Genomic DNA, 285,062 nt, shown 5'->3' with positions numbered 1-285,062 from the left:
TAGTTGTAAGTTTCTGTTCGAGTTCCTTTGTTATTGCCCATGTCTCTGAACCATATGTCATACTTGATAGCACACATTGGTTAAATAATTTCTTTCTCAGTGACATTGGTATACTTTTGTCAGTCAACATGTGTTTGTGTCTGCCAAAATTCATCCATCCTGCTTTTATTCTTAACAGAACTTCTTCCTTCGTGGTGTCTTCCATTTTCAGTGTTTGTCCTAGATATTTATATTCTTCCACTTTTTCTACTTTCCGGCCCTCTATCTAAATGTCTTCCTGTGTGTCAAAGTTAGTCATGTATTTTGTTTTGTCTTTGTGCATAGTTAGTCCGATTGATTTACTCTCCTTATTCAGACTTGAGAGTTGGTTTTTCATATCTGCAACTGATGTTGAAATCAATGCCACGTCATCCGCAAAACGGAGGTCTGTAAGCATTTCTCCATCAATAGTTATACCTCCATTAAGCTGAGCCTTTTTGAATACTTCTTCGATGGTTGCTGTGAATATCTTTGGGGACAGAGTATCACCTTGTCGTACCCCCCTCTGTATATGAACCTCTCTTGATATATCATTATCAATATGGATTCTGGCTATTGCATCAGTGTAGATATCTTCTATGATTCTGACGTAACCTTCATCAACATTTATTTTTCGGAGCGCCTCAAACATATCCAAATGATCAATAGAATCGAATGCCTTTTGGTAATCCACAAAGCCAAGACAGAGTTTGAGTTGGTATTCACTTGCCTTTTCAATTAGCTGGTTTATTGCTTGTAGATGATCTATTGTCGAGTACCCTGCTCTGAAACCTGCTTGTTCTCTAGGTTGGTTGTTGTCTAAAACATCTCTTATTCTGTTATGGATTATTTTAGTGAAGATTTTGTACAGATGAGACAAGAGGCTAATGGGACGGTAGTTTTTAACATCTGCTTTGTCCCCTTTCTTGAACAAAAGAATGATCTTGGCTTCTTTCCATGCTCTTGGTATCTTCTGTAGCACTAAGATTTGGTTGAAAAGTTTTATTAGCTGTTGGATTATCTCCTCCCCTCCTTGCTTGATGATGTCGCTTGTAAGTTCATCGTTTCCTGGTGCTTTATTATCCTTCATGCTCTTTAATGCTTCCTCCACTTCTTTTTCCAGTATCGGTGGTATATCTGTATTTCTTGATGAAATGTTTATATGTTCAGACTGTTGGGTTGATGATTTGTAGAGATCTTGGTAGAAATCTGCACAAATATCTAGCAGTTCAGATCTCTTTGAAGTTTCAGTTCCATCTTTTTTCTTTAGTTTACTCATTCTAGATTTTTTGCATTGCTTTTTTTTTGTATTGTCTTTTTGGCCCCCTTCCTCTTTCCAGTGATTCTAAGATGAATTTAGCAGTTCTCCGCCTCTTTCTTTGTCTGCGCTTCTTCTTCACTGTTTTCACTACTTCGGCATATTCCACCTTTTCATGTACAGACATTGTTTCCTTTAATCTAAGTTCTTTCCTTCTTTGATCTAATTCCTCTATTTCTTTATCCTCCTCCGATCTTTGGACCTTTATTTTTCTGCTGGAGCTACAGCTCTGGCTTCTTCTAACATAATGGTTGTCACCATATTACATTGCTCATCAATATCCGACTCTTCCAACTCCAACCCTGCGAAGCGGTTTTTTATTTTTAGTTGAAATTCCTCTCTATTCTCTTTCAACTTCATGATCTTAATTCTTCTCTTCTTTTTATTTTGGATAAACTTCAGCCTGGCTAGTCTTTTGTTGATTTTGAGAGTTGCCCTGACAATTCTATGGTCACTTGCAATATCTACACTGGTTATTACTTCACAATTCTGAATTATTCCCCGCTACTGGTTGCTGCTTAGTATAATGCTATAATAACCATTTATGTCAAAAATTAAAAGGTCGAAAATTGGCGATTTTTCGAAAATTTCCCTGTACTATAGTACAGGAATATTTATAAAAAAAAAAACAATTTTCGACCTTTTTATTTTTCGATTAAACTGGTTACTATAGCACAATAGGCATGCGCAGAACTCATTATTCGTCTCTGCGCATCGTTATTATGTTATAGTAACCATTTATGTCAAAAGTAATTACTATAGCCAATGGACATGGGCTGTCGATATCATTTATATACAAAAAAATGCTACCTTTAAGTAACAAAATTTAATAGCATCAGCTCTTCAGATTAAAATTAACACTGATGATTTCAGAAAAGGAAAGTAGCAATAAAAGAGAAAGAATTTGTAACAAATGGGTTAAAAAACATACTATAAAAATGTATTTCTTATTTTATTTAAAAAATCATAAGTCTCCTCTCCTTAATTGCCTAAGTCACACAGCTGACTTAGGCAGAAACACAAAAAATATAGTATATTGATATAAGCAGTGAGTTAGGCAGATCATAAGTCAGCTCCTTAATTGCCGAAGTCACACAGCTGAATTGGGCAGAAACACAACAAATATAGTATATTGATATAAGCAGTGAGTTAGGCAGAAAAACAACAAAAAAAATTATGTCTTACACACTTTTGTTATGAGGCTGTCGATATCATCTATATACAAAAAATGCTACCTTTAAGTAACAAAATTTAGTAGCATCAGCTCTTCAGATTAAAATTAACACTGATGAATTTAGTCAAGGAAAGTAGCAATAAAAGAGAAAGAATTTGTAACAAATGGGTTAAAAAATATACTATAAAAATGTATTTCTTATTTTACTAAAACAATCATGAGTCTCCTCTCCTTAATTGCCTAAGTCACACAGCTGACTTAGGCAGAAACACAAAAAACGATCTGAGCATGTGCAAATGTATATAAAAGCACTCAGATAATGTACAAAGGGCACTATAATGATATAAGCAGTGAGTTAGGCAGATCATAAGTCAGCTCTCCTTAATTGCCTAAGTCACACAGCTGACTTAGGCAGAAACACAAAATATATAGTATATTGATATAAGCAGTGAGTAAGGCAGAAAAACAAAAACAAAATTATGACTTAGAAACTTTTGTTATGAGGCTGTCGATATCATTTATATACAAAAAATGCTACCTTTAAGTAACAAAATTTAATAGCATCAGCTCTTCAGATTAAAATTAACACTGATGATTTTAGAAAAGGAAAGTAGCAATAAAAGAGAAAGAATTTGTAACAAATGGGTTAAAAAATATACTATCAAAATGTATTTCTTATTGTATTTAAAAAATCATGAATCTCCTCTACTTAATTGCCTAAGTCACACAGCTTACTTAGGCAGAAACACAAAAAAACGATCTGAGCATGTGCAAATGTATATAAAAGCACTCAGATAATTTACAGAGGGCAGCAGTATAAAGATATAATTAGCAGTGAGTTAGGCAGATCATAAGTCAGCTCTCCTTAATTGCCTAAGTCACACAGCTGACTTAGGCAGAAACACAAAAAATATAGTATATTGATATAAGCAGTGAGTTAGGCAGATCATAAGTCAGCTCTCCTTAATTGCCTAAGTCACACAGCTGACTTAGGCAGAAACACAAAAAAACGATCTGACCATGTGCAAATGTATATAAAAGCACTCAGATAATGTACAAAGGGCACTATAATGATATAAGCAGTGAGTTAGGCAGATAATAAGTCAGCTCTCCTTAATTGCCTAAGTCACACAGCTGACTTAGGCAGAAACACAAAAAACGATCTAAGCATGTGCAAATGTATATAAAAGCACTCAGATAATGTACAAAGGGCACTATAATGATATAAGCAGTTAGTTAGGCAGATCATAAGTCAGCTCTCCTTAATTGCCTAAGTCACACAGCTGACTTAGGCAGAAACACAAAATATATTGTATATTGATATAAGTAGTGAGTAAGGCAGAAAAACAAAAACAAAATTATGACTTAGAAACTTTTGTTATGAGGCTGTCGATATCATTTATATACAAAAATGCTACCTTTAAGTAACAAAATTTAATAGCATCAGCTCTTCAGATTAAAATTAACACTGATTATTTTAGAAAAGGAAAGTAGCAAAAAAGAGAAAGAATTTGTAACAAATGGGTTAAAAAATATACTATAAAAATGTATTTCTTATTGTATTTAAAAAATCATGAGTCTCCTCTACTTAATTGCCTAAGTCACACAGCTGACTTAGGCAGAAACACAAAAAAACGATCTGAGCATGTGCAAATGTATATAAAAGCACTCAGATAATGTACAGAGGGCAGCAGTATAAAGATATAATTAGCAGTGAGTTAGGCAGATCATAAGTCAGCTCTCCTTAATTGCCTAAGTCACACAGCTGACTTAGGCAGAAACACAAAAAATATAGTATATTGATATAAGCAGTGAGTTAGGCAGATCATAAGTCTGCTCTCCTTAATTGCCAAAGTCACACAGAAACACAAAAAACGATCTGAGCATGTGCAAATGTATATAAAAGCACTCAGATAATGTACAAAGGGCACTATAATGACATAAGCAGTGAGTTAGGCAGATCATAAGTTAGCTCTCCTTAATTGCCTAAGTCACACAGCTGACTTAGGCAGAAACACAAAAAACGATCTGAGCATGTGCAAATGTATATAAAAGCACTCAGATAATGTACAGAGGGCAGTATAATGATATAAGCAGCGAGTTAGGCAGATCATAAGTCAGCTTTCCTTAATTGCCTAAGTCACACAGCTGACTTAGGCAGAAACACAAAATATATAGTATATTGATATAATCAGTGAGTAAGGCAGAAAAACAAAAACAAAATTATGACTTAGAAACTTTTGTTATGAGGCTGTCGATATCATTTATATACAAAAATGCTACCTTTAAGTAAAAAAATTTAATAGCATCAGCTCTTCAGATTAAAATTAACACTGATGATTTTAGAAAAGGAAGGTAGCAATAAAAGAGAAAGAATTTGTAACAAATGGGTTAAAAAATATACTATAAAAAATGTATTTCTTATTGTATTTAAAAAATCATGAGTCTCCTCTACTTAATTGCCTAAGTCACACAGGTGACTTAGGCAGAAACACAAAAAAACGATCTGAGCATGTGCAAATGTATATAAAAGCACTCAGATAATGTACAGAGGGCAGCAGTATAAAGATATAATTAGCAGTGAGTTAGGCAGATCATAAGTCAGCTCTCCTTAATTGCCTAAGTCACACAGCTGACTTAGGCAGAAACACAAAAAATATAGTATATTGATATAAGCAGTGAGTTAGGCAGATCATAAGTCAGCTCTCCTTAATTGCCTAAGACACACACCTGACTTAGGCAGAAACACAAAAAACGATCTGAGCATGTGCAAATGTATATAAAAGCACTCAGATAATGTACAAAGGGCACTATAATGATATAAGCAGTGAGTTAGGCAGATCATAAGTCAGCTCTCCTTAATTGCCTAAGTCACACAGCTGACTTAGGCAGAAACACAAAAAACGATCTGAGCATGTGCAAATGTATATTAAAGCACTCAGATAATGTACAGAGGGCAGTATAATGATATAAGCAGCGAGTTAGGCAGATCATAAGTCAGCTCTCCTTAATTGCCTAAGTCACACAGCTGACTTAGGCAGAAACACAAAATATATTGTATATTGATATAAGCAGTGAGTAAGGCAGAAAAACAAAAACAAAATTATGACTTAGAAACTTTTGTTATGAGGCTGTCGATATCATTTATATACAAAAATGCTACCTTTAAGTAACAAAATTTAATAGCATCAGCTCTTCAGATTAAAATTAACACTGATGATTTTAGAAAAGGAAAGTAGCAATAAAAGAGAAAGAATTTGTAACAAATGGGTTAAAAAATATACTATAAAAATGTATTTCTTATTGTATTTAAAAAATTATGAGTCTCCTCTACTTAATTGCCTAAGTCACACAGCTGACTTAGGCAGAAACACAAAAAAACGATCTGAGCATGTGCAAATGTATATAAAAGCACTCAGATAATGTACAGAGGGCAGCAGTATAAAGATATAATTAGCAGTGAGTTAGGCAGATCATAAGTCAGCTCTCCTTAATTGCCTAAGTCACACAGCTGACTTAGGCAGCAACACAAAAAATATAGTATATTGATATAAGCAGTGAGTTAGGCAGATCATAAGTCAGCTCTCCTTAATTGCCTAAGTCACACAGCTGACTTAGGCAGAAACACAAAAAAAAAACGATCTGAGCATGTGCAAATGTATATAAAAGCACTCAGATAATGTACAAAGGGCACTATAATGATATAAGCAGTGAGTTAGGCAGATCATAAGTCAGCTCTCCTTAATTGCCTAAGTCACACAGCTGACTTAGGCAGAAACACAAAAAACGATCTGAGCATGTGCAAATGTATATAAAAGCACTCAGATAATGTACAGAGGGCAGTATAATGATATAAGCAGCGAGTTAGGCAGATCATAAGTCAGCTCTCCTTAATTGCCTAAGTCACACAGCTGACTTAGGCAGAAACACAAAATATATAGTATATTGATATAAGCAGTGATTTAGGCAGAAAAAAAAATTATGACTTAAACACTTTTGTTATGAGGCTGTCGATATCATCTATATACAAAAAATGCTACCTTTAAGTAACAAAAAATGCTACCTTTAAGTAACAAAATTTAATAGCATCAGCTCTTCAGATTAAAATTAACACTGATGAATTTAGTCAAGGAAAGTAGCAATAAAAGAGAAAGAATTTGTAACAAATGGGTTAAAAAATATACTATAAAAATGTATTTCTTATTTTACTAAAACAATCATGAGTCTCCTCTCCTTAATTGCCTAAGTCACACAGCTGACTTAGGCAGAAACACAAAAAAACGATCTGAGCATGTGCAAATGTATATAAAAGCACTCAGATAATGTACAAAGGGCACTATAATGATATAAGCAGTGAGTTAGGCAGATCATAAGTCAGCTCTCCTTAATTGCCTAAGTCACACAGCTGACTTAGGCAGAAACACAAAATATATAGTATATTGATATAAGCAGTGAGTAAGGCAGAAAAACAAAAACAAAATTATGACTTAGAAACTTTTGTTATGAGGCTGTCGATATCATTTATATACAAAAAATGCTACCTTTAAGTAACAAAATTTAATAGCATCAGCTCTTCAGATTAAAATTAACACTGATGATTTTAGAAAAGGAAAGTAGCAATAAAAGAGAAAGAATTTGTAACAAATGGGTTAAAAAATATACTATAAAAATGTATTTCTTATTGTATTTAAAAAATCATGAGTCTCCTCTACTTAATTGCCTAAGTCACACAGCTGACTTAGACAGAAACACAAAAAACGATCTGAGCATGTGCAAATGTATATTAAAGCACTCAGATAATGTACAGAGGGCAGTATAATGATATAAGCAGCGAGTTAGGCAGATCATAAGTTAGCTCTCCTTAATTGCCTAAGTCACACAGCTGACTTAGGCAGAAACACAAAATATATAGTATATTGATATAAGCAGTGATTTAGGCAGAAAAAAAAATTATGACTTAAACACTTTTGTTATGAGGCTGTCGATATCATCTATATACAAAAAATGCTACCTTTAAGTAACAAAAAATGCTACCTTTAAGTAACAAAATTTAATAGCATCAGCTCTTCAGATTAAAATTAACACTGATGAATTTAGTCAAGGAAAGTAGCAATAAAAGAGAAAGAATTTGTAACAAATGGGTTAAAAAATATACTATAAAAATGTATTTCTTATTTTACTAAAACAATCATGAGTCTCCTCTCCTTAATTGCCTAAGTCACACAGCTGACTTAGGCAGAAACACAAAAAACGATCTGAGCATGTGCAAATGTATATAAAAGCACTCAGATAATGTACAGAGGGCAGTATAATGATATAAGCAGCGAGTTAGGCAGATCATAAGTTAGCTCTCCTTAATTGCCTAAGTCACACAGCTGACTTAGGCAGAAACACAAAATATATAGTATATTGATATAAGCAGTGATTTAGGCAGAAAAAAAAATTATGACTTAAACACTTTTGTTATGAGGCTGTCGATATCATCTATATACAAAAAATGCTACCTTTAAGTAACAAAAAATGCTACCTTTAAGTAACAAAATTTAATAGCATCAGCTCTTCAGATTAAAATTAACACTGATGAATTTAGTCAAGGAAAGTAGCAATAAAAGAGAAAGAATTTGTAACAAATGGGTTAAAAAATATACTATAAAAATGTATTTCTTATTTTACTAAAACAATCATGAGTCTCCTCTCCTTAATTGCCTAAGTCACACAGCTGACTTAGGCAGAAACACAAAAAACGATCTGAGCATGTGCAAATGTATATAAAAGCACTCAGATAATGTACAAAGGGCACTATAATGATATAAGCAGTGAGTTAGGCAGATCATAAGTCAGCTCTCCTTAATTGCCTAAGTCACACAGCTGACTTAGGCAGAAACACAAAATATATAGTATATTGATATAAGCAGTGAGTAAGGCAGAAAAACAAAAACAAAATTATGACTTAGAAACTTTTGTTATGAGGCTGTCGATATCATTTATATACAAAAAATGCTACCTTTAAGTAACAAAATTTAATAGCATCAGCTCTTCAGATTAAAATTAACACTGATGATTTTAGAAAAGGAAAGTAGCAATAAAAGAGAAAGAATTTGTAACAAATGGGTTAAAAAATATACTATAAAAATGTATTTCTTATTGTATTTAAAAAATCATGAGTCTCCTCTACTTAATTGCCTAAGTCACACAGCTGACTTAGGCAGAAACACAAAAAAACGATCTGAGCATGTGCAAATGTATATAAAAGCACTCAGATAATGTACAGAGGGCAGCAGTATAAAGATATAATTAGCAGTGAGTTAGGCAGATCATAAGTCAGCTCTCCTTAATTGCCTAAGTCACACAGCTGACTTAGGCAGAAACACAAAAAAAAACGATCTGAGCATGTGCAAATGTATATAAAAGCACTCAGATAATGTACAGAGGGCAGCAGTATAAAGATATAATTAGCAGTGAGTTAGGCAGATCATAAGTCAGCTCTCCTTAATCGCCTAAGTCACACAGCTGACTTAGGCAGAAACACAAAAAATATAGTATATTGATATAAGCAGTGAGTTAGGCAGATCATAAGTCAGCTCTCCTTAATTGCCTAAGTCAGCTGTGTGACTTAGGCAGAAACACAAAAACGATCTGAGCATGTGCAAATGTATATAAAAGCACTCAGATAATGTACAAAGGGCACTATAATGATATAAGCAGTGAGTTAGGCAGATCATAAGTCAGCTCTCCTTAATTGCCTAAGTCACACAGCTGACTTAGGCAGAAACACAAAATATATAGTATATTGATATAAGCAGTGAGTAAGGCAGAAAAACAAAAACAAAATTATGACTTAGAAACTTTTGTTATGAGGCTGTCGATATCATTTATATACAAAAAATGCTACCTTTAAGTAACAAAATTTAATAGCATCAGCTCTTCAGATTAAAATTAACACTGATGATTTTAGAAAAGGAAAGTAGCAATAAAAGAGAAAGAATTTGTAACAAATGGGTTAAAAAATATACTATAAAAATGTATTTCTTATTGTATTTAAAAAATCATGAGTCTCCTCTACTTAATTGCCTAAGTCACACAGCTGACTTAGGCAGAAACACAAAAAACGATCTGAGCATGTGCAAATGTATATAAAAGCACTCAGATAATGTACAGAGGGCAGTATAATGATATAAGCAGCGAGTTAGGCAGATCATAAGTCAGCTCTCCTTAATTGCCTAAGTCACACAGCTGACTTAGGCAGAAACACAAAATATATAGTATATTGATATAAGCAGTGATTTAGGCAGATCATAAGTCAGCTCTCCTTAATTGCCTAAGTCACACAGCTGACTTAGGCAGAAACACAAAAAACGATCTGAGCATGTGCAAATGTATATAAAAGCACTCAGATAATGTACAAAGGGCACTATAATGATATAAGCAGTGAGTTAGGCAGATCATAAGTCAGCTCTCCTTAATTGCCTAAGTCACACAGCTGACTTAGGCAGAAACACAAAAAACGATCTGAGCATGTGCAAATGTATATAAAAGCACTCAGATAATGTACAGAGGGCAGTATAATGATATAAGCAGCGAGTTAGGCAGATCATAAGTCAGCTCTCCTTAATTGCCTAAGTCACACAGCTGACTTAGGCAGAAACACAAAATATATAGTATATTGATATAAGCAGTGATTTAGGCAGAAAAAAAAATTATGACTTAAACACTTTTGTTATGAGGCTGTCGATATCATCTATATACAAAAAATGCTACCTTTAAGTAACAAAATTTAATAGCATCAGCTCTTCAGATTAAAATTAACACTGATGAATTTAGTCAAGGAAAGTAGCAATAAAAGAGAAAGAATTTGTAACAAATGGGTTAAAAAATATACTATAAAAATGTATTTCTTATTTTACTAAAACAATCATGAGTCTCCTCTCCTTAATTGCCTAAGTCACACAACTGACTTAGGCAGAAACACAAAAAACGATCTGAGCATGTGCAAATGTATATAAAAGCACTCAGATAATGTACAGAGGGCAGTATAATGATATAAGCAGTGAGTTAGGCAGATCATAAGTCAGCTCTCCTTAATTGCCTAAGTCACACAGCTGACTTAGGCAGAAACACAAAAAAACGATCTGAGCATGTGCAAATGTATATAAAAGCACTCAGATAATGTACAGAGGGCAGCAGTATAAAGATATAATTAGCAGTGAGTTAGGCAGATCATAAGTCAGCTCTCCTTAATTGCCTAAGTCACACAGCTGACTTAGGCAGAAACACAAACAATATAGTATATTGATAAAAGCAGTGAGTTAGGCAGATCATAAGTCAGCTCTCCTTAATTGTCGAAGTCACACAGCTGCCTTGGGCAGAAACACAACAAATATAGTATATTGATATAAGCAGTGAGTTAGGCAGAAAAACAACAAAAAAATTATGTCTTAGACACTTTTGTTATGAGGCTGTCGATATCATCTATATACAAAAAGTGCTACCTTTAAGTAACAAAATTTAATAGCATCAGCTCTTCAGATTAAAATTAACACTGATGAATTTAGTCAAGGAAAGTAGCAATAAAAGAGAAAGAATTTGTAACAAATGAGTTAAAAAATATACTATAAAAATGTATTTCTTATTTTATTTAAAAAATCATGAGTCTCCTCTCCTTAATTTCCTAAGTCACACAGCTGACTTAGGCAGAAACACAAAATACGATCTGAGCATGTGCAAATTTAAATAAAAGCACTCAGATAATGTACAGAGGGCAGTATAATGATATAAGTAGTGAGTTAGGCAGATCATAAGTCAGCTCTCCTTAATTGCCTAAGTCACACAGCTGACTTAGGCAGAAACACAACAAATATAGTATATTGATATAAGCAGTGGGTTAGGCAGATCATAAGTCAGCTCTACTTAATTGCCTAAGTCACACTGCTGATTTGGGCAGAAACACAACAAATATAGTATATTGATATAAGCAGTGAGTTAAGCAGTGAGTTAGGCAGGAAAACAACAAAAAAATTATGACTTAGACACTTTTGTTATGAGGCTGTCGATATCATCTATATACAAAAAATGCTACCTTTAAGTAACAAAATTTAATAGCATTAGCTCTTCAGATTGAAATTAACACTGATGATTTTAGAAAAGGAAAGTAGCAATAAAAGAGAAAGAATTTGTAACAAATGGGTTAAAAAATATACTATAAAAATGTATTTCTTATTTTATTTAAAAAATCATGAGTCTCCTCTCCTTAATTGCCTAAGTCAGACAGCTGACTTAGGCAGAAACACAAAAAATATTATGATAGGCTAGGTTACTATAGCCAATGGACATGCCCAGAACGCATTATTCGACTCTGCGCATGTTTATAATGCTATAGTAACCATTTATGTAAAAAAATAAAATGATCGAAAATTGTCCATTTCTCGAAAATTTCCCTGTACTTATAGTAAAGAGATTTTTTTCAAAAAAAACCCCAATTTTCGACCTTTTTATTTTTCGATTAAACTGGTTACTACAGCACAATTGGCATGCGCAGAACCCATTATTCGTCTCTGCGCATCGTTATTACGCTATAGTAACCATTTATGTCAAAAGTGATTACTATAGCCAATTGACATGCGCAGAACGCATTATTCGACTCTGCGCATGTTTATTGTGCTATAGTAACCATTTATGTCAAAAAATTAGAAAGTCGAAAATTGGCGAATTTTCGAAAATTTCCCTGTACTATAGTTCGCAGAACTCATTATTTGTCTCTGCGCATCGTTATTATGCTATAGTAACCATTTATGTCAAAAGTGGTTACTATAGCCAATTTTAGATTCGCAGAACGCATTATTCGATTCTGCGCATGTTTATTGTTCTATAGTAGGCCTAACCATTTGTCAAAAAATAAAAAGGTTGAAAATTTGCGATTTTTCGAAAATTTCCCTGTACTATAGTACAGGGATATTTTAAAAAAAGAACCAATTTTTGACCTTTTTATTTTTCGATTAAACTGGTTACTATAGCACAATTGGCATGCGCAGAACCCATTATTCGACTCTGCGCATCGTTATTATGCTATAGTAACCATTTATGTCAAAAGTGGTTACTATAGCCAATTGACATGCGCAGAACGCATTATTCGACTCTGCGCATCGTTATTAGTCTATAGTAACCATTTATGTCAAAAGTGGTTACTATAGCCAATTGACATGCGCAGAACCCATTATTCGTCTCTGCGCATCGTTATTATGCTATAGTAACCATTTATGTCAAAAGTGGTACTATAGCCAATTGACATGCGCAGTACGCATTATTCGACTCTGCGCATGTTTATTGTGCTATAGTAACCATTTATGTCAAAAAATAAAAAGGTCGAAAATTGGCGATTTTTCCCTGTACTATAGTAGCCTACAGGAATATTTTAAAAAAAGAACTAATTTTTGACCTTTTTATTTTTCGATTAAACTGGTTACTATAGCACAATTGGCATGCGCAGAACCCATTATTCGACTCTGCGCATCGTTATTATGCTATAGTAACCATTTATGTCAAAAGTGGTTACTATAGCCAATTGACATGCGCAGAACGCATTATTCGACACTGCGCATCGTTATTATGCTATAGTAACCATTTATGTCAAAAGTGGTTACTATAGCCAATTGACATGCGCAGAACCATTATTCGTCTCTGCGCATCGTTATTATGCTATAGTAACCATTTATGTCAAAAGTGGTACTATAGCCAATTGACATGCGCAGTACGCATTATTCGACTCTGCGCATGTTTATTGTGCTATAGTAACCATTTATGTCAAAAAATAAAAAGGTCGAAAATTGGCGATTTTTCCCTGTACTATAGTACAGGAATATTTTCAAAAAAGAACCAATTTTCGACCTTTTTATTTTTCGATTAAACTGGTTACTACCGCACAATTGGCATGCGCAGAACCCATTATTCGTCTCTGCGCATCGTTATTATGCTATAGTAACAATTTATGTCAAGAAATGAGAAGGTCGAAAATTGGCGATTTTTCTAAAATTTCCCTGTACTGTACTATAATACAGGGATATTTAAAATAAGAACCAATTTTCGACCTTTTTATTTTTCGATTAAACTGGTTAAACTGCGTATGCTATAGTAACCATTTATGTCAAAAGTGGTTACTATAGCCAATTGACACTTACTTATAAAGAGAATTTTTCAAAAAATGACCAATTTTCGACCTTTTTATTTTCGATAAAACTGGTTAGTATAGCACAATTGGCATGGGGAGAACCTATTATTCGATAGTATATAGTACAGGGATTTTTTTTCAAAAGGCTCAAATTTCAACCCTTTTTATTTTGACATAACTGGTTACCATGACTCTAAAATATGATGATAACGCAATATAATATGCACATATATGGCAATATTATTGCATAATAATTGAATTGTAAAAATATATTTTGGCCATTTTTGAAAAAAACTCTGTACTAATAGTAAAGGGAAATTTTAGACCCTTTTATATTTTAGAAATAACTTGTTACTATGACTCTATAAGATGATGATAATGCAATATATGCACATATATGGCAATATTATTGCACAATAATTTAATTTTTAAAAGTCGATATTTTGGACATTTAAAAATAAGTACAGGGACAAAATTTGGCAATTTTTTGGAAAAACAGGTAGGTTTTCTTAATTATCCAAAAACAAAACACAATTTCTATCTTAAGTAGTGTTATCAATTGGTTTGTATGATTTTTATTGAGAAGCATTTACAAAAATTGTACAAACGGAATAATCTGCACATATTATAGAATAATAAACATGGTTATCACACAATCCTAATACAATCAAAACAATGCCATTGTTTTCACTGACCAATCACGTTGCACATAAGGTATGACGTCATATTGGCCACACATAAACTTTCGATACGCTCAAACGTGTATCTTAAGACGTGGGCAAACAAAAATACAGAGAAAGTGTTCGTATACAGTATTATAATTATTATTATTTACACGAAGGGCGACCAAAGTGTTTAAATCTCCTAGAAGCAAATTTACCGTTTTTGAGAAATACATTTTTGATTTGTCTAGAAATAATTATCTTTTTTTAAAAATACATATCTATAATTGGCTATTCAACCCGGAAAATGAGTCGTGTTGCTTTAAATAAAATTTTGTTATGGAAAAATTAAATTCGAAATTTAGGCCTACGCTATTTTTTTTTACCTAATTCCAAATATTCTGCAAAAAAAAAATACGACGAGGCTTAATCGCAACAAGACTCATTTGGTGGCAATACTTGCGTAAGTATGCCCATCTAAAATATTATACAAGTGTGTGATAAGTGAATAGTGACATAACGAACTGTTTATAACTGTGTCAAAGTTCAAGAGGTTAACCAATCACAAAACTTAAAATAGATGACTGTTACGCGCATCCTTTTCTTATGATTGGATTATGGTATTGAGTGAACCATCGGTATAATATTCTTTTCGTAGGCAAGCGATACTGAAATCATTAATTATTCATATATTTTCTCTGCCTTACTGAATTTGTATGATTTCTCCATTGCTCACCTACGGAAAAAATGACGAGCGGGCGAGCGCATTATCATCTACAAAGTGGTATACGCCGTTCAGTGATTATTTCTAGCGATTAAAACTTAATATCAGTTTCATTGATAATGTTTTAAAAAGATTAGAAAAAATTAAGTAAATATAATTGTTCATGATTATATGTGAAATGACTTGATATGTGACATCTGTCAAGAGTGTTTGTAAATCACAAAATTATTTATATTAAATTCTCTCTTTTTTTGCATAATTTTAGTCTTCAAAATATATTTTAAAGAGTTTTATATATATAATTATATAACTTTACTGTAAAGCTAATAAAAAAAACTTCTAAATCAAAATAAATTTGAAACGTAAATTTACATATTGCAAAGTGTCCAAATATGTTAATTATAATCAGGCCTATATGACTCTATTATATAACACGTGATAAAAATAAGAACTACAAGTTTACTGTAGCGGCTTGTTGAAAAAATATGCAATACGCCACAGTAACGCAATAGGCTATCTAAAAAAATGTTGAGGGTTGAAAAAATTGGTATGAATTTAACAAATGTTAACTTTCCTTACAAAAATTGTGAACAGAAAAATCAGCGAGCCAGCCAGTACGATGCGAAAACGCACCTCCTACGTTTCTCTCTTTTCTTTTTGGGAAAATGCTTTTTCGGGTGTTGGTAAAGCTAAACTTTTGGTGGTGTAATAGCTGGGTGTGACCAATTTTTCCTGAGTAAAATCTGGTATAATTACTATTCATAAATACACAATATTACGCACAAAGCTAAATATTAATATTAAAAAAATATAGCATTATACGGATGAAATATTTTAATAAACAATTAAAACATTCCAAAGCTTTCGTTTTAAAATGCATGATAATCGAATCAAATTGCAGTAACGTATAATTTAAAAAACAAAACAGTATAGGCCTATTCTCGAACTCGAAAGACCATGCTGAGAAAAATGTGTAATCTAATTATGCAGTGTTATGGAAATGTCACATTAGGTTCTCACTAGGACGCAACGCAAATACTTTAATTTGACCAATCACAAGCGACGGATCATTTGAACTTTCGCGAATGATTGGTCAAAATGCTTACGGTGCGCGTACGTCTTTGCATTGCGTAGTAAGGTAGTGTGAATAGAGGAGACACCATCATCTACACTGAAAATATAAACATTTAGGCTTAGGCTACATCTACATTAAAAAAAAGTACTCAAGACGCAGACTTTACCAGTACGTTCAGGCCACTGGTTTTGTTTGGTGGTCGCAATTTCTTAAACGCAAAAAGTTTTTTGCAAAACAATACTGTGTTTACTGGGTGGGCCTACAACGCGCATTATTGGCAACTTTCAGAATGTTAAAAAAGGGTTTCTGGCATTCACTTTACAAAAAAACGTATAGGCCTAATCATAACAAAAACAGAAGCTTTGTTTAATAACTGTATAAATAATAATTCAAAAATAATCTCAAACTATTGTTAACTAATATATAGGCCTAAGGAATGATATTTAAAGCGTGACTGTTAGCAGACGTCACTAGGAATGGTTTTGGTCCAGTATCTAGAGAATGATTATCGGTTATCGGTTTTCCATTCAATTCTTAAATTTTAAAGAGATTATTTTACTATAATTATAAACACAGCTGTTTGAAATGTATAAATATCTTTATACGAAATACAGAGCACAGAACTGTCAATTTCAAAATCCTCGCCTTGTTAAAATACAAGTAGTAAACAAAAATCAGTTTACATTTGGAAATAAATAGCACCAAATATAAGAATAATTTGGTAAATAATGGTGAAAATTAATCAGAGGCATATTATGCGATAACTGAAATATAAAACTAGTTTTGAAAATTGCTACACATTTATTATTGAAAAATTACAAAAAGATAACAATATGTTTATATACAATCCGCTCGGAATCTAATTTGTCGTAAACTAAAGTGCGTGCGCATAGTAGGGACTGACGTCACAAAAAGTACACCACAACATACAATCAACCAGACCAGTAAACAAAAGTAGTGGCATTGCAAGTAGAAAAAAAATATGTGGTTCCGACGGCTGGTTGCCAATATCTATGCACTTGCGCTAACGCTAGTGATTTAACCAGTAAAAGGGCTCCTCCACTGACGTACAATGAAGAAGATCCACCACTCAGATAATCTACGGAAGTGCAGATGCGTAGCATGTGGAACCAGGCTTAATTGTGAGCTAATATGACAAACTATGGAACTACTACGCTAAGCGGTTTATGCTTGCTCGGATCGGCACGCTTAAAATCACCTTGTTGAAACAATCAGAGAAAGACATTTTTACTACCACTGTTATATATAATCAACATCAATGCGAACACTGGACGCCATCTTTTTCTTCATTTAACTTTGCAAAGAAATACAATCTACTGGACTTCAGGCTAGCTTTGTGTTCTGTTTCAACTGAAACAGATTGACAGCCTGGTGCGTTAAAATGTGATCTAGGCTGAAGAAAATATTACAAAACGAAGTTAGGATGTAGATTGTCGTCATCGTGGTACATGGTACTTTTTCCGAAGAGAAAACACAGTTTTGACACATAGAATGCATTGAAAACCCGCCCAGCACTTTCTAATCGGCTCTCTTTAACGACGTCATATCCATCACCTTTATGTTGGTATTAGATTTGGTAATCTTTGCAGCTACGGTTCTATACACCGATGACTATGACGTATTGTTGTAATGTAGAAATGTTCATTTTCTTGGGCTAGTAGAGTCCACAACCACGTAGGTTATTCGCTATGATGGTGTCTGTAACGGCATCAAAGACGAATTGAATATTGGTGGTATCCGTTGCACACGTCATATGCGCGTAAATTTCTTTATTTGGACTCTTGTTCATAGTTTCGAATTTGCCCTGAATGTACTGAGCTGCTGGAAGAAATTCGTTTGGGCCTGAAAAAAGAACGATGTTAAAATGAAAAGAGATTTTAAAAACCTAAATCATGGGGTAATTTATCTCCCTATAATACTCATCCTAATCTGCAAGGCCTAAATATGTTCCGAGTGAATTCCCACAAACGACAATACACAACCATTTGATAAACTTTTCTCTGCTACGTCATCTTCTCACGATAAACTACTGTTTAGAAAGAACACACCAACGAGCTTTTTCTATGCTATGTAGCATAAAAAATCCTTATCAGAGCGTTTCCTTCAAAACAGGAAGCTTTCGACTGTCGACGACGTACCTAGCATCTACGCATTGCACAAAACCGCCAAAACTGACGGTGAATACTGTGAGGAATGAATGTGTTCGAGTACCAAAACTACACACGTGTGTCTCTACATCGTCTAAACGTAACATAGCGCATGCGCATCATCTTAGTTTCCAAAAATGCATATTAATATATTTTATAGTGACTATCCAATTACATGCGGCTGAAACTTGTCAACCGGATAATCATATGCACTAATCATTTTTCTCCAGAAGTATCCAAGCTCAATAGAATAGAATACGTATGAAAGGCCGTATGTGCAAAAATATTATATTTTTTTTACTAATATTAAGTCAAAACTCCGTCTGGAACTCAGTAATAGGCCTACATTTGAAACAAAACACCTTACCAGTGTACTCCGGAAAACAGACTTTTAACGGAGATCTTTTTATCTTTCCTTCAAACAAGTCTTTCTTGTTTAAAAACAGTATAATGGACGTTTCAGTGAACCACTTGTTGTTGCAAATTGAATCAAACAATTTTAAACTTTCGTGCAGTCGATTCTGGAAAAAAAATATGGCAAAAAGTATAAATGATTTGTTTTTACTATTGTACGTAAATAAGGCACCACTTAACTGGGTAGTCGTGATGTAGGATTCTCTTAACGTGCGCATTATGACGTTATACTCGATGTATTGGTACCTAGAAACCATCAAACGAGGACACGTCCCAATATTCCAGCATGCGCACAATGAACTATAACATGACGTCGTTTGGTCGTCGCAAATCATAGGCTCACTACTATTAGAGGCTGCGCATCAACAATCATTATTATATTCAAAGTAGGCTACTGCTCATTAATTAATACAAAATTAAAATACTTTGCGATGATTCCAGGAAAAATAATATTGTATTGCCACGGTTTGTTAAATATTGAATAATAATAATCAGCTAATCATCATCACTACCACTTTCATTCACTATTGTCACCTATGTCAACCTGATATCATGCTCTACTGACCCAATCCATTATGCAAATTATGATCCAGATTCATCCCTTTTACCAGTAATTAAAGTTATTATGTATTAGTCTGCAGTCATGTTATTTACCGTTAGGTCATCTTCAAGTAGCCTTTGATCATATCCACTGAGCGCTACACAGAATATAATTGCTGTGACATCTTCGAAACAATGGATCCATTTTTTCCGCTCTGACCTTTGGCCCCCTACATCAAATAACCTGTAATTAAAATATGAATTAGAACGGTTTATAATAAATTGCTGGGATGAACTGGCAGCCGATATTTATTGAGATCATAGGGATACGTAATCCTGGTTAATCTACGTTGTAATCCTCACTTGGTGGTCATCCATTTTATTTATACCTATTTATAAAACTGCACACGCGATTGTTGATAATACAGGCATGGTACAGATAAACGTGGTGTGAATATTTATATATATATATAGATTACATAAACAAACCAATATATTTCAACATTCATAATGCCATCAGGAATACTACAGTAAATCAATATTGTAATGGAACAAAAGAATGAACATAGAAAGAGGATGAAGATGAAAAGAAAATGAAGATGAAAAAAGATGAAGATGAAAGGAAGATGAAGATGGAAAGAAGATGAAGATAGAAAGAAGATGAAAACATTAAGATGAAAAGATGAAGATGGTAAGAAGATGAATCTAGAAAGAAGAAGATGAAGATAAAAAGAGGATTACGATTGAAAGATAAAGATGGAAATATGAAGATTCAAAGATGGCAAGAAGATCAACATAGAGAGAAGATGAAGATGGAAAGAGGTAAACACAAGATGAACATCAAAATAAGATGAACATGAAGAAGACGATGTTAAATATATTTTGATACATACCTAAAATGCAAATTTTTAAAGTTAAAATGTGTTTCAACGATTCCAGTCGTCTTGACCCTTGTTCTTAGAATGTCTTGTTCATTAGGTACGTATTCACTTTCTGCTAGACGGTCAAGACTTTCTAGAAAACTAGGTAAGGAACAGTTATTTTCATTAAAGTCCACAGTAAGTAGATATGGATATTTTTTTCTCTTTTGTGAGGTTTACTCACCTTTATTTCATTTCAAAACATAAATAAACAATTTTATTATTATATATATTATTTTATTTATTATTATATTATCTTTTTAAATATATACTATTTTCATTCATAAACATAAAGTTTGGATATGGATATTTTATTAAGTTTGTTAATTGAATTTATAAAATTAAATTATCAGTCTCAGATAATCACAAACTGGAAAGGCGAATCCAACGAAGTACTGTGCCGAAAAGTTGTAACACCTAAATGCTCTATTGGTCCATACCTAGCCACGACATGACTTCGATATACTATAGGTATTGATAGACCTGCACCAATAATTTGACAGATCAAAGGGAACCGAAAATCCAACGTTTAAGCGTTTAAAAAAACTCTTGAAGAAGAGCAGAATTTCCAGAAACTTTGTAAACAAATTTAAATTGTCAAATATATCTCAATTTCATTGTAATTAAATACTATATACTTACTATTGTGCTGAATCGTTTAGTTGGTATTCGCTGGATCGACTATAAATTTCTTGGATTCCTGAGTCTGCCCAAAGTCGTTTCATTGCCTGATGAACTTCGGGGGTAAATGGTTCCGAATCTAGGAGCTTACATACCAAGTCATTAACCATAGCCTTATCACTCTGCGAAACATACATTTAGAAAATGAGGTCATGTTTTTTTTCTTTGACAATATTTCTGTTCAAGCCTGTGTAGCCTAGGGTTCGAAAGACCCCATTTTTCCCTTGAAATTCAATTTTCTAATTACCAGCAAAAGTGCTAGTAAAATAGGCCTAACTCTTGACATTTATTTGGCCAACTACCTAGCACGCTGCAGGCAAATCATTCTTAGGTCTAAATATATCATTTCTTCAGTTGCTTTCACATGACCTTCTGGCTACCGGCTCAATGATAACAAAAAAGAGGAAAAACTACAAGCGATGGGTCGTTTACTACATCACCAAAACATTTGAACGAAAGTTCGCTAATAATACAAAGAAATTAAAAAAAATCTGTAATTACAAAAAAAAAAAAATCAGGCACTAAAATACAAATAATATGTCGCAACAAAGTAATCTAATTATGAATTTGTACAGTATAAATTGTAATAAATTCACAATGCTGTACATCTTTTAGTAATTAAAATATAAGCTTAGTACTAAGCTTAGATGGAGGATAACAGTGACACTGTCCCAAACGTACGACATGTCCAGATATAGGGACGTTTTATCCACAGCAATAAAAACATCAGAATAGCTCACATCCTATTCTAGCCGAACAATGATGTTGATTATTATTATTGAAAGCGGGAATTCGTGGACGGACGCCATGGAGATAGTCTGCTTCTGCAGCGACGAAGTTAACACTAATTTGATGCAACCGCCCACGCAAAATCCAGGGACTTCACTGTGCGGATGCTAACGTTTAATCAAGGGACTTGACTCGCTAGGTAGACTTAGCCTAGGTTTTATTCTATACAACACTTCACGAAAGAAAGTGGATTAATATTACTGTATGCCGAATGATTTACCAAATCGTTCTCTTCTCGAAGATATTAATATATTTATTAACTTAAAATTGTAACTGTGCCTTTTATGTTTTGATGTGGTTTCATCGACTTTAAAGACAGAAATAAGGTTTCCGGCCAATATTAATATTCAAGTAGAAAGTGGAAAATGGGTGGTTCGCTGGAAAAATTCTTAGGTATGCAACGGCACGAATTTAATATATATTAGTTAATACAGATTAAATATTATTTTTTATTTATACACGTATTGTGTAAACAAAATTAAATTTGTACATATTTATTTTTTATTAAATAAATGAATCAATAAATATATAGGGCCTAGCCGTCGACAATAACACTATTAATAACGGCTATACATTACTGTACTACATTATTAATTATGATTTGCTATATAAAAAAACACTCACATTTATTTATAACAATATAAAAGACGATGATTATACCAATTTAAAAAAAATACGTAATATTCAAAATAACAATTATCAATAGTCTTCATTTGTTTTGTAAATAAATTGGAAAGTTTGGAATATCGTAATAGAAAATGTCACATTAAATTATTAACGTTTCTAAAAATATGACGTACATCAAAAGCTTTCCGAATAAATAGGTTACTAGCCCACGTTGCAATCTACCCGGATGTGAATTAATGCATTCATTCATACCTATGATTAGAATAAATCGTGTTGCAAATACTACAATAACAATCCATCCGTTACGAGAATATTGCATATACGATGACATTGAACGAAAACGTTGTAGTGGCTGTACACGAGACTAAAATCATTTGAGTGGGCGTTGCCTTATTCGTAGATGCATGATAATTTAGCAAATGTAAAGTTGAATGAAAATAACCTACACAAAGCTAGCGTAAAGTGGGGGTGTAATGAATCATTATTGTTAAAAATTTCTCAATGAAAGTAAATAACATATTTTCGTTCGTTAAACCTGAAGAAAAAACACCATAAAAATTCAATAGCCCTACTGATTGTGAAGTATCCTAAGTTATTTAAAAAAAAATTAAGTTGAATGAATTATACAATGAATGTGAAAAAAAATTAAGAAGAAAAGGAGTTGTGTAGTAAATACAGAATACAATTATGTTTTAAGGAGGTTTCTTAAAGGATTGAAAAATGTGATGGCAAGACAACCAACCAACCTTTGGAATATTATTGTCATAGCTTTCTCCATATTTATCATTATCGTTAATTAATTTTCAGGATATCACCGGGCGGTTTAGAATTTGTTCGGTGCCTGAATTTATTTATTTCTTCTTTTTTATTTGGGGACCTCTTCAGTCAAGGACGATTCTTCCAGAAGGCCCAAATAAGCACTATGGAATAATTCTTTGAAATGTGGACAAAGAGAATGTTGGAAAAATTAGAATCTAAAACAAACAAGATTGAAGATTGTACTACAATATATACGGTACTGAAGGAAAAAATAATGGAAACGTCAAAAGAATTTCCTCGAGAAAGAAAGAAAAAATGTTGACAGAAGACGAGAAAGAAAGAAACACATGACAAACTTTACAAACATGAAAACAATTGGAAAGCGAACTTCTATAACCTAGTAGGTTACTAACCTAGCGGTTAATTTATCAATTTAATTGTTAATTGATTCTGTGTTGGTTTGTCTAAATAAAATGACTCTAAATCAAATACTACAATGTATATTTTCCGGGTGTATCGAGTACTCTACTTCCTTCACAGTTCAAATTTCATCATATGCCAATATCACGACATGGCGATTTAACAAATATATTTTAATGTTATTTCAAAGTACATTCAACCACTCTACTCCCACGGATGTGTATGGTGGGCGCTAGCTTGCTGCAAAATGAGAATGCTGAAGTTCAGTTCAAAGATAATGTTATAGGACTATAAAGCAAAAGAGAAGATATTTTAAGCCTAGAAAGCAAAAACAATTATAGGCCTACAGTAGCTTCAGAGAAAATGTGATGGGTTTAGAAAGCAAAAAAAGTGGCTCAGTAGAGATAATGTTATGGGACTAGAAAGCAAAACAATAGATTAGGATAATTTCCACATTTATATTGTTAGTTATGGTTAAGTAGTAATTGTGAAACCATGAGTATACATAATGTGTGTATAATTTATGCAAGGTCTGTTATTACTGTAGCAATTTGGAAGACCACTATATAATGGTAACAACTATAATAACTAACATACCACGATGCTAACCTTTGGAATACACTTTCTCTTCATATTTATATATCATTGATGGTAAAGTAGGAACGCTTTTTGCGGACCATAAGTCCATTAATAAAGGCAAACTAATCAATAATCAGTAGAACTACGTGACGTAACCAATTATGTGTTATGATGTACATCAGTCTAGCGTGACGAAACTACTACAATGCTGGTTTTACATGAATTTTAACTCCATGAAATTGGATTAGATTTCTTAAATGTTGCTGTTTAAAGGTTAGGAATAAAGTTAAAGCTCAGGGTAAAATAGAATAGTAAATAGTATATCTTGGTCATCATCAGTAGTCTCCTCTCTTTCTTTTTATAAATTTCACTAACGTGCATAAAGTGCTTTATCTTATACGGTTCTCAATCACCTTATACGGTTCTCAATCACCTTATACAATTCTTACTCTACCTTATACAATTCCTACTCTACCTTATGCGGGTTTTAGTCTACCTATCTTACTCTACCTTATACGGTTTCTCAATCTGCCTTATACGGTTCTCAATCTACCCATACGGTTCCCAATCACCTTATATACAATTCTGCCTCTACCTTATACGGTTTCCAATCACATATACAATTCTTACTCTACCCTATACAAGTCTTACTCTACCTTATACGGTTCTCAATCTACCTTATACAATTCTCACTCTACCTTATACGGTTCTTACTCTACCTTATACAATTCTTACTTTACCTTATACACTTCTTATTCTACCTTATACAATTCTCACTCTACCTTATACGGTTCTCAATCTACCTTATACAATTCTTACTTTACCTTATACACTTCTTATTCTACCTTATACAATTCTCACTCTACCTTCTACGGTTCTTACTCTACCTTATACAATTCTTACTTTACCTTATACACTTCTTATTCTATCTTATACGGTTCTCAATCCACCTTATACAATTCTTATTCTACCTTATACGGTTCTCAATCTACCTTATACAAGTCTTACTCTACCTTATACACTTCTTATTCTACCTTATACGGTTCTCAATCTACCTTATCCGGAACTTAATCTCGCTTATTCGGTTATTATTATTATACATGGTTCTTACCTCTCGTTCACTATCTTCGAAAGATACACCTAAAGCTTCCATTGCACGTGTCATTGACAGCATAGACTGTATCGTATTGCTATACACCACTGGTCTATATATCTCAGCATCTTCACTAGTAAATCCATCTTTATGGATAATTCTACAGGAAAAATACAAAATGTTAAATAAATGGATTAAAATCAGTAAATTCATTTGATGCTATCTTAGTTAAACGTGTTAAACGTATTAAAGCAAAACATTACAGAATAAAACAAAATGATATCGTTTGAGATAATTCATCGATTTTGAATTACAAATAAATAAACATCAAGTGATCCGCATTTGTTCATGTAGGTACACATTTATCGTATATATTCCATCCTTTCATCTATAAACCAGCCATTACATTATCACTCTTTATTTGTCATTCTCTCCATTCATCAGTCCTTAAGCTTGGTTCATACTAGGTTGCAACGCAAAGACGCTTGTCATTGGTCAACAAGCTTGCGGTGCGCTTACGTCCTTGCGTTGCGTCTTTAGTGGGAACCAAGCTTTATGTACCCAACACAAGTTATATTCGTACATCACTCATTCCATCAATTTCTACATTTATAACCTAGGTCTACACTTTCTGCAACAATTAAATTGTTTTATTATATTGACGTCGAAATAATAGAATTTGCCAGAAGAATAATTTATTGTTTGAGTCCCTGAATGATTGAGAAATTAACAAAATAAAATAACTACGCGCAGATTTGTATGATCAACACTGTTAAGGAAATGTATCTTCGGTTTTCACCCGGAAAAGATTGACATTTGAAACCGTCTTCATCATGATTTTAAATTCAGTAAGCATTTGTCAATGAGGTGTATGCTAAACAGAGAGCTAGACAGTTTCCAAAACATTGTCTTGTAGAATGAGTGTGCACAAATATAGCGTGATATGACAAGGCGAATTATTGATTGTAGCGAAGATTGCGTGGGCGGGAAATTCATCCATATTTTTTCAGACGAGAGCGATTTATTATTCAATACGGGACCATCGCTAGCAGTGAAATGACAACGCAGTGGTTTGGTACATGCTAGCATTAATGACAGATTATAACGAAATCATATACAATAAGGCGTATTGTGTCGAATGAAAACAATCGTATTTATATGCCGAGGCCCGTGTTTTATAAAGGTTAATAATATTGAAGGTCTATTTTGAGTAAGTGAACTAAACCGTGAATAGTATATGGTGTGGTGACCAATTAACATTATTATTCTCAAATATTAATAGCAATGATAGACTAGACAATATGATCAAACGATCAAATAATAAATGACGGCAACATTTTAAAGCTCTGTCTATCACTATCAAACAAGAAGTGTGATGTGCCCATATATGGTAGTGATATATCCAAATGTGATAGTGATATGACATCACATGTCCATATATGGGCACATCACATGTCCATATATGGGCACATAACATTTTCTGTCGTTTGCAATATGGTGAATAACTCAGATTGAGGTATCATTGGTTGCATTTAACAGAATCATGAAGTCATCTAAAAATAATTTACATGATGGTATGAATTAGAGGTAGAGTTTGAGAATCCCAGTTTGGTTCTATGGTAAGACGTCGTTTAAAGGGATGGGCAGAATATCTCAGAACAATAGGGCCAGGGCCTACAGAAAATACAGAATTGAAACAAATATAATAGTTTGCTTTGCTTTTCTTCTTCATAAACAAACACAGTAACTAAATCTAATACGCTAGGCCAGATCAACTAATTTCATTTAGGGTCAATAATCAACCGGGCATGCATTTATTAAATTGGAATATTTAGAAAACACAATTTTAACATTATCTAATCTATAAGAAAAACATTTTATCTAATTAAGTAGTTTAAGGATAACTCGACGCCCACAAGTTGGGTTTATCTGGCCAACGCGAGTGTGAAATTGCCTAGGGTGAGTGTAGGTTAAGGTGATTTCTAGGCCAAGAGAATCAAGTTTAATGTTGTATGACAGGTAGGCCTAATGGCGTAATATTGATCCTGAATTGTGGTAAGACCCACACAACTCAATGTAACACCATTTTTTAGGCAGACACCAATCGCAAATACAGTTTATCTGAGGGTCTAAGTGCCTAAATTGTGGAATGGAAATGGAAAGGGGGTTGATTTAGCTAGAACTATATTAATACTGCCAATTTACACCTTAGATCATTGTGCTACCTTTAAGTTAGTTTCTAGTTGTGCTAATGTTGAAAATAACAAATAGACCCACTGGAGTCTTGTAATTTAGTTTAGAAAATCAAACAGTAGCAAAAAATGCCTGTAGTAGTAGTAAAATGTTATTCAATTTTGAATATTGAAAAGAAAATCTTTGATATTCCTGGGTTCTTCTCATCAAGATATTGATTAAATATGGTAGTGATATGCCCAAATATGGTACTTACTTATATGACATCATCATGTCTATATCTTGGCACATCAAATTTTGTCACATAAAGTTTGATAGTGTAGACAGCACTTAAGGAATGTTCGGGCTTAGTTATCTACCAGGGTAGGTGACCTACCCGGGTGGGTGACCTACCATCAACATTGGCGATTCAATTGTCTTATGAAACCAACTTATCCGGGTAAATAACTAATGCTTTGCTAAGACGCAACACAAGTACGTAACGCAACGTAAGTGATTTGACCAACGACAATCGATGGATTATTCTAAGTGTCGCTTCTCATTGGTCAACTCGCTCTATATTTAGGCTTTGTTTAGGGTACTGAAATGAACCAGTATCGATCATACCAGGGAAGAGTGAAATTGTAATTTCACTCTTCCCCGATCATACTAAATAAAAACAAACATAACCAAGTAAAAACGTCATCAGGATCATCTCAGTCAAAGGTCATTTTAGCCAGGAAGTGTTTATAAAATACAACAGTTCACTTACTATATTCATTATCAATAATCAAATTGATTTATATATATATATGACTCATTCATTTTAGCCATATTATTTAACAAACCATTTTCTATATTGATTGTCTCAATCAATATTTTATCTTAAAACCTACAACCCAGAGTCTATAATTTGGAATAAAGACCATTTTCTAGACAAAAAACAACAACACTTGTTACCACAACTACGCTCATTTCGTGTAACATGGGCTAGATATATAAATCCAAAGGCAAATTACTGAAAAAAATGACAATGCTGTGGGTATCAGTGGCTGGATCTCAATCTCGATCTCATGGGCTAGATATATATATATATATATATATATATATATATATATATATATATATATATCGAAAAATGGAGATGAAAATGGAGATGAAAATGCTGATGGAAATGCTGATGAAAATGGTGATAAAAATTGTCCTGAAAATGATAATTTATGATCTGATGGTGATAATAAGGTATCACGATTATGATTTTTATTGTGTATGTATGAAAGAGAAAATTAGGATCCTCAAGAACATGTTCTGATTTTGTGTTGATGATGATGATGATGATGATGGTGGTGATGGGGGTGGTGGTGGTGGTGGTGATGATGATGATGGTGGTGGTGATGATGGTGGTGGTGATGATGGTGGTGGTGATGATGATGGTGGTGGTGATGATGATGATGGTGGTGATGATGATGGTGGTGATGGTGGTGGTGGTGGTGGTGGTGGTGATGATGATGATGGTGGTGATGGTGGTGGTGATGATGGTGGTGGTGATGATGATGGTGGTGGTGATGATGATGGTGGTGGTGGTGGTGGTGGTGGTGGTGGTGATGATGATGGTGGTGGTGGTGGTGGTGGTGGTTGTGTTGTTGTTGTGGTGGTGGTGGTGGTCTCGATGGTGATAGAGTGTAATGGGTGTGACAGAATGATAATGATTTGGGGACGATGACAATGATAATAACGATAATTGATGAAGGCAACTACAACTAAATATATATCTACTAGTAGGCCTACTATGATGCATATAGAGGGTGATGGGGTAGGGTTATCACAACATGATTAATTAAGACGACAATGACATGATAACATAATAATATATGGTGACAATGGCGACGATCACAATTAACATATCATTATCATAATTAGCATGACGTCATCACCGTCTACTAATCTACAACCTGATAAGAGTGACCATATTAATATTCTCTGTAATATTACGTTATTATGGCCTGTGATTATAATAAAATTAATATTCATATCAAGCCCTTGCTTTCCGGATCAATCATGAATAGAAACATTCGATACTTTATCTATATCATTATTATTATTATTATTAATATTATTATTAATATTATTATATATGATTATTCCTGTTCTATATAATTATTAGTACTGTCTATATCCGCATCAATGTCATTTTTATACTGATAAAATTATCAATATTATTTCCCATCAATATAACCACACTTTTCATTCAATCCTTATCAAATCAGCAATTCAATATCATCTTTATCGTAATCATCTATTCAATATAATAATATGTATCATAATCGTCTATTATAATTATTAACGTAACTAATTTTAACTAATTTTTCGTATTGTCATTATCATTATTCTATTAATACCATGACAATCATTGTCGATCAAAATCATTGTAAACACCATAATTTCATACTAAACATGACTATGACGTCAATGATAACACAGACAATTTTGGTGATTCCAGCGATGATCACAATATATCGATGGTGTATAAATAGTAATCATTAATATCACCATAACTCGTCTAAATTACAACCATAACCATTTACCCTTTCTATGCCTATTTTATTCTAAAATACGATGCATTTTTAATCAAGCATTTCTTTGTTGCTATCATGGTATTGTATTCAATACACTACCTTGCACACCAATTAATGCAACTCTAAATATTTTTGTTCACGGACAACAAGAGGACAAAGATCTCATATCTTCATAATAACAGAGTTGAATTTATAATTACAGTAGAGTATTATGTAAACAGATATATGGAGAGCAGAGTTGCACAGGCCGATTAGTATGTGCTGTTGTTGCCTCGGTAGCTAGTGTTAACGACGTTGCTTATTGAAACGTGTAGAATTAAAATACAGAGTTGAATGCTAGAGCACTACAATTGATTTACGTCGTATACCGTACTCTAAACAATAATAGTATGGAGTAATATGCATTATTATAGCCCTACACAGGAATAAATAATTATTTGTATAATCAGCGAAGACTAAAAATCTTGTCTGTGTGGTAGTACAGTATACAGTATTATGTTAGTGAGATAGCCTAAGGTAATATTGTTGATAATTATGATGATCTTGATGATAAAATTGATGATGATGATTCTGATGATTCTGATGATGATGATTATGATGATGATGATGATGTATTACGAGGAAGATAATGATAATAATGGTCATGTCACTGAAAATTAATGATGAAACCGATCGATGATGATAATAACTATGATTATGATGACATCAACAATGATTTTAATCATTGTTGATTATTAAAATAATTCACGATTATGATAATAAGTATTGGTTTGGTTAACACGATATAGAAAAAAATGCTGTAATATGAAAGAAATTAAATATGCATGTACAACATACACAATTAAACAGTACTGAAAAAATATACTAAAAATAGGAATTCATTAAATATAACTATTATATAATAAACATCTTACGTCATTTGTTTGACTATTGTACTTTTTCCTGATTCTCCCGCACCTGTGAAGACGAAAAAATAAAATTGTGATTTTATTATTCATTGATCTTAAAAGAAACAGTTATGGTGAGTAGAAAGAGTAAAATTACCGCACACCTATACGCATCATTCAACATTGTCAAACTACTGCATTCTAATTATTGTGTTAAATGTTACAAATGGGTATCTTACCTAGGAGTAATAATTTGATATCTTTGGCTGCGTTTATCTTGTCTTCTCTTATTCTTTTGTCGATCTGTTTGCTATTTTCCGTAGCCGCCCTGTCTTCTGCGCTGATCGCACAACCCATCGTCCTAAACGCTGCTGCCCAATTCTAACACAGAACAAAAACACATTGATTGCTTTCAATATTTGATATATCAATATTCAATCCAAAAAATAAATTTTAAAGTATTATTCCAATCCAGGTATTCACCTCCGAAAGCGGAGGTCGCTTCACCGGTGAATCAAACGCAAAAAAAATGTCAGGCTTTGTGTTTAGGATGGACGCTTCTTACGCACAGACAGTCTGCTACATTTTGCTTTACTATACGGGCTATAATTTGTATTGAAAAAACATGTCGCCTCTCTCAGTGTAATTATCATATCATAATTACCTATTGCCGTACGCCAATCACCGCCTCTCAGACTCTGGCTTTGTTCACGTGAATAAGCGGGCAAAATTCGAGCGATTACGTTGAACGCCGTGTTGCAGTTGGCCTGCATATAATTTTTTTATTAATTGTATTCCTATCTTTAACAGTTTTGATGTTCACAAGCGCGCCATCACCAGGTTAAGATTCACGACGGCAGCATCACAAACGACGGCGTCATGAACAGGTAAAAGTAACTTATAATATTATGATATAATAATATGAAACACATTCAATATAAACAATTGCACTATTCGATGAAATAAATAACGTAAACAGATATTAAATTTACAGTTTTATGCTCTACTTAAATGCTTCCTCCCTTTTCTAAACAAATTAAGAACGGTGTTGTATTTATGTTGAAATTCGAAGTTGGTAAATCTCCCTCAAAATGTGACTCGTCCAACAAGAACTTATTAAAAAATACAGTATTTGAAATGTCACTGTGTGCACCAAATTCAGATGATTATTTTTACAGACATTATTTGTGTTATACTGAAGGCCAGTCTTACTAAATTGTGATATATTAATAATATTTTGTCAAAAAAACCAATGTATCATTTGCAATAAATATTAGCATCATAAACATTGATAAGAACAGATAAAGAAGATGGTAGGAAATGTTTAGTGATTGAGACACTGACCATAAATTGGTGTTTAGAGCGCCGAGCGGAATAGTCTGATATACTAATCAACGACGCGTCGTCACAATACGGTGTCGTTTTGTATTGCGTCGGGCGGCGTACAAAGCGTTTTGTCCAGATTCATAAGAATACGCGCGCTGAGAATTGGATTAAACGCGTCACACTTACTCGATGCGGACAACATTCAATATGATATAATGCTTATCACGTTTAGTTTAAAAAAGGGAAAGTAAAACCGAAACTCTGAATAATTAGATAAAGCATATTATTCCAATCAGTATCGGTATAGGGTGTTCTGTACTTTGTATTTACGGAGGAATTAGTTTGGTTTTATTTGCAATATATCAAATGGCATACGGCATATGCGATCAAATGTATACGTCCAACACTTGTCATTGCATCCACACACATTTATTTTAATTAGAACGTCTATTGAGAGGCACTATATCGTGAACGAACGAGGTGAAATATTATGTTTCCATACAATATATGGCTAACTCTGCCTAATCAAAGGACACCCTAACTATGGACACTTTGTTGTATTATCATTATTAAAATAATAATAGGGCGTCAGAAGAGTCGCCAGTGTGCAATTAAGGAGGGTCACGTATCGTACTCTACTGCAATTCCTACGAGGTCAGGAAATATTGATCCTATTTGTAATCTAGTCTTCCGTTTTTAACAGGATTTTCTCTACAATAAAGCATTGTATATTTCTTATATCAACGAACGCTTTTAGATCCGGCTTTAATGTTTGAAAAATATATTAGAACGCTTAAGGGGACACTTTCGGATCTATCAATGGGGTGTCCCTTGAATAGGGTTTGGTGATCGTAGTAGGCCTACTATACTGATCTGTATTTCTCTATTACAACTGGGAACCACCACACATAATTATCCGCTCTATTATAAAAGATTTGTACAAGGAAGTTAAACAAATATCGGTAATTTGTTCGATAATTTTATATTTTCTCACACAACAAGGCCAACAGCCATAAATCGCGTGCTCTCAGAAAAAAACTTTCAAAAAGTAATGTACATCAAAACAGTTCAAAAAGTACAGAAAAGCGATAAAACGCATAGTGATACCGGACCGACAGACAGACCGACAGACTGACAGACCGACCAACCGACATAGTGAACTATTGAGTCGCGTCCATGCGACTAAAAACATTGACTTTATTAGTTGGTGGTGATCACATTAACAATCAAGTTCTTTACGCATAACCGCGGAATTCGTTATTTCTTCAATAGTATAAATAACGTACAGTATTCAGAAAGATACCACAGTTGGCAGTAGGTTTGACATTTGAAAAGAGGACCCATTAAAAACTGTGCGTAAGATGCAGTCCGTTGCTTGTTTGGTCGTTATTTGGTGTTGTAAGACTGTTAAAACTTGTTATTATGTTTGATGTTTTTACCCGTGTTTATTTCAATTGCTATGTTATATATTTGTTCACTCGTAAGCCAGAATTAATTAGAAGGATGCGCTAAACACAAACGTCTTTAGTAATAATCATACAACTTTTATACGCACACGCGCGTCCACATCATGACGTTACTGATATCAATATGCACGTATCGAGATCGAATCTAAAGCTAACAATTAGACATCAAATTACTGCATCACATTTTGCAATCAGTTCATTTGACCTTGTTACAACAGACGGCGGAACAGGCTGGGCTTTTAAAAGTAGGTCTCGAGAGGCCAGCCGATTGAGTATCAAAATCGAGTTTACACGCAGTGTACTTTTTTTTTTATTGTCCCCATATAGATCTTCTATTCCTTACGTATCGGTTTAGGTTTCTATTTTGGTGAGGTCAAAATCATTCAAAAATATAAAGGTGTCATAGGCATATAGGCCTACTATACAATTTATTATTATTATTTGACACGGCATGAAAACGGTTACGCGAGGTCTCTCCGTCGCACTTGGGTTTGGGAAGATCTGAGGGAGGGGTAGGGCCATGCTCCCTTGCTCCGTCGACTTATTTAATTAATGTATACCAAATTGATCGGATTTAAATATAAAATATTGGACATTGTATACAAATATAGTAGTATAGGTATACTGTACCTGCACAAACCACGGTCCTCGGCAATTTATATAAAAAGGGCGACACCTGTAGTGTAAACCAAATACACGTTCTTTAAATACTAATTAAAAAACGCGCACATACCACCAGTTACGATCTTCATTCAAATCGCAAATTGTCAACTATTTATCGATTTAGTGAAAGTTGACTGTTAAGCCGGGTGTTAAGCTCATAAATTGCCTGATGTGGGTGTGGTAAATTAGGGCGTATATGAAAACATTAATCCGTATAAAAGTTCTATAATTATATTTACAATACTATAAGTATAATAAGTATAGTAAATCTAGTTTTAGTTTGCTATAATATAACATTGGTACGTGAATAATAATTACCCGCCGGCCGGTCTGAATGTCACATACCAATCAGTACTCTTCGTGTGGTGGACCACACAGACTATTGTTTTAGTCCCTATTGTATTAATTCGCTTACCTTGTTTAAGTAATACTAGTAATTTATAAAGTGTTTCCCAAGAAACTAGCAGACTATATCAATAATCCCACAAACGCACCAAAGATCCACGTGTATGTTAACTACCAACAGAGCATGAGTGCACGTATTATGTGTAAATAAAGGGTGTTTTTATCGTCGACTTTCAGTAACGATTTCCAGAAGGCAGCACACTCACTGGTATATCATCCTTCCACACGCTCACTTCCTGCTTTACCGTATAGGTTCCGCATATCTAACCTGTGACCTCAGTTATTAAAGAGAAGTTGTGAAAAGTTTGTATTCACGTTTACAGCAGTAGTATACTGGCCTATAATAGTAGTCAAACTGATGACGTATGAGCGCGTATAATGTTTATGCGGGTAGTATTTGCCGAGAAGGTCATTTTTGGCACGAAGTGTCTATAATGATTGTAGAGAGCATTATCACTTTTATATTAATTAAAAACCTCTTACTATTAATATGTATTTATTCAAGCTTGGTATAAATGTCCGGAAGGTATGACCCACCTCTCTACATCGTGGACATCCGTGTTTTGTGTAGTAAAATTGTTCTTTTTTTTGTTGCAGCAATTGTAACGAAATATATACATTAATTTGAATATTCATTTTGGATTCATCTACAGCGCTGGCTTCATCAAACACGGGGTTTTTAAAAAATATTTATATATTTAGGCCTAAACATGTTTATGATTAAAACAATGCACTGTACTTCATTAGTTTGTGGCTCCTTTGCTTTTCTTTTCACCAATTTCAACCAGCTTCCCTCGGCACTAACGCGTTTAAGATGTACATGAAAACCAAAACGTACAGAATATTTTTTAAGGAAACACTTGTTATAAAATATAATAACCGCGCTCAATATGGTCTCTATAATCGCGCTAGTATTAAGTAGGTATTAGAACTAATTACCGGATGATTGTACTCCGGCTAATAAATTATTAAAAAATAAAAGTTATGAATGAAATAGTGACGTAATTGTGTGGCACAACGTGGTTGGTTGTGGCCAGCTTTTGTTGTAGTAACTTCCAAGAAATGTGGCGGTTCTGCGTTTGTTCTTTCCGGAGGCGTATTTTTTGAAACACTCAATATCCAAATAATCCTACTTCAGTTTAAACGAGTTAGTTTAAAATACAATTGCCAATGGGAGATTAAACGTTTAATAATACATACATACTGTATTGCTTACTTTCAATCCATTCCATCCATCTGGTTAATACTGCTGACGCTTTATAGCGTTTCTTCCTTCTTAAATCCGTACTTTCTTCTGAATGTCAAATTTCTGACGCTTTGTGACGTTTCTTTTGTTGAATTTCAAACCGCTGACGCTCTGTGACGTTTCTTTTGTTAAATGTCAAGCTGCTGACGCTTTGTGACGTTTCACTTGTTGAATTTCAAACTGGTGACGCTTTGTTACGTTTCTTCTTTTGAATTTCAAACTGCTGACGCCTGTGACGTTTCTTCTTTTTATAAATCCGAAACGAAAAATAGTTTCTGTTGAATTTCCGGCTGACGCTTTATGATTTTTTTTTTCTTTTTCTTCTTAGTAAATCAGTATGTGTATGACGAAAGTACACTTTTTGTCGAATACATACAGATTTAACCATCAAAATGAATGCATCTAGTAACATGATTGTGAATCTAATAAGAACATCGGAAGTTCCCAGTTCCGTTTGAACCACACCAAAAGGAGTACAAACATTGCAGGATCTAGGCCTACAATTATCAAAATTGTTTCCCGGTCTTCGTGAATTTACTAAACACTAATTTACTAAGCTTTAAAGCTCAGGTACAGGCATGAATTTTAAATATAATATCTGGTTAATTGAACATAAATCTAATAATTGTAATATAAATCATGACGAAAAAACATGAATTTCCCTTAAAATGGTCAAATACAAAATGTGGCAAAATTCTGCTATAAAAACCAGGAAGACTTTTTTTCAGTAGTTAGGTACGGTAGTTTTAACCTAATGTAATAAGGTGTCTGGTGACTCCCTAGAAGGTGAAAAAAGATGGTAGATATACGATGGATAATTATTGCTATAGCATGAAATAAAATTGGTAAAACTCTGCCAAGTATTAAGGCTTTAAATATTTATTTACGAAATTATTTAATGATGTTAAGGTATATTGCAAGGCAAAATGGAGAATCAAATGATTTTGAGAAACAATGGGTAGACTTTATTAATTTATTGTAATATTAATCTTGTTACTGCTTGTTATAGAAAGACACGTCTTTTTGTTTATTTTGTCCTTTTTTTATTTTTTCTCTGTATGAAATATGAATAATAAAAAAAAAAATAAAAAAAAAATATTGCTATATTAGTATGAAATAAAATTACTAGATACTTATTATTATATAAATTATATTACCTATATTTAGTCATCTGATAACATTTTTACCACACCGTTTATTTTTCTTCTTTTAGTGCCTCTCTATTTGCATTTGTGTACAAAAGAATAGAGATTTTACTGTGTACTTTGAACTACCCCACCCACATAAGAAAGTGCTTATTTTCAACAAGCTCGAAACTATAGATCGATAATTATTGAAATGTATGATCAATAGACATTTTTTGCCCGCACCTGGCATTTAAGGTCAAGAATACCGCGATATAGGTTGTTAAAAACTAAATCCGTTAATAAATCACACATAAACATACTGATTCAATCAACATGTAGTATTGTATTATATACCATACTGCTCATATAATACGCACAAAAGATAATATTATTTACACACTTCGAGGAGTCCACTTGACCGATTTATTAATAGTGGGCCTTTCGTTGTACTTAACCAATAATCTGATGTGTTATGTTCTACCGAAGTGCCGAATTATCTATAAACATTTGACAGGACGGGGTGGTATTAGCCCCAGGGGGATAAATAATTTGATGGGTCAAAATGTTGCAAACATCACTGTATTTTCTTTTACAAAAGGATGAGCATCATTGGTGATATTATCTTATCCGAGTTTGGTACGTCCACATTTTTCGCAACGCAATGGCGTAAGCGCGCCACAAACAATTGGCCAACCACGACGCGATTGGATGATGACCTATCCTCATCGTGATTGGTCAAATTACGTTGCGCGTATCGGTGTCGTCGCGTCTAAGTGGGAACCAAACTTATTGAAAAAACTACTCGTGCTATTATGTACAAACATCTGCAAGCATATCAACTTCTAAACGAATATAATGAATGCAAAGACAAACACAACTAGCCTATATTGTTATTAATATTTATTTATCGTCGGTTTTCGGCGGGTAGAATTGACTAATAAACAAAACGGTCATCCCATCACGTGGCATAATAAAACTCCTCATAAAACTTGTCACGAATGATTAGCCGGTACACTGACATTATCGACACAATGAATTGATACATTCTAACACAATGTACACAGTCACCTTTATGAGAAAGAAGCTAAACAACTATTTACAAGGAAATGCAATAAAGTTTACACCATATTACTACGACGCGCGCCTGCGCGTACAAAAATGGTTACTATAATATCACCGTTTGTACGCGGGCGTCTATTTGTCAGTGACCAATTGAAACGATTAGGCCGTTATTTTGTATGTCTATTTTTTATTACGTAATATTTTATAATTGACCTATCTTATTTTGGCACGTTTCTTGGTGCCGAAACGAAATTGTTTTCGTCAAAGCACCGGAAAATACGCCCCATTTAAGACGCACAACTTTACTTGCGACAGTGTCCACAATACGCCTTTCGTTAAAATTAATTTTAAACGCTTAGTACATACAGTATTGGTTAATGCAGTAATACAATACCGTAACAATTAATATTAAATTGACGGATGGTATTTAGCATGCTTTTGGTCTCTTACTAGAATCACTAAACAGCACTGTATTTTACACTCTTAGAGGTACGAAACAATACGACTTGTATTGATACAAAATAAGTATATACTATTTTGTTCAGATTCTTGCTAGAAAGAACTGTTAACTAATATCAAAATACCTTCATTGTGAATACACATACGACGAAAGGTTATACGTACATATGTATAAAACATCTTGGCTTGAATTTCATGGATTTATAATAGTTTATAGTTCCATGGAAATGTTTAAGTACTTAACCTTAGCAAAGTCATACTAACCAAATACTGGCTCTTTTTGCAGCAAGTAAATCAAATTTCACCGTCTAGCCTGGTGTACCAGAAGAGTCTTGAAACACTAGAGCATAAACTGTGTGTATTGGAAACCAAGAGCCTGAAAACACTAAATTATTATGATACTATAATATATTGCAAAATAAGTTGATTACAAGGCGACTTCTTGCTGGTAGAGAAATACGAAAACTTACTCTTTAAATTCTACAGCTAAGGGGATTTAAAACTCTTACACGAGAATGGAAGACAATACATAAAACGGGCAAGCTTGAAAAAATGATTACAACTATTTCAGAATACATTTATGTATATATTATTTGTAGCTAAGGGGATTTAAAACTCTTACACAAGAATGGAAGACAATACACAAAACGGGCAAGCTTGAAAAAATGATTACAACTATTTCAGAATACATTTATGTATATATTATTAGTTGAATACATAATGATAATACCATTTATGACGACATCCATATTAATGGGTTATGATGGTATCCTTTAATAGAGGCTCTACAATTATTGTAGTATTATTAGAGAGGTTTCGCAATCTTACGAATACGATAACGAAAACGGATACGTCACGCACACGTATTCATTTTCGTAAGCCAGTAAAAATCTGTTTCGCATGGCAACGAAATATTGAGGCGCGTCCAAAATATGACTGCGGTAAATTTGAGCGAAGCGCAGGTACGTGTTGCTTGGTGCTCGACTGCCTAGGCCTAGCGTAACGGTGATCAACATCAAATCGAGTGAGGAGTTTAAAAACTGCTATTTATCAAAATTGACTTGGCATTTTAGTAAATTACTTTAGTAAATTACTTTCAATAAATCTATAATTATATTATACATCATGAATCATTCCTGATTCAAATGCAAAATGTGCAAATAGATCAAAAACTATACTCGTTTTGTAGTTACGAATATGACTGGTGATATTCGTCAACACGAATACGCTTTACGAATATGAAATGGGGATCAGCTCAAAAGTTTCACAAATGTATGACGTATCCGTTTTCGTTATCGTATTCGTAAGGTTGCGAAACCTCCCTAATATAGACAATTCAAGTATTTCTGACAAAACACAGTAACTTCCTCTGGATAACGAAGATTGTACATTTACGAGTTTAACAAGGGATGAATGTTCGTTAATTTTTTTGTTGCAATGTATATACAAAATTTGCTTTGAATTCATTCAAAACATTTCTATTCATATAATAGTTACACCTTAAATGTATCTTTTTTTTTTCTAATAAAATGGAAGATTAAAATAAAATATGTTTATAAAAATGATTGGCATTGTCGTTTTTAATTTACAACCTACAGACAATGCTGGCAATAGCAGTAATCGAGTATAACCGTATACACTGTAAAATTTACAGAAACTTAAGGACAAGTGTTTTTGTACATTAAATAAATGATTCTATTTATCAGGAGAACCTGAATACTTTTCTTTGCTGAAAGAATCGCTGATGCTGATCTCATAAATCTGTAACCACATAGTTTTCTAAAGCACGATCAGTAGGTTGCCGGTGTTTCGCTCCTGCTACTCCCGGTGCTGCCGGGTACGGAAAAATTCCACGATCCTGTGAACCGTACCGTGACAATTGGGGATTGTCGTATTGTCCAGGGTGGGGGTCATGCGGTGAGTAAGGCGGTGGAGGAGATCGACGCCCCTCCTGATAAGGTTGTGTTCCACTGCCACGTTGCTGATTTTGAAACGAGTCACTACGTGTTGATGCAGATCTGCTAAAACCGGCATTCTGAGGTGACATAGTTCTTGGAGACGCTACTCCTGAGGTTGGCGATAAGGTTCCATATTGTGGAGAATTCGATCGTTGGCTGCTCTGTGACGGGTGACGCCTTTTAGGTGATGCTTGATAACCAGATCTGGGCGACATCTGTGGTGAGTATGGTTGCGATGAACCTGTTGGGGATGTTGCCAGGTGGCTTACATGGCAGGTGTAACAATACAGGTGGTTGTCTAATGGGTAACATCGGTGCTCAGCATCATCTGATAATTGTATTCCGCAATCCTGAATAGAAAATAATCATAGTTATTAATCTTTAAATCAGTATGTAATTGATGCATTGACTTCCAACACATTAGGAGATCTTCTTATCCCTCGTCCTTACCTTGAAATCTTTAAACTTTCTTTTAGTTTCAATGCTCCTTCTTTCTTTAATTCTCTACCTTTAAGCATTCGTAACACTTACAATTTCTTCTCCTTTAAATCTCTTTTGAAAAAACATCTCTTTCTCTCTATATGATATTATTCCTTAATTATCCTTCTTACATAGTAGGCCTACTGTATATTTATATATATATTTATTTTTTATATCTTTGTTAATTTTGTATTAACAATCGTTCTATTTTTATAGAACCATTCTCATAATCATTCTTCATAGCGCATGGCCCAATCTGATGGGAAACAATACATGCTTTCTAAACTAAGTCTTGCATGAAAGTTAGGAAAATCCTGATATACTGGGCCAAGATTTGGACCAGGTCCTAAGACTGGTAAAGCCAAACATATTAACCACCAAACTACGATGACACTTACCTCACATTTATAACAATCAACATGAAAATCTTTATTCATAGACACTACTCGTACTGTTTCATTTGTTCCCTAAGAAAGAATAAAGATAAAAAACATTTACAATCAAATCTAAAATAGGATTTTCAGGTGTATCTATAGATACATACCAGTATTCTACAATTAAAAAAGGAAGCTGGACCTGAACAATTTATGTGAGACCTTTGACTCTTGAACATAATCAAAATGTGAAAACATTTGATAATTTTTTAATAAAAAAAATAACCCAGCATGACATGATAAATTTTAAGAAAGATAAGATCAAGCTATCTTGCACACGGCAAACGCATGAAGCTTTAAGCTCTTTTAAGTGATGTTTTGAATTATGTAAACCGCAAATAATAACAATATTCTATAAAAAAAACTTTCAACTAGTATGATTAAAGAAATAATCTTGCTTGTTTTTTTGTGTCATCAAAAGGCGTCACCAATAATGTTTCAAAAAAATGTTCGTGTGAATATAAGCAATTTCAGGTTAGCAAATTCATTAGAAATTTTGCATTATTGCCTTCAAAAACTGAACTTAACTAAATTAAAGTACGGTTATGTCCCATTAAGACTGTAAAATTATTGAAAACTGGGCCCCACTCACATCAATCAAACAACGTAACACATTGTTTAGTTACAATAGTAAAGTAAATTATGAAAAGATAATTACTTAGTTTTAGAACTAAATTACAATTTAATTTTAATATTTTGATGAATTAAATATTGCCAAGGATTGCAAATAAATTAAGTTTGTTTGTTTGTTTGTTTTTTATTGATAATTAAGTGACAATAAACATATATATATATACAAGAAAGATGTGTGGCTGGTGGGCAAATAAGTTCAAAGAACTTTAAGTTATAGTTCAATTAGGTGGCAATCTGTTAACAGTATAAACCCACATAAAAGATGCTATTCTTCTTGTCTTGGGTGTGAAGTGTTTTGGTGCAGAGTGCTATTTTTTTGTGATAACAAAAAATGGGATAAGACTGGATTCAAAACCACAATTATGGAATTGATAGCTAAGTAACAGATACAAGTAAAGGTCCAAGTAGGATTTGAACCCAAGAATCTGGTATTGATAGACAAGCACCATAACCATAAGTCTACAATATCAACTGTCATACAGTAGAACCACTATTAAAAAGGAAACCATCAGGACCCTAAATATGTCCTCTGAAAGAGGTTGGCCGTAGCAAAATATATGTTGTCTATGGGAAAGTGTTCTACTGTATACAAACTACATACATACCACCTGTGTTGTACACAGACTACATACATACCACCTGTGTTGTACACAGACTACATACATACCACCTGTGTTGTACACAGACTGCATACATACCACCTGTGTTGTACACAGACTACATACATACCACCTGTGTTGTACACAAACTACATACATACCACCTGTGTTATTCTAATTACTCCTTACCAACCTATGTGCATTTTGGTGCCATGTTTTGGTGGACGATGAGGATGGAAATGAGAATGAGATTGCCGACAGAGAGACGGCAGAGTACATGTTAGTAGACAGGGTGCAAGCAAAGTAATGGAAATACCTCTACCGGGGTTATAGGCTGGCCACATATGTCACACTTCGGTGCATGAATTCTGAAAAAGAGAAGCGGGGTTTTCGTGATTAGAAGAGCAATAGCGTGATTTTTGTAAAGATGGTATGATTTTGAGGAAATTAACCATTTCAGTCCAGCAAATGAAGCAAGCCCTCAGGCAACTGGATAAGTTCTGTACTAAGGCTCAATAAGGCATTGTGTAGGCCACAGGTAAAATCTTGGTAAGGAATATGGACCAGAATTTATACCAGAGCCATAAGTGAAAATGTTGGGCTTTTTTGGTAAATACATTCTAAGGTAAAACTACAAGAAAAACACATTATACTAAATGACACATATAGAAAAGTTTAGGCTAAATTTTGTTGGATTTAATGAGTTTGTTTGTTAGTGCCAAAAATCTGGTAACTTTAGTGTACAAATTCCTGTTCCATTAAAAAAAAAAGTTGGGTTTGAAAAGTGAGTGTACAATTTCTTATGTAGTTCTCTCTCCCAACAACTAGATAAATTCAAGTGTATGTAACCAATTTAGCCAAACTTTACTATATATGTAGAGTATACATCTGTACAAAGTGGTATATAATATTAATGTACACGGCATACTCCTACTCCAATATCATCATTTCTTTCTACAATACTTACCAAGTATAAAAAGAAAATGTTTTCATAATGTAAGAATGTCTGTGCATGTGCTTATGAGGGTAAACAAGTGCATTGTGCAAAATTTAACCTCTACACTTGAGTTATAGTATATAATAAAATATATGTAAAATAAAATTGTATTGATGGATAAATGACACTGACATTTAACAAGACGGTTGATTACAAAGTCAATAGGACATATTTTAGGGAGAACCCAAAAAGGAAAAACTAATTTTCAAAATTTTAAAAAAGTATAAAAAAAAAATCTGTACTACCGAAGAACATAACCATGATTAAACAAATGAAAACAACAGGAAAAAAAGTTCTGAAACAACAGGTTGAAGTTAATGCAGAACAGTGTGCATTTTTAATGGTCTAGAGCATTATGTTACCTTCATGCTGGTCATTACAGTATTAGGTACTGTGCTTATACTTATTTTTATTCTGCTCTGCTGCCCTCAAGTAATACTGTTGGGAGATACCATTTTTGAAGCAGGAATAGTTTTTGTTTGTGCTTTTTACGTTATTAAATTATACCTCCATGGTTAAATATGAAACATGTACACTTCAACATAAACAAAATATATAATTTGTGATCTGCACAATAAACCCCCAAGATATCTCCCATACACAAAAATTAATAATTAAAAAACATATCAAGAAACTGGCTCCAATAAAAACTCATATGCTCGCAATATATTGTATTGTTTTATAAGTATTTTAAATGTATTTTAAGGTATTTCAAATGTGTTTTAATATTATATTACCTCACAAACAAAGGAAGACAATTTTCATATATATTTTACAATTACAACAGATAATATATATCTGTATCTGCTGTATAATATGATATGCACTATTAGACCACTGGCATTTATCATATTAAGTCCAATTGGAAGGTGAGTTTACACCCTAAACGAGGTATGGTTGTAGAGTATACAAATCTAGTGTAGGTGGTATCAAAACAACATCTAATATTTTAATTCAACAATAAATCAAAAGAAGTATTAATACTGACCACAAGTTAATAGACATTGAAGACTAAAGTAAACAAACTCAACAAACGAGGGCAGGCTAATGTTTAACCTAGTAACAATATACAACATATCTGTTGAATGACTAATAACACGTTTGATAATTATCAATTATGGCTGATAATGGTAAAATGTAGTACAGATTGCAGAAATTTATAGGAAGAATAGGTGCTCATCAACAACATAATGAAAGCACTCAGAAACTGAGTGAAGTACTTTTCAAAATACTGCCACAGAGGGTGCATGTTGATATTTCGGGCCATGTTAAAGTAATACACATTTTTCTTTTTTTTATTTGTCAAGTTTTTAATCAACCAATTTTCTTGAATTTAAATAGTCATGTTCTTTAGGTATATAAAAAATGATAACTTGAAAATTGTAGACGCTATCGTGCTAACAAACATACAAAGCAATTACTTACTTGGCAAAATTCTACTTTGCCAAGTAAGTAATACACAGATTCAGTACACTATAATACATACTAGAAAGGGGTTCACAGAGATCATCAATAACAGTGAAGGACTAAAAGTGGGATAGGTATTATCATTATATGATAAACATTACATTATAAATGAATCAACATGGTCAACATAGACAACACAATTTATATTTTGGTTTTAATATTTTAAGTGGCGAGAATACCATCAAAGTCCAAAATTTCCAAGAATGATGCTTTTGTCTCTAGGCTCAAATCATGAACTCAGATTTGAACCCAGGTTGTGGGAGTACCAGTCTGAATTATATGATACTGATAAATAAATTATAACAACCCCAGAAATGGCAGTTTTAATTAGTTATTCTGTAAATTTGTTAGAAAATATAGTGTTGACTGTAAATAAGACTAGAAATGTTGTAATTTTATAAAAATTCTGGATCTCCCTTAGCAGAAGGATGAATACAACAACAAAAAAACAATTAAAAAATAAACATTTAAAAGGGATAAATTAAAAAAAATATATAGATATATTCATATCATAATCAAAATATGCACAAAGAGATATATATGTATAAATAATAAATATAATTCATAAAGAAATTAACATATCAATGATTACAATACTCTTCATGCCATAGTTAGCTCATTTTACTTACAGTGTTGTTAAACTATAAGAAAAATTGAGAACAAAACAATATTATACTGTATAATAATAAAATTATATATTATATATTTTACTCATATCAAATGTCCCTAAATATAAATTGGCGTTCTCTGTTGATACACCAATATTTTTAAGCAGAATTTATAAATCTAAAATAAGAATTAGCGCCCTCTATTCATAAACCTGGGATATTTTTAGCATCCATTATCTTTCATATGAAACTACCGTATTTTCCGGAGTATAGGTCAAGACTTTGTGGGAAAATTTTAATTGCAAAATCTGGGGGTCGACTTATACTCTGACCATGCGATTTTTGAAAAAAATTGTTCAAAAGCCGTCAGCTGTCAAGGCCCAGCAAGGTCAGACAATGGCCTATCATCAATCACTCACAGAAGTTTTCAATTTAATACCTACATTGTACAAAATAATACAACTCCAACAAGTACTGGTCAATAAAATATTAATATATCACAATTACTCATTTTGATGTTAATATTACGCTTTTAAGATAATTAAGAATAAATAGTTTTCTTTATGCTTCTTATTCACTCTCGCGAAAACATCGTAACACACACCACAGACGTCGGCGGAATGTCCATGCAGCATGTTTGTTATTGCGCGATATTTTCATCTATACACATGCGCAGTTTGTTTGTTTGTTCGTAATTACAATTACTGCGCATGTCTATTGATAAAATAAATTCTACATTTACAGATAACGCGATTTACAACTACTTGCCTGTACAATAATAAGCCTCCTAATGGAAAACTTGTTTTAATTTATTCGAGTGACGCGCAAAAACATCGCTGATGGCAAGTAACGCTACATCGCTGTCATTTATTATAGGCTGGTGAAGACGGCGGCGAAGTCGTCGTCATTACGTCCGTCCGAAGTTGTGTTATTAGCCGATTTTGGGGGTCGACTTATATTCAGGTCATACCAAAATCAACGATATTCTAGGCCAAAGTTGGGGGTCGACTTATACTTGGGGTCGACCTATACTCCGGAAAATACGGTAGTTAAAAGGTTTCAATGTCAAAAAAACTATAACAAGATAAATTAAAGGCACTAATGCTGTGAAGAAACAACAAGTTAAATAGTTTGTAAAAGCAGAACGAATCCAGTAGACATTTAATTACTGAGGTTTTACTATACACAACTTGAAACCGTTTAAAATCATCTACGGAATCGGTTGAAATTTTAGTTGTGATATAAAGTAAGGTAATTGAAATTTGACTTTAACGCTTTGGGTCTGGAGAATTTTAGCATTAACGAATTAAACATAATGTTGTTTGCATTCAGGATTTTCTTCCTTTGTTTTTATCAGGAGCTTAAATACTATTTAGCTACTGTGATGTACCAACATGAGAATAATATTTAGAAGTCCAGTTGCCTTTGAGACACACCTTGAACGACCGTGATAAACATGCACTTTTCTTGGAAAAGAGTACAAAACATCTCTTATTTCCGAAGTATTTCAATTTGAAAAGTGATAAAAGGGTGTCACACAAGGAAATAACAATCAAATTGAAACTCTTTTGTTTTGAAATAATCAAGTTCAGAAGAAAGAAAAATGAAAGTGGCATTTTCTGTTACCCTGGAAGGAGACACCAATATAATAGACAATTTATTATTGTTAAATACCATCAGTAAAGCTTGGTTCCTACTATGATGCAACTAAACGAGACATAAGCTCAATACAACACTCTCTATATCACTCTCTGTCTTCAATTAATAAAATATACTAATAACTATAGTACCAGAAATAGATTAAAATGTATAAGAAACCATCATTTTTTTATGGAAAATAGATAAAAAAAGAGTCAGAAAACAATGCAGATAATTGCTATACTATCAAACCTTTTGTATTTGAATAGAATTATACCCTTTACCACCAAAAAATCTTCCTTATAAGTTTCAACCACAACAACCAGTGCAAGATGGTTCATAAAATAGCCATGCAAATTAAAATAGACAACAAAAAAAAACCTTATGATATGGATGCAAAATTAATAACCTGAGCAACCAACATAATTAAAGCTTTCAACTAAATCAAAGTTTCCATTTATTTCGTAACTTTGTTTTCATAAATAACACCAATAAAGACAAATTCTATAAAATTACTGTAAGCCTATCAATAGTAAATTTTATATTCATGACTAATCATGAATATTTATGAGTATGAATAATGAATATTAATGAGTACAATTACTCATGAATACACAATTACCTCAAGGCATGATGCATTAGTAATTATTCATTCACGGAACGAACTTAACTATTGCCTAGTAATTTTATTGCATTATATTACTGCATTGAATAATCTAAAGACGTCTACATTTATTTTCTAGAAGCTCCAAAAGTAAAATCACCAAGTAGAAACCCAAGCATGGCGATAAATTGTCTACCGTGGCAGTCAGTGGATGCTTCATCCGGAAGTGTCTCTACAAGCAATAAATATGCAAATGACATGCAAATTTTAGTTCTTTGCAATAATTATATCCATCTGAATTGTAACCACTAAAGATATTAATAAGTGTTGAATGATTTGATAATAAATGAAAACAATTCAAAATGTAATTGTACTTTAATTAATTATTGTACAGTTATGATGATGATGAAGAAAACATTTTTTTTTAAGATGTCAATCAATTATATACCATGCAAAAATAACATAAGATTAAAAAATACCTTCTGCTAAGTAGCATAAATAAAAAAAATCAAATCATATTTCAAATAAATTAATATTTCATAGATATTAGTTATGAATATGCAATGTGAACTGTATAGTATAATTTGATGTTGGATATTTAGCTGTTGTATGTGGTCTTTCTTTTTTTTTATTTACCCAAAATAAATCATAAACATGATAAATATAAACAAAATATAACATACATCATGGAAAGGGCTAAGAAATAGTAAAACTAATCAAGTTCAGCCCCAAACATACTACTGATTTTATATTAAAAAATAATCATTATTTCAGAGCAATACACCTAGCCTTAAATCGTAGCCTACAAATATAAAATGATAATCATGATGAAACAAGCCTCTGTGAAGCGATATCGTATTGGGATTTAGTTTATGAAATATTGGACATATGATTACCATGTGAAATACACTACTAACATGCTTAAACACACACACATACAATCTATTTAGAAAAGCAATAATTGTATGAAGTTACACAGCCTTTATACTTATGGCAAAAATGACTAGTTATTTATTAATTCATTAATCAGAAGAAATTATTTTATTCATCTAAATAACTTTCTATTACAGTAGTGAACATTTTTCATTTTAGGATTAGATACCAAAGTTAGAAATGCATTATTAATGACTGTACTGGACAAACAATAGAAAAACATGAAAAATATCAGTTCAACAGGTTACTAAACTTTTCCACTTTTTCAAAAATAATTAAACAAATGAACTATTAATATAATGGGTAATATAATTTTTTAATCAACAGCCTACCAGACAATTGAACAATTCCAGGGCAGGGAGGATGCTCAAAAACAATGAGATAACTGTCTGATACTTTGAGGCTCATTGCTTCCTGTACAATCCATATATAAATACATAATGTAGTAATGCTGAGCATAACAATGACCTTTGACATGCACCTGTTTGCATCCCAAGCCGATAATATAGACCAATGTTGTAGGGATAAAATGGTTTCCTTTGGGTACTAAAAATAAGTTTCTACCTCTTGAATTTCACTTTATAAAACTTGATACTTTCAACAAACAGCCGATGTATGTTACCAGATCTCAAAAACAGAATACACAAAAGTTCTATGGAACTATACGTCCATAATCAAATTGGCTCTTTTTAATGTTGCTTTTACAGCAATTAAAATAACTAAAAAATAATGTGAAAATTTTGATAATGATAATTATGGTTAAATCAACACACAATGAAATGCCCAATTCGATCCGTTGCCTGTGCAAAAAACCGTATTAATAGCAACCTTTCATCACCTTTTCCTTTTAATTTAAGTGGTCTTTAATTGGAGGAGACTATACAAGTGATGTTGTATAATTTGAATAGTTTATTGTTGTGGAAGTATTAGTAGAGTACTATAACTAACAATTAATATACTCACTTGTGATAATCTTTGACACAATATATCTTGTGGTCCGAGTCTATCGTAAATGGTACACCATCAAGACACTGGTTGCATACAACACAGCGGAAACAGCCTGGATGATATGACTTGCCCATTGCTTGCAGAATCTACATAGAGAACATTACACTAGAAATTTGCAAATTAAAGAATATTATATTGTTTGAAGGTTTGCCTAGTGAGGACATATGACCCTTATGTTTCTTTTATCACTATGGAAGATTTTTATTTGCGACCTATGACCTCTGCATGCTATTAAGAGCTTTTGATTTTAAACAAAGTAAAACCTATGCATATTGTGTCGTTGGTTGGACAAAAAATCGGTCAAAACTGTAACGCAACCAAGTGAGGAAGCACGCCCCCAATATCCTCAAATGCACACAATAAATTAACAAATTTCTAAGTAATTGCATATCAAAAGCTCTCATATTCAATCACTAATATATTTTATATCAACAGTTTGGAAGTATATTTTAAGAGAATAGTGATAATGAAAATAATAAATGATTATAAAAATTTCTATAATAATAATAATCAAAATTATGATAAATAAACATTCGCTTTAGACATTCGATAATGTGAATTATTAATATCATAAAATAATAAATGTTCTTTGTCTGATAATTGCCATCTCATATTCATATTAGCTTCAAGAAATCCACTTTGATTAACATATTGGTCCGCAGAGTGTACTTATGACATTTGTAATAATTCATTAGGAGCGTTCACATCATCTTGGCATTCACTGTAGACACATACAGAAATAATGATGCGTAATGTAGTCTAGGTTTTAAGTAATGCCATACTTACAGCAGAAATTATGATTATTTGATATAATTATATTATTGTAAAAGCAATAACAGCAAATTTAATAACAAAACAATTGAGAAATACAGACAAAAAAATTCAATGTATAGTAAGTCTATATTCTATGTACTGTACTTAGGTTCTGAAGATGTGTTTGTCCTTGTATTCTTATAATATTTAACCCACTGGGCTGAACTCTTTAAACATGGTTGAAATAAATAGATTTAAAATAAAAACTCTGAATACAGCATTTAAGAAACTGTTTAAAAATGCCTCAAATATAAAAAATGTTTTGATTCTACTTTCATTAAAATAATTCTAAAGAATTTTTAAATGAAGGAAGATCAATATAAATAATAAAGAGAAATTGATTTTTAATAAAGCTAACCGTTTCCATAATGAGATGTCCACAGATTCCGCATTTTTCTGCAGTTTGTTGAAATCCAGAATACTGCAAAATAAAAAAAAATATAAAAAAACGAATGAACCTCTGCGAACAAGATGGTGTTAAGACACTTGTTGGTTGGTTTTTTGTTTTTCTTTTTTTTGGGGGGGGGGGGGGGTGTATTTTGGTGGATATATATCTGTATGCATGCGATTTAGATTGGTGGATCTTGAGGCCCAGCCTAGATCAACACATGGTTGTTCATCCCTGGGGTTGTGCATATACAAAAAAACAACAATAATTTACAGTACATAAATATATATTTATATATATATTTATGTTTAACAGTTTTAATGAAGTTTAATGTTTAGACGATTGTACAGTAGGGTTCTAGAGCAGCATTCTGTAAACTATTTCACGGCCTGAAATCCGGTTCCACCAGCCCTTCAAAAATTTTCGCAGCCCAAATTTGAACCATGGCCCATAGTTTGCTGAACGTCGTCCTAGACAAGTGAATGTCAACAACACCAAGGTTGTTCCATTCAGGTGCACCTTTATATTCAAGCCTACGTTTTTTATATTCAGTCTTAGATGAACTTTACCTAGAGAAGTCTTAATAACATTCAACTCAAGATGTAAAAACTGCATTATTAAAATTACCACACAGACAAAATCAATAGAGAGTGAATCATACTGAATAACACATGAGGATATTATAATAATATTCTGCACAGATGTATCATCCTAACAAAAAGGAAACAATCAATCAATCAATCAATTAATATATTGTTTATTTTTTTATATACATAAATAATAGCTGAGCATATCTTCATCAAGAAACAATTAATGTTATCCAATTTTACAATAATAAAGGTGACCCAGGTGACCTGGTTCTGTTGTTACTGATCAAGTCGTTTATAATTAGGTACTACAGCAAAACGCCTCCTTTGGCACCCCATTAAGGGGACACTTTTCTTGTGAAATGAATGTGGAGAAATGTTTAAACAATACAACCAATCTCTATTCAGGGACATCCTTGTTGAGGATATTCTGTCTGTATATATATGCAGTGCAGTGAACGCAAAGGGGCATGAATGTGTTTGGATGGGGCATGGAGGTATAACCATGGTTATGGGGTCACCTATGTACAATGAATTCCAAAGAATCATAACATTTTTTAAAATCACCTCACACTGACCCAGCCACTGGGTCCCCAATCTTGTAACACCTAAGCACGGCCTACACATTTAATAATACTATCAAGACAAGAATAACAATCAAATATGCAATCAAGCCAATAGGTTGTTGAGAATTAATTATTGCTATTACCATGTGAATATCCCAACACACTGTACATATGAATATTCATGAGGTTGCAACAGAGCTTGAATATCACATGCAATTATTACGTTATAAATATAAAGTGTGTATTCATGACAGATACAGAATTCAACCATTATTTTTCAATTCAAAAACAGTAATATAGTTCATGCAATTTTTTGGGTTTTTTCCCTCTATTCTTTCATTATATAAAATGAATATGCAAATATTAAATATGCAAATTACAAATAAATCATAATTAGTATATTTTCCATGAAATATTTATTATTTTCCTCTGCCATGAAATATTGTTATGTAATGAATAAGCAAATATCTTAAATTTTTCATAATTACAGACAAAGGTATTTGCTTATTTGCCATAAGTATTTGTCAATGTATATGTAAATGTGTAATATGTGTAAATGTGTGACATAAATATTCCATAATACATTGATTATTATGAACTGTATGTTAATTGGTGTTTTAGTATAGTAACCAATATGGCCAACTAGCATACAGTAGGTGTTTGATCTTTTCTTATCTTTTATATCTTTATTTGGCAGAAATTAAATAACAAAAAAATTTCGGTAATAAATATCTAAATTACAACTTACTAGATAATCTTCTTCACAATATACTTTTCCATGAACGTTGTAGAAAGCTTTACCTCTTAACGCTCGACCTGAATATAGAAAAACAAAAAAGTGACCAATCATACAGTTTGGTGGACATGAACAATACCACTGGTTGGCTGCTAAATCGCTATTAAATGCAAGTTCTCTGTGACCTATTTAAAATATTATTTAAAATAATTATACCATAGCGTGTACAGTACTTGAACAATGTTTATTTTACACTTCTAATTATATTATTTACATCCTGATTTTATTAAACATTTCCTTATATGGTAAATTGAATTACAATGTTCACATTAAGATTAAAAAATACAATCAATTACAATTTAGTATATATACAATGTATTTAATAAATAGCCTTCAACAAGGACTATGTTTTTTGTAAATAATCTCTAGCTTTTCATTTTCTTCATTTTTAATATTATTTGATTATTATATAAAAATGCCTACAGAATCATTGCTTACAGTATTTAGATCAAATTTATATATATATATATATATATATATATATATATTTCTAAGTCAGACAAGTAATTTCACAAATTGCAAGCAATTTTAACAGCTGCATTCCTCCTTATGTATTTTTGTACCTTTACTAAAACAATAAAATCATAAATGTAGTATGTTATCATATCAACATATCAAATTTTCAAGTTAAAGGTCATCATCTGAAATCAAGATAATCATCTATGTAAAGAACATTCATTTTTTTGTAATCTCATGCATCATCATGCTAATAAAGTAGACTTAAAGATATACCACGATTGTAGAGCATTTCAATTGGTTATAATAACAAGAATGTATAGTGGGTCGTGGTATCAAATGTCTTGAATATATATAGGTCATGTTCTTTTATAACTAGAGGCAAATAAAATCACAATATCATGGATAATTTTTATTTCTTATTATACATGTTTGGGACAAAGGTCACCATAAAATCATTGACTACCAGTGACTGTATGTAGCTTAGGAGCATGCTCACTATGACCTTAAACTTAGGGGTCGCAAAATTTGTTTTAAGAAAAAGACATGTACAGTGTACTTGTGTAGTTTTTACTATTTGTCTAAACTCTTATTTAAAGAAGATTTAAAAGTACTGGTATTTAGTGAGATGACGGTTGAATGAAGATTCTGGGAAACCATACTATATTTCGGTTGAGAGCAAATGGTCAAAATATGTGACAACTACTTACCACATGACACGCATGTGAAGCATCGGGTGTGGTAAAGACTGCCCATTGCTTGACATGCTTGACCAGCTCCCTTGACCTTTTTGCCACATTTGACACAAACTCCTAGTAAATGAAGAAAACATTAAATGTTTAAAAACTAGAAAGAAAGGAATAAGGTTTTGTAGGCATTTTAAGTTTAATCGTGCAATTATATTACATAGAAAGATACTAGGCACCCTCCCAGTAGGCCCCATGGGGTTATTTACGTGGACAAGGTACATAAAAATAAAAACAGCCCGATTGTTGATGCTATATATACCTCTAAACTTGTTATTCTGTTATAAGCATAACATTGGTATATTGGTATAACCCATAAACCAAACAGAACCCCAGCTGTTCAGTGCTTTAATAATACCCTTCCTTATTGACAATACTGTAACCCCATGTAAAATACAATTTGTACTTTCGTTTCTATGCTTTATATACACAATGTCTTTATACAATCTCTTCTATTTATCACAGGTTCAGTCTTTGTACATTTGTTCTTTCATCTTTGGGTGTTACACAGGGCTCTTTATATTCGTATTAGAAAATATCTAATATCTTCAAGGTTGAATTACATGCGCCCAAACCGTACTATGATTCACAATGTTTCATTTAGATGGTATTTTGTTTGCGTGACCAAGATACCAACAAGTGCATTGGCCCAATGCATTACATCAATTCTGATTTTAGCAGTTAGACTTGGAACTAAGGAACAATACTGTACATATCATTTGAAATAACTATACCTTATTTTGTGTTACTGTAGAATATGTCTTATAGAAAATCTTTCAGAGAAGAGAGGGTTTTGACAGTGCTGTACAATCTTTAATAAAACCTTTGGGTAGGACCAAATGTGTGTTTGCTGAAAGTGTAGTTTTGCATGTTATGAGTAGGAAAGAACCACTTAGTTAAGGAGGTTACTGTTTTTTCAGGGAGTCAGATTTTTTGAGATTTTATCTCATTTGTTACAGCCTTAAATAGCAGACTTGACTTTATTATACGAGTCTGCTTGATCCAAAAGAAGAAAAGAAAGTTCACATTTCCGAGACCAGGGTACTGAATGGTTAGAATTAAACGTTACTTTACTGATGAAATATACTCAAATAAGTAGTGATTTCCCTACAGTACTGTAGTATTACATGACTGAAGATGAACTGTGAAAAACCATAATTATATTGATATTTTTCACTTGATCGATATTACAGTTGATAAAACAGTTAGGATTCTGGGTACTGGGGCATTAATAATTCAATTATTTATCACAAGATTATTTTGTATAATATAACTCTTACCAAATTCTTCTTCTACCGTTGTCGTTTCCATATCTTTTTCCAACTGTTTTGTTAACTCTTCCAATTTTCTTTCGGCTTCTGACATTCCCTTCTGCTTCGGTCCCATAACCTCATAACGCAGCAACGGGTTGGAACCTCTGGACAACTGACGTGCCAAGACGGGTGGGCCGGTGGCAAATGATGGTCCACCACTGATAGGGTGTGAATTCTCTTGTTGGACGGCAATTGGTGGGCAAGGATGGGTGTTCTCTTTTTGTGCAGACAAGTCTTGATACTCGCAAGGAGGAGGGATTTTACTGTTCTCTTGAAAAGAGTTGCCTTCTTTTACAGGTTTAAACTGAAAGAAAAGAAGTCATTTTATTCTTAACATTCTTCCTTAAAAATTATTTTCTAGATACAGATCTAACAGATCTAGGTCGTACAAAGATATAATCAGAAAAAAAGGGGAAAAAAATGCACTGAAAACGAAAACTGAAAAAAGGTCTTTTTAAATCTGCCATTTAAAAATACAATATTTACATATTATTAACAATGTCTTAACAATGTGTTTCCAAGCGAAAAAGTCAATAGACTTAAAAACATAAAATTACAATGCAACAACTAACAGCAGTAGTTTGGCTCTCTAACACTTTACAGTAGATGGGTACAGACAGTAATATCATCAAACCTATTTTACCTTTAATAAGCAACATAAACATTATAACTACAAATTAGAAATACAGATCTGAAAACTAACTTATTATAGACTAGAGCCTCCGCAATACAGAGCAAACTCACCCTAAATTCCATCATCTTTATCTACACAATGAAAGCACTCAGCCACGCAAATAATCGCAAAGTTATTGCTTCAGGGGAAACTTTCCGATATTTGTAACAAACTTTGTGCCATTATTTCCGAAAAACTGTAGAAACTGTATATTTGATCAGACAACTTCGGTAGAGTTTATTAGTTAGCTAAGAATCTTTTCATCACTTTAACAGTCACGGTGTACAGTACTTAAAACAAGCCCACTCACACAGTTTCACAATGTGACCTTAGATGAAACTAATCTCATCCATCATCAAGGATAGTATTACAGGTCAGAGGGTAAAGGTTAACAAGCAGTCAAGAAAGATGTTGTGATTGGACCAATTGAACTATAGTTTTTGATTGATCTTAACTACAGTTTCTATTACTTCAGTATACAGTACAATAAAAAGTACAGTACAGTATACCGTGCATAAGAAAACAGTTTGTTACATAAGAAATACGTGACCCACAGCTGTACACAGAGAAGATTTAAATTCAAAATTATATTTAACAGTTATCAGTACTGTAGGTTAAATACAATAAAATGACAAAAAAGTACACCAAACTAATTGTTATTTACAAAAATAAGTGATCTTACAGAAAAAAAAAGATTTAAATTATAAATTGTATGACAACAAAGGGTAAGTCTACTTAAACAGCAATTCACAACACTTGGAACCTCCACTATTGAATAATTGAAGTTTAACAATAAATGATAATTTCCCATAATTGAGGTTTAAAATAGAAGACAAATGCATTGTTGTCCAAGTCCAGTAGTGCGTTAAGTGGAAAAGTTATATTTTTTCTCACAAAATTTTGGATTGCATGTTAACAAAAAAAAAACATTCTTCATCAGTCACTTGCTGAATGATGTATGCACTTTTTTTTATGTGAATTTTTGATAAATAAACCGATAAGTATACTGTATATCATGGAGTAAGAAACTGTATTTGATAAATAAATAATGCTGCAAAATTTTGATACAGTAGTGGATACTGGCCCTATATTCTTGACCTATTTATACATGCATGATTTTGTAGACCAACTTTATTTCTTAATCAATCTTAAAGGTCATGCTCCACATGTAATAATTCTATCAGTGCCACAATCTCCTTGCAGCGAATTATGTTAGAATGTATAATGTTATACAATATAATTTTGCATAAAGAGGCTTGCTATACATAGGAAAAGGGAACATTCAAATTAATTTTAGACTGAGCATTTAAAACATTGTATTTGTACCTGACTGAAATAGTCTGGGTTCCAGACGGAGTTTTGTCTTAATATTAGTAAAAAGATAAATATTTTGCCACATATCCACATGTCGCGTTTCATACATATACTACTTGATTTTGGATACTCCGTCTGGGCACACACGTAAAAGTCACATGGTTTGACACCAAGAATTCTTGGTGCATACGATTATCCAGTTGACTAGTTTCAGCCGCATGCCATTGGCTACTCGCTCATACGCAGTTTTAATATTCATATTTCCGAATTTCAAAGACTCAACATGATGCACATGAGCTATGTTACGTTTAGACAATGTACTTGGGTACATTGATGAAAGTTTTTGAAGGCTAGAAATAATTTTATATGCCTAGTAGTCTGGTAAACATTTGATGGGATTTTTCCCTAGAACATGAAAACTCGTCTTGATATGATAGGCTAGCTTCTCCGCAAATCAAACATTTGTGGTCTGCAAATCGATTTCTATATGTGTTTCACAAGTCTGTATTTTCAGGCAAAAATCACGGTCGAAATAAAAACAAATACATTTTTTTAAAAAAGACAATAAATACAGACTGAATATACAGGGCAAATCTACTGACTGAACATAAAAAATCTATCTAATTCCATGAGAATTGAAGTTAATATTATAACAAATAAAAAAGCAATAATTTAACACTTTGACTGAACATTGAGAGCTCGAGTCATGCAAGTGAATTTCAGGTCTTGGACAAAAACTAATTTAAGCTAACGCCTTGAGTGTCTCTTCTCTTCTGGTCATAAGCTTTCATTTCTGTGCGCTTTGTTTGATTTTGGCGATGTATTTGTTCAATATATTGAAGTATAGTATCACTACAAGCAAGAATGATACAGTAGTAATTTGCTGTAAAAGCTCATGGGGCATCTCATCATCATAATACAATTTCCATTGACAATGTGTATGGATCTATGTTCATTATATCTATATATACTGTACTTTAAGATCAAACATTTAATTACTTACAGTTACACATTGTGCTTTAAATAATATAAGAATTGTATACAAGTTTGATTAGTTAATTAATAATTATGTACTGTACTGGTGGGTTAAACCAGAAATTTATCATAAGTTGGGACGATTTCAATACGTATACCGTATATTTCGGTGTATAAGTCGCACCTGTGTATAAGACGCACCCCCTAACTGAGAGTAAAACATCGGTATTTTTTATATCGTCGATGTATAAGACGCACCTTATATTTCATCAAAACAATGTTTTTTTTAAATTGTAATCAATCTTATTGTAATAATATATTTTGTTATATCTACAACGGCGTCCTTTACTTAGGTTTTTTCTTACCTAGGCTCGGCCGCGCCCAGCCTCAACAAGTTGTTTCTAACTTGTTATTCATGAGTTTCGCACCCGCAACATTGAGTGCATGACCGTGTGTGTAACACGCACGTGTGTGGGCTAGCCTCGCTCGATCATTTCGAGAGGGCGCACGTTTTCACGGACAATCGTATTCGATTAGTATCTATGTATCCGAGAAGTGTGTACGCTAGGTCCATGCTATAATCACCTGGAGAATATACTAGTCGAATACCGTACAACATGTGGCCGCCAAGAAGGGCTTGCGCTGGGGGGTCGGCGATCGTGCGTATAACTATAAATAAATACTATTCCAATCGTAAACGTTTACAAATGAAATTTTATCGGAGCGCCTAAAACAGCTCCATAATAAACAAATCTTTTCATCATATTTAGTATAACATCACGCTAAAATGCCTTGAAAACTAGGCAGAAGCAGGTTGCCGTTACGTTAGTACACTGTAGCTAGGCCTAGCCTAGCCAACGAGGTGACGATATGTACACTCTGTGTGATGTGGCATTTATGTTCGGTGTATAAGACGCACCCTTAATTTAGAGGTCAAATTTGCGTGTCAAAAGTGCGACTTATACACCGAAATATACGGTAGTTATTTCTATCATGTTTTTGAAGCACCTTTCATAGGCCCCGTTTCTGCTGCCAAAAATATACCGTATATATACGGTATATTTTATATACGGTATATTTTTTGGCAGCAGAAATGGGTCTCATAAAAAATATACCGTATATATATGCGGTATATATACCGCATAAATATCCCCATCGTTTGTGGATATTATACGGTATATTCCAAAATATACCGTATATTTCGTACCCCGTTTCTGCTGCACTCAAAATATACCGTATATGTGACCCGGCCCATGACACGAGGTCAAAAACTAACAGAGCGTGACGCGTTTGTTTGGTTTTTCTGCTGCATTGACACACACGTGTATAAGCAAGCAACAGATCAAAATATCACTGTGGACTAAAGAAATAACTATTTTTGCAATTCAATTGTGGGTAGAAGCAAAGGTTGGGGGAAGACTGCATGGTAACACTAACAGAAGAGATACCGAGATTTACAAAAGTATCTCAAACAAAATAAAAGCAGAATTTGTGGTAGACTTAATAACGCCAACCAAAGTTATCGGCAAACGCCGTCGTCTTCTTTGCATAAATCTAGTCAATGCCCATTCTACATTTCTAGATTGTTTGTGCGGTGTAAATTCGTTGCCACTTCTGCTCATTAGATTTAAAATAGAAAACAATGTCACGACGTTTTGAGAAACCATCATTGTTTTGTTTTTGTCATGTAACCTCACTACACGAGACTCTAGGTCAATCCATACTTCCGTCTCACGAAATGCATTTTGGGTAATGAAAGCCAACTTTTTTACAGCCCACTCACGAAGTATGTGCAGCGGAAACGATGCACAAATTTCATATACGGTATATTTATACGGTATATTTATACGGTATATTTGGGATTGGCAGCAGAAACAGGGCCATAGTAATGTAGTCAATTTTATGACCCACTATACGACCCTTGGGAGAGGTGGATGCGCCATTTACAAATAATTATTGAATATGTGTGTACCAAGAATCTAGATGGTACATCACATCAATAAACAATGGCGTGTCAATGTCTGTCACTTCTCCATCATATCATTGTCACCTGCATTTAAGTCACTTTTTTGAGTCAGTGGTGTGTCATGGCATTAATAAGGTATGACGCACATCGGACAAATAACCAATCTCTCCAAGTTACATAATTGAGTGCCACTGACGTATATTATTGGTATACTGAACAGTATTTCAATAAATATTACTGTAACCCAACAAAACTGTTTAAAAAAATTAATATTTAACCTTATTCTGTTAACCAACAATTTTAATTAGTGAGCTAAGAAATGTAGTATGATTTACGACATTGTTGTGACCTCTCTGAAAAAGACAGCTTCACAATTTATTTTCTAGGTCACATCACTCTCTCATTAATTATCTGTTTAAAAAAATGCAATTGATTTAATTAACACAACAGGGTTCAATCCTTTTAATACTATTGAATGTTTAGACAGTTAAAAGTCTTAATTAAATATTAATCTCAAAGCTTTATTGTAATTAAATAATAAATAATTTTGCAGATTTTTAAAATTCCATTTTAAAACTCTTTCAATTAATGTACAAAAATGACTAAGTAGTAGAAACCAGAGAAACATTTTATTTAGATTTAATTTTAAATAAAAAATGTTTTCCAAACTCAAATTCTTATTATTTAAAGAAATTTAATTTCTCAATTTTTCAGTTCAGTCGGAGTGTTGATTAAAAATAAGAATCTATAATTAAACTTTCCATAAAAAAAACAGTTTCTATCACCAACTACTTAAACTTTAACTGCCCAGTTAAGTACAGATTAACCGATTACAAGTCATTGTTCGAAAAATGAACTTAACAATCAATGACCAACATAATGATGTACTGAGGTACAGTACAGTCATTTATTGATTACTAAATTGTAAAGCCAATTTAGGCTATTGTTTATACTATTCTATGTAGCGTGTATTGTTCATTCACAATATTTTTTCACAATTACAATGTTCAATAGTGCCAAAAAAGCAAGTGCTTGTCAGTTTGGATACCATTTACATGTACAGTACACACATATAGTACACACATACAAGACAAAATTCATGAACAAAAACAAATTGAAATAAAATATGTACATAATAAAAAAACTAAATAAATAAAAACGAATATGGGTCGCCATAATTGTTCAGCACCTCCGTTGGGACACTCCCCTGCGGGGGAAAAGCCCCTTTACTTTACTTTCTTCCATCCCTAATAGAAGCCAATGGGATTAGGGCCTGATTGAAGTAAGATGCAATTCACATTTAAACCTGAAAACTGGATATACATCTACAATACAATAATTGTTTACATACGTACTGAAAGCAAGCTTTGATGGTGAAATTGGACAGTTGTTACTGTATACAGTACTGTATGTCAATGCATGTACAGTACAGTATGATAAACATACAAAAAGGCATTACGGTAATACATATTATAACTGTACAGTATATCACATACAACATACTCATATATATTGTATTATACTGTCCTATAAACAAAATTCTGTAACAAATTGAAAAAGCAAAAATATAATAAAACAAAGTTGTAAATAGACAAAATAAAAACAACTAATTATCAGAGCCTATGTTACCTGGTGATCTGAATCCTGTAAAGGTTCTCGTCGGAGATTTGATTTCTCTTGTGCAAGTTCTTTCAAATGTTCAACTGCTCCCAAGTTCTGTTTTGAAACAGGCACTTGTTCTTCTGGTTGTCGACTACCGCCAAATGTTTGCGTTCTTGGGTAGCTGTTCTGACGTATGTGTTTTGGGGGAATGGTAGATTTGTTTTGATCTCCAGTTGGCATTGACTTTTGAGTTGTCAATGGTGGCCGATTTTTTTCGATTGAATCTGTTCTTGGATCCTCTGTTTTATGTTCTCTTTCTATCTTCACCCCCACTGGGGTTGTATAGTCATCTCCATTTACATGTATTCCATTTTTTCCATGGTGGTTTTGATTTGAGTCTAACCACAGACCACTGTTTGGGTTTGAAGAGTTGCTCGATTTTCCTGAATTGGTTTCTCTAAAAGATGGGTTTGACCCTTTACTTTCTTCTGGATGACCTCTGCCTCCTCTGTCTGTACGCTGTTGCTCGTGGGGTCCTGTGAATGCACTATTTGGGCTTGGGGTCAATGAGGGACGACCTCCTTGATTTCCTTGCAGTGTTGACTGCTTTAGCATCAATGAAATATTATCAAGGTCAACAACCCCTTGCCCAGGTGGTTTACCATGCGGATCTTGGGGGTGTGTATAATGGTTTCTTGAGTTTGAGTTAACCTTTTGATAACTAGCTGGTTGAGGTGGGCCTCTACTCGGTGGTGGTCCCCTATGTAATGGTACTCTTGTTGGTGAATGGTAACCTTGCATATGATGAGGATGAGGAGCACCTCTTGGTGGTGGTGGGTACTGTGGATGTGGTCCTCTATTCCTGTACTGTGAATTGAGATCACCACTTCCCCTTCTTTGATGCCCGTAATCTATGCTAGACCTAGGACTATGATGTTGATGATGAGGAGAATGATTAACACTGTCCCTGACTAATTGCTGAGACATTCTATCACCAAAATTAGGCTGCATCATACCAGGATTATGTTGATTGGTTGCAGCAGATCTTGGGCTGCCATATTTGGCTGGCTCACCTCTACTTGAGAAACTTGACCGAGGACTTTGAGACACATGCACGCCGCGATTGTTATCATAGTGATTTGGATATGTATTGTCAACACTCCCACGTTTTATTGGATGATGAGAAGGATGTTGCGGATGTTGATACATAGCTGAATGATCGTCTCTTCCAGGCGCATGTACCTGTCCCGGTGAAGGTTTGTTGTTGTATACAGACGCGGGCCCAAAGTCGAATGATTCCCCTATACCACTTCCGGTAGACAAGGCTCCAGGCGAGTACATATAAGCGTACTCGTAGGACCTACCACCATCGCTTCCATAAGTGTCCGAATGAACTTGACGATAATCGTATGAAATATCACTATTTGGTGATTCTTTTCCATCTAAATATCGTCCAGAATGATCGTGAATGCTTTCGTAATGATGTTCTACTGACTGTCTTCTCTCAACACCGTGATGTTTAGCTTCCATCTTAGCGAACTACCTACTCACTACATGCCTTTAGCACGACTCAGTGACTAAACACAACACGCGTTGAAGAAAGAAACACTTCAACCAAAACCGCGTTCCGTAGTAGTAAAAAGCGTTGATCATAGCGTTTGATTGAAATTACTTTTCCTCCTTACTCGTATAAAATGAAACAATTGAAATTCCACGACCGATAGCGGCGTTATCACCTTCTTCAACAAGTACAATTGTGAAGCAATAAGCGTTAATTATTTAAGTTATAAAAATGTGCCGTCCTTCCATTCCAATGAAAAATTGCTTGATCATTGATCGATTTTTAAGTGAAGAAAATTAGGTAGTCTCTTTGAACATTTTTTATGCATAAGTAACCAAATGCAAGGTAAAGTCAATAATATGCTAAAGTAAACAGTAAAACAGTGAAAGGTGCATCCAAAAGGAAGAACAAAATACACAAAAACATATGATACAGTAAACAACATAGGCCTACATTATTAGAAGATTGCATTAATGAGTTTGGGTAAAAATCATGAGTTGCAGAACAAAATAGAGGGTGCTAGAGTTGAATTGACAAATTACTAGGTTTACAAATGCACAAAAGAATAAATAGATACACACATTTTGAAATGTGTTTAAATATTATAAAACATAATTCAGTTGAATTTAGTTGAATTACAGTTAAAATATATAGTTTTAGTACAGTGATGGCGCTGTGCAATTATTTGTTATGTGTGCATAATTCAAAAATTGGAAACGTGGTAGGGCCTTATAAACTTGAATGAAAATAATTGAATTTATTTAATAGCTTCGTGAGAGAAACTATAGTGTAGGCACAGTTTAATAATCGTATATCTTAACGTTATATGAATGTGAGACACACCCACAAAATATATTTTAAAAATCCATCCGTTTCTCCAAACTCTCCTTTTCACAAAAGTATTGTTGTAACATAGCATTTGTAGGCAAGCCTCAAAGCTCTGCATACCGAGAACATTGTTTTACGCAGGAGATGAAGTCGACCTAAACATGTCAATTTCTGTCTGTCAATCATCGGAAATTATGGTTATACCAATTTGTGGTAATACATTGTTCTTCTGTTTATTATGGTGTTTCGTTACGCAATTAAGTGTCGTGATTGTACATTAGATAATTAGGTTTTATCGAACAAGTTTACTTATTATAGTTCGCAATATTAAATAAAATTGGTAAAAGTATTGTTTCGTATCATATTTTCGAGGTCAATGCCAATTATGTTCTGTAAATCATTACGCGGACCAGGCTACGTTAGCGTTACGGTTAGGCAATTTGGTTTTGACAAGCAATTACTGTCAGTGCTTTGTAAGTTATTGTGATTTTATTGCCCTGGAGTGTCATTTGAGCCACAAGTTCTAACTACAAGTCCTGCCCACTGGAGGTTGGTCTAACCTGAGATGATTCGCATGGAAGAGCTTGAGTCATTCTCTTAAGTTTGGCCTCGATGACCTTTGCGCAGGCTACCTAGAATTCTCATGGGCCATTAAATATTCAGTTTCAACTTTTAGATTTTATGTGGTTTGAGACTTTGTTGAGCATTTTTTAAAATGTGTATAGGCCTACTACAGTACATAATATTAATATTTAATCAAAGATAAGAACAATAATGCAATATACATTGAGATATAAATGATGTAAAATAAACCATAAAGATTAATACAATAAACTACAAATAGCCAATTTTTAAGTTTTAATGGAAAAAAATGATTGACCTATGAAAGAACCCTAAAATAAACATATAAACAAAAATAAACGCCAAGTGATGATAACCAATTTAAATTAATACACATTCAAAAGTTTTATCATCATGTAAATAATTATCTTAAATTAAAAATGAAAGATATATTTAGGTTAACAAATTGAATATAATATGTTTCCTTTTTTCTTATCACTCTTGAAAAGTAAAGTTATGTTATCTGCCAGAGTCACATGTTCTGACCCTTTCCTTCATTTGTTTAGCTCTGTTGATGAATACTCTGATACTTTTTTTCGTAAAATGCTACAAATAAGTGTGTATGTTTTTTACTCTGCCACTGTTTTAGTACAACACAATTTTGTGTACCCTGCCACTGTTTTGTATCCCTGCCACCGTTTTTGTATCCCTGCAATCTTATTTTTTCCCAGAAACTTTGTATACAACACAAGTTTTTGTATCCTAGACCACTGTTTTGTACCCTGACACCGTTTTTGTTCCCTGCTACTGTTTTTGTACCCTGCCACCGTTTTTGTACCCTGCTACTGTTTTTGTACCATGCCCCAGTTTTTGTACCCAGCTGCCATCGTGTTTGTACCCTGCCACTGTTTTTGTACCCTGCCACTGTTTTTATACCCTGCCACCGTTTTTGTACCCTGCGACTGTTTTTGTACCCTGCCACTGTTTTTGTATCCTGCCACCGTTTTTGTATCCCTGCCACCGTTTTTGTACCACTGTCATCGTCTTTTTTCCCAGACACTTTGTATACAACACAAGTTTTTTAACCATAGACCACTGCTTGTCATAGCCTGTCTCTGTTTTTGTACCCTGATACCGTTTTTGTACCATGTCACCGTTTTTGTACCCTGCCACTATTTTTGTACCTTGCCACTGTTTTTGTACCCATCTGCCATCGTTTTTGTACCCTGCCACCGTTTTTGTACCCAGCTGCCATCGATTTTGTACTGCCACCGTTTTTGTACCCTGCCACTTTTTTTGTACCCTGCCACCGTTTTTGTACCCTGCCACTGTTTGTGTACTTTGCCACTGTTTATGTACCCTGCGACTGTTTTTGTACCCAGCTGCCATCGTTTTTGTACCCTGCCATCGTTTTTGTACCCTGCCACCGTTTTTGTACCCTGCCACCGTTTTTGTACCCTGCCACCGTTTTTGTATCCTGCCACCGTTTTTGTACCCTGCCACTGTTTTTGTACCGAGCTGCTATCGTTTTTATAGCCTGCCACCGTTTTTGTACCCTGCTCATTTTTTGTACCCAACTGCCATCAATGTTGTACCCTGCCACTGTTTTTGTACCCTGCCACTTTTTTTGTACCCAGCTGCCATCGTTTTTGTACCCTGCCACTGTTTGTACCCTTCCACCAGGGCCTTCCAGCCTTTTAAACACTGCCTGACATACAAAGATATTTTAAGTCATTTTGTGAAAGATATACTTTCCCATTAAATTAAATAAATGGAATATCACAACCACTAAGTATTTATTCCTGTATAAGGTCAGCAATCAGCTTTCCCGCGAACTATTGTATAAAATTAGTGACGCTGTTTTTGTACACTGCCACCGTTTTTGTACCCTGCCACCGTTTTTGTACCCTGCCACTGTTTTTGTACCACTGTCATCGTCTTTTTTCCCAGACACTTTGTATACAACACAAGTTTTTGTACCATAGATCACTGCTTGTCATACCCTGTCTCTGTTTTTGTACCCTGATACCGTTTTTGTACCATGTCACCGTTTTTGTACCCTGCCACTATTTTTGTACCTTGCCACTGTTTTTGTACCCATCTGCCATCGTTTTTGTACCCTGCCACCGTTTTTGTACCCAGCTGCCATCGATTTTGTACTGCCACCGTTTTTGTACCCTGCCACTTTTTTTGTACCCTGCCACCGTTTTTGTACCCTGCCACTGTTTGTGTACTTTGCCACTGTTTATGTACCCTGCGACTGTTTTTGTACCCAGCTGCCATCGGTTTTGTACCCTGCCATCGTTTTTGTACCCTGCCACCGTTTTTGTACCCTGCCACCGTTTTTGTACCCTGCCACCGTTTTTGTATCCTGCCACCGTTTTTGTACCCTGCCACTGTTTTTGTACCGAGCTGCTATCGTTTTTATAGCCTGCCACCGTTTTTGTACCCTGCTCATTTTTTGTACCCAACTGCCATCAATGTTGTACCCTGCCACTGTTTTTGTACCCTGCCACTTTTTTTGTACCCAGCTGCCATCGTTTTTGTACCCTGCCACTGTTTGTACCCTTCCACCAGGGCCTTCCAGCCTTTTAAACACTGCCTGACATACAAAGATATTTTAAGTCATTTTGTGAAAGATATACTTTCCCATTAAATTAAATAAATGGAATATCACAACCACTAAGTATTTATTCCTGTATAAGGTCAGCAATCAGCTTTCCCGCGAACTATTGTATAAAATTAGTGACGCTGTTTTTGTACACTGCCACCGTTTTTGTACCCTGCCACCGTTTTTGTACCCTGCCACTGTTTTTGTACCCAGCTGCCATCGTTTTTGTACCCTGCCATCGTTTTTGTACCCTGCCACCGTTTTTGTACCCTGCCACTGTTTTTGTACCCTGCCACCGTTTTTGTATCCTGCCACCGTTTTTGTACCCTGCCACTGTTTTTGTACCGAGCTGCTATCGTTTTTGTACCCTGCCACCGTTTTTGTACCCTGTCACCGTTTTTGTACCCTCCACTGTTTTTGTACCCTGCTCATTTTTTTGTACCCAACTGCCATCGATGTTGTACCCTGCCACTGTTTTTGTACCCTGCCACTGTTTTTGTACCCTGCCACTGTTTTTGTACCCAGCTGCCATCGTTTTTGTACCCTGCCACCGTTTTTGTACGCTGCCACTGTTTTTGTACCCTGTTACTGTTTTTGTACCCAGCTGCCATCTATTTTGTACCCTGTCACCATTTTTGTACCCTGCCACTGTTTTTGTACCCTGCTACTGTTTTTGTACCCTGCTACTGTTTTTGTACCCTGCTACTGTTTTTGTACCCTGCTACTGTTTTTGTACCCTGCTACTGTTTTTGTACCCAGCTGCCATCGATTTTGTACCCTGCCACCGTTTTTGTACCCTGTCGCTGTTGTGTACCCTGCCACTGTTTTTATACCCTGCCACCGTTTTTGTACCCAGTCAATGTTTTTGTACAAAACAATTTTTTTTTACAAGTGTTGTACCCAGAAACGTTTTATAACAATTTTATACAATGTAAAATAGAACAAAATACGTGATAATTGCAAATAAATATAATTTCATTTTCAATTTAATTTTATTTCCTCAATATAATAACATACATACAGGATAATAAATGCAATGAAGTAATCATGTGGGGAGAGAGTCATAATAAGTCAGTCAGTAAGTTTGACCCACCACGAAATATAACATTAAATATGAATACGTAAAAAAAAAATATATATATACATAAACTAATAATAAATAAAAGAAAACAAAGCTACAATTTATGCATATTCTCTGTTATACTCATTACTTACTAAATGTTTACTGTTAACATGATATTGTTCTCATCCTTTAACATTAATATTAATATATTTGTTCTTTAATGTTTACAAAACTTTTATTTCCAGCAGATTATCCTTTTTTTGCACTATAACTTCTTAAATTTTCATTTAACTTTTTTACTTTCTTCTCTTATGTGGATTCATTCCACTTTTTTTTTACTTATTTTCTTTAAAAAAACTATTTCCATATATCATTTTGTTTATACATACATTATCATTTAACCACATTGATTACATAGTTTCCTCTTTTATACATATTATCTATTACACATTTTCATTAACAAAGCTTATTTTTTCTTACATAGTTGTTTTTTTCATCTACATGCATACTTATTTCATACAATTATAATACGTTTATGTTTATTAAATCCATCCCATGGGTTTGTCCAATTTTAATTTTCTTTGGATTTATCTATGCAAACATATTTTCATTTAAACAATGCATATTCTCTGTTATACTAATTACTTACTAACTTTTTACTGTTAACATTATATTTTCCTCATCCTTTAACATTGATTTTTTTTATCTTTAAATGTGTACAAAATTTATTTCCAACAGATTATCCTTTTTTGCATCTACAGTATAACCCATCAAAGTTTCATTTTACTTTTTTTTTCTTATGTGGGTTCATTCAATTTTTAATTATTCATGATCTAACGTTATTACATAAGAAATTACTTCTGGTGCAGTCCATGGAAAGCATTTCTTCCACCTAATCTTCTCCTCCGATGACAACTTTAAAGGAGTAGGCCTACTCCGTCCGGTCCGAAACGCCTTGCCATAATCTATTGTTACAGGTATAAATTAATTTTACCATCAATCATGAAGCACGTACCACGTTATTACCTGTAAGAGAAAAGACAATTGGGAAAATGAGAAAATAATTGTAAAATAATCACTGAATTGTGTATGGTATAATTGAATTTAATGTATGATAATGAAAAATTAGTGGCTTAATTAAAAAAAATTACGCATAGGCCTATAACAGATTCTTATTATTGATATCATTATGGACATAATCCTGAGTTGTGGAAATTAGGATATTTTATACGAATATATATTAGGCCTACTGATATACTGTAAATAAATAAGACCTCTTTAGTCCTACTTCACACGTTTACGTAGATCTATCTGATAAGAATTTGTTAATTATTTTATTTTTATCGGCACGTTGATTTCTACCTACCATGCAAACGCATGCAGCAAGTCAGATTTTCCTCCACAATGAATCTTCCGAGAAAGATCTTTTATTTATTTTCGATGCGCTTCCATTCAATTTTAAAATCGCTTTGATGCCTGCCGCCTCAATCCATCAAGAGGAATGGCGGGGGATATTTGAACTCCGTGGTATATCTGGCTTAGGCCTAACCCTTTTGCGATTAATTCTTTCTAATAGTTCTGTTGTAGGCTACATTTTCTTCCACGGGCTCGTCGTTTATATTATCAAGTAGACGGTCATTGATGACCGAGTCTACGCATTTATCTCGTATAAAATCGCGTAGAGTTATCAAATTTAAATTGTGTTTATTTGTATCAATTATGTATGTTTGTTGCTGCTGTACATTGTCTACAAGATGTCCACCAGCCAACACAACAGGTGAATAAAACATGAAACACTAATATGCTTTCGTGATACATTTATAGCACTGTTCGGAAGTACTCATGATTGACTATCAATCCATTTTGTTCCCAAAAATGTGAAAGATATACTTTCCCATTAAATTTAATAAATTGAATATCACACGGTCATCCCAATTCCCTAACAAAACTATTGTTCATGTTTAAAAGTATTTATTTAATGTGTCTGTAGTTCTAGTTAAATTGCTTTGCATAAAGCAGCATTGAGAAATATTTAGATTATTATTATAAACAACCACTAAAGTATTTATTCCTGTACAAGGTCAGAAATCCAATTTCCCGCAAACTATTTTATAAAATCAGTGACCTATCTAATAGTAAATTGATTGGTTAATACCCAGTCAGTGAGGACCTGATTGACAAGCAGTGCCTGTTTGCTATTGGTCATTGGTAAGAGGAAGTTGAAAATGGACAGCAAGTTATTCTTAACACTTGCAGTCTTAAATAAACACGCTGGCATTTTTATTACACCACAGAGTATTATTCCTGTCAACTTATACCACAATTGACATGTTGAGGGGATAGGTCATCCACTGATTCAGTGGATGCCAAACGTAACGCTAAAGTAGCCTGGTCCGTGTAATGATGGTCACTAGTTTGTGTGTGTCAATTGATTGTATAGGTCTATTTCATATAGAAAGGCAACCAAACACCAAAATAACAGTACGTGTTCCATTAAATCCGTATCCGCAAGTAGCCTACAAGTGGAAAGAACAACAAGTTAACTTCATCAATACTTTATTAACATCGACGAAGGCCTGTAGGCCTACATTGATCCATCAGCACCAACAGGGAACACACTAAATACATAAATAGGCCTATATTGCCTGTGAATTTTTTCTACTAAAAGTGTACATAGGGAGAACGATCAACAAGCGTTATCGCATGGACTTCGGGGTTATTTGTTTGTGCTAAAACTCTTGTAAAAGAATTGGCTAAAGTTTTAGAAACACAAACTTGATAGATCAGAGGTCTTGTGAAAATAGTTGGCTGTAGAGACACACCAACCAGACTGATTGGTAAGGCTTCTTGGTCTCTTTCCCATTTGCTTACGCTAAATATCTTAAGTTAGCATAAAAAACACAATGATCTTCAACGAAACAAATTGTACTTTTCATATACCTTACTTTGTTGTATCGGTTGCTATAACTATATGTACAATATTCGGTAATCTTGCAGTTTTGTATGCTATATATTCCACTCGCGCACTTCAACAACCGTGCTATATCATTCTGGCAAGTTTATCGGTTTTGGATACATTGACTGGATTTCGTGGAATATGGGTTGCAATCGATTGGGGATCTACTGGACAATTATACGATTTTAGAACCTCAAATGGATGGCTAACTTACAGCTCTGGGATTCTTCTAAATATGGCGACAATGGTCCACCACATTATCTTAGCAGGAGAAAGGTACTTTGCTATATTTTATCCATTCTACTATACAATAAAAGTCAACAATAAATCGGTTGTAATATTTCTTATCTGTGTATGGAGCATATTACTACCACCAGCCGGGTTACTTTTGTATCTTCAAATTTATTCAGCGGATAATGCTCCAATGATAAATGCAATCACGTTAATATTATCGTATGTCACAGTAACATTTTTTCATATTCGAATATATCTTGAAGCGAGGAAGTCTGCGCGTAGGATTTCGTCACTAACTGTTCATAATAAGATAAAAAACGATTTCAAAGCAGCAAAAATAACATCTATCATATTGGTTGGCTTTAGTATTTGTGTTTTACCTGTTGGAATCTTCTACGCAGTTAACTTAGGAACTGATTACAACATTATCCGTTGCAAGACTATGTTTTATTTAACTTCAGTTTTATTCAACGCAAATGCAGTCGTGAATCCATTTATCTACGGAATAATGCAATCGCATTTTCGTAAATCATTTAAACAACTTAGTTTGAGATTTATACTAAAGTAAGTAATCTGCAAAAAAACTTTACCGAAAATAAATGATGTTGAGTTCACACCGTTTATCATAATATGTTATGCTTGTAACTACTTTATCTGGTAATTTCTGTGGCATTTTTTTCTGGTAAACCTAACCAATATTTGTGATTCTAATATTGTGTTTCTGTTGATATACGGTAGTGTTTCACCAGAGATGTATTAGGTTTAGAAAATTATATTTTATCGATCGTTCACCACACTGTCGTAAAGTTTCGTTAATATTAGATAATTATTATTTGTAAGTAGGCGTGTTACAGTGAAGTACTGTATGCCATAAAGAGAAAGCTAACCAAACACAACCATAAAATAACAGAAGTGTTCAACAAAATTTTAATTAAATATTAATATTAGATAATTATTTGTAAGTAGGGGTGTTACAGTGAAGTATTGTATTCATAAAGAGAAAGCTAACCGAACAACCATATTAAAAATAACAGAAGTGTTCAACAAGATTCAAATAAAATTATCGCTCTGTAAACTGTAGCACACTGTAGAACTGTACATCTTCAAAAAAAAAATGTTAATCTGCACTACAGAGACTTAGTTGTAGCATGGAGAACTAACTTATTTCTCCATGGTTGTAGAGACGACAAACATCACGTGCAAGAAGAAGATTCCGTATGACTGGCTTCATGCACCGGCTCTTTCTCCACATTACCGCTAAACATCTTATCAAGATCTTACTCTACTGAAACAAAATGGATTTCAACAAAACAAATTGTGATTTTCCAATACATTTCTTTGTTTTATCGGTTGCTATAACTACATGTACAATATTCGGTAATCTTGCAGTTTTGTATGCTATATATTCCACTCGCGCACTTCAACAACCGTGATTATCATTCTCGCAAGTTTATCGGTTTTGGATACATTGACTGGATTTCGTGGAATATGGGTTGCATTCGATTGGGGATCTACTGGAGAACTATACGATTTTAAAACCTGTAATGGATGGTTAACTTACAGCTCTGGAATTGTCCTACATATGATGACAATGGTACATCACGTTATCTTAGCAGCAGAAAGGTACTTTGCTATATTCTATCCATTCTACTATACAATAAAAGTCAACAATAAATCGGTTGTAATATTTCTTATTTGTGTGTGGAGTACTTTAGTGCCCACCTCCAGTTTACTTATGTATTTTCAAATCTATTCACCAGATAATAGTCTAATTATAAATGTAATAATGTTGGGAATACCATATGTCACAGTAATATTTTGTCATATTCGGATTTATGTTGAAGCGAGGAAGTCTGCGCGTAGGATTTCGTCACTAACTGTTCATAATAAGAGAAAAAACGATTTCAAAGCAGCAAAAATAACATCCATCATATTGATAGCGTTTAGTATCTGTGTTTTACCTGTTGGAATCTTCTACGCAGTTAACTTAGGAACTGATTACAACATTATCCGTTGCAAAACTATGTTCTATCTTACTGCAAATTTATTTATTGCAAATGCAGTCGTGAATCCATTTATCTACGGAATAATGCAGTCGCATTTTCGTAAATCATTTAAACAACTTATTTTGAAGCTCATACTAAAGTAAATAATCTGCAAAATCTTTACACAAACTGATCTTGGTCACCCCGTTTATTTATTCACATAAATGTTATGTTTGTGACTATTTTATGTATGTATGTATTCGACTCTAGTGGTGGTGTATTTATTAATATAACCAGTGGTCTTGTTAACTCTCGAGATATAGTATATACGAATTTTTAAAGCGCCAATTCCAGCAACAAGTGATCAAAGGCGCCGTGGACTAAGATGTTACACCTTATTAACAACATTCTTCTCCCCCAAGGGTCCCATCGTGTCATCGGCAGCCAACTACGGCGCCATTACGTCTGTCTACGACAGTGTGTGTGTATGAACTAGTATACCGTAGTAACCCCCCTACTCGTCTCGAAAGATGTACTAGGTTCTTTAAAGTGCACATGAGCCAGATGTACACTGGACCTACGGTTTATAGTCCTTGTCCAAGAAAACTTTTTCTACCACCAGAACCATTGCCTCGAACCCTTGCCGATGTTATGGCTATGGATTACGGTTCCACTGTCTTAACCGCTCGGCCACACTCATTCATTATCTGGTCATTTCTGTGGTACTTTACAAGGATGAATCCAGAATTTTGAAATAGAAGAGGGGTGGTGTTGGGTCGAGGACCTAAACAATCGTACTGTAAAGTGAAGTGCTCATGACCTTCGTTTGGATTAGGTGGAGGAGAGGACCTTCTCCTCTCTCCGGATCTGCCTGTGCCTTTATTACCAACTATTGCACTTGTAGACCATTGGATGGCCACACCTTGTAATAATCGCAGTTACCAATGTGCTTGGGCATATAAAGTGCAGCACACAGTTATTACAAAAGGCACGAAATTGATACAATATCGTAAAAATGACAATTTACTTTCTTCTGTCAATCGTACAATTGTTTGTGATTTTAATATTGTGTTTCTGTTGATATAGTATTTCGAGATTTATTAGCTTAGAAAATTACATTTTATCGATCGTGAGCGACACAAGTTCACTGTCCTAAAGTTTCGTTAATATTAGATTATTATTTGTAAGTAGGCGTGTTACAGTGAAGTACTGTATGTAATAAAGAGAAAGCTAACCAAACACAACCGTATTTAAAATAACAGCAACAAGATTCAAATAAGATTGTCACTCTCTGAACTGTTGCACACTGTAGAGCTGTACAGAAACAACTTGAAAAGGAAAATGTTAACCTGCATTTTACGGATACTCAGTTGCAGAGACGACAAACATATCACGTCCAAGAAGAACATTCAGTATGATTGGCCTAGTGTAGAGGCTCTTTCTCCACATAACTGACTTGCTCTACTAAAATACAATGATCTCCAACGAAACAAATTGTGATTTTCCAATACATTTCTTTGTTTTATCGGTTGCTATAACAATATGTACAATATTTGGAAATCTTGCAGTGTTTTATGCTATATATTCCACTCGCGTACTTCAACAACCGTGCTATATCATTCTGGCAAGTTTATCGGTTTTGGATACATTGACTGGATTTCGTGGAATATGGGTTGCTATCGATTGGGGATCTACGGGACAACTATACAATTTTAGAACCTCTAACGGGTGGCTAAACTACAGCTTTGGTGCCATATTATATATGGCGACACTGATTCATCACGTTATCTTAGCAGCAGAAAGGTACTTTGCTATATTCTATCCATTTTACTATACAATACAAGTCAACAATAAATCGGTTCTAATATTTCTTATCTGTGTATGGATTACATTTTTCCTACCCTTCTGTTTACTTATGTATTTAAGAATTTATTCACCGGATAATGGTCTCATGGTAAATTTCACAATGTTTACAATTGCTTATGTAGTAGTAATATTTTTTCATGTTCGGATTTATGTTGAAGCGAGGAAGTCTGCCCGTAGGATTTCGTCACTAACTGTTCATAATAAAATAAAAAACGATTTCAAAGCAGCAAAAATAACATCCATAATATTAGTAGCGTTTAGTGTCAGTCTGGTACCAATAGGAATATTTTACGCAGTTAACTTAGGAACTGCTTACAACATTATCCGTTGCAAAACTATGTTTTACTTCACGTCTAATTTAATAAACGCAAATGCAGTTGTGAATCCATTTATCTACGGAATAATGCAGTCGCATTTTCGTAAATCATTTAAACAACTTATTTTCAAGCTCATACTAAAGTAAATAATCTACACAAACTTGTACACAAAATGGTGTTGGTCACCCCGTTTATCATAATAGTCATTATTTAAATGTTATGGCTATAACTACTTTACCTGAGTAATTTCTGTGGAACTTTATAGTAATGGATCCATAATTTGAAATAGAGGATCGAGGAGGGGTGGTGTCGGGTCGAGGACCTAAACAATTGAATTGTGAATCCGCCTGTGCGTTATACCAACTATTGCACTTGGACATTGAATGGCCACAGTTTGTATTAAAATCGCATTTACCAATGTGCTTGATCATACAAAGTGCAAACAATTGATACAATATCGTAAAAATGCCAATTTTGTTTGTTCTGTCAATCATACAATTATTTTTGATTGTAATATTGTGTTTCTGTTGGTACCGTATTTCGCAAGAGATGTATTAGCTTATAAAATTATATTTTATCGATCGTGCACGACAAGTTCACTGTCGTAAAGTTTCTTTAATATTAGATAAGTATTTATTATTAGTGAAGTATTGTATGTCATAAAGAGAAAGCTAACCAAACACAACCATATTAAAAATAACAGAAGTGGTCAACAAGATTCAAATAAGACTGTCACTCTGTAGGCCTACTGTTGCTCACTGTAGTTCAACAAGCATCTTCAACAAGACCATATACATAGCTACAGTCGCGTGCGCAAATTTGAGTTAGTGTTTACCGACCGAACAACCGATCGACATAGTGAGCTGTTGAATCACGTTTGCACGAGACTAAAAAAAATCTTAATCTGTACTACGCGTAGAGACTTACTTAGTTGTTGTAGCGACTACAAATATATCACGTGCGAGAAGATTCAGTATTGGCCTGATGCACCGGCTCTTTCTCCACATTAACGCTAAACACCTTAAGAAGATAACTGTCTTACTCTACTAAAACACAATGATCTCCAACGAAACAAATTGTGATTTTCCAATACATTTCTTTGTTTTATCGGTTGCTATAACAATATGTACAATATTTGGAAATCTTGCAGTGTTGTATGCCATATATTCCACTCGCGCACTTCAACAACCGTGCTATATCATTCTGGCAAGTTTATCAGTCTTAGATACATTGACTGGATTTCGTGGAATATGGGTTGCTATCGATTGGGGATCTACTGGACAATTGTTCAATTTTAGAACCTCCAACGGATGGTTAACTTACAGCTTTGGATCTATATTACATATGGCGACACTGATTCATCACGCTATCTTAGCAGGAGAAAGGTACTTTGCTATATTCTATCCATTTTACTATACAATAAAAGTCAACAATAAATCGGTTGTAATATTTCTTATCTGTGTATGGATTACATTTTTCCCACCCTTCTGTTTACTTATGTATTTAAGAATTTATTCACCGGATAATGGTCTCATGGTAAATTTAATAATGTTGGCAATAGCTTATGTTACGGTAATATTTTGTCATATTCGGATTTATCTTGAAGCGAGGAAGTCTGCCCGTAGGATTTCGTCACTAACTGTTCATAATAAGATAAAAAACGACTTCAAAGCAGCAAAAATAACATCCATCATATTGATAGCGTTTAGTATCTGTGTTCTACCTGTTGGAATCTTCTACGCAGTTAACTTAGGAACTGATTACAACATTATCCGTTGCAAAACTATGTTTTACTTCACGTCTAATTTACTAAACGCAAATGCAGTTGTGAATCCATTTATCTACGGAATAATGCAGTCGCATTTTCGTAAATCATTTAAACAACTCGTTTTCAAGCTCATACAAAAGTAAATAACATGTTCACTAATACATACAGAGATTCCTTTACTAAGAAGGAGGCGCCCGCGTCCCGCATGAACGAGACACAACTGGTGGTAACCAGGTTTCAATTTAGACTGAACCATGAGCGACGAGGGTTTGGGTTTAGCTGTTTTTTCCTCTACCAGTTTGTATGTACAGAGCTATATAGGTTTCACAACATTAGGCGCTTTATAAGTCTGGGATATTTATTAATAGTCTGGTAAAATAACATAAAGTGTGTGGTCACAATGTTTGGGTCAATCAACAAGTTGGGGAAAAATAGACACAATGTCTGTGTCCGTCTTAAACCGATCCAAATGTTGGGTCGCCAATGTATGATGGACGATAATTTTAACATGATTGATTATAGATATTGCATATAATACAAACACGTCAATTTATTTTCTGTCAATCATTTTGAAAATGTCTTTCTTTCACATTTTGTGGTTATATTGCACTCCTGTACAAATGGTGTTTCGTTACACAATATAAGTGATGTGATTTAATTAGCCATTAGTGATCATATTCCACTGTTATTATGTATTTTCAAATATCAAATAATATGTAGTTATTACTGTGAAGTATTGCATATCATCTGTCAATTATATTCTAAAATTATTTTTAGTTTGCGCGTCAATCGATTGGCAAGAGCGCCATGATGACCCAAGTAACAGTGACGTTATATAAATGCCAAGAGCTTTTAAAGAGAAGAAGTCGACACAATTATATAACAGCATTTTCAAAGAATCAACAAGGTTTAGTCTCCTGTAACAACTGTTGCTGCCACTACTAGGCCTACGCAGATAACGACGAACATCTTTAAAAAATGGGCGGCCCAATAACCGTCTAAATAACAGCTTTTAATATTCAGACACGGGAAACTACCAAGTTGATTGATCAGAAGGCCCGAGGATTGTGGACATATTTGGTACCGAGTCATCAAACGTTATCACGTGATTGGCAGGTATCCAGTACGCGTCAGTTCCAGTACGGCCTCTTTCAATTTGTTTACGCTAAACATCTTAAGAAGTTGTAAAAAGAATTACATAAATTATTCTGCTAAAAACACAATGATCTCCAACGAAACAAATTGTGATTTTCCAATACATTTCTTTGTTTTATCGGTTGCTATAACTACATGTACAATATTTGGAAATCTTGCAGTGTTGTATGCTATATATTCCACTCGCGCACTTCAACAACCGTGCTATATCATTCTGGCAAGTTTATCGGTTTTGGATACATTGACTGGATTTCGTGGAATATGGGTTGCTCTTGATTGGGGATCTACGGGACAACTATACAATTTTAGAGCCTCCAACGGATGGCTAACTTACAGTTTTGGTGCTATTCTACATGTGATGACAATGGTCCACCACATTATCTTAGCAGGAGAACGGTATTTTGCTATATTCTATCCATTCTACTATACAATAAAAATCAACAATAAATCGGTTATATTATTTCTTATCTGTGTATGGAGTATTTTACTGCCATTTTTTAGTTTACTTGTGTATTTTCACATTTATTCTTCGGATAGTAATCTAGTAGTAAATGTAACACTGTTGGTATTAGGATATGTCACAGTAATATTTTTTCATATTCGGATATACCTTGAAGCAAGGAAGTCTGCGCGTAGGATTTCGTCACTAACTGTTCATAATAAGATAACAAAAGATTTCAAAGCAGCAAAAATAACATCCATCATATTGATAGCGTTTAGTATCTGTGTTCTACCAATAGGAATCTTCTACGCAGTTAACTTAGGAACTGATTACAACATTATTCGTTGCAAAACTATGTTTTATTTCACTTCTAACTTATTCAACGCAAATGCAGTGGTGAATCCATTCATTTACGGAGTAATGCAGTCGCATTTTCGTAAATCATTTAAACAACTTATTTTCAGGATTATACAAAAGTAAATTCTACTTTTTGTCTGAAGGCTACAACGATTTATATAGCGCACTGTCATATATATGTGCGCTTACACTTTAAGTCTAGGACTTAATATTGGTAAAATGATAAACATTTTGGCGCACTTGGCATTTCACACGTATAATATTTGAGCTGGAATCGCATCAAAACGCACACAACTAAAACTACTACTACCAAGACAATAACTAACTAATTGGGAAAGTCTACTATGCATGGTGATTTCAAGTAGAAGAGAATTTGAAGAATTGCCATTTCTATCAAATATGACGTCAAAAGTCGTAAATTGGATAATCCGTGTCGACTGGTCGCCATTTGGGACCAATCTGAATCAATCTCTATCTTCTTTTGTACAGATTGTACAGGTTATTAGGTCAATCGGGTGTGTGCGTTTCTTTCTATATTTGTTAGCTGGATTACAAAAAAAGTTTTTAAAGGGTTGGTTTCATAGCTGTATGTAATTCAATTTTCATATGCCTAGATCAAATATCAAGCTTACCACAGCAAAATAAATTTTAGGGGGAAGTTTTATGCAGAGGAATTACACTGTAGGCGGATGTATACACTCACGGAGTGCCCTCTTTAATATATGTATATTTATGATAATCTAATTCAATAAATGACAACAAAAAAATCCTAATAAACCACTAAGTTGATTTTTGTATTTATTCCTTTTTATTATCAAATAAACTGAAACTACAACATGACAGTATTAGTTGTAAGTGCAGTTTAAATTAAACAAGTCATCTATGATTGGTCAATTGAAAACTTGAATCTATGAAGGTTACAACTCGGTAGAAAAAAAAGTGTGATGTACCCAAATTTAGTAGTAAATGACAAAATATGGTAGTCACATCACATTTTTTTGTCACATAAAGTTTGATAGTGTAAACAGAGCTTTAAAACAAAATTATTAAGTTTTCACAAATATTTATAGTGTGAAAGGGGTATTAGTTGATATAGTATGTGTTTCTATTTTGTTAAAATATTTAAAGTAACTTCAACATGTTCTTTTTGACGTCTCACCTTTCACTCTTTTTAGTGTGAGTGTTTCTTCATCTATCATGTCACCTTTTGTTCTTCTTTATTGGATTCATCCCAAAAGATTTTCCAAACTCTTCATACCTATTAGGCCTATACAAGAAGACAAGAAAAATCATAAAATAAGAAGTTACCTGACGATATATATAAAGCCACAATTTTTTTGTAGTTTATTAGTACAGTGTAAGTTGACGAAATGTGCAGAAATTTGTATTATGAACTGCTAACATGTAAATAAATATATATATTATTTTAGTGTGCCGAAAAACAGTTTTTACAATGTATGTATTTATGTATATTTTATTGGTGTTTCTGCTTTGGGCTCGTGCTTATTACTTGCTCCTGAAAAATAATGTATATTTTAAAATAACTTGTCAAATAAATACTATTATAAGTATGTTTATTTGAGCTGTAATTCTGGATGACAAATTCATAACTCATAATGTAAAGTGGAGCAACCCAGAGGGCAAGTATATCAGTGCATTGCTTAAGCGTGGTTCCCGCTAGTGACGAAACGTAACGCAACCCATGCAACGTAACAAAATACCCTTAATTATGTATGCCTCTGCCTGCGTGTAATCAAAGCTGCTTGTTACGCGTCAATGTTAGTATGCCGTTGACCTGGTTCACCCCGCGTATTATTGAGTATGCGCTGTACTATGTTTTTCGGTATTCTTTTGCTTAGCGTTGTTAGCGTGAAATCAAACTGATTTGATTTCCCATAGCAATGTTTGCAGCACTGTTATGTCGTCGGTTCCCACTTGTGATTACACAATACAGCACTTAGCGTCGATACGTCGCCGCGTTACGTTGCGTTCTAGTGGGAACCAAGCTTTATGGTTGGTTGGGTAAATTACTGCAATTCAAAATATTTACCTATTCTCTGGTCTATGTGATGATTTTCGTTTATTTCTATGGTGTGGAAAGGTTGGCATTAGTTTGGGATCACAAGCTGGAATAGAAAAAGATGAGCATAGAGTAAAGCTTTGTCTACACTATCAAAATTTATGTGACAAAAAATGTGATGTGCCCATATAATATATGGACAAGATCATATACTATTAAACTATCGTTTAATAGTGCGTACCATTGCACGCCATGTGACCCACAATCATTCAGTCAAATGACAGGAATTTATTTAGGTGTTATATAATACCTTCTATTGAACGCCATTTGACCCACAGGAATGTAGGTGATATTATAGATATAATACAAAATAAGTGTATCACAACTATGGCAAGACACAGATTTTTATAAATAAAACTCCTCTCTCAACTTTTTTTTTCTGGTTTATTAAAAATAGTGGCATTGCAGAAAAATCTGAACTGCGCCAAATTTACATTATAATATAAAAAGTATAACAAAATATATAATTCCATTTAAAAGTTTATTCAAATACTGTATAAAACAAAATTTCCAGGCAAACATATTTAAAATACAATAAAATAGGTACAAGGCTGAGAAGATCAAAGCAATAATTAAAATCTATTTATAGATTTATTATAATGTTATTATAATAATACTTACGAAGTGGAGGTTCCTTGAAATATGAGTTTTGGAGACATTCTAAACTTGTGGCCCTGTAACATCAAACAAAACATATAAAGTATTAATTGCATACATAAATAAAAACACTTTCATTTCGGTTATTCATTTGTACCGTATTGAGATGCGCAATAAAAATTGTTGTTAAAAAAAAGTTTTTTTCTGGTGGACAAACTTAAAATCACAAGTACAAAGTTACCACTTAGATTTACCTTTTCTTTGGGTCATACATAAACAGCATGTTTAAAAGCCTCAGGCCAGATGCTGGTAACCATGGAAACTTGTCTTTTAAGTTGTTGTAGGGCTGCTGTTTTAGGTTATAGTTTTCGAGAAGCGGAAGTTCCGAAAAACCCTGTAATTAATGAAAATGTGCATTTAATTTAAATATAAAAGGTAAAAATCAAGTTTTACTGCAAATGTGTAACCTTGTTAAACTCTGTCTACACTATCAAACTTTATGTGCCCAAAAATATGATGTGCACATATATGGACATGATGATGTCAGATCACTACCATATTTGGACACATCAAACTTTTTTGTCAAACTAGTTTATCCCAGTCTATGGTTGTCACACTTGTGTATATCTTGAAGCCCGCAGGCAGTTTCGTCAGATAGAATCTGCCAGGTACAACTTCAAGGCAGTGCGCACAACAGCGTCTATTCTTGGTGCGTTTACTATATCTCTACTTCCTTACTTTGGTAATTTTATCTATGAAGCTTACTACGACCTCTTGGACAAACCGGCATGTTCGTATAACTTTTACATGACAGTGGTGTTCTTATACTTGAATTGCGCAATGAATCCTGTCATATATGGAATTGTGAATCAATCATTCCGTAACTCTTACATTAAATTGTTCAAAAGAATTGTTTGCATGCGATTTAACCGAATTGAAAACAATGTGATAATATAAATAATAGAATATGTACAGGAGCCTAGGGCTAACACTCTAGGCCTACTAGCTAAGCTGAAAGGCAGCAATACCAAATACGAAACTTCAACAGGCTGGAACTCATCTAGGCTAATTATGTTTTTTTGAACGATTCCATGTCTTGTAGAGATGTTCCCATTAATTAATCAAAATCATACAAATGATCTAAAGCTAATTTAAATGCCTTTTTGATCTCAATTAGTACACATCTCAGTCATAACATTCAATCTTTGCGGCAAAATTACAAAATACCTGTAGGTGGTGCGTTGTATTTCAAAAGCAATAGCATAAAAAATATTTTCCAAACGCTTAAAAGTACTATTAAATGACCATTTAATAGTGCACGCCATGTGACCTACAATCGTCCAATCAAATGACTTATTTATGAATTTATTTAAGAAATATGTAACACATTGATTATTAGTTGTTTATGTTATGGAAAAGCATCAATTGTAGTTAATGTAATGGAAAAATATTGTTTAAACATAGTTTTGGACAATATTCTTAAAGGTATTTAAAAATCTGTGTAAATTGTATACAGTAGTTATGTTTACACTACTAGAATATAGCATGCATATATAATGGAGTTTGGCTGAATCATGCATACTAGAGTTACAACTGATGATTTAACTTCAACGATTGCAGATTTTAACTATTTTAAAGCGTTATTTTTACCCACTTTTCCTGTAAAATCGTTGAATCCGGTTAATTCAAAGCAACTCAACGTCGACTGGAAATCAGGCTTTAGTGGTCATGTGACCATTTACCTATCATATACCTAACTGTGATATAACTCGGTAGTTTTCATTAGTACTACCCAATGTAATTTTCCGAAACTGTATTTAATTATGAGAGAAGAGTGTGTAGCATTAAGACTGGAACATGTTCCGAAAGCAATGTCATGGTAGATATTTTTCAGTCTAGACATTATCTCATCTTTGTGTTTCATGTCATGTTGTGTATTATAGTACATATATATTCCATTAAAGAAATAAATGTGGGACAAAAACGTGTAATTACTTGTTTACTTGTATCCCAGGAAAGCATTTAAATTTGGTTCACCTGGGTAGAGGCCAAGCATAAATGCTTATAGACAGAAGTTCAGAAAACCCCTGTAATTAATGAAAATGTGTATTTAATTTAAAATTAAAAATATCTTCAAAGAAGCAAACATCTATATGTAGCACTAAGCCAAGATTTGTTCCTCTACCTTATCCTAAACCGCAAGTCCGATATTAGCGCCGTTGGAGCTGGGGGATCTTTTAATTAAAATGGGTTTTTTAGACCAATTTCTTTGCAACTGCCGAACGCTGCGTTCGGTAATTCTCGGCCATTTTCCTACGTTACAATTAGGCCACTCAGGTCATTAGCAATATCAAGACAGCAGCTGCAGTTATAGCGGCAGTGCTACATGCCGTGTTACTTGCGGTAAGTACAATACTTGCTCATGTTTACACAAACAAAACAAGAACCTAGATACAGATGTATATTAAAAATTAATATATTAACGAGATTCTGCTTTTTTTTGTGACTGCATGTAGTTTCAAACATTCATTTTACAGTGAGCACTAATATTATTTGCAAATTTGTATTTAAAATTTGCTTGCTTTTAAAATTAAAACAAAATAGACACTGAAATATAATTTATTTATTTTATTAAATTTCTGCCATATACAATTCATTTAGGTATATTTATTCATAAAAAGACATCAAAATACAACGGCAGCCAAAAGGCTGAAAAGTAGTATTTTACAAAATTTGATAAAAATATATAAATACATTATGTATAAAAGGTAAAACTAGTTTAAAAAAAAAAAAAAATAATAATAATTTACCACATTAAAATTGGTCCACCTGTAAGTTAAAATAGTGCCAGCCTATTCAATATTCATCATTAATGAGTCGGACTAAAAAAGGGACTGGTGAAGATCTAAATCTTTCTGTACGACCAAACGGGATTTACAAAGAAAATGACAATACGAAATATAAAAGGCAAGGAAAGACCAAACAAGTGCTAAATATCTATGCTAGTTGGTCAACCCAGAACAGTGCACATAAATAAACCAAAAAAATAATTACATTCAGTACAATTAAAAGCGACCAACTACCAACTACAAACATTTTCAACATCAAAATTATTTAGAAAATAAGTATTGAGATAATTTAATAATTTGGTTTTAAAAGAACTAACATATATATCTAAGTTACGAATTTAACCTGGTAATTTACTCCAAATTCTGGTAACACGTGAGATATATGATTGAAAAGAAGATTCTGTTCTGAAGTGACAAATATCAAAAAGAGTACCAACAGAAGAAGAGCTACGAGTAACACGTTGTGGATTATGAATATTAAATAAATTGTCAGTATTAGCCTAATTATATTAGATTTGAATAACTTAAAAAGAAATAAGATTTATAACCTATAACATAAGTCTAATAAATTGCATGTTTGAAGTCTGCATTATTTTGTAATCAGCTTCAAAATTATTTAAAATAAATTGAGTTGCCCTATGCTGAACTCGCTCAACTTGTTTGTTTTATAATTGGGTGACCAGCCAGTAGAGCAGTATTCTAGGTAACTACAAACAATACTTAAATAAAGAGGCCGTTTTACATACAAATTGCAATGGAAACTAAACACATTTAACCAGGCCTAACATACGATTTGCTTTTGAAATAATATAATTATAATGAGCCTTCCAAAATAAATGAGAATCAATGATGATGCCAAAGATCATTAATTTCACGAATATTGTTATTAATTATATAATAAAAAAGAACATAAGTTTGAGATCTATGTCACATCACCTTCACCTCAGTGAAAGGTAGGGCAAAAACACCCAAAATGAATCACCTATGTTTGCGGAGTTCCAATCCATATATGGTTGCTTATCCGCCATGAAAAATCCTTTAACTGTACTAGCACAAAGCTTGTATTGTATTACTTTTTTTTAAACAACCGTTAAACGTATATCAGAAGATATTACAAACTACTTTATATAATTTACACAGATTAAGTACCTTTAAGAATAGGCATACATACACATAGGAGTATGCACTCCAAATATCTCCTGTACATATTTTATTATTTATATTATCACATTGTTTTCAATTCGGTTAAATCGCTTGCAAACAATTCTTTTGAACAATTTAATGTAAGAGTTACGGAATGATTGATTCACAATTCCATATATGACCGGATTCATTGCGCAATTCAAGTATAAGAACACCACTGTCATGTAAAAGTTATATGAACAAACCGGTTTGTCCAAGAGGTCGTAGTAAAGTTCATAGATAAAATTACCAAAGTAAGGCAGTAGAGATATAGTAAACGCACCAAGAATAGACGCTGTTGTGCGCACTGCCTTGAAGTTGTTCTTCGCAGATTCTATCTGACGAAACTGCCTGCAGGCTTCAAGGTATACACAAGTGTGACAACCATAGACTGGGATACATACAGCAAAAAAAAATACTTGCACAGCGACTAAGTAATCTAGCGCAGAATCTGTTACAATAACACAAATGAAGCCCATGAAAATCCACAATACCCAGGATCCAATTAAAACTTTTCCAACAACACAATTGTCTACGTGCGCAACATATTTGTATGGATAGAGAATAGCAAGGTACCGTTCGCATGTCAGAATAATGTGGTGAAAGTATGAAAATGCGACTAGTTGACACAGCATTTCAAATACGAGGTTACCCAAAGCAGCTTCGGTGAAATAATATTGTCCCGTGGACAGCCAGTGGATTAGTCCCACGATTGTCCAAAACGCTGTGAATAGATCGACAACACTGACACTTGCTAGAATGATATAACACGGTTTTTGCAAGTCTTTTGTTAACATAACTGAAATAATAGCAGTACAATTTCCAAAAAGGACAATTAAGGTTATTAGAAACACGAGTGTAGCAATTCCCACAGGCAGGTAACATATGAAGCGAAATTCTTCGGTTTCGTTAAACATCTTGGAAGTTTTTATAGAACTCACTGCAGATGCTATTAATGTCTGATTTTTTATGATAATTCCAGTTACTTAAATGCCCATGAATGTTATTTGGTAAAATAAATCTGTATACTTTCTGGCTATTGCCAACACCTCGCATAATGAAAACGTTTACTGATTTGATCTTTATTTTAATCAGTTATGATCAAAGGAATACTAATATTTAAACACTAATTTGGCATGTCATCTAATTAACGGTTTAAACCATTAAAATCGACTCATTAGTGAAAGTTCTTTAACTGTTTTCCCATCTGTTTTAATTATTAACAAAGGAATATTTAGAGTTAGACACTAATTGTCATGTCATCTAATTAACACCTGAAATAATTAAAATCTGCTCATTAGAGAAACTGACGAGCACAATTAATTAGTTTGTCACCTAATAGTGAGTTTAACCAATTAAGATTTGGATAGCCAAACATCTCCAATTTGGTTCTAATTGACTCTCGTCGGATCGGAGACATCGGATCTTGGCCTAGTCCAAATGTTGTGTTTTAGAATATTAGTGTTGAACATTGTTCAAAATTCTAATTTTGGGGAAAGTTTCTGAGAGTCTGGTTTTTATTGTTTGTTTGTTTGTTTGTTTTATCTTTATACTGGGTGACCTCTTCAGTCAAAGACTGATCTCCCAGAGGGTCCAGTTGGTGATCAGTGGCTGTGATGTACTAATACACCGGGGTAACCCCCTACTCGTCTCGAAAGATGTACTAGGTTCTTTAAAGTGCACACGAGCAAGTTGTGTACACTGGACCTACGGTTTATAGTCCTTATCCGAGAAGACTCGTTCTACCACCAGAACCATGGAGTGAGTGAGCCTCGAACACATGCCGATGTTATGGCTACGTGATTACGGTTCCACTGTCTTAACCGCTCGGCCACTCACCCACTGAGTTCAGATAATTCTCACAATCTAACCAGGTAACACATTTGCAGTAAAACTCCTATTATAGTTTGCCTTTTATATATATACTAGCAGGTACCAATAGACAGTCACCGTCTATATATACTAGCAGGTACCAATAGACAGTCACCGTCTATATATACTAGCAGGTACCAATAGACAGTCACCGTCTATATATACTAGCAGGTACCAATAGACAGGCACCGTCTATATATACTAGCAGGTACCAATAGACAGGCACCGTCTATATATACTAGCAGGTACCAATAGACAGTCACCGTCTATATATACTAGCAGGTACCAATAGACTATTGGTACCTGCTAGTATATATAGACGGTTCCTGTCTATTGGTACCTGCTAGTATATATGGTACCAATAGACAGGAACCGTCTATATATACTAGCAGGTACCAATAGACAGGCACCGTCTATATATACTAGCAGGTACCAATAGACAGGCACCGTCTATATATACTAGCAGGTACCAATAGACAGGCACCGTCTATATATACTAGCAGGTACCAATAGACAGGCACCGTCTATATATACTAGCAGGTACCAATAGACAGGCACCGTCTATATATACTAGCAGGTACCAATAGACAGGCACCGTCTATATATACTAGCAGGTACCAATAGACAGGCACCGTCTATATATACTAGCAGGTACCAATAGACAGGCACCGTCTATATATACTAGCAGGTACCAATAGACAGGCACCGTCTATATATACTAGCAGGTACCAATAGACAGGCACCGTCTATATATACTAGCAGGTACCAATAGACAGGCACCGTCTATATATACTAGCAGGTACCAATAGACAGGCACCGTCTATATATACAAGCAGGTACCAATAGACAGGCACCGTCTATATATACTAGCAGGTACCAATAGACAGGCACCGTCTTATAATGAGTTTAAGGTTCAGGAATCAAAAAGTATACACAAATCTATAAATGAATGTATAGTGCCGAGAGGTACATTATACATCATTTATATTAGAATGAAGATAAAGTTAATAGGCATACTGTATTCTTAGTGGTCATATGATCATTTAACCCTCATATACCTAACTGTGATGTACCACTGATATAACTCGGTAGTTTTCATAAGTACATTTTACCTGATTTCTCGGGTGGGACTCAAACCCACGACCTCCAGATCACTAGCCTGGCGTTCATACCTCTAGACCACCGAGCTTGCGCTGATGGCTAGTGGTTAGATTCGAGCCCAAGTAAGCAGCGGGTACTGCACCAACCGGATTGTAATTGTAGTTTTGCCGCTTTGCGTCAGGGAGTGATTAGATGTTTTGCCCTACATATAATTTTAACTTTGAAACGTTAGTCAAGCGATAGAAATACCTTCCAATCGGATTACAACAAGGTATATGGCATGTTTAACAGGAGTATGCTTGTGTTTGTATCTGTAAATATATGTGTAATATGTCTACAGTAGTTTATACAACTGTTGACCTGGTATATTCTGTTTGAAATCAGCCCCTGGTTTAGTAATAATAGAATAAGAATTACACTAACCGGCCAAATACCTTCATTCGGCGTACCAAGTAGATTGACTATCATCTCAATCTGTTGCAACTCTGCCTTTCCAGGTAGTAATGGTTTATGGGATAGTAGTTCCCCGACAATGCAGCCAGCAGCCCTGAAGTGGAACAATAAAATGACCACAATGTTACACTTGCAAGCAATCACCCCATGGGATTACTGTGTTTAATAAGCAGTTCTTAAGTGAAAAACCGAGTCTTTATTATCAAATCTCTCTCTTATCTATAGAAATGAGCATTGTCAGCTAAAATTTAAACTGGACCTAGAACTGACCAAATGGTGTGTCAAGTGTGTCAAGATAATTAGGCAGCGCTTAAGCGAAAACTTTTTTTCATCAAATCTCTTATTTTATGGAATGGACTTTGGGTCCTAATTGGGTCTGTCCACTTGAATCAAATTTCCAAACCAAACTTAACATATGCTAATAGTAAATACATTATTATGATGTCATAGGTCATTGGTTGTCGCAAAATCGAAAGCTCCCTATTACAGGTAAAACTATAATACTTTCTAGTGTTATATTACCACATATCAATAGCTATTGTCTGTTCCTTGGAACCAAAGAGAAGTTCGGGAGCTCTGTACCATAATGTAACTACACGTGGAGTCATTGGTTTGACTGGTAAACCATACATTCTTGCCAGACCAAAATCGGCTACAAAATTTACAAATATTGATATTATTAGGGGCTTTTAAATTGCATTGATATTAATGGGACTGCTAAATGATAAATTGCAATTGGGAATATAATAATAATATTCATTTTTATATAGAGCTTATTGCACAATGCTTCACATTATTAGCCAGTCATTTTTTAGATCAAACACGTATTGAAACATACTCCCATAATGCAACTAGTAATAAGCGCAAAGTTGTTTCTTGACCTAACTGGGTACACATTTACACACCTGGATAGAGAGAGGCGAATGTAAGTAAAGTATCTTGCCTAAGGATACAAGCAATGCGATGATATTTGGATTCCAACTCTAGATCTCACAATCAGTAATCCAGCGTCCAACACACTGCATTTTTATGATCCTTTCAAATCACTGGTAATTACATAGAACACAATCAAAATAGGGTATGTGGTTATTTAAAACGTAACTACCAAGTCTTACCAATTTTCAGGCATCCTTTATCCGTGAGCAGGAGGTTAGATACTTTGAGGTCACGGTGAATAATAAAGTTCTTATGAAGGAAGTGAATGCCATTAAACATCTGAAGAGACAGACATTTCACCTGTGCTTCAGTGAAGGGGGTTGGCATATTGTCTAGGAGCGAAGCAAGGTCCTGTTCACAGTACTCCATCACTAAAAAAATGCTACAAAAAAAGTTTAGAAAACCAGTGAAAATCAATATAATTTTCTTTCAATGGAGTCAAGTTATAGCTCCATTTGTATTTTTTCCAAACCCCACCTGGAATATGCCACAATCTCAAATCATTAACCCTACCCTCCAAAAAATATCCTATCATAGAGCATGGGTTTAGTCTCTGAATATGCTGCAAGAAAACTGCAGCAGAACCCCTCTGTTGGGACACCTCTATTCTGGGGACGTCTCCCATAAGAAGGCACTTTCTCATGAAACAAACGAGAAATACGTATATGCGTTATTTATGCCTAACCTCTATTCACGGGACGCCCCTGGATACTGGGTCTCAAATGTGTCCCTTAATAGGGGTTCTACTGTAATAAAATGTATATACCTGTCCAGATGTTGGCCAACTACTACCTCCATTAGTTCAACAACATTCTCATGTTTAATGTTAATTAAAACATTAATCTCCCTCATACCGCTTACCGGCATTCCTAAACAATAACATAAATAACAAACAGTAACATGTTATGCTCATATATCTTCATATTTTCCAATGATAAGATGTAAGCAATAAAAGTGTGTGACCTTTAACCTTTAATTCAATTTGTGGTTAATTTTGAACCCGTGAGTATATAAATACTACAACTACAATAACTACAACCAACCCAAGGGTCCCAAAGATGTCCTCTTTAAAGTAGTTAAATACTTTATAAAGATTTTACAACATTGCAACAGGCTGGTTAATAAAGGCAAAACAAATTCTGTACCATCTTTTTCATTTTCCATACGCATTTTCTTCAAAGCAACAATGGTATTCTTCACTGTGTCTTTAGCTCTGTCTGAAAATAATATATTTCGACGTTAATACATATCTTTATCAAATCATAAATAGCATTAGCCATATAAACCTTTTTTCCAGTTGATTTAATTGATGAAAGTAATTCCAATTAGTTTTTGGAATTTATTAGTTTTTGTATTTTATAATGACAAAAAAAAAGTTGTTTTAAAGTTTCCAAAGACCGAATCACATATTTTATGTCAACATCTCGTCGTCATAATTATGTAATTGAACAAATTCAGGAATATCTTCTATTGTTATTATGTACTATTTTGCTAGTGCTGTAAAATACGAACAGTTGATGCAATGAATTAGACATTAATTATCTTACAAACAATTCCATAAGTCCCTTCTCCCACTCGATTTAACTTCTCAAATTCGGCAACACTTCGACAGAGTCCAATCTAAAGGATTTAAATATTATTAGATAAAACGAGCTTAGTTTCAGTTGTACAGTATATACATAGTATAGTATACATATCCTACAAAATAAGGAAAATATTTTAACCATGTTGTTAAATAAAACTTTATTCAGCTAAAAAGTATAGTCATGTCTACAGTAACTTGAACTTACTCGATCTTCCTCTGGTATTTCAAATTTAGAACCATTGAAGCCAGTAAGTTTGGTTACTTTGGACCGGCCTATTAATGCCACACTGCTGTCTAGAGAAAGCAAAATAAAAAATAAATTAGTATTATTATATTAAAAATAATAAATATGTTACAATAGTTAAATAGTAACCATAGCCCACAGAGTGATGAAAGGATGCATCATTAATCTGGACCTTAAGTTTTTTATAAAAAGGGGCCTAGGCCTAGGGCCAGGACAGGGCCAACCCTGTAAGTTTGGCCAGTCTAGCGCCCTACTAGGGCCGGCTAGCTTTTTTATATTTAGCCAGGCCTAGCTAGCTATCTAGGCCTAGCTACTATTATACTAGTTTTAAATCACTATAATTTGATAATAATTTATCCCTCCGATTCTACGTTTCAATATAATAATCTGACCTGATCGAGCTTCACTCATTATAAGATTTTAGAGTACTAAAACTGTTGGGGAATCTTTTTGAAACATTTTTTCCCACAACATGTTTTTCTTTTTTTTCCAATACAAACTCTCTCTCATCGTTGGCGGTGTCCTATTAAATAACAAAGAACCTATCAAACTAACGACTGCACCTAGGAGCCTAACTAAAGGGGAAATCCCCGTTGTATAATTCGGGCCTTTTGTTGTGTTATAAATGTGCTAAGTGGTGGGGTGGTGGGTTTTGTAAGTTGTTTGTATTCGTATCTTACCAGTTTGCTGTCTACTTGCAGAAGGCTAGGGCATAGAGGTGTACACCCTAGCCTAGTAGCTAGAGTATACTAATCTAGCCTAGTTAGGCTATAGGCTAGGCCTAGCCTAGCTAGGCTAGGTAGCTGGCCTACCTACTACTACTAGGCCTAGTACTAGGCTAGTCTAATTATTAATATAATAAAAAGAAATGTAGAAGTGAGACAATAATTTTGGTCATGCCTCATGATTTTGTTTAACATTTCTGTATGTTTGTTTGAGTAGATATACTGTACTGTAAGTAATGAAAAAAAAAAGATATGATGAATCAATACCTTTCCCATCTTGCTAAACAAAGATGTTACAGTGGTGCCAGAAAAAGAAATATTTCTCTAACAACAAGGTACAGTATTACTATATTAACTCTCTCTGGTGCTCGCGTCTTGAGAGCCTGGTTGAGAGATTTGCTATCATCAATATTGACGATCTGGTTTTTAAATAATTAACAATCTGGGTTTTTTTTCCAAAAATATATCCAATCAAAATCTAGATTTGCAATAATAAAATAAAACCTTTCTTTACAGTGTAATTTCTTTGCTTTAGTAAAAATAATAAATAAAATATATATAAAATGTTTTGTTTTTTAGGAGAATGTGACGACTCTATTGACATAATAATAAAATAAATGAATGTTATGCGAAAATAAATCAATGTAATAAACATGAATATTAACCAAAAGGACAATTCTGAAGTATACACAAAGAGAATGAAATACAAATGTGAACACTGCGGGATAAAACTTGAGTTAAATGAGCTTAAAACACATATGGGATTACATGCTGAAGTCAATCAGTTTCAGTGTCAACAATGCGGAATGATATTCAATAATAAAGATGATTTAGAAACTCATGTGGTAATGCATAAACGAGAGACTCATGGTTATGAATGCGAAGAGTGTAGCCAGAAATTTAACAATATATTCCAGTTAGAAGCTCATTTGAGAATTCACGCAGGTGGTGATACAACATTTGAATCTAGGAAAATAACACCTGATATTCAAACTCAAGAGTTAACAATATATAGGAAGATATTACCAAAAGGAATACCGCCGATAGAATGCCAGCCAGGAAAGATTGGGAAAATAAAATTTCAGTGTGAAAGTTGCGGAAAGGTGTTAAATCAACGTAGTGATTTGAAAAGACATATGCGAATACATACGGGAGAGATGCCGTATGAGTGTAAACTATGCGGGAAAAAATTCAACGTTAACAGTAATTTAAAAGTGCACATGAGGATACATACAGGAGAAGTTGCATGTGAGTGTGAACACTGTGGGAAAAAATTTAACCAGAAAAGTAATTTAAAGGTGCATTTGAGAACTCATACGAGAGAGACACCTTTCGGATGTCAATATTGCGGAAAGAAATTTAATAAGAGTGCTAGTTTAGAAGCACATTTGAGACTTCACACAGGAGACACGCCGTACGAGTGTGAAGATTGCGGGAAGAAATTTAATCGTAGCGGAAGTTTAAAAGCGCATATAAAAATGCATTCTGCTGAGAAACCATTCAAATGCGAATATTGCGAAAAGAAATTCAATCATAGCTGCCATTTGAAGACGCACTTACGAATTCACACGGGAGAAACTCCTTTCCAATGTGAATACTGCGGAAAAAAATTTATCCATAATAGTGGTTTAAAAGTTCATTTGAGGTCACACACCGGGGAGAAACCAAATGAACGTCATGGAAAAACGAACAAGGTTCCATTTCAATGCGAGTATTGTGGGAAGGAGTTCAGTAACAATAGTGATCTACGACGACATTTGCGAATACACACCGGAGAAACACCATATGAATGCGCCTTTTGTGGAAGGAAGTTTAACGTTAACAGTAATTTAAAGGTGCATTTGAGGATTCATACGGATGAGATGCTGTATATATGCAAATATTGCGGACAGAAATTCAAAGAGAAAGGTACATTGAAGATTCATCTTTCAAAACACACGACAAAAGAGAAATAACAATTGATAAAAGAACAATTTTTTGTTATTTATTCAATCAAAACCAACAGAAATGAAAACCGCCACTAACAGGTGTCAATAATCATAACTAACATAATATAGAAATGAACGAATCGTACAATCAACTTAGAAAATCAAATTGTATAATATAAAAAATACTTTCAAAAGGAATGAACAACATTATATTTTATCAAACAATATACCATGTAGGCCCGTAGCCAGAATGCATCTTCTTGACACCGAAGGCCCCTGGAAGCTTTGGCTCTCGGAGCAATTTCGGTTGTTTTAATCGGCTTACAGAGACATTTTTTATCTACTAAAATCCGAGTTATGCAGAGAAATTATACAGTACACTACAATATTCTATAATTGATATAATTAATTATAAAAGGGGGGGGGGGGGGGGTGGTTCGCACAAAAGGGGGGGGGGGGTCCAAAAACGGTTCCAACGGGCCTGCCATGATGTATATTGTGTATAATAATTAAGGAGGCATTGTATGTGTGAAGAATACAAATTTTGTTTTATAAACAGTAGAGTAAAATTTAAAGTTTACTTTAAACAATAGTTAATTATTGTATAATAGTAACAATATAATATTCAAAAGTAATTTTTTTAAAGCAATATTATGAATTATATTTCTAATGTATCTATTGTAAAAGTGACATTTTAAACCACCTATAATTTTAATAAATGAAAGAGTAATAATATATATTTTATTAATTTATTTCATATTTCCATAAGTTATTTACAATAACACAGTGAATGTAATTTATAATTGAAAGATATTCATAATGATAAGCCTAATTATTTTAATGTGTACTTTCCTTTTTGCAAATATTGAAATCTAGACATTTCTACAATTGCAGGAATGTTTCATAAACCTAAATTATATTTTTATAATCATGAAGAAACAGCAAACTATTATGCCTACTATGTATAAATGATTAAACACTACTTTATGACGTATTTTAAGATATCTGTGTGCTATTATTTGGTTCTTGCGGTACAGTAGGTTTCAATCCTACTATATATAATTAATGACTTATGATGCTTTTAATAAATTAAAAAGTATTATATTATCTACAGAATAATTTTTTTTATTTGTACTTTACCACATCTAATATATGGCATTTTCACTAAAATAACAACATACAATCTCCCAAGTATATTTGATATAATTATAGAAAATAATTGTGGAAAGTGGAAAATAAATATCCCACACACAATTTAGGGAAAATCCCAAATATAACCTGGCAACGAATATAACTTAAAATGGCGGCCTCCGCGAACGCAAACGTGAAATTTTGTGAGGATAAAAATCCAGCATTTAAAGTTGAAAAGCATCAACTGTGCAACTTGTAGGTATTCCAGTTTAATGTTATTTAATCATATTTGTATTTACGATAACATCTACTTATACTTTAGTGTATTATAATACTTAATAGGCATTTAAACATACTTTATTAGCTAGGCCAGTTCTTGTGTGCTACCTTCACAGGATCAGCACGAGACCTGTCTGTGTGTGTCCTCTTGCTATGCGAGTCAATTCGGCCAATAGTAAAGCGTAATAATCAGTAAGCTACTGTTGAACAAGTAGAAACTAATTGATTAACTTAATTTAACAATAATAAGTACTGTATTGTAATCATTGTTGATAATAAATGCTATTATTATTTAATATTAATCAGTCAATGATGTACACTTATTTGTTACTGAACTATGGAGAATTTTTTTTTTTTCTGAAATAAAAGATGAATGAATGAATGAAAAGATATAAATGCGGGCCTAGCTAGACTAGAGTAGAGGTAAAGCATACACATAGAGTACTACTACTACTAGTACTAGGCCTACTGTCTGGACTTGGACTAAAATAGTTATTTCTTAATTTCTTCTTTATAGATGCTTACAAAAAACAGCAAAATATGTTTGTCCTCGGTGCAATGTCAGTTACTGTTCTTTAGCCTGTTACAAAAGTTTGGTAAGAAAATGCCTCATGAAATGTGTTGCAAATCGCTAATAATAATATTAATTAAAATAACATTTATCACCAAGACGGAAAGCAAATTCAGGGAATTCACAGAAATGAAAATAACAATAAAAACAACTGCCAACTCTCACGAATATTCATTTTTTATTTCTTATATATCTGTGTTTTCAGCGTCATGCTGATTGCTCAGAGTCTTTTTACAGGGAACATGTGATAGATGAAATGAAAAATACAAAGAAAAGGTTGGCCTAACTACTTATTTTTTAAAAGTTTAATTTTCGTTCATCAACTACTGTATATCAGGCTTTGTAAATATCATATTTATGTTCTTTTTTCTCGCAGCTCTGAAGAAAGGCAGCAAGTATTAGACATGCTGAAGCGTTTAGAAGAAGATGATCAGCAATATGACATGAACAGTGATGAAGAAAGTCTGGAAACAAGACTAGAAGGGTTAAATTTAGGTAAAATAGACACTTAAGTGGCAGTGTTGCAGTAGATAAGTCTAATATTGCTATCTTAAAGATGTATCATCCTTAAAAACATGAAAAATAAAGATTAATATCAGAAAACCATAAATAGGTCATTTTGTACTATTAATAAAATTATTCACTTTCCTGGAAAATGAACAGAAAGAATTATTTCACTTAAAAAATAAATTAAAATTTTCAAACTGCTACATTTAACCAGAAACCTATCTAGTATACAGTATGTTTAAACTCTGTCTATCAAACTTTATTTGACAAAAATATGTGATATACCGGTACCCATATATGGACATGATGATGTCATATCACTACCATATTTGGGCATATCACTACCATATTTGGGCATATCATATTTGTCAAACTAGTTTGAAGACTGTAATCTTACCAAAAATTCATAATGATACCCCTTAGTACAAAAATGGAGCTTTTACTATTTCCTGAAATTTGTTTTTGTTTAATTTGCAGAGAAAGATTCCGATCTTGTTTGGGAAAAATTGACACATGAAGAAAGGGAAGGATTTGAAAAGTTGTTGAAAAATGAAAAATTTGGCGGCCTTCTGGAAATTTGGATTCCTTGGTGGTCACATCATGTGAGTAGTTTTCTTCTCAACATTTGCAAAATAACTTTTTCAATTTTTATTTCTGAATGTTATTTTTTGTTGCATGTTAGGACAAGTCACTTGTGAAAGAGGTGAAGGGAAGTTCAGATAAGAACCACCAAATTACTTCAGCACCTGATGATGTTCCAAAGATCTTACCAAACATCACACCATTTAACCAATTGTTAAAATCAGGCACCCCCTCACCATCTATTAGTTTTAACTGTTTAAACATTCTGTATCCTTTTACTATCATATCACAAATGTAATGTAAGGCGAATAATTTTGACATGCATACCATTCCATACAAACATCATAGTCTTTATTTGTCCATTTAAAAATTAATAGGAATTTGTTTTGAAAACTGGCACATCATAAATAAAACAGTAAAAATACACAGATATCGCCAACACACACAAAAAAAAAATCATAGAACTCCTCTGAAGTGAAATGTTTAAAATAACATCTATAATTGTTATTTTTTGTGAACTGCATTTTGTATAGTAAAAAAATAATTAGAAAATTAAGCACTTTTTAAAGTACAGTACAATATAAATCTACCATTTCTAGACATCTGGTGCTGGCCAATTTTTGGTGGTAAAACCAGTCAGTAGGTACTGTATATTCTTGTGCATATTTGCCACCAGTGTATGTACATGTTCTTTTTTTCATTAATAAAACCATCAGATATTGTTATGTTCATATTGTAAGGTTTTACAACGGGCAACATTATGACTTACCACTGCAGTCTGCTCAGGTATTTACTGGTGTTTTATTTAACAATATTTATGATTACCATGTGTATATACATGTTTCAGAATATTTTGAAAAAAAGTGTACCCAATATATTTGGTGATATCTGCATCTAGTATCTGCCTCAGACTTCTGGTCAAGGTGGGCACTGGACGAGAGAAGCACTTGATCAATGTTAGGACCAATCAAAGTGCTTTAAACAGTCCTGGCTTTGTTTGTATCAAAACTTGTTAGTGGCGGTAATTATCGCTATTGGTTTCGATTGAATAAATAAACAAAAATAAAATTAATTAATTTTGTATGTATATGATTTCCCCATTAAGGGTGTTTTTCAAGTATGTGACGTTTTTAGGGTAAACAAATCATACCAGACAGTTGGTGATGCAATACACAGTGCCATTGCAGCAAATATCAAGGTAACTTTCAGTTTTCTATCATTTCAGGTCTATTACTCAAAGACAATGCATGTGTCAACTAGAACTAGTCAATGACAGTGTGATGTTATAATGAGGACGGTTAGAAAGTAATAATAATTCGTAGGCTTATTTATATAAACAAATTAATCTATATCTAGCAAATGTAAATGACAGTGTTTTTCCATGCCAACTAGATTACTGCATTGAGAAGTAACCTGCCTCCATCTAGCCTAGTGGAGGACCTGCTACACCTCCTAACCGGACCTGACAAAGAGCATGATACAACTTACATCCAAGCTGCCTTTTCTGACCTACATCAGTTATTTTACAAAGCAAGAAAATGCTGCAAAAAAGGTTCAGTAATATTGCTACATTTTGAAAACTTACAGCATTTTTAGTAATTGATATAACACATACAAAAATAAGATGGTATTGTTTTAAACAATACAATAACAGCCCAAATTTGGGAAATTCATGAATATATCAAAAAGCTTTTACAATACCAGACTTGATCTGGAGATCTCTGACCAAGATTCCACCAAAGAACAGAATATAAATATCCCAAGATAATAATAATACAGTATATCAATTTAAAATAAAAATTGTTAATCTTTGTTAGCTATCAAACATTCTGGTAAATCATCTCATCAGAGCCAAGAACTTGGCAAACACTATTTTCAGTGTCAGAAGAAACTTGAGTTCTATTTATCCTGGTTGATGCAACATTACAAGCAATTGGTAGCATTAAGAACTTTAGTTCATGTAGAGCATTGTAAGTAGATTTTACTTATTTAAATGATATTATTTAGAGGACTGTGCCTCCGTGACAGTGGATAAATAAAGTTGAATTGATTAATAAATTAAAATGAAAGCATGAAGTACTTGACAAAATGTATCCGGGAAAACTATATTCGGAGAGCTCACTACTTGATATTTCGGTGTGTGTTATTTAATAACTCATATGGAAAATACAGGTAAGTCAGATTTAAATATAATAAGCTTTGTAACATCAATTTTCCTGAAAATCAAAAGGCATGTTCTGTAAATATATACCTATTAGTACCTTAAAAATTCTTCTGCTGTATTGTGCTATTATAATTTACGCTATTATCACATTTATTTACTGTACTTGTATATTTGAATCTCAGTGAAGCATTTATTTTTTGTGATTTGTACAGGTAACATCCAGAGCGAAGAAAAGAAACAAAATGATGTGAAGAATAAAATAGAAGATAATATTGAGAAAATCAGAAAGCCAGCAACTACCCAGAAACTTATAGAAGAAATATGAAACAGAATTTAGGCTAGATGAACAACGTGGCTAGCCTAGGATAATTTTGATTGGTCCAGATATACAATTCTATTTTTGTGACTGCAATGACAGATTGCCAAGTAGGTCTAAGTCTCTAGTATTATAATGAAGTTTATATATCTCTATAATTAAACAACTGTGTGAATAAAATGTGGCATTCTAGAGGACCTTTTTAAATTCTGCCATCTTGAGGAGTCCTTGCATGTTTGGCTATTGACTATAATTTATTGGAATCAAAATAGAAAACAAATAAATTGTATATATCTGTTGATATTTATTCAATCTCTAAACGGATGTTTGTTTATGTACAAAGAAAACAATGTATCTATTCTCAATCACAGCACAATGCGTCATTAGTTTAACTCATTAAGTCTAACCAACACAATTCAATGTTGTTATAGTATCTATTTTCACAATGTGATATGACTACTATATAAATTACTTGTATATAACTAAGGATTTAGGTTCATTTTGAAACACTTGTTTTATTCCTTAATTTCATTATAATTTTATAAAATTCCTGTTGTTCCTTTATCGATCAACTTCTCCAAATACAATATCTTGCGTTCCTAAAAAAATCAAAATTATAAGGTTAAAAACTTTCCTAAAATATCCTTAAAATATTACGTACTGTATGCAATAGTATAAATACTGTGTATAAATGTTCAAGAAAACTCACCAATAATGGCCACAACATCAGCTAACATATGACCCTTAGACATCTTGTGAAGTGCTGCCAAATGGGCAAATCCAGGGGCCTTGATCTTGCAACGGTATGGCCTACTTGAACCATCCGATACCATGTATATACCGAACTCACCCTGTTATAAATTATTATTATTAACATTTGATGGGCAGAAGGTAGAAAAATTCGACATTCTCAAGAGAAACTGGGAACAATTTTTTTAATGTTTTACAAGATAGAATAGACACAAAGATTAATCTTAACAAATAAATGGGAGGTGAATTAGTACCCTGGCATTGCTAGACAAACATCATTAATACGAAGCTTTACCACTCAGTTTAAAAGCGAATTTACTCGTTTGTGTAAATTGGCCTTATACCGAATAACTACTACAATTATCAAAAGAAGTAAATAATAACATACCTTGGGTGCTTCTATTGCAGTGTATGTTGTTCCTGGTGGTACTTGGAAACCTTCTGTGTACAATTTGAAATGGTGAATAAGTGATTCCATAGACTCCTTATTAAAACAATGAACATTGTAAAAACAATTAAGTAATGAACGAACAGAATTAAATACTTGACTAAAGCTCTGTCTACACTATCAATTTTGATAAAAAAGTGTGACGTGCCCAAATATGGTACTGATATGACATCATGTCCGTACATGGGCACATCACATTTTATTGTCACATAAAGTTTGATAGTCTAAACAGAGCTTTATAAGGGTTAGTAAAAAAGCACCCATTCAACACAGGAGTATTCAGAGGACATACATGTTAGGAATCAAGGTATTTATACTGTACCTTCATTTCGGCCCTCTTGGGTGGCGATACCTTGTGATCATCTACCTTAATCTCGCCCTCTGGCATCTTATTTAACGCTTGAAGACAAATGCGAAGACTTTGTCTCATCTCTTCAACTCGTATCAAATATCTGTAAACAGTAAGTTGTAACATTTATTGTTTTGCAAAATAGATTTACAAAATTTGTGTTGATTAATCAATAACATTAAAGGGCACTTGGAGAGCGCAACCCCCCACCTAGGGATATGAAAATTTAAAGTTTCTATACAACTATGAAACCATCCTTTAAAATCTTATTAAAATCTGGCAATACATTTTTGAGTGATCCTGGTAAGAAATATAGAAAGAAACACACACACAAATGCATTTGATTGACCACATAACATCTTGCCATTCTGGTGGAGGTAATAAAACCCTAGCAAAATGTCCCTGAATAAATAGGGGTTGGTTGTAATGTTAAAATATTTATTCCCCTCATTCGTTTCAAAGGAAATTGTCTCCGTTATCTGTTCCAAAAGAGGGGGCTTTCTTACCTATCGTAACTGTCCCCATTGGTGCCGATTGGTACATCAAAGTCCACCTGGTCATACGCATCGTATGGTTGAGTCTTGCGTAAATCCCATTTGATTCCAGAACCTCGCAGCATGACTCCACTAATATTAAAGCAAATTGATTACTTTTGATTTCAAACAATTATACAAATGTGTATGTACACTGTGTAATGTATGCTATATATTTTACACTTCAAAGTAGCAATTGTTTACCTGAATCCATAATTAAGTGCCTCCTCTGCAGTAACTACGCCAACATGAAGCAACCTATCTCTCCAGATTCTATTGAAAGTTAACATCTGAAAAACAAGTTGTTATTAAAGGTGATGTGCCCATATATGGACATGATGATGTCATATAAATACCGTATTTGAGCATATCACTACCCTCTTTGGGAACATCACACTTTTTTAGTTTGATAGTGTAGACAGAGATTAAGGAAAGAGTTTGTTTAAATTATGCATCACTGCATAGTATGTAGATCTAACCATCACTAAAAACAAAGCATACCTCTTCCACTTCATCAATTCGATCCGAAAACTTTCGAAGAAAATCATATATGTCATCCATCAAACCAAGTGGAAGATCCTTAAAAAAAAAATCAGATGATAAAAACTACATAATACCAGAGAAGAGTGATAATACTGTTATTATTTAATATTCTTAGCCTTTATAAGCGGAAATTTTTTTTAATTGACAGCATAAAGAATATTGTGGATGATATACGGTGTATGATACTCTTCTATATAAGACCATGATCTATCATACACACAGTGGCCTAATGCAGAGGTCTGAGGCCCCCGGTTTAAGGACCCTTGTGCTTTTTTTTGTTTTAGTCGTTTGGACATATTTTAATGCCTGTTATGTTTAGGCCTTGCTCAGGGGGTTTAGCCATAGCTGTTACTCACTTGCTGTACCCCTCCAGGACGCACATAAGCTGCGTGCATACGTGCACCGGACACACGTTCATAAAATTCAAACATCTGAAAGAGAAAAAATAGCCATGTTTTTTATCAGCTGAAGAAAAATGAAAATGCCACTTTTTTATGATATGATTATAAAAAATTATGATGAAATGATAATTTATACAGTATAACTCTATAACTTATCCTATACCTTTTCTCTTTCTTCAAACATCCAGAAAAATGGAGTCATAGCACCCACGTCCAGAGCATGTGTGGTTACTGCCATGACATGATTGGCTATTCTTGTTAGTTCTCCAAACAAAACTAGTAACATAGGTAAAAAAAAATCACAAATTCTTATTTAGCATTGGAAGGTAAAAAATAAGTTATTTAGCATTAAAACGAAAATGTGAAAAGGGTATATGTCATAATTTATGATAATCACCTCTGATCCATTTAGCTCTTTCTGGTACCTCAATATTAAGTAGATTCTCAATAGCTAGTGAATAGCACTGTTCATTGCACATCATAGAGACATAGTCTAACCGATCCATATAAGGCAGTGCTTGCAGGTACGTCTTGTACTCCATAAGCTTCTCGGTACCACGATGTAACAAGCCAATATGTGGGTCAGCTCGAATGACCGTCTAAAAAAACATTAAAGCGTTTAGATGTATACAGTAGTCAACAGTTGTGACACTCTTGATCAAGACTTGAAACTTAAATTGATTTATATGGTGTAATGCACAAAATGCTTCATTAAAAACTGTTCATTACCTCTCCACTAAGCTCCAAAACCAGTCGAAGCACGCCATGAGCAGCAGGATGCTGGGGGCCAAAGTTCACCACTAAATTGGAGATATTTTTTTCAGGTATTGGGTCAACGTCTAAAATGAAAAATAAGATGTAAGGCTAGTAAACATGTTTTTTTTTAATTCTCAAACTTAAATTTAAACCCTAATTAACATCGTAAAACCCAGAAAAATGAGGATTTTTTTTTAGAGATGGGCCTCTTTTCAAGATAATTGCAAACAAAATGAATACTGTAAATTCTTTGAATTTCTATTTCTACCACCACTGCAATTATTAGTACTTATAGTTAGATTACCTTTGCAAACTAAGGCGAAAATAAAATCATTTAATTTTGTGTTTTCAAATGTTTTGATTGTTATTGATGGAAATTGAAATCTTAATCTTAAGTTTAGGCCTAGGTATAAAACACTCATTACCATCCCAGGGAGGATGTGGCCATTTTGAAGTTGTTTCATTTGGATACATTACAGCTCTAGAGTAACATTCAACATCCTCTATATCAGGTTGCCACTGCCTTGCACCTCTGAAACAATAACAACCAAAATCAATCATTCAGTATTCATAATCTTTAAAGAAAGCCTATATAAATACTAGTAGGCCGATACTAATTTTAATTAGGCCTAGGCCTACTAGCTACTAGGCTCCTACCTAGAGCTATCTATGGATGGCTAGCTAGCTAGCTAGGCTAGAATTATAGTATTTCTCTCTTTAAAATTATAAAAAGAGTTAAGTTAAGACTAGGCCTAACTAGGGCCTACTAGCCTAGCTAGCAATACTACTCTGGCGCAACTGCAGTAGCGCCTATTACTCTAGTAGTATGTAGGCTATATTAGGACTAAAGTTACATTTCTTAGGTAGGCTCAGTCTAAGGCTACTACCATCGCACACACAACAACCAGAGTTGTGGGTGAAACCGATCCCTGGACCCTGTCGCGTGTCGATCGATGACGATGTCCTTTCGGTCCGCCGGCCTAGCTAGATTCTCCTTCCTACTAATATTATTAATAAGGATTAGATGTTTCTACAACAGAATTTATGTTAAAAACATGAGGAAAAATACCTTGTTGCTGTAATTACGGGTGCATTTTTTAAAACAGCACTTTTTAGTAGTCGTTTTCCGAAACATGGCGAAAGATTCTTGAACTGCCGAAGTAGCGACGCCATGTTGAAAAAACAATAGACTAATTCGTTTGCGCCCTACTGTCTATTTGCGTTTTCTTTAAACGCAACTGGTGGATATATCATAAAACGCGTTTTCCGTTGTATCTTGCGCGCCTTGTAATCCCGAATTAAAAATTGAATTTATTTGAAATTGAATTTGATTTGACAAAGGACCCTTTTTAAAATGAAGACCTGCACGGGTGATCCTCTTAAAGATGGTTAATACAATTTTTTCCGATTCATTAGTATGAAAAAAGGTGATAAGTTAATGTCGTCGATCCGTTATTAAATGAATTCAAGAAATCTCAGAATCAAGGTATATAATATTGTTCAATCGAAAGTCACGTTGTTTACAAGGGGAACGAGTATTCAGGGCGGGTGGATTGCAATAAATAACAGTCTTTGGACGATTTTGTTGAAAAAAAATGCAATATTATATTTCCTATGCATATGGGAAATGCGCATATTGCATTATATTATCTATTATCATTTAGTCGTAATTATTGTGACTAAAAATAACCAAAACAAAAAATCTACAGGAATTTTGTTGAAAAAATATAAGCAAAAATTACTTTTCAAATGTGTTTTGGATTAATTGGATTCTCCATTTATACGGATATATCCATGACTACAAGATATTGTTACCAGGTCGCAAAATTGTCAAAAATTATTATAATAATAATTCGCTATTATTGTCAAAATAAAGGTTAGAATTTAGGGTTTGTAATAGTAGGCTAAAGGCTAGTAGTAGTAGCACACGATATGACGATTCGTTGAAATAAGAAATTGTAAAAAGCGGGTGTAAATAAACCCATAAACCCAACATGGAAAAAACCACAAGGACGACTCAATTTGAAAATATTAACCAACTTATAGACACAATAGACACGTACGATATTAAATTCAGCACCAGTAAAGTACGTACTAGTATTAATTATATATATATAAATAATTTTATATATAAAAAATAATTAATATCATCGCATCGGTACTTGTAATGATTGTTCACGTGATATATATATCAGGTGATTGGTGGAAATTTACCAAATTACTACTTTCAGCCAAAATTAAATACGCCTTATAATAAATAACTCTATAAATCGATGCAGGGCAAAATAAATATAAATTCCAACTTATTTTAAGAAATTATGCCTAATATTAAATTTATTTCTTATTTTAGGGAATATAAGAAGATACGCAAAAAAATTATAATCTGAAAAAAGGCACAGCGCATTGATATTTTATGTTACACCCACCCAGTGTTTTTTCACGCTTGATCAGTTCTCATTTACGTATGTTGAACAGCAGCTAGCTAGCTGCTAGGCCTAGCTTCTTGTGTCACATGTCCATTTTGTACCTCACATGACCAGTTGTTTGGCCCCGTGATCGTCTTGTAGATTTCTGATTCGTTTGAAGTCGGTTAGCGCTTTCAACCACATGGATTTGATAGGTACTACTTTAGATACAGGGTGAGCATATATATATTTCTGTTAATAAAGTGAAATATTAATAAATATTGAATTTGAAACATGATCTGGTTGTTCATTTTGTTGGTTGTTCAGCGACATCTTGTTTTGTACACTACACAACCTGCACACGTACAGCCTGCCTGGCTGGATAATGCACTTTGACACCATCTTGTTCTGCCAATTGTCTGCCTGCATTTTTGCAAGAAGTAGAGCCAGTGCTGCTCTCTGCTGGTTAGTGTAGGCCTGGCCCTAGTTAAGTTAGTGGTGGGTAGCTAGTTGTCGGGGGGAGTCAGTTACTACTAATTTTATAAGGATTAAGAAGGTAAGGGAATTATTTCCTAGACTAGGCCTAGGCTAGTTCAGCTCTACCAATATATTAATTATTATATATATAATAATAGAAATATGGGGGGCCTATATTATTAATAAGTTTAGTAGGACTTTGTGTACATTCGTTTCTCATTTCTTTTAATTATTTGAAACATAATAATTAAATTATTATGAAAAAATGCTTTATATTTTATCAATTTTGTTTTGAACAAATGTTTTGTTAAAATTTTACTACTACTAGGCATATGCGGGGGCATATGTGCTGGTCAGTATTATTATTTATTTAGTTAAAGTAGTAAAGAAAATAAAATAAATCTTGAATGACTCCCTCAGCTTTCAAGAAATTGTATTGGTCCCAATTAATTTGAAAATGGAAACTAATTTTGCTTGCATAATTAAAACTACAATAAACTACAACTTTGATACTACAGCAGTCTTATTTATGTTATGTCACATTCCAATAAAAAAGGGGAAAAATAAAAAAACGATCCTTGAATGTATCCTACTATCTTATTTATGTATTTTTGTTATTTTTTAAAATTATTGTACATTGTTTCTTGCATGTCTAGAGACTACTGCCTGATCATAATATTCAAATTTTATTTTAAATGTCTCCCTCTATAATATTTATTAGATTAAGATTTAATATTTTTTATTAGCAGCACTATACAAAATACACATTGTGCCATCTCTATAGCCTTTACTTTGTAACTACAGACAGGTTAGTATTACTAGTATAGTAAGGGGTAAACTATACACTCGTGAGAGTATTACTATGTCAACTCACAGCAGCCATACTGCACAAATACATTTTTAAGGAAACGCATACAGTACCATTTTGATGAACAGTTTTAAAATTACAAATGTATTTTTTCCAAATGGAAAGGTGATTCCCCTCACATAGCCACCGCACAATATTACTTGTCAGTCACACACTGCACTCCTTATCTCTCCTGGTCTGGATAATAAATAGAGGGCGCTATTGACCTAAAAAAACACACCACCTCCCGCTTTTTTTAACTTCAGATGTTGGCATGTACTGTATATATTGTCTGTAGTTTTGTATGTGTTATGAGCTACTGAACTAAACTACTGTATTAAAGAAATTATATATCCTATCCTTTTTCATTAATGTGTAATTTATTGAAAATGACTAGTTTAAATAAAAAAAAATGTTTCCCCATGTTGTCACACATTCAGCAATTGCTGTAGCCTTGTGTAAACTGTGGTGACAAATCTACCTTCAATTGTTTACCAATCAATAACTAATTGCCCCGATGAGTAATTAATAGTTGCCAATTAATTAACTAATTGATGATTGTTCACATTGCCGTTTCTGACAATTTAGACAACGAGCATCGCATGGCAAACATCACTCCACTAACTTGAACCGTTTCCTATCATAGGCACTTTCATTATTCCTTAGGGAGCTTATGAAATCCTGTAGGTTGTGAATAAGATTTTATTTGTACACTAAGCGCCTAAAACAATGATAATATATGAAGATGATACAAAACACTTATATAGGATTATATAATTACAACTGATGCATATCCATCTGTTTATATTTACTGTTAGTGTTACAGTACATAATTTTGACACTTATTTTCTCAGGACTTGAAGTTGAGTATACCACTAACGGTCTAAACTCTAAGTTGGTACCTAGCTTACCTAGATAAACCAACAATAGCCCATGTTCTCTCCAGATGGAGAGCTACAGTATAATGTTAATTAATATCAGAACATCCCTCTATAATAATTGACTAATCCTTGCCCTCATTGCTTACCCCATCTGCTTACCCCATCTGCTTACTTACACATTATGCATTGAAAGCACAACAAAAGAATAAGACCTCTTAAAAAATATACCTACTGTTAAACGGTAAGTACAGTCCTATAATAGTACTACTGTAGTACAGTGGTACATTTTAAATCATAGTAAATAAATTGTTGCATACAGTTGGAGATAAGATCAGTTATGACTGGAGGTAATACAGACAGTTACTTGATTTCAGTGTGAATACTAAAATATATCAATATGATCTTTAAAATTAGAATAAGTAGTAAAACTTATTTTTATTAGCAAGTCAATAAAGTTTGTACTTGGATGATAAAAACACCATTGATAATTAAAATAAATTGCCGCCAGGATATCACACCAAACCATCTCAGCATCGGTGCCTATACCTAGGAAATAAAATTGATTAACTTGTAGAGTTGAGTCACAATAAACTCAAAACACTCCTGTCGTTTCCTGGCATGCCTCCAAGTTCAAGTAATGCCGCTACCACGTTGCTGTATGTTACATGATTCATATCATCCAGGCAGGATGGTATTCTTAGTAATTAGTCAAATAAACGAGATAGTCAGATCAATTCCAAGTTGAATAGTAAATTTGTTTACTAATCTCTGCCTCTTTCCGTCGGTGAATGATCTCAACATAGTCACACCTCGATGATTTGTCTCCGAGGGACGCCATTGTATTGAAAAAATTACCTGGATGAATGTAGTCACCATGGTTGCTGTTTTTGGGAGTTGATGTAAGTTGTGATTACAGTCTTGTCATCAATTGTAATTGTTCCTTGAGTACATGTTTCAATTCTCGGGAAGTGATTGTAAACGAGGGAATATTATAAGGGTGGTGCGCTTCATTAGTAGATTCATTACAATCGCATTCAGTCTCGGCCATAAAAATGCGACGCTTTGTAGCCGACAGGTAAGTCACCGAATAGCTAGCCAACACGGAGGACTCCTATAATTCGTTACACTTGATTCAAGCTGGTCTTGAATCAATTCAAAGTTTAAAGAGATTTGTTTAACTAGATTTAGACAACTTTTTTTCCTTGGATTCCAAAGCTGTTGTGCAGGCACAAATTACACATTACTACAGTACTGTAGATAATTGATTGTATTGGAGGTTTTCCTATCGACTTAGCAGGAATTTATTGTTTTGGTAAAAAGTGAATTATTCCAATTTAGTGTAGTTTGAAATCATGGTTCGTATTTTGACAAAACCTATTCATTTTTATTTTAGGTAAGTGGAAAAAAAATACATTATATTAAAATGTATTTTTCCTATGATACAGTACTTTACTGTTTGTTAACTGTATTGTTTTTGTGTGTTATTATTGTTTTTTGTGATACATAGGCCTACAGTAGTAATTTGTATGTTTAAAATCATTGTTATAATTATACAAATGTTTATGGCTTGCCAACACAAGTTTCATGTATTGTCCAAAATGATTATATTGTTGGGTCTTAGCTGCTTTCATTGTTTCACAAATTGTAATTACCATTGAACTTTCATTTTCAAAAATTTGAAGAATTATCTTATTTGAAAGAAATAAATATTAATAATTGAATTGTAGCCCATTGTGACTTAAATTTAACATAAATTTCTGTAACCATATGAATATTGTTAGTAACATTTGTTCATGTTTACTTCCAGTACTCAAGACAAATCAGACTCTGATCTGGAGAAGGATCCCACCATTGAAATATCCCATGGAGATGGTAAGAAAAACACATTTTATTTGTCCACAGTACAAAAATTAAAAGTTTCTAAGAAGTATTACTGTGTATTGCTATATATAATAATAATGTGCAAACCATTTATCATACAATACTGATTTTTAAAATTGTAAATAAAGTTTTTCATTTTATTAATAAGATTTCATAATTATTTTATGAACATTATAAATTAAAGTATAATATTTTAGTTTTAGTAGATTACATTTAAAACAAAATTGTAAAAATCCCTTCTTTCTAAAACTGATAGAAAATACATTGGGTTTTTTTTCTATAATAATTTATAGATAAAGAAAAGAAAGTGGTTTATGTTTGGGGTATACTGTAGTTTCCCTTATGGATGGTTTACGTCTTATTATTTCCTGTGTTACAATATACTCATGAAATACATGTGACTAGTTACCATGGAAATATATGTATTTTAATCTTGTTGATACGTAATAATACATTTTTTCAATACTGACATGGTTGTGAATTATTTGTACAAAAAAATCATCAGTGGCGCCAAGAAATGTGAATACAGACACTAGGAAATGGATATTTTGTTTTCATAAAGTGACACTAAGTCTGTTTAGCCTTAACATACTGGTTAATTAATTAGCCAGATTGTAATTAAACTATAGTACACCAGCCTATTCACAGCTGAATGGCAGACGTTTAATAAAAAAAATAAAAAAATTGATTTTCTTGAAGCTAAAATTATGTTTTTATGAACCTCTCTACAGTACTTTATAGCGTTTTAATGCGAAACGCTTGTTTTCACCAAATTACATCAATATCAAAATATTCAATTCATACATAGTTTAAAAAACAACACAGAGTTATCAGCAACTACTGTATACTACGCGACTGTATTGTACAGTACAGTATTCATAAATTTTGTTTAATTATCTGCCAAGTAGTTTTAAGAGAGATACAGTATAATAACATAATTGAAACTTCAATAATAGTTGAATGTCATCAACCTGGCTGGAAATTTTTTTTTTTCTAAAATTGAAAGTAATTTTCTAAGAGCATATTACACTAGACGTCATAACCACATGTTAACGCATCACTATCACGTGTGTTCTAAGCCAACTTCCCGCTTTAGTTGAGTTAAAAGTGATACATAACGGCAAGTGTTTCACAGTCTCTTTGTAAAAGTCAGTCGTTTAAATATACTAGTTTAAATCTCACAAGGATTTTTTAAACATATTATTTGGACGTTAGCTAATCTTCATGACTCTTGGTTTGTACAGTATTTAAGTTTTTTTTTTTTTACTGTATCTGATGATTTAAATAACTGTAGTTTTGAATCAAGTTTTCTTGAACAGAAGTGTACTACCATTTTCTAATAGGCAAATTGAACAGCTACAATTGACATCTAAAATATTTCTGATACAATTATGAAACCTTGTCTACACTATCAAACTTTATGTCACAAACAATGTGCCTATATGGACATGATGATGTCATATCACTACCATATTTAGAAATATTACTACACCATATTTGGGCATATCAACCTTTTTTGTCCTAATTTGATAGTGTAGACAGAGCTTTAAAAACAGTTGTCTTTTTATTTTACAGGAGATAATGGTGTAACTGGAGCTGATGATGGTTCATCGGTAATGCCCGGAGGAAACTTTGGTGACAATATCCAGTATCAATTCCGTACAGACAACAACGGTCAGGGTCCGGTGACATATCGTGTAGTGCAAGTAAACGATGGCGGAAGTCCGAACACGATGAATGTTGTTACAACTACTTCATTTCCACATGGACAGCAAGCTGTAACCCAGGTATGAATGCATTTTGTTAAGATTTTTCCTTGCAAAATCATTGGAAAAGGAACTAAGTTTACTTATTTTTATATTGTAGCTTAAAATTTGTAGAGTAAAGCGCTGTCTACATTCTACTCTATTTTTAGAGACATTTTTTAATAAAGTGAAAATTATAAATTTACAGTAAAAGCTAGTCACTTAATAAATATTAATTGTTCACAACTCTATGATATTGATTATGCTTACCGTATTATTATTGTTCTTAGACAGGCAGAAGTTGTTTAAACTTGTGCTGTACTTAATCTCTATATTCTTGATATTTGTTGATATCTGTCAATATTTTTTTTTATTTGTTGCCAACATATCATTTCAATTATTTAATTTATTTTTATAATTTAAAACTATAAATAAATGTATGAATTAGCAGGAAGCTGAATTTAGAATGACTGCAAAATATGATTCAAGGTTACGTTTACCTGTTTTCCGGTTGATAACAGCCTACAGTACTACAGTGTTAATTTCTTTGTTCATTACTAAATGTGATAAATTCATATTTTTCTGATTATGTGTCACCCAGATTCTCAATGATATGTTTCAACATTATGACTTGCCGGAATATACATTATCTTGATGTTGATTTTCTATTGGCCTTGCAGAATTAATATTTTTTAGGGGTTTGAGATTTTCTCAATTTCTTGGTTGCCGAACAAACATCTGGTAGAAAGTGTTTCAACTGGTTGCCCATCGGGATCAACCGTTTTTTAGCCACGTCAGTTGTTGGTTCCCTTGGGACCAAGTATCAACTGATTCTCCCAGCCTATTTTAAAAAGAAAATTATTCTTTTAGGCTGTAATCCAGAGTCCGTTTAATGGAGACAGTCCGACATCAGAAACACAAACCGGTGAGACAAGGTTTACCTATTTCCCAGCAGCTGCTGTCAGTGGCGATGCTATCACGTCATCTGGGACGTCTGGACAAGCATCTACGAACTCAGATTCTGCCTCACTCAGTCAATCTGGAGGTATGTTTAAAATAAGTGGTAAATATGGTAGAACCCCCTCCTTTGGAATACCTGACATTCAGAGGATAAGAAACAAATACAGGTGGAGGCAGCAGGAGAATTTAAGTTTTAACACTTATGAAAAATAAATCAGAATTAGGGTACTCTTTAATGGCACCTTATTGTCCTTTATAGGTTTTCTACTGATAATAAGCAAATAACTTGAAGAAAAAAGAAATTTTGTTGTTGTTAAAGAATCTCAAATAATGTGTTTCTGAAATTTTCTTGAATACTGTACAATCAAAGACAATCGTCTTAAATATATTATTCATTGCTATAATAGAGTTGATAATTATCTTTTAATAGCAAATAATATAATTTAAGACGTTAGGTGTTGGAGCTATAGCTATTAATGTTTTAGCAGTCATTTATTGAAATATTAGATTCTGATAATTGATTACTTGGCGCCAAACTGGCGACATTACAACAATCTCTGTTTTTTTCATATTTTAAGTATGAGGGTGATATCAGAGCATAACACAATTATCAAAAGCATGTTAATTACCCGTATCCTATTAATTAGCCCTAGCACATTAATTAATGATCTAATACATTAATTAATGATATATACAATTTTACAATAGTACATTTGGTATTGTGTATGTTGCGTAATCAGAGCATGGTGTGAGATATTGCTAAATGGATGACTAAGTTTTTGTATGTTGTCTCATTAAGGTCAATTTTATGTGATGATGTCACCTCAAGACGTGTTGCAGAACGCATCTCAACGAACAATTGCTCCCAGGACACAATATACACCGTAAGTATACTCTCTTGTACAGGCTGGCATTACAATGGTGATTATTGGTATTATGGTGGTTGTATAAAATAATCAAATATATTTTTGAAATTCTGTTCTATTTCTAACTACATTGAACTGAGCTAAATTGTTGATTTTTCTTTGTACAAAAGCCTTACTTGAGAGAATATTCTCCACCCCATCTCTTCCCCCAAACCCCCTTCTTCAACCAAACGACTTTGTAATGTAAGAGTCTTAAGTGGATAAGGCTCAGTCCTACCTAAACTAAACTTTACATGAGCAAGTACTGTATTGATAAGTGACAAAGCAGAAAAAATAGCCGACTCAAAAAGTGCAAAGTTTGGGTGTGTTATTGTAATGACCATTTCCACTTGCGTTCCCATCTGAGTAAACCACAAAGATGGAGCAAGTCCATACATGACTAATAGTGATGTGTGCAGGCTTACCACACCCATGGTCACGTTGCTCTCATCCCTTTTATGTCCTTATTCACATTAGTAATCTGTTGACCTTCGTTTGCTAAATGAATGCTAATTATTGAATTGTAGGATTAAATCAATTGATTAGTTCATGTAATCTGATATTATTGTAAGGCGTTAGCTACATTAATAAGAACGTTGTTTTAATTTAAAATTTTAATTGTTTATTTCCATAGAGAAATGTAACTTAAACTGAGCAATTAAACACAAATTGCGATTATTGTTCACAAAACATTAATTCACTGCAACAAATATTATCTGCTGCATATACTCGTAAATAAACTTTGATTGAAAACCAATAATTTCATAATAAAAATGACAATAATTTTTTACAGAAAGTTAGATACCGGAAGAACTGCTAGGGATGAGCGTCGACGAGCAACCCACAATGAAGTCGAGAGAAGGCGCAGGGATAAGATTAATAACTGGATTGTTAAGCTCTCTAAGTTGGTGCCAGATTGTAACCAGGACCACACTAAGCAAGGACAAGTAAGTTAATTGGCCCAAAAAAAAAATGCCCAAATATATTTGTGCACTCTCTGCATCCTATTTCATACAAAATTCATTTGACATACACTTGTTCAAAATTTTCAGTACACAGAAAATGAAAACAATATTTAAGATAAAAAACAGAGCTACAAAATTACTCTGATGAAAAATGATTGTAAAAGCCTGATAGATAAAGGAATAAAAGAATTAAAGAGGTATTTGTTAACATTTGTTAATTTGTTTCATTGTAGCAAAGCAAGGGTGGTATTCTGAGCAAGACCGTTGATTACATTCAAGATCTGCGAAATGCCAATGCACGAATGGCCGAAAGCGTAAAGGAAACTGAACGGCTTTCAGTTGACAACGAACTACTTCGACAACAACTAGAAGAACTGAAACACGAGAACAATCTCTTGAGAGCTCAGCAGGGATCGATAGAAATAACAAATTGAAAAACACTTATTCCACTTGTAAACTATGTACAGAATGATTGAAAAAGCTTTGGAAAAGAACTTTTATGTGTTTTCAAATTTGGTAAAAGAGTTTAGCACTATAAGTGCATACACAAGGGGTTAGATTATAAAGCTCCTGTTGCTAGGAGATGACGATGTGAACTGACCAATCAACAGAGCTGTTTTGCATATGTCCATCAGATGAAGAATCTACTTGTTAGTATCACCTTGTTGTCCATATGATGGATTTGTTCCGTACTTGTGTGAAAAAGTACACTTTGTGGCCTCTTAGAGGGATTAACCCCTACACTGAGAAGAAAAAATCATTAACTGGTTAGGTTACGATTTTTAAATAATAAGGAGTTAATGGGGCGAAATTCTTCATAACCCTTGGGTAAAGTACTTGCTGCTATGTAGAAAAAAACATTCTGGCATGATGTATCTTATCTTGCACACAAGAATTCACTAGCCTAGCAGCAGTCATTTTCTCTTAGAATTGTTGGGTGTTTGAAAAAATGTTCCATTTTGTAAGTGACTGGGTGCTTGTTCATCCAATAAAGTATGATAATCAGTATCTTTAACGTGTGATTATACGCTGGTATAGCGATATTAAGGATTTTTTCAGGGTTAATATACTTTAATGTTTTAAAGGGTGTGTATCTGAGATTATCGTGATTTTATTTGTAGCATGGTTTTTTTGTACACAGAATGGTTTTAATTATAATTTTTTATTCCAGAACTTTTACCAAAAAGTACTGCTAGTAAACATATTTATTCACAGTATATGTGTTTAATCGTGGGATAATGTAATGAGTAAAATTGGGATAATCAATTAACTATTAAAAAAATATATAGTTAAATAGTTCAATATGTTTTTACTGTTTTGTATCTGAAATAAACTTTCCATGGCAAATATCACGTTATAGGGATACATATTTAAGTTGGATATTTTGGTAAAAAATATTTGGACTTTCAATAATTGTTTAAATCGTGTTGTTTTGACCATTGGTCATTTCAATGATTTTAATTATTTAGTTAGGTTCCAAAAGTGAATTTTGTATGTTGAGTGGTTAAATCTGTCGGGCAAAACTGTTGGCAATAAATACCTAATATTCAATTAATGGTTCACGTCCTTTGATGAGAATGGTGAAACACCACTCAATCATCACTGTAAATTTGTAGTAGAACCCTTTGTTAGGGACACTTCTGTGAAACGAAACAGGGATATAATATGTTTGAACACTGGTCAATCCTTATTTAAGGACACCAGTATTAAGGGGAACTTTGTTATGTCCCAAGGGTGTTCCCTTAATAGGCTAGGTGTTCTACTGAGTGTACCTTAGTAGTTTTGTGTTTTTTTTATGTAACTAGTCCAGGTATTAATCGCAAAGGATGCGTTTGAATGGACCTACATGCTTACTAGTTATTCTCTTTTATGTATAAAAATGAAAATATATGAATAAAAAATTAGCTATACAGCCATTTTGTGTATATAGTGTTTGTTACACTTGCCGTTTACTATAAAAAAAAAAACATTTAAAAAGTTTGGTACTTCTTTACGATTGTGAAATATTCACATTCAATCGATCATTTTAATTCTAATTAATTAAAAAATCAAAAAATCAAAAAATTGATTTATTATTCATATAAATTTGTAAAACTTTTTGATTGATAATTGAAAATAAATTTGCATTAATTGATTGAGTAATTGATTTAATTATTCATTGGATCGATTGATTACCCGTAGTCAAGCGGTAAAATTAGAACGCCAGCGATTGGTGGATTGTTTTAACTGCAAAATGGGCGTGATGAGTACTTGTAAGTCTGGATTAATAGACTAGGCCAGGCAGCGAACTCGAGCGTGACGACGAGGACGAGAGCTCGCGATCGTTCGTGTGCAAAAATTAAAGGACCAAAAGTCACAGAAAATTGATAAAAAAAATGGCGGGTGTTGGTGAAAACCCGGCAGCTGTACCAGTACCCGTTGAAGATGTGCAAGGGGACGGCCGTTGGATGTGTATTGTAAGCATAAGCTGTAATGTAGGGCTGAATTCAGCCGATTAAATTATGTTTTGGATGTGACCGATATGGTTTGCTACTTGCTAGCTGTGTCCCATCCATGATGTGTGGGTGGGCGTGCTGTATGTAGCTTTTCCGGTTTGATCTTTCGTCTGTACATAAGCCTAGGCCTAGGCCTAGATACGCTTACTTACCTCTAGCATAGCTAGGTAGGCCCTAGCCTATTTTAGCTATATATAATTACTGCTATGATGATAGGCCTACTACTATTGTATAGATAGGCCCTATCTATGAGGCCCTATGTCCGTGTGCGTTTTATTTGAATGGAATGTCTTGAGTCTGGCGTCTTTTTATTTATAAAAATATAAATTAATTAATTTGAAACGATTAAGTCAAGATTAGGAAATCTGTGAGAATGAGAAAAAGTTGCCTCTCCGTCGGCCGATTTAAATCCGGAACCTTTTGCTTGATATGCAGATGCCCTAACCATTACTATAGACCACTGGGGCTTTCATATGGTATTGATATTTTTCTTGTTAAGTTTTGTTAATGACTTATTACTAATAATATTTAAACAAATGAGAAATAAAAATTATTTCCATTAATAGTACATACAGTATATAGTGTGAATTATTTTTGATTCTGAAAAGTAGTGATTGTTATATTTATAAATTTAATAATAATATTTATACCTTTACAGCATGATAGATATGTAGCTGCAGCACATGAGAAAGAACCAGATGTGTTATTTATAGGTGATTCACTTATTCAACTCTTAGAACAATCCACAGTAAGTCACTATTCATTAATACACATTTTTGTATTTTTAGTAATGTAAAAATGATTTTAGCCAAGTTATCACTCACAGAAATTGGAAGAATACCCACTTACTTAAAAGTTAAATGTCTCAAAACAGTTTTTCTCTGTTACACCAGAAATATATTGCTGGATCCGAACAATCCAGATGATTTTGTATATTTTTTTCTTTATAATTTCATTTAGATTTGGAATGAGATGTTTGTGCCTTTACATAGCCTTAATTTTGGCATTGGAGGTGATGCCACACAACATGTGCTATGGCGAGTGCAGAATGGAGAATTAGAGAATATCTCGCCTAAGGTATATAGTACAGTCACAGTTAAACAAGACACATTTTTCTTAATGCACCCTTTAAATTGTTCACCTGGACCCAATCCCAGTGTGTAGATTTGTTCAGTAGCTGCAAAGTACCATTAGGTACTATCCTCTGTCCATTGGTTTTCCAGTTGTAATTTTAAATTCACAGATTATATAGACATGTTACAAACAAATAAATATAGTCAACAAAGTTGTGCAAGTTGTGGATCTGTAAAAATGTCACTGCCGTCCAATAATTAAAAAAAAAAGATTTAAGATATGGTCTGGAATTAATATCTATTCAATTGTTTTACAGGTAATTGTGCTTTTAGTTGGAACCAATAATCATGAACATACCGTGGATCAGGTAGCAGGTGGCGTTGAAGCTATCGTTAAGTACATCTCAGAAAAACAACCACAATCTCATATTGTTGTCATGGTAGGTTGTTTTCTGTTTATATTTAATTTGAGAATTAAACAATCACGAATGATGATATCTTTTAGAATTTCAAATTATGAATTTGTAAAAATTGAAATACAGCTGCCTATTAAGTGCTGCACAATTGACTTCACCTCTCATCCACTGTTTAATACAAATTTGAGCCACATGGACAGTTGGTGGCTTAGAATGTGTCTCATTTCCTCCTAGATGCATATAGCTTGTGTGCTTGCTAGAGTAATGAGGTTCAACCGAATATACAGGAATTCCATGCTTGAATATGATCCCAAACCCAAATTTACCCTAACAAATTCATACATAAGATTTTAGTTATTCCATTAATATACAATCCTAGTATAGTCCCATCTCCTAATTTTTGCCCAATTTCCTAAACAAGCCCCCTGGGACTACAGTATACTTGGTCATATATGGATGTTTGCAATCAGTTGGTGTTTTTTTCCAATACAGGGTCTACCTCCAAGAGGACAAAAACCAAACCACTTACGCGAGAAGAACTCTGCTGTAAACGTACTTATTGCAAAGTTCCTTGAAACTATTCCCAACGCTGATTATTTCAGCACAGATGCTGATTATGTCCAATCGGATGGGCTAATAGACTGCCGCGACATGTACGACTACCTGCACTTTACGGTCAATGGATATCGCAAGATCTGCGAATCGCTTCATGACAACTTGGTAGAGTTACTTACAAAACAGGGTGTTGAATCGTGTAAAAAAATTGACCAATGAAAATATTGTGTAGTTAGTGTTCTGTATATTGGCGCTACTGTGAGTTACTCGTATGTGAGAGCCCCCTCAATCTTAGTCGTAAACGTGTGAGAGCATAATGCAAATATGTTAATTGAAAACACTGAAATTTTATTTGTCACTTGCACTAAAATTAACCATAGTCAAAATAGAATTCAAATTGTATGCGCAATTTGTGGAATCCTATTTTAATAGGGTATTTTCTGCAAATGATTGGTATTAAGTATAGTACATGGTATACAAAGAAACTATAAACAGATTGTATTTTTGCAATCTTGTCTCACTGCACAAGGAGCTTCAAAGGGGTACTCTATTGTATTGTAACAGTTTACTTTGTTACTAGTAGGCCTACTGCTGGAAATATGTTTTGGGGGGGGGGGGGGGGGTGCATAGACCCCAAAATGACTGAAGAGTTGCCTTGTCTGTGCCTTTACATATTATTACATTTACAAAGAAAAACCAGTAACATTTTTCTAATTCAAGTATAAGCTAATCTTGGGATATTTTAAGCACCTTCTCAAATTTTCAACAGATTTTTAATGGAGGCCAATGCACTGCATATTGGTCTAGCTAAACCAAACTTGATCAAATCTAAATGTTAATGCCAGGTTTACCAGTTTGTATCCAACAGTTCTGCGTTTAAATAATGTAATCCATTTATCCTCAGGTAGATGGACTTATGTTTGCAATGTGATTGTGTTGACTGTGCTTAAACTTCTACTGTATGTATGTGCGTGCAAAGTGAAAAATAATGCCATAATTTAACATTAGTTGGAATACATTCCTATGTAACATTAATATGATGTGTAATATTTATATTTTTTATCATCACCAATGGACCATTAAATTATAGAATAGATCTATATAAATTAATATTTTTTCAACCTGTAGATATTAATATTAACAATTATTGATGTTGTGTTATGGTCAATAGATCAAGTATATACATTTTTTCATTAGCATGGACAAATTCCAGATTTTGCAATGTTTATTCTAAGTAAGGACATTCGTTTGTTAAATTGTGTTTAAGCCAAGCTTAGCCAAGGTGTCAGCTGAGCGTAATAAATGTTATTTTGTTTTAATTTAAAACGTTCAGTTTTCTTTTTAAAAGTTTTTTTTTTAAATAGTGCTAACCAATTTTTTATTGTTAAATTTATTTTATGATGTTTAATCCATGTGCTTGAAAAACAATAATTCAATTTCCACTTAGTAATAACTGTAACAATTAAATGTCTTGCAGTTTTATTTTTTTTAACTGTTTTTCATGCCCAAAAAGTATGACAGGGTATTCTGACCTGTTCTTAAAGCTTTGTCTACACTATCAAACTACTTTGACAAAAAAAGTTTGATGTGCCCAAATATGGTAGTGGTATGTCATCATCATGTCCATATATGGGCACATCACATAAAGTTTGATAGTGTATACAGAGCTTTACATTTATTTTTTAATTTATATTTAGCAAAACTGAAATCAATAGTTTGTAATCATGATGAATGTAAAAACAGGTTAATTAATTTTGCAGAATTATGAGCTAAAAATGGTTAGTATTTAGAGAAATCATTGTATATAATATTATTAATTTAGATAGCATCCTGTAGTTAGCACGAATAAACCAATTTCTCCGTGGTATTAGGAAGCATAGTATTATTAGTACAATCAATTCCTTCTCTGTGTATACAATACAATGTGTATTAAACCATCTAGTGAAGAACATAAATAAACACTGTCTTTACTTTATCAGAAAAGGTAGTATGTACTAAACTGGTACATATGCATATCCAATGGGGTCCCAGCCACCACACCCCTCCCTCTAATTTTGATAATTACAATGCACAAGATAGAATATTAGGCTAAACTCAGCCACACCCACTATTTTGAAGTAGATGACACGGTTGCCGAGGTATGTTTGCAGTACATTCGTTGATGGTAATGAGCTCAAGAGATTGCCTTGCTTTCAGTAATACCCTAATTAAATTATTAGAAGATGAAAAACAACATTAAATGATAATGGTTATTTTAATTATAAGATTTATTTGATTACTCTGGTTTATGTACAGATTGTAATAAATAACATTCATTCCTTAATTATTGCAACTATGAAACAAAAATTCACCCACTATTTTCAAGAAGTAGAAATACCATGGGTCGTAGCAATCTGCCATCTCTACATCGGTCACTTGGTTTCTTCAGAACTTGCATCCATATTGCCAGACTTTTCTTCTCTTTCTCCATCACTGGTCACATCTTGTGTTTCCTTCGCAACCTCTTTCTCTTTCACAGGCTCTTCCACTGCACTTGGTGTGTCTTCTCCTACTGCCGTTTGTTCTGCTTCTTCCGCGTTATCAACTGCACCAACAGCGGATGTTACTGCCATATTATCAACTGCAGCTGCGTCTTCTGTTACTGCCATATTATCAACTGCAGTGTCGTCTTCTGTTACTTTACTATCTGGTGATGCAACTGCCTCTTCTGGTGGTGCCATTAAATTCTCCAGTTCTCCAGCATCATCTTCCTCAAACTCTGCTACAAAATCATCTTCATCTGAAACTTCCTCTTCTATATATAAAACAAATCATAGAAATAAATAATTGTTGGTGGTACCTATATTCAAAGTTATGGGATCTGCAACATCCTCTTCCTCAAATGTGTTAAAATGAGTGAGTAATATGTTGCTATTTATTACTCTGCTTAATTAGAATAGAGTTTTTACCATCATAAGTAGTAGCATGTGTGGCAGATCGTGATGCCTCTTTAAGCTCACTGCTGTACAACTGATAATAATATGCTTGTATTCTTTCAAGCATGTCGCCATGTATCACTGGGTCGTAGCCTGTTGCTGTTTTAATACAAAAGAACATTTACATTTTATTTATATTTTGGAAGATCCAGGCATTTCAAAATGTTATCTGGTTTGTTAAATTAAAGTAAGTACAGTAAGCCTACACTATGCCGCCAGTTAGTTACGATGGTTTATGCGACCAGTTTAAAGCTTTTCTCTGGACTTAAAATAGCCTTGTGAGCCCATCATATTTGGGGAAAGAATACATACTCTCCCTCATTGCTAGTAGTTTTTGGAGGTAGTCCGCAATAAAGTGGGTGATCTCTCCTGGTTGTTGGAATTTCAAAACTTGATGACCAATTAGTTGGAGGATGTTACGAAAGCCTGGTGGTATTGCCAAATCTACAGTACCATACTGTACTGACACATCTTGATTGGTTCTCACAGCTGATCTGTTCATTGTTGTTTGCAGCTTTCTGATTTAGTGAATTCTAAGAAGTACAGAAAAAAAACCAGTTTTACAGTTTGAGAAGAGCAGTTAAAAAGGAAAAAAATATTAATTTATAATTTAACAATAAACATGAAATCTCTTTTTATTTTACTACTTCCTAAATCCTAGCGTGTTTCATCATGGGTTTTAGGTACGTAAGTGTTACTTTGACTTCCAGTGCTTAGTTAAATTAAAAACTGTACTTTTAAAAAGTAAACTAGGCCTTGGGTATCTAGGCCTAGGCTTAACTATCTAGGCCTAGGCTTAACTAAAAGTGGTATTGTCAATACTTATTGTTGAGAAGCTGCAGCAGAAAGAACACACACGCACACCCATTCGCCCACCACCTGCTGCATCACGCTGGCTGGGCCTGCCTGCTGAACTGAAGACGGCCCGTACGATTTTACCGTGCACTTATTATTAAGTGCTAAATATATTATAGACTTACATTTTATTAGCTAATAAATGAGTTGTATTTATGAACCAACAAATGGAAATAATAAAGTAAAAATCGTGGAAAAAGTTTCTTGTTGCTATTGAGTGTGCCACCAACGTTTAGTAAAGTTTCGTAGTCGCGTCGCGTGTCGTTCCTCCTCATCCTGCGTTTCTGTTCCTCGACCAATCAAAAAGCAACGCGTCCATCGAAACGGTAGGCCAGGTGACGAGTTTTATAAGACCTTGATAGTGCCATGGTGATAAGTAGTAAGTAATCAACTTATTATTGGCGTAGTAGATTTGGTGGATTTAGTGAACAGTTAGAAACCCAATAAAAAATGAATGCTAATGAAAAGAACCAACAACAACGACGGACCAATATTTGTCTTGGGACAGAACAGCTCCCGCTTGTTACTTCTTATTACAAAGATTATATGGATGGCAAAAATATAGATCAAATGAGAATTGCAAAAGCCAAAATGGCAACTCCTCCAGCGACAGCACAGGTATAGAAAATTCAAATGATTTTTTACTTTTAGCAGGGAAGACTAAAATTACTCTGCTTTTAGTAAAGAGAGTCTAATATAATTGTTCATTGATGTATTTGTTAAATTTAATTTAATATGTTGCATACTTGTTTTCAGATTTTACCAGAAGGCGCACTTCCTCCACCAGACGCAACAACAAATCGCATAGACTTTGCACATCCAGGAGCGGACCAATGCACCGAAGTCTACAAGAAACGACTGGCTGATCTAAGTAACATTACATCTATCCATCTACGTAATTCTGTCATTCTGGGACCATGTGGAGAAACGGATCCATTTGAGTCGTGCGTAATGGCGGCCTACAAACATCCGCTGGTGAACCAGCGAATTATGATGAAGAAATACGAAGAAATGATGGTTCTTGGTACCTGTACCAACAAATTTATAAATGATCAATGAAATTTATACCATTTATCATGTAATAATATATATTATATTGTAATTTGGTTGTAACAAATTCGCAATAAAGTAGTTGAAATCATTTGATTTTAAATGTCTCTCATCTTTTATATTTACAAACATTGGTTATTTACAAGCAATAGTTATTATTGTAGTTCAAAAATAAAATACAAAAAAACAATTAAATGAATAAATAATTTAAAAATATGATATTCTTAAATAAATTATTAATTTTTTCACACAATTGTAGAAAGGTTTTGAAATAGATTTCAATAATATTTCAAAAGACTATTGAAAGGCACTATCTTTATCACAGTAAAATTAGTAAAGAATCAGAAATAAATACATTATTTTTATTATATATACAGTATATACTAATGACGACTTGTGTTATCTTGATAAGTAATATTATTCACAGATTAAATAATTATAAATAATTGGTTGGATATACATTTACCCTTATTTAAGTTGGTAATACCATGTGTGCCATTTAGTACATTATATTGTCATACTCTATTATTATTCCTGAACAATTGTGGCAATAATCACAACTTAAAACCCAGACCTTTGGGTACTTTCGACCTCGAGAAAAGTCTGCGAAAGTGTTCAGTGAGTTTAGTATTGGGAAAGTCGATTGTATAATAAGTGCCAACCACCGAAACAGCAGTACCATTTATAATTCTGGTTCTATTCACCGTCAGAACCAAAGCTAAACACTATCACTATTTTGATTATACATGCTCAACCTCTCTTCCATAGCTGAAACCGATTCTTTCGTAACCTCACCAAAATCAAAATGATTTTCAACTTCATCAATGGTTTCTGGTAAAGGTTTTCCAATTGTTTCTGGTAGTTGTAGAACCAGAAATCCACTGATCAGAGCAGCTCCTCCAAACAGTGAATAAGTTTTGTTAAAACCCTAAATTGTAAATGAAAAATATTATTGAGTTTATAAATGTTGTTGGTAACATTACTGTTTATTAAATCAACAATTACAGATTGGGAATAAAAACTCATGCTTTTTGAACCAATTCCGATTTTGAGTTTATTGAGACCTTCCCTACAAAATGTTTAATATTCATACCATAGTTGAGGCAATTGGAGCTACAATTCCACCGACACGAGCAGCTGCAGAGAATACTCCTAGACCAGAGTTTCTACAAAAATAGAAGAAAAACAGTTGTTGTTGTGTTTTTGGATCCAGAACATTCCCTGTGCAACCCTGGATTCCTGCAAAACCCCTAAGACAATGCAACTCTGGATTCCTGCAAAACCCCTGGAACAATGCAACCCTGGATTCCTGAAACACCCCTGAGACAATGCAACTCTGGATTCCTGCAAAACCCTTGGAACAATGCAACTCTGGATTCCTGCAAAACCCTTGGAACAATGCTACCCTGGATTCCTGAAACACCCCTGAGACAATGCAACTCTGGATTCCTGCAAAACCCTTGGAACAATGCAAACCTGGATTTCTGCAAAACCCCTGGAACAAATCAAACCTTGATTTCTGCAAAACCCTTGGAACAATGCAACTCTGGATTCCTGCAAAACCCTTGGAACAATGCTACCCTGGATTCCTGAAACACCCCTGAGACAATGCAACTCTGGATTCCTGCAAAACCCTTGGAACAATGCAAACCTGGATTTCTGCAAAACCCCTGGAACAAATCAAACCTTGATTTCTGCAAAACCCTTGGAACAATGCAACTCTGGATTCCTGCAAAACCATTGGAACAATGCAAACCTGGATTTCTGCAAAACCCCTGGGACAATGCAACCAAATACTATATGGTCCATTTATATAGTTAAAAAGTGCCTAATTGTACAATAAAATATTAAATTACCTTAATACAGTTGGTAGAAGTTCACTAGAATATATATAAGCAGTGTTGAATGCAGCAGAGATGCACAATTTACCGGCCATTGCAAAATAAACCACCAATGAACTGTCACCATCAGAACCTTAGTGAAAATAACTACTATTCAGTGCAATTGTTCTAGTCACAAGTGTGCTATTTTTATCCATAATTTATTTTATCCTTATTGTGCAAATTATTCCTGCTACAGTACAATATTTTTAGATTAATTATATGTCATGCAGTTATAACAAGAAACAGTATTATTTGTTTGCAATAGTTATTATTGGCATTTTCTAAAACATATTAAAGCACTACAATTTACCTGAGTAAAAAGGTCTAAGTAACAAGGCCACACATGCTGCTCCTCCTAGTAGAAAGGATCCACTGAAAAACCTTTTTCTACCAACTCTGAAAAAAAGTAGTTCCGGTAACTGTGCATGTCATTTTCCAATAACAAATATAATATCATTCAAAATGTATATTTTTTCATTAAAGTTCACTTTTAAGAAATGTTTTACCTGTCGATTAATGCTATGCATAGTATATATCCAGGCATTTCAGACAAGCCAGAAAGGGCAACATTTAGGTACATATTTTTTCCAAGATTTCCAGAACTCATTGTCAAACCATAGTAAACAAAACTGCATGAAAACCTGTCAGAAATGGATATAGAATTATATGATAATTAATTAATTTTGTTATTCATGTATGTCTGTATGCAGTTTTTTATATGAAAGATATTAAACGTAAGAAAGTAATATTTACCATGAAAATGTTTGGATAAAAACTTGTTTTCTAAAAATTGGTGTACGAATTAAATCTGAATAGCTTGAATTTGTTTTTTTTTTATTCGTCTGTTTTTTTGCCTCTAAGGTCACTTTAACTCTTTTGCCATTTCTCTTTGCGATTACATGAAGTATATCTTCGGCTTCTGATAAATGACCTTGAGAATAAAGCCATCTTGGTGATTCTGGGATGACACTGAAAAGAAACAATATATTAGGGAGGTTTCGCAACCTTACGAATACAATAACGAAAACGGATATGTCACACATTTGAGAAACTTTTGAGCTGATCCGCATTTCATATTCGTAAAGCGTATTCCTGTTGACGAATATCACCAGTCAGATTTTTACTGGCTTACGAAAAACGAATATGTGTGCGTGACATATCCGTTTTCGTTATCGTATTCGTAAGATTGCGAAACCTCCCTATTACCACATTTGGACTTGGTAAAAAAAATCCTGAAGAAGTACTGTAGTAGTAGTAGTAGTTTTGCAGTATCATCATGTGTTCCTAAAAGTACCTATAATACTGTATGTTTGGGTACCGTTACATTGTGATGGTGGTCTCTCTCAAAGTGAAAAAGCAGTTTATTACGAATGACGACTGAATTTCTTAAGACAGTTATTTCAGAAGCAGAAAAAGAAGTTGATAATTTGCTTCAACCGTATTCTGGAGTAATGATAAGAGTTCAGTGGGTTTTGCTGCAGATGTTAATGTCAATCGGATTCAGTGTTTTTTGTTGTTGATGATATACTTTATTGGAAATAACACAACACTTACCAAGTAATGAGAGTAAAAATGTAAAGAGGCAGCGATGTGTACAAAATAAGACTCCTCCAACTGTGTATGTAAGAGGCTTCTAACGAAAATAACTATAATAATATAATGATAGTATCAGCAGTAATATATAGAAAAAATCAATATAAAAAAAACAATGAACTGGTGTTTGTATTATTCACTAATTATCATAATATGCTAATTAGGTATTCAAAATATCATACATAATTGTTTATATTATTAGTGCATTCATTAACTTTGTTTTAGTTTTATTATAGCCAGTAATACTTAGGAAGATTCCACAGTATAAAGCTCTGTCTACACTATCAAACTTTATGTGACAAAAACATGTGCCCATAATTACTATTTTTACTAATTTGATTTTTGTTACTTTTTGTTTTTGTTCATGCACTTTCAACACAAGCTTTTGCTTTCCAGAAATTGTGCCTCCTTCATAATGTTGTTTTATTCATTTTAAAGATGGACAAAAATTGTATTGTTTTAACTACCTTACTTCTTGTTATGAATTTTTGTATTGTATCATTTATATTTTGTATATTATGAAGGAAGTAAATGTTACTATGAAATGAAATATCACTACCATATTTGGGCATATCACCACTATATTTGGGCACATCACAATAGTTTGATAGTGTAGACAGACCTTAATATTTCCTCAGTAAAATACTTTTTTAAAGATGAATTCAAAACAAAAGATTTAGTATTAGGTATTATTAAACAAAAATACTCCTTCAGAGCTCACTCATACTGGGTTTATAGTTATACACACTTTCTGGAAAACTACACAACAGAAGTAAAGGTAAAGGTGAGTCCCGTGTTCTCTGAACGTAGGGGAATGAGCTGTTAGGAGCTGTTAGGAGCTCATTGTACTAAGCCTCGGCATTATGTGGTAGGGTGGCCAGTTCCTTTCCACGCCGCCTTTTTTCTCCATAGTATTTTCAACCAGGTACTCATTTACAGCTGAGTGGACTGGGATTTGTCGGGAATTGAACCCGGGTCTATCTGTATGACAGTCAAGTGTCCTAACCACTCGGCTATCCAACTCCTACAGAAGTATCTACTGTAAAATAATTTTTAGATTAATGCCCAATTGCCTTGCCATAGTATTTCGGATCAAAAATATCCCTTATGCTTACCATAATGCCAACAGCAAACATAGATGCAAAGAATGTTCCTGAGATAACACGATACGCTCCTGCAATGCATTCGGTTCCTAGCACAAACGATGACAGAATCAAACCACCAGAAAGAAGTCCATCTAAAAATCTACCAAAAAAATTTAAGAAAAGTCCATCAATACTCTGTACATTTAGTCCATGGCTCCCTGACAAGGAGCAATGTGTTTTTAAACAATACTATGACCAATACCAATTCTGGGGACTTTTTTGGGTTCCAAAGGTGCCTCCGTAATAGTACTACAGTGAAACTACTCCAATATTTAAGCCGATTTTCCACTAGGCGAATTTGTTCGCGCGAATCGAAGGCGTCAGCTAATACGCATGCGTAGAGAAGGATTTGGAAGATGTAAACATGAATACACATGCGTACAAGCTGGCGCGTTCGATTCGCGCGAACAAATTCGCCTAGTGGAAAATCGGCTTTAGGGGACCTCCTGTGAAATGAAGAAGGGGAAAAACAACAAGGAAAAAGTTTGTTGGGTCTTGAAGGCCAGGTTTACATATCTATATACAAACTTGAAGAAGGGGAAAACTTATATAGTACATTGACAAACATTAGTTACCTTGATACACAAAACATATAGTACGATTTTAAGAACGAACTGAGACATGTGACAGTTGCAATGGATAGCATACAGAATATAAACACTTTGCGACGACCAAACGAATCACACAGACCTCCAAATACAACATTGCCTATCAGAACACCTATCATAAAATATGACTGTATATGACCCACAGCCATTGCCTCATCACAAACCAGGTTCCACTGCAAAATAAGTTACAAATTTATCTTTCTATGATCAATGATATTTAATATTATCACAATATAAATGATTTCGATAAATACCCAACATTTTACAATGTTGTAGAATATAGGCTTAGTTCAGCCTTCTTTTCAAAGAATGGTGATATATTTCAATTTATTAAGCCAATATGACACTCTTTCAATATATCAACTATTTAAACTACATCATAGCAATATTATCTTGCTTATAAAACTTTTATTGACAATGATAAAAGTTGACAAAGTGACAAATTATACAAATATAGTTAACCTCTGAAACAATGGAAGTAAATTGACTACCATATTGGTACTCTTCACAGGGTGGATTCATCGAACATGGGTTCATCACATTTGGGGACTTTTTACAGGTGAACTGTGGGGTCGCTCCAATGAACACTAATCCTATCATCTGAGGTACCAGTAAAAGTTGCACAAGAGACAACAGGCCGACTTGTAATTTTTGCTGGAAGCCAAAGTCGCCAACCTGAACCAAAGCCGATTCAAAATCCATTCTCGGTTGGTGTGGGTTTTTTCTGTAAATTAAAAAGAGAAAATCATACTAACATCATGGATTAAAGAATAGAAGGATATGCATCGACGGTGACATCAAACGATTTTACAACGCGCTTGCCTATACTAAAGCACTGCTGCCAATCAAACAAACACGTTCATTGAACTCCATGTCTCTAACCGCGGCCCTCTGTAAAACGCTGCGAATCAACTGTTACATTTTTTTGAGACCAAAACGTAACCATGTAGAAATCGTATGCGCAGTCTGAATGTTCTATTGACATGTCTGCGTCGATGATTAATTGATAACAAACATATATTGCTGAATAATTCTGTTTTAGTTTCATCACAATCGGACTACGAAAAGTTCACTTTCTTACGACTGGTAATTTTAAGTAGTTGGTAATATTAATAAAATATGCAATTTTTATATTTGAATTATCTTTATTTGCCTGCCATCTTCTGTCATTAAAAATTGCGTTAATCTATAGAATATTAAATTTTGCATTTGACCATGTATGTTGTTAGCGTGGCCGGTGTTCAGACATACAACAATCGTGTTTTTTAATATATGGCTAAGCAGTGGTTTCTTCATAAATCTCCTTAATTATCGATGTGATTATATTTAAACTGTAGTGCCTGGTGATTGGCTAGTGGTTATGTCATCCACATCACATCCAATCACCGGGCCTAATTGAATGAAAACAGCGATCCCTGATCCGGGATTGGCTGGCTATGTATAGTTGCGATTCGTTACCTAGCGGTCGTTTTGAAAAGTACACGCAGGGCAAACTTGATCACGAACAAACGAAGTAGGCCTACCTATTATTATTCACACAAGAAGTAAGACAACGGTGAGTATTTAAGATTAGCCTAGGCCTACCTAGGCAGTATCAATGTCGGCAAATCATAGGGTTTACTAGCCCAGTTTAGCCTAGTTAGTACAAGGCCTAGCTAGGCTAGCATTCTTGCTGATTTTGTAATTTTACAACAAATGAGACAACTAATAGTTATTGTCTCAGATGTAGGGCTACTACAGGTCATAAAATGCTACTTTAATCATCATAAAAAAATCATTAGCGTAGATCAATCGCGGCAGAAACCAACATAGTCAATAGTTGACCATAAACATCATGCAACCAAAGAACGCGCGAAAGAAGCGTAGCCAACTAGGTTAAATGTCGTTGCACATGTGCAGTAAACAATATATTAGGCACGCGACCGTTTCGTTGTTACCCTGCGGTTAATTAAACTGTAACATTGTGGGCGGTCCGCAGCAAAGATCGTATAGCGCCACGTAGTGGCGCAAGATATGGAACTGACGCTCGAAAAATGATAATTCCATGGGCAGCCATTCCGGCAAGCGGATTACCCAGTAGGCAATGCGGCACGCCACCAAATCAATGTAAACAAATAGGATTTACATCTACGCGATAAACAGTACGACTTTATTTTATCTTTCGCGTCAAAATGAAAGAACATCTATATAAAATTCGATTATATAAATTTACTCCATTTGATATTACACTTACATATGCGTATATCACTGTCCAACCTCAAACGGCTACAGAATAAACACTGACTGTATGGAGGACGAATTTTGTAGGCAGTCGGTTGAGGCATAGTTATAAATAGTGTCGCGGCGCGCAGCGCGATGCTACGCACTTCACGCCCAAGGTCGGCCGCCTTTGGCCTAGGCTGGGATGATGGCTTAGTTTATGTGCGAGAGAAGCATTTTTTGGAGATGAATTGTAATAATTGCCAAATATCTTGTCCAAAACTGTCTTTTTAATTTAAAAAAAAAAAAAATTTATGGGCAGGGGGATGTTCTTTCCCCTGTTCCGACCCTCTCTTTCTATTTTGTGTGCTTCAGGCCTACAAAGTTATTTCATTGCAAGGGGAATTTTACTACGATCTGCCACAACTGTAGTATACTGTACATACATTACTAGATACAAAAACAATTGTTACATTTTTTTAATTTCAAAAAAGTAAAAGTAGGCCTATTAAATATTAATTTTAAAAATTCATAATCATAATTTGTTCTTTTCAACCCACTTTTATTAGCTCAACTTTCAATATTACAGACAGGATTAAAATGCAATAAAAATACTGAAAAATCTCGCTTTATACAATATTAATAAATAGGCCTAATGATGGAATAATTAAATACACTCAATAAATAAATTACGAATGTATGGTTTTAGCCTTCTTAAATACAAGGAAACTTCTATTATTTTGATTTCTTGTATTCAAAAGAAGCCAATAGGCCTAAACAACAGTACTGATAATAACTGAATTCTGGTTATTTCCTTTCACTTTAAAGTATGAGGTGTGTGAAAATAGTGATTTTATTTGTAATCCCATAGGATACTGCTCCTTTTCAAGAATCAAAAATATAAACTATTATTACTATTGGCCTTTGTATTTAATTCTTGTGTAAAATACTACTTTGCACTCAATCATCTATCTTCTCAATTTTACAGTATGATGACAGACATCTTTCTGAAATAGGGAAAAATGTATCATTAAATTATTTGGTCACTTTTCGAACTGTTACATAATCATTTGATTACAATATTATAGTATTTTAAAATACTATACATTTTTAAATTCAAAACAAAAGTCAATAGCCTACTATTTATTAATATTGTAAGTATTCAAAAATGTTTACATTAATTAACTAAATATTTTTCAAATAAAGATGAAGAACAAAATAAATATGAGGATCAAATTTATAATTTAAATTTATTAAATAAAAAAAAAACAAACAATAACATCCTCACGATTTTTTATTTCATTACATTTAATTATTTCTGTTAATGTTATTATTAATAAAACGCTATATTGTCTTGTACATTTTTATTAAAAACTCCTAATTCCCGAACAGCTTCAGTTTTTTCCTTAATCTTCCATCCATCCAAGCCTTGTTTGATCCATCTATCAAGACGCCAATCAATATATCATTCATCCTCCCAGACTTTTTTTTTATTAATCATACTAACTAAACTAGGCCTAGTATTCGGCATTAAATATGCCTAGGCCTACTACTATCTAGGCCCTAGATCAGATTGCGCAGAAACGCCTGCCTGAACTAAATTTAAACAACAATTTAATAATTTTGTTAATGTTTACTAACAAAAAAATATATATTCTAAAAACTTACCATTACAATTTACCCAATACAACACGAGAAAACTTCCCGAACAAACAATAACACGTCACACGTGGATGTGGTTCAATGGTTTATTATATACACTTCCGGGGTATGTGATCGCGTAACTTGCTTGCCGGAATGGCTGCCCATGGAATTTCACTCATGCGCAGTGTATAAGAGATAGGAGTTCCCTATCTTGCGCCACTTCGTGGCGCTATAGTATCTTTGGTCCGCAGTCTGTCGGCGAGAGTCAAGGAACCCTTGATCTCACGTCGATGCATATCCTTCTATTCTTTAATCCATGCTAACATCGATGTAAAAGAGACCAGATTTGTTCTGGATAATTAATATTAATAGAATATAAGAATAGTTATTTATTATATTATGGTTCCTTCTGATATATTTACCACAAATATACCTGCAGCACCACTTCGTTAGTCTGGCGATTTCATTAGATTGTGAGGTTTTGAACTTTACTTGACTTTTGGCAAAATCAGTGAGTCATAGACTCAGGAGTCAGGCTTCAGCAGCGCAAGAAATAAAACCGCCGACGTGGCAGAAACATCGTCCGATCGGCGGCTCCTTTTCTTCATTTTAGGCTTAGCCTATAACTATACTATAGTCTACTGTGGCAAGCACATAATTATGAATAAACAATTCTATTCGATAATTAATATTACCTTTATTGTTTACTTCTATCAGAAATGTGTCATTAGAACCACGATTGCCTGTATTTTGTATGATAAATAGTAATACATAACATATTAAACAAGGGTGTTCTGTCTCACTCAACTTATAGTTACATTTAAAAAAAAAAGAAATCCGTAGAGGTTCGAACCCCAGCTAGTAGAGCTGAGAGAATCAAAACGATAGTAATACTAGACCACTACCCGTTATGCCACACAATGTACACGAGTAATGAAAGGTGACAATAGTGTAATCTACGCGCTTCATATTACGTCAATCTAATCGTTACGTCATAAATTTGCATATTCATGACGTAATTTGAGGAAACTAATCTAGTTTTAACCTTGCTATAAATCAGAGGGCCGGATAGCTCAGTTGGTAGAGCGTCGTGGAACACGATTATCATGGGTTCAAACCCCATGCCGGTCGGTGGAAAAGAGTTAAAGCTATGCGAGCTTCTGTGTTTGGGGTTCACAGATTTAAACGTCCCCCTTTCCACCACACATCATGAGGCAATAACATCAAAGCATCTGATGTGTGGTACCCCCAAGGCTGTGAGAGAGCCTTACCGTGCTAGAGGCAAGGGAGCACAACATCATTTTTTTTTTTGGCTTCCCGCGTCTCTCCGATATCGTAAATTTTATGTTTGGCGCCCTCAATTTTAAGAACACCTAAGTTATGTCAGAAAGTTAGGAACAAATAAATAGAAATGTGTAAAGGTGCCGATGCCCAGTCTGGCTAGTGTATTCTCTTTATTTATTCATTTAAATACATATGCATTATTTTAATAAATAATTTCACAATTTGTGTGTGAATTTTTAACTTTGAACAAACGAAAATTATTTCAAACCATGTACAACATTTTACTGTGTTTGAGCATGAATAAATAAAATGAATTAATGAGAAATAAAACAACTGATACAATAAATTAAATGATGAACAATAGCAGCCTGAACAAGCATGGCCATCCAGCAAACCCATTGATTGCGACTCCTATACAAATATTGAACAGTTGGTATGCTGTGCGTTATTATGCAAATGAGTTGGTGCAGGTGTAGTGGGGAAGATGGTATTGTTAGTCATTGCGGTCATCACGCCACACTGTTGAATTTTGATGTTGTTAATTTTTTCATTAGAAGATTATTCAAACTAGGCCTATATATAAAAAAAGCAATTTCTCCGGGCGGGTAGCAGATCCCATCATTTAGTTTGAAAGTAATCTCGAAAAGAAGTCCATTTGGAAAAGAAGCCCACCCAAGAGTACTGTACTAAAAAATGAAGGAGCACATTTGGCTTCAATTGGCCTTAGTGCTGAGGCAGGGAGAGCACACCATAACATCTTTTATTTTTGTGTGGCTTTTGCCACCCAATTTTTGCTGTTGTAAATGTTTTAGCCCAAAATTTAACAGTGTGGCGTGTTGACCGCGAATGAATATTAAAACCATCTTTCCCACTACACCTGCACAAACTCATTTGCATAACAACGCCGACATACCAAACTACGATGAGATATAAAATCTTTTCTAAACACGTAACGAAGAGAATTATAATTCCCTTTTTCTCTGACAATAAAATTGTTAGTCATTCGCGGCGGTCAATTTTGATCTTGTTAATACATTAATATTATCCTAATTAACTTGACTCTCTAAATTAAATATCTGTCTTTCAAAATAAAAGATAAACATTTTATAATTATTAAAACAAAAATCCGTACAGATCGAGTTAGTTATATTTCTTACAATAATTTCTGAAATTTTAAGATTTGAATTGGTTGAGTACGCATACTTAAGAAGTATAATAAGACTCATTGGCCTATCAATGTTAGGTACAAAGTGTTTGATAAAAACCTTTAAATAATTAATAAAATGATAAATAGTAATACATAACATATTAAACAAGGGTGTTCTGTCTCACTCAACTTATTTTGATCGATACGCTCCAAAGCACACGTTGTTGAAGCTGCCACGCCTCCTATATCATATTAAATATAAATATAAGTCTTCAGGACCAGCCCATGCCTATCCTAAATTAACTTGACTCTCTATTCTCTAAATATCTTTTTCAAAATAAAAGAAAAACATTTTATAGTTACATTTAAAAAAAAAGAAATCCGTAGAGGTTCGAACCCCAGCTAGTAGAGCTGAGAGAATCAAAACGATAGTAATACTAGACCACTACCCGTTATGCCACACAATGTACACGAGTAATGAAAGGTGACAATAGTGTAATCTACGCGCTTCATATTACGTCAATCTAATCGTTACGTCATAAATTTGCATATTCATGACGTAATTTGAGGAAACTAATCTAGTTTTAACCTTGCTATAAATCAGAGGGCCGGATAGCTCAGTTGGTAGAGCGTCGTGGAACACGATTATCATGGGTTCAAACCCCATGCCGGTCGGTGGAAAAGAGTTAAAGCTATGCGAGCTTCTGTGTTTGGGGTTCACAGATTTAAACGTCCCCCTTTCCACCACACATCATGAGGCAATAACATCAAAGCATCTGATGTGTGGTACCCCCAAGGCTGTGAGAGAGCCTTACCGTGCTAGAGGCAAGGGAGCACAACATCATTTTTTTTTTGGCTTCCCGCGTCTCTCCGATATCGTAAATTTTATGTTTGGCGCCCTCAATTTTAAGAACACCTAAGTTATGTCAGAAAGTTAGGAACAAATAAATAGAAATTTGTAAAGGTGCCGATGCCCAGTCTGGCTATTGTATTCTCTTTATTTATTCATTTAAATACATATGCATTATTTTAATAAATAATTTCACAATTTGTGTGTGAATTTTTAACTTTGAACAAACGAAAATAATTTCAAACCATGTACAACATTTTACTGTGTTTGAGCATGAATAAATAAAATGAATTAATGAGAAATAAAACAACTGATACAATAAATTAAATGATGAACAATAGCAGCCTGAACAAGCATGGCCATCCAGCAAACCCATTGATTGCGACTCCTATACAAATATTGAACAGTTGGTATGCTGTGCGTTATTATGCAAATGAGTTGGTGCAGGTGTAGTGGGGAAGATGGTATTGTTAGTCATTGCGGTCATCACGCCACACTGTTGAATTTTGATGTTGTTAATCTTTTCATTAGAAGATTATTCAAACTAGGCCTATATATAAAAAAAGCAATTTCTCCGGGCGGGTAGCAGATCCCATCATTTAGTTTGAAAGTAATCTCGAAAAGAAGTCCATTTGGAAAAGAAGCCCACCCAAGAGTACTGTACTAACAAATGAAGGAGCACATTTGGCTTCAATTGGCCCGTGCTGAGGCAGGGAGAGCACACCATAACATCTTTTATTTTTGTGTGGCTTTTGCCACCCAATTTTTGCTGTTGTAAATGTTTTAGCCCAAAATTTAACAGTGTGGCGTGTTGACCGCGAATGAATATTAAAACCATCTTTCCCACTACACCTGCACAAACTCATTTGCATAACAACGCCGACATACCAAACTACGATGAGATATAAATTCTTTTCTAAACACGTAACGAAGAGAATTATAATTCCCTTTTTCTCTGACAATAAAATTGTTAGTCATTCGCGGCGGTCAATTTTGATCTTGTTAATACATTAATATTATCCTAATTAACTTGACTCTCTAAATTAAATATCTGTCTTTCAAAATAAAAGATAAACATTTTATAATTATTAAAACAAAAATCCGTACAGATCGAGTTAGTTATATTTCTTACAATAATTTCTGAAATTTTAAGATTTGGATTGGTTGAGTACGCAAACTTAAGAAGTATAATAAGGCTCATTGGCCTATCAATGTGAGGTACAAAGTGTTTGATAAACACCTTTAAATAATTAATATATTTTTTATAAAAATACTATTGCCTGTTTCGAATACAATATCTATAACCTCACCACGAAACAAAAATACTAAATCTGTAGTTTCAATTAATTATTAGAAACTTAATTAAATTAACGATGCAACCTAAGTAGCTACAGAAACTGCAGTACATGTATACTGATACTTTTGTCCTGTCTTGATTGTATCTAAACTTTATATTTGAATACTGTACAGTGTTTGAAAACGAGCGCCCCCTATTGATCAAAACTTATCTGATATTTTAGCCAATCACAACGCTTTATTCTCTTGTATAGTTTTTAAGTCATAAAACTTGTAGGTGGCCTTTTTAAGCACGTAAAGGAAGCCTAGATCAGATTTCAATGCCATAGTAGGTATAATTTTCCCTGTCAAATATGACCCTTGACCTGGTCTATGAGTAAACCTGGGAGGTGATTGCTGATCGTTTATTGGTGTAGAGTGCGTAAAATTGTCATTTAGTGAATTGCGGCGATAAGAAACGATAGGTCTGCATGCAAAACCCAGGATATTCTTGGATTTTGTCAAGAAGTTCGCATTTTACTCAATAATGTCACTATTATCTTAAAATAGCACATTTTTTGTTTTGAAAAAAGCTGTAGAAATTGTTTGGATAATTTGTTTTTTTTAACAACTTCGGAATATACCAAAAACGTGCTGGAAATCTCGTATAGGGGATTCCCCTTTTTCACTTTTGACAATAATGTCTAACATTGTGAATCTCCGGAATTTACTATTTTGTGTTCTTCTGTTTGTGGGAGCTTTATCAGCCGAGGATAAAATTCTTTATCGAAATGTCAGAAATATAAAAAGGTAATTTAATTAATCGATGCTATCGATATAAGTCGATATCGTACCTAATTTTAAGTGTGTTATTAGTAGGCCTAATAATTATTATAATATATAGCCCCATTTGTTTAATTTAGGATTTTTTGAACTTTGAAAAGATTGAAGTTGTTTATTGATAAATTCTATGGATTAAAATTGATAGATCAAATCCAGTATCCGCCGACGACCAGGCCACGTACGTACGTACGTGTGTGCACCTAGAAAAACGTGCACCAATCAAAATCGTCGGAAGAATATCCGCACAAAAAATTCGCAGAGAGAGATCTGATTATTATGAATATTCAGTGTGTAGCCAACACTGGCCCTACGTTGGGTTGTTTTATTAATATAACCCAGGTTTTTTTGACTAATTTATTGCCTTAATCAATAAAACATGTTTGACACACACGTGTTTCTTTTAGTGAGATAATAGTAAGTCACAGTCAGATCTACTTACATTTTTAGCTAGCTAGATAGAGTGGACCTAAACATAGGGTGGCCTCTACTCTACTACTACACTAGGGCCAGGCCTACTAGCCTAGCCTAGGCCTAGGCCTAGTAGTAGTAGGGCCTAGCCTAGCTAGGCCTATGTTTTTATTTTGCTTTCCGATATGTGGTGGCCCAAGTGTGTCCAAGAATGCCTAGCTCAGAGCCTGTTCACACGTATGGCGTAAGCCGTGCCGTCGCCTTGCTTAGCCTACGCCTTGCATGTGAACTACTAGGCAGTGAGTGGCGTTAATAACGCACCTCACTACGCTGCGTCTGTCAGCTACGTACCCCATCTTAACTAACGCCTCGGAGCTAACTCCAGCGACGATTGAATTATTTTGACCTTATTATTATTATTCTTGTTTTTTACTGTAAATTTGATTGCTGATATAAAAACACAGCTATTTAGCTACTCTCTGCTCTTCGATTAAAAGCGCATGAATTGTTTAGGGTGAAATTAAAGTAAAAAATAGCCAAAAGCAGAGTGTTTTTCGGGATACTGTCGCGAGACTTCTCTGTTCAACGATATTCATTAATATAACGAACGGCGTACGTGTGAACACCTAAGCATTTTAATCCGTGGATTACCTTACCGCTTGTGTGTGAACATACCCTTAGTAGGCTTACATAAGGTCCAGGACTAGTAATGCGTAGTAGGCTAAAAAAAGATAAAAATAAATGTTCTGCCAGTTTTATAACTAGAACCTCCAAAGAAAGAAAAGGGGATACCCAAGGACCCATGGTATAACAATATTTTTATATATATATTTTTATACCTACATCATGCGAGAACCCAACCCAAGAAAATGTCCGTCTTAATAAATAATATTTAATAAATAGGTTAGAACAGTAGTGGTTCATTGGAAAGTGTACCCTTTTAAATTAATAATATATAGGTGTCCTAAAGGAGGGGATCTTTTTACATTAAATTTTACATACCAGTGGTGGTGTCAATCAACACATTCTTATTAAGAAAAGTAGGCCTAGGAATAATATAATACCAATATTAGTTGCTAAAGAATCAAAATAAATTTAAATTCAATCAGTTTATCAAATTAAAAATGATTGCTGCATAAACCCATGGAAACTGCAAACAGGTATTAAATTAATACTTAGATTCTGTTTTAATTTAATTTAATTATTTTGTAAGACTTTAAATTCCTAGTTAAGGAGGACTGTTAATTTGGTTAAAACCCGATCTTAAATAACTCGAATCTGAGGAGAATTGATTTAATAATCTAGTTGACCCTATTCAATTGAGCTGTATAACTTTCTTGTTTTTTTTTTTTCACATTGATTACTGTCATACCTGTTGACAGCAACAGGCCCACTGTGGTGTGTTCAGCTTGTAATGTTTAGCCAAGCTAACAAACTCAGGTGGCCTGTAGTGTGTGTAATATATCCACACTGACAGCTACACCATTCAATCCCTTCCCTTCAATAGGCTTGATTTATTGTTCTTTTGTAGACAGGGGTGCTGACTTGAAACAGTTTTCATTTCACCTGCCAGTATCTAGGTATTTTTATTAGAATTCTTCCTGCCTTCTGTTATTTTTGTCAAATGATGACATGAACAAAGTATTTTATCTACCAATTAATAACATCCAGGTGCAAAAATAATTTTAGTACAGTATAATGTTGTAGTAGTTTGATTAGGTTTTATCAACTAGACCTATGGTTAAAAAGTATAACAAGTTATTGCAAACATTTGAGCTGCTGTGTAGTTTTGATCAAAATTTAGCAATTGTGTTTTCCTCATCTTTAATGAGTTTGAACTGCATTGCATGGAATAAATGGTACTTAAAACCTTTTCATGCACCATACAATTCTATAAAATAACTTTTAATCTATGAGTGTTGCATATTTTGTGATATTTTAAAATGTTTATATTTTATATTAGCTCTGTTTATTTTTTATCAAATTTTTAATGGTAAAATAAAGCGGGAGATTATCATAACATATATATATCTAAAGCCTTGTTTTACACCATCAAACTTTATGTGACAAAAAAATGTGATTTGCCTATATATGGACATGATGATGTCATATCAATACCATATTTGATCATATCACTACCATGTTTGAGCACATCACAGTGTAGATAGAGATTTACATAATTATTTTGTTTTATTTATAGAGGGCCTCATGTCTGTCAAGGTCCAGCTGGACCCCAGTGCTGTTTAGGATGGCAAAAGTCAAGGTCATCGGGGTTGTGCATACAACGTAAGTAGGAGGAGATGTTGAGAAGAGTTTCTTTGTTTTTAATTAAATCTATGAACAATACATGAAAATGCAATACCAAAAACAATAGATTCGAATGGATCTCAATGGAGATACAAATAGATAGTCATTCATTATATATATATATTCACACAATAAAAACATATAATATATTGAACTTTGCTTTCCGGTATGGTGTTACCTAAGCTAGGAGGCTTAATTGTACTTAAATTTGATGTGAACAATTTTAGTGGGTACTTCTAAAATGAAATGGGGCACATAAAAAGATGAAAAAGATACTTAAAATAACAGTTTGTAAGAAATATGTATAATAAAAAGTTTTAATTTTATAAAATAAATTGCATTTTAAAGGGCAAACTCTAAATCCTCAATTCAATTCGTATTATTAAAAATAAAATAATGTGTAATTGGAAAAATTAGAAAATTCGCCCATACATACAATTAAAAGCGGACTAAGGTCTTTTTTGACATGGAGACACTCTACCATTAGACCATCCGTTTCACCTCTAGTTTTATCAAGGATGTAAAATGTAAAACACTTAATAAAATGAGGGAGAAGAAACCCACTATTAACCTTAAAATGGAACATAATTGTACAGGGAGCAATAATAGGATAAACCTATACCACCACAGTAGGCATATCAAGGCCATGCTTCGGAAACTCCAGGCTTAACATTAATACAGCAATGAGACTGTCTGGTCTGTTTAAAGGAACCCTGTGTCAGTTGAACTAATAAGATCTAGGTCTATTCCCAAGCCAATACTTTATCTATTATTTGTCCAGTATCATAGGCAAGTTCTGTAATACAATGTCATATGTTTATCACATGTGACACTTGTATCATAATCCATAAGCCTAACCTACCTTAACGTAATGTAATGTGAATGTAATTCTGTAATACAATGTCAGATGTCTATCACATGTGACACCTGTATCGTAGTTTATAACTGTGTAACTACACACCTGTGATATGTACAGTATATGACACTATATTATAGAATTTGCTCATACTGGAAAGATAATGCCATTTATGTGGAGATGATACCATAGAATTCTCAACATAATTATTTGTCAGGTGATCTCCAAATAGAATCCATTGCTGGTATCCATATGACCTTTGTTTTTCCAATGGAATATGCCTAATGTATCCCCAAATGAAGAGAATTAATCCATATGATCCAGGCATGTTCCAATAATGGTTTTAAGGAAAAGTATGGATTGGGCAATGACCTTTCCCATCTGGAGTAGAAACGCCCCTCTAATCAATCAAAACTTTTGGTCTGGTTGAGGTCAGCTGTACTTTCAAAAGGTTTTTATTCAAGTGTTGTGAAAAATAGAACAGCTTACATAAAGTACAGTATCTAGAAACATTTATCAAGCACTATATTATTACTATTCAGTACTGTTGGTAAATACTATAACAATAATAATATACTTATTACAATGACTACTACAACACATTAGTAGTCTTTCTTAGAGAAGATATCTTTGTATATTATTTTTAGTGTGAATTTCTAAAATAAATAAATAGGTCAAATTTGTAAGATCTCAGCAAAATTTAAGTAGGGCACTGCATGTAAGCAGGGAGTTGTAAGTGTTTGTTGATTTACCTGCGCCTAAGGGAAAAAAATGTAGGCCTGAAAAATGTAATAACAAGACACATGGCTAAAGATGATAGATTGTAATTAATTTCCCAATTTACGCTTAAACAATATTTCCTGAAAATCTCGTATTTAAAACTGAATATCAATTTCTGACTTTTTATGTAATCATTTTTGTTAAGCGCTTTAATCAAGTTGTAAAGACGATATATGAATTATATATCAACATAGGCGGAGCTTTCAAATTTTGGTAATTGTAATGCAAAAGATGATATTAATTTCAGTTAAGCACCTACAATTTGCCATTTTTAGGCCCTGAGACCCCCTATTTCATAATCCTGGATCCATTGATCGTTGTGATTTTCAGTACTTGTTTTGAAAATTACCACAAGGGAATCTATTTTATGTTAAAAACTGGATATCAATTTCTGACACAACCAACTTACTGTATTAGTGTCAATACAACAATTATGCACTTCCTATTAGATGATCGTTACGGACATAGACCCTGCGAACATCCTGCCATATAGGCTTCTTGACGTTCACAATTTTATATTATGTATCGATAAATATACTGATACCATCTTTAATAACTTTGCTGCATTTTTAACACCTAAAATTTACCTTTTAATGTTGGAAAGTATCCTCAACGTTGTTAAAGATGTCGTTTGAACTCCATGGGAACTAGGGTAGTGGTCTGGAACAGTAGAACGTTAGGTAGAATAAGACAAAATGCATATCAAGATGTAATTGTGTTATTCTAAAAGTACTGACTGTTCTTGTAGCCATCTTCTTCTGAAAACACATGGCTGTCATTGACGGATACTTAGTATCAGTTGAATGATACTCTACCTATTACCGTGAATGAAACAAATCAGAATACAAAAACAATTTTAAAATGTATAATCCGTCTCCAAATCCACCATCTTGGATCTAATGTAGTCTTCGTCCCTTCTGTCCCTGTTTTGTCTTGTATTTTTGTCCTTTGTCTTGTTGTGCTTTTATTTTGTTTCTTTTTCTTTTTCCCGTTATGTATTTATTCTTTTTTTATTTAATAATTTATTGACTACATTTGAAACATTTAATATATATACTTTTTAAATTCCTTTTTTCTGGTGGAACTAGCCTTAAAGCACTCTGGGCTTATTTAAGTTTCTCCAGCATAAGTGCATTCTACTTAAAAAAATGACCGCAATTGTGCATTTTAGAAAGCTTTCCTGTACCAGGAGAGTTGGGATGAGGGTGGGTGTGGAGAGATTATGGAATAAAAGTTAGTAAATGTAGAAGGACACAAAATTTAAAGTATACAGTAGAACCTCCATTGAGGGGACGCCTTCAGAGCCAAAATGTCCTCTTAATAGGGGACGTGTCTCCTGAATAGGGGTGCCACTCTATTTATTGGATATTGTCCTAATAGAGTTGTTCCCTGAGTAGGAGCGTCCCTAACGAGTGGTTCTACTGTATATCAATATTCATCATATAGAGATTTCAATTCTTTTTTATTAAAGCTGTGTGTCGTGGAAGTTGTGGTAGTGGTTCTTGTACTGCACCAAATCGGTGTACAACATGCGTTCAAACCAGCTCTGGTATGTCATGTACAAGTTCAGTACCCAAGTACTCAGGGGCTCTTCAAGAAGGTCGAACAGGTAAGCTGTTAAATTAAGGATTAGTGAAGCATTAAGTTGAATATTGCTGGGGTAATGCTTGTTTCCTGCGTTATATCTTCTACTAAAGTGTATTAAGGCCTGTTCATGTTACAAGAAAATGACAGTTAAAGATGTATTGTCCCCCTGAAAAAATAATTCTTAAAATTTTTTTTTTAATATGCCATTTTAATATCACCTAATAGTTATATCCACTTTGGATTGGAAAAAAAATGTATTTACCTAAAAAACTGTAATTTAAAAAAAAAAATAGTAAAATTGGTTGATTTTAGTTGAATTTAACCATTTATTTTCTCATTTTATAAGTGAAAACATTATTTTTTTCTATGAAAGTGATTTATTGAAAATACAAAATAACATATTCAAAGTCTGATTTAATTAATCTTTACTTTTCATGTTTTTGGGGGACAATACATATCTTTAATAATGTCAATAAATTACTCCCAATTTTTTTGAAGCAGAAACGGGAGCAAATTCTTTGCAGCAAAAAAACAAATTTAAAACCGATTTATAAACAACATTTTTTTTTTGCATTTTAGTAATGTTAACTTTTTGTTGACAGCCGCTGATTTAAACTGTTTTTGGGAGTTTTGGGAGTAGAGAGGGGCGTTTAGACGGCAAACTTTCAGTGAAGTTCTGGGAGTAGTAAAGTGGGCAAACAAGCAAAATCCTCTTTCTGTAGTATTTACAGGAAACCCTAATAATAATAACTCAACATTAAATTAGTTTCTATCAATGGTAAATGCAATACAATAAAAAGAGTGGTAATTTATAATGAGACAATACAAAAATACCATTAATAGAGGATCTTGCAAGAAGAGATTTCTTGTCATGCAAGACCCATAAACGATACTCTTTAAGACATCCTGTAATTGGCGATATCGCTGTTGGATGTATGTAAAATAAAAAAAAAAATTACATTTGTATATAATTATATATATAAAATAAATAAGGTCATGACAAAAAAAGTTTGAAGGTCTAGTTTGAGTACAATGATAATAAATGATTTTTAAGTTTTTTACGAAAAGTTGAGAGAGAGGAAGAGTTAGCAATTGTATTGCCCAGTACAACTTGTCCGCAGATAGCTGAATAACAATAATAAAATTAGTAAGCTTTTTATAAATTTAATTTTCAGGAATTGTTCACCAGCGAACAGCAACAGAAGAAAGGCAACAGTTACAAGATAACTATAACCAGGCTTCTCAGGGACGCACCAGCACCAAACCTGTTAACCAACCATCATATACATCATGTACTAGTCTACGATGCCACTATCGATGTGAGCGTGTTGCCGGTATAGCAAGATGTGCGTGTCCTCCCGGTTATGAATTGAGATCGGATATGAGGTCATGTCAAGGTAGTGTACAGTAGTATTTTGATTTCGACACCATTTTCACAATTGCATATCTAAAACCTGGATTCACAATCCTTAAAAGTCAGATTTATTTATGTGTTGTTTTAAGTCAATGATTTTGATTAAGTTTTAAAATTTTAAGTGTAAAAAGGTTTTATATCATATTGTAAAAGAACTGAATTTTTCACTTTTACACTCCTTATTATCTTGAATAAAATCCCAGATTCACTTATTTCTGACTACACAACAATCTTCTAACCTTGGTGCTTTCCCAGATATTCCGTACCACCCTGTATCCAGTATAAAACATTGTTGATGTTCCACAATATTAGTATTTTCACTTGGTAGTACTCAAGTTAAGTCCATGTATTTTTTTTTTTGTAAGACGTTGATGAGTGCATACAAGCAGGGTTATGCCATCACTTCTGTAGCAACAAAGAAGGGAGTTATGAATGCACATGTCGGCGTGGTTATGCGTTGCAGAATAATTTAAGGACATGTCTTCCGATGCACGCACTAGGTAGCCCATTGAATTCAGATACAGCTGCACAGAGCGGCGGGCAATTGGGATCTGCTACTAGATACGTACCGAACGGTTACGCAACATCCACACGTGGTATCTCACCCTTTTATAGGTCTTACACAAGTAAGTTTTCTTTTGAGCAGTTTTATGGGAATCGGAATTAAATTCTGAATAATTTAATTTGTTAAATAATTGGAATAAACTATTAAAACACACCTGCATGTATTCTTAGTTTGTGGTTGGTTTAATTTGAGTATCACATGCTGTTAAGTATTAGTTCTACTGCACACAAATTGTTCTATTTCAAGTTCAGCTTTTTGAGAATTTTGTACAAATCTTCCAACTCATGAAAACATTCTCCTCAGTAATTCATTATTGGTATATATTTTTTCTCAGGGTGTTCAACATGTATTAATAATCCTAGGCCAGTTGTAAACTGCCCACCAGGTACGGTCATCAGGTCAACGTCGAATGGTATCCAGTGTGTTGGTAAGTTTGATAATGTTATTCTCACTCTGAAGAATAAGATAAACAAGAAATATTTCTTACAAAAAACGCTGCTCGCTTATTGAAAAATATTTTTTTATTTCAAATGTTATTGAATGTGTCATTTTATTGTCACATAATAGTTATTTTACCTGAAAAAATGTAATTTAAAGCAACAAATACTTAAATTGTCTGTCAGACAATGGTTTTTGGGTTTCTTTTCTCTTTTTATATGTGAATAAATATTATTTTTTTGTTACAGAAGTGAATACTCAATTTCTGTCACTTTTACTAATTTTAGCATGACATGTCCTAATAGACTCTTTTCCCAGACGTTTTTTGGGTCTACTGTAGCAGCTGGAATCAATAAATTATAGTGGAGTTTCCATTTTCGCAAAACTGTCGTCCTTAGAACTATAACTGCTGCTTGCTTTAGCTTCTGATTGAGTAGTCCTAATGGGGCGTAGCGGCCTAGAGCAGCAGCGTGAAAAATGTGCATGTAGTACAGTTGACTCACTGAAAACATAAACTCTCCATACTTTTTCTTTTTCTCATTAAAACACATTTGGAATGCCAGACTTTCCAGAAAATCAGAAATATTAGGCCAGCCCAAAGGTATCCAATATTTGCAGAGATGGCTGTACCCTATTTTTGTACAAAGAATGAAAGCCAATATGATTAACCATAGAGATTTTATAGTGAACTATAATATCTTGAGAAACTCAACAGTTCTTTTCAGAACTAATTTACGTGGTGTATTGCAAACTTTATTTCGCCATGTAAACCTTCAAACAATATAATATCTCTATGGTTTAATAGCAACTTTTTGTTTAGATGGCCTATGTCATACTCTTCATTGTAGGTTTATTTACAAATTAGGCATTACTCACACTAACATAGGCCAAGGTAGTTTGACTTTATGTATACCCAGAAGATCCGGTTGTTGGTCCCTACTAATTATAAGGTATTTTTATCGTTTTCTTATCTAAAATGTATTAGCAGTGATAAACTGGTTAATTAATAAACCAATTAATCATTTTAGGAAATGATTAATGTAATTGACCATTTATGTCCTCCTTTAATAAGTAGAAAATTCACCAGATTATTTGTTCACAGCATGGAGACCTGAGTTGAAGGCCCAGCATCCTACATTTAAGACGTAGTTAAGCACTGATAATTACATATTAATGTACTCTAACTAATCTTTCTTATACATGTTTGCCTGGTATTACAAAACTTAAGAATTACAAGATGACTGTGTCCTGAATATCGGCTGGAAACTAGGCTTTGGGACTTACAATCGTATACCCGACCTAAATTGTTCAAAATCCTCACAAACATGGCATGCAGGCCTGTCAACTGAATATGTTGAATAGGAATAGCCAAGGAAATTGGAACTTAGTATTATTATTATTTATAGTTTATAGTTAATATGATCAATTGCAACATCCCAACATTTTATTTAAAGATTTATTGAAATAAAGATGAGTAAAATAAAAATTTGAATAAACCATATTTATAGTTTTTATAAAACTTTCACTCAAAAAATAAACAAAATAATAAAATTACTGTTTTCAGGTAGAAAATATATCTTTTAATTTGTTAAATTGATTCAGATTTTACTCTATTAGTGTTCAGAATGTGTAGATGGGAATTGCCTATACCCAATTTATTATGGTAATTATATATTAAAAGCTTAAAAAATGCATAATTTCTTTTTAAATACTCAATTAATTTATTCAGCCATTGAACCAGTTCAAATAGAAATTATGAATAATCTGTATTTATTTAAACCCATTTTACTATTAAAATAAGATACTACATTTTGTGTATTCAATTATCAGTAAGCAAAGCAAAATCCCTTAGGTGTTGTACATGTACGGGAAATTGGTACGTCCTCAATCTTAATCCTCGAAGGGGCAAGGCTGAAGCCGTAGTACAGTCAGGTGAATTCTAGTTCATGGTACAGTTGCACTCCCGTTACTCTCCCGTCCGTCGTAAATATCCACGAGGAAATTAAGGATCAGGGCGATTGTGGTAGTTTGTACTTCAGTGTAATTATTTAATAAATAATTTGCAATGCTTCGATATATATATTATAAGTGTTAATTTGTACCATATGTAAACTAAAAATACAGCAATTGAAATTTTCAATTTCATATATTGCAATATTAATTAGGTACTCTTTGCTCTTTATCAAATTTTAGTTTAACATAGGGACAACCTATTTTTGAAGATTAAGGCATTATTTTGGAATATGTAGCCCATGGCATTTAAATTATCTATAAAGCTTTTGAGTAATATTGTTTAATTTTTAATTTTTTTGAGGTTGACGTGCTTGCCTTCCAATCCCAAGGTCCAGGGTTCAATCCTGACCTAGGGCCAGGGTTGTAAATCACGACTCTTTCAATTCCATTCCCTAAGCCTCAAATGAGATTTAGTTTTTAGCCCGATGAATTATAAAATAGTTTATCCATCCTGGAAATTGCAAGTTACTTGCAGTTGGATGGATATGAAAAAAAAATATATATATATGTCAAAATAAAGTAGCCACTAAGTTTGGGAAAAACCACTGGTTGATTCAGCCATCCGGATACAAGCACGCTATCATATGACCATGTGAATTATATGAGTCAATGATTTTTCTAGAAAGCATTACTAATGTTGTTATATTTTCAAGGATAACAAAGCACATGTTATGCTTTTCAATTACTTTTTGAAATTTATTTTTAACAAATTTAAAGCTCTTTCTACACTATCGAACTTTATGTGACAAAAAATGTGATGTGTCAATATTGACATATCACTACCATATTTAAGCATATCACTACCATATTTGGGCACATCACACTTTTTTGGTCAAACCAGATTGTGTAGACAGAGCTTTATATGGTGTAGAAATATATTTTAGGGCCTATAAAATGGTAGTCACAGACCATGGACCAAAATAGAGACATTTTAAATGTTGTTAGTGTATGGAACATTTTTTCCCACTATTTTAAAAACTTTTGCCTGGTATTGCCGACTCATTTTGTGTTTCATTGCATGTAATAGTACATTTCAAACTTGGCACATATTCGCAATGTAGAACCTAATACTTTAATAACATCAGTTTCACACTTAATAACATTTCAAAGACAGACTGCTTACCGCTGAGTGAGATTAGCATAGAAATCATGTGGACGCGTGACAATCATAAAATTGTCAAAAATTAATACTTATCACATGACCTAGTATTGGGTCAATAATAATGAATATCATTGTTTTTTAATACGTTCAATCCTTTGTCATCACAAATACAAAGACACGACAAAATTGGCTAATTTGTGACATGATTGTTGTCTGTCTGGCGTTAATTTGCCATGTTTAACAAGCCTGTACATTGCGTTATTTGACATGGTATGAATCTGTTGAGAATATATTGAGTATTGCAACCTGTAACTGACTGACGTACATGTTTCCAATTTAGTTGACAATGTTCTCTAAGGCCAAATGAGGACACACTGGTTTTTTTCCCAATTGGTCCCATACTGACTGGCAAATTTAGGAAGTGTCACACTAGTAATTGATAACATTTGGCTTGAAGCTACCTATCGTTTATTCCATTTTTCCCAGCTGTACATATCTTTAATGTTGAAAGCTTCAAACATTTAGCAACATAAAAAAAGATTTACTTACATATCTTTAATGTTGATTAGAAAAAACCAAACATTTAGCAATATAGACTTTAAAAAACAGGTTTACTTTCATAACATCCTAATTTTAAAAAGTATTTTAAACCACATTTTGTCATTTTTATAGCTGTAAGGACCATGTTAACTAACTTTTGATTATTTTATTTATTTGTAATTGCATCATTTTATAACATAGAAGTATTTAAAATTTTAGAAAAACATTACAATTAACTGTAGTTTTATCTTGTTAATCAAGGGTTACCGTGTCTAGAAATGACTCATTATTTAATTAACTGTGATTTCAGGAAAGCCTAATAATTAAAAGTTCAGATTGTCACAAAGATAAAGACACTAACGATTGAATAGAGCACACAATATTTACTTGACTTACAGTTAATATTGGTCTGTTAGTCAGTAATTCATGCCTTAATCCTATAACATATTTTGAAGTTAGTTGATTAAACAATTTGTTCCTAAAATAATCAGTATTTAAATTGTTAACTTTGTTTTTTTAGTGTTTATGTTTAAACATGAACAAATTATTTCTCCATGGTTAATACATAAAAGCTGGTCTAATTGCAGGGCATCTGTATACCAAGAAGCCGATCTTTATTCTTTGTATTATTATGTATGCTTTAAATGTTTTAAAAAGATGCTCTAAAGCACTGTCTACACTATCAAACTTTATGTGACAAACAATGTGATATATGGACATGATGATATAATATCACTACCATATTTGGGCATCACCACACTTTTTTGTTAAACTAGTTTGATAGTGTGAACGGAGCTTTAAACTTCAAGACTTTCTCATCTTCACTTTATTTCCTTTTTGGAAACATGTAGTGTACTGCCAACCTTATATTACTAGTTTAGTTGCAATTTTTACTCTCTTTGTTTATATTCAGAATAATATGGTTGTAGTTTCCTGTAAAGTAAAGTAAATTTATTGAACAAACGCTTTTGTATCAGCGGCACATGTTTATAAGGCATTTACAAGGCAATGTAGTTATTCTGTTATGCAATTTTTTAAAATTGAAAAATATTTATGAAAATTTGATTTATCTACTAAAATTAAATTAATATTTTGTAGTTTTTCTGTTATGTTGCTGGGTGTGTACTAATTTGAATCGTTTTTTTTTTTAAATTGAAAAATATTTTTGAAAACTTGATTTATCTACTAAAATTAAATTAGTATTCCATGAAAAAAGTAATGTCATTTCCATGTTTTAAAGATGTTTTTATGAAATGTCCAATAAAGAGGATGGTGTCTGGACATGAATTACCATGTTCTTAAAAGATGTTAATGTGAGGATCATAGATAGTTCTTTAGGAGTTACAATATTAACCATGAGACACAGTGCATTACAAATAATGATATTTTAAAAATGAAAATGAATTACGACATATTTGTGTTCTCCCTCTGAGATGGGTATTATTTCTAGTAATTTATATAGATATGTTACGGGTAGGCTCTTTCTGTAGAATGAGATATTAATTTTTTTTATGAAAATGAATTTGGACGTGTTTGTGTTTCCCCCTCTGAGGTGGCTATTATTTCTATTAATTTATATATAGATATGTAGGGGTAGACACTTTCTGCAGAATGAGATATTCATTCAATTCACATTTATTTACTCATCGTTTATAAATACAGTTTCATAGCATAAATGATGGCAAGGATCCTGCATAGAGAAGTTTACACTTCTGTTTTCGCAGGATCCTTTTACATAAAAAACATAAAACAATAAACACAACATAATAGATACAAAATTTAAAAAAAAACATTTCCTATATACATTTTAGAGTTGTTCATCATCAAAAAGCGATAGTGTTTTTCTAACATGATTATTTATACATTTTTTCTTAAAAAAGAAGATATTCAGTTTATTACTTCCAGTACATGTGGATTCTTTCTATCATTATAGCAAAAGTATGAATACATATAATATAAAACAGGCTATGTGTGTATACTCGCACACACCAACACAACGCATAATATATGCATATATATTTTATGAGTGAAGCATTTTAAGTTCTGTAATTCGATAAAATGTCTCTTTTTACATATTTTTTTAGTATTTTATAATTTTTGTTAACAATATCTAAGTGATTTCTACAGAGCTTGTTCCATAGTTTCGGTCCGTGTATACTGATAAAATGTTGACCAGACGTTAACCTAGAGTATGGTTGTTTTACGCTACAAATATTTCGAAGATTATGGGTGGTATTTATTATGGGTATTATATATTTTTCATGAAAAGGAATTAGGACAAATTAGTATCATTTCTATTAGACACTTTTTAATTTGTAGAAGAGAGGCCATAATCAGCTGTATGTCCTTTATTTGTTAAATGCTATTTCACCAATTCCTGATGTACTTCACCTCTGTCAAAAAAAAAAATGTTTGATTTTTAGTTCCTAAAATTTTTTCCGAATAATACATTGTTTTACCTTTACTCTTGTGTTTTAACCATTACTGTCCCTTAGGAGGGATTAAATGTGACATTATGAATGATGATGGGATAATATTACATATTTTTGACAAGTTACTAAGCAACAAAGTGACAACATACTGTTTGTCACAATTTTCACATGCCACATTGTTGAAAGGTTGGAATGATTTCTGATACATTGTTTATGATAGTTTGTTATTCATGTCGTTAATAGTCTAATTAAATTGCAGTTGTGAATGACATTACCGTGTAGGCCTATCACCTGACATTGTTTTGAGGTGTAAGTTGAAGAATGGAATACTCATATGTACTGTATGTTGACTTACTTAATATAAATGCGAGTTAGATGTATAAATCTTAGTCAATGTTTCTTCTACATTCCTTCCCTTATCAATATATTTGATACGGAAGTAGTTCCCCAGGTTCCCAAGCAGAGTTGGTAACCCTCCACCATACATCTTATTTTTTTCAAAAGAAATGTATACATGTACTTGTGACCGTCAACGATTCTTGTCACAGATACTGATTGCTAACTTTTCTAAATAACAATAAACTCCGATTCATCTATGCACCTAATAAAAGCAGTGTAAACTCTTCTTTGCAAGTTAAACACCAGCCTGCACTCATCAGGTCGATTCCTACCCCCTCCCTCCCACTTGTACTGTACCTCATTTAGAAGAATTTATTTCTGTTATCAACCAATTCTATGTTAATATCCGGCGCACTGAGTAATAATTTAACTACATTTCTTTAAAGTAACCCAATATCCATAGAAGTCTTTGCAGCATATTATGTCATGTTCATTACAATCCAAAAGAATTTTGTGGTTTTTTTCCACCTCATTCTTGAGGAGAAGTCCAACTGGTATTTGTATAGTCCACTAATATTTTCCAATTGTAGAATCCAAATTAAACAAAATCTTAAATTGAAAGTGATCTGTTGATAATTTTCCAAGCAGATGTCTTTCAAAACAACTATGTTTAATTTCATTATCTGTCAAATGTGATAAAATAAATTGTCAGGTAGACAGCATGAAGACAAAGGAATAGCATTATGACTATTCTTAGCTATTATTTGTTTACGAATCTCTGTTAAACGATGGTTGGAAGTTTAATTTTGGTATTTAAGTACTGTCTACACTATCAAACTGTATGTGACAAAGAAATGTGATGTGTTCATATATGGACATGATGATGTCATATCACTACCATATTTGTGCACATCACACTCATTGGATAGTTTAGACAGAGCTAACGAAGTATTATTCTGTTAAATTTTACTCAAATGATTTTTTTCAGTCCCATGATTTGAACCTAGTGCTTTGGAATTTGTAAGCAACCATGCAACCACAAAGTTACTCTTGTTTCATCTCTCATAATTTTATATGCCTTGTGACTGTCCTAAGATTTGAAACTAGGTCTTTTAGATTTCAAAAGAAACAATACTAACCAACCACAGGGATTTTCCTTACTGTTGTAAAGATTTTTATCTTGAGTATTAAACTAAAGTCTTTGAATCAAAATATGAATTGTTTTTCTTTGACGGGGCTGAAGATATTATTGCAAAAACTATCAACAAAATTTATGAATAAACTTGAGGCTATATGAAATGGTAACAGTGGCAATAGTGTTTTCTGATGACTTTGTGACCCTCACAGACACCCTGGATACAGGTTTGGTTCAAGTAACCTGCTCCTAGACACCCTGAGGAATCACAAGTCTGGCGCCCTGCTGCTGTCCTCAAACCAGCTTCCAACCAGAGAATGTCATCGTGATTGTCTCGAAATGACTAAGCATACTTGGTAATCCTGTTGTAATCTTCAATTTAAAAACCCTGGAAAAAAAAAAGTGTGATGTGCCCAAATATGGTAGTGATGTGCCCAAATATGGTAGTGATATGTCCAAATATGGTAGTGATATGACATCATGTGTGTTTTGTTTATCGTTTGTTTTATCAAGATGAGACAAAACTTGGCAAGTACAGTTATTTAAAACTGACCTTATTAAATAATAATGTCGATAAGCAATTTTTGCTGACCAACAAATTGTCTAAACTCTAGTGATTCTATTGGCCAAGTTCGTTTCGACACCACGCAAGGATTAAGTCCTGCGAAACCGCACCTGTCTATCACTTAATTTAACTTACAAAGTTTCAAAAAGGAAGATCAGTAATTTCATAAACGATTGATAATTTCAATTTATTTCGGGCAGACGAAAAGTTTTTTTCTAGTGTTTTGGGACAAATATTTTCCGGTAGCAAATTACTTGAACAAAAACATGTAGGTGAAATGTATTGTGGAAATAATACTTCTATTTCTACATGACTTTGCGTAATTATAATAAATTAGGTATTTATTGGAGAAAGAATTATGATGATTCACTTTTTCCTGTCCCAAAAGGCTTGATTTATTGTCATTTAAGCTCTGTCTACACTATCAAACTAGTTTTTGACAAAAAATGTGATGTGCCTAAATATGATAGTGATATGTCCAAATATGGTAGTGATATGACATCATAAATTGCCACATCAGATTTGTTTGTCACATAAAATTTGATAGTGTAGACAGAGCTCTACTGACGGGAGAGCACTGTTAATCAGGTTGCAACAGCTTCATGCCAGATCTATCATCCGTGGTTACAATTGTGGGAATATTTTATTCATGTGACACTATTGCATAAATAAATTGCTGAAAATAGAAATAATTATTCTTTAACGCAAATTATATCCTTGTTATTTGATTGGTTGATTGTATATTACATGGTGTCAGAGGAGATTTCAAAACAGGCCTATTGGTAGAAGAAGTGGTGTTTAATGTTCAGTGGCCTGAGATTGTTAAACCTTATTTCAGTTTTGTATTTTGTAGTGGTTGTCAATGTCCTGCTTCGAAACCCAAATCCAAATCCAAATTAAAATTAGATAGGAATCAAATAATAATTATAACTTGAATGACATCTGATAAAGGCTCTAAAGAAGCCGAATACCTTTACTTCATGATGATGCCATTCATGCACAAATAAACAAAAGCTGAAAACAATTGTAATAGCATTTTTTTTTGGTCACACGGTTTTGTTGCATTTTACTACGGAAACTGTTCATTTACTAATTTAATCATTAGAAAGTAGTAAATGATTTTGGCAAGTTAGGGTGGATGCCAAAAATATTAGAAAACTGTTTTCAAGACTTTAAATCGTTTTGGAAGTTGTAAGGAGGCAGCTTATGGTATGATGAATATTTTGGCACAACCAAAGAATATTTTGGCACAACTAAAGCCATATTTTTTGTGGTAGCAAAAAGGTCTTGGCTTGAGAGAGTTTAGTAAAAGAGAACTCAGACAGCATCATATGACAAGGCATTACGAAAAAATGTCTTCACTCGTTGGTGCTGTCTGAGTTGAATCCCGACGAGACGAGTTGTCTTGAGATAGCGCTGGGTGACTGTAGTTTTTAGGTTGTCGGGAGAACTTTAAACATGTTCAATTATCTCCCGACGATACGACTTATTGGGCCTTGTCGTACGACACTGTCCGAGTTGGCCTCAAGAATTGACAACAATGTAATGTTTTCTTTTTTCAATAGATAATTTTCTTATACAGATAGAAATATGACAATCTTGCTAAATCAAGAAATTTATCTCACTCACATGCACTATACCAACAATAACATAAGAAAAGGTTTTGTCATACATGCTAGATGCGGTAGACTTTCGATGGGATGTGTCAGCTACAGCAACAGTGACGCAATTATTGCTTAAAACCACTAGTGCGCTCTGTAAACGATAATTTTCTAGCTGAATCAACATTTCAGAAAAAATGGAACAATCTAAATGTAAATTGCTGATTGTTTAATAAACTTTTGTATATTATATTATGTACTTTTTTATTCTATGGATATGGCAGTCCAAAATAAAGAGAAATGAAATGAAAAATGTATTGCATTGCATAGCTGCAATGAGTCTATTGAGTACAAGTTATCAAATGAAAGAAATACACTGTACTACTTTAACTTGTTGAGATGCATATCAGTTTGATCTTATGGGAGGATTTCTTTTCCCTTTGTTGTTTCACTTGATCTTGATGTTTGATATTAAGTACTCTTGAACCGATTGATTGCTTCCTTCTAATAAGTGTTTAAGGCTCACCATGGGGCCTTTGTTGATGTTATAAAACATGCTTGTATGTTGCTGTTTATAAATTCATTTGAAACCTTGTTTAAAGAATGTTCATTTATAAACTGTTAAGAAATTAGACTCGTTATGCAGCACACATAGACATTCTAAAAATTATATTTTTTTTACATTTTTCTATTCAACTTTACATATTAAACTTGGTTCCCTCTACGGCCTACGCAAGGACGTAGGCTGTATAGTGGCGTAACAACCATGAGTGCTGACTGGCTATAACCCCAGGGGCAGGAGCAGTCCAATGCAACTAAACAACGTTGGAGGGCCCCCTAAACCAGCTGCCTTTGCCACATATGTTATGCTACTGAGACCTGACTGTAACGCAAGCGAATTGACCAATCAAAAGCAATGGATTATTCAAACTGTCGCTTATGATTGGTCAATTTTTATTTAAAAGTCTGTGCGCTCTTTTGGATACCTAAGAATTATTATGAATCATCTACAGTACTATAAATATCTGGTGTAAAGAAATGAGTTGTCAACAAATTTTATAGCATATCTTCTAATTGTAATCTGATCTGTCTAAGGCAAAGTATTCCTGGAAATCAATTTAATTTCTGATGAAGACAAATTTGTAATACTTCCGTCTATGTGTATAATGAGGTAGGGTACTGAAGAGTAAACACTATTTAGTATTATTTTTTAAACAATTATTTTGATGTAGTATCCATGATTGCTTTAGTGTTTCAAAGTTTTGATGGTTTCCAAAAACTACCAAATTAGACAATTCACTGTGCAGTTAGTGGAACCTAAAAAAAACAAACAATTGACACGCACCAACACGTTGTTTAATGTACAACCAACAAACAAACAACTAAAACAACTAACTTTATAATATAACTCCTCATTCAGGACAATCCCTTGTTGTTTTCCATGGGTGTCCCATATTTAATCAAGGTTCCAAAACAACTAACTTATAATATAACTCCTCCTGCAGGACATTTCTTTGTTGGGTCCCAAAGGGGTCTCCTCTTTAATCGAGATTCTACTGTAGTTCATTATTGAGCTGTGTTGGTTGTTGTTATTGGTGTCATCTCCTTAAGGGTATCATTACCATAATGAAGGAAATCATCATGTGGAAGTGCTAAAATTGAAGTCACTGCATGAATTAAATGAATTGATAAGCATATCCTAAAAAAGTAGGACGTAGGTACCTTACCGCAACTATTCAAGTGTGCATAGATACATTATGCAAAGATACAATATGAACCAGAGTAACTTTAATCATGGAGGAAACCTCCATGCTTTAATCGAGTCAAATTATTGTCAGAAGAACTCGGAAGATGTGAGTTGCCAGTCAAAAAATGTGATTGTAAAATACAACTTTTACTTTGTAACTGACAACAAGAAGGGGTCATGACTGGGTGAATAAACTTTGAACATGTACACAGGGTTCTAGTCGTGTGTCACATTAAAACATAGTTGTCAAAAATGTGTCCATTCATTTGATATAGAGCTAATGCTATTACCATATTCTATTATGTAAAATTAACTTAAAGATGCATGTCATCTGTGTGACATGTCTATGCATTCCATTTATGTATCCATCTATCTATTGCTTCATCTGTTCTTTCTTTTAGTTATCCCTTTTTCCATCTACAGTGTCAGGGTTATTTTTTATCCACTAGAAAACTTTTGGGAAAAACATTTAGAGTAGCAGAAAAAAGTTGAATTTGATTTTAAAGAATTTGCAAATCAAGTCTATACCATTGCGACACAAACAACCTCCAAAACATTTAGTTAAGATATTAATATTATTGTATTATATTATTACATATTCTGTATATCCTCAGGTATAATCCCACTTCTGATCTAATCCCACCCCTACTTTATGTCTGATTTCACAAACAGGCATATATCCCTGGGTATTAGTCCCAGTATTGACTTTTGGTCTGGATGTAGGCCTCTTCAGGCTAGTTCAGATGACTTTTTACAAAAAATGCTTACCAATCTTTTTTTCTGAACCAGGGTATTGTATATAGTCCCACCCCAAAGTTGGCCGAATTTTGTGTTCTAGTGGTGGGATTATACAATAGGATATTGTATATATATGTTGTATTTCGAACTAGATAAAAATCTACTAGCAATTTACTAGTTTGCTCTCAGTGAATTTTTTCCTGATCTATTGTCCTATTCATTTATCTATTTATCTATCTATCCATTCTTTCCATTTGCCTATCTTGTTCCTTTCAACTATCCACCTTTCTAAAAATACTTTTATGGAATATCAAAATTCCCATGTCAATTACACTAGCATTAGGTAATAATTCACAGGTAATCAGCTGGCTTTATAGTACCCTCTCAGGTATTCATGATTTAGGTGGGACCAGTTTAAACTGCAACCCCTATTTACTTTACATCTGGTGTGTAAATCAAATTCATAAACCATAATAAAAAAGTAGCATTTTTTTTATAAAACATTTTGAGCTAATGTTAACTGAATGTCAAATTAGGTGCAGCATATTTGAAAAGTATATTTCAATTAATAAAGTTTTAAAATTGGGTATTATAATTTCTGAAAAGTATGAAACAGTTTTTTTAATGAAAAATATCATTACCGTAGATTTATCTTTTTTTTCTATTTAAAATGCAACCCCCATTTACTTTACATCTGGTATGTAAATTAAATATTCATCAACCATAATAAAATAGCATTTTAAAAACATTTGAGCTAATGTTAGCTGAAAGAGTCAAATTAGGTACAGCGTATTTGAAATGCTATTTCAATTGATAAGTTTTTTGAAATTGGGAATATTCTGAATTCATGTTGCCCTTCTTTTCACAACATTTTCATAATTGCTTTATATGGTACTACTAGGAGTCTTAAGTACTGATATACAGTTTGGTTTTAGCATTAATATAATAAGTGGCACAGAAGGTTTATGAGAAAAAACATTGTCCAAAAAAAAAAACTTGTAGTTGGCATGTTAAGGAAATGCCCCTCCACTTTACCATGAGTCACCCTCAAAAGGACAGGTGTATCTTACTCACAAACAACTGGAGATATTTTTTTACAAAACCATTTTTTTTATCAGCAGAACAGAAATGGAATCATCCAATTGTCTATATCTTGTACTTGGTTTCAATTTATTGTATATCATAGGTATTAATATTTGCATAGGATGAGAAAGTTGTTTTATCAAAGCATTTATAAAAGTAATCTAATTTTATTATGATTTTATTTTACATAAAATTAGTACTAATTCTGCCTTTTTTTATTTTTATTTTTTTATTTTTATTATATATTTACGCAAATTGCCAAAGATAACCATAAGCAAATTCATTCACTATCCTTCTTAAAGGTGCAATCCTGTTCACAAGACAAACATACACAAGATGCTCTACATAAATAAAGCCTTGGGAGTGAAGTTGTAATTTGTCATTAGAAAATATCCTGAACTATGACAGGGCTTGAACCCAGGACCCTTGAATTGGTAGCCAAGCATCATAACCACAAAGCCATAACTCCACTCCTTTTGACTTAACTTCCCAGCTTACCCCCTCGACAATGATTCAAGATGGATGCATTGAATTGATTAGTTAAAGTATAGAGCAGTCAATGAAATATGTATACATTAATTCTGTTTACAGTTTAAGTTTTGTCCGATTTGCTGAGTTTAGATCTAAAAATGGATGTTTATATTTTTTCTTTCAGATGTGGATGAATGTGGTAGTTCCAACTGTGAACATGATTGTGTCAACGCGGAAGGTGGATATAAATGTGAATGTAGGAAAGGCTTTGTGTTGTCATCGGACAAACAGAAGTGTGTTGGTAAGATTATCAAACAGATTATATGGGTCCTACTAAATACCACACACAAACAGTAACACACGCAATGCTATACACGATATTACCACACTCGCCTAATCCTAAATACTTAGACGCATCTAACATCTTTAAATACTAAAATCGTAAATACAGAAAGGGCTGAGGTTGGTTAATGTTAATTAATGTAAATAATTCTTATAATTAGAGTAGTTATATTATTAACTTACTGTAGGCCTAGCAAAATGTTTAAAAGAATTATGGCAACATATAATATAAATAATATAATATGGTATATTTATTTTTAGAATTATATAACAGCTATTTTTAGATATTTTATTGATATGTCAGTTCTTTGAAACAAATGCTTATTTTAATCAAGTTTGGTGATCATTTTGCTATAATAGCTTAATTGTGTCATGCTTATTATTAGTTGTTTCCTGACACCAAGGCTACAATATTCAAATAATTCTAGGTTATAAGAAAACCTTCAATATAAAAATAAAACTGACAAAATTTAAAGTCTACAATTGACATCCATAATATAACAAGAAATATTTCTTACAAAAAACGCTGCTCGCTTATTGAAAAATATTTTTTATTTCAAATGTTTTTGAATGTGTCATCATTTTATTGTCACATAATACCGTATATTTCGGTGTATAAGTCGCACCTGTGTATAAGACGCACCCCCAACTGAGAGTAAAATATCGGTATTTTTTATATCGTCGATGTATAAGACGCACCTTATATTTCATCAAAACAATGTTTTTTTAAATTGTAATCAATATTATTGTAATAATATATTTTGTTATATCTACAACGGCGTCCTTTATTTAGGTTTTTTCTTACCTAGGCTCGACCGCGCCCAGCCTCAACAAGTTCTTTCTAACTTGTTATTCATGAGTTTCGCCGCAACATCGAGTTCATGACCGTGTGTGTAACACGACCGTGTGTGTAACACGCACGTGTGTGGGCTAGCCTCGCTCGATCATTTCGAGAGGGCGCACGTTTTCACGGACAATCGTATTCGATTAGTATCTATGTATCCGAGAAGTGTGTACGCTAGGTCCATGCTATAATCACCTGGAGAATATACTAGTCGAATACCGTACACCATGTGCCACCAAAAGAAGGGCTTGCGCTTGGGGTACGGCGATCGTGCGTATAACTCTGTATAAATAAATACTATTCCAATCGTACGACGTAAACGTTTACAAATGAAATTTTATCGGAGCGCCATAATGAACAAATCTTTTCATCATATTTAGTATAACATCATGCTAAAATGACTTGAAAACTAGGCCTAGGCAGAAGCAGGTTGCCGTTACGTTAGTTAGTTACTGTAGCTAGGCCTAGCAAACGAGGTGACGATAGCCTACCTAGGCCTATGTACAATCTGTGTGGTGAGGCATTTATGTTCGGTGTATAAGACGCACCCTTAATTTAGAGGTCAAATTTGCGTGTCAAAAGTGCGACTTATACACCGAAATATACGGTAGTTATTTTACCTGAAAAAAATGTAATTTAAAGCAACAAATACTTAAATTGTCTGTCAGACAATGGTTTTTGGGTTTCTTTTCTCTTTTTATATGTGAATAAATATTATTTTTTTGTTACAGAAGTGAATACTCAATTTCTGTCACTTTAGTTAATTTTATTGCTAAGGTCAAGTCTGGGGGTAACTTCAGCACCCTAGATATTTCAAGTGTGAAGTATCCTATTACAAACACAAACTTTAATGGACTGTTTCGATAATAATTCAATGAATATCTGACAGTGAATATACCAGAAATGCTTTGGATTTGTAATTTTAGCATGACATGTCCTAATAGACTCTTTTCCCAGACGTTTTTTGGGTCTACTGTAGCAGCTGGATTAAATAGTAGTGAAGTTTCCATTTTCGCAAAACTGTCGTCCTTAGAACTATAACTGCTGCTTGCTTTAGCTTCTGATTGAGTAGTTCTAATGGGACGTAGCGGGCTAGAGCAGCAGCGTGAAAAATCTCCCAACCAAAAATATTTATTTTATATTATAGAAACCAAAGGCACCATTTCCATTTTTTTTTTTTAAGTGGCCCACATCTGGTTAAAAAAATGTTTTGGGCCAACCTAAATGTATTAAACCAAACGCCTAAATATAATCATATAAAGGGTGGGAAGGGAGTCTAGGCTTAAATCTAAACATCAAAATAAAATGTGTCCAAACAGTTCATACAAAAAAAGATGTATGTATGTATTCTCTATGCAACATTTTGGTATCCATGTATCATATAATATTAATGATTTTTTTTTAAATTTTGTAGATGAGAATGAATGTTCACGCAATGATTTTCGATTATGTCATCACATTTGTACGAATACAGTTGGTAGCTACCGTTGCCAATGCAGGCCTGGATTCTATCTTCATCCTAATGGAAAATCATGCATTGGTAAATTATTTGATATATATCATTTTAGGCCAAAAAATGTTTATACATGTTAACAGGATGTGAGGGTGTGTGGTGCATGCAGTGTGTTGAACGTTAGAACATTGATCATCATATCGTGGGTTCCAATCCAATGCTCGTCCCAATGCTTTTGTATCCTTGGGCAAGACACTTTAGTTTTGTTGCCTCTCTCCACCCAGGGGTACAAATGGGTACCTGGTAAGGTCAAGACACCACTTTGCTCTGATTACTAGCTGCATTATGGGAGTATTTTTCTGTACATTTTCTGTTCGCTCCTAAAAATTGCTGGAGTAATAATATGTACAGCTCTTTAGGTTTCACAACATTAGCCACTCCATAATAAATCTAGAATATCGTTTTTATTATTTACTTTCTGTAGAGGATTTTTTTAAAGAAAAAATATTTTAGCGTAAACAAATGAGCCTTACAGGTATAAATTAATTTCCTTCATTATTTCAGCTTTGTTAAAACGAGGGAGCATTTGGAAATAGGAAATGTAGCAATAAGGTTATCACAAATAATCAAATTATGGACAATTGCATAACATTTTTATTTTTGTTTATAATACTTACTTTTTTATAAATAAAATTTCTCATATTAAATATTTTTTTCTGGAATCCGAAATTTTAAACTTCCTTTTTTTTGTTTGTATTTATTTTGTGATTTACAACAAATTAAAATTTTAATATTAGAAATCAAAGTGATATTTAAAAAAAAACCAACCAGAATATGTACATTGGTGACTTACTGAAGGCTCATTTACGACATCTTGTTTGTAATACTTCATAATAATTTTTTTTATAAATAAAATTTCTCATATTAAATATTTTTTTCTGGAAAAATTTTTAACTTCTTTTTTGTTTGTATGTTTTTTTTAATGATTTATAACAAATTTGAATTTTAATATTAGAAAAAAAAGTGATACAAAAAAACCCTAACCAAAATATGTAGCCTGTGACTTACTGAAGACTCATTTCCGACAGCTTATCTCAGAAATAAATTTCACATTTCAACATCTTCTCCCTCCCCAGGAAGCGAAAGAGAAAGATTCATTTAAATTGGAAGCTAATTTTGATTGACGTTTTTATTTTCAATGATATAAATTATGTCATTTCTAATTTCTTAGACTGAAAATGATTATATTAAAGTCTATGTTAAATTAAAAACTTTTCAGACTGAAAAATATAATTAATTTTGATATGCTGTCATAGTGTATCTCTTCATAAAAGTTGAAGCATAAGTACATGATAAAGATTAACGTACATGTGTGAAATTTATTATCAGATATTTTTTTTCAACATAGCAGCAAACATAGCAATTGATTAACATTTTTCTGAAGTTTCCCCGGAGTGTTATTTGTATCACAAGCTCCTTCCAGTTATCTACTTACGAGATTTCGTTTTTTTGGGTGGTAGACGAAGACATGGTAAAGACCATGACGAGTGGAACGTGTATTCCATATGTGCTATGTAACCGTCACAGTCTGCTAAACTACCGTCTTTTCAGTCTAACATCCTAAGCGCACTTATACCACCTATGAGTTGTTTTTGTTTAATAAAGAAGACAAAAAATTGTTGAAAAATTTATTTTTAACTAAAATATAAATGTTTTTATTATTATTTTGTTGGAGTCACAAATTGGTAATCACACACACACAAGCTACAATATCAATTCTGTTCTTAAAAAGTAGCAAAATATATTTAAAAGATTACTAAGTACAAGCCCTATATGCTTACTCTTATGCCAAAGGCGTCAGGAATTTAGATGCTAATAGGTCTACTGTGAATTAGATGGGATTTAAAGATATGTTTTGTCTGCTTGTGTTGGTATTTATAGAGTCTAAGGCTTTAACATAGGACTATCTGTCACTGACAGATTTATATTTAAATTGTTATTAAACCAAAGGCATCAGTTTTTTAATTGTTGCCTGGCAGCTCAACGATACCTTATCAGACATATTTGCTTTTCTTGAAATTGTTATTTGAAAAAAAAAGGAATTATAGTCGTATAACTAAAAATAGCCTTCCTGCCTGTTTAATACTGAAAATAATAAATTTCTACCATTAACAATAGAAAACTGACTTATGAGAACATACTGCAACCTGCTATCTCACCCATGTAGGGCTAACATAATAGTACATTTGATCTTTTTCTATCTAGGGCAATGGATGAACAAAGAATTCAACATATGGGACCCTAAAAACGATAGTAGTCTTGTTTACTTTATCAGTCCTTGTTCATCTCCCTATTTTGTAACACATTTTTTTACTTTTAGTTTTACCCGCATTGTTTATTGGTTGTCACGAACTCCTCTTACGTATGTTTCCGAGCGGTTGAAAATACTTTAGGAACTCCCTTGTGACATAAAAGTATACACACAAAATCCACAAAGTTGTAAAATAACTCAAAAACAAAGCTTTAATTTCAATCAACTTCAACTTTTAACAATCCAGTAAGCACTTTAAACAACAGCTTCACAATGACTTTACAATATAACATCCAACCTCTAATCCAACAACCTTCTTCAAAATAAATGCTTCAATCAAAATCCTTCTCCCACTTACAATTGTCATACTTCTCCTTATATACAATAAGTTCATAACCTTCTAGATCATTCCTTATACTTCTCATTATGATTATAGTTTCTATTAATAGCACTTCTGGAATGTTCTTGATTGTTCTTATTAATTATACATGGTTTCTTAAATCAAAACATCTAATTCTAGAATGTTCATGTAAATACTATGTTACTCTATATGTTAGGGAATGGTAATTTATTACATGGTCAATAAATGAAATGCATTTGTTTCCATCCTGGCTATATTCTGACTACAGCAATTTAATCCTTACTATTTAATTAATGTCTTGCCTGAATGTTTAAAAAAAAAATATATTGTAGATTTATTTATTTATTCATTAAACATCAAAAACAATAAAATTATACATTTTAGAACTAAAGGAATTTTATAAATATTATTGATAAACTTATTATTTTTTATGTTAACATTTTATATGCAATGAATGTCCCATTTCATTTCATTTCATTTATTTCGTCTCACATACTTATAACAAAAAATAACAAACAATAGAGAGAGACAGGATTCCCAACAGCGAACTAAATCAAACTATCAAGTGGGTCTCCAAAGCAAAACATAATCATCCAACTTCATATATCAAATTATTCTAATATATGCATCTTCCTTTTATAACTGTTTACCCCTCCCTGCTAAGTTTACATACCCCCTGGGTCCCATGACTAGGCCTACATATCTACTCACATAACATTTTGCTATGTGTTTTTCTTTTCACTATAAATAATCTAGAAATGTATAATATTTTCGTATTGATTACATCCTGTTTCTATGTTGGATGCAGCAGATAAAACTAGATTTGAATGATTTAAATTATTTTGCTAACTTTCACATTCTTACAAATCAAACATAAAAATGTTCCTCTAGATCTTTCTGCTAAATTTTAGACAAACTTTACAACTTTAACGCTCTTTACTTGAAATATTTAATATAAATTCAAAAAAAATATTTAAAAACATGTTATAGATATGTGGAGTGTCAGACAAACAAGAATGATAGAAACAGCTTAAACTGTTAAACTTGAATTTGTTATATGATAAAGTAAAGTCGGGTTTGCGGTACACCGTGTGTTTCCAATAACACTCAAGAAATGGTTGTATCGTACATTAACAACCGAAACGTCGAGACTTCTCAACCACACTTTACTTCCTATTTAACAAACACATGGTGTACCACAAACCCGACTTTACTAGTGTTTATTAACCATGCAAACCCTTTAACAATATTGTATATTTAAAAAATATTACAAGTAATTATTGTAATGTAAGCATTAGTGTTATTCCGAGAGCTTGGCACTTTCTTTCAGACTGTTTTACTTTACCATTTTGATTTAGGCTTTTTGCTTATTTTATTTGTATCTACATTGACATCTCCAGCCACTGATACCCACAGTATTGTCATTTTTTCAGTGCTTATTTTATTTGTACTACCATTGAGATCCAGCCACTAATACTCACAGCATTGTCATTTTTTCAATGCTTATTTTATTTGTACTACCATTGACATCCAGCCACTGATACCCACAGTATTGTCATTTTTTCAGTGCTTATTTTATTTGTACTACCATTGAGATCCAGCCACTAATACTCACAGCATTGTCATTTTTTCAGTGCTTATTTTATTTGTACTACCATTGACATCCAGCCACTAATACTCACAGCATTGTCATTTTTTCAGTGCTTATTTTATTTGTACTACCATTGACATCCAGCCACTGATACCCACAGTATTGTCATTTTTTCAGTACTTATTTTATTAGTATTACCATTAACATCCAGCCACTGATACCCTCAACATTGTCATTTTTTCAGTGCTTATTTTATTTGTACTACCATTGACATCCAGCCACAGATACCCTCAACATTGTCATTTTTTCAGTGCTTATTTTATTTGTATTACCATTAACATCCAGCCACTGATACCCTCAACATTGTCATTTTTTCAGTGCTTATTTTATTTGTACTACCATTAACATCCAGCCACTGATACCCTCAACATTGTCATTTTTTCAGTGCTTATTTTATTTGTACTACCATTGACATCCAGCCACAGATACCCTCAACATTGTCATTTTTTCAGTGCTTATTTTATTTGTATTACCATTAACATCCAGCCACTGATACCCTCAACATTGTCATTTTTTCAGTGCTTATTTTATTTGTACTACCATTGACATCCAGCCACAGATACCTTGTACCCACAGCATTTTTATTTTTTCAGTGTTTATTTTATTTGTACTGTTCTACCATTGACATTCAGCCACTGATACTCACAGCATTGTCATTTTTTTTAATAGTAATTTGCCTTTGGATTCAAATTATTATAAACATGATACACACATGGAATGTCAGACAGACGAGATTGAAATTAGTCTTTTGGATTTAAAGATGAATAATTTGAAAAGACTTGTGAGACAGATGTTAATCCCCAGTTAGTGTTGTTATCTTGCCTCAAACTTCCGTCTGCTAACAGTCACAGCTAAACCGGCACAACTTGTTCAAAATGAAATTTCACATATTTTTTACTGAAATTTGATGTTTATTACTGCATACCATATGAATTTACAAGCATAGAGAAAGTTTAAACTGTCCAGAGTTACTATTTTTGTTTACCTACATGTTAATACTGTACCTGAACATTTTAATGAATTATGGAAATAACAAAATAATAACAAAACTTGTTGATTTTGAAATTTCATAAAGTTATTAAGAAACTAGAACTATAAAATATGTTTATTTATATATAGTCCCAGTATTGACTGTTGGTCTGGATGTAGTCCTCTCTCTAGCCAGTTCAGATGAGTTTTACAAGAAATACTTATACCAATTATTTTTTTTTCTGAACCAGAGAGTTTCATCAGGTATATGTCCCACCCCACAAAGTCGGCCTAATTTTGTGTTCTAGAGGGGGAGATTCTATAGGATATACAGTATTTATGTTTTAATATTTATTTATTCAAGATATTGATGAGTGCCAGAATACCAATGGCCAACAACCACCATGTCATCACAACTGTAGGAATACACACGGTAGTTTTCAGTGTCTATGTCGCACTGGGTTTCAGCTAATGGAAGATGGAAGCACATGTGCAGGTAGAGTCTTCATCTAAACTTTGTAGTGGTTGGGATATCAGAGTCTTATTATATGATAGTGTTGCACCGAGTTTCTAAAGCTCTATCTATCAAACTAGTTTGACAAAAAAGTGTGATGTGCCCAAATATGGTAGTGATATTTCTAAATATGGTAGTGATATGACATTGTCATGTCCATGGGCAGATCACATTTTTTTGTCCCATAAAATTTGATAGTGTAGACAGAGCTTTAGGATTTTACCTAATTTGTATCTCTTTTTGTTATTTTACTAATAGATATTAATGAATGCGAGCAAGGCAATCGTTGCTCAGGAAGATGTGTGAATACTATTGGCTCATTTAGTTGCTCATGCGGACAGGGGTTCACCAATCAAGGATCAAGATGTGTTGGTAGGTTTCACCATACGTTTTATTGGGTTCTTTCTCAAGGGTAAGACCAATAAATGTTTATGTTTTTTGGTCTTGTTACCAAGTGGGGTCATTGTATAGGGTGCTTCGTAATAGGTAGTAAATCTTGGGAAAATACACCCATCTCTCGCTATGCAGTATGTGACAGAGACTTGATATGAACTTGTACACCAGGGTAATCCCCCTTCATGTTTCAAAATATGTACTAGATTCTTTATTGATTTAATGACATGCATGTTTTAATTGTTCTGAATTTATTTTAATCAATAGATACTTCAAAAAAAAAATTATATATTTATATTCATGTTCATTTTGTTTTGCTTTGTATTAAACTTTTCTTTCCTGAATAAATAATAATAACTAGAGGAATTACTCTGTTTTTCCTTAGATATTGATGAATGTGCGACTGTGGGTAAAGGAGGATGCACTGGAACTTGTCTGAATACAGAAGGCAGCTACTTCTGCTCATGTGGTTATGGATTTCAACTAGCCTCAGACGGCAGGACATGCCAGGGTAAGGCAAAATTTGGATAAGATAAGGGTACCAGGGGTGAATCCAGAGAGAAGTGACAGGGTCACACACTCCCCCTCCTCCACCTTTTTACTGATAAAATGGAATTATGATTATTATGAAATTATTATGAATATTATATGTTAGTTCTCCTCAGTTTAAAGATTTGCTCCTGCTGTGTGCATATTCTAAATTTAAAAGTAGAAAAAAACATTTTTTCCTACAACCTAATTTTAGATAATTACGGTAATAAATTGTTTCCCAATTTGTCTTATTTTACCTCATTTAGGAAATTTAATATAGATATTAATTTGATTTTAATTTTCATGGTTAAATTAAGTTTAACAAATGGTTTATGTAAATATAAATTTATCTCAAATGGGAATAATTTATATAAAGTTTGTAAAGCTGGTTGCCAAGAATAGCCATATTTGCAAATTTGATGTGAAGTATAATTTGATCAAAAACATATGTAACCTATTGAATGTCTAGCCGAATTTAGTCATTTTATATTTAGATTTAAATCATTTTCCTACTTTTTTTTAGCCTATTGCAGTGAGTTTACAGGATATGTTTAGGCTGCAGTATTCAATCTGGACAAGTGAGCTGTAGATTACTAGCCTACTTGCCATTTTGCTACTAGCCCAAAAAATGTTTGATTGTAGAAACAAATTTAGATATTAGTATAACTTTCAAATAGGTTACCCAGTATGTTATATAGCAACATTCAGCATCTGTAGTCTTTTATCTCTGTCTTGAAATTGTAATACAACTTTATTACTTTCATTTTCATGACGAATGCATTAGCTGTCTCAATGGACATCCAATGGCTGAGCCTTCAGGGGAAAAGAACTCCCTAACCTACTGAATTGTAGGACAAGAAACAGTTGTATGCTATGTAAACCTTTACATGTTGTTATGTCTCCAATTTGTCTCTGTTTAATCTCTCGCCTTTTCCCCCACTGACCTATTGACTCATCAAAACCCTTCCTTTATTTCCTAATTTTTTATAGAACAATCGGTATAAAAATCAGTAAAAAAGATATTTGGAATTTGTTGTGGAACAATTTCTTTGGCAAAATGACTCTATAGGCATAACATATTTTGATGTCAAACAGATCCATTACATCAGAAGAGTGTCTTTAGGGTCTGTTTCTGCTGCATAGCGTCGAATAGACCGTTTATTTCAGAATAGATTTAAAATACAATTTCAGCGGCTGTTAATCAAACAACCATTATTTTTCGTTGCAACTGAAAGTTGCACAGCAATAACCAGTTAACAGGAGTTCTAACACTGAAAAATTTGTCGTGTTTCTGCTCCAAAGAATAATTATTAACCAGTTATTTTTTGCAGCAGAAACAGGACCTTAGGGATACTATATTGAGTGACCAAGCCATAATATCAGCATAGGTTCAATGCCATATTGTTGGTGGTACTGTAGAACAAGTCGTGTCTTGTTCCACTGTCCCTTGTACACTTCTGCCTGTGTGCGCTTTAAAAAACCGAGTGCATTTTCGAAAAGAGTTATGGTCCATTTCAGCCCCTGTCATTAATCAATGAGCTGAACAACCCTACCAGTTCAAACACCTTGTTATGGAAGCCACGAATCTTGGGCTAAAAATGGCTAACTGTAGTGATAGTATAATACTATAGTAACTTTTATTACTACCAACATAGCTAACTGATAAACTGATAAATACCATAATAGAGAATAAGAATGATTTAGGAAGTCTACAACTACATAAGAATCTACAGTACACTACACTTGCTTTTAAATCACCAACATAGAATGTAAAATAGGCTACTAATGACACATATTTGGATGTTTGACAATCTTTTATAAGAAATTATTTAATAGATTCTGTCAGTCAGTCAACCTATCAATCATTAATTCATTTTCAAATCACCCATTGAAGTATAAAGCAATTGAAAGATGTAATTTTTGGTTGAGGGTATTGACCCTGTTTTATCTCCGTAGTACATTTAATTTTTGCAATATTAAAATGTCAATGTCTTGGAACTATCGTTTTCTTTCTTTAACAATTTTAAAAATATGTTTTTAAATATTTAAAATATGGTACAATTATGTGGTCCAAGATGAATTCTATGTTTTTATATGCACAAAAATGGTTTGCTGTCAACTACCATCAAAATGTTCACAAAAAGTGAATGCAAAAAACGCCAATTTCATTAGCTTGGTCTCCTTTTCCGTTCCCCAGTTATTTTTTTTACTGTTTTTTGAAAACTACTTTTTAAAACAATGTTTAAATATACATTTTTATATTGATATAGAATAGAATAGCAGGAAAGAGTGGGTTGAATGATAGCAGGTGCTGATATCAAATTTACATGTAGTTTTGTTCATGGCCATACAATCACATACATTCATTTCTGAGAACAGTTTATGTACTTACTTTAGATATTTCGGTATCAATATTATACACATCAAATTATATAATATTACCACCTATAAAATGATAAACATATGATTTTTACAATTTTCGTCATCTATCCTCTTACACTGGATTAATAAATTATTTATATATATATATATGAACGGTAGTATAAGTAAATTAAACATAAAAAACTTAATATAGAAGAATTGATGAGTAACCATTTACACACAACCCAAGTCCCCAATGCAGCCTTTCAATGCTTATTTATTCATGAAAGCTAGTTATATGTAAATTAAACATTAAAATAAAATAATATAAAAGAATTTATGAGTAACTATTTACAAACCTCGGACACAACACCTGTTTTTCCAATGCGATCTTTCAAAGATTATTTATTGACAAAATCTAGTTATAAGTAAATTAAACATAACAAAAAATACTATAAAAGAATCTATGAGTAACCATTGACAAACCTGAAACACCAGCCGTGTTTCCAATGTGCGGGCTTTCTAAGACCTCAAATACAGGTGTCTGGTTTTTTTTTTAGGATTTTCAAACCTATTTCAACTTTTAAGATTTCTATTTTAACTGAAAGTATCTTTACCATATGTTTGATGAACTTTTATACTGGGAGTGTGTTTCATGTTACAGTTTAGCTTGTAATGTAAACTTTCTCTTTCACTTTCCTCCAAGGCTTAGAAGAGTATTATGAAATAAGATCATCTTGTTAACTAGCCAAGCATTCTAGTCCCGTTCATAATACCGGTGTTTTCATTCCGGAGGCAGTTATGTTGATGATGTTAGAAATAATTAAGTTAGTGTTTAAGTTTAATTTAATGTCGCAGATACGTCTTGAAAAGTAGAGAGCCAGAGTATTCAGGGAAAAAAAAGTCTGTTTAATACTCTAATTAATTTTTTAAATTACAGCACAACTTGAAAGTGGCAATAAATCAATACTTTTTTCCAACAAATTGTCATGCTTCAGTAGAAAATATGTTATCTTCACCCTCTCCCCTACCCCCTAGTAGGTTAAGTCTTTTAAAACTATAGGGCTACACAAAATTGAAATGTGGAGTGCAAACTTAACTTGAACTTATTTGCCCACCAGCAACATATCTCTCTTTATGATGTTTATTGTAATACAGTTATTAATTACAGTGGAAATCAATAAAAAACAAAAAAAAAAACTTTGGTTTAAATGTTGTAAATTATCAGTGAAAAGCCAATTTTTACATTAGGCGAATTTTTTCGCGCGAATCGAAAGCATCAGCTTATACACATGCATATTTATGTGTTTCAATCTTCCAAATCCCTCTCTATGCATGTGTATAGGCCGAGGCTTTCAATTCACGCGAACAAATTTACCTAGTGGAAAATTGGCTTTTCACTGATAATTTACAACATTTAAACCATTTTCCAAATTGTTTTTATTCACAATAGTGTACTAATGTATAAACACCATAGCTATGTTAATATCCTTAGGGATGTGGTCATGTGTGTTTCCCCTTGCAATGTCAGGTAGGGAACACGCTGTACCACTCATTATTCCCACAGGAAACCTAACTCACTGCCATATTTCAATCACTAACCACATTTTAGAAGATTGCTAAATTAAGCATGATTTATTTCATTGTCTTGCCAACTTTTTTTTTTTCATAGAATTTCCAAGAATGGATTTAAAAAGCTAGTTATAACAAGTGAATTTTAGATACTTTTATGTACATTTGCGGATTTTGTAAAATGTTATTCAACAAATTTTTTTTTCAAAACAGATTTATGATTTTTCTTATTGGTGGCTCACAACAATGTGCATTAACAAACATTTTCCTAACGCCTTTTTTCCCGTCGAGATGAAATTTCAAATCGTTGAAAATGAATAACGATAATCAAGTTAGACCGCTAAAAATGTGAACATTTTTACACGATCGTTCTTGGTTTCTTGGTTCTTTCGAGCGTTGCTGGAACATGCAAAGCCAATTCCGGCTACGTAACTGAGTTCAACTGCAACGATTGCAGATTTTAAAGATTTATAACATTGATTTTTACCCCTTTTCCTTTAAAATTGTTGAATCCGGTCAATTCAACGCAACTCGCTGCAACTCAATATTTACTGGAAAACAGGCTTAAACATTTGCCAGAGTGATTCATACAATAAAACCAATGGCTACAGTAATTATATTTTGTCAACATTATAAAACCTTATGCACATTTACTAAATCTTTTGAATAAAGTAAATTTACACATCACCTTTTTCATTATTTTATATTTTCAAGCAGAGTAAATTTATGAATTAAAATCAGTTAAGATTATTGTCAAAGTATGATACAACTTTTCCTAAATCTGATGTGCAGTATCTTTAGTATCGCCATAGAGATATTTATAATATCTCTATGGTATCGCTAAAATTAGTTTCTAAGAGACTGTTATGTGTCACCATTTATTTAAAGCTATATTCATTGATCTATGTGATAAGGATGCTAAATTCTAACTTTATTAACCACACCACAATCATCAATTACCATTTGTATGAGTAATGTTTCATGAATGTTGGCATTTTATATAATATTCGTTGTTTCCATAGACAGCAGGCTTAGACAGCAACAGATGAAATGGCTTCTGTCCTTCATTTATGGATTATTATAGATATTATAATCATAAGAGTCTAGTCACTCTGAAAGGTTTTATATTAGTATCCAGCAATTTCCATTGTTTCTGTGTACAAAAATAATTAAAATGCCATATATGCTGTATGATTTACAAATTAATTTTAAGAATTCTTGAATTTTTACAATTGGTATTTAGTATCAGTGACATTCAGCTTAAATGTACAATACAGGAATAATTAAGAATATATCCTGACAGTTTGGGATCCCACAGTGTTGTATTAAATGATGTTTAATAACATGGAACTATCTTATATTATAGTTCCATGTTAGTAATAAGGAATACCTCAATATTTAGGTGCCTGTGGCCGTATTCACCATTCACACTTAGACTAAGGGAAACACTTACCAATAAAAAAAAATCTCCTATCTACTGTAAGTGAATACAATTTAAGGGAAATAATACGGACACTGGTTCTGTATTCTCATTTTCAAGTTAAAAATATATTTTGTTTTAGATGTAAATGAATGCAGTACTTATGGCCAGCAAGTATGTGAAATGGGATGCAAGAACATGGACGGTTCCTTTCATTGCCAGTGTCCAGATGGCTATAGACTACACTCAAACAAGCGCAATTGCTTAGGTAGGTCTTTGTACAATTTGTTGTTGTTTGGACTGATTGTAAAGCCGTTCATTCTATATACATACTGTACATGAATTATAATGTACTTGATACACTATTAGAAAATAGTAGGGGATGGTCTCCCAGTATGCAGATCATGGGTTCTCTCGCAGTGGCATAACACTGGGGAAAAAGGCCTCTGGTTTAGCACTCCTACATTTTGTTGCAAGTACATTTATCATTTGATTGGATTTAATTTGTTTGCAGATGTTGACGAATGTAGAGAAATGCCAGGATTATGTCATTACCAATGTAAAAATACTCGTGGGTCATATGAATGTCTTTGTCCTACTGGAATGAGATTGGCCGCTGATCGCAAGATGTGTAACGGTAAGTCCATTGTTCATGGAGAAATATCTCAACTTATTTCTCCATAGTATGCTTAATAACAATTACACAAACCAACAGTGGTGTTGGTAGTTTGTGAGTGAGACACCCAGGGGATATTCTGCACTTCCCCATATTTTTCCACACTTTGTGCTACCACGCCCACAAAGATATAACCCATAAATGCGGCACCTCCCAGAATGGAAATATTTAAAGTGACCCCCGAGGTGAGATACCTACCTGTAGAGTTATAATACAGTAGGAATCTTATAAAGTAGACAAGACTTTTTTTACTACCTAACCTGTCTCAACCTAATCAATTCAAATGTGGGGCAAACATGTATGATTGTTTTTTTTTTCAGATATTGATGAATGCGAAGGAATTCATGAATGTGAGGGCGAATGTCAGAACACGATTGGTAGCTATCAGTGTTCATGTGAAGGGGGCTTTGTCACTGGAAGTAGAACAAGATGCCAACGTAAGAACCACAAAAAATGTTTTATGTGATAATGATCAATAGGTAACGTGATAGCATAGGGTTAGATTAAATCACAATACTAAATTATTACAGTATTAATAATCAACAAGAAATAATTGTTTTATTTAATTGTATAGGTACCAAACACTGTACTCCTGATATCTGTGATCACCATTGTACAGACACTGCCAACGGATACCGCTGTCTCTGCCGGTCAGGCTACCAGCTTGAAGCTGGTGGTAGAAATTGTAGAGGTACAACATTAATTACAATAATATTTGCATGGTATAGTACCACATCATCATAGTCAGCCACATTTAGTCCAGTGCTGAATAAAAGTCATATCGCTTCTAAATGTCTCAATAATCACCTTTTCTCTGATACTTGTTGAAGTATCCCTAATATTGTTGGATTTTATCCACTGCTTCTTTTGCTTTCATTGGCATTCAAACTGTCAGTATTTTTCGTTATCTGTTTCAAAATATTATATAACAAATCAAACATAACATTCAAAGTATTTTTTTCTAGACATAAATGAATGTTTATCCGTGTCCAAGGGAGGATGCCAACATGAATGTCGTAACACTCTTGGCAGCTACTACTGTACATGCCGTCCCAACTATCGGTTATATTACGATCGACGCCGTTGCATCCCGCTATCTAGTTGTACTAATTGTAACCAGCAACAGTGTGCTACAGGATTTACCAAAGATGATAATGACAGATGTGTTGGTGAGTCTTTAAAAGTGTACGGTATAAAGTTCTGTCTACACTTTAAAAATTTATGTGACAAAAAAATGGGATGTGCTCATATATGGACACGATGGTGTCATATCAGTACCATATTTGGGCTTATCACTACCATATGTAGGCAAATCACACTTTTTTTTGTCAAATTAGTTTGATAGTGTAGACAGGGCTTTAGAGGTCACTGGAGGTTTTTTAAAGATTTGTTATAATGCACTCTTTTCTTTTTTAATCTCCCCAAACAGACAATGCTCTTTAAGCTCTGTCTACACGCTCAAACTTTATGTGACAACAAAATTGTGATGTGCCATGATGATGTCATATCACTACCATATTTAGGCACATCACTACCATATTTGGGTACATCACATGACAGGGGTAGAGATGGACTAGTACATTGGAGTAACCTCCCACAAGTCCTTATCTGAGAAAACTTCAAAGAGAACTTTGAACCTGCGCCAATTTTATGGCTATGACTTACAGCCACTCTACTCGATAAGTGCAGTGTTGAGTGTACATATTTGGATAATGTGTGCTTTCAGAACACGTAATGTGTAAAAATTAGTATCTTAAAGAGTCTTCATTTGAGCTGTGTCATTGTTAACAGGCGAAAAAATAACTGACGTATTTTGGCAGAAAAGACATCATGGTTTAGCTTAATCCACACCTGCTCACAATTTCAACTCAGTAGGCCACACAGGTCATTCCCCTATTATTAGTTGGTTTTATTATTTATGGACATTTTTCAATCCACATTATACAAGACACAATGATACAATAGGGAGCATTTGCGACAACCGACAACCAACTATGTCATGTTAGTTAGTTGTGCGTATGTGGAGATAATGCAACGCGTGTCCTCGCTCCTTAGCTCTGATGGTTTCTAGGTCCAGGCAATGACAGTTGACACACTGATTGACCTGACCTATTTTGGTATTTGCAAATCGAAGTGCTGAATTATCATTTTATAATTAAATGTATTTTTTTTATTGTAAAGATGTTGATGAGTGTTCTAACACTGCATCGACCTCAGCATGCAGTAATCGATGTGTCAACACTGTTGGTAGCTTCTACTGCTCATGCCCAAGCGGATACAAACTCCAGCCAGATAAACGTACATGCCGATCAGGTACAGTAAATTAAGCCTTTTTGTGTATGTGGGAAATTTGAAATAAATTGAAACCTGCTTCGCTGTGAGGCATTTGTTCTTGTACTTTCTTTATCTCAACTTTCAGATGATACATTTTGGAGTTATCATATGTGCTAAACTGCCTTTTGCATATGAGTGTGCTTTTTATAGTAAATATTACTTGAATTGAGTCAAAATTTAAAATAATTATTTTAAAGTTTAATAAAATCAGCAATGTTATAAAGTTCACTTTAGGTTATTTCATTCTGTTGAAGGATACTGTATCTTTTATAGTGCCATAATTACACTCCACCAGGGATTTTAACTCAAGGTCTGTACCATGTCTTATACCCGCAATGTGTTATATTAATCTATGTGTATAGATTATGACAACTATTTAATACAGTTTATCTCTTGTGATTCCCCATATAGACAATACAATAATTTTTGTTTTTCCAATTTTATACATCTGAAATAAAAACGTTGAAATAAATCTTTATTTCCTTTTAGCTGGACCTGTCTGTCGCCAACCATGTCTTAATGGAGGGACATGCATTTACCACAGCCAATGTGCAGGAGGGCGCTATTGTATGCTTACCCAGTGTGTTTGTCCTAGGGGATTCAAAGGCAGGCAGTGCGAGAGAGGTAAGTCTACAGGACACATAAATGTATATATATATGTATTATGGATGCATATACTTGTATACAGTAGTTTATATTAGGTTTTAATTAACTTACGTTTGTTACATGAACAGATTAAAGTTAACATCAAATTTAAAAACCTTTATTTTTGGAAGAAATCCTACATATAGTACGTTCTTAATAACTTAAAATGTCTTAGTTACTCCCCAGAAGACATTCACAGCATGTTTTCTCTGAAAATGAAAACTCAGACAGTATGTTATGTATGTGTGTCATCTTTAGACTATTCATGTCAAAAAAAAATGTACATGTGTCTTCGAAAGGATCTTTTTTATGTATCAACTTGAGCGGTCTCTGAATTTGTTCATATACTATCAAGCACTGCATTTACAGAATGCAGGTTGTTGTCACATATCAAAGTGAATTATAAATATACAACTGAGATTGATGTGATTCCCTAAGCTAAGGTTATCCATCAGTTTAATAAGAACTCTGTAGGGTGTTCATATCCTAGTTGCATCAAGGACTTTAAAAAGTTTGCCGATTACTGATCATAGTTTAAGAAGTGTAGGTTAGACCATATGATCAGTAATCGGCAAAGTAGTTTAACAGGTTTTTTATTTTATTATTATTATATATACCATTTCTGCCTTTATCTGTAATTTTAACTCATTCAAATTCTTACTTATGTGATTAAAATATAAGTAGTGTATATTTTACGCAATGCCCCATGGAATATTGATCCAGTGTGTTGTGGGTAATGATTCATGTTAGGAGCTTCTGAGCAATGTCCGATCATTCGATCTATTACTACTGTGTTATATCATATACTCGTATGATTAATGTATGAGAAAAGTTGTGTGTTTCTGAAGAAACAGTATTAATAATAGAAATAAAGTTAAATTACCAAGCTGAATAAACAGAATATAATTTGATTTTAAATTTGTTCAAAAATGTATTGTATTGAATATACATTTATGACTCAACTCTGAAATTTCACATTTATTATATGAAAAAATGTTTAGATAATTTTCCTCTTTTGTTATTGTATAGATTAACATTATCTGTTATCAGTAAGAAAAAATAGATACAGTAAAGCACAAAGAATAACAATAAATCAAAACAGTCAATCAAAGTAGATTGTTTATCTAGATAGGAGGAGCTAATCTGTTAATGAATATAGGCATGGTACTGTATTGTTTGAATTACCTATTGTTCCTGTAGCCAAAGAAGCTTTGCAATTCTAGTCTAGCCATAGATTGCATTCCAAACCTTCAATTAGGAAATTCTGCAATTTATTCTAAACTCATATGTTATCCTGTGATCCTATATTTCTTTGTTGTCATTTAAATTTGTAGGGTACATAATTTTGTTCTAATCAAAGAAAGTGAAAGTTTTAATTACTGTAATTAAACTTGCTCTTTACAGGATCAAGCCAGTGTAGCCCTCCGTGTTCCAATGGTGGAAGTTGTGTCTCTGGGTCATGTCGGTGTCCAGATGGTCTTACTGGTAACATTTGTTCATTAGATGTTGATGAGTGCGTCCGCAACCCAAACTACTGTGAGCACGTCTGCACCAATACCTTTGGTAGTTTCCGGTGTCAATGTCGACAGGGATACACATTGAATTCGGATGGAAGAACTTGTAAAGGTAGGGCATATTTATTTGCAGTTTTATTTTAATTATACTGAATTTAATTTGCAAAGAATTCAAAGGCGTATACTGTAATAGGAAGTAACAAATGTAACCTCATTCTATTGTAAAGATAGAGCAAGCCAACACCTAACATTACACTCCACATTCTAACAATGGTACAGTCCATAATGGGTGGTTATTGTCAGATTTCCGCATATTCACATAAAAAACAAAATTTATTTTTTTATAATACAAACAAAAATGCTATGGTAATCACTCAAATATATTGATAGCTAAAACAAGTCATCTTGAAACAATAGAATGAAGAAAATAATCAACTTATTATTCCTTTATTAAAATTTTTCCTTGTAACCTTCTTAGAAATTGGTTGTGTTCCACCTTGTATGAATGGAGGTACATGTGTAAATGGCAGATGTGATTGTTTATTTGAATGGACGGGACCAACCTGTCAACAAGGTAACTGACTAATACAAGCCTTTAAACAATACATTTTTGTTTTAGTTTAGAATGATTTAGAATTGTTCACTGTATGTAAGTCCAGTAGTATTCAGAGAATTAAATAAATATTAAAAACAAAATCTCGAAACGTTTGCATGATAAATAAGAGCAACTAATTTTAATTAATGCTGTTTAATTTTGTTTGCAGATGTAAACGAGTGTTGGGTGGACAATGGTGGTTGTGAATTCCAGTGCCATAATCGTTTTGGTAGTCATGTTTGTCTGTGTCCACAAGGAGCAACTCTAAATGAAGACAAGAAGACTTGTTCTAGTAAGTTCTAATAATACTGAAAGTGTAAAGGTCTGTCTACACTATCAAACTAGTTTAATGGGTTCAAATATGGTAGTGGTATGCCCAAATATGGGCACATCACATTTTGTTGTCACATAAAGTTTGGAAGTATAGGCAAGTGTCACGAACTCCTCTCACGTATGTTTCCGAGCGGTTGAAAATACTTTAGGAACTCCCTTGTGACATAAAAGTATACACACAAAATCCACAAAGTTGTAAAATAACTCAAAACAAAGCTTTAATTTCAATCAACTTCAACTTTTAACAATCCAGTAAGCACTTTAAACAACAGCTTCACAATGACTTTACAATATAACATCCAACCTCTAATCCAACAACCTTACAATAGTTTACATCCCTTTATATACAAGATGCTCCTATCCTTCTAGATCATTCTTTATGCTTCTCATTATTACATGATTGCAGTTTCTATTAATAGCACTTCTGGAATGTTCTTGATTGTTCTTATTAATTATACATGGTTTCTTAAATCAAAACATCTTATTCTAGAATGTTCATGTAAATACTATGTTACTCTATATGTTAGGGAATGGTAATTTATTACACTCTCCCCTCTTTCTGAGCTCAAAACTCTTTCTTGGAGTTTTGAGGGGCAAGTGTACACGGACGTGGCAAAATATAACATTTTCGTCCTAGAAACCCTGTTTAAATATGTGTATATAAATTAAAACTACATTACGTGAAAACCAAATTCTCATTGCAAACAAAATATAAGAAACAAGTAACTTATAAACATTAAAACCTATTTTGTCTATTTGTAAAGTAACCCGTGCTTTAAGTTAATGGTTTTTGTGATAATCCGTCAGCATTACCATTAGAAATACCACTTCTATGTACAACAGTAAAGCAATAAGGTTGTAAATCAAGACTCCATCTAGTTAGTCTTTTGTTTGTCTCTTTCATTTCAACCAACCATTTGAGTGGTTGATGGTCAGTAACTATCTTAAATTTTCTTCCTAGTAGATAATATCGCAGACTTTCGACAGCCCATTTTATAGCTAAACACTCTTTCTCTATAGTTGCATAATTCTGTTTCCTTGGGAACATCTTACGACTAAGATACAATACTGGATGGTCAGTACCATCAGGACCTAGTTGACTAAGTACTGCACCTAACCCTCGATCTGACGCATCTGTTTGCAATATAAACTCTGCATCAAAATCTGGGTTTCGTAACACAGGGTCTGAACATAACGCCTGTTTTAACTTTACAAGTGCATCTTCGCACTCAGGCGTCCATTTGATTTTATCTGGATGTTTTTTCCCCGTCAGATCAGTTAGAGGTGCTGCAATGTCAGCATAATTAGGAATAAACTTTCGGTAGTATCCTGTCAGGCCAAGAAAAGATTTAACATCCTTCTTAGTTTTAGGGTTTTCCCATTGTACTACCGCTTCTACCTTAGTCTTTTGAGGACGTATCATTCCCTCTCCAACTACATACCCTAAATAATGCACTTTACTATGTGCGAAACTACATTTTGCAGGTTTGACTGTCAGATTAGCTTGCTTGAGGGTCTGAAAAATGTCCCTAAGATGATGGATATGACTTTCCCAGTCTGGACTAAATATTACCAGATCATCCATATAAGCTGCTGCATAAGATTCTTTCTTGCGCAACAGTTGATCCATCATTCTTTGAAACGTTGCAGGAGCCCCATGCAAGCCAAATGGTAAATACCTAAATTGGTACAAACCCATTGGTGTTGAAAAAGCTGTATATGGTTTTGACCGTTCAGTTAATGGAACCTGCCAGTAACCTTTACATAAATCTAACTTTGTTATAAATTTAGCAGGACCAACCCTGCCTATTATTTCATCTATTCGAGGCATTGGATATGCATCAAACTTGCTCAAGCTATTCACTTTTTTGTAATTTACGCAAAAGCGAGCTGTACCGTCCGGCTTTGGTACCATGATATAAGGGGAGGACCAGGGACTGTGAGACTCTTCTATTACCCCAAGTTCCAACATAGATTCTATCTCTTTCTTTACTTTGCTTAACTTAGCCTGAGGAATTGGATAAGCTCTTAATCTAACTGGGTGTACCCCTAAGTTCATTTCAATATCATGCTTTATTACAGTAGTTTTCCCTGGCTTATCCTGTAACACTGAGTCAAATTCAGAAAACACCTCCGCTAAATCAGAAAGCTGAGATTCATCTAATCCTTCACCAGAATCTAAGGTTAAATTGGAACTAGAAATATTTGACCACAAAATGTCCTTATCTTGACCCTCGTCTTGTCCAGTTACATCATTTATAGCCAGCATAACCTCAATAGCTCTACGATGAAATTGTTTTAAAAGATTTATGTGGTAGACTTTTGACTTTTTCCGTTTATCATTAGTTTCCACCTCATAGTTTACTGGACCTAGTTTCCTTAAAACCTTGTATGGACCTTGCCATTTTGCCTCTAATGCATCGTTACTAGATGGTAAGAGTAATAGGACTTCATCACCTGGACTAAATTCTCTACAAACAAATTTCTGATCATATTTTTGTTTTTGCCTTGTTTGGGATAGTTCAATGTTTTCCTAGACTAGATCTTTCATTGAAGTTAACCTATCTCTCATTTTAACAACGTGTGAAACCACACTTTGCGGACCTGTCACCGTGCCTGTCCACTTTTCTTTCATTATATCAAGTGGACCTCGTACCTTCCAACCATACAATAATTCAAATGGAGAGAACCCAGTAGACTCCTGCGGTACCTCCCTATAAGCAAATAATAGGTACGGAAGCAATTTATCCCATTCTCGGGGATCATCCTGAACAAATTTCCTAATCATAGCCTTGAGGGTGCCATTAAATCTTTCCACTAATCCATCGGTTTGTGGATGGTAGGGAGAAGTAGTCAAGCCCTTAATTGAAAATAACTTATAAATTTGACTCAACAACTTAGAGGTAAAGTTAGAGCCTTGATCGGTTAAAATTTCTGTTGGTACCCCTACCCTGGAAAATAATTTAATCAACTCATCCGCTATCTTTGGAGCTCCAATACTTCTCAGTGGGATAGCCTCAGGATATCGAGTTGCATAATCACATATAACCAAGACATATTTATTTCCTGTTTTACTCCGTGCTAGTGGACCAACAATGTCCATAGCGATTCGGCGGAATGGTTCACTGATTATTGGCATAGGAATCATTGGGGCCTTCAATTTAGTTTTATACTTTGAAGTTTTCTGACAACTCTCACAAGTGTTGCAATATTCAGTCACATCCTTTCTAATACCAGGCCAAAAGAATCTCTGCTTTATCCTATCTAATGTCTTTTTCCTACCTAAATGACCTGCCAAAGGAATATCATGTGAGACTTTCAATACACTATTACGGCAAGGGTATGGAACTACTAATTGCTCTATTGGTTCTGTCTGGTGTTTAGTGAAAACTTGCCTAAATAAAATTCCATCCTTACAGACTATCTTTATAGTGTCATCATCTTTCTGTACTAACATCCGTTCTCGAAGTGAAATTAAAGTTCTATCCTTAACCTGATAATCCTTAATTTTATCTTTGCCAATATCTAAAATGTCTAATTCACTATCTTGGCTAGATTGAGCTTCCTTTGTTTTTGCAAACTCTTTCCTAACTTTTCGTTTTTCACTTCTTGTTTTATGAACTTTTTCCTTGGGAGGGTTGTCACTGAGTAGTTGGCCATCTAAATGTCCAAATTCTTCTTGAAAATTAACCACATCATCTAACTGACGTGAAATAACCCCAGAAGCTTTTTCCGAATTTAATTCGTTTTCCTCTCTTAGTTTTTCTTTTCTAGCATGATCTCTAGTGGCAACAAAACTATGCCTATCATGATTCTTATTCCCCTTCCCTAATAAGTCTCCAAATTTAGGAAAGTCCCTACCAAGAATTACATCTCTTGGTAAATCGCTGCAAACGCCAACCAACAAATTATGGTCTTTGTTATTAACCTTAATATTGACGAATGCAGTGGGATAAGCTTGGACATGGTCATGGACGCACCTGCATGTAATTTTAGCTTGCTCCGCGCGATCAATTTTCTTAGCCGCTACTAAATCAGAATGAACAAGTGTCATATCACATCCAGAGTCTATCAAAATTTCACAATCACATCCTTCAACTAGGCCTCTACAAATGTAAGGTGTACATGGTTTTGAAACAGTATCTGTCTTTGTCGACAAAAAGCCATCCTTACTTCGACAAAATCGTTCAATATGGCCTACTTTTTTGCACCGTCTACAAACGAGAGGTTGTCTAGCGTCAGATTGTGATTTCTGAAAGTTATCAGGGGGATTATTATTACCCTTACTGTCAACTTCAGGAGTGCCTTTCACTGTTTTCTCCTGGTTGTTTCTATTTTCGTGTTTTCTATTTTGAAACTTTTTCTCAAAATCGATACCTTTTCTAGCTTGAAAATAATTATCTGCTAATTCCGCAGTATTTAATCCAGAATTTGGTTTATGTTCTTTAACCCAAATTTGTACCCCTGTGGGCATAATATCTATCAATTGCTCTAAAATAACAATTTCAGCTAAATCATCTTTGCTTTTATCAGCAGGCCTAGCCCACTTAGTAAATAAGTCTTTCAACCTAACATACATTTCTCTATAACTTTCTTCACTTTTCTTTTTAATTGACCGAAACCTTTGTCTATATGTCTCTTCAGTTATGTCATACCTTTGTAATATTGCTTTCTTCACTATATCGTACTGGTTACTTTCTGTCACTGGTAATGATGCATAGGCTGCTCTTGCTGTGCCTGTCAAATGTGGTATCAGTTTTACTACCCAGTGTTCTTTTCGCCACTCATAGGTGTTAGCAATTCGTTCAAACGTAGTGAGATAATTTTCAATATCATCACTATCAGAAAGTTTTGCAATCTGAACTTCCTTCAATCTCATCATGTCTTTTAATCGTTTCTCCTCACTGTCCTTTTGCTTATCCATTAACGCCATTACTAATGCTTGCTGTTTCTCCATATCTTCCCTACGTAAACGTTCTTGTCTGTCCATCATCTGCTGCATCATAAGATTCTGCTGTTGCATTTGTTGCTGCATTTGCTGTTGCATTTGCTGTTGCATTTGCTGTTGCATTTGCTGCTGCATCAACAACAAAAAATCTTTTGAAAATGAGTCAGCCCCTGTAGGGTTATGTCCACTGGTTGGTCCAGACTCTTCTGCCTGTTGTTCAGGTTGTACTGATTGAACTGATTCTACATCCGAATCAGTTTCATCGCCGCCGCTGTATTCTCTACCGGATCTTGTTGTTGATTGTTTATCAGCCATATTTTAAATCTGGATGAGGGTCTTGTTACTAGTTAATCGTAGTTACCGAGACGTTCACAAGTCTACTGTTCCAAATAAATAATGTACTGTTCTTAAAACAATGTTTGTGTACTTACGATTAAACAAAACGTAGCACTACGGCTTCCGTAAAATATCACAGTATCGTAAGTACCGCTTCCTCAAAATATCAATAAAAGTACAGTTGATCCTAAAACAGCCACCAATCTATGGCAAAATACAGTAGATCAAACTGCTACCACAAAATATCACAACCGTAGATAAATACACAGTTAAGTCGAACAGTAGATCGAAATAACCGCTGCCACCAAATTATGTCACGAACTCCTCTCACGTATGTTTCCGAGCGGTTGAAAATACTTTAGGAACTCCCTTGTGACATAAAAGTATACACACAAAATCCACAAAGTTGTAAAATAACTCAAAACAAAGCTTTAATTTCAATCAACTTCAACTTTTAACAATCCAGTAAGCACTTTAAACAACAGCTTCACAATGACTTTACAATATAACATCCAACCTTTAATCCAACAACCTTACAATAGTTTACATCCCTTTATATACAAGATGCTCCTATCCTTCTAGATCATTCTTTATACTTCTCATTATTACATGATTACAGTTTCTATTAATAGCACTTCTGGAATGTTCTTGATTGTTCTTATTAATTATACATGGTTTCTTAAATCAAAACATCTTATTCTAGAATGTTCATGTAAATACTATGTTACTCTATATGTTAGGGAATGGTAATTTATTACACAAGGCTTAACTTTACTCTATGTGATATGTAGTTGATTGGTGATGTTGTCTTATAATGATTTCATTTTATTTTACAGGGCCATGTTATCCTGATTGTAGGAATGGTGGCTATTGTTCTGGTGGAACTTGCACATGTCCTGAAGGACTAACTGGAAACTACTGCCAGCTTGGTAAATGTTTATTTTACTCTTTACCAAACCTTGTAATTATAAACAGATTTGAGTTTCATTTGAATAATTTCTATGTATTTGTATTAATAGTTTTCATATTTGTAAAAATTTCAGATGCCAATGAATGCACAGCAGGTACATCTAGCCCTTGTTCACATCAATGTCTTAACACTTTTGGAAGTTTCCAATGTACCTGTCCGTATGGAGAAACTCTTGCAGACGACAAAGTTAACTGTTTCTGTAAGCTCATATATATTATATTTTTATATACTCATAATCAATTAGTTTTAATTGTGCCAATTGTAGTTGCCAAACAAAAATGATAATTAATTAATATATAAGCAGGGCTTTCGATGCACTCTGCTTACAGTACATTGACATAACAGGAAATAGCAAAATTTTCTAATGCTATATCAAAATCTCTCCAACCATAGGTAGATATCCTAGTCTTTGGAGTCGCAACCTGAACCTTAGAATGCCAAATAGAGGAAATTGACTATATTATAACTCTTCTTTTTGTTTCTAGCTCAGTGTAATCCAACATGCAAGAACGGAGCAACCTGTAGTAGAGGACAGTGTATCTGCCCACCAGGCCTTACTGGTTCAGACTGCAGTCTAGGTAAGGTCCACAAGAAAATAGACTACAAATCACTACAAATACTTAACAAATATACTTGGTATTCATAATGGATACACGTTGACTGCTAAGTTCTTTAAGAAACACTACACATGCATGACAAATATACTGTATATGCATCCCTACATATTAATATGCATTTATTATACACCTTGATAACCTGCAAGTTATTCACAAAAAGGTTGTATATTTTCCTCTAATATACCATTTTACTTGTATTATAAAATACTACAGATATTGATGAATGCCCTGCAGATTGTGCGTTCTCTTGTAACAACACGTTTGGCAGTTACCAATGTACCTGCCCAACTGGTTTCCTTCTTGCTGATGATGGTACAAACTGTGTAGGTAAGTAGTGGTTAGTTGGAATATTATGTTAATTTAGTCAAAGAAGCGAAAAAAATTAGAATAATTATAATGTATTTTATACAGTAACACCATCTCAAAACACAGTGGAATAAATATCACAACAAACTTTCATTTCTCCAAAACTCCATTTACATACATACAGTAACTGTATATTCATCTCATCTAGGAGATTGATATATATATTGAATATATCTAGTCTAACAGTATCAGGCCCGTAGCCAGGGGGGGTTTTTATGGTTCGGGCGAACCCCCCCTTTACAGCGAACCCCCCTTAACCGACTGCGAACCCCCATCCCCGACATGCCCAATACCTCACCCTCATCTCCGAAAATCGTCCAAATACGTGCCCCACAGTACAAAAAGTTGTTCGTAAATTAAAAAATTCGTAAACTCGTTCGGAATAACTCATACAGTACCTTCTTCCCTGTATGAGCGTACTTCGAGCGATATAGTCTGTAAAGAGTTGCAAATGAATTGCGGATTTTAACCTGAAAAATAAATGTTTGGTCCTTGCATGTAACATGATATTGACGCGTCTCACAGCGAGCTGGGGGACAAACGATTCGTACAAAGGATTCGAACTAAGGATACCGCCAGACAACTGCGTACCAATTGTTTAGATCACTGGCAGTCAGGCAGCATGCATAAAGTATATAGCCTTCCGACATACATCAGTATTTATGTGTGGCTATGAAGTATAATGTATCATAGAGGATTATAGTGAATATTAATATTTTACACTATAATATCTATGGTATCATGTACTGTAGTTCACATTATGGCATCCGATTATTTTTTTCTAGACCACCAGCCGATACGTACTCAAATGTATCAATATCACCTATTTACATTGGCATATTTAATTTCCTCAACAAATTGCTGTAAATAAATATTATAGATAGAGCTATAATAAGAATTGCTTTTGCCTTCACCCAGTGTGCTTTTTTCGGGGCTTCTCCTAGACGTACGTTCGCATTGAACTTGAACGCAAAACAAAATACAGTATCGAGTAAATGATCAAACAATCGGCGGTTCCGCACAGAGCACGCGCATCTAACATACGGCAACAAATGTTATCGTTTAAATAGTCCACGAGTCCAAGTACGATCGTTTTGCTCATTGGTAGCATGCTGCATGAGAGTGTCTTTTCCGGCCATCTAGGGGTGTCATTTAACAAAATTTGCTTCGCCTCAGGCCCCACCCCAGCGGGGGGGGGGGGGTATGGGGGTGGGGGTGACCCAAATACTTAGTGTGCGAACCCCCCCTTGACAGATCCTGGCTACGGCCCTGAGTATCTCAGAATAACCAACTTTTACTTTAATTAATTAATTAATTGTATAAGCAAATAATATATCAAATCAAATTATTTACTGTAAATTGGTAGCAATAGTCAAGAGGTTCCCACATTGCTGTTGAGCCATTGGCACATGGTTTCCTTTGGGCTATATTATTAGAAAACAAATAATTAGGTTACTGTAGATTAAAACATTTATTTTTATTAATTTATAGATGAAGATGAATGCTTGACAATTGGACAGAGGTGTCAAGATGGTTGTTTAAATACTGATGGAGGATTTTTCTGTATTTGTCCAAGAGGATTTCAAATTGCTGAAGATGCATTTACTTGTAGAGGTACAGTACGCTAGAGTAGCACTAAGGTTTTCTTGAACAATTTCCACTGGTCAGTTATAATCTCATGCTTTCAATTCAGTTCCTTCACCATGTGCCTAAATGTGTACCACTAAAGTTTGATACCAGGATTACCACCCAATTATCCTTGGTAATTTTCCTAAATATATAAAAACAAAAGAAAACAAACAATCTTTTATTCTATATAATCTTCATTGCAGCTGTTGACTGCGATCCTCCATGTCAAAATGGCGCTCTCTGTATAGATTCTGCTTGTCAGTGTCCGCAAGGCTTTGAAGGACCTTCCTGTGAATTTGGTAAGTTGCAACATTGCAATATTTTCTTTTTGTTATGTAATTTAATTTCATAGATATGATTTAAAAACAATATTGCAGTAAGCCTGGTATTAGCAAAGAGTGATAATTAACCTGCCTGTGCTTGTGCCTTTATTAAACTGTGAATTCCTGTATTTTTAAATAGCAGTAAATGTTTTTTTTTCTATTCAATTTTAGAGCGCCAGTGTAACTCAGAATGTATGAATGGCGGTCAATGTGTGAAGGGTGTATGTGAATGTCTCACTGGATATATTGGAACATTCTGCGAAGTTAGAAGTAAGTATAATTAACAATCCACTAAACATAGTCAGTTATACTGTGTCATCTTTAAGCTCTGTCTACACTATCAAAAGATTAGATCGTTCAACAAAAGATTACCATATACAGATTAAATATTAGTTTACTACAACATTTTTACAAAAACTATCTATTCATGATGAACCTAAATAATGCTTGGGATGTGATACATAATCAAGCCATCAAATGGTATAGGTGTGTTACTTGTCTTAATTTTTCAGCGTGCGAACCTGGTTGTCAGAACGGAGGATTCTGCATCAATGGTGTTTGTCAATGTATCTATGGATTTGAAGGTCCAACCTGTGAGCAAGTCGGTAAGTATGTTGTGTTGGCTCATTCCTAAGTCATGAAAAGAAATGCCATCCAAGAATTTTTTGCAAGTTTAAACCCGGGACTAGCAGCGGTAAATATGCCTAGCTTATGGTGATTCTTACCCCTTTGTGGAAAAAGAACCCATCTGACTACGGACTTGCTTCAGTGTGTTTTATTTATTTAGAAAGTTATATTGCCAAACGAAATACTTTAGTATAATAAACAATTGTTAAAGAAAAAAATGTTATAGAATTTTACACTCTTCTGAAATTGTTATTTGTCTATAAAGTTTGTAGTCCAAAATGCCAGAATGGTGCTACATGTACCAATGGTATGTGTGTCTGTCCTGAAGGCTTTGGCGGCCTAGCTTGTGAAAGAAAGGGTAGGTTATTGCAGATGCATGGAGACCAAATGCATCTAATGTGCATGACAAGACAAGATTGCATGAGGCTTAAGCTTGTCTAACACTATCAAAGTTTATGTGACCAAAAATGTGCCCATAGACATGATGATGTCATATACCTTTTTAGTTTGATAGTGCAGACAGAGCTTTAATTAAAAAAATGTTACTTTATCTAATTTTAATAGAAGTTGTCTGTGTTGTATTTTGTGTACACGACCGGCATGTATTATTTTCTAGTCTGTTTACCAGCATGTCAAAATAACGCAACTTGTATGAATGGTTCTTGCATTTGTGAAGAGGGTTTTGAAGGACCAACTTGTGAAGACGAAGGTGAGGTACAGTTTTAAAATAATCCAAAACTGTCTGGTATGTTATTGGTCAGGTGGAGACATATGCTTATATCAATGTGGAAAAAGTTGCTTTAATGTTTACAACAGTTAACTGTACTCTCTAACTTGTTCTGATATTTGTAATAAGAAAACAGTATTTATATTTAATCAACTGTATTATAGCTATTAATGTAACAAAGTTATTGAATTTTAATCTAATTCATATAATTTAAACTTTCTAATAATGTTTAACATAAAAGTTATTATATTTAGATATTATATGAAATTATATTATGATTACATAATTTAATTTGTGTATTGGATATATTTGAATATTTTGGTGCTATTGATTTACTAACATTGCATTGTTACAATTGCATACATTTTAACAATGCTTTAGATGAAAATATTAAAACATAATAATATAAAGCATTTTGTTTACTTGTATATTGTGACTCTTCCAGAAAAGCTTATCAGTCCATTCTTTATTTCCCTTAAAATGGATTATTCAGTTTTTGGAGAGCTGCAGTTGTTTAAAATGGTGTATACTAATTGAAATAAGACAAAATTGTATTGAACCCTATGATGACCAAAACCTATTAAATATGATCTTCAGAAAAAGAATGGTTATTGAAGTCTAGCTATTTAAAGTCCTATATTTCAATTTCTGATATTGTTTTCTTATTTAAAAAACTTGTTAATGGAAGTATTAGGATCTTGTGTTAATTTTGTTTCCTTCACTAAAACAATGTAAACAATGTGGTGTCAATGTTTACTTTGTGTGTAGTATGTATGGAACAGTGTCAGAATGGAGGATTTTGTAGATACGGTGAATGTAGATGTCTTCCAGGGTTCAGTGGTCAATACTGCCAATATAAAGGTGAATATATTTAACATTTCAATAATAGTGAGCTTTCAATTTGTGATGACCAACCTAGGTTAGATTAATTGACACACATTCCAATATTCCTGCATGCAGTGTACCTGTAAGTGCTTTTAAAGTTTTTTGGACTCAAATAAATAAATCTATATTTATAAATATTATCTTTTACAATTTTGTTCACAGGATGTCAGCCTGAGTGTTTGAATGGAGGAACATGCTTTGAAGGGCGTTGTCAGTGTTCTACATCATTCACAGGTGAAGCATGTGGACAATATGGTAAGTTAATACAAATTCAGGCTGTCATTCTAATTTATATGTTACTGCTGTATTTATTTTAAGCATTTTAATTTTCATTTGTCATGCATAACACTATAAACTTTTTTAAAAATTTTTATGCTGATCACCAAAAATAAAGTGTACTTATTTTCCTGAAAATGACAAGTCACACATAAATCGTGAATATTCATAACTCATTAACGTGCAATGTTTTATTATTTATATTGTCTTTAGTTCCACCTTGTATACCTGCCTGCCAAAATGGAGTTTGCAGAAATCGACAATGTGTGTGTGATGAGGGTTTTACCGGAATAGATTGCAGTTTAGTTCGTCGTAAGCCTAATTGCTTTATGACCAAATTTACTAAATATGCTAATTTAAAACCAAATTCAGATTATAATTATTTTCTTTGTACTGTAGTCTATATTTAATTTTTTTGTAGCTGGTGTGTGCATTCCTCCCTGTCAGAATGAAGGACTTTGCCAGAATGGGCAGTGTGTTTGTCAAGAAGGCTTTGAAGGCCCATACTGTGAATTACAAGTTGGTAAGTGCAATATTTCTTCAGTTCTTCAATTTTATATTATAGTTTTGAAGCATTGTAATTACTGGTATGTTTTTTTTTTTAGGTCGTGTCTTTCCGCCGTGTCAACCAGCTTGTGCCAATGGAGGTACGTGTGCATTTGGTGTTTGTATTTGTGTTCCTAGCTACACTGGATCTAGCTGTGAAGAATTAGGTATGAATTGCATTTTTTCATTACAATCAATTGCAATTTTTTTTTTTACAAAATTTAATGTGTATGTAATAAAGTCAGGATGTGGGTTGTTGTGAAAAGAAGTCAGACCAATGGAAGATGGTTAAAGAATATATCATTAATGACCCAACATACAGTCTCCCAGTATCATACTTATAGTGATGTCTTTTTGATATTGATATATTGTCTGTAGCCAAGCACCAGGATTGAGGTACTCATGAAACAGCCTGTAGTGCATTAAAATGTTCAAACTTGTGTCTTTGACTATTTATTCCTATTATTTATATATCTAATCAGTCGCAGAGGTTGAGTTACTGATTATGCCAGGCCAAGAGTTGCTATCTATGGATCAGATGGTGTATTGGACCTGTTACAGTAACATGACTGACATTGGCCCACCAGTATGGCGTGGCCCAACCCAGGAGTATATTAGCCCAAGAAGCAGTTTTGGTAAGAATTTAATTCTACATTCTTCTGTAATTTATCAAAGACTTTCAGAATTTCAGTAGAGGATTGAGGATTTTGAATTCTTTAACCTGCCTATGGATTTTATAATGGCAGAAAAAACTTATTTTCAAAGTATTCTGTGTGGGTGTTTGTTCTCTTAACATATCTATTATATATTGTATAAATATGGACAGTAATTGAAAAGGAATCTGGGCCCCCACTCAAATCCATATATGATGTTTATTTATAACTAGAGTCATGGATTAACAAATATATTTATTTTTAGGGAATCATGTTTATTCTGAACCCATGACAAATGGTCAGACTCGTCTTGTCATTAATGGATTCACTGAGTTGGATGAGGGAACCTACAGTTGTAGTGCTGGAGGCTATACGGAGAGTATCAACGTTATAATGCGTAAGATATAATAAATTTAGTGCTATTCTTAGGCAGCCATGTATTGATTATAGAATGTTATATTTTTCCAAAGGAAATTGCATTAGAAAAATAGGTGTACTAAGCAATTTTCTATAGCATATAGAATAAATAGTTTTTGTACTTCTGTTGATTTTTCTGTAGCAAATAGTTTTACAACCCCTCCAACATTGACGGTCGAACGTTGCGAAATCGTGGGGTCACAAGAATGTCGTGACCTCTTATACCTTGATGCAGTATTCCCGACAAGTTTAGCTGAAGATCCAGAAACTGCTGAAACACTCGTAACCAAACTAAGCACGCTTGTGGACTGCCATGGGGCGAAAGACCTCCTATTCTGTACAGCATTTTACCAGCCTTGCGATCGTAGCGATACTTCCCTTCTGCTGTGTCAGTCTTTTTGCCGCGAAATTCTAGAGAGTTGCGGTGGTCAGGCTATAGGTGTGCTGCAGGGGGCAAATTTCCCGAAGGCACATGAGTTTCTGAAAGTATGTGATGAACTTCCACAACGGGACTGTATAGCAGGCACAGGACTAGGAACACCATTCCCATTTAGTGAGTCAGTGACATGGCATGGCATTCTCTTCCTTCTTCCACCCTCAGTTGATAAAGTTTCCTTTTGTCACTATGGAAGTAGTAATTCCTTTATGCTCTAATGTATTGCTCATAGTTTTTCTCTTTGATTTGAAAGCTTATTGCTCATGAATGCACTTTTTACAGTTTCTTAATTCTTGCATAAAAAGTAGTCTCTGGTATTTTGTAAATAGTTATGAGGTGTTTCTTAACAAATATAGTTACACATGTTGATCATTTTTGTTTGTAGCGGAGTGCCCTCAACCATGTCGGAATGAAGGTGAATGTGTCAGAGGTCATTGTGAATGTGTGCCTCCATTTTATGGACCAACATGTTCGCAGAGTAAGTCACAAGAAATTTTTATTATTTTTATTATTTAAATAATGTAATGTACATTTTAAGAACCATTCACATATATTATGCATTGTAAGTAGTGGCATTTGTGAAAGGTTTAGTATGACATACTTGCTGTGAAGTAATGTCGTTTCCTTTTCTACAAAAGGTTATGCTGTTGATGTGGTCACTCCCTCTGGACTAGTAACATCTGTAGGGGGTAATTTGACAGTACTTTGTAAAACATCTCTTTATGCTGACTCCCCTACACCAGAATGGACTGATCCAAGAGGTTATCCCGTGAGAAGAAAAGTTCCAGGTAAGATGCCATCAATCATAGTAATCTGTAGCAATTTATATATTTTTTTATGGATTGGTTGCCTTTTGCTGTATATGCTGTACAAACCCTGCTGTGTGTAAGGAAAGCTGTTTTTCATGGTCCACAGCAGCTTGGTCTTTCAATGTCTGCTATAGGATCCCACCTATGATTTAAAATTTCTCAAGCATTCAAGATGGAAGCATCTTTAAAAATATCTTGTCTACCTTAGAGTACCTGACCAACTTCAAGACCAACACAGAAAATGGTACAAAAATGTGTGCAAATATCTTATTTTTAATCATTTTTTCACAACTAGGATCTAATGCCAGAATCTACACTGAAGTTGACTTGAGGAGTAGAGGCAGTAGATTAAACATCATTGGCTTGAATCATTTAGATGAAGGCCAATATACATGTACAGTTGGAAGTGTTGTCAAGTACTACAATCTTTTACTAGTTTGTAAGTATCATGCACAATACTAAACATTTAGAAGTGATCTTTAAAAGAAAAATGGTTGTTTTTTTAGAAATGTATCATTTATTTATTTATTAAACTTTGTTTTACAAGTGTAGCTCTAACAGCTGTACTACAGCAGTACAACTGACTTTAAAAAAAACAACAAAAATATACAGACGACATTCAAACATAAAGATACAAGAGGATTCATAAAGTTAAAATTTGCTCAAGACTATTAAGTGTAATAAGTAAACAGATTCGAGTGATATTATTGATTACATTATTACAGTTCAATCCTGCTTCCCACCATGTCAAAACGGCGGCTTTTGTGAGGCTGGCAACTGTAGGTGTCCCTTTGGATACAATGGTCCATCATGTAGCAACCTCCGTAAGAAATTAGCCCTCAGCTATTTGCATTGTTCTGGAAATGACTGCATGCAATTCTGAATGTTACAAATATTCCAATTCAATTATACAGATTGTTCAGGTTTTTATTTTGCATATTTACTTTTTTTCAATGCTTGACTTTTATTGCTTGTCCAAGAGAATAGCAATATACAGTATCCAACGGAAAGTACTGGTATTATAAATATGTGGATGCGAGTTTTGTAAGTTGTGAATATTTAAAACTATGGAGACTTTTGTCCAACTTGTTTTTGCACGCTTGCCTTTATTTTATTTATAACCACAATTAGTTTGCCTGACATAATGGTCAACCGTATCATTTTCATTACAAACCAATGGATTTCGGTGAGGTACAACTGCATGCTTTGGAATAAAAACAGTATTAAAAAAAAAAATAATAATAGAAAAGCCACTTAGCATGTGTGTATATATAGGCCTCAATTTTCTGGATATTGGTTTATTCCATTGAATGCAAAGTAAAAAAATATGTGTTTAATAATTGGCAATGCATGTATACTTTGAATAGTTAATTCTGCTATTCAGCATGTTTTTATTTTCATGTGAACATTGATAAAACATGAAATTATTTATAAAAACAGAGTTTACCAATTTCCATGAATTTTGTTAAAACCAGAAACTGTTAAGTTTACCTGACTTGAAAAGTCGACTTATTTTACCAGGCCTACTGTGTCAACATTAACTTATGATATTAGGGAGTAAAGGGTCTTTCACACCTGTTGCGACACGAACCAATCATTTTTAATCCAGAATATGCTTAATTAATCAAATCATTTGTTGGACTTTTGTAGTAAACCCAGTAACTATCAACACCAACTCTGTAATCGGTGAGCCATTTGCTGGTGGAGATGTGATGGTGACTTGTGAAGTGACAAACCCAGGAGCAACACCTCCCTATTGGAAAAAAGCTAGAAATGACCGCCGCATACTAGAGCTTGGACAAGGTCGGTATCTATGATTTTAAAAAATGCTATCTTTAAAAATGTTTTATTATCTAAATCATTTTTTTCCCCTGAAAACTGAAACATACTTAAAATTTAAAAAATGTTATTTCAAAGAAAATATGAATGTAGTGATTTCTTTCATGAGTGTTTTTAAAAACTGATTGATGAAAAGACTATTTTGTTTTTTAAATCTTTATGATAGGAGGAAGTAATCGTTTGTACTCTGAGGTGATTGATCTATACACAACTAAGCTTTACATTAAAAACATCCAGGTGTCTGACGCTGGACTCTACACCTGTGTAGCTGGCAGGTTTACCCAGGTGTTCAACATGACTGTCAGAGGTCAGTCAGGTGTTGTTTATTTATTTAAACTGGGTGAACTCTTCAGTCAAAGACTGATTTTCCAGAGAGCCCAGTTATGATCTTTGGCTATGATTGACAGTGGTTGTGTGTGTCAACTGGTACACCGGGGTAAACCCCCAAGATGTACTAGGTTCTTTATAGTGCACATGAGCTAGATGTGTACGCTGGACATATGTTTTATCGTCCTTATCAGAAAAAAATCGTTCTACCAACCGTCTCACCTTTTACAGTATTATTGTATTAATTATAGTTATCTATAATATTGTTTTTTTGTTATTGCTGCAGCACCCATTGTTCAGTGTATACCATCGTGTCGTAATGGAGGTACTTGTTTTAATGGTCAGTGCATCTGTGTACAAGGTTATGTTGGAAACTTTTGCCAGCAAGGTCGGTAAAGAATGGTTTTACATACATGTGATTTTATATTTGCATAATTTAGCTATGTATAACAAAAATCACCATTTCATATTTCATTTTTTCAGCGATTGGTCGCCAATGTATACCAGCTTGTTTAAATGGCGGTACATGTATCCAAGGCCAATGTAGGTGTCAGTTGGGCTACACAGGTGGCTACTGTCAACAAAGTAAGATATTCAAATTTATATGCAAATTGTTACTTTAATTTGATTAAAACGCCTTACTGAAGGTCTTGGCTCAGTTTGCTGTCCAAGTTGTAGTTGCTGAACGGAAACATCACATATGCCCATTCTTATAAAGACAAAGAACCTTAAATTGATTTATTTCCTTGTAGGTATTCCTGTCAGTGCTCCAAATGATGTCATCTCTGAAGACACTCCAGTTGGTGGTGATGTAACAATCAATTGTGAATTATCCCGAGCTGGACCAACACCACCCGTGTGGATCGACAATCAAAACAATAGGGTCTCTCCTAGATCAAGTTAGTTGATAATGTAATTCTGTATGGTTTTGAACAGCAACTTGTATGCTGGAAAGTGCATACAGTAAAATTGTTTTACATCTACAGTCACATGGTATTCATATATTATATTTGTTTACTCTCCAGGTATTAACTCGCACATTTATGTTGAGAATATAAACGATAGAGCTACAAAATTGATAATAAGGAACATGCAACCACGAGATGTAGGCTTGTACACCTGTGTATCCGGAACATTTAGACAAGTGTTTAATCTATCAATAGAGGCACAAGGTTAGTCTAACACCTCTTTCACATGGCCTAGCAAAACTCTATAATTCACACATACCAGGGCGTCAACATCGTGTGTCTCTCTGTGTGTAAATTCATGCGATTCATCTGCAATACCGTCCTAGCCACCACCATCCTCTTTCATATTTTTTATTCACTTTTTATTAGGACCAATCCTGCTGTCTGTCCTGCCAACTGTTAGAGTTGGTGCTATCTGCAACTCCCTACCATCATTCTTCTCTGTATTTTCTATTAACTTTCTTTTAGGACCATTACGTTCCTGCTTTCCTAACTGTCGAAATGGAGGAATCTGCAGAAATGGTGTGTGTCAATGTCCACGACAGTTTACCGGCAGTTACTGTCAGACCTCAACGCTACGTAAGTAATCTTAAATCGATTTTAAAGATGTGTGGTTAATGTAAGATTTGAGTCTTCCTGAGGCTGTTTATATTATGTTCTAGCAAGTAATATTATTGATTAGAAAAAAACTCCAAAATAATGGTGTGTATATCCATTTCTAAAATATATCTTTTATTAATATTAGGTATTAGGTTACTTTTTAACCTGAAACAATTTAAAACATCCAATCACAAGAGAATAATGTATGTGCTTTTTTATATTGTTTACAGCTTCGCCAAATTTCTCGATTCTCATTTCTGGAAGTGGTAATGATATTCGTCCATTCGCTGGCTCCTCTGTGTCTTTTGTTTGTGAAATGCGGGATGTTGATGTAGCGTCCCTACTCAGTATACAATCTCCACCCGTCTGGTATGATAAACAAGATAGAGCTATTGGTACCAAAGAATCAGGTAAACCATTGAACATTGCAAATTTTTGTATCTATCTTAGATCGTCTTTGTAGGTTTACAGGATTTTACTAGTGTACATATTGCCAATTTTTCTCATTTCCATAAATCCTATCTAAAAGCAATACTATTATAAATTTAATTTGTTTACAGATTCTGATAGGATATATGTGGAACAGATGTCTCGTACTGCTTCCCGTTTAGTGTTCAGTTACCTTACCCTGCCAGATGAAGGCCAATATAAGTGTGTAATTGGCCCACAAACAGCTATTGTTAATGTGACAGTTGAAAGTAAGTTGCTTTTTTCTATATTTTCTATAGTGTCTCAATTTTGTATTTCTGTACTGTATTTGTTGAGTTGAATGAGGACTTGTATGATATCTACTAGGTACACAAATAACATATTATTTGTATATATATATATATTAAGTTATAGTAGATCCCTATTTGTAAATATATCATTATTTTTGTGACATTATATCCATATGTGTTTAGTTATTGTTTTAATGACTATGTACTAATTGGCACATTTTATCTCCTTAAAATATCTTAGTTGATCCTAACAACTACTGTATACCAGATTGTATGAATTCTGGAAGGTGTGTAGCAGGTTCTTGTGAATGCCCACCAGAGTATGGAGGTTCCATCTGTCAGTTTGAAGGTAACATTATACTTTGTTATCATTGTGCATGTACTTGTTGTCCATAGTCAGTGTAGCTTTGTCATTATATGCCCACTTTTCTTAACAATAACTATATTATTGTTACAGTGAAAACGGACTGTGCATTGCCTTGCATGAATGGAGGATTTTGCAGCACAGGAAAGTCATGTCGCTGTCCTGGTGGATACTTTGGACCACAGTGCAACTTCAAATGTAAGAAAATGTGATGTGCCCATATATGGACATGATGATGTCATATCACTACCATATTTGGGTATATCACTATCATATTTGGGCACATCACATGTTTTTTTGTCAAACTAGTTTGATAGTGTAGAGAGAGCTTAAGTTGTGTGTAGTATATGGCCTTCAAGTTCCCTTTAAAATATACTATTAATGACTTTTTACTGTTAGAAGCTGATCCCCCCTCCCCCAAAGAACACAAATAATCAGAACCGACGTAAATAATATTTGATTTCATTTACTAGAACAAAACCAACAAACATATTATCTATATGAATTATTTCACAGCTGTACGTGGTATGCTGATCAACATTATCCCACAATACATCACTGCACCAGACCTTGGGGCTGACATCAGCCTTGTGTGTGAAGTGAAGCGTGGCACATCACCTCCAAATTGGTACACTCCTGATGGACGACTGATTGAACCAAGAGCTCCAGGTTTGATCATTATTAACCAACTTAAAATTACTGCACTTCAAATAAGTCCCCCCCCCCCCCTCATCCTGAGCTTTGATGTTTTTTATTACTATACATTGTATAAATTAAGCACTCTTCCACATAAGGGGATGATTTTGGACAAGATTAGTGGTGTTAAGAAATCATAATTATTGACTTCTTTATAATACAATATAGGTGATATTCAGTCGGATGTGTATACAACTATTTTGTCGCCATCTAGAGCGCGACTTAACATTGAAGACATCCAACCAGGTGACACAGGATCGTACTCCTGTCGAGTCAACAGCTTTGATAATAATTTTATAATTCAACTTAGAGGTAAATCTTTTTCATTAATATTATTAATAGTTTAATAATGTTGTTATGATTTTTCTGTGAAACTGCTAGAAGCAAGCCAAATCCTGTTCATCTTAGTCCATTTTATTTAGGCAGATGTGCACCTAGTATAACATAAATTTATGCATGAATGAGTTTGAACCAACAAGCACTTGTTACTTTAAATATTACTTTTGTGTATGTCAGATTCGACTTGTCCTAATCCATGCCTAAATGGAGGAGCTTGTATAGCAGGCAAGTGTCAGTGTGTGGGATCATACACTGGTGCACAATGTCATATCAAAGGTATGTACCACCTGTAAATCACACCTATTGTACCACCTGTAAATTACACCTGTACATCACACCTGTTACAATATATATTTAAATATACATTATATAGTATTATGTTATATTAGTTCCTAGTCTTTACAATATGAATATTAATTTAGTATGATTTTTATAGTAATTTTTATGTTTATTTTAATTACTGCTATTAATATAATATTAGTATGTATATTTGGCTGAATTGACATATGGTGTGTTTGTTTTAGCATTTTATGATTTTCTTATAATTTATATTTATTTTTCATTTATATAAGTTTTGATTACTGTCTGTTATTTCTTTATATGTTGCAATATTAACATAATAGATTGTATATATACAGTGATAGTATAGTTTTAATTAATACTGTATTTGATTACAGATAAAGAAAATAGATTAATAATTTTTGATGGATAAATGAATGAAAAAAGTCTGACTATAAAAAACTATAAATAAAACAGACACTAAGGGAAAAAAAACGATAAAGTGAAAACAAAAATAATTATATTATATGTTGCATTGCAGTATAGTTTGTCTTGCTATTTATTGCCTTGCACATTTAATGCTTTATTGTGTGCTATATGTATGTCATTGTATTGTAGTTGTAGCTAGTGATTGTCCCGCTCCATGCCTCAATGGAGGGCGCTGTTCCAACGGTCTTTGTCAGTGTTTACCAGATTTCACCGGTGAACGTTGTCACCTCAGAGGTAAATGCAACTATGTGTCATGTGTAATATTTGTTATCGTTATTTTATAATTATTATACGAAGAAATATCTTTGCTTGTGTTATGTACATATACTATATGTTGCATGCTCACATAATTTATTTTTCCAGTACAGTTTTAATGTAGGTCACTCAATCAGTTTGAGTATTAAAAATTGTGGTTAGCATGTTAGTTTACCATGTCCTTAGTTTATTTGCTAATGATTCTTTTCGTCGCGATTATTTAGAAAATACCAATATAATTAACATGAATTTGCAAGTTGTGATGTGTGCCAAAAAAAGAATGTTTCAGCATTGTTCTAAATATCATATTCAATATATAAACCATATTTAATTTTACTTACTTTATTGACTTTAAGTTTAGAAATATAATTGATATAGTAATAATAAATGACAGCAACTTGTATTTACCATTTTAAAAGTTGTAAATATAGTAATTTGTATCAATTTTACAAATGCCTGGCAGCCAGAAGAATGTGGATATTAAACATACATCAACAATAAAAATATTTTCCTGATTGAAGCAGTTTGTTATATTGATGTTTTCTCACTAAAGTTAATTATTTTAAAGTTGCTTCTTTTTTAATTAGTCACTAGTGATTACATTTTAAGTGTAAACCCAAGTTCACTTGATGTACCTCGTCTTGGGAGTCGTCTTACCATCCTATGTGAAGCAAACGGTGGTAACAGACAAGGACTCTCTCAACCTCTCTGGCGGGGACCTAATGGAGATATGATACTACCAAGAAGAAGTAAGTAATTTTGCAATAGCTTAGTTTCCGGAATTAGCATATTGGATTTATTTGGAAACAAGTATTATTCTATACATGAGTAAAGCTCAGTCAAACTTTATCTGCCAACAACATGTGATGTGCCTAAATATAGACATGATGATGTCATATCACTACCATATTTGGGCACTTTTTTTTGTCAAACTAGTTTGATAGTGTAGACAAAGCTTTAAGAATAGGTCAGAATACCCTGTCATACTTTATGGGCATGAAGATCCACTGTTATGTTTGGCATCATTTTGGTATGGTCATGAATACTTTGTGAGTAATATATACAGTAGTTATGGATGGGCTTTTTCTAATGTCTTTTTTGTATTCATTGCAGCGGGAAATGAGCGTGTATACATGCAAGCTACGTCTCCTACTGGAACTAATTTAATCATTGAAAATGTTCAAGCTTCGGATGTTGGAGCATACACTTGTATTGTAGAAACATCAACGAATGTTTATCCAGTCAATATTCTTGGTAAGACTAAATGTATTCTAATAATATATTTTCTAGCAATAGACATTCTGAATATAAATTACGCTAAAAATTAATAAGACATACAAATAATGTATATAAGACAAGCAATAAAAAATATTCAAACTTTATTAAACGAATACATTAGAGGGTGTTGGCTTTAGTGTATATTTCCACTCATTTTTTTTTCACAGGAGTGTCCCTTTAATAGCGGTGTCCCCTGGATAGGGGTGTTCCAAAGGAGGGGTTCTGTATAACAAGGGCTTCAAATGTAAAAGACTTATTGAATTATTTGATTTCAGAACCAGGTTGTTTGCTTGGATGTGACAATGGAGGTCAATGTCAGTATGGCCGTTGCATCTGTCCTCAACAATATGAAGGAACTCGTTGCCAATTCAAATGTAAGTCACAATCATCAACACATCTTTCCATCTTCCACAACAGTTAAGTTTCAGCAACACAAGCATGTACAGGTCCTGTGTGACTGAGTTGTAGAAATGAGCAATACTAGTTCTTTCAAAAGTTTTCCTATTTTTCCTTTCTATTTTTCCATTCTACTCTTTCATGTTTTATAACTGTACACTGTAATGGTCTCTATTTCTGCAGCTACTGATTGCCGTCTTCCTTGTAACAACGGAGGTGACTGTCTGAATGGCCAGTGTATTTGTCCTCCAGGTTTTACTGGCGAAATCTGTGAAACACGAAGTAAGTAAACAATTAGTATTTCAAATGTTTAATACCGCTACTATTGTAGCATTTTTCAATCATTGATCTGATTTTTCTTTTTCACTTCAACAGTAAGTGATGGCTATATTTTTACCATCAACCCCAGTATCAGAACTACACCTTACCCTGGAGCAGACGTTGAGTTCTCATGTGAGATTATTGGTGACGGCCAGTTTGCTCAGCCTTACTGGACATTCCAAGATGGACAGCGAGTTTTACCATTTTCTTTAGGTGTGTGCATTGAATAAATTTATTTATGTTTCTAAAGCCTTGTCTAGACTATCAAAGTAGATTGACAAAAAAATGTTATGTGCCCAAATATGGTAGTGATATGACATCATCATGTCCATATATGGGCACATCGCATAAAGTTTTATAGTGTAGACAGAGTTTTACTGTATAAAGGAAAACATATGTATTTGAATGACACGTATATTTACATTTATTTTTAACAGGTCAACATATTGGAGTCCAAGCGAAATCCAATAAACAAACAACATTGGTGTTGAAAAATGCGACAGAAGATGATTCTGGAATATACACATGTTGGATTGGACAAGATGATAATCGATTCAAAATACAAGTGTACGGTATGTTAGATGTGACAAACGTATATGTAAATATATGTATATGGTATGTTTAAAATACAGGTGTATATGCAAATATAAATGTGTCTTGTGTAGTTGGAATAAAAGCCAGATATTTTTAATTAAGCTATGCATCATAGACGTTTTTTTTTTTATAGAACGCCCTTGTCTACAACCATGCCAAAATGGTGGTCGATGTATACACAGTGTTTGTGAATGTCTTGAAGAGTATAGTGGTGAATACTGCACAATCAGAGGTATATTAATATTGCTATGTGTGTCTTTTATACACCTGGACAAGTTTATTCCAATGTTTAACTTCACATGGTTTTCAATCACATTTGAATACACCTTTCAATGCTCTAGCCACAATAATTAAAGTGGAGTGGTTGGTCGCAGAAAAAGAGCCCTTTGAGAGCCACAGGGTTGTCAAAGGCCGCTGTCAAAAAGTGTTTGAAGTACTGGTGGCTACAGCCCTGCCTTTAGCAAACAATTGTGTTTTCAAAGATCCATACAATCTGCTTGAAAATATTGCCTATGTATTTGTATTGTAGTAAGAACATGTCTTCAGTCTTGTGAGAATGATGGTACTTGTATTGATGGAAGGTGTGTCTGTGCTGAAGGCTTCTCTGGCGATTTCTGTAACATGCAAGGTAATTTATACAGACTCTTCCATTATTAATGTAATATATTTTTCAGCCATGCTAATATATACATTTTTAATGGTAAAACAAGTGTTTTTTTATATTATTTGTATTCAACTGAAGATCACCGTAGAAATATTTTGTATTTAATGTCAATTTTTACATTTCATTTTGACTATTAAGGATTAAACAAAATACTACAACCTTTTGAATAAATTAGTAACTGTATGTTTGTCATATTTGTCAGTTAGAGGAGGTAGAAATAAGGTTATTATTTTTGGACAAGGTAGAATTATTTGTCTGTTTGCATGTTCTTTAATATGGCCCTTCGTTTCAGCTTGTGACCCACCATGTGAGAATGGTGGTCGATGTCATGGACCAGATATTTGCACTTGTACTACACATTTTGCTGGAAATTACTGCCAGTATTCAGGTAGTCTTGAGTCAGCTTCAAATCATCACCCCTTTCATATATTTGTAGTTGCACAATTACAATATTATACTACAGTATTATTATATATACAAAATATCATTTATGTAATATTGTTTGATGGTTTGCATGGTAAAATGCATAATAATAATACCATATATTTACTTTTTTATATATAGTTTCAACATTATTGTCTTGTCAATACATATTCCTTTGCAATACCTTTTCCCTTTGCTTGAAGATGTTTCCTTCCCTTAGAATGACTTTTTAAAATGTTTTCATTTGTTTTGCTTTTATATCATCAAATCATCTTTAGATCATCATTAATTCTCCTCTACAGTATGGCTTCCTTTCATATTCGTTTTGCAGACAACTCTTCCAAAATTAAACATCCGGAAACTCAAAACCCTCCTCAACAATGTCGAAAATGTTTTCATAATTTTAAAATGTAATCTTAAACATAAATCTTCTGGAAAATCCAATAGTGTTGTGTGACTGATAACTGGGTATCTGGCTGATAATGCTACATTCATATTTGAGGATCCCTCTCCAAGATGCTTCACTTTTTAGGCTGTGATTAAATTGAAGTTCACTATTTGGTGAAGTTCTTATAACATGTTTATGGGAGAATCTGACATTTTGAACCATTTTCAAAAAGAGTTAAATGTATTATGTTTTTAGTTCATATTTCTTTACGTTTACTTTTAGTTTAAGATTCATAAGTTTGGAAAACAATTATATCTAGTCTAGTAGCATCAACTAGATTGAATTATTTTCTAAACCTAATACTACCTGGATGAATGACAATATCCATTCCTGATTCATTAACTTTATTAAATGTTGATTTCCGATAAACCCTTCCCCCATCCTTCCTTTTATTTAGCATTCATGATAACTGCTATATTATTTAAAGAAGAAAGTAAAATTTATTTAAATACTATATATACTGTATATTATCAAAATTAGAAACAAAATTACTCCTGCACTTATGTACTGTATCTGCACAGTTGATCAATATAACTTTATTTGTTTGTGTTGAATTGAATTGAAAAACGCATTATATCTAAAGCCTACAGTGCACAGTTCATAAAAAAGACAAGAGGAGAGAGGTGAGTTTAAGAAGCTTCTCTGTGGTGCTGAAGAAACATCTTTGTTATGTATATATATTGTGATGTTTATTTTGTATTAATGAATTGATAATTTAATTACAGTTGAGGGAGTACGGGTACAGATTACAGGAACCCATAGTTCAGTGCCATCTATTGGTGATGAAGTGAGCTTTATATGTGAAGTGATAGGTAGTAGCAGACTACCTCATCCTGAATGGAGGGATCCTAGAGGCAATCTGATCCCACGGTTATCTACAGGTTAGTACACATTGTTTGTCGTGTTTTTTTTGTAATTTGGTTATTAAGAACATTAAATTTCACATTGGTAACTAAGGCTGGAAAGTTCAGATTTCAAAAGAACAAGGCCTTATATATCGCTGCAGTCGTGTGCTCAAGGACCGACCAACATAGCGAGCTGTAGAATCGCGTTGCACACGACTAAAAAACATGAATAAACGATCAGCAACAAGAAACACAAATTACAAACAATAACTTTTTTTTTCTAACACAATATCTTCCGTTTACTTATTTGATATATTTGGATTTCTTATGGATTCAGATTCAAGACAGTCGGTGGGTGTGTTAGTAAAGACAGCAACAGCAACAGAGCTGATTGTCAGAAGTATATCTTTAGATGATGTAGGCACGTATTCATGTTCCGTTGGACCGCTCAACCAATACCTCACCATTAATGTCAATCAACAAGGTAATTCTGGTTATCATTTATTAATTCCTGCATTCTAATAATTTGGTTTCCAATAGAATAATCTTATACTTACCTGAATTCTATTATTATATATAAATTATTATGTTTTCTTTATGAAAATTTGTAATTTATTTTCACCTTGTTTGCTTACAGCAAGAGTCTGTTTGCTGCCATGTGCGAATGGAGGGCGCTGTGTAACTGGTGTTTGTGAATGTCTGGCAGGTTATTCAGGACAATACTGTAATATTCGAGGTAGGGATTTTACCATAAAACTGCAATTTGATTTAATACTGAAATTGGATTGAAGACGAAGTCACAAATTGTCCAATTATGAGGCAGATTTTTATTATAGTTTCAAAATTGTCGGGATTTCACATACAGGTGACTGAAGTAAGTTTGTTTGTCTGTCGTCTATCTGTCCATTTTTGTACATTATTACCAATGTTACATCTGAATCATGATAACCATAATATTGCTATTCAGAGGGCTCTGGTTTCCAACTGAAGATTCAGCCACAAAATGTTCAGTCGCCACTAAGCAGAGGTGATACATTTAGTATGGTCTGTACCATAGAGGGTAAGAATAACATGCAACCACCTAGATGGACTGGACCAGATGGCAGATATATTGAGGAACAGAGTCCAGGTATGCAAATTAGCTCTTAAAAACATCTTTGTATAAGTTATGTTTGAATATTTTGTGTCGGGAAACCAATTAAGATCAGTACCATCAGTAAGTTGGACTGTTCATGCTTAGTTAAATGTACCTGAATTGGCTTTATGGATCATTCATTGCTTACATTGGTGAGTAGGTAACCCTGACTTGGATAAATAACTAAGCCTACACATGCCTATGTTGCAAATTCCAGGAATGAAACAACTATACATATTGTCAATACATTTCTAAATGTGAATATCTTATTAATATTCTTTTTGTCAAGGTACCTACCAACGTGTTTATGTAGAGCCATTGAGTAGCTCAGCTACTCGACTTGTACTGACAGATCTTCAAGACACAGATTCAGGCATTTATAACTGTATGATTGATTCGCTGCCGAACTCATTCACTGTTCTCATCCATGGTAAATTGTTTTTATATTTTTTTGCTGCTGTATTCGTTTACAACTAAAGCCAAACTAGTTTGTCAAAAAAGTGTGATGTGGCCAAATATGCTAATGTTATTACAATACATCATCGTATCCATGGGCACATTACCTTGTTTTGTCACATAAAGTTTGATAGTGTAGACAGAGTTTAAAGCTTGGTTGGTCAAATTACTTGCGTTGCACTTACATCCTAGTGGAAACCACGCTTAAGACCAACAATTTAGAAATTGTTTGTATATAGTCTTATTATACTTCTGTGTTATAATAAATTTGAAATGTTTTATCCTAGTTGATGGGTGCACAAAACCATGTTTGAATGGAGGAAGATGTATTAACAGTCATTGCCAATGCCCACCAGAATTCCAAGGAGGGCACTGTCAATACCATGGTAAATATTGTAGTAGTAGTTGCCTACTTTTGTTCTGAAAATGTCATAAACTAAACATAAACATTTCTATTTTGTGAGATCCCTATGTATGGACACCCCTTCAAAGGAAACAAATCTGGAATACATTGTTAACAGTAAAACGGTCTAAAATAAAGATTGTTTTCAGCTTCATTTTATAAAGGTAGATTCTAAAATTTATTTCAGCAATTCCAACAGACCTTCCTAACTTAGTTGGAAGTGGTGGATATAAGCTTGGTGAGCCCATGAACGTGACATGTCAACTGAACCCACGCAGAGGTGCTCCTTCTCCTCTTTGGATCGCACCAAATGGTCAACTCATCCACCCCGTTGGATTAGGTAATTATTATACTTATGTTAACCTACCCTGGTGTACAATAGACAAAATGATTTATGTTGGACAGTTTTGGTGATTTTTATGATCAGACAACTCATGAATGCCTAGGTTATCGATTGTCGCAAATCAAAAGCTCCTTAATGCACAATGTGAACTTGTACATTAAAATACTCTCTTTGAAATAGTAGGCTATTTCATTGATCAAATAAGTCCTTTTACAGGCTAACGTTTATATTTTGTATTTATTTGTTATTGTTTAGGTGGGGATGATCACCTGCATACAGTAATGTCATCACCATACAGTAGTACTTTAGTGTTGAATGAGGTGCGTATTAGTGATACAGGTACATACACCTGTAGAACAGGTAATACAATCAATACCGTCAAGATCCAGTTTAAACCATCAAGTAAGTAGTCTTTGTTCTATAAGTGTAACAGACAACATGTTTGATTACTTATGAAAGCTCATTAGTAATGAGTTGCTTGTGTGAAAAAGACTTTAGGTAGGGATTGTATACTGATTATAGTAGCTAATTTCATTTTGTGAACAGCTCGATGCTTCCCACCTTGTGTAAATGGTGGACTCTGTGTTGGTACTCGATGTGAGTGTATGCCTGGCTGGACTGGACCTGCCTGTTCCCAGAGAGGTACAGTTACAATCATATTCTAGAAGTCTCATATTATTCTTAAGAATTGCACTAAAGAATACATATATGCCATATTGTATAAATATATGTATATTGTAGGAATTTAGCTATATATTTATTTACATGTTTACTTGTCTCAGTATTTTTGTTTTCATTTATTTTTTCTGGTAATAATGTCACTGTGTTTTGTAGAATCAGCAAGAGGTACAATTAAGTTGACTCCAAGCAGGACAGGCGTCGCAATTGGTGATTCACATGATGTTGTTTGTGAAGTCATTGGTCCAGGAGTAACTCACCCTCTGTGGTATGGACCACAGAACAGCATAATTGGTCCCCAACAATCAGGTATAAAGACATTGTTTTTAAAACTACTACTAGGCCTAATAAAAGTGTAACTTTTGTTAAATAACCAAATATAGTAGTCTATCTAAAGCAAATGTGTGTGCAAAAATTAAATTTCAAACCTTTTGTTCATAGGAACTGAGAGAGTCTACATCCAAAATGTGAGCCCAACTGTTACAAAGCTTGTTATTCGCAACCTTCAACCAGAGGACCAGGGCATGTATCGTTGTGAAGCAGGAAGGGTACAGGTTGTCTATGAACAACTAAATACACTAGGTTAGTTTGTTGGCATGTTTGTATGTTAATTGTGAAAGGAGTTGCTGTAGCCAAGTGTTTACGACACTTAACTATCATACAGAAAGATCTAGGCTCAATTCACCTCCACTCTAATTCCAATCTACTGTAAATGAGTAAAATATTAGGGAGGATAAGATGGTTAGAAGGACCTGGCCACCCTACCACATTTTCCAAGTAGTATAAGTAGCTCCTAATAGTTACTTAACCTTTATTCAGTACTTAATAAATTAATCGGCTTAACTTTATATTATTATACTATGGATTGTGTAATTTGTAAATTTCTATGATGGTTGAAATCATTTTTGTATGTCTTGTTTTAGTAAGTTGCGGACAACCTTGTCTCAATGGAGGTACCTGTGTTGGTGGTGTGTGCAGATGTAGCCCAGGCTATGGCGGTGAACACTGTGCTCAACAATGTAAGTCATAACTTTATTATGGGTCTCCATTTTAGATGCATTCAGATGAATTCAGTTTAATTTGAACAGAAAGGCAATTATTGTAAAACATCTATGATATTAAAGAACATGTGTAAATGATAAAAATATTTGTAATTTTTTTACCATTTTAGTTGCTTGCAGCCCAGACTGTTTGAATGGCGGTGTTTGTGTTGATGGTAGTTGTCTTTGTCAGCAAGGTTTTCATGGTATATCTTGTTCAGACACATGTAAGTTTGTTTTTAAATTATTAATAATAAGTATACTAAATCAATGAAAAGTAAAGAAGATAGGCCTGTGTACAATACATCAAGACAAAGAGTTTTAAAATAGAGAATGGTATATTTATGTTTCTTTAATGAAATGTTTTGTCTTTTAGATGTTGATGCTCCAATGCGAGTAACTCAGGTGGGTGGTGGCCCAGTGCAAGTGGGAGCCGTTGTCAGTTACATCTGTGAAGTGGTTGGAGTAGCTGCTGTGGAAAAACCAAGATGGGTTGGGCCAAGTGGTGAACCTATTGTATCTGGTTAGTCAATAAATATAATAAAACACTTGAAACAAATATTTTAATATCAATCTCAGGAGATATACTATTTGTTTGTTTGACTAATTTTTTGTTTTGCATCAGGTGAACGCATTGAAGTTTTACCACGAGGAACAAATGGTGTTGTACTGGTAATTAATGGTTTACAACCAAGTGATGCAGGTCGATATGTTTGCGTCGTGGGAACACTCCGCTCCACTTTAAACATTGAGATAGGTGGTAAGGATTTAGAGTACTTATCTTTAAATATAAAAATACCAGATCATAATGTGATTTATTCCCTCCAATCACAACAATGATTTACATTGATTTGATGCTTTGAAAAGCACTATGAATATAGATATTAATTTCAAAATATATATTTCGTAGCACCGTGTACAGCAGTGTGTGAAAATGGCGGTACTTGTAATGATGGTAGCTGTGATTGTCTCCCAGGCTACGATGGTGATCATTGCCAAGTTACAAGTAAATATAGATACTGCTTTATATCTCTTAAAGTTTTAAATATCTAAAAGTTTTATATAAGTTGATATACATGTTTGGACAATACAGATTGTAAACGTATATTATTTTAAGATGTTTATGCCAGAAATTATTTTTACCATAATATTTTGAATGGAGTTGTCAAATGTTAGTTGTTTGTGTTGGAGAAATAGGCATGTTCACTGTATACAAACTTTGGTAATATATCAAATTTGATTTGAAATGGTATTGCTGATTTAAGTACTGTGTTTGTAAAATATGATTAATCCACAAATTGTTCTTTTTATAGATATAGAGTACTTTATCACAATAACAACAGTTGACAATGTTACTCCTATCGTTGGCCAAGATGTAAGCTTCCTCTGTGAAGTGACCGAAAACCCTACTCTTGGCAGCCCAAGATGGCTGTACCCTGATCATTCCGAGATTTCACCTTTAGGGTTTAGCCGGGACCAGCGTATTCACGTTGAAGAGATATCACCTACTGCTACAAAGCTAAATATCAGAAGCTTGAGACCGGAGGATGAAGGAATGTACACATGTGCTGTCAGCCATATCAGTCGAAAATTCGCTGTCAATCTTACAGGTTTGTAATTTAATTCTTCTGAAATAGATACCACAAATAGATCGGACTGTGAAGGTGTGGCAAAGCTTTTCCAGTATTCATTTTACTACAGTAAATTCTAACAGTATTATAAAACCAAACTTTTCTTGAGGTTCATTGAAAACACATTCCTAATACCAGACCTTCCAGAACGGACATATCAAGGTGTCTGGTAATGGGAGAGCTGACTGTATACAATTGTTTTGTATTCATTCTTGTTTAAATGTTTCTGTAGAACCAACCTGTCAACTTCCATGTTTGTATGGAGGCACTTGTTTTGGAGGTGACTGTCTCTGTCCTGAAGGATTTATTGGCGACCAATGTCAAACTACAGGTAAACTAATAATTTAATATAATATTTTTAATTTATATAGCACTATTCCAACGATCAATACTCAACAATACTGTTACAATTTTTAATGGATGTGTGAGCTAGTACCCCGTGGTAACCACATACTTGTCTCGAAAGATGTACAGGTTCTTTAAAGGAGAAGACTTGTTCTACCACCAGAATCATGGAGCGAGTGAGCCTCGAACCCTTGCCGATGTTATGGCTATGTAATTAAGGTTCCACTGTCTTAACTGCTTGGCCACTCGCTCTCTAATCCAAATTTGTTTAAAGATTTAAATTTCATCACAATCTGTATGTTAGTAGTCAATAATTTAATTGTAAGATAAACTTTAAATTGAGTGATTGAAATAATTGATTGAAATATGTTATTATTTTTTTCAAATTAGAACAAGGCTTTGTAATCCGCTTCGTAACCCCCTCTGAAACTGATCTTCAACTGTATGGTGATGTGGTTTACGAGTGTGAGATTGCCTCTGTCACAGGTTTCCGCAATCCAAGCTGGATTGCACCAGATGGAACAGCAATTTCAACAAGAGGTACTTATGCTATACAACTTATAACAAATAACATGATAAATTTAATCCGTGTGGTATACTTAAATATTTTGTTTTGAACTTGTATATTACCCTATGCACTTTAAAGAACATGGAATATCTTAATTCAAATTAGTAGGGTTATCCCAAAATTTACAGCAACCCACGCCCAATTTTTTCTTTGGTGACATTTCATGTTATTAAATATTCTCTTTTTAGGTGCTAACACTCGTCGTTATGTTGAATATGCCTCACCTACGTCCACTCGCCTTGTTATACAGGGGCTTCAACTTCAGGATCAGGGTATTTATACCTGTAATGTTGGGTCTGTCAATGACACTGTACCTGTTGTATTAGATGGTAAGTTAATATAAATCTTTATTAGTAAAATTGAATAGAATAAAAAGAATACAAACAAATAACATATGTATTTGTATTATTTTGCAGTTGCAAACTGTGTTCCACCTTGCCAGAATGGAGGCCAATGTCTGGATGGTTCTTGTCTCTGTCCAGCTGGATTCTATGGCAGCCAATGCCAACATCTTGGTAACTACAGTATACTTAATGTACTACACAATATAACACAAAATCAGTATTATTACAATAAGCATCATCTAATTAATTTAACAATTATAAAAAGTCTTGCTCTCTTAGTCACCATCTATGTATGGATGACCAAACCCAGTACCATTTTATTTTTACAAAATAGTTACCTTATACAATAAAGTATATAAAACTAAGCTTTTATTTTATTCTTGTTTTTTACAGAATCACCCCAAGCATTAACAATAATACCACCATCCACACTTCCTGAGATTGGTGAGACCGTATCTATCATCTGCAATGCACCATCTCCAGGCAGATACCGAAACCCACAATGGTTCTACCCTGAAGGAAGATCAGTTCTAATGAAGTCAGAAGGTAAGTTAACACTCCTTGTTAGATAATATTCTTGTACTCTTGTATTAGTACATAAGCAAGGAACTCAGGGTCCAGAACTCTGGTTTGCACAAGCTTAACTTAAAAATGTTCAAAGTGCGTTGTCAAAGTATTGGTATTGTTTACCATGCTTTCTGTTTTTTTTTTATTAGGAGCTGGAAATGTATTTGTTGATATTCTTGGACCATTTTCAACTAGACTTACAATTGACGATATTAAAGTTGAAGATCTTGGAGCCTATAGGTGTGAAACAGGTCCACTATCATCTGTCTATACTGTGCTGGCAGAAGGTAGGACTATTGATGTTTCTTTGCTTTTTGGGAAAATGCTGGATAAGATATACCTCAACTCTATATTTCCAAGAAATGTATTTTATATCTGGTGTACCATGCTGAACACATAAATTGAACTACATTTTTTTTTGTATTTAGATACAAGAGATTGCAGTACACGTCCATGTCAGAATGGAGGAACATGTTATCGTGGTGTCTGCACATGCCCACCTGGCTACACTGGAATACAATGTGAAACACAATGTAAGTTTAATATTAAAAGAACAACATTTCAACAAGAAGATGTGTATGTACCACTGGTTGTATTCATACCAGCAAGGTGAAATGTGCCACAAAGTGAAGATTTATGTGCTTTTAACCAGATTGTTTTTGTTTGTTTTACTTCAGTGGAATCATTAAGAGTCAAGATCACCCCACAAACAACATTACGAGAAGGTGAAGACTTGATTCTGGAGTGTAATGTGCCAGATGCCAGTCCATTTAAGAATCCACAATGGAGAACACCATCTGGTGAAATCATTTACCCACTTAATCAAGGTAATTATAATGAAGACATTCCTATGTTATTATAATAAAGCAATAATATATGATTACTGCTACACAAATAAATACAAAGCAATGTTCCTATTGTGGAATAACTCCGAGATATAATAAATGATTTCAGTCCGCTAAAAATGTAATAATCAAAATGATGTTATGTAGTAATTTTTTAATTTTTTGTCAATTCTTTTTTCCCCTTTAATTTATACAGGTGGCATTGAATCCCTGTATGTACAGTCAGTTAGTGCAACTACATCAACCCTTGTTATTAAGAATGTGAATGTAAGGAACAGTGGGGCCTACCTTTGTAAAGCTGGACCACTACAAGCTGAATACACATTTACACTCACAGGTAAGATGATGTTTTCATGTTGTAGAGAGCTATTATAGAATAATGGTTAAAAAATCAAACTAGCATGTTTGAGGCATGGTTTCAACACCCATCTGTGCTTGCATATTATTTTTGTCAAGTGTTGCCCGTCCTTCGGTTAGGATGTAATTTATCATGGTTCATTATTACAATGGCTTATATATTTTTCTTTTACAGATGTTTCTTGTAGCCCAGCTTGTGTTAATGGTGGTACTTGTGCTAAAGGCAATTGTATATGTCCAAGAGATTTTAATGGTATTGCCTGTGAAAGAGAAGGTAAGTATTTTAAAAAAAAATTGATAAATGTACTATTTTGAACTACTCTTTGTACTACTAGAACAGAATGCACTCTACCTATTTGGTTATTTACATTAAATGAAAATAAAACTTTTTATTTTATTGTGTATTTTCACTTTAGATTTTGTGATACGTATTTTGGATTCAGACTTGCTAAATCATGAAGAAGGTTCTAACATGACATTGGTATGTGAGCTCCCATCTAACAGCTTCTTCCGCAATCCACAATGGTTTGATATTCTTTCAAACGTTGTGCCAACATTGAGTGCTGGTAAGTTTTAACTCTTCTATTTTTATTGATTGATATTCACATTGATTTTTCTTGTTTGCCTTGCAACTGAACATTTTTCTCTAGCATCCCTCTATTCCGCAACTATGTACATTAGAAACGTCATTTAAATATTCTAACCCTGTTGTTTTTTCCTAGGTGTTGATGAGCGAGTGGTGCAGGAAACGTTGTCACCACTATCAACCAAACTCTACTTTTCACCCCTTCACCAGACGGATACAGGTACCTACACATGTATGGCAGGGCGCTTCCGTGATGAATATGATCTGCAAGTTAATGGTAAGATTTTTAGGTTAATACTGAAATGTTTTTTTTGTCCATTATCATAATAAAATAAAAATAGAAATTCATCTTAAAGACTGGCAAATATGATAAAAAAACAGATAAATATAAAATATAAAAAAAAATGGAAATGGTAAAGTTTTAACAAAATGCACTTTCGTGTAATTATAAATAAATATCGTTTTTCCAGCTATTCCATGTGACCAGATCTGCATGAATGGAGGATTGTGTGTGTTTGGTAAATGCGAATGCTTACCTGGATTCAGAGGTACAACATGTGAAATACCAGGTGGTAAGTTCTAATATTAGTTATTCAACATTGCAACAGGATGTTTGGAAGTAGATGGAAGATGTTAGAGTGAGAGAGAAAGAGGGCCTTCAGTGACTGCACTGACATGACATGACCCTTAGGGGAGAAGCATGTACAAAAGTGTATCATGAGTAATGATCCATTTGTTGAAATAGCGGTATTTAAGAACCTATGCATTACATCAAATAAAATCTTTATCACAATCTCAATAAGAATGTAATACAGTACAATTAAAATTGAGTATACAGAAGATCGATATGTTTACATCACTCACACAGCCTATGAGCTCATTCAATTGATAAAATCTCTGTATGTTTTCTCGTATAAGATGTTACTCTAGTTATAACTGTGGAGGAGATTACTGGCAAGGAACCTATAGCAGGTGAAGATGTGAGATACTCCTGTAAGATATCAGAAACCAGTGGTTTCTTAAGACCAACATGGTATGGACCCGATGGTCTACAGGTTGAACCCATTAGCGATGGTAAGTTTCATGTACCATATAATTACCTCACATTCATACAGTCTGATTGGTCTAGCCATTCCAGATTTACAACCACAAATTGCTAGCTGGTCTATATAGTCGCTTTATTTTTCTCTACGTAAAATCAAGAAAATTAGAAGATATGTCAATTTTTCACTCATAATTTGTTTCATTTTGTTTGTACAATTTCTCAATCGTTTTACAGGCAACTATCACATTGGTAGTGATCTAATAACACTGCGTGAAAGTCACTTGGCATTCCGTGGTCTTAGCTTCAGTGATAGTGGTAACTATTCTTGTGTGGCAGGACCTATGAGGTATATCCATCAACTTGTTGTTCAAGGTAGGTTACTTTGACAATTTTGGCCTTCCATAATCATCATACATTTATATCTTGACAATTAATTCTTTTTTTTTATTACGTTGATGTTATTTTAACAATTTTTAGAAAATGATGATGAATGTTGCAATTTATAAACTTGTTTGTTTCTTATCTTCAGAGCCGGTTATTCCAGTCACAACACAAGAGTAAGTGCTTAGTTTATTTATAAATTAAATTATAAAAATTCCAAAATTATAATTTGCTATTTGTATGTTATTGTCGTTATCATTTGTCATATAGGTATAAAAGTACATTCAATATTTAAAGTATTAAGATTTATGATATCCAAAGTTCTTTTCTACTTAGCCACAGTCATAATGAAAACAAAACACTATAACCTATTTTTCAGGCCAGAGTACATAAGAATTGAGGAATACATGAAGAATGAGTCAATATCCATTGGTGGTCAAGCCATCTTTATGTGTCGAATTGTTGGCAACCCTCAACCAGAATACATTTGGTTCAAAGATGGTGAACCAGTCAGTGAAGAAGACCCAGCATTCCTTATTATGACCTTTGACTGGGGCACTATGATGACCATTCACACGGTGATGATTGGCGACACGGGAGAGTATCGATGTGATGGGTCAAACAGAGTTGGAACAAGAACGTTATTTAGTGAACTGGAAGTTAATGAAGGTATGTTTGTTATTTTAAGCCTGATTTACTAAGTTTAGTCTAGTCTAAACTAGCAAATTTGCTTTAGAAACTTTTGGAAAGTAAAGTTTTACATTAAATAATTTAGTACTGTTTTTGATTTTATTTTTTATCTGCAGCTCCATGCTTCCCATCATGTCAGAATGGAGGCAGATGCATTCTGGGAGAATGTGCTTGTACTGAGGGTTATACAGGAAGCTATTGTCAATCAGGTTGGTGTTGCTATAGTGAATTATGATGCTGCTATGTACCTATTTTTTTTCTCGATATGCATGTAGTCATGTGGTGTGTTGTGAAAATGAAAAGTCATTGCTGTACAATACGTGACTGACATAACCTTGAGATGGAGTGAAAGACACTTTATTATAACTGTAATCAAATTAAAGTTCTTTATAATTAATCTATGTTTTATTAGGAATGTACAACTGTATTTTTTGATGTGTGTGAAAAACAAACAAACAAGAAGTCTGAAATCCTAGTTTATTTTGCACTAATATTTGTCATGTTTTATTTTCAGAGAGACTGTGCATCTCCGAGTGTTTGAATGGTGGCGTTTGCCAAATGGGAAAATGCTTCTGTGCAAAGGGTTACACTGGTGATATATGCCAATTAGGTATAAAATTTGCAATTATCATCAATCATCATGATATAGATCATCATCATTGCTAGCCATTTCAGCCCACTGCAGGTTGAAAGCCTCTTAAAATAACTTTCTATTTTTGTAACTATATAGAAATAGAATGTTCCTGTTTGATTTTCTAACATGTCATGTTTTGTTTTGTTTCACAGAGAAAGCATGTGAACCAGAATGTAGGAATGGAGGTGTGTGCAACAAAGGAGAATGTGACTGTCCAGATGGCTTCAGAGGAGATTCTTGTGAAATAGGTAGAAAAGCATAATGATATGTGTTCACACTATCAATAATTTTCTGTTCTGCTTATATTCATAATCAATGGGTAAAATAACGATTTAAGGGAAATGATTCATTTACTGACTCTAAACTAAACTGAATCATCATTTAAACATTTTGTTTTTGAAGCAATATGCCTTCCAGCCTGTTTGAATGGTGGTATCTGTTCTATTGGTGAATGTGTCTGCAGTCCTGGATTTGTCGGATCCTACTGTCAAGCAGGTAACATGTTGTTTCTCTCTCTCTTCTCTTTACCATGTTTTCCAGTCCTATGGCCCTGATTTCAATTCTAATTCTAAAGCTCTGTCTACACTATCAAACTTTCTGTGCCAAAAATGTGATGTGCCCATGGACACGATGACATCACTGCGATATTTGAGCACATCACACTTTTTTAAAGTTTGATAGTGTAGAGTTAGTCCAAGTTACAAGTAACTCACAGTTTCCTTACAGAAATTATAATATGTTATTACTATTCTTATTTTGCAAATTTAAAGCTACTTTTAAAAAAGAAAAAACTTAAACAACTTTTTTTGCGTTTTTTTTTAGAATTGCAATGCGAGGTCGATTGTGTCCATGGAGTATGTAAGTTAGGAATTTGCGAATGTGATGAAGGATATGAAGGAAGAGCATGTGAAAGAGGTAAGCATGATGTTCTATTCCCTGTAGTTAATTATATAGTTTAGGAAGATTAAAATCAAGATAAAGAATTATAAGGGATTTCATTCCTGACAATTGTGTTTTATATATATGTATATGGATACAATTAAAAACTATTATTGTATAAATCATTTTTTAGAAAAGCCATGTGAACAAGAATGCCAAAACGAAGGAAAATGTGTTGTTGGTAGATGTACCTGTGCTGAAGGTTACATCGGAGAATTTTGTCAATCAGGTTTGTTAGCCAGATCATAGAGATATTATAATATCTCTATGGCCAGATACATTCCTCCTCAAACTATTATTACAGCCAAGTGACCTTCAAAAGTGTGACCTCACATGTTTGATTCTCAAGAGTAACCACTATGTTTGTTTTAACTTAAACTCTATTCTTTCCGAATCTGTCCCTCTTTTAGTCCTGTATATTTGTTTTAACCAACTCTCTTTCCACCTCTCTCCCCATGTTTGTTTTGATCAATTCTCTCCTTGTCACCGTTTACAGAGAGACCATGCAACAGAACATGCATCAACGGTGGAAGATGTGAAATGGGCATATGTGTATGTTTGCCTGGTTACCTAGGAGATTTCTGCCAATCAACAGGTAACTCTACCAACCATCACAATTATCAAATACAAACTCAACAAATTTGATTAACTGTATACATATTTCAATTGACAAATCTATAAATAATATAATCTTTTAGATGCATCTGCTGTAATGGATATCAAGACAGTGGACGACCGGCAACCAATGATGGGTGGTGATATTAGTTTTAATTGTAACATATCACATGACAGCCCACTAGTAGATCCTATATGGATGACAAGAGATGGTGAAATAATTACTGAAGGTAAATGAAATGTATAGTGAATTTTTTTTTTCTCTTTCGTGGGGGTCACCCACATTTATTCATTCCTTTTACAAATATATATTATATAACATACATACATTTTTATAAAAATAAAGAACAATAAAATGCAATATAACAGCTAAAAAGGCACTATATCTATACATGTACATAAAATCGATGGAGTAAAAGTATGCTTTAAAAACGTACATTTTATGTTATGTTATGTATAGTGAATTTAGTAAATATTAAATCTCACTAAAATAAATTTAATTGTTTTCTTGTGTGAATCAGTTCAAATTGTCTAAATTATAACATGTTTTTTTCTTCAGAAACTGATCGTGTGACGTTTACCAAAGTATCACCAAAGCAAGCAAGATTGACAATAACTGGACTAAAAGAAGAAGATGCACAGAATTATATATGCTTAGCTGGTCCAATGCGAATCCCTCTCAATATGGTTATTGATGGTAAAGTATATATAAGATATTATACTTGAAAAACAATGGTATTATGTTTATTGAACTACCCACCACTAATCAGCCAATTGTATAAACCATAGACAGTTCCTTATTTCAACTGATAATAATTATAATTTTTATTTACAGAGAGTGTTACTATCCAGGCTCCTGAAGAGATTGGTATTGGAGAAGACATTCATCTACTCTGCAAAGTGCCTGTAGAGGGAGCTATTGAAAGACCAGTTTGGCTGGATGTTAATGATAACACTGTTGAGACACTGGATGCTGGTAAATATAGTAGTATAGTCGTACAGTTGATTCTTCAGACATTATCCTCACAATTGAAGACTTTCCCAAACCACAACTTTAATTTTAATTGGTTGTAAAGAATATTACCACATGGTACCTCTGCTCTGGCCAATTAAATAAATTGAGTATGTATGTTACTAAAAATATGTATAAGCTGCTAAAGTATTATTTATTTAGGTGCCACTGATCATGTATTTGTTGAGCATGTGTCTGATTCCATTACAAAACTTGTTATCAACCGTATGGAATTAGCTGATATGGGAACATACACTTGTGTTGCTGGTGCTGTAAGAAATAATTTTATCTTGACTTTTGAAGGTAAGTTTTTCAAAAAATGATCAAACATATAATGGAATGTTAGTTAATGTAACACAAATAATATATCTTCAGAGTTTTTTTAATGAAATGTTAGTTAAAAAACAATGTCTTCTTTAGCTTGTACATGTTTTTCCTTACCACTTACATCACAGGTTTACATCACTATGAGCATGACTTTATACTGATTTGTTATCCTCTTTATCTAGCTCCTGTGTGCTCAGGTGAGTGTATGAATGGTGGGTCATGCATCCAAGCAAGATGCCTTTGTACTGAAGGATTTACTGGTGACCAATGTCAGATACCAGGTAAGACCTGTGAAGCAATTTCAAATATACCAGTAGTTAAAGACAAATAATTTTTTTGTTGGTAAATTTTAAACTTGTTTTCCTACCAAACAGTAGTTCCTTTTTATATGCTTAAATGTTAAACATTTCATTCGTTTAATCTTAAATCATAATTATTTTTCAAGATTCTGATTCATATGTGATTCGTGTACAAACACCACCAGGCCAGATAGCATATCCAGGACAGAATGTCACTTACGTCTGTGAAATAGCTGCAGATAGTCGTTACAAAGACCCTCTGTGGCTTGATGCTCAGGGAAAGAGAATTCCTACTGAAAATGAAGCAGAGGGAGCACATATATATGCTGTAAGCATCTCTCCTAAGGTCACTCAACTTGTCATTCACAATCTACAAGACAGAGATGAAATATCCTACAGATGTGTCACTGGACCGTTGAAGTATCCATTCTCTATTAGTGTTGATGGTATGTCAAATAGTTTGTTATAAGTATTTCTTACTCTACCACTTTTGTTTTAGTGCAGTCCAAAACCCGGTTACCTTTTGAATGGCTGAAAATAACCCTGTGATGTCTGGTTTTCAGAAAGCTGTTTAAAAACTTCCAGGGGTTGGAAGAGTTGACTGTGTTTTCTAATTAAATAATACATTGGTACACATACGAATATTCGTTTGGGGCTTGAAAATAAACATTTTTCTCTGTATTTCAGAAACCCCATGTATACCTGGTTGTCAGAATGGAGGAACATGTAATGAAGGAATTTGTTATTGTCCAGAATTAGCTACTGGTGACTACTGCCAAGTTGATAGTAAGTACTCTGAATAATAATTTGGAACACTAAATTCAACAACAATTTTTTTTTCATTTCATTTCATTTCATTATTTATTCAGTCTATTTTAATATATCTATTTTTTTTTTATTTCATATGCATCCAACAGCGAGAAACTTACCAATTACAGGATGGATAGACTATTTTATAATTTATTAAACTGCTCTTTAACACCATTTCCTATAGTTACTGTATAAAATTGTTTTATAGATGAAGGAGGAACATGTACCCCACTCTCCTTCCCTCCCCTGTACTTGGCATCCAACACATACCTCTACAGTAAACAAATGTAATAATAATGTGCTTTAAAATAGTGTTGAATTGCAATCCCTATGCAAGTCTAGAATGTTTATAATAGTGTATTTGAAAACAGTTTCTCTTGTTATTTCTTCTGCAGTTGATGATAGTTTTATCAAGATACAAATATCAAGTCCTAGTCCATATATTGGTGAAAGTATTGACATCATCTGTGAGGTATCCAGCAATATCAGTATTGATAGTCCACCAATCTGGAGGAACGACGCAGGAATGATAATACAGAAGAATGCAAACAGAGGTAATTAAGAAGGCACTGTGACTATATCATTGAAATTAATTATAATTCCAAAAGAAAATTACTAAGAAAATGTCAATGCTGTGGGTATCAATTTCTGGATCTCAATGGAGATACAAAATAAAATAAGCAAAAATAGCCAAAAAAGTTAGCAGAGCCTTCGGGCAACATTAGCCCTTTATCAGTGCAGTGAGAGTAGTTGGAACAAAAACGAGAATATAAAGCAGACAAGCACTGCCTGAGTGGATTGACATTTATTATAGGTACTAATTTACATAAGTATCATAATTAGTTTATTGTTTTTGTTCTCTCGTCTTTGCAGGGGATGTAGATGGCCACATGAGTTCTGAGTTTTTGACACAGTATGCAACACGTCTCCAAATTGATAGATTACGATATTCAGATTCAGGGATCTACACATGTGAAGCAGGCCCTCTATCAAAGAAGTTCAATTTCACAGTTATAGGTAAAATAATCTATTTCAAAACAGGCTATGGATATTGTGTATGATTGTGTAACATAATTTCTCAACTGTACAGTGCAGCAACTATTTAGATATTGCTGTTTTTATATTTGTTAGTAAATACATAACTGGATAAAGCACTTGATATTTTTCTTTTAGATTACCCTTGCGATCCATCTTGTGAGAATGGCGCTAAATGTGAGAATGGCAAGTGCACATGCTCATTAACCTTTGTGGGTGTGGCTTGTGAAACTGAACGTAAGCAATATAAAATTGTTGTTGTTTTTCAGTATCCATTAAAAAAAAAATCTTTTATATTTACAATTTCAACACCTTTATGTTATGTTCTTTCATGTCATTTATGTTGTTTCCTTGCTCAGTTGAATATCCAATTCGCATCAACACCATTGATGGAGACATGACAATTGAAACAGATTTGACATTAGAGTGTGAATTGCCAGAAGAAGGAAGAGAAAGACTTCCAAAATGGTTTGCACCGGATGGTACAGAGATCAAACCAGGTCAAGGTAAGAAACAGCATAAAATAAGATTATTCCTAAATCAACTCAGGGCTCACAAAACTTTTTTTTTATGGACAAATAACCAAAAATGATTATTTATGGGAGCATAGTACTGTATAGAATTAACATATACAGTATCATTATTTTCCAAAATGCAACAGTCCATAATGGAACAGTCCATGTGCATCATGCTTTATATAGAAGAGCTGAATGGTAAATAAAGTTGATACAGATAGGTATACTAGACTACTACTAGATAAAACAAAAGAAGTGAAGATAAAGTCTTGGTCCTACCTTGAAAATATATAGTATATATACGCCCCCTAAATGGTTCATGCCTCGCATCTGAAATTGTCTACTCCGCCAGCGTCATAACCAATAACGAAACTAAGACATATATCGGTATGACGGGTGGGCAGTTTAAAACTAGGTTTAACAATCATAAGAAATCTTTCAAAAAAGAAACGTACAGTAAAGAATTCAAGCTCTCAAAGTACGTATGGTCTTTGAAAAGTAACGATGTGATGTTTACAATTAAATGGAAAGTAATTAAATATTGAAAAGCTGTGTATTTTAAATGCAAGCAAAACAAATTTGTTAAACAAAAGGTCTGCTCTGATTTCAAAATGTCGCCATAAGAAGAAAATCTACCTACCACCTGACTGAAACCTTATATAATGTAGAATCAATGTTGTTACTACCTGTACTCATTTTTAGGAGGTGTTAACCGTATCGAGGTCCGTCAACTATCACCCTTCAAGACTCAGCTTGTGGTTCAGAGCCTAGAGGAAACAGATACTGGAACATATGCTTGTCAAGCTGGACCACACCAGGAGACAATAGCTGTACTTACCAGAGGTATTAGTTGTATTCACTTTTGACTGTGACAACAGGTTCTGTTTTCTTTTTTCTCTTTACATTTTTTAAACCATTACTGAATAAGTCATAGTTGTGGTGGGTCTATTGTAGCTTTATAGTTATTGTATTCCCATTTGCTAAATTGTACATGGATGGTATTTAATAATAAACATTCTATTTTTTAGTTCCTCCAAAGATCGAGCCTTTCGGAGGACCAGTACTTTTGAAAGTAGGTCAAAGGACACGCTTGACCTGCTCAGTCATTCGTGGTGACCTTCCAATTGAGATTACATGGTACAAAGATGATGAAGTAATCACAGATGGCAATGGACTTACTATCATTGACTTGGGATACAGTGGTGCACTGTCACTTATCAATGCACAGCTGTACCACACAGCAGAATATATGTGTGTTGCTAAGAACGATGTCGGAAGTGTCAACAGCACAACACCAGTTATTGTTACAGGTATGTACACTACTGATACCTGAGCAGATTGTAGTGATTTGAGCTTCTGGAGGAATGGCACATAATTGGTATAATTTATATTGTAGAACTTTATAAGAGGACATTTTCTTCTGAAAGAATTCATGGAAAATATATGTTTTTACACTACGGACAACCGGGACAATCCTTATTCAGTGGATACCTCTATTAAGGAGACCGTTTTTGATAAGGAGTTCTACTGTATGTGTCCAGAACAATCATTACATCTTATTAATTTCAGAACCTCAATGTGAGCCATTTTGCCAGAATAATGGAGTGTGTAAACAACAAATTTGTCACTGTACAGAAAGATATTCTGGAATAGCTTGTGAAATACCATGTAAGCTATAGACAATTATTATTCTTGCTTCATATTATCAAGAGACTTCCTTTTCATTTCATTGGCTTTAGTTAAAAACTACCAGAGCTTACAAGATAATGTTACATTGCTTGCTTGCGTTATAGATAAAAATATATCACATTCTGGCATTGGCAGAAAAGTGCCATACATAAACATCAACATAGCACTATTTGGTTATCACCCAAGATTTAAAACGAGTGCTCTTCTGCGCATTTGGGAATCTACATAATGTAAGCACTATTTAATTGTTGTCTGGAACATTCAAGGCATAACATAAGCCCTCTGGTTTCTTTTTTCAGTACCTTACTTGATTCAGATTGAGAAGCTTTATGACTCGCCTCTTCACATTGGTAGTGAGGTTATCCTACAATGCAATGTTCCTGAAGCAGGAAGGAACTTTGACCCCAAATGGTATGACGCTAATGGTGATCTTATTGATGTACAATCAGAAGGTAGGTGCAAACACAATTGGTAGTTGTGTAAAAAATGCCTAACAATTCAAGTTAATATATTATTATATTCACTTCAAGATACTATGTAAAAGAATTTATTGTAAAATTGCAAATATTTTAGAAAATCAGTGATAGTGAAAAGGTAGCTGATTTTTTAAACGCACAAATCATGTCAAAAGTTCACCAGTGATAGCTTGATACTCCTGCCTCAGACAATCCTAAACTAAGCAAAAACTTCTCTCAACTTCAATATGGTACACTAGGATAGCAGTTATAGTACACACACACGTACACACAACAGGGATAACATTCTAAATTACTCTTGTAGGTTCTGGCTTTGGTGCAGGCTTTGGTGCCAATTTCCAGAGAATCACAACAGAGTCTTTGGATAGGTTCTCCACATTGCTAACGATTACTCTACTAATGATGGAAGATTCTGCTAACTATACCTGCAAGGCTGGACCTTATGAAGAGACATTTAAACTTCAAGTTTCAGGTAAAATATTTCGATTACAACTATGATTCTGCAGTGGAATTGGCACTTTTTTTGTTTTAGTCACTTGTAATTTTATTGTACCTCAACTTGCCAAGCAGCTGCCAAAATTGGAAAACAAATACCATTAGTAACATTTTTAAATTGAAGCCAGATCTATGTCTCATATTTATACATCTGTACCTTATGGTGCCTTGTATTAACTTACAATAGCAATGTATTGTTATAATGAAACATCCATTATGATAATCAAACATGCTTTATTACTATTTTTATTTCATTAGAAATTCCATGCGAACCTCTCTGCCTCAACTCTGGTCAGTGTATTGATGGTGTTTGTGAATGTCCACAACAGTTTGTAGGATCTGCCTGTGAAACGGAATGTAAGTGTTTACTAACAAATATTATTTATTGAAACAGTACACTAATACTATATGCATAAAATATCTAAAGCTCTGTCTACACTATAAAACTTTATGTGACAGAAAAATGTGATGTAGATATATGGACATGATGAAGTCATCACTACCATATTAGGGCATATCACTACATCTCACAACAACTAGTTTGATAGTGCAGACAGAGCTTAAAGCACCTATTTATAATGAAAGTTAAATTTATATTACATACTCCATTTCAGTACCTTTCTTGATCCAAGTTGTACCCCTATTTGAGCCTCCATCTTACAAAGGTACTATGGTGGCATTACGATGTGAGTTACCACAAGAAGGTGGCCAGCAAAATCCAGTTTGGATGGATTCACAAGGAAATACAATCACTGACAGTTCAGGTATGTGTGGGATGATGGTGTTTACATGATTTTTTTAAAACATTATTCCTTCTGTATACTGGGTGATTTCTTCTTCTTTCTCTCAGTTTAGGACCATGATTAACAAACCACAAGACGACCCTTACTCTGTTTGAAAGGCGTACCAAGTTCTTTTATAATAGACATGTGCAATGTATGTGCAATGTATGTACATTGGATCTGTTTTATGTCCCAATCCGAAAGATAAGGTTATGTTTTAAAAATATTTTGCCTAAGGATACAAGCAAAATATGGCACAGATGGGTCTCAATCCCATGCCTCTTTCATACAAGTACAATATCTTTTACCCTTTTCATTCATTCGCTAATAACTTTATTGCATTTTGATATTGTTTTATTTAGATGGAAATATTCAAGTAGATGTTCTGTCACCTCACATCACTATGCTGATGTTCACAGCACTACGAGACCAAGATGGTGGGGAATATACCTGTGTGGCTGGGGACAATAGAGAGTCATTTACTATTGATGTTAATGGTAAGAGATTATAAACTGTATATGATCTGACCAGGGAGTTGTTTGTTATTAGTACAACTCTCTGATCTGACTAATATTAATACAAATATTGGTAAAATGATTAGGTTGTGTAAAGTTATGATGCAATGAAAATATACACCTTTTACACTTCCACCTAAAATGTGGAGAATGAATCATGTAGCCCAAGTCATGTTTAGTTTAATTCAGCAGGGTAACAGGATATATTTAATATGTAAAAAAATATACATTACTAGGCTACAATTATTATTTGATGTGTTATTTTATTTTTTAGAGATTCCATGCGTACCAGATTGTAGCAATGGTGGTACGTGTCAGGATGGTATCTGTGTTTGCCCTGATATGTATGTAGGAACATCATGTGAAACTGAATGTACGTATAGTTTTATTGAAAAATTTGTTATTTATTTATTTGAGACTATTAAGGGGACGCTTTTCTGTGAAATGAATGATGAGAAATATATGTTTTAAACCATGTGTAATTATTGATATTTAATTGTAAACTTTTTTTTAACAATTCAGTGGAATTTCTTGTACGTATCAAAGGCTTGTTTGAGCCTCCAGTTCATGAAGGGCGTGATGTTGTTCTGCAGTGTGATCTTCCACTCCAAGGACGTTACAGAGATCCAGTTTGGCAGGATGCCAATGGAAACCCTATACAAACAAGTGGTAATTACTCAGTCAATAAATAATTAATTGTTCATGTCATGAGAAAGTTGAGTCCCGCCTAATATTAAAGTTATTAACAGTAATACTAACAATTTGTTTTTATATAAATGTTTTGCTTTTGTTTTGTAATTTTAATGTATCTCATTTCTGGTAGCTTTTTTGAATAAATTGAATTGAATAAAGTTAATTCTCCCTTTCTTGGTCCACAGATGCTGTTCAAATTGAAATGCGCAGCACTAGTTCATTACTTGTGTTGAAGTCGGCCAGTAAAGAACAGTCGGGCATGTACATGTGTGCTGGTGGACCATACATTGATGAGTTTAACCTTACCATCATCGAGTCTGCAGGTAAAGCTATCTATAGGTGTTCATGTATAGAACAAACAGTTTATTATGCAGATCTTTATTCTGCAATTGAGCCAAGTTAGATGTGGTTAATAGATTCAATAATATCAGGCCTAAATTAGAAGGTCGAATTATCTTACAGCATGTTATATTATTATGATTAAAAGATATACTGTATTATATTAATTTTGAATTTTTAAGAAGACTATAATGTTCTTTTGTAGAACCTCGTTGTCAGCCACCATGTGTAAATGAAGGTATTTGTAATAACGGTTTCTGTCAATGCCAGGGACTAACTGGAGGAAAAACATGTGAAAAGATTTGTAAGTGTTGCATTCACAGTGACAATTTAGCTTGATGGTAAATATTCTTGTCTTCCCAGAGATCTTGGTTTAAATCATTGCCATGTTTCAGTGCCAGGTTTTTTCCTATTGGCTTAAACACCACTACTACTCAATGCTACATAAAGCTCTGTCTACAATATCAAATCGTATGTGACTAAAAAAATGTACCCATATATTGACATAATGATGTCATATCACTACCATATTTAAGCATATCATATTTGGGCACATCACACTTTTTTTGTCAACCTAGTTTGATAGTGTAGACAGAGCTTAAGACATGCTTTAGAAATTACAGGTTTCTAAATCAGAATTTGCCAAAAAACATTGAATTATGAAACTAAAAAAACCAGAATAATTAAATAGTTTATTGAGTCTTTTAATGTTACAGCAAGGAATGTTTTCTTGTTTTATTTTAGTGGATTGGGATGTAAGCATCATTGATGCAATAGGTTCACCTCCAACAGAAGGTGAAGATGTTTTGTTGATTTGTAATGTAAATCCAGAAAGTAACTACCCTAATCCAGTATGGTATGACCAAGATGGTCAGGTAGTTGACAGAAATGAAGGTAAGTTACAATATTTTATAATTTTCATACAGTTCTTGAAAAGTTATGGAAATTCAATTCAGTGTTATCAAGGCCCTCGGAGGTCCTTGAAAAAAGTTTTGGAAATATTAATATATGTAATTTTAAATGCATAAGTGAATTTCATCTGGTTGTGGAATAGGTATTAAATAAAATAATAATGTGTGCAAAATGTTGTCCCAAAGAAAGATTGAAAAATATTTAATTGTTTTTCAGATAATCGTATCAAAGTTGAGCCAATATCGGACTTCTCATCCCTGCTAACCATTCGTGAAGCTGAGATAGATGACTCCGGTAATTACAGATGTTCTGCTGGTCCATATGAAACCGAGACTAACATTGATGTCATGAAAAAAGAATGCGTTGACCTTTGTTTGAATGGGGCTGAGTGTGTAGCTGGGAAATGCAAATGTACTATAGGGTTTATTGGAGAGTATTGTCACATACCTGGTAAGTGAGAGATGGTAATGTCCTTCTATGACACCTGTATTGTTCCTTTTTCCTTTTAAAGGATTTCTGTATTAGAAATAATGTCATTTGTAGAGTCTATACAGGTAGGTATCTCACTCATAAACTACCAACACCGCTGTAGTTTAGTTTTTATGATCCAGTGCTTAGTAGAGAGCAGTGTCTACTAAGTTGGTGAGTCTTAACCGCCAACACAAATAGGTTGCCACTTGCGGGTCTTCAACTTTGGCATTTTTAAACACTTGTTTCTTAATTATCATTGTACCTATCTTCTTGGCCTAATGTTAATATACTTTTATAACATTTATTATTTATTAATAAACAAGCAAACCTTCATACATGATTTGTTTTTAGATTTCACTGTACGTGTTGGTGAGGAGTATGATCAGTCACCAATTGAGGGTAAAGATCTGTCTTACCTATGTGAACTTCAGGGTAACTCACCTGATATGGGCATCACTTGGTTGGACAGAGATGGAGACACGATTGCTTTAATGGAAGGTAATTGACACTTTCCAAGCACTACCTAAGTTATTGCAAAGATTTATAATAATTATTACACTAGTAGATCCCTAGGCTACTGCAAATAAAGATGTTCTATTTTTAATAATTATTACACTAGTAGATCCCTAGGCTACTGCAAATAAAGATGTTCTATTTATAATAATTATTACACTAGTAGATCCCGAGGTTACTGCAGATAAAGATGTTCTATTTATAATAAGTGAAATTTTATTTTAAATTAAAATTAACCAGGTGTTGGAAGTAGAATATATACTGAAGATATATCACCAACCGCCTCTAGACTTCTTATCAAGAACTTTGAAAGTGGCAATGCCGGGGTGTATGAATGCATGGTAGGCCCTGTATCGGGCACTGCAGATGTTATTCAGCAAGGTAATGCTTACATACACACTTACTAATAAACTTAACTACATACTACTTCTATCTGTATTAATTAGCTTAATACAGATTAAATTTCATAATAGCAATAACCAATAAAATATTAATTTACAAGTACTTATTTGGTGTATTTATTGTCGTACATTTTATAATTTCAAGCATTATGCATGTTATTTTTATCATATAGTTTTTTAGTCACTAATCATCTTATTTTAGTTTGTGAATAGTCATATTATGAAAATTATGTTTAACTTATATTATTAACATTATAGTAGTTGTTTTTTAGCTAAACTTTATAAATAAATACAGCGCTGTAATAATATCACAAATTTTCTGTACATTTTCTGTTATATATTTGTGTTTTCTTTTTTTATTGTTTTTGTTAAATACCGTAAAATCTTGAATATGACAAGAAAATCAACATAAAACTATATATGATCAATATAATATTAATGGTATTATGATAATGATGGATATTAATATTAAATACTAATAATACTACACTGTTTGATCTTTTTGAAGTTTTTACGGTATATTAATTTCACCTTGCTAAAAATGTACTCAAACTATTTTCATATATCGGTATCATTTATCTAATTGTTAATTCATCATGCTATTAACTTTGTATATTTAACATCAGCTGAGCCACCATGTACACTAAACTGTCTTCATGATGGTGTCTGTAAAGAAGGAAAATGCGTTTGTGAGCCAGGGTACATGGGTGAAGTTTGTCAGGTACCTGGTAAGTATATGTGAGAAACAAGCAGTTTTATACTAGTGTGTACATATATGCTTGGCAATACAGTTTTATATATATAATAAGCTTTATAAAGCGCCTAATGTTGTGAATTACGTGGATAAATGGATCAAACATCTAAGGAAACATACTCCCATAATAATGCTGTTAGTAATCAGCGCAAAGTTGTGTCTAGATTTTACCAGGTATCCATTTGTATAGCTGGGTGGAGAGAGGCAAATGTAAGTAAATTGTCTTGCCTAAGAATACAAGCAATGTGACGAGCATTGGATTCGAACCCACAATATCACAATCAGTAGTCCAGCGTCCAACACACTGTGGACCATGTGAACAAACCAACTATGCCACTATCAATGGTGTTCTTAGATATATTTTTCTTATTTTTAAGTTGGCAGACCATTTAGTGTAAGCATTTATGGCCCACCAGACCAGGTTCCAAGCGAAGGATCTACAGTAAGTTACACCTGTGAAGTGCCAGAAGAAAGTGAGTTTAAAGACCCTGTGTGGGTATCACCTGATGGCTCAAGATTACAAGACCTAACCCCAGGTAGGCTGTCGGCCATTTTAAGTTTGTTGTAATGTCATTGTGTGTGGGTCTAGCCTTCATGTGGTGTTAAAAGAGGTTGCATATGTAGCCTTTGATAATGAGATTTTTCCTGGTCTCCATAATAGCCTTGTGAACAAGTTTACATCATATAATGTACCCTTGTTGATTTACTAGATTGGAGATCTGACACTTGTAGGCCGAGGTGTTTCTAAGTCCTCTGCAATAGCATTGTCAGTCAAGTTCTAATGTACATAAACAAACATTTATTTTTATTTAGGTGTAAATGAAGACATGTACTCAGAAAGGCTATCATCAACAGAAACAAGATTAACAATAAGTTCTCTGAGTGAAAGTGATGCTGGATTATACACCTGTATTGTCTTCCCATTTGCAACAAACTTTAAACTTGACTTATTCAGTAAGATAATTTTTTTTTTTGTTTTTTACTTTGTTTTATTGTCTTAATTTTATGTGTTTTATTATTAAATATTTTCTCTAAATGCATTATAATTCTGCTGTTTTACTGTTGATTAGTTTGTTGTTAATAAATAAATAAAATAGAAAATTAAATACAATAGGCAAATAATTTGATTGATTTGTATTGACCATTTTGACGAGGCAACCTGTGCAGTTTTTCATTTAAAAAAATGGTAATAAACCGCCCTCTAAAACTCCCAGTTGCTGCTCAGCCTCAAATGCTATTTTTTCTTTATACTGACCCACTCAAATCCTAATAGAAGATGTTTGATTTTCAGGAGAGCAACCTTGTCGCCTCGCTTGCCTTAATGAGGGTGTCTGCACTGACAACCAATGTGTCTGCCCTAAAAAATACTCAGGAAACCTTTGTGAAATTCGAAGTAAGTTAATAACTCTCTACATGTAGGTAAAGTGATGGTGTGATTTAAACATATTAAAGACTATTATTCTTCATGTGCCATGTCCTCCTAAGACTGTTGGCGGTTAAGGCTTTCCAAGATCCTCAGCATCTTTCAGTTTTCTTTTGAAATCCTTTCTATAAACATCCATGTCTGATAAATGTTTTATTATTAGGTGAGAAAAAGTTTAAATTGAGAATAAGAGGACCACAGCGACCAGAGATTGGATCACCAGTAGGATACACTTGTGATATTCAAGGCAAAGGACCAAAGAATCTAAAATGGTATCATGCTGATGGAACACTTGTTTCAGGTTTGTATACATTTACATTTTTAATTTTTATTCATTTGTTTGGATCTGTGTACACCGGACCTAGGGTTTATAGTACTTATTCGAGTAGCGACTAGGAGTGAGTTGGCTTTGATCTCATGTTGGCTCTTTAGGAAATGGTAAATGGCGCCCCTGCCTAAAGCCGCTCTGCCATTTGACTCGCCTTGTTTGTGTACACAGGCATCTTTAGGTCTCTGTACATCTGTATGTACGAATAAAGAACAGTGGTAGATCCAGGATTTTGAAATAGGGTACCCGATATTTCTTTTTGTACATAAGTTGGGGACCCCTCGTGAAATGTCACAAAATAAACATGAATATTCATTAGTCATATCCATAAGGTGTGACCTGAGAATTGAGATAACTACAAATGCAATGGTTTCTGTCGAGCTATCTGTGTAGTCGAGTGGATAAGACTATGGACTTTACATGTCGATGTATGGGGTTCGACTCCCATGAGCTACTTATTTTACTTTATAGTGAGAGAGAAAGATTATTTAGAGGGTTAGATTTAGTTATATTTAGGAAGTAGTGGCTATCTTCCACATGGTGTCCCCAACTTGTGTACGAAAAAAAAAATCGCACCCAGGGCATAAAAATAGTGAAATGAAGGGCTGAGCTAGCTTTGATGTCCTATCTTTTGCATTACAATTTGGATACACCCTTGATGAAGACATGATAATGTATTTGTTATACTGAATTTTGTTTTTAGATGATGCAAATGAAAATATACACACAGAGGTAGTGAACAAACGGACAATACGGTTAAACTTTAACAACTTGGAAGCAGCTAATGCTGGTGTTTATACATGCAAGGCTAACAAGGTCACCAACGAAATCAACTTGGTTCCACAAGGTCAGTAACCACTATAACTTTGTTACCAATCCAAAGTTACCAATTTCTGGTTCTTCCTAACCATTACTAATTTCTTTAATAAGTACTATAACTGTGTTACCAATCCAAAGTTACCAAATTCTGTTTCTTCCTAACCCATACTAATTTCTCTTCTGTAGATCCTGATGCCATTTGTGAAGAACCATGTGCCAATGGTGGTGAGTGCGTTGGTGGTTTCTGCACATGCATTGATGGTTTCTCCGGTGAATTCTGCAACTTTAAAGGTACATGATTTATAATAATAATAATATCCTAGATTTATATTATATTACCCCTGGCATTTTTGGATCAAACATATGGAAACATGATATTCTCACGATCAGTAGTCCAACATCCAAAACACTGTGCCACATGCCTTACAACTTTTCATCAAATACTTTTCAATTTTAAAGAATGTTGAAACTTCAAAGGATATCAATGTCATTTTTTAAAATTTCAGCTGACCCAGATGGCTCTGGAATTAGAGTTGACATTGTCCCAGGAAGTGAATCTGTTCCAACAACAGGAAGTGATGCTACCTTCAGATGTGTGACGACTGCAGAGGGTGGCAGTTCAGCACCTGTGTGGTTCAACCCATATGGTAGCATCATTCAAGAAACGGAAGCTGATGGTAATACATTTTCAGACTAGTTGTGCTCATCTCTAAAATATAAATGACATGATTATTTGTTGAGAAAAAAAACAGGAAATAGTTTTATAGTTTAAAGCTATCTAGACTATCAAACTTTATGTGATAAAAACATGTGATGTGGCCATATATGGACATAATGATGTACCATATTTGGGCATATCACTACCATATTTGGGCACATCACACTTAGACAGAGCTTAAGTGTATTACATTTGGTCTTGAAATTTGCGCTGAACTTAAACCAGGTCATGTAAGAAAACATGCTTGATGTTTTGCAGATTAGTATAGACGCAAGTTAGTTTCATGATTAGCTTGACTCGCTTACATAAAAACGAAGGGTATAAAGAAAGTAGAAGACATGCATATATATACATACTTGAATTGCATTTAATCATCATAAAAACAAAAATAATAACATGACTGTTTTATATAAAGGAATGTATATTGAGAAAGAATCAGCATCCACTACTGTGCTACACATCACAGGACTCAACCCAGACCACACTGGTGATTACACTTGCTCATCTGGACCAATTACAGCTAACTACTTCATCAATATGAAAGGTTTGTATGCTATTTTAAGGTTAACCAGTGACTATGTTTTAATTTCAATTGATCTGAAAAAGCACCAAAATATACCTAAAATTATGAAAGTATTTAAAAATAATTTTTTTTAAAAGAGTAATTTTGTGGATTTTTTTTAAAAGATATATTTGTGAGATATTTTTGTTCATTATGCTATTAATATCTATCTTTAATTATTATGAAATTAGTTAGCAGTTTAAAATTCTTTAAAACATTTAACAGATCCTGTATGTGAACCAATGTGTCTGAATGGAGGTACATGTTTATCCGGTATATGTCAGTGTAGTGACAGCTATTTTGGAGATAGATGTGAAAACATTGGTAAGTGTATTCAGCCTTTAGATAATCAGCTGCGGAAATTTAGATTAGGCGCTCTACAAACCTAGCCACAGTGCAGCACCTACCATGAACAACAAATGCTTAGTTGGATCAGTACACTGGGGTAACTCCTACTCTTCCGGAATTTGCACTGGGTTCTTTTTAATGCACACGAGCCAGTACACTGGACGGCCAGGTTTACCTCTGTTGAAGGGGCTATGGTTTGCAGCCAGCGGCCCTGCCATAATAAGCACTTTGAAACAAAATCAATAGTTTGAATTAACCATAATCATATCATTTATATTTATCCCAAGCTGTGAATGAATACTCTATGGACATCAGTTTTATTGGAACAGCTCCATTTGTTGGTAATGCCATTGCATTAGTTTGTGAAGTCACAGGAAATAACCGACCTCAGTACCCAACATGGAGCCTATCAAATGGACTTGCAATTGGTAAGCGTTTAGATTTATTATACATATATATTATATATATGTAAATACTTGTAATATTACAAGAAATATTGTCACAATTTATTTTTTATTTCTAGATCCAAGAGTGATTGTAGAAGAGCCAGGTGCATATGTGTCTATCTTAAGGTTTAAACGACTCCAGGAATTGGATCAAGCAATTTATGTCTGCAAGGCGAGTGGTTTAGAACGTCGACATAATTTAAAGGTTTATGGTAAGTAGAAGACATTTTGAGTGGATTTTTTTATAACAGCATCGATCATTTTGTGCTTATCTGTGTGAGCCACAGACATACCTATATATTTATGCTTCACTAAGTAACTCTACGAAATTTTCTCTGTACCATATTTTATTTTCAAAATTGGTGTGTTCTTGTTAGTCCCCAGTTGTGATGAACCATGTGAAAATGGAGGTGTTTGTGATGGTGGTGTCTGTAGATGTACTCCACTCTACCGTGGTCCTCAGTGTGAATTCCCATATGTTGGTAAGTTACATGATTTTATATCTACTCTCCATGTAGCAATAAAAGTTCAACTTAACTTTCAAGTCAAATGGATTATATGGGTTATTATAAATATATCTAATCTCATATATCTAATTTACACAGACAAGCAGTAACGGTAATAAATATATAGACTCTATGTTGTTCCTTATGACCATTTACACACAACGGATAGATACAGATTCTATGTGGGACAAGCTACATGTTTTTTCCGCTTACCATTACCTCTCTTCTGTGTAAATTGGCCTTACAACATTCAAGTCCGAATACCCAAGAATTCTTGCTAAAAGATTACATTTTTAAATCTGATTTTCATCATATATATTAATGAATATTTTCCACCAGTGGAGAAACCATTTGAATTGACTATCACTCCAAGTTCTTCAAAAGATCCAACACCTGGCAGCCGTTACAGTTTACTGTGCAAAGCAAGTGATGGTGCACGAGCACTTCCCATGTGGACTGATGCCAATGGCAAGGCTATTGAAAGCTCTGAAGGTACGTATACTATATTATATTATTATTATATACTCTCCAAATAACAGACACTTTTGGGCTGGCCTAATATGCCTGGTTTGCCAGAAATTCTGGTATTCCAAGTCTATTTTTAACGGCAAAAAAGAATTTTGGGAACTTTACGTTCATAAAAAAAGTCTGGTTTTGAGTCAGTTTTTTGGGAGAGTCATATTGTCTATCAATTTCAATTATTTTGAATAACTAACTACAATTGTAGAAATTTGTATTAACAGGTATTTGTTACATTTATTAGAATTTTCAGGATCTGGTGAAGGAGGGTCAGGATTAGAGCTTGGCTCAGGTGACATTGGTTCTGGACTTCTTGGTGGACTCCTGGAGAGGGTGTACACTGAGAAAGTCGCTGATGGTTCTGTACGTCTTGTGATTAATGACATACAAGTACGTGACGCTGGTTTGTTTAAGTGCACATCAGGAGACAAGAGCACACCACATGTGCTCAGAGTCAGTAAGTATCCGTTTCCTAGTTACATACTAAGTCGGGGATGGACCACAGAGGGTAATTCTTGGGGTGCACGCTTTCTTTCGTGGAGGTCTCCTGGAGAGGGTTTACACTGAGAAAGTCGCTGATGGTTCTGTGCGTAAATACTAAGTCAGGGGCAGATCACTGTGGGTAGTCCTTCGGGTGCACGCTTCCTCTTTTGACAGCTAAATATCTTTTTGACAGACTATAGATATTCCTATGTTTTTATTCAATTATACAAATGTTTACTGTCTGAAATCATTAAACATTTATTACAAATTCTGCATTGTTAATTTCAATTTACCTCACTATCTACAGAGGACAACTGCCGTGACCTATGTCAAAATGGAGCGTGTGTTAGTGGTATATGCCGTTGCTTACCACATTACATTGGCAAATACTGTGATGAAAAAGGTAGGAAACAGACTATTAATATTTTTACAGTTAAAATTGTAAAATGCATAATAGTCTATATTTTATATAATGTTACGAGTAATCAAGAAATTAACTCACGATATTGTATCATGTATTGTATTTAAAAAAAAATAGCATTAACACATACTATTTAATTATGTGCCAAAGTTGTTTTGTTTCTGCCACTAGCTTTCTGAATAAATTAAATTCTTCACAAATGGACTACAAGTCCATAAAACCACTGTGTTATATGTCATGATGATATCAATCATAAACCAGCCCATGATATAAATGTTTCTGTTTCAGTTGCTGGATGTGATGAGACTTCACCTTGTGAAAATGGAGGTACATGTCTTGGAAGTCAATGTTTGTGCACTGAACAGTATGAGGGTGACCTCTGCCAACATGACAGTAAGTAACAAGAATACTAATAAAGACGATACAGTATTTATTTAAAATTAATATTTACAAATAACTTTATGATCGCATCTAATCATGTAATATATTTCTTGCAGAGGACAATTTGCGAAATCTACGAATAGAGAAAGGAAGAGGCGATATACTAGAAGTTGGTAACACTGTAACATTCACATGCATTGCAAGTGGTCAAGATGGGATAATAAATCCACAATGGATTGATCCAAGTCAGAGGTCTATCTCCAATACAATTCCAGGTACAAAAAAGGAAAACTTTTTATTATATGTATGACGTAAGTTTGTGTAACATAACTTATAATTAAAATGTAAACTTTGTTTATACAGGTAGTCATTTTGTTATAACAAAATTGTCAGAGCAAGAGACAAAGCTAACAATAAATGGTTTGCAGACATCAGATGAAGGCTTCTATACATGTAAAGCAGGACCTATTACCCGCATAACAGTTGTTCAATGTAAGTAATGACCAAAGAAATACTACTATATTAGTGAATGAAATGAACACGCCTAAAAAGAACATGCTTGTAATGGAGCTATTAACATTCTTGTTCCCCCCGCCTCCCCCAATTACAAGGTTTAATCCTGACACAGTGCTATGGTTGTAACTAACCAATCTTTTTACTCTGCTCCCTAAGCCTCAGATGAGTATTTCAAAATCCAGGATCCTGACGTAGTGCTATGGTTGTAACAGACTCTTTCTACTTCACTCCCTCAAATCAAAAGAGACTTAGTTTATAAGCACAATAAATTATAGTTTATGCATCGGATGGATAAACTATGATTTCCTGTAAATGGCGAGTTTCTTACTTTTGTATACGTATAAAATAAAAAACCATACATATGTCATCATATTATATATCCATTTCTTGTTAATCCAATGAACCTATTGTAATATCTATAAATGTCTTTCCATCAGTGCTTGTATGTAGCCCATCATGTGTTAATGGTGGTAGATGTGTTGTTGGTGAATGCGAATGTCCAGAAGGTTATTTTGGAAACTTCTGTCAGAATCAAGGTACATATATTATAGGACAAAAAAATAACATGCCTGTAGTGTAGATTGATAATTTTCTTGGTATAGACTAATGTTTTCTAATTAATATTCTTTTATATTACTATAATCACTCATTGAATGGAAATCTGCTGACTGTTGTCAGAATGAAGGTACATCTTATATCTTATATTATACAACATGTCTGTAAGGTATTACTCTTTTAGAGATTACAGTTCAACTAATATTTTCTAATTCCTACCCTTAACGTTATCATTCCTTTAATTATATATTAACTTTATTAATTAACATCATTAATGACTTATCCTTCTCTTCCCTCGTTCTTTCCTTGCTTGCTTCCTTCTTCACCTTTTTAGTTATTCATTGTCAACCAGGCTGTAAAAATGGTGGAACTTGTTTTAATGGGTATTGTGAATGTACACTAGGATATCATGGTGTATTCTGTGAAGTGGAAGGTAACAATAATGTATTATGCATACTAATGCTCAGTTCTCAAAAAGATTATGCCATAAATGATTTTTTTTAAAAAGGTCAAAACTTGTATTCAACAAAGGTAGTCATATTTGGTGTCTATCAGAGAGCATTTAAATTAAACAACATAGTAAAATATGAAATCTATGTTATTTTTTATGACCATTTACACAAAACGTAGAGTAGACTGGAAACTCGCTCAGGATAGATACGGATTCTACGTGGGACAAGAACGCAGATTTCCGGTTATGGTTACCACTTGTCTGTGTAAATTTAGTGTTTATGGTTACGTTTAAATTAGAAAGAACAAGATTATTATTATATTACGTTGAATTTGTTTTACAGATGTGAATCCCTTATCAATGACCATTGAACCACAACAAGGCAACATCATTTACAGTGGTGAGACCATCTCATATGTATGTGAGATGACAGGTGGGGACAGCAACAATGGCATCAACATTTTATGGCGTGGACCAGATGGACAAAGACTTTCTTCAAGCAGTCCAGGTTAGCAATGAGATTGTTTTTTTAGTCTAATCAAGAGACTTTGTGATGATTTTGATACATAATAGTCAGATTTGTTGGCTCTATTTACCATAAAGGTCTGTCTACATTATCAAACTATACAAAAAAGTTTGATGTGCTCAAATATGGCAGTGATATGCCGAAAAATGGTAGTGAAATGACATCATCATTTCTGTATATGAGCATCACATTTTCACAAAAAGTTTGATAATGTAGACAGAGCTTGAGAGAAACAAATGAATTTTAAAGATTATCCTAAGTAAATGAACACCACTTTTATGTGAAATTCATCCATATCTATTGGTCTTAGTGAAATAGTTTTTAAGGGAAATATCAGACATAATACGACCACAGTTCTTCTGTAATGCAATTTTAAAATATTTAGCTTTCTGAAAAAAATGGTAATGTGGTACATAAATATTGACAATTTATTCATTGGCCATAGGTACAGATCATGTGTATGTTGAAGCCATGGCCCCAACCGTCAGTCGCCTTGTGATACAGGATGTAATCAAGGGTGACTCTGGAGTGTACACTTGTGAGAGTGGCAACCTCAACAGCACCTTGGTGGTATCATTACAAGGTAAGTACACACATCTTACTAACTTAGTCCGGGTTTCGGCTGCCACAGCAGAACATCTGAAATAATTACAAACTTCACAATCTTATAAACAAATTATAATTTCATTATTCACAAACATTCAACAATATACTGAAATTAACAATTGAAATGTTATCAAACCAGGTGAACATTTACAATCTTATCTCCCTTATGTCAAGTTTGATCATTACCTTTGTCAAATTTAGACCGTCCTTGTGATGTCACATGCACCAATGGAGGTACTTGCGAAGATGGAACATGCATATGTACTGATGACTATTCTGGAATGTTCTGTCAGAAATATAGTAAGTTTATTTAAGTTTTTTAACTGATATCCTATCCTATATATGGAACAACTTACCGCTCAATCTAAAAGCAATAACCATTATAAATTCATTTAAAACAAAATACACTTATTTCAAACTATTTAGATCATTAGTAATTCACAATTGCCTTACGACTGTTTTTTTTTTCTTTTTTGTGCCTTTTTGTTTAATTTTATTTGTCAATTTGACAGAAAGAATTTGAAAGAAAGAAGTGTTTTTTGTTCTCTCACTTAGATTAAATAATTAAATATATTACTTATCTGGAGGACCAAACTTAAAGCATTGGCTTAATGCGTCCTCACAAAATTTATTATAAATTTATGTTTCTGTTCATATTGTATTGTATTGTGTGAAACAATAAACTTGAACTTGAACTACCAGACAACCGACATACAATAAGTCCAGAATGGATATTCATGTGTTCCATTTATATGCATCTTAAATGGAGGTAACAATTGTTTCTATTCTCAAATCACATCAATAAACACATTTCTTTCTTTTCAGCTGTTGGTAGTACGTTTATCACTGTAACTCCAAATGTCACAAAGAATCCTAGTGGTGGAGATGATTTGGTTGTTGTTTGCCAGACACGTGGAAGGGGTGCACCAAAAAGGCCTAGTTGGAGATATCCAAATGGGAATAACGTTTTTGCTCTCAAAAGAGGTATTGATGTATTTTCAAAACAATGATATTTCTGTTTGTAATCAATCTGACCAAGGCAATCTAACAGGATGCTGAGCTCCGGAGATCAAAGCAATGACACGATCACTTCCATGCCCCTTAACATGCATGCCGCGGGGAATATGTTTATAGTACAGTACATGTTGGTATTTGTTGCAGCCAGACATAAGATCAAAGGACTGTTATGAGTTCCTATCTTGGCAAAGCGAGCTCAGTGGCCTTGATCTGAATACATTAAATATAATGTAATCTAAATATATCTTATGTATTAAAATTATGGCATGTAACATATAAGTATGAGAGGTGGCTTACCCCTGACATTCATTGTTATATTATTACATTATAATACATTAAACAAATGTATGAGAATGAATGAATACCCTTTTTCTTACTATACCAACATTATAATAATATGCATATTTTATTTTCTAGCTGGGAGCAACAACCGTATTTACATTGTGAGAACCAATGCTGTATCAACTCGACTCGTAATGAATGGAGTAACGCAAGAAGATGCTGGAATGTACCGATGTTTTGCAAAAGAATTGAGTACAGTCTTTACATTAGATGTAGCAGGTACATTTATACATCTTTATTAAGCCTAGTTCAGTATCAAGTTTTAATATTTAAAGATATACTGTACCCTGAAAAAAAAACCATTTGTTTAATGTCTGTGTTAAATATTGCATTTTAGTGGCTCATAATAGTTATTCACTATGACCAAAAATAAAAGAAATAAATAGAGGAAAAAAAAATATTTACCTGAACAAATAGTCAAATTGTCTGGAAGTAAATGGTTTTTGGTTGAATTTAACTGTTTATTTTGTCTTTTTTTAGTAAAAACAATATTTCTTTTTTCTAGAGAAGTGTTTAAAACTATTCAAAGTATTTTTTTATTAATCTACATTTTTCATGTTTTTGGAGGACTATACATATTCTATACTTTTAATAATAGCCTGAATATTTGATTGTTAAAAATCATTACATTTCACAGAACTGCAGTGTGCCAAGCCTTGCCAAAATGCTGGACAGTGTGTCAATGGTGTTTGTGATTGTCAACCAGGCTATAGTGGCCTAGAATGTGAAATCGAAGGTAAATTACGTTTGCCATAGTATTGTCATTAATTATAAAATTTATTAAATGAATATATGATATTTTTTTATTATAATATATATTATTTCTTTTATAATTTGTATATTTTTGGTTTAAAAAAAAACAACATTATAATAATAACATTTAAGCCTTAACAACAACAATTGATACAGTATATGTTCATATCAATACATTTGTTATTATTGTTTCTGATATCAATTTTAATATTCTACAGCTAACAGACGCAAAAGAAGTGCAGGTACTTATTGTATGCAAATCTCTTGTGCCCTTATTTGCATACTGCCTGTTTGCATATTCACAATTTTATTTGTTGAATGAACTTATTTCTTTTAATCTATGTGATTGAAACTTATTCTAATTTTTTCAAGTATATTGTTATTATTTTTTCTGGAATGCATTTAAACAAAAATTGAATTAGGCTAGTGGCCCTTAAATAATGACCCTTAGATGCATTTTAACGGAATGCATTTATTGTGAATGCAATCTTTTTATCTTAACTAAATGTCTGTCTACACTATCAAACTTTATGTGACAACAAATGTGATTTTCCTATATATGGACATGCATGCATGTATTATACTGTACATTATCTTATGGTTCTGGTCAGAATATTGCACTTGATAAGTTTGAAAATCAAATTCTTATTCTCATCCGGGAAGCTATAGACTGAACATATTTTGAAAATATTAGTGAAGCAGTTCAGGTTTTCGTATAACTAACTCAGTGGCATAATGCAAAGGCCCCTGTTTTAGCACTCCCAAGGGGCCCTCCAACGCTGGGTAGTGGCATTGGACTGTTTATGCTCTGGGGCCTCTGGGTTTAGGCAGTGAGCGCTCCTAGTCGTTACGCCACTGGACCAACTCATAAGGATCCCTTGTTTTTTTTTGCCTTAACAGTTGAAGTTAATTGTTTAAGTAACAGTGATTATAGCATAACAACCTAGTGTAAAAAAGGATAGCACTATCCTAGTTGGAGTTCTGACAATGAGTTATTGATTACTACACCCAATTAAATTACTACACCTAATAAAATTACTACACTGCTCCGTTTATAACTATAGATTGTCCAATTTCATGTATGAATGGCGGATACTGCCATGACGATGCATGCATATGTCCCTCTGGATTTGCCGGACCTTCATGTGAGAGCATATTACCAATGGGTGTTTTGATAAAATCAGTTGAAGATCTCAAAGTGGGCAAGTATATGGAGTGGTCATGCATAGCTAATGAGACTCTGTCGAGTCAACCTCCACGTTGGATTGCACCAGATGGCCAACCAATATATGCATCAGGTAATTTACATTAAGAGAAAGAAACGGCCCTGCAAAAATAAATGTCTTTATGGAAAAAATGCAAAATCTTTGTGCCTATGTATTGTATCCAGTCGGGCCTAATCTTGCTTTCAGTATTTGTCTTGTTTTTTAAAACTTGAGGTTGAAAAAATGTTATACTGCTTTTTGAGATAAACAAATTCGCACAGCTTAATATAAAACAAATGTTTAATGGTTTGACTACATTTAGTAGTTTTAACTTGATTTAAATTATATTCAGGATCTGAACGTGTACGTGTGGAAGTTAGATCATCGAGTGTTAGTAATTTGGTTATCAATGAAGTTCAACTAAGTGACGATGGCTTTTACCAGTGCATATCAGGCAATGTACAAGCAACACTTAAAGTAGACCTTAAAGGTATGTTGATCATATCATTTATTTTACCTTCGTGTTAAGGATTAGTATATTACAGTAGAATGTATAACTAAATTTTACCCTGATAAGTTTGTGTAAAGGTTCATAAATATTTCACCACGAAATCTGCAAGTATGCAACTTCAAATTGTGTAATTATGAAGTAACAATAAAACACTGCAATAACTACATAGCTTGGGTTGTTTATATATAGTCATATTAAAATTGTCATTGATTTTACAGTAGCAGAGTGTGATTGCTTCAATGGAGGTCATTGTGAGAATGGAGAATGTACTTGTCCTCCAGGCTTTGGTGGTTCTAGATGCCAAGTATCTGGTGAGTTTTTTTTTTTTTTTTATTTAACCATCAGTATCTACAGTACAATCACATGCTAGATGTAAGAAACATTTGTAATTGGACAGTTAGAGCTTTTCACTGAGTAGTTTTTTTCAAACTGTTTGTGCATTTCAGAGTGTCGCTTGCCTTGTGAGAATGGAGGGCGCTGTGTAAATTCCATCTGTCGCTGCCGAGCTGGATATGTTGGCATCTCATGTCAAAGAAGAGGTTAGGAAGTCTTTATTAAATTCATCTTGCTCAGAATAAATATTTGATAGTAGTGACAGAATGTGGTCTAATTATTAAAACCATGTATGTTTTTTTTAGTTGTTGATTGTCCTGAAACCTGTCAAAATGGAGGAACCTGTAGCTTTGGCCGATGTTACTGTCCAACTGGATTTTTTGGAGAATTCTGTGAATTGATTGGTAAACTCCATTTAATTGTTATCATATTAATCATCATTATTAATATCTGTACTACTACTATTTGTAAACTGTAATGTTGGTATTATATATATATTTTTATCTATTTCAAAGCCAGAGGTAAACTTTATTACAATCAGAACCATTAGGTTACCCCTTTGCTGTATGTAAACTAAATTTAATCTTATGTAAACTGATTCAATCTTATATAAACTGATTCAATCTTATGTAAACTGATTCAATCTTATGTAAACTGATTCAATCTTATATAAACTCTTTCAATCTTTTGTAAACTGATTCAATCTTATGTAAACTGATTCAATCTTATGTAAACTGATTCAATCTTATGTAAACTGATTCAATCTTATGTAAACTGATTCAATCTTATGTAAACTGATTCAATCTTATGTAAACTGATTCAATCTTATGTAAACTGATTCAATCTTCTGTAAACTGATTCAATCTTTTTCAAAGACGGTGTTTGTGAACCAAGCTGTGAAAATGGAGGAACATGTTTTAATGGAATGTGCATTTGCTCACCTACACATGAGGGTTCTTATTGTCAGAAGAAAGGTAATCCATTTATTTACTTATTTATGCAAAGGCAAGTTACTAAATATGTGAGTATCAGTAGCTGGATTCCAATGGAGATACAAGTAGAACTAGAGGGTACTCCGAGAGTACAAACCTCCGCCTACTGTAAAATTCCTCTACATAAAATGCCCCCTGAATATTTTTTTTTAACATTTTTTTTTATTAGTTCTAAGTGTAAATATGTTAACTGCACACTACAAAGTTGTGGATGACAGTGTGGTGTAATGGTTATGTATCCAGCCTCTCACAGTTGAGGTCGCTGGTTCAAGCCCCACTGAGGGTTTTTTTTTTTTTAATAATTTTTTTATTTTTTATTTTTTTTTTTTTTGGTGGACCTTGATCTTTGACCCTGACCCTTCAAAATGTAACCACAATTATATGATGTGTCATTGATCATTGTGGCTAAGTTTGGTGAGAATCGGATCAAAACTGTGGTCTCTAGACAGTAAAATAGTTTTTTGTTAGTTGTGACCTTGACCTATGACCTTTCCCCCTCAAATTCGAACTCGTCCGAGCTTTTTGGGCATAGATCATTGTGTCCAAATTTGGTTAGAATCGGATAAAAACTGTGGCCTCCAGGCTGTTCACAGACACACACACAAACACACAAACACACACACAAACACACACACAAACATACAGGGGTGAAAACATAACCTCCTTGGCGGAGGTAATAATTGAGATTATAAAGCAGACAAGCGCTGCCTGAATGGACTGGAATAAAAAGAAATATATTTTAGTGCCAACCCTTTGTGAATTCATGTTAAAGATAAAGTGATTTTCAACTGTACAACTCTCAGGTGAAAAGAGTTATCTATTACTAAATAAATTAATATTTTTCTCCCTTTTCATTTAGTTGAGACTACTGCTGCTCTTGTAATCTTTCCGGATGACCAGCATGTCCTAATGGAAGGAGTAAATACATTGATCAACTGTGAATCAGTCGGCCCAGATGCACCAATCGATCCTTACTGGATAGGACCTAATGGTCGCCTACCTACTAGAGTCACCGGTAAGGTGTATTCATTTTAAATTCAAGCTTGTTTAAATTCTGAATGATTGTCGTTTAGTGGCGGTAGAATATATAATTACAGTAAACCCAATCCCTACTAAGGAGACACCTTTGCGACGCAATAAACTGTCTCCTGAATATTATAGAGTTTGGACGTGGTGTTCAAACAAAAAGTACCCCTTATAGGTGTTCCCTCCAAATAGAGGTATCTTCAAAGAACGGTTGTAACTCTGTGTACATATCTGAAGATACACAGACTTTAGGAATGTATTTTGTATATTCTTACACTTTAATTTGTTTAAAGCCGATGAAGATGATCGTGTATACTTGGAACAACTAACAGACTTTGAAACAAACCTTGTCATAAATGGATTTAGCCAAGGAGATGTTGGCACTTACACCTGTGTTGCTGGACCACTAACCAAGACCATACGCATTGTTTCTCTAGGTGAGTACACAGTAGTTGAAAAACACTGTCAACTAATACAACATGAGCTAATCATAGATTGCCACTGATGAAATCAACTTCTGGTTCCCCAACATCCATTACTGCTACTCACATTTTGTTGGAATGTTTAAATAGGGAGCTTTCCATTTATGACAACATTGATGTGTCGTTGGTCATTGCTTGGACCAAGGCAATCTAACAACAGGACACTGAGCTCACCTTGACAAGATAGGAACTCATAACATTCCTTTGATCTTATGTCGGACTGCGACATTTATCAACACTACTGTACTATGTACATATTCTGTGCATCGAAGAACGTGGAACTGATTGTGTCACAGCCACAGATACACCCTTTGATCGTTGAAGCTCAGCATCCTGTTAGATTGCCAGTGAGGAAGCATGCCCATGTGCCCAATGAATTGACATGACCTAACGCTGGATTGGACATTGTCATAAATAGAATGCTCCTGTTATTTAAGAATTTAGGCAGATAGTTATTGTAGACTGGCCCCAATTGCTATTGCCAAAAATAGCCAGCTTTAAATATTTAGTACCTCATCTAATAGTTTTAGATTACTTGATTATTATAACTGCTTTTATATTTTTGCATGTCATTGTCAATGTATGTACATATTTGTGAAGTAAAATTAGTCAGCAGATCTAGTACAATTTTGTAATAATTCTTTAGCTATAGTTTTACTGCATGTATTTGTTTTATTACATTTGCGCTTGCTGTTTCAATCACAATCTTAGGCCTACTCTGTACTAAGGAGTGTACTAATCATGGTGTATGTGAAAATGGAGCTTGTACCTGCCCTCCAGGATATTATGGTGAACTTTGTGAGCTTGCAGGTAAAGTAGACAGCATAGTTATAGGTTGTTTGTTTCCTTACTGATGTAGGTACATATGCGCACCCTGAGATAAAAGCCACCTCTCAGTACAAGCCCACATTGGGGTAGATATAATACTCTAGAGATACTGGGGTATTGAAGCTCACTCAAAGAATAATTCTATGCAAAGTGGTTTCAAATAGTATATGTGCGTCAGTATGGTAACATTTTGTTGAAAGAAGTTATTTATTTATATAGATAGTGCTTATAGAAATTACCACAGCTTTTGTTTGGCTATTGAGATTCATAATGTAACTGTTAATTAATTTTAGAAATATGATATACATTACACTCTATGTCAATGTTCTTCATTGCTCGAACTGACCACATTTACCTTCTTAAAGTCTAGCAATAATATCTTATATATAGAACAGTGATAGTTAAGAGTGCAAGTAAGAGTTTGTCCTATCAACTATTGTGTAAATATAGCAACATCATTATTTCTTAACTTTTTATAGAGGATGACATATGTAATCCATACTGTGAGAATGGAGCAACATGTCAACAAGGCATCTGTCTGTGTCCATTTGGTTACACTGGACTTGCATGTGAACATGGTGAGTACATTCAATAACACTATCATCACCATCTTTTACAATTTTCATTTCAACACCATCTTGTCATCACCATTATTATCATTTTTTTCATTATCAATTTATCAATAATAATATAATAATGAACAATCAACATTCTTTAAGTCGACATTATCACCATATTTTACAGTGATATTTTGTCATTATTATTACCACTCAATTGTGATCATAATCATCATCTTGGAATATAAACCTTTCTTTTTTCATCATTAATCCTGCCCTTTTTCTGTATATGATGATACTGGAGATATTGAATCATTCTTTGATTGTTTTGTATACTTTTAGAACTATGTAGTCCAGCATGTGAGAACAATAGCAAGTGTATAGATGGAGTGTGCACCTGTCCACCAGGATTCAATGGTCAATATTGTGATGAAGGTACTTCATCTTTTTCTGGCCCTTATTTTATTCAGATTGCCAAATACGAAAGTCTCATGGAAGGCAATCGACACATGATGATTGTAAACTAGTCTTAATGTCTAGAGTTATTTTAATCCTTAAATACGAGACTGGATTTGAACTCTTTAATCCCATCATATCTACCATCCTACAGTCTGCCAGTATCATCCTTTTTTATGTTCTGTTAAAATTAGTTTTAACCAATATCATTAAACTGTCATTTTTTGTATTTGTGGCAGATATCAATGAATGCTTAATAAACTCTGAGATCTGTCCTGGTGACTGTGTCAACACAATAGGCAGCTTCCACTGCGGCTGTACAGATGGTTATGAACAAGGACCTGGCAATGAGTGTACAGGTGACTAGTTATTGAAAATATGTCAGTTATCACCATGACCATCTATCTTCTTTGGACCCTGTGGTCCAAAAGGTTGAAGTAGACTCTTTTCCAGCTCCCTCTATTTCTGACAACCATTTGGCTTTGTTCCAAGATTTCCTACCAAATTCTTTTCTTTCCTTCTCTAAGTAGTTCTAGGATGACTGACTTTCCTTCGCCCATTAGGTATTACAGTACCATGTAAGATGGAATGTTATTATTATTATTTACAATATTACAGATAAAGATGAATGTGCTGGTGAGCATGGCTGTGATCAGGTGTGTGTCAATACTATTGGATCCTATACATGTTACTGTAGACCAGGATATCTCATGCAACTCAGAGATAAGACATGTGTACCTCAAGGTATGAGCACCTTTTATCATTTTATTTTCATAAATAAATTTGATCATACACTTTGTAAGTTATATAATCATAATCAATGTATATGTACATTCAAAGGTTGTCTGTATGAAGGAAGACTTTACAGGCATGATGCAGTCTGGGAGATGGACTCATGTACATCCTGCCATTGTAGTTTGGGTAAAACAATTTGTGAACAAAAACCATGCCAACAAAACTTAGGTAAGTTAAATCTTAGTTTGGTCATGGAAATGGAAAGTATGTAATAATAGATAACTTTCATTTACCATCGTACATTCATCATCATTCAACAGTGGCTGAGATATTAGTTTCAGTACACCAAGATAATTACCCAAGGTTAACCTCCTACACTACAGATGTTTACACTGGACCAGTTTCATGTCTGAAACTATGGTAGAGAAAAGCATATGACTTGTGCCGCTTTGTGGCTATGGGTTTTCACGCACCTGCCTATGCTTAGCCACTTGACTCATTAATGTTGTTATTCCAGAATGTCATCAGAATGGTTACACTTACCAGCATGGTGATACATGGTCACCTGATATAGACTCTTGCTCATTGTGCACTTGTAACAGCAGCGTAATACGCTGTGATCGTCAAGTTTGTCCAGAACCAACATGTTCTAACCCTGTGACTGGACGCTGTTGTCCAGAATGTAATGGTAAGATAGACCTTCAAACTTAAGAATTACAAACATGTTTTTGTGTGAAATAAATCCATCATAATCTGACATTAGACGGAATGTTGTGCACTGGGTGTTCTAGCAAAAATAGTGTCATTGACCACTTTTAATTAGGGGAACAAACTATAGAGTTTGGAATTGTGGGTTTTACCAACTTCTAGGTGGAAAAGTACAAATATTTTGTTTGTTTTTAAAGATTGTCTTTATACTGGAATTTTGATACCAAATAAGTCTATATTTTCACCACCTGACGATGTATGTAGGGAATGTTCTTGCATGGTAAGTTCATTTCAGTTTATTTTACCACAAAATCAAGTCAAATATAATTTTTACCTGATATTATTTAATATTTTTTGTTAACAGGATGGCAATGTAGAGTGCTCAGAAGTAATCTGTCCAAATGTTACATGTAGCAAACCAACAGAAGGCAAATGCTGCCTTACATGTGATGGTATGTATATTCTAATGTTTTTATTGTTGTATTCGATAACTATGGATTATGCAAATTCGGATTGATTGTGGCCCTCACTTCTTTAAAAACACCTCACATAAGTGAAATTTAGAGAGGTTAATTACACTTGCATTCATAATATTATGTGTGAAGAAGAGGAGTTACTATATATTCCAAAGTAAGCTTATATAAAATGTAGAATTATGACAGGCTTGTGTAAGTGTAAATGCAATGATTAGTTTCCATCCAATGCATTACACAATACTGTACTTGTTTTTAATATTCCGTTAAAAAGGTAATAATGGTACACTTAAAATTGCTGGTATATGGAATGCAGTTATGCTGGTTTTTTTTATTTTGTTTATTTTTCTTTGGTTTCCACAAATGCATTGAGCACTTTGGTAGATATGTGTGCTTAACAAATCTTTATTCGTTCTATTGGTTACATGTTTTATTGTTTCATTTTTAGACAACTGTTTCATCGATGGTATTGAATATAAGGATGGAGAGGTGTTTGATCCTGTAGATAGAAACTGCTCAGTCTGTACATGCAATGTATGTTGATTTATTTATCAGCATTTTTCAAATAAATATAAAAATAAAATACAAATACAAAAAGTATGATAATGAAATGGGATACAAAATAATCATAATGCTTTAAACATATAACCCTAAAAAAATGTATTTATGTAAATATTTCTGTAAAAGCAGGTTTTCTTTCACTCAGCTCATACCTGATAGGAGACTGCTTTGTAGAGTTAGTGGTGGTCTATTTGGTTTATAATTGAAAATAATGGTTTTTTCTTTAATATTTGTGTATCATAATAAATAAAAACACCAAATTGCTTAGTATAAATAAAAAATGTAAAGCATAAAGAATACTGTAGTACATACATTTTACACACAATTATATTTTAACAATTAATCTTACTTTAAATTGATAGGAGGGAGTTGTACGATGCCGTAGACGTACATGCCCAGCACTAACATGTGAAAATGGACGTCAAGTACATTTACCCGGTCAGTGCTGTCCAACTTGTACAGATGTATTGCCTGGATGTTTGGATACTGAGGGCAGACTTCGAAGATTTGGAGCAATGTGGTCAGATGACCCATGCACAACTTGTACCTGTATGGTGAGTGTTTATTTATTTCTAAAGCTCTGTCTACATTATCAAACTTTATGTGACAAAAAAATAAAATTATTGTGATGTGCCCATATATGGACATAATGCTGTCATATCACTACCATATTTGGGCATATCACTACCATATTTGGGCACATCACTGCCATATTTGGGCACATCACACACCATTTACAGGATGGATAAACTATATCATGCTTATGATGTAAGTCTCATTGGCATTGGATGGAGTGTAGGAACAGTTGTGTGTTTCATCCCTGGCATTTGGTCACCTGGACCTTAGGGTTAGAAGGCAAGCATGTTGACCACCAAGCTACACCTCCACTTTGATATTTGTGGCTTTCAATGGGAGCTGCAGGGATCTTTAATTTATTTGTATTCAATAATTGTCTTACAACTCCTTTCTTTCAGAATGACACCAGTATTCAGTGTAACAAGCAACAGTGTGATATTTCCTGCGATAATCCTGTACAAATAGAAGGCGAATGCTGCCCTGTCTGTAATGGTATGTTCCATATACATTTTATAATATTATAATTAACTAATTAATAACAGCCATATAAAAGAAAAATTATAGGATTGCATATACTACGCATCAGCAGATCACTTACCAGGAATTCATCATGGACTACTGCAGCCAAATTTTGGTTACAATTCAGATGCAGTTTTTCCTAAAAAATGTGCTAGGGTCATGATAACGTGTATTGCGAATCAAAAAGTAATAGGACTGTAACTTGGTGGTTAACATGCTTGCCTTCCAATCCAAATGTCCAGGGTTCAATCCTGACTAGTGCTAGATTTGTAAACTAATTGTGTTCTGTTATAAAAATGATATTATAGTGTAATACTGTAACTGTAAATTTGATTCTAGATGTATATATTGGTTTGATCACTTTATTATTTGCTTTTTATGAAGGTTGTTTGTACTTTGGAAGAGGCTATCACACAGGTGACCAATTCCGATCTGTGTATGAGCATTGTGACCAGTGTATCTGCTTAGATGGAGATTCTGTGTGCGAACCAATCAGTTGCAATACCATTTGTTCCCATCCTTATCAACCAAAGGGCGAATGCTGCCCTATATGCCATGATTGTCTGTACAAAGGAGAGGTTATAGAAGATGGTTCAATATTTAACCCCACATTGGATGCTTGTAGGACGTGTAGTTGTAATGTAAGTTTCACTCCTCAATTTAGTCCACATTTTTGTTAATAAATTAACAATATAAAGTATGCAATTTTACCCCTTCAAACTGGCAGTTTTTACTATTATCTAATTCTGATTGATTTTCTACAGAAAGGAACAGTCACATGCTTGGAAAGAGAACGGTGTCCAGTATTGAATTGTCAAGTCACAACGACAATACCAGGTGAATGCTGCCCTCGTTGTGCAGGTAAGTCTCCAGTTTATTTGTTCTTGAATGTAATCCAATCTGTGCAAGAAAACTTAACTTTAATATGCCTTTACTAGCCATGAGCCTGCTTGAGATATTTGGGTGAACATTTCTACCTTGTTTCCATTTTGTAGAATCAGAATGTTTACTAGAAGATGGCACAGAAGTGACAGCTGGAGAGTCCTGGACAACACCTGAAGACTCCTGCATTGAATGCACCTGCCTGGTATGTGTATTTTCTATGTTACTGTATACCATGGTGGATCTAGTTTAGTATTCCTTCATAAATTATACATATATCGCCATAAGTGAAGTTTGTAGTGGCCATTATCATATTAATTCCTTCTCTCCTCTTGGAGAATACCTAGTTCTTCTCTCCTCCATACTTCCCCTGTTTTTTGCTGCAGTCCACATGTCCTATACCCTAGCTTGTTCCACAGTTCTCCAGCCACACCATTCCTTTGTTATTCCTATAAATATTTTTGTAACATACTTGAAACATCATCTTATTTTACATAGGATACAATAATCAGCTGCTTACCAATCCCATGTCCACAACCAGTTTGTTCCAATGGTGTAAAGGTCGAAGGTCAATGCTGTCTTGACTGCACTATGTGCATGTTTGAAAATATGATGTATGACAACAATGAGGCTTTTACCCCACAATCAGATCCATGCGCAGAGTGTGTTTGTCAGGTAAGTATAACCAAAGTACTTAAGACAAACTAAATGTTAAGAATTAACACTTTTGAATGACTATAATACCATTAAACAACATTTTGAACTATAAAACTTTAAAATATATTCACAATCATACTTTTTTATTATCTAGGATGGCAATGTTGAATGCAGTGTGCAGACATGCCCTGAAATTAGCTGCTCGGTAACTGTTCAACTTCCAGGAAAATGCTGCCACCAATGTCCAATATGTACAGATACTGGAGGAAATGAATACACGCATGGACAAACATGGGCAAAGACTGATGATCCGTGTACAACATGCATTTGTGTCGTAAGTTTATAGTTTTTCTTTATACGGCTTCAACTATGCTACAACTAGTAACACTATCTGCCTTTGTGAGACAGTATGCTCGCTAATGTTATACAAGTACATTATAAGTAGGTGTTTCATCTGGTATTTTATTTTGTTATTACTAGGATGGAGAAACAATTTGTAAACAGCAGCAATGTCCATTCCAGTGTGGAAATGCTTTACCGGAAGATGGTCAATGCTGTCCAGTATGTGATGGTGAGTGGAAACCAATTTGATAATGTTAGGGAACAAAAGTTGAGATACACATAATATTGATCTTTTATGCAAGTTGACACAACTTATGAAAGAAGCTATAACATATGACATGGGTTGGAGAAATAATCTTATTCCAACAGATTTCCTCATCTTCATCATTTATGAATTTATTAATTTCCAATATAGCACTGTTTAAAGTTTGTATATGCTCCTTTCTGTAGGCTGTGAACATGATGGTGTTGTTTATCAAGAGGGTGTGGTGTTTAAGCCTAACAACACAGACTGTATGGAATGTTTGTGTCAGGATGGTGCCATGGAGTGCCTTCCTATCGTGTGCCCAGCCATAGCCTGTTCACCAGAGGAAGTGATCGTAGAGAGAGCATCTTGTTGTCCAATGTGTCCAGGTAAGTACAGAATGGCTTTTACATTCTATAATTTAAATCAAACATATATTTTCTATTTTTTAAAGACTTTATCTTTGTGCATTTTAAAATTATAACTGAATTTAAATTCCATTTTTAGGAACACAGGTGTTAGGGACATTCGACTGTGAAGATAATGGATTGTTTTACCAGAATGGACAAACATTTGAACAAGATATGTGTACAACTTGTACATGCGTTGTAAGTACAGTCGACTCCCTAAATAACGGACTGTCTGAAACCAGAAACTCTCCCAATACCATACTTTTTTTTTTTGGTCAGCCCAAAAGTGTTGGGTATTGGGAGAGTTGACTGTATATCACAATATGTTGCAATAGGTGAATACAGACATACACATTTGTTATCAGGCTGCTATTGACTAACTTCAGTTGACTTTGTGTGACAGACACCAGTAATTTATGTACTTTATATATATTCATATACACAAGATGCTTTAGACAAAAAGTTAGGGGGTGGATTTGAAAATGCAATAAATAGTGTTTATATTTTATTTACAGAGAGGTAGTTTGAGATGCGAAGCAAAAGAATGCCAAGAACTCGATTGTCCAGTAGAACACCAGATTACCTTGCCTGACCAGTGCTGTCCAAGCTGTGATATGGCAAGTTGTATATTTGAGAATAAAGTGCTAAGAGATCAGGAATATGTAAAACCTATTGCTGATGTGTGTACAACCTGTGTCTGTAATGTAAGTGTATTTTATCATGGGTATAAACCATGGAGGAAAAAATAAAAGTAGATCTCTAAAAAAAATCCTCTAATAAACTATATTGACAATGTTATTAAGAGTTAAGTATTCCCCCACCCCCATTGTAGACAGAATGAGCACTATTTAGTGGCAACATTGTCATTCAATGAACTTACTGTGACCTCCTTTCACTCATATATTATACTCTGTACACATATGTTTGTTTTAAGGCATTTAAATGAATCCAATAGGGACACTTAGGAGACACAAGTTATTATTATCTAGTCTGTTGTGCTTTGTATGAATAAAGTACATTATATATATATATATGAATCTTTGATAAAGCACTCTACAATATTAACCTACTTTACCTACTAATCTATGATGTTGTTCTTTTGCAGGAAGGAAACATAACATGCTCCAGAACCCAGTGCACCATTCCAGGTTGTGATGAGGAAGAACAATACACACTAGAAGGAGAATGTTGCTCTAGATGCCTTGGTAAAAACCTCTCTTGCTGACACACAAAAATGGTTTACTAGAAACCTCCTATGATTGCCACACTATAAAATGATCCCTACTCAAGCTCTGTCTACACTATCAAAATTCATGTGACAAAAAAATGTCTGCCAATATATGGATAATTTCATCACTACCATATTTGGGCACATTGTACTTTTTTTGTCAAACTAATTAGTGTAGACAGAGTTTCAAATAGTGTTCTTAGCATGCATGTGCATTTATTTACACAACTTTTTTATAATCATCATCTCATTATATAATAATAATTGTAATATTTTAAATTTATTTTAGATGGAACATGTTCACATGCAAATAGGTTTTATGCTCCTGATGCAGTCTGGAAGACGGGGTGTGAACAATGTGTCTGCATGGATGGTGCTGTTAACTGTAAGCTGTTACCGTGTCCAGTAACAGCTTGTTCAACTGTAAGTTAAATAATTCGTCTAAAAACCCCACCTTACTAATCTCCTCTTCTTTTGACTAATGGTTTATCAGTTGGCTAACATAATCCTTTGAGTAACAGCCAGTAGATTAGTATGTTGGATGAGGCTATAAGTATGGTGAAGTGCCTGTGCATTCAATTTATAGTTGTCTGTAGGCACTTTCTATTTTGCACCTACAGTAGTTATCTGTGCGGATAGAAAATAATAAATCACATGCCTGATTGATCATGCCATTGAGACTGTCCATGACAGTAGTTATTTTAAAATAGTAAAAAGGAAAGTAAATGGAGAACATCTGTATATATATATATATATATATATATATATATATATATAAACACATCAGGCAATGAACATTAATTCTAAACCGCCCGGTGATATACTGAAATTTAATTAATTAATTTGAAACGATAAAGATGAGGAAATCTGTGAGAATGAGAAAAAGTCGCCCCAACCGAGACTCGAACTCGGACCGCCTGCTTGATATGCAGATGTCCTAACCATTAGACCACTGGGGCTTTTATGGTATTGTTCAAACTCGATTGGATAGCGACTCTTTAACATTCTCGGCGTGGTACGGTGGAACAGCACTAGTCCTCAGTTGTACGCACGCGCACCAGAGATCAAATTGATACGCCCTCATTTTTCAGTATTTTTGTTCACGAGGCGGGATCTCCGAAGAGATACTTTTATATATATAAACACATCAGGCAATGAACATTAATTCTAAACCGCCCGGTGATGTACTGAAATTTAATTAATTAATTTGAAACGATAAAGATGAGGAAATCTGTGAGAATGAGAAAAAGTCGCCCCAACCGAGACTCGAACTCGGACCGCCTGCTTGATATGCAGATGTCCTAACAATTAGACCACTGGGGCTTTCATGGTATTGTTCAAACTCGATTGGATAGCGACTCTTTAACATTCTCGGCGTGGTACGGTGGAACAGCACTAGTCCTCAGTTGTACGCACGCGCACCAGAGATCAAATTGATACGCCCTCATCTTTCAGTATTTTTATTCACGAGGCGGGATCTCCGAAGAGATACTTTTATGTAGATAAACACATCAGGCAATGAACATTAATTCTAAACCTCCCGGTGATATACTGAAATTTAATTAATTAATTTGAAACGATAAAGATGAGGAAATCTGTGAGAATGAGAAAAAGTCGCCCCAACCGAGACTCGAACTCGGACCGCCTGCTTGATATGCAGATGTCCTAACCATTAGACCACTGGGGCTTTCATGGTATTGTTCAAACTCGATTGGATAGCGACTCTTTAACATTCTCGGCGTGGTACGGTGGAACAGCACTAGTCCTCAGTTGTACGCACGCGTACCAGAGATCAAATTGATACGCCCTCATCTTTCAGTATTTTTATTCACGAGGCGGGATCTCCGAAGAGATATTTTTATATATATAAACACATCAGGCAATGAACATTAATTCTAAACCGCCCGGTGATGTACTGAAATTTAATTAATTAATTTGAAACGATAAAAGTGTAACTTACTAAGTGAAGGAATTTGGATAAAGTAAAGTTATCCAAAGTACCCTCCATAATTACAGCAAAATCAGATAAAAATTGGTACAAACAGTAGAAAATATATAATCCAAAGGCAAATTACTGAAAGAAATGACAATGCTGTGGGTATCAGTGGCTGGATCTCAATGGAGATACAAAATGACAATGCTGTGGGTATCAGTGGCTGGATCTCAATGGAGATACAAAATGACAATGCTGTGGGTATCAGTGGCTGGATCTCAATGGAGATACAAAATGACAATGCTGTGGGTATCAGTGGCTGGATCTCAATGGAGATACAAAATGACAATGCTGTGGGTATCAGTGGCTGGATCTCAATGGAGATACAAAAAAAGTGAAAAGCTAAATCAAAACGATAAAGTATATATATATATATATATATATGTTTCCCATTTTTATGCTAAAACTGTGTTAAGTAATGCTTTAAATTCCTTAATTTGTGATATATGATACACTGTATAGCATGAGTAGTCTGTAGTTTATAATAAATTATAATAATTTTTGTTTTTTTCTTAAGGATGAGGAGCTCATGTTACCAGAGGATGGATGCTGTCATCAATGTGCACCAAGTAAGTCTACACACCTTAATGATAATTCATTCATTTTAACACTCAATGGTTAGTGGCGTAGCATAGAGACCATAAGCTGGAGGCCTCAGGCGATTTTAGCATTTTTCGACATATTTTAATGCCAGGACATGACATATTTTTCCTCTAGGCACTGCTCAGGGGCTCCATAAGCTCAGGGGCTCCATAAGCTCAGGGGCTCCTGGGTTTAGCATGTAAGCGCTCATATCCGTAACACCACTGTCAATGGTCTCATTTAAATCGTGTGGTTTTTTATAATACTTTTATTTTATTCAGAAATGGCAACTTGCACTGTGTTTGGTGACCCTCATTACAGAACATTTGATGGCCAATTCCTTACCTTCCAAGGCCCATGCACATATACCCTCGCCAAAGACTGTGTAGATAATACTTTTGAGGTGATTGTGCATGGTAAAGTATCATCATCAGTATCAAGAACTCAACTAGTCTCCTTCCAGTTGTTTAATAAGACTGTTGATTTACTGCCTGACATGGAAGTACACCTGGATAAGAGTCTAATAACTCTGCCATATGTTGAGGAACCATATTTCAGTATTCAAAAATTAGGTGAGTGTGAATTATAAAGTGGAAACTAATTCAGTGATGCGATGCTTAGTGTACTGTGTCAGTGTCCTTCAGTATCATTATCTTTATCATCATAATTAGCATTTATTGTCAGAATTGTTATCCTAATCTTGTCTGTCACCACTACATTACATCATTACTATTTGTAGGTTTATTGGTGGTTGTACACTCTAGCCTGGGCATCACTCTTTCATGGGATGGCCGTCACATGGCAGAGGTATCAGTTGACATGTCATGGAAAGATCAACTCTGTGGATTATGTGGAAATTACAACAATGATCCTAGTGATGATTTTAGGTAGGTTCTTACACATATATATCACTCTGCCTTGGTATTCATGTTGATGCTAAAGCTCTGTCTACACCAAAGTTAATGTGACGAAAATGTGATATGCCCATATATGGACATGATGATGTCATATCACAACCATATTTTGGCATATCACAGTGTAGACACAGCTTAAGTTTGGTATTCATGTTGATGCTAAGCATGATTTAAAGGTTCAATCTGTACCAACATGGGGGAATGTATAATTATAAATTCTTATTCTTACCACAGGAGTGTGAATGGAAATTTGACAGAAACAGAATCTACTTTCAAGAACATGTTCATTGTTGGAGAGTCCCCCGAGTGCTTGATTCGGGAAGATCACAAGTTGGAGTCATGCGCCAAAGCAACAGGACACGTCGAGATGAAAGCTCGTACAGAGTGTAGTGTTCTCAAGGTAATATATGTTAACACATGGTTAATTGAATTGCTAACTTGCTAAACTAATTTTCTATCTTTGTTTATAAATGATAGTGTTAACGTTGGAGCAAGAGCAGTTTTAAAACTGTTCAGGCCCATGCCTATTGCTTGCTCCTGGCAAGGTTGTACTTGATGACATGCCAAATAAATATTATTATTATTATTATTATATCAAAAAAGTCCTTATTTTACCTACAGTTAATATTTGTAGCCCCTCCTTTGTTTTAATACACTTATAATTATTTTCACAGGGTGAAATATTTAAACCAGCACACGCAATAATTGATCCAGATCCGTATTTCAATGCCTGTTTAAATGATATGTGTGCCTGTCCAACACAAGAAATGTGCTTGTGTGATATTTTAGAAGTCTATGCCCATGAAGCACATAGAAAGGGTGTTGTATTAAACTGGAGATCAACAGATCTGTGTAGTAAGTCATTTTAAAATATCAAACTTTTAAGCTTGGTTCCCACCAGCGATGCACCGTAACGCAACCTAACTCAACGTAAGAAAATGCGCTTCCAATAATTGTGTTTTCCCCCGCCTGCGTGAAATCAAACCTGCGATGTTTGCAGCACTATTGCGTCGTCGGTTCCCAATTGTGATTACGCAATACAGTACTTTGCGTTGCTTTATAGCGCTTTGTAAATACACTTTGTTTTTGCATCTTCTTATCTATTCAATTGACATGTTATTGTTATGTAATCATTTATCCCAAAGTCATGGGTTCAAATCCCATCAGATGTCACTCCCATACTTAATGTTTGATACTATGTTTATGTAGAGCGTCTTGGTTTATGTTTGTCTAAAGCTTTGTCTACACTATCAAACTAGTTTGAAAAAAAAAAAAGTGTGATGTGTCAAAATATGGTAGTGATATGCCCAAATATGGCAGGGACATCATCATGTCCATATATGAGCACATCACATTTTGTTTGATAGTGTAGACAGAGCTTTAAAAGATTTCTCTTTTTGAGAAGGAGAGGAAATGAATTATGAATTACGTAAGCCTATAGTTATCCTTGCCATTTGCTTAAATATAATAGGCCCTACAAATGAATGATGTTCATATACTAAGATCATCAACATATGCAATTTGTATGTACTCTGTGTGTTTGTTATAGTTTGTGTGGTGATTTCTTTTTAATTGATTATTTTATTAATTAATAATTTGTTTGTATTTATAGCAATATCTTGTCCTGAGGGTATGCATTACGATGAGTGTGCTTCTCCTTGTCAATCAACTTGTGAAAATCAAAATATTGCCGATAGCTGTATACATAAAAAATGTGTTCCAGGATGTGTTTGTTCAGCTGGAATGTTACTTCATAACTCCACATGTATTAATAAATATGATTGTCCTGTTATATAAATATTAATAATATTTCCGAAACAATAATATTAATTTCCCCTTAAACTGTAAAAATGATTTTTAACATAACAAGTCAGTGTGTAGGCCTACTCCTTGGCCTTTTCTTACACAAAATTTAATTCTATCAAGTGTTTTAACAAAATTTAGAATTGTAATATAGTATATTCCTTCTGTTATATATAGATGATATATTTTTAAGTTGGTTTCTGAAATGTTATGTATTTATTCGAATAAATAAATTGGAAATCTGTTATAAATAATTGAACAGGTGTGGGTTAGTGTATTTAATTAATAACATGATCATGCATGATTGAAAGTGAATTGGAAATTCAATTTTTATCAATAAAAAAATCCGTAAAAAAATGTGTTTTGTATTGTCACTAAAAAAAGGTTCTGACAAGTTCTGACAAATAAATCAGGGTTTAGTAATTAAATCGGTTAGTGTATTTTATGAAATGATTTTGTTTCTTTTGAGTGTTATTGGGTGAAGTAACTTAAAGAAGATACATGACAATTAGGTACAAATGTAATCTCATTTGTGCGGCAAATTGATTTGTGGGGCAAATTGATTTGTGGAACCCACTAAGTCTCCAAGATAAATATATTCATGTTGTGGTGAAGACTGTATGATCTGTATATTTAAAGTTAATACATTTAACGATTGCTACAGTTTTGGCAGTGAAACTTAAATTTTGAATACTAGAAACTGTAGGTGCGAAACTTTTGAATGAAATCCAATTTGATGTGACAAAAAACGTTCAAATAAACTACAGAGGGCAGTATCCTGAAGAACTGGTGTGGGGGAGCGAAACAGCTAGCGAGATGACTCATTCTGTTGTGGGCTGGGTGATTTTTGTTTAGTTAAATACCTTATTTTTATACAACACACACAGTAGGAAATGATTTATTAGACTGGTATGTTACGTTCATAAATTGTGGTTTTAATTAAAGAGCTGCTGGTTGACATTAAATATCCAGCCAGGCTATAATACTGCCTTTGGAATACTAGGCTAGGCCCTATCAAGCTCAGGAGGCGGGTACTGTTTATAGGCCAGGTAAGGAACACTGCAACACATCTCTGGTAGTGATTTTAGCAGATAGGAGGGAGAGTGTGGGTAGTCGCGGCCTAATAAATAATTGCAATACTAGGGATTATTATGATATATTATGCAAGTTTAATATAAGAATAATAGATTGAAGGACAGTATATCTAGGCTAGGCCTAGCCTAGGCTATATCAATAAAAAAAATGTATGTAGAAATACGGTATTTTTGGATTAAATTTTTGGAAATCTCAAAAACCTTTATTTTTCAGATTTTGTGTTTCATTTTAATATAGTAAGCGTAAACTGATCACGAACATATGTAATCAAACAATAACACAGAAGGAAATCACGTCAAAATGCCGGTTGCAAGATCACTTTTCTACCCAACGCTTTTTTACAATGTTTTAATGAGTAAAATCTCTTCACGGCGATGGTATGATCGAATAACAGAAGCTGTGGTATTAGGTGCTTTACCATTTGAGAGTGATGCCAATAAGGTAAGGTATTATATAAATGAAAATATAACTCACTTTCCCATTCCTTCTGAATCATCATATGTGACATCTTGTATGACCTTTACCCTCTATGTAGAGTAGACAAAGCCCAGTCCTTTTTTTCATACAGTAGACCCATCCTTTGGGACACCCATATTCAGGGAACAATATCCCATAATGCAAAGAAGGGGAAATATATGTTTTAACCATTTATTTTACCTCCATGTTTTAACACAATACAGCCTTACAGGGAACACATTTGGTCATTTACCCCAAGTAAAACAAATTTTACATATAACTCAAAAGTTTGTGGTACATAGTTTTAATGGCATATTATTAGCTTTATTCATGTTACTCACCCTGTTCTAATCACAACTTAGTATATCGGAAGATAGTATAATATAATACTGTTACAGTAGTTGAATAAGTAATATCAAATTTTATTTTGCAAAAGTATTCTAATTCTTCATTTAAAAAATAGAAAGTTAATATAGAGTTTGTGTTATTTGTTGTGTGCATGAAATGATCACTAATTAATTGTTAGCATACCTAATAATTAAAAAGGCTTGAAAACTGGGATGTCAACTAGATGTTATGGATCACTGAGTTGGTATACAGAAGCCTGATATTTAAACTATATAATAGCATGTTGTTTTAGTTAGCAGTCTAGCAGACTATTGGTGTACTACTGTGTTTGTATTCTTGAGCATGCCCTACCCATTGTGAGCGCTGACAATGTTCTTTATAAAAGCTCACTGGAACGGAACAATTTCCAAAAGGAACTATAGTATTAGTTATGTAGAATTATTCAAAACTGAAAGGACTTTATAATTGTAGATTTTTTAGGGAAGTTTACCTTCTTATAGTAAAACACTGAAAAAAGAAATGAAACGACCAAAACAAACAATGTTTGTTTTCCCCAACATGAAAAATGTAGAAATTTACAGTGTACTGTTCATCATAAAAGGACGAATACAAAATATGTTTTAAAAGTGTGGCAAAGTAACATCCATGTTTGTATAGTGTGAGTGGGGCTGAGGTGGGAGGTAGGGAAAATCTTTATGTATGATTTGACCCAGGTTATACACTCCAAAATGATTTTGATATTATTTTGACTATGGACCTATATAAATTAATAATTTATAGGTCCATGAGTTGACTTTGTGCCTTTCATTGTGTATTAGATTTCTTATCAATTATTCTTTGTATTTGGGTGATTACACTACATACCTTTGTATTTAAAATACCCACTTGAAAATAATCGGATCCTGAACCCTTTAAATTATTGGACTCTTGGAATCTTCAATACATTCTGAACCTGAAGTGTATTTATTTTGACTTTTTGTATTCATTTTTATTATACTACAAGTAGCAATGCCTTAGTATTACAGAGAAGATAGTAGTCTCTAAAAAGTTTTATGAACTGAAGAAATGAAAGGCCACGGTTAAAAGTAAACATATATTTGGAAGTACTATACTGTATATTGATCCAATATATTATTATATAACCATTTTGAACAGTGTTCAACACTCCCAAAAAATATTATATTATGCTTGGCTATTTTAATATTTTTCATTTTGAAAACCTTTTCTACTTATCTACAACCTCAAACTCTTTTTTGTTGTTGTTATCTATACAATGATTTCTTAGATTAAGCTTCATTTTTGCTAATAATATATTATGTAATCATGGTATTCAGAAATAAAAAGATGAAAATGAATGAATCGCTCAATTCAGAATTGAATTTTCTTTTCAGCTTGTAAAAGAGGAAGGTGTGAAAGGGGTTATAACAATGAATGAATCTTATGAATTAAGATATGCGCCAACCGCTGATGTAAGTAACATTTAAACAACTTTAAATTAAATTCTAACACCATGCCTCCTCAAATTAAAAGATTATTAATAATGTAAAGCTCTGTCTTCACTATCAAACTAGTTTGACAAAAAAACAGTGTGATGTGCCCAAATATGGTACTGATATACCTAAATATGGTATTGATATGACATCATCATGTCCATATACAGTATATGGGCACATAACATTTTAAAATTTGATAGTGTAGACAGAGCTTTAGGTATTTAAAGTTGAGCTTTTATGGATATTGCTTTTAGTAGTTTTCCCCATAATGGAGTCTAGTCGACATTCTCCCAATAAAAGAGTGTGGCACTTATTTAATCGGGGACAGCAATTAACTCTCATAAGCAAGATTTGTTTGTGAGACAGCATTCAAAAGGTCATATACTATATTTGGATTTGCTGAAAATCTGTCCTGTTTTTGTTTATACCGTACATTGGTTTTCCTTTTTGTGTTTTAGGAATGGAAAATGCTTGGAGTATCTCAAATGCACCTACCAACCGTAGATTTTACGGAAGCCCCTAGCATGGAATTTCTGGAAGAGGGGGTGGAATTTATTGAGAAACATGCTGAACGAGATGAATCTGTCTACGTACATTGTAAAGCGGGTCGTACACGCAGTGCTACACTTGTATGCTGTTATTTGATGAAGGTAGCTAAACATTGTCATTTTGTGAAGGACCACTAACTGTAAAAAATGTATTTATTCATGACACCAGGATTAAGATCCAGGATGTTCGTAAAGGTCATAAAGGATTCCCAACCCACCCCTCTTTCCACTCAATCCCCTCCCCACTCAATCCCCTCCCCACTCAATCCCCTCCCCACTCCACACAATCTCAACCATACTCTCTCCCTATCCCAATCACTTTGCACTCCACTTACTTCCCTTCCCCCTCTCCTAGAAAACATGAACAATATTCGTAAGGGAGAGTAGGCGACCACATTTTTCTATCCAGATCTGTCTGGTTTTTTAACTGCACTTGTTCTACCTGGTCCATAATCTTTTCCAATCAAAGTAATCACATGTAGTTATCTCTTAATAAATAGGCTAGATTAAAGGTTATTGTAAAGTTGAAGAGCCTGCATACTGTACTGTAGCTGGAACTCATTCTTCACTAGATTAATTGACTGTAGGTGTTTTATTTCAGTTAGCAGCAACAAATGCCACGTTTAACAGTAATGGACAGGTACGAGAATGATATCACTGGTGCATCCATTTGACTACCTTATCTTGCCATCTTCAATTAATTCATTGTTTATTTAATTTTGTTTTTCAACTAACGTTTATGATTTTTATCTTTATTTGTACAATTTTAAAAATGGCATGGTGATATTTTTTTTTTTAAAGTGTTAATTATGAATTATTACCTAACAATAATGTTTCTATATTTGTCATAACATTTTCATAGACCATACTCGTACCACAACATCAAATGTCAAATCATGTTTACAAATAATTTAATATTAAAAACTTTTATTAAGAACTTTTATTTAAACATCCTTTTGATTCCAGTTTAGTAGCAGCATCTATTAGGTTCCTCTACGCTGATGATACATCACTAATTCTAAAATATAATAATATATCAGTTAATTCTTAATACTGTATATACAGTATATAGCACATTATAAATATGTTCTCAATCCACTGTACAAATATTGAAAAACACAAAAGAAATATGTTTGCTTTTATTTTAATATATTAATATATTTATTATGACTATTGTAATTGATTCCAGTTTAGTAGCAGCATCTATTAGGTTCCTCTACGCTGATGATACATCACTATTTCTAAAATATAATAATATATCAGTTAATTCTTAATATATACAGTATATAGCACATTATAAATATGTTCTCAATCCACTGTACAAATATTGAAAAACACAAAAGAAATATGTTTGCTTTTATTTTAATATATTAATATATTTATTATGACTATTGTAATTATATTGATTTAACAGCATGTGCACCACAACAATAATTAAAGGAAAATTTGTTGCTTGTTTTTTCAAACAAAAACGTATAACAAGAAGAATAACGGAAAAGTAAGATTTACGTCATGTAAACTAACGCTTATTATTTTCGTTAGATCAACCTGTGGACTCCTCAAGATGCTCAAAATTTTGTGATTGCAAAGCGCCCCCACATCATTTTGAAGGAACATCATTTCCGTGCCATGTACCGATACTTCGACAAACATATCAAACCTTTCCGAAAAATGACGGAAGAAGAGAGGGAGAAGAAAAAGGCAAAACTACTAAAGAATCGAAGTTCTGTGAAGGATGAAGAAGAAAGAAGTACCTATGTCATTAACCAGGACAGTGTGAAGTCCTAGTTTGTATCGTTGTTTTCAGGGGCAGATCCAAGGGGGCAGGGGGATGGCAACTGGCCCTGTCCCTCCCCTAAATTTGGCAAATTGTAATGCAAAAGATAGGAAATCAAATTAAGCCATGCATTTCACCATATTTAGGCTCTGAGCCCCCTGTTTAAAATCTTTGATCTGGCACTGGTTTTATATGTACAGATATTCGCACTATGCCAAAAAAGATAGATGCTGCACTCTTGCACGAATCAGCTTGATTTATGACACAAGGCTAAAGCTATTTCCTAGCAAATTTTTGCAGGAATGAAGATTTTTTTTACTTCAAATGTGTTAGTAGTATTTTATTTTCTTACAAATTGGTTTAAAAGAATGATTTCTAATGACAATTGTCTTCATCACTATATAGTGCACTATCATGTACAGAAACTGCTATTACAGTTTTAAATCTCAAATTTAAATATTAGAATTCTTATTTTTATCATTATTCACTAATCCTACTGAAAATCCAATATTCATTAACCAGGGTTGATTGATTGTTTTTAATTGATGGCTATCACATGAATGGGAATTAGTTTTGATGGCCATAACATGAATTGGGATTAGTTTTAAGGAAATTTTTATCTTTTTTTGGGTTTAAAGTTGCATACATAGAACATTTTAATATACATACACTAAGTTGACTTCTATTAAACTTCGTTCTCACGAAACTAAATTTGTTATTGTTCCTCAAAACCTAGTAATTGGCACTTTATTTGTAGGGAATTGTTTTCATCGAAAACACATACTAATACTGTAATATATTTGTAGTAGTAATGAGACATGGTTTTAATTTTTACTGAGAGTGACATCAGAACCTTGTATTAAATTTTTTTTTTAAGATATTAAATACTCTAATATTGAAAATTTTTAAATTTTTGCACAAAATATTGGCATTTTCAATGTATTGTAATTTTTGTATAAAAGTTCAATATGTTATAAATATTACAGTAGCATTTCATGGTGAATACTCCACTGTTGTTTATAGGTGTATTAGCTCAAAGCTAAGCTAATGGGCTTTTATGGTCCTAGGACTACTTTGCAAAAATGTTTTCTTGTTTGTCTTTTATTGTTTTTCCAATAGTTATGTTTTCATAAACTTGAATAATTTTTATACAGTATATGGTAGAGTATTTAAATACATTTTTTTTTGTTATAAATTGTATTTTTTTAATTTATTTTATTTAAAAAAATGATAATTTATTTTATTTAATTATAGTACAATTACTGACATGATTATAAACACACTCTCTTTATCATATTATAAGATCAGATTTAACAGGCGAGTGCCATGGTTTTATTGGCTTATAATGTACTTCATCGCATAAAAAAAACTGTAGAGTCTATCCCAGGGTCACTGTGGGTGAGCTTATAATGCGCGGTGTGGTTAGAACTCGGGGTGTGGTTAGAACTCTGGGTGTGGTTATAACTCGGGGTGTAGTTATAACTCGGGGTGTAGTTATAACTCGGGATGTAGTTATAACTCGGGGTGTAGTTATAACTCGGGGTGTAGTTATAACTCGGGGTGTGGTTATAACTCGGGGTCTGGTTATACCCCAGGGTGTGGCCATATACCCTAGGGTGTGGCCATATACCCCAGTGGTAACTGGTACATGCTCAACATAGGCTTGTGCTGCTGTTATAATTGTTAATATACAGATAATAATGTTAGGAATCTATTTACTGTTAAAATTACTTTGTGGAAAAACTACACCTTGAAATTTATTTGTATTGAATAAAATTAAACACTATTTTGTAGATTAAAGTGTTGAGCGCATTAGAAGTGAGTTTTGTTAGGGGTAGTATTCGGAACAAGTTAGCAAGGGAGTGATCTCCCGCCCCCTGATATCTAGGCTTCCACATTCCACTGACTTCTATGTATCTAACATTTCACTGAAATGTTGAGGTTGGTTAGTAATTATCACAGATATTCAATTTAATATACCTTGATATATTATTTTTAACGAGTTAGTGCATGGAATGCATAATTAATACAATAATTGCATTGTAATAGAATATTCATCCAGCAACATATGTTCGCATTCCAAACTAATTAGAATTTTTGTAAATTTTACTGCATTTTATATATATAAAAAAAATACAAATTAAATTTAAATTTAAACGTTACTGTATGTTGTTGGGAAATATGGTACTGTGTTGCGTCTCCTGCAGCCACTTGATATTTTTGTGTGTATTCCATACCCATAAATAATACAGTATGGTACCGTAGGCATGCTATTGCATAATAAACGTGTGCAGAGACGAATAATGGGTTCTGTGCATGTCAATTGTGCTATAGTAACCAGTTTTGACAGAAATGGTTACTATAGCATAATAAACATGCCCAGAGGCGAATAATGGGTTCTGCGCATGTTAATTGTGCTATAGTAACCAGTTTTATCGAAAAATAGAAAGGTCGAAAATTTACCATTTTTTGAAAAATCCCTGTACTATAGTACAAAGAAATTTTCGAAAAATGGCCGATTTTCGACCCTTTTATTTTTTGACATAAATGGTTACTATTGCATAATAAACGTGCGCAGAGACGAATAATGGGTTCTGTGCATGTCAATTGTGCTATAGTAACCAGTTTTGACATAATGGTTACTATAGCATAATAAACATGCCCAGAGGCGACTAATGGGTCCTGCGCATGTTAATTGTCCTATAGTAACCAGTTTTATCGGAAAATAAAAAGGTCGAAAATTTACCATTTTTGGAAAATCCCTGTAATATAGTACAGGGAAATTTTCAAAAAATGGCCGATTTTCGACCCTTTTATTTTTTGTAATAAATGGTTACTATTGCATAATAAACATGCGCAGAGACGAATAATGGGTTCTGCGCATGTCAATTGTGCGATAGTAACCAGTTTTGACATAAATGGTTACTATAGCATAATAAACATGCGCAGAGGCGAATAATGAGTTCTGCGCATGTTAATTGTGCTATAGTAACCAGTTTTATCGAAAAATAGAAAGGTCGAAAATTTACCATTTTTTTGAAAAATCCCTGTACTATAGTACAGGGAAATTTTTGAAAAATGGCCGATTTTCGACCCTTTTATTTTTTGACATAAATGGTTACTATTGCATAATAAACGTGCACAGAGACGAATAATGGGTTCTGTGCATGTCAATTGTGCTATAGTAACCAGTTTTGACATAATGGTTACTATAGCATAATAAACATGCCCAGAGGCGACTAATGGGTTCTGCGCATGTTAATTGTCTTATATTAACCAGTTTTATCGGAAAATAAAAAGGTCGAAAATTTACCATTTTTTGGAAAATCCCTGTAATATAGTACAGGGAAATTTTCGAAAAATGGCCGATTTTCGACCGTTATATTTTTTGACATAAATGGTTACTATTGCATAATAAACATGCGCAGAGGCGAATAATGGGTTCTGCGCATGTTAATTGTGCGATAGTAACCAGTTTTGACATAAATGGTTACTATAGCATAATAAACATGCGCAGAGGCGAATAATGGGTTCTGCGCATGTTAATTGTGCTATAGTAACCAGTTTTATCGAAAAATAGAAAGGTCGAAAATTTACCATTTTTTGAAAAATCCCTGTACTATATATAGTATAGGGAAATTTTCGAAAAATGGCCGATTTTCGACCCTTTTATTTTTTGTAATAAATGGTTACTATTGGATAATAAACGTGCGCAGAGACGAATAATGGGTTCTGTGCATGTCAATTGTGCTATAGTAACCAGTTTTGACATAATGGTTACTATAGCATAATAAACATGCGCAGAGGCGACTAATGGGTTCTGCGCATGTTAATTGTGCTATAGTAACCAGTTTTATCGAAAAATAGAAAGGTCGAAAATTTACAATTTTTTGGAAAATTCCTGTAATATAGTACAGGGAAATTTTCGAAAAATGGCCTATTTTCGACCCTTTTATTTTTTGACATAAATGGTTACTATTGCATAATAAAGATGCGCAGAGACGAATAATGGGTTCTGCGCATGTCAATTGTGCGATAGTAACCAGTTTTGACATAAATGGTTACTATAACATAATAAACATGCCCGGAGGCGACTAATGGGTTCTGCGCATGTTAATTGTCCTATAGTAACCAGTTTTATCGGAAAATAAAAAGGTCGAAAATTTACCATTTTTTGGAAAATCCCTGTACTATAGTACAGAGAAATTTTCGAAAAATGGCCGATTTTCGACCCTTTTATTTTTTGACATAAATGGTTACTATTGCATAATAAACATGCGCAGAGACGAATAATGGGTTCTGCGCATGTCAATTGTGCGATAGTAACCAGTTTTGACATAAATGGTTACTATAGCATAATAAACATGCGCAGAGGCGAATAATGGGTTCTGCGCATGTTAATTGTGCTATAGTAACCAGTTTTATCGGAAAATAAAAAGGTCGAAAATTTACCATTTTTTGGAAAATCCCTGTACTATAGTACAGGGAAATTTTCGAAAAATGGCCGATTTTCGACCCTTTTATTTTTTGACATAAATTGTTACTATTGCATAATAAACATGCGCAGAGACGAATAATGGGTTCTGCGCATGTCAATTGTGCGATAGTAACCAGTTTTGACATAAATGGTTACTATAGCATAATAAACATGCGCAGAGGCGAATAATGGGTTCTGCGCATGTTAATTGTGCTATAGTAACCAGTTTTATCGAAAAATAGAAAGGTCGAAAATTTACAATTTTTTGAAAAATCCCTGTACTATAGTACAGAGAAATTTTCGAAAAATGGCCGATTTTCGACCCTTTTATTTTTTGACATAAATGGTTACTATTGCATAATAAACGTGCGCAGAGACGAATAATGGGTTCTGTGCATGTCAATTGTGCTATAGTAACCAGTTTTGACATAAATGGTTACTATAGCATAATAAACATGCCCAGAGGCGACTAATGGGTTCTGCGCTTGTTAATTGTCCTATAGTAACCAGTTTTATCGGAAAATAATAAGGTCGAAAATTTACAATTTTTTGGAAAATCCCTGTACTATAGTACAGGGAAATATTCGAAAAATGGCTGATTTTCGACCCTTTTATTTTTTGACATAAATGGTAACTATTGCATAATAAACATGCGCAGAGACGAATAATGGGTTCTGCGCATGTTAATTGTGCTATAGTAACCAGTTTTATCGAAAAATAGAAAGGTCGAAAATTTGCTATTTTTTGAAAAATCCCTGTACTATAGTACAGGGAAATTTGCGAAAAATGGCCGATTTTCGACCCTTTTATTTTTTGACGTAAATGGTTACTATTGCATAATAAACATGCGCAGAGTCGAATAATGGGTTCTGCGCATGTCAATTTTGCGATAGTAACTAGTTTTGACATAAATGGTTACTATTGCATAATAAACATGCGCAGAGTCGAATAATGGATTCTGCGCATGTCAATTGTGCGATAGTAACCAGTTTTGACATAAATGGTTACTATAACATAATAAACATGCCCAGAGGCGACTAATGGGTTCTGCGCATGTTAATTGTCCTATAGTAACCAGTTTTATCGGAAAATAAAAAGGTCGAAAATTTACCATTTTTTGGAAAATCCCTGTACAGTACAGGGAAATTTTCGAAAAATGGCCGATTTTCGACCCTTTTATTTTTTGACATAAATGGTTACTATTGCATAATAAACATGCGCAGAGACGAATAATGGGTTCTGCGCATGTCAATTGTGCGATAGTAACCAGTTTTGACATAAATGGTTACTATAACATAATAAACATGCGCAGAGGCGAATAATGGGTTCTGCACATATCAATTTTGCTATAGTAACCAGTTTTATTGAAAAATAAAAAGGTCGAAAATTTGCCATTTTGTGGAAAATCCCTGTACTATAGTACAGGGAAATTTTCGAAAAATGGCCGATTTTCGACCCTTTTATTTTTTGACATAAATGGTTACTTACCTAAACCTCCCACACACAACCATCAGCTCCGACGCGTTAGATCGTTCACCCTCCCCAAAGTCCGGACACAACGCACAAAAAACTTAATTACTTTCCACGGAGTTTTCAATGATTGGTGAATGATCAGTAACTGAGTTATGATAAGCAAATTGTGAACCCCTATTGGTTTGTGTTACTGGATGTACTATTATGGCCATTGAAAGACTGATTTGTGGACTATAATTTATTTTAGTATTACTTGTTTGGACTGTGTTATACTATGTGTTTACATATTTACTATTATATTTATGTCAACTTCATCACTGCTTCTTACTTGATGCAATAAAGGAAATAAATAAATAAATAAATAAATAAATAAACTATTGCATAATAAACATGCGCAGAGACGAATAATGGGTTATGCGCCTGTCAATTGTGCTACGGTAACCAGTTTTGACATAAATGGTTACTATAACATAATAAACATGCCCAGAGGCGACTAATGGGTTCTGCGCATGTTAATTGTGCTATAGTAACCAGTTTTATCGAAAAATAAAAAGGTCGAAAATTTGCCATTTTTTGTTAAATCCCTGTACTATAGTACAGGAAAATTTTCGAGAAATGGCCAATTTTCGACCCTTTTATTTTTTGACGTAAATGGTTACTATTGCATAATAAACATGCGCAGAGCCGAATAATGGGTTCTGCGCATGTCAATTGAGCTATAATAACCATATAGTGGTTTTTTTCAAATATGGCAAATTTTCGACCCTTTTATTTTTCGACAAAACTGGTGTCTATCGTACTATAAGATGATGATAAAGCAATATATGATCATATATAGCAGTTTTATCGCATAATAATTGATTTTTAAAAACTTGATATTTTAGCCATTTTGTGAAAAAATCCCTACTATTATTCGACAAAACTAGTGTCTACGGTACTATAAGATGATGATAAAGCAATATATGATCACATAGAGCAGTTTTATCGCATAATAATTTAAATTTAAAAACACACATTTAAAATACTATTATTATGTAATAATATTGCTATATATTGCTTTATTATCATCTTATAGACCTATAGTAACTATTTATTTTAAAAAAGACGAAATTTTGCCATTTCCCATACAGGGATTTTTTTTTAAATGGCCAAAATATACACTTTTAAAAATACTATTATTATTATTCAAAACATTCAATTCAGAACATTTCATTCAAAACATTTCATTCAAAAATTTCATTCAAAACATTTCATTCAAAAAATTTCATTCAAAACCTTTAATTCAAAACATTCAATTCAAAGCATTCAATTCAAAACATTTCATTCATATATCGCGCCATTCAATTCATATCGATGCATTTCATTCACTTAAAATTCATATCATCGAAATGTTGCGTAAACGGCGTTCCATAGATGACTAACTAACTTTTTATTTTTAATACTTACGAGTGAGCCCCCTATAGTTTAACGGGCTCAAACTTTTTTGGACGGACCACCAAGCTTAGAATTACAGTAGTCCGAATGAATACATTGTATCTAGAAAGTACATTGAGAAATAGTATAAATTAAATTAGAACATATTAAATTGTTACCACTACTGACTCGTACGGTTAACCATGTTATGTACAAATATTGGCGTACAAAAGGTGGGATAAATTAGTGAGGGCTTAACATATTTATTGTTGTATATTATATTTTTAAACAAGTTCAAAGGTTATTGAAAAAAAATAGATAGCGGGAAAGAACCCAGACAATCTAACATACGGGTTCTGTCCTACCGTCTCAGACTACTTAGACAGCACGAGAGGCGAAGTGAGATGCAGGTAAGTTTAGATGTTTTGTTTCGAAAATATACGCAAATCGAACGTAAATATTGCATCAGCTGTACTGAAGAACAACCAAGAATAATAGCTAATAATTTATTTCACTAAAACACTAAAGTACAATCCGAAATCAAGTTTTAGTTTGATGTGGTTCCCGAAGCCATGCCGTTGGCACCATCCGGGCGCGGGGCTTACGGTTCGAGAAGAACTCAACACACTGAACTTGGTGTGTTCAGAACAAATTACAAAGAAAAATAATTAAAATAATTAAACAATTATTCAGTATTCGCTGATATTATTATCCCGATAATCAATTGATTTACACATTGTTTGCATTCATTTATGATCCAATTCCAAATTCAGATCGTCCTAATTTTGTTAGTTAAAAATAGAGTTTCAGATAATTTTTAAAGAAAGTAAACCAGTCAGTACGACACACATGCCGCCATGACTCGCCATGTTTCCAGATTTTGTTTTCGCTGATATTTATTTTACGTACCCTATTTGTGTTTTGTATAGGCATACGGTTGTTGAAACTTTGAATAAAATAATTAATAAATATCAATTAAATGTATTTTATTACGTATAATTTGTATTGATAAGTTATTCAGGTAGGTATGAATTATTTTGTTATGTTGAAAGCCACTCAAATCGCCACTCACCAACTAAAGCACGAGGCGAGCGTACGTCTACGTCACACGGTCACATGGTTGACGGTGGGTAGTGTACGATAATGTGACTGCCCAGAACAGTAGAGTATCAAGGACAGACGTATATTTGTTAATTAAACGCATGGAATTTTTTTGTTGATTTTCATTATCTTTAATGAAAATATAACTTTTTATTTTTCTCTTTTGTGAGATTCACTTCATAATTTTGCTATATACTTATTTTGAATAAACATTTCTTTGTAATCAATCCGTTCTTGTTTCTCTTATTTTGTTTTTGCATTTACAGTATATAATACAACACCACAGGTGGCAAACATTAATTTTGAACCACCTGAGTGATATTCTGAAAATTAATTTTATAATATATAATATACATACATTTCTTTTTTATATGTTAAGTTTCCCATATCAATAAATATAAATTATACAACTCATCATTAAAATATTTCTTTAAAAAGTTTTAAATAACTGTAACAGAATTTCAGCTGGGTGCATATGTCTATAGATTTTGACTAAATCATTTATTTTATTAAAAAAGCTTAGTTTTTCATACAATTTCCTTATTTCCTCACAGGTTTTCTTGCATAACATCATTACATGATGTTACATTATGCTTAACATTTGCACAACAGTTTATTACATGTGAATAAAATAAAGGCATCTTATTTAAAAAATAACTGCACTTATTATTATTATTCAAATTTGACATGTTCAATACCATAAATTCATTTCATATCTTATTTATGTACTACAAAGGAAATATTTTCCATTTTACATGCTTTTTAAAAAAATTTTTTTTTACTTTTACCCATGAGATTTTGAAAGCTTTTACTTGAATAGAAAAATCAGACATATTAATGCCACCATTAACTATTTTACCAATTAATTTTTTCCTTTTTATTTTTTCTTTTTTTCCATTCCAGTGAAATTTATAAGATTATTTTGTTATCATTTTAGCAACACTTTCTGAAACATAATATAAAAATAACACTTAAAAGAGAACGACGTTTCGACTCCATCATGGGGTCATTATCAAGTCCAATGAATAAAATATAAAACAACAACTAATTAAGTAGCACAAGCCAAGGGTCAAAGTTTAAATAACAAAAGACCTATTGTCTAACATCCTGAAACATCATTTATAGATACATTGTAAATAATTGAGCTGAAGCTATACTGTAGTTTTCCCAAATACTGTAAGGTTCCTTCCTGCCTTTCCATGTATTTTCTTTACTGTGTTTTAAAACGGAGAAAATTAATTTAATTTAGAGCGACCTGAATCCTACCACCATAATGTTATGTTATACCCTATCTGAATTATTATTTTACTGCTGTGCAGTGAACACTGGCAACTGGAATTCTGTATTATGTTTTTCTAAACAGGAGTCTTGCATCTAACAATGTGAATATAATATTTTGTTATTTGAATATTAATATTATTAAAGCATTACATTCAGCTGGTACTATCTTTCAGGTTTGATGGTCTATGGCTATCCTGTCCCTGTGAAGACACTTTTACAGCTTCCGGCCTAGATGTTTTTTTTGTTCATGTTCTGGAGATGGTTTTTCCTGGTGTTTCATTCAGTTATGATTACAATTTTTATTTATTTTTTTCATTTTTATCCCTCGACCCTCCACAAAAAAAAAATTCACAATACATTGAAAATAAATAAATATTTCAAAATGTGTCTGTGTGTTTATTTCAATACATTATCAAAATATATTGAGAATAAATAAATATTGAAAAATGTGTCTGTGTGTTTATTTCAATACATCATCACAAAACATTGAGAATAAATAAATATTGGAAAATGTGTCTGTGTGTTTATTTCAATACATCATCCCAATACATTAAGAATAAACAAATATTGAACAATGTGTCTGTGTGTTTATTTCAATACATCATCAAAATATATTGATAATAAAAAAATATTTCAAAATGTGTCTGTGTGTTTATTTCAATACATCATCACAATACATTGAGAATAAATAAATATTTCAAAATGTGTCTGTGTTTATTTCAATACATCATCAAAATATATTGAGAATAAATAAATATTGAAAAATGTGTCTGTATGTTTATTTCAATAAATCATCAAGATATATGGAGAATAAATAAATATTGAAAAATGTGTCTGTGTGTTTATTTCAATACATCATCACAATACATTGGGAATAAATAAATACTGAAAAATGTGTTTGTGTGTGTTTATTTCAATGACGCATGTTTACATTAGGTTTGTACTTTCCCGAAACCTCGAAATACCGGAATGGTGTCCGGTGGGGGATAGTTTCACCATGTAGTTTAAGTTGTATTTATTTGTTGTTAGCCGAAACGGTTCAATTAATTTCAAAGTAAATGTTTTTTTTATATATTTACAAATGACAATAAATATACTTACTCATTCACAAAACATTTAACAAAATAAATATTGAAGAATGTGTCTGTGTTTATTTCAATACATCATTCACAAAACATTGAGAATAAATAAATATTGAAAAATGTGTCTGTGTGTTTATTTCAATACATCATCACAATACATTGAGAATAAATATATATTGAAAAATGTGTCTGTGTGTTTATTTCAATACATCATTCACAAAACATTGACAATAAATAAATATTGAAAAAAATGTGTCTGTGTGTTTATTTCAATACATCATCACAATATACTGAGAATAAATAAATATTGAAAAATGTTTCTGTGTTTTATTTATATACATCATTCACAAACCATTGATAATAAATAAATATTGAAAAATGTGTCTGTGTGTTTATTTCAATACATCATCAAAATATATTGAGAATTAATAAATATTGAAAAAGGTGTCTGTGTGTTTATTTCAATAAATCATCACAATATACTGAGAATAAATAAATATTGAAAAATGTTTCTGTGTTTTATTTATATACATCATTCACAAACCATTGATAATAAATAAATATTTAAAAATGTGTCTGTGTGTTTATTTCAATACATCATCACAATATACTGAGAATAAATAAATATTGAAAAATGTGTCTGTGTGTTTATTTCAATACATCATCACAATACAATGAGAATAAATAAATATTGAAAAATGTGTCTGTGTGTTTATTTCAATACATCATCACAATATATTGAGAATAAATAAATATTGAAAAATGTGTTTGTCTGTTTATTTCAATACATCATTCACAAAACATTGATAATAAATAAATATTGAAAAATGTGTCTGTGTGTTTATTTGAATACATGATCACAAAACATTAAGAATAAATAAATATTGAAAAATGTGTTTTGTGTGTTTATTTCAATACATCATGAAAATAAATATATTGAGAATTAATAAATATTGAAAAATGTGTCTGTGGTTTATTTCAATACATTATCAAAATATATTGAGAATTAATAAATATTGAAAAATGTGTTTGTGTGTTTATTTCAATACATCATCACAATACAATGAGAATAAATAAATATTGAATGTGTCTGTGTGTTTATTTCAATACATCATCAAAATATATTGAGAATTAAGTTCTATTTATTTGATGTTAGCCGAAACGGTTCAATTAATTTCAAAGTAAATGTTTTTTATATATTTACAAATGAAGATAAATTTAGTTCCTCATTCACAAAACTTGAAAATTGTGTCTGTGTTTTTTTCAATACATCATCACAATATATTGAGAATAAATAAATATTGAAAAAGGTGTCTGTGTGTTTATTTTAATACATCATCACAATATATTGAGAATAAATAAATATTGAAAAATGTGTCTGTGTGTTTATTTCAATACATCATCACAATATATTGAGAATAAATAAATATTGAAAAAGGTGTCTTGTGTGTTTATTTTAATGCATCATCACAATATATTGAGAATAAATAAATATTGAAAAATGTGTCTGTGTGTTTATTTCAATACATCATCACAATATATTGAGAATAAATAAATATTGAAAAAGGTGTCTGTGTGTTTATTTTAATACATCATCACAATATATTGAGAATAAATAAATATTGAAAAATGTGTCTGTGTGTTTATTTCAATACATCATCAAAATACAATGAGAATAAATAAATATCATTGAAAAATGTGTCTGTGTGTTTATTTTAATACATCATCACAATACAATGAGAATAAATAAATATTGAAAAATGTGTCTTTGTCTTTATTTCAATACATTATCACAATACAATGAGAATAAAAAAATATTGAAAAATGTGTCTACGGTTTTAATTTTTAATTTTAAATGTTAAATTATAGGTTTAACATTTTATTTCGGTGACTATAAATATTGTGAACTGTCAGTAAATACAATTTGAGGACAGTGTTGATTATATTGTGCGTAGGATTGTTAGGATTTTACTACAATTTTAACTAAATAAATTACTTCAATTAGTCTAGGTAGTTAATTTAGATTACAATGTAAAAGTGAGTTGGAGAGTGGCAGGAGTGGTAGTATTTGTATTTAGGCATCATCTTCAATTAACTAATTTCCAAACTTTTGTAACAATAAAAACCATTTGCTGATGCCTTTCTCAATTTTAATAATCACAAAAAAATATGTATATATGTATACCCTCTGTGGGAACGATACTTTTATCATTTCAGATTGGCATCGGTGTGTTCCGACCGAGATGTGTGTTTTTCTTTGTTTGTTGCTTCTGGACTAGATGTTTGAGTTTGTATGACAGCGTCCAAGTAAGACTAATAAAACAAGGAACTGAAAATATTTTTTGAAAATGTTATTCCTCTTTTTTTTTTTATGAAGTACTAATGCCAGAGCAGACTGTACATAAATGAGGTGTTTATTGGTTTATGGTAAGTATCGAGTAAGGTAAGTTATAAATGTGCATTATTTTACTATTTGTTTCTTCTCCAGTATCTGTATTAGATCTTGATGATATAGGTGTTTGTGTCACTCATATCAAGGTGGTAGGAGTCCTGAAGAATTGCGATGGCTAACCATGAGAAGACAACCAATATGCTACATGGCAACTTGTCATTTAAAGTTGGGTACCAATCACAGGTAATGATGTGTACAGTCATAACTACAGTATTTCTTTACCTAGCACTCTCCAGCAGATGTGTTGCTGTACCAATGCCATATTCAATTAGAAATGGGGATGTATTCAGAATAAGTGTGGTAGACATTGCAAGGTACTGTAAGTATAAAGTGCATTGATCTAGTATTTGTTTTCCTGAAGCTTTCTTTTTAGGTCTTGGTATAGGTTTCTTTTTGTGCTACTTGGATCAACAGGGCAAGTCAGAGAGATTAACAGAAGAATGGAGCTCATTGGAGATATTAATATCAGATTTCAGGATTGCAAAAACTGTGAGTATTATAGTATTAATTATGTGTACCTCTTCCCCCAAGCACTCTTTTCAGATGTTTCCACTGTAGGCCTACAGATTGCAGACAAGACAAGTATTGCATTGTTATACTATGTCTTCTCCAGCATTCTTATATAGGTATTAGGACTGGTGAGTGCCACTCGGATCAACAGAGAAATCATCGGCTTACTGCAACAGGATTACAGGATATTACACTGCATGCTAAACTGTAAGTAGACTAATAG

The 285,062-nt window shown here is 33.5% G+C and overlaps 13 protein-coding genes across 30 annotated transcripts; 7 read left to right on the top strand and 6 right to left on the bottom strand.

Moving 5' to 3' along the window:
• Positions 1–14,218: 14,218 nt before the first annotated feature.
• On the bottom strand, positions 14,219–34,836 carry LOC140057520 (guanine nucleotide-binding protein G(o) subunit alpha-like). Of its 3 annotated transcripts, XM_072103214.1 has the most exons (10): positions 34,628–34,836; positions 34,180–34,225; positions 30,997–31,138; positions 30,785–30,827; positions 25,141–25,282; positions 20,817–20,977; positions 20,148–20,276; positions 19,369–19,498; positions 18,668–18,821; positions 14,219–17,995 (listed from the first exon to the last, which is right to left on the bottom strand). In XM_072103214.1, the coding sequence occupies exons 3-10, from the start codon at positions 31,112–31,114 to the stop codon at positions 17,808–17,810; spliced, it is 1,065 nt and encodes a 354-aa protein (XP_071959315.1). In that variant the 5' UTR covers positions 31,115–31,138; positions 34,180–34,225; positions 34,628–34,836; the 3' UTR covers positions 14,219–17,807. The 3 variants fall into 3 exon arrangements, with proteins under 3 accessions (XP_071959315.1, XP_071959314.1, XP_071959316.1); XM_072103213.1 differs by lacking the exon at positions 34,180–34,225; XM_072103215.1 differs by lacking the exon at positions 34,180–34,225 and having other exon boundaries at positions 34,707–34,834.
• A 2,132-nt stretch (positions 34,837–36,968) lies between these two features.
• Positions 36,969–63,884, bottom strand: LOC140057772 (uncharacterized). Of its 2 annotated transcripts, none has more exons than XM_072103502.1 (9): positions 62,093–63,884; positions 55,503–55,839; positions 54,187–54,288; positions 52,973–53,040; positions 51,042–51,104; positions 49,826–49,956; positions 42,938–42,983; positions 41,348–41,416; positions 36,969–40,819 (listed from the first exon to the last, which is right to left on the bottom strand). In XM_072103502.1, exons 1-9 carry the CDS (start codon positions 63,593–63,595, stop codon positions 40,265–40,267), a joined length of 2,874 nt encoding a protein of 957 aa, XP_071959603.1. In that variant the 5' UTR covers positions 63,596–63,884; the 3' UTR covers positions 36,969–40,264. The 2 variants fall into 2 exon arrangements, with proteins under 2 accessions (XP_071959603.1, XP_071959602.1); XM_072103501.1 differs by having other exon boundaries at positions 42,932–42,983; positions 62,093–63,883.
• Positions 63,885–80,553: 16,669 nt separating this feature from the next.
• LOC140057782 (cyclin-dependent kinase 10-like) lies at positions 80,554–93,163 on the bottom strand. The gene is made up of 12 exons (XM_072103515.1): positions 93,061–93,163; positions 92,630–92,718; positions 92,387–92,459; positions 91,985–92,056; positions 91,606–91,708; positions 91,019–91,221; positions 90,426–90,555; positions 89,874–89,997; positions 82,701–82,840; positions 82,471–82,523; positions 81,820–81,895; positions 80,554–81,036 (listed from the first exon to the last, which is right to left on the bottom strand). Exons 1-12 carry the CDS (start codon positions 93,077–93,079, stop codon positions 80,970–80,972), a joined length of 1,149 nt encoding a protein of 382 aa, XP_071959616.1. The 5' UTR covers positions 93,080–93,163; the 3' UTR covers positions 80,554–80,969.
• Positions 93,164–93,252: 89 nt separating this feature from the next.
• Positions 93,253–95,735, top strand: LOC140057778 (uncharacterized). The gene is made up of 3 exons (XM_072103511.1): positions 93,253–93,322; positions 93,611–93,728; positions 93,973–95,735. Exon 3 carries the CDS (start codon positions 94,047–94,049, stop codon positions 95,346–95,348), a length of 1,302 nt encoding a protein of 433 aa, XP_071959612.1. The 5' UTR covers positions 93,253–93,322; positions 93,611–93,728; positions 93,973–94,046; the 3' UTR covers positions 95,349–95,735.
• Positions 95,736–96,153: 418 nt separating this feature from the next.
• Positions 96,154–101,123, top strand: LOC140057780 (zinc finger HIT domain-containing protein 2-like). Its single transcript, XM_072103512.1, has 11 exons — positions 96,154–96,707; positions 97,249–97,327; positions 97,508–97,578; positions 97,679–97,797; positions 98,287–98,411; positions 98,492–98,658; positions 99,108–99,177; positions 99,497–99,589; positions 99,784–99,943; positions 100,209–100,361; positions 100,768–101,123. The coding sequence occupies exons 1-11, from the start codon at positions 96,622–96,624 to the stop codon at positions 100,878–100,880; spliced, it is 1,236 nt and encodes a 411-aa protein (XP_071959613.1). The 5' UTR covers positions 96,154–96,621; the 3' UTR covers positions 100,881–101,123.
• An 82-nt stretch (positions 101,124–101,205) lies between these two features.
• Positions 101,206–105,826, bottom strand: LOC140057777 (NADH dehydrogenase [ubiquinone] iron-sulfur protein 2, mitochondrial-like). Its single transcript, XM_072103510.1, has 13 exons — positions 105,721–105,826; positions 105,077–105,183; positions 104,625–104,734; positions 104,293–104,494; positions 104,059–104,171; positions 103,851–103,925; positions 103,453–103,530; positions 103,156–103,241; positions 102,925–103,044; positions 102,392–102,521; positions 102,010–102,105; positions 101,581–101,722; positions 101,206–101,470 (listed from the first exon to the last, which is right to left on the bottom strand). Exons 1-13 carry the CDS (start codon positions 105,822–105,824, stop codon positions 101,433–101,435), a joined length of 1,401 nt encoding a protein of 466 aa, XP_071959611.1. The 5' UTR covers positions 105,825–105,826; the 3' UTR covers positions 101,206–101,432.
• A 192-nt stretch (positions 105,827–106,018) lies between these two features.
• LOC140057784 (upstream stimulatory factor-like) lies at positions 106,019–117,633 on the top strand. 5 transcript variants are annotated; one of them, XM_072103521.1, is made up of 7 exons: positions 106,019–106,137; positions 111,069–111,133; positions 112,718–112,929; positions 113,758–113,932; positions 114,647–114,731; positions 115,546–115,699; positions 115,951–117,633. In XM_072103521.1, exons 3-7 carry the CDS (start codon positions 112,759–112,761, stop codon positions 116,149–116,151), a joined length of 786 nt encoding a protein of 261 aa, XP_071959622.1. In that variant the 5' UTR covers positions 106,019–106,137; positions 111,069–111,133; positions 112,718–112,758; the 3' UTR covers positions 116,152–117,633. The 5 variants fall into 5 exon arrangements, with proteins under 5 accessions (XP_071959622.1, XP_071959619.1, XP_071959621.1 ...); XM_072103518.1 differs by lacking the exon at positions 106,019–106,137 and adding an exon at positions 107,137–107,290; XM_072103520.1 differs by lacking the exon at positions 106,019–106,137 and adding an exon at positions 107,181–107,271.
• Positions 117,634–118,028: 395 nt separating this feature from the next.
• Positions 118,029–122,240, top strand: LOC140057791 (platelet-activating factor acetylhydrolase IB subunit alpha1-like). The gene is made up of 5 exons (XM_072103529.1): positions 118,029–118,173; positions 118,871–118,960; positions 119,173–119,289; positions 119,603–119,725; positions 120,194–122,240. Exons 1-5 carry the CDS (start codon positions 118,093–118,095, stop codon positions 120,473–120,475), a joined length of 693 nt encoding a protein of 230 aa, XP_071959630.1. The 5' UTR covers positions 118,029–118,092; the 3' UTR covers positions 120,476–122,240.
• A 115-nt stretch (positions 122,241–122,355) lies between these two features.
• Positions 122,356–124,424, bottom strand: LOC140057787 (uncharacterized). Of its 3 annotated transcripts, XR_011846972.1 has the most exons (5): positions 124,212–124,405; positions 123,544–123,764; positions 123,205–123,330; positions 122,612–123,050; positions 122,356–122,459 (listed from the first exon to the last, which is right to left on the bottom strand). XR_011846972.1 is itself a non-coding variant. In XM_072103524.1 (4 exons), the coding sequence occupies exons 2-4, from the start codon at positions 123,731–123,733 to the stop codon at positions 122,668–122,670; spliced, it is 699 nt and encodes a 232-aa protein (XP_071959625.1). In that variant the 5' UTR covers positions 123,734–123,764; positions 124,212–124,403; the 3' UTR covers positions 122,518–122,667. The 3 variants fall into 3 exon arrangements, 2 of the variants coding, with proteins under 2 accessions (XP_071959626.1, XP_071959625.1); XM_072103524.1 differs by lacking the exon at positions 122,356–122,459 and having other exon boundaries at positions 122,518–123,050; positions 124,212–124,403; XM_072103525.1 differs by lacking the exons at positions 122,356–122,459; positions 123,205–123,330 and having other exon boundaries at positions 122,517–123,050; positions 124,212–124,424.
• Positions 124,425–124,952: 528 nt separating this feature from the next.
• LOC140057776 (solute carrier family 22 member 15-like) lies at positions 124,953–137,364 on the bottom strand. 5 transcript variants are annotated; one of them, XM_072103506.1, is made up of 13 exons: positions 137,003–137,364; positions 134,904–134,951; positions 130,828–131,089; positions 130,333–130,538; positions 129,728–129,857; positions 128,574–128,665; positions 127,773–127,988; positions 127,526–127,660; positions 127,330–127,415; positions 126,993–127,110; positions 126,230–126,302; positions 125,932–126,064; positions 124,953–125,114 (listed from the first exon to the last, which is right to left on the bottom strand). In XM_072103506.1, exons 3-13 carry the CDS (start codon positions 131,065–131,067, stop codon positions 124,978–124,980), a joined length of 1,566 nt encoding a protein of 521 aa, XP_071959607.1. In that variant the 5' UTR covers positions 131,068–131,089; positions 134,904–134,951; positions 137,003–137,364; the 3' UTR covers positions 124,953–124,977. The 5 variants fall into 5 exon arrangements, with proteins under 5 accessions (XP_071959607.1, XP_071959608.1, XP_071959606.1 ...); XM_072103507.1 differs by lacking the exons at positions 134,904–134,951; positions 137,003–137,364 and adding an exon at positions 132,303–133,030; XM_072103505.1 differs by lacking the exons at positions 134,904–134,951; positions 137,003–137,364 and adding an exon at positions 131,889–132,337.
• A 1,875-nt stretch (positions 137,365–139,239) lies between these two features.
• Positions 139,240–237,863, top strand: LOC140057617 (uncharacterized). Its single transcript, XM_072103334.1, has 142 exons — positions 139,240–139,574; positions 142,216–142,301; positions 145,430–145,567; positions 146,721–146,942; positions 147,325–147,585; positions 147,859–147,951; positions 161,913–162,029; positions 164,329–164,454; positions 170,024–170,155; positions 170,432–170,545; positions 170,952–171,077; positions 176,593–176,718; positions 176,965–177,087; positions 177,447–177,563; positions 177,701–177,817; positions 178,092–178,295; positions 179,308–179,439; positions 179,950–180,084; positions 181,510–181,731; positions 182,098–182,193; positions 182,384–182,506; positions 188,668–188,760; positions 188,875–189,000; positions 189,287–189,379; positions 189,632–189,745; positions 191,276–191,398; positions 191,617–191,712; positions 191,908–192,006; positions 192,249–192,341; positions 192,629–192,721; positions 193,859–193,951; positions 194,138–194,230; positions 194,465–194,563; positions 194,673–194,774; positions 194,857–194,964; positions 195,280–195,432; positions 195,716–195,847; positions 196,010–196,420; positions 196,689–196,781; positions 196,942–197,091; positions 197,408–197,551; positions 197,838–197,936; positions 198,763–198,915; positions 199,118–199,258; positions 199,565–199,666; positions 199,762–199,863; positions 200,031–200,177; positions 200,304–200,450; positions 200,715–200,825; positions 201,077–201,256; positions 201,407–201,544; positions 201,807–201,914; positions 202,023–202,127; positions 202,446–202,598; positions 202,794–202,937; positions 203,142–203,240; positions 203,862–203,966; positions 204,575–204,736; positions 205,101–205,241; positions 205,541–205,639; positions 205,845–205,943; positions 206,037–206,195; positions 206,420–206,554; positions 206,710–206,808; positions 207,106–207,204; positions 207,533–207,628; positions 208,837–208,992; positions 209,294–209,440; positions 209,594–209,692; positions 209,924–210,085; positions 210,381–210,521; positions 210,835–210,933; positions 211,138–211,290; positions 211,549–211,695; positions 211,840–211,935; positions 212,128–212,280; positions 212,413–212,553; positions 212,895–212,990; positions 213,143–213,238; positions 213,388–213,534; positions 213,637–213,771; positions 213,922–214,017; positions 214,325–214,621; positions 214,875–214,973; positions 215,378–215,527; positions 215,744–215,884; positions 215,972–216,070; positions 216,293–216,445; positions 216,616–216,753; positions 216,895–216,999; positions 217,144–217,293; positions 217,508–217,648; positions 217,844–217,942; positions 218,085–218,234; positions 218,391–218,531; positions 218,725–218,826; positions 219,173–219,328; positions 219,534–219,671; positions 219,829–219,856; positions 220,060–220,349; positions 220,487–220,579; positions 220,885–220,980; positions 221,157–221,252; positions 221,407–221,499; positions 221,827–221,919; positions 222,077–222,172; positions 222,440–222,538; positions 222,642–222,788; positions 223,118–223,255; positions 223,394–223,534; positions 223,733–223,873; positions 224,080–224,178; positions 224,343–224,642; positions 224,884–224,982; positions 225,402–225,560; positions 225,880–226,023; positions 226,180–226,278; positions 226,401–226,547; positions 227,259–227,399; positions 227,585–227,866; positions 228,126–228,224; positions 228,545–228,697; positions 229,026–229,193; positions 229,475–229,573; positions 229,831–229,980; positions 230,361–230,495; positions 230,788–230,886; positions 231,036–231,182; positions 231,392–231,529; positions 231,751–231,849; positions 232,290–232,439; positions 232,674–232,907; positions 233,280–233,426; positions 233,682–233,822; positions 234,469–234,570; positions 234,974–235,132; positions 235,410–235,550; positions 235,888–235,989; positions 236,183–236,392; positions 237,051–237,194; positions 237,353–237,457; positions 237,673–237,863. Exons 1-142 carry the CDS (start codon positions 139,465–139,467, stop codon positions 237,861–237,863), a joined length of 19,008 nt encoding a protein of 6,335 aa, XP_071959435.1. The 5' UTR covers positions 139,240–139,464.
• LOC140057771 (uncharacterized) lies at positions 236,952–265,334 on the top strand. 4 transcript variants are annotated; one of them, XM_072103497.1, is made up of 60 exons: positions 236,952–237,194; positions 237,353–237,457; positions 237,673–237,843; positions 238,300–238,428; positions 238,672–238,770; positions 239,082–239,222; positions 239,318–239,452; positions 239,618–239,722; positions 240,086–240,238; positions 240,510–240,722; positions 241,056–241,151; positions 241,458–241,562; positions 241,667–241,825; positions 241,914–242,042; positions 242,504–242,602; positions 242,956–243,054; positions 243,416–243,580; positions 244,044–244,181; positions 244,406–244,504; positions 245,030–245,188; positions 245,639–245,782; positions 246,201–246,299; positions 246,535–246,558; positions 247,381–247,614; positions 247,874–248,011; positions 248,251–248,343; positions 248,479–248,571; positions 248,671–248,769; positions 249,241–249,339; positions 250,217–250,372; positions 250,677–250,820; positions 251,577–251,675; positions 252,173–252,271; positions 252,593–252,685; positions 252,946–253,065; positions 253,325–253,450; positions 253,547–253,669; positions 253,959–254,129; positions 254,347–254,429; positions 254,514–254,601; positions 255,071–255,156; positions 255,546–255,737; positions 256,158–256,251; positions 256,663–256,919; positions 257,043–257,139; positions 257,274–257,365; positions 257,659–257,835; positions 257,972–258,151; positions 258,298–258,388; positions 258,610–258,792; positions 258,911–259,011; positions 259,329–259,517; positions 259,919–260,018; positions 260,331–260,464; positions 262,552–262,603; positions 262,898–263,188; positions 263,356–263,503; positions 263,765–263,930; positions 264,205–264,385; positions 265,143–265,334. In XM_072103497.1, exons 4-60 carry the CDS (start codon positions 238,302–238,304, stop codon positions 265,325–265,327), a joined length of 7,542 nt encoding a protein of 2,513 aa, XP_071959598.1. In that variant the 5' UTR covers positions 236,952–237,194; positions 237,353–237,457; positions 237,673–237,843; positions 238,300–238,301; the 3' UTR covers positions 265,328–265,334. The 4 variants fall into 4 exon arrangements, with proteins under 4 accessions (XP_071959598.1, XP_071959599.1, XP_071959601.1 ...); XM_072103498.1 differs by lacking the exon at positions 246,535–246,558; XM_072103500.1 differs by lacking the exon at positions 251,577–251,675.
• Positions 265,335–266,134: 800 nt separating this feature from the next.
• LOC140057788 (phosphatidylglycerophosphatase and protein-tyrosine phosphatase 1-like) lies at positions 266,135–273,330 on the top strand. 2 transcript variants are annotated; one of them, XM_072103526.1, is made up of 6 exons: positions 266,135–266,242; positions 266,642–266,869; positions 268,624–268,701; positions 269,184–269,375; positions 269,875–269,913; positions 270,816–273,330. In XM_072103526.1, exons 2-6 carry the CDS (start codon positions 266,729–266,731, stop codon positions 271,059–271,061), a joined length of 696 nt encoding a protein of 231 aa, XP_071959627.1. In that variant the 5' UTR covers positions 266,135–266,242; positions 266,642–266,728; the 3' UTR covers positions 271,062–273,330. The 2 variants fall into 2 exon arrangements, with proteins under 2 accessions (XP_071959627.1, XP_071959628.1); XM_072103527.1 differs by lacking the exon at positions 269,875–269,913.
• The last annotated feature ends 11,732 nt before the right edge of the window (positions 273,331–285,062 follow it).

The sequence above is a fragment of the Antedon mediterranea genome, chromosome 8 (assembly GCF_964355755.1).
Source record: "Antedon mediterranea chromosome 8, ecAntMedi1.1, whole genome shotgun sequence".
Taxonomy (NCBI): domain Eukaryota; kingdom Metazoa; phylum Echinodermata; class Crinoidea; order Comatulida; family Antedonidae; genus Antedon; species Antedon mediterranea.
This window is presented reverse-complemented; position numbering and strand designations above follow the sequence as displayed.

Bases quoted from the DNA above. Each gene is read 5' to 3' on its own strand.
- LOC140057520 (XM_072103214.1), bottom strand. From the start codon at position 31,114: ATGGGTTGTGCGATCAGCGCAGAAGACAGGGCGGCTACGGAAAATAGC. The intron at 20,978-25,140 runs GTAAGAACCATG...TATGTTTCGCAG, and splicing joins TCGAAGATAGTGAACGAGAG to AGTGATAAGGCTATGGTTAA. The intron at 20,277-20,816 runs GTAAGTATATAG...TTCCTTACCTAG, and splicing joins CTAAACGATTCAGCACAATA to TTTTCTAGAAAGTCTTGACC.
- LOC140057772 (XM_072103501.1), bottom strand. From the start codon at position 63,595: ATGGAAGCTAAACATCACGGTGTTGAGAGAAGACAGTCAGTAGAACAT. The intron at 55,840-62,092 runs GTAACATAGGCT...CTTTTCTTTCAG, and splicing joins TACAGGATTCAGATCACCAG to TTTAAACCTGTAAAAGAAGG. The intron at 54,289-55,502 runs GTAAGAGTTATA...TTCATTTACTAG, and splicing joins AACGGTAGAAGAAGAATTTG to GAGTTTGTGTCAAATGTGGC.
- LOC140057776 (XM_072103506.1), bottom strand. From the start codon at position 131,067: ATGGATTTTGAATCGGCTTTGGTTCAGGTTGGCGACTTTGGCTTCCAG. The intron at 128,666-129,727 runs GTAAGCATAAGG...ATATTATTATAG, and splicing joins TGTTTGCTGTTGGCATTATG to TTATTTTCGTTAGAAGCCTC. The intron at 125,115-125,931 runs GTGAGGTTACGA...TTGTTGGTACAG, and splicing joins TGAAAATCATTTTGATTTTG to GTACCAAGAACCATCATTTC.
- LOC140057787 (XM_072103524.1), bottom strand. From the start codon at position 123,733: ATGAACAGATCAGCTGTGAGAACCAATCAAGATGTGTCAGTACAGTAT. The intron at 123,331-123,543 runs GTATGTATTCTT...GTATTAAAACAG, and splicing joins ACTACTAGCAATGAGGGAGA to CAACAGGCTACGACCCAGTG. The intron at 123,051-123,204 runs GTAAAAACTCTA...TTTTATATATAG, and splicing joins ACATGCTACTACTTATGATG to AAGAGGAAGTTTCAGATGAA.
- LOC140057782 (XM_072103515.1), bottom strand. The intron at 89,998-90,425 runs GTAATATAACAC...GTTCCACTTCAG, and splicing joins ACAATAGCTATTGATATGTG to GGCTGCTGGCTGCATTGTCG. The intron at 81,896-82,470 runs GTAAGTATTATT...TTTCTATTCCAG, and splicing joins TTTCAAGGAACCTCCACTTC to CTTGTGATCCCAAACTAATG.
- LOC140057771 (XM_072103497.1), top strand. From the start codon at position 238,302: ATGTATATTGAGAAAGAATCAGCATCCACTACTGTGCTACACATCACA. The intron at 242,603-242,955 runs GTACATATATTA...TCACCTTTTTAG, and splicing joins AAACTTCTGTCAGAATCAAG to TTATTCATTGTCAACCAGGC. The intron at 260,019-260,330 runs GTAAAAACCTCT...AATTTATTTTAG, and splicing joins ATGTTGCTCTAGATGCCTTG to ATGGAACATGTTCACATGCA.
- LOC140057791 (XM_072103529.1), top strand. From the start codon at position 118,093: ATGGCGGGTGTTGGTGAAAACCCGGCAGCTGTACCAGTACCCGTTGAA. The intron at 118,961-119,172 runs GTAAGTCACTAT...AATTTCATTTAG, and splicing joins AACTCTTAGAACAATCCACA to ATTTGGAATGAGATGTTTGT. The intron at 119,290-119,602 runs GTATATAGTACA...ATTGTTTTACAG, and splicing joins TAGAGAATATCTCGCCTAAG to GTAATTGTGCTTTTAGTTGG.
- LOC140057784 (XM_072103517.1), top strand. From the start codon at position 107,442: ATGCACTTTGACACCATCTTGTTCTGCCAATTGTCTGCCTGCATTTTT. The intron at 107,522-111,068 runs GTTAGTGTAGGC...GTTTACTTCCAG, and splicing joins GCCAGTGCTGCTCTCTGCTG to TACTCAAGACAAATCAGACT. The intron at 114,732-115,545 runs GTAAGTATACTC...AATTTTTTACAG, and splicing joins CCCAGGACACAATATACACC to AAAGTTAGATACCGGAAGAA.
- LOC140057780 (XM_072103512.1), top strand. From the start codon at position 96,622: ATGGCGGCCTCCGCGAACGCAAACGTGAAATTTTGTGAGGATAAAAAT. The intron at 96,708-97,248 runs GTAGGTATTCCA...TCTTCTTTATAG, and splicing joins AAGCATCAACTGTGCAACTT to ATGCTTACAAAAAACAGCAA. The intron at 99,178-99,496 runs GTATTTACTGGT...TTCCCCATTAAG, and splicing joins TACCACTGCAGTCTGCTCAG to GGTGTTTTTCAAGTATGTGA.
- LOC140057777 (XM_072103510.1), bottom strand. From the start codon at position 105,824: ATGGCGTCGCTACTTCGGCAGTTCAAGAATCTTTCGCCATGTTTCGGA. The intron at 104,495-104,624 runs GTAATGAACAGT...ATGTTTTTTTAG, and splicing joins TTTTGGAGCTTAGTGGAGAG to ACGGTCATTCGAGCTGACCC. The intron at 104,172-104,292 runs GTGATTATCATA...CTATGTTACTAG, and splicing joins AAGAGCTAAATGGATCAGAG to TTTTGTTTGGAGAACTAACA.
- LOC140057617 (XM_072103334.1), top strand. From the start codon at position 139,465: ATGTCTAACATTGTGAATCTCCGGAATTTACTATTTTGTGTTCTTCTG. The intron at 192,722-193,858 runs GTAGGTTATTGC...CTTTGTGTGTAG, and splicing joins CCTAGCTTGTGAAAGAAAGG to TATGTATGGAACAGTGTCAG. The intron at 213,535-213,636 runs GTTAGTCAATAA...GTTTTGCATCAG, and splicing joins TGGTGAACCTATTGTATCTG to GTGAACGCATTGAAGTTTTA.
- LOC140057788 (XM_072103526.1), top strand. From the start codon at position 266,729: ATGCCGGTTGCAAGATCACTTTTCTACCCAACGCTTTTTTACAATGTT. The intron at 269,376-269,874 runs GTAGCTAAACAT...GTTTTATTTCAG, and splicing joins TATGCTGTTATTTGATGAAG to TTAGCAGCAACAAATGCCAC. The intron at 269,914-270,815 runs GTACGAGAATGA...TATTTTCGTTAG, and splicing joins CGTTTAACAGTAATGGACAG to ATCAACCTGTGGACTCCTCA.
- LOC140057778 (XM_072103511.1), top strand. From the start codon at position 94,047: ATGAATATTAACCAAAAGGACAATTCTGAAGTATACACAAAGAGAATG.